The sequence below is a fragment of the Marmota flaviventris genome, chromosome 15, assembly GCF_047511675.1.
Source record: "Marmota flaviventris isolate mMarFla1 chromosome 15, mMarFla1.hap1, whole genome shotgun sequence".
NCBI lineage: Eukaryota > Metazoa > Chordata > Mammalia > Rodentia > Sciuridae > Marmota > Marmota flaviventris.
Window position 1 is genome coordinate 4,899,048 of NC_092512.1, and position 288,358 is coordinate 5,187,405.

General features: G+C 46.1%; 1 protein-coding gene across 1 annotated transcript; it reads left to right on the plus strand.

Annotated features, from left to right (window-relative positions):
• The first annotated feature begins 42,785 nt into the window (after positions 1-42,785).
• On the plus strand, positions 42,786-239,678 carry Fam135b (family with sequence similarity 135 member B). The gene is made up of 19 exons (XM_027952280.3): positions 42,786-42,862; positions 94,146-94,225; positions 135,476-135,615; positions 141,268-141,338; positions 147,307-147,480; positions 152,522-152,648; positions 193,886-194,039; positions 196,399-196,448; positions 206,326-206,481; positions 207,327-207,400; positions 214,889-215,043; positions 220,361-222,347; positions 224,717-224,883; positions 227,202-227,293; positions 229,872-229,969; positions 231,255-231,406; positions 233,802-233,912; positions 235,690-235,803; positions 239,473-239,678. Exons 1-19 carry the CDS (start codon positions 42,786-42,788, stop codon positions 239,676-239,678), a joined length of 4,185 nt encoding a protein of 1,394 aa, XP_027808081.3.
• Positions 239,679-288,358: the final 48,680 nt, after the last annotated feature.

Sequence of the window (288,358 nt, forward strand, 5' to 3'; positions counted from 1 at the left end):
GACAGGTGGTGGTGAGGTAAGACTCCCTCCCTGTCACTGCCAGCATTTGCTGTGCCAGAGACTTGTTGCAGTGTGAGCTCACCAATGTCATCCTCTCATCCACTTTGTAAAATTGGACACACAATTCTGCCTCATAGGTCAAGGATCAGATCATTTAAATTGTATCTTTGAAATTTAGTCTTTGCTTCCAGACAAAACATAGTAATTATGGGAGAAAGTGAGTTAAAAGACACATCTAAAAATATCAGTGCCATGAAGAAGTTTTTTAAATTTCTTATTAAAAAGTACATTTTATTGAAGTGTACATGCAAAGCATGTGTGTGTGCATGTGCATGCATGCGTGCAATGTGCATGTGAGTGTAATCTTGATGGTTTTTCCCACACACAATGATCCAGTTAGCCAGACCCCAGATCAGGATGCGAAACACAATTCTCACCCTCTCAATCCCAGGGTACCCCTTTCAGCTACTTCCCACCCCTAAAGGTAGCTGCTCTCCTCAATTCTAAGAGCTTAAGTTGGTTTCGACTGGTCTTCAACAGATCTGTATGAATGGCATTGGGGTAGGAGTTCTTTGTGGCTGGCTTCTTTGCTCAGACACTATTTTTCTGTTCGTCCGTATTGCTGTGTGTACAGCAGCACCTCATTTCCCACCACATCGTGTGGCACAAAGTATGGACACATGGCAATTCGTCACTCTTCTAATGAGAAGTGTGCCATTTCCAGCACTGGAGCACCAGGTAATGGTAGTCACATCCATAAGTTTTTAATGCATAAACGCGGGCATTTCTGGTGAGTCCTTACCATGAATGGCACAGCCATGTAGCATGGATGTTCACGTCTGATTTTAGTAGATGCCACTCACTGGTTTTCCAAAGCACCTGTACCAGTGTACTCTTACTTCAGAGCCCTTAAAAGTATAAATATGCCACATCTATACCTCCACTTGATGTGCCTGCTTTTTAAATAGTAGTCATTCTGGTCCAAGTGGTCAGAAGTAGTATCATATCATGATTTTAATGTGCATTTACCAGTTACAAATGAAGTTGGAGTTTTATGTAATTACTAACTCTTGGTGTCCTATTTTGATGTACAATTCGAGGCTTACTTTTCTTCTCGCTGTTCTGTACTAACATTTTCCAGTTCCTATGAACTCCTTGATGGTGCAAACTGAGTCTCATTCCTTTGCAAGTTTCAGCACCTGGGACAGCAGCACCGCAGGAGCCGCTGCTTGACTGCAGCTTGGTGGAACTCTGGATCCTCACTGAGTGAGAGGTGGAGCCAGGATGGAAAGCCAGGCCCCTTGATGCAGAGTCCTGCTGCTCTCAGGAGGGTGAACGAGGTTTAGCTCACACTTCCTTCTCCATTGTGCCAGAATCATTCCAAACGGAATGTTTGATTAAGCTAGTGTGGGGCCAGGCTATGAACAATGGGCATTCTAATATGGCCATTCTAGGGAGCACAACTTCAAGGGCCAGGACTTCATTCTCTGAATGGATTTGTGAGTACAGGATGAGGCTCTGTCCCACTCCCTCCCCAACCACATCCCACTGGTGAGGAGCCTGGCTCACTGGTTGGGTGTCTTCCCATCAACAGCACTTGAGGTTTCTAAGCATGTTCTCATGGCTGAAATATACCTAAAACATGTGGCTTTGGGATCCTGTGTTGCTTCCCATTCAGTTTTGAACCTTGGCAAGGCTGCCTGTGCTCTCTGTAATGTTGGAGTACTCTCACCCACCTCCAAGGCTGCTGTGTGGATCACATGTGTCCATGTGGGTAAAATACTGTGGAGCATTCCCGGCAAATAGTGAATTCTTACTCAACACCAGCTCTGCTCGTTGGTAGCAATGCTTGAAACACATGGGATTGAAATTAAGTAAAAGATATTGATAAGCATGTTATGGGTGCAAGGGGCCTTGAGATGCACTAGCAAAAGGCATGTTTTGAAATGAAAGACAAATCAGGGGAGTGGAAAATGGATAATTAAGCTGTGTAGAGATTAAATGGTACCACTGTATTTTTTAATATCTTATTTTGTTTATTTAGTTTTTTTTATGTGGTCCTGGGGATTGAACTCAGGGCCTCATGCATGCTAGGCAAGTGCTCTACCACTGAGCCACAACCCCGGCCTGGAACCATTATATTTTAAGTTTACTGTGAGAAGCCACTGGAGAAATAATAATATAATATAATATAATAATATTCATAAAATTCAAAGTGATGTGTGGTTCAAAAAATGTCACGGGTTCCAATTTTAGAAAGCACATCAAAAATGGAATCCTGCCTATTTCTTTCCCTCTTTTTAATATTTAACCCATCCATGTATTAACATAGACAATGATTGAATATCCTTGAGGACAGGCACCAGAGTCTAGTGGAAAGGAGAGGAGTTTGGGGTTGGGCTTCCCTAACTGGGCTTCCTAGTGCTATTGATTCCAACCTATGGATCCCTGAACAAATCACTTACTCCAATAGGGCTTCACTTACTCCAATAGGGCCATCATTATCTAAAATTGAAAAGATCACTGGGAAGTCATATATATTTACAGAAATAATGCATAGAAATATCTTAGTGTAATGTTTAACACTGAGAAACAGATAATTTCATCAAGACAATTAAAATAAAAAAAAAAAAACCCACCTCATTTTGTGTAGCTCAGTGAGGAAGAATCTGGAAAGACAGTAAAGGTGATCAGGGCTACATGTGTTCCCCCACATGCGAAATGAGGCTGCTGAGAACAGGAATTGTATGGTGTGTAAATTCGGTATTGCTGGTGTGTGGAAGACTGACATACACTGATACTTCATGAACTGAACGTAGATCTGACCCTCCTCATTTACCTGAAGCAGAGAAAGGAGAGAGACTAAAATGCGGCTGAAACAAGGTCAGAAGTGAGATATTTAATGTAATTACGCATACAGCCCTATTTTATTTCAGCTACGGTAGAGTGAAGGGAACCAAACAGGTGCTGGACAGTGTCCTGAGCAGTGCAGGTTCTGTGTGTCATGAAAGTCACTTGCCTTTAGAAGATGATGAAATTACATTTTGATTTACAAATTCAAAGATTCAAAGATGTTAGGGATTTTTTTCCAGGATTATGTAACTAAAAGATGGCCGGTGGGTTGGACTCGAGCCCCTGTGCTGGCCTCTCCTGGGCTCCACTATGCTCTGCCCTTCATCACGTGCTCAGGAAGTACAGGGAAGGACAAAATGTGCCCACCTTCTACACTGCATCTTACAGGCTGGGGGCAAAGGGGAGAGAGCATCGCACACTGGGCACATGCTTGAAGACCAGGCACGGTGGGGCCCTGGGAAGGAGGAGGGTGCTATGGAACTGCAGGGAGGCCAACCAGAAAGGCCTGGAGTGCCATGCCAGAGAATTTGTACTGGAGTTTCTGGACACTGGGAAGCCATGGAGATATGGATGGAGAGGTGACTACGGAAGGCATTTCTCAGGAAAGGGGCCTGTGGGGATGGAGGGTTAGTGCAAGTTACTTACTAGGTCACTGTCACTCATCCTGGGGCTCTGGAGAATGACAGGATTGCCTTTGAGGTCATAACCCCTTAGTTCTTCATGCTGATTGAGTACCACACAAAACCTCTGTTGTGACTTAGCCACCCAAATCACGGACGCTCTCTTATGCGTGATCTTCACCTCTGCTCTTTGGGAAGACTTGGGGAATGGAAGGACTGGTGGCAGGGATTCAACAGACCTGTCCCCCTATCTCTGATGCACTTTGGTATGCCCAGTCTATCTCTTCCCCTTCATTCCCAACCCCAAATTGAGGCAGCTGACCTGAAAAGTTCCCTCCTGGGCAAAGATCTGTGATGGAATCTGTTGTCATTGTCACCACTGATAGCCACACTTGGATCTGCGGGAGCAGGTGGGGAAGTCAAGGTCAGTGTCTAGTCACAGGAGGGGGCTGTGGCTTACTAGACTCCTGTCCTGAACCAGAGACTCTAGATTCCTTCACTGGAGGAGCCATAGCTCAGCAACTGAGATTTGTAAGAATGTAGCTGAGTTGAGACTCCTATCTGCTTTAAACATCAGACTATAGGCAAAAGCAATGGAAAAATCCAGAATTTCTGCTCATTTTTCTGGGGGATGGAAGCTAAGTTCTCAGTTTACAGAGAGCCACAACCTTGAAGATGGGGCTCAAGAATGATCGAGCGTGTGTTGGCCTGACAATTACCTGGCTAAACCAGCATCTGTAGAGTTTTGTATCTTCCCACAGGAACCTCAGCTGTTAGACTCTCACCCCAACCCAAGACCTCCACTTGTGCATCCCAAGGCCTTTGTGGTCCCTTGGTTGGAAACTAGTGGAGAACTCAAAAGACTTCCGTGTCCTCAGCTGCTCTGTGCACAGGGCTTCCTCAAGTCATTTCATTCATTCTTTCTAATAAAGACACTGAGCTGGCCTGTTAGAGGGAACCCATCAGTGTGACCGCCATGTCCACTCTTCTTTTAACTCCCTCAAATTGCCCTAGGCCCTTCAGACCTTACCTTCGTTTTAAGTTAGGAAAAGGAGAAGGACCAATGTCTTAACAATGTGCTCTATCTGTTGTTGTTACCCAGATTTCTAGGGCTTTTGAAACTCCAAATTAAATGCTATTAAGTTACAATCTTTCTTATTAAATTCAAAAGTCTCTTTTGAAGCAGACCGACCTTTCCGTGTTCTAACGTGCCATCTGTCCTGGGTTGTGGGGAATGCAAGGTGGTCCATGGCCCCAAAAGGACTGTCATGGAGGGACAACAGTCTGTACTGAAGAAAGCATCTGTTCCTACTCTAGAGCTTCCCTCCATTCATGTGGTGATCCTCACTGCCGTTCTCTGAAGGCCCATGATGGCTTCAGTCGTACCCTTGAGGAAACAGGCTTGCTGAGTTAGTTGAGTGGCTCATCCTAGGAAAGGGTGTATCAAAAATCCTCTATCTCCATTAATTAGATAGAAACACTGAAATGTCTTGAGTGGTAATATGCTTCCCGAATTGGTGTGTGTGTGTGTGTGTGTGTGTGTGTGTGTGTGTGTATACTCAAGGGTGTTGAGTGGATTACATGATTTCAGTAACACAGAAGTTCTTTAGCTTTTAAAGTCATTGACCTCTAGACATTTCTTACATTCACTTATCTTGTATTCTTGCTCTTGAAAATAAAGTCAGCATTCTAGGTGGGCTGTTGCAGCTGAGGGTTGTTGGACAAGCTGAGGATAGAGGGAAGGGAAAGCAATTGCTGCCTGCACTCCTCGGTCGGCTCTGTAGGCTATATTTTGTGTCCCATAAGATCTCAGGTGCTCCACAAGGTGGTGGGTGGCTTTGCTGGACTCCATCATAGCATCCAGCCAGGGGCTGGGCATGGAAGTGGGTGAAGGAGGGTGTTTCGGTTCCAGTTTCGCCCTCTTCCAATGGAGGCAAGTGGCTTTCAGGTCTATGTGAAATTGTCAATGCTGTGTTCCAGGGGAAAATTAATTAGTTTTTTCCAATCTTCTTCCTTCATTGGATTCATTCAAGGAAGAGTAATAAGAGTAATTCAACAGTGAGAAGAGCAAGATGAATACAATACGGTCCTCGTTCCAGCTGGGTTTAGTGTTTTTAACACAACTGAATAATTTAGGCATTCATATGCTTGAAGTTCTTCAGGCATCGCAGAGAAGGGACATGTAGACCAAAAAAGGGGGCCTACAGGGAAGGTTTCCTTGATAACTGGAAGGACCATCCTTAAGGTGTACCATTAAAAATGCTTAAGAATTAACCATAAGGGCCGGGCATAGTAGTGCATGCCTGTAAATCCAGCAGCTTGGGAGGCTGAGGTAGGAGGATAACAAGTTCAAAGCCAGCCTCAGCAACTTAGTGAGGCCCTGTCTCTAAATAAAATATAAAAAAGGGCTGGAGATGTGGCTCCATGGTTACGTGCCCTGAGTTCAATCTTCTGTACCACAGGGAAAAAATAATTAAAAAAAAAAAAAAAAGAATTAACCAGAAGACGGGAAGCTGTTCAGGGCAAGGAAACAGATGAGCAAAAACTTGGAAGCAGGAGACAGGTGGCGGGACTGGGGGTCTGAGCGGGAAAGTGACCGTGCAGCAAGGAGGCTAAAGGCAGGAGGGCCGGAGGAGCCGCAGACGCAGGAGACAGGGAGGGGCTGCTAAAGGGCTCCTCCTCAGCATGACCCCAAACCTGGCCATCCGACAGCTACTGTGTATCTCCTCCTCTCTGTGGCATGGTGAAGATGAGGGGCTACAAGAACAAAACAAAAATACTCGAAATTATCTTCAAATGAAAAGGGACACTGCAGGTTCACCCAGCCAGAGAGCAGGGACTGGGTAGTTGCCACCCCTGGCACACACAGGATGGCCGAGACAGCCTACAGGTCACCCTAAAGCAGGGCTTGAGACAAATCAGTATGTGCACGCAGTAATGAGAAAGGCATGGTCCCAGGGAGCAGGAGGAGGGCCAGGGATCAAAGCCCAGGAGAGAGAGCCAGTATGGGTGACATCTAGGTGGCCATCTCTGTGGCTGCTGGGCAATACTTCTGCAGTTACCAGAGAACAGTGCCTAAGAAGCAGTTGGAGTGCATTGCAGGACGCCAACCCCAGGGGTAGGAAAGGGGAAATCACTTACCATTGCTCCTGTTCCTTTCTTCCCTTGGTCAAAATTTGCTCCAGAGCAAGTTAAGTTCCCTGCAAAACAGACATGCATGTGTCCAAGGCAGGTAGGTGAGAGCAATGCCCCAAAGAACTGATCACTGCAAAGATGATGGGAATTGGAGCTGGATGAGGCCAAGAGGATCCAAAACAGTACATAGAAAGTTGTTGATTTGCACTGCATTAGTTAATCTCTGCCACATAACAAATCACCCCAAGGTTAGCAGCCTACAACAATCAACATCTTGATGTCTCTGGCAGGAATTGTGCTGTGGCTTAGCTCAGTGATCTGGCCTGGGTCTCACCATGCTGCATTTGAGGTGTTGCAGGGTTGTAGTCCTCTAAAGGGAGATCCACTTCCAAGTTCATGCAAATGGCTATTGACAAAATTCAATTGCCACAAGCTGTTGGCTGAGAGCCTCCCTCAGTTTCTTTCTGCGGGGAAGCTTATAACATGATACCTGGCTTTTCTCAGAGCTAGCAAGAGATTGAGCAAGGCAGGAACCAGAATTCCTGTAATTTCGGGAGAGGACTACACAAAAGTGTAGATATCAGGAGTCAGGGGTCAACGGGGCCACCTTAGAGTCAATCCTCCATGCACACAGTGCCTAATAGGACACATTCCTTTTATACAACTGTGGAAATCAACCCAGTCTTTCCAACCTCTCCTCCAAAAGCCCTTCCCGAAAATCTCTGAGCCCCTCTTGGAGAGAGGTCTGCTTTCTCTGATTTGGTGTTGCCTAGAGGAAGCTCCATACACCACCTAGTGTATTCCATCCTTGGTCCTCTGCTTGTGATGCAGCAGAACCTTCTACACCCACCACCGTATGAAGTGCTGATGGTGTGGTGTTCAGTCTGAAGGGCAGTCTCACTCAACACTTCAGGGTGTGGCACCTGAGGCTGGGCTTCTGTGTTTGCGTTCCAGCTTTGTGCCCTTGAGATACTGAAATAAACTCTCAGACTCCTCTTTCCTCCTCTTAAGTGGAATAGTAATATCACCAATATCATGGGACTGTTTTGAAAGTTGGCTAATTGTGTATGAAAAAGTACTCAAAACAGTGCAAGATTAGCTATAATTTTCTCTTATATCCTTTCTCGGGGTTTCTCCTCCTCTGTACTGTGGCTGAGGCGGGACTGTCCTGTGTGAGGCAGGATGTTTGGCCACTGCTTTGGCCTCTACCCTCTGAATGCCAGTGACATTCTACAGTGGTGAAAACCAAAAGTGTCTTCACACATTGCCAGAAAAATCATCCCCACCCCAGCTGACAAAGCCTTGGAAATTTGGTTGACCCTAACACTGGGTAGATAGACAGTGGGTCTCTTTGCGGGAGGGGATCAGACAGAGAAAGATCCAGAGGAACATGTAGCATGAGACAAGCTTTCAGAGCCTCCCTCCGCCCGGAGCACAGGTCAGGTCCCCACCCAGCCCTCTACGGGTGCGGGGAGACCACTTCAGTTCTCTCTCTCAGTTGGCTCATCTGTAGCACAGAGATGAAAATTGCTATTTTCTGGATCACGGTAAGGATGAAATCAAAGGAGCCCCATGAAACCACGGGGAGAAACTTCATTCTCCGTGGCAGCAGCAGGCTCCTCACTGTCTGAAGAGCTCTGCATTCTTGGGTCAACATTAGACCATGCATTTGAACGAGGCCTCCCAGATATGTGACTCTGATACCATGCGTGGTCTTGGGCTGTGCTCCCTGGAGGGCAGAAGTGGCTATCCACAGGGCCATTTCAGCCCAGTGGAGCATGTGGGTGGAAGGCCAGAGGGATTATGTGGACATGTGAAAGGTTGGATGCAAAGAGGAATTGGAGGGCAGCATGTGCCAACATGCCCCATGGGATCCTTATTTCATTTTGCTGTACAGTGAATCAGATAAAGCACTTTGCTATCCTGGTGGGTTTGCGCTACTATAACAAACTCCATAGAGAGAATGGCTTAACAAACACTCTTAGTTGTGGAAGCTGAGAAGTTTAATGTCAAGATGTGGGCAGATTCAGTGTCTGGTGAGGACCGGCTTAGTTTGCAGACTGCCCTCTTCTCCTTCCTGTTCAGGTGAGGAGAGATCTCATCTCTCCTGTCTCTTCTCCCAAGTCACTGATCCAATCTGTGGAAGCTCTACCCTCGTGACTCACCTCTCAAAGGCTGCACCTCCAAATGCCGTCCTGTCGGGGGAGGGTCTGCTGTGAACTGGGAAACAGACCTTCCACCCTAGCCCACATTCCCTGCATGCTCCAGGCTGGCCTGCGTCATTCACTCTGACACCAGGAGCAGAGTGTTCGTGCCTGAGAGCAGCAGCTCGGGGACACACTGCTTTGGTGGGTTCAGCACTGTCCTGTCCTGTGGTGGGCCTTGGGCAAGTAGCTTCCTCTCCTTGTGCTTTGGTCTCCGTATCTTCGGTCAGGTGCACCTGCCACCCTGGGTGGAGTGATTGACAAGAGGGATCACTGAGCTCCAGGTGTGGCCCCGGGTGAGTGCTCTGAGTGTCATGCTTATCACTATTAATTGAAGATGTGTATTCTGTTTCCTGAGAAAAATAAGAAATTGCTTATCAGTAAGTGCCTACTTGACAGTATTTGCACCTAGTATCATGGTGCAAATACTCAGTGTTTCTGGGAAGGAAGGCTTGAATCAGTCTGTAAAAGAATGTTCTAGATACTCTTATGTCTGCAGGTGTCTAAGGCCCCACGGAGTTAGGAAGTGACCCTTAACTGAGCTTTCTCCTTGTTCTTTCTGCACAACAGCCCCTATTATCTGGAGAGCATCTATACTACACACACACACACACACACCAGGGACAGGCGCACAGCAGGCAGTGGGTAGCCCTTTATAGGCTGCTGGACTGGTGGGAGGATTATAAGCATCTCTGGGGAGTGGGGCCTGCCCAGGTGAATGACACCTGTATTCCTGAGCTGATTCTTCCTGTGAAGATCCACTTGAGCCTGAGGATTTTCAGAACTGATGGGCTGATTCTGCTGTCGGTTCTCCTCTAAGATGTTCTGTCCAGGGTGATATTGCGTACCTCTGGGTCACACGTGTCACCTGGCTCATGAGAGAGGAAATCTGAAGGAAGAATTTAAACAGAAGGACTCATCCCAGGTACTGTTGCCCAATTGGCCAAGGGTAAAGGCCACTCTTCTTCCCTTTGTCAAAGGCAAGGAACACAGATGTGGGAGGGCCCCTGAGACTGACACTGGGCTCCAAGCCTGGGCTGTGAACAAGTGGGTTCTTTTCAAGCTCGTGGCTGTCAGTCACTTTGCAAGAAGAGCAACACATCACCATGCGCTCTTGTGTGTCTGCCGTGGGTCACGTAGCTATGACCCAGTGTCCTTAGCTGTGACATAGGAGTGGCGGAATAGGCCACCGAGGCTCAGAAGGTTTCAGTGACTCACACAAGGCTGCCTAGGTGGCAGGGAGCTTTCCTCAGAGAGTGTGGCGTGGGATACCAGGACAGGGGACAAGTCATGTAAGAATTCCATAAGCGGGAGGGTAGGGCTGCATCGTCCTAGAGCTGCTTGGAGGGGGGGGGGGGTCCTCGCTCGCACAGTGCAGCGAGCCACAGGTTGCGAGAGCTGCAACGTCGGCCTCTGAAGCTGAGGTGTCCCACGTTGGGTTGAACATCAGAGCCTTTCTTGTCATAAAACCCAATCATATTTTATATGAAAACATGTCAAGGTTCACTCCTAAAATAAATGCTGAATTAGAGGATCCCTAAGGGATTTGCCTTTGAACCCCAAACATTTTGTGGATTTCCTGGACTTCCAAGGTGCTCACTGAGCACATTGCCCTGGGCAGGTCCATCAGAAGTCTTGAAATGGCTGATGGCCCGGTTTCTGCAGAGTCACCAAACTTCAGGAAACAGATTGCAAATAGTTGTCAGAGTTTTCAACCCTTTCTCTGAGGTGGTCCTTCTCAGAACTCGGGTTGGTTGAAACATGAACTGTGTACAGGGGTCTTGGAGCGTAGGATTGGGGTTATTTCAGACAAGGGGACGAGCTCACTCCTCATCAGGGTGGAGACAGGCTGTGGGAAGTCCGGGGGCAGCCTTGGGGTGGTTCCCTGCCTTGGTGGGCTTAGCGAAGGCTGGGCAGTGCGTGTGGAGGGAACGGGGATCCCTCGGCTTGCACCAGGCAGTCCCTCCTCTCTAGGTTGCTGCCAGAGAGTGGGAGTCTGACCTACTTTTCCCTGAGTCATCTCTCCCGGCCCTCCTCCTCTCCTTCCCTTCTTCCCACTTCTTCCAGCAGTGGTGGGTGGAGGGTGAGGTGAGATGAACTGGGGAGACACTGGGGCATTATCCTTGCAGGAATGACCAGGCTTCAGGTCGAGCACAGGGTCTGTGACCTGAACTCATCCTGAACTCTGCATCCTACCCCAGCCATTTCAGAATGGAAGCTCGGTAGCAAGTCACTCTAGCAGGCCAGGGATAGGTGGCAGAGATTTTTGTCTTCTATCAGCTGGGCTGGGACACCCAATGCCCACCACCCTACACATCTCGGTCCATTTTATATTGCTCTAACAAATAACACAGACTGCATAAAATGATAACCCTGAGAAGCTGATTTGGCTGATGGTTCTGGAGGCTGGGAAGGCCAATACCAAGGCACTGGCACCATCAAGGGCCTTCTTGTTGTGTCGTGACATGGTGGAATCATCCTACAGTGCCACACAGGAAGCAGACAAATTTGGGTCTCTCTTTCTCTCCTTATAAACCCACTAATCGCCTAAGCCCACCAAGGTATATCTTGCAGGGTTGCAGTGGTAGGATGATCATAGAATGTATTATGCAAACCCAGATTAGCTATAGCGGATCCTAATTATTTCTCAAAGGTTTTACCTCCAAATACCAAAGACATGAATTTGGGGATTAAGTTTCCAACACATGGAACATTTGAAGGGCAAAAACTGTAGCACCCTCTGAGCTGGGGTACCTCAGCTGGGGTAGGAACCTGCCTTCCCTAGGATCTCAGACAGAATCTCAGCCTAAGGTTGCTTGCTTCCAGGATCTCCCAAACCCAGGTTCCAAAGAGATCTGGCTCCAGGACCTCCTTACCCTAAACATCCATCACCTAGCCAATAGGTTTTGTCTTTTATACAGTGACGACTACTCTTCAGGAGTTTTGGGGAATAGATCTGAATAAAATAGTGAGGAATTATCTGTGCACCAGATAAGCACTAAGGATGTACACAGGGATGGGAGAACAGGCAATGCTTGCCAATCAGGAACTAATTTGAGAAGGAAATAAAAAGCCTATGGTTTGCTAGATGGTTCCAAAAATGATGACATACATTGATGGGTCCTCCTTACTTTTTCCCATATTTTTTATTGGTGCATTATCGGGGTATATATTGGGGGATTCACTGTTACGTATTTATACATGCACACAATATTACAATATAATTTGACCAATATTGTTCCCCAGCACTTCCCCTTCCTCTTTTCCTCCCTCCTACCTGGTCCCTTCTATCTATTCTCCTGATCTCACTCCAATTTTCATGAGATCTCCCAACACCTTCCTTTTCCTTCGTCCTCTCTAGCTTCCACATATGTTACAAAACATGATACTTAACCTTCTCAGTTTGACTTATTTCACTTAACATAATCACCACAAGTCATCCTTTTTCCTGCAAAGGATATAATCCATTTTTCTTCATGGCTTAATAAAACTCCATTGTGTCTATATACCCCATTTTCTTGATCCATTCATCTGTTGGTGATACCGAGGCTGGTTGCATAGTTCTGCTATTGTGAGTTGTGCTGCTATAAACATGGGTATGCACGTGTCCTCGTAGTGTGATGACTTTAGTTCTTCAGAGTAAATGTTGAGGAGTGGTATAGCTGGGTCATATGCAGGTGCCATGCCTCATCTTTCAAGAATATGGTTCCTCTTTATGACCTTGACCTTCCAAGGGTGTATTTTTACCCTAAGGTTAAGTAAGCTCAAGGATTCCTTCTGTAATTGTGGGTTTTTTGTTGAATTTTACCTTGATATGCTTTGAAATTGGAGTTGGGTGGATGTGACATGAATGGTCATGGATTTTGACATGAGCATAATTGCTCACCAGGAACCTGCATCATTCATTTGTAAAGTATTCCTCAGCTGGGGGGTGGGGTGGGGGGATTAGGTGGTGAGGACGGTTCAGGCTTTCATTCAATGGGCATTGTTCAATGGGCATTGTTCAATGGGCATTGTTCTAGGCCCTGATAATACAGTGTTCTAACATTGGGCTTTTATTTATTTACATTTTTTTTTGTGTGTGTGTGTGTGTGTGATGCTGGGGATGGAACCCAGGGCCTTCCATGTGCTAGGCAAGCGCTCTACCACCAGCCCTTTTGATTTTACTTTAAGACAGGGTCTTGCTATGTTGCACAGGCTGTCCTTGTGGTTCTCCTGTTTCAGCCTTGCTGGGATTATAGGCATATGACACTGAACCCGACTTCCAAAGGAACTCTTGCAGAGATCCCTATGCCATCTATAAATCTGTGGAAGGGGCTTGGACTGTGGACAGAGGAGGGTAGGACCTCCAGCCCCAGTCATTTGGCTTCCCCATCCCCTTCAGGGCATCCTCAGGGATGCCTCTGCTCTGTTCTGGGACTTGAGAAACAGCAGTTAAAACTCACTTAATGGAAAAGAATGGTTGGTAGAGAGGAGCAAGCACAGCCTCCATTCTGCATGGGCTGGATCGGAGTACTGCTCTGGCTCTGAGCTGAAAAAATTATCATAAGCATGAAGTGTTTGGTTGTGAAAGGTGCTGATAATAAGGCATATCTTGCAGGGTTGCAGTGGTAGGATGATCATAGAATGTATTATGCAAACCCAGAGACTCTGAGAATGCACAGGGATGCAATTCACATTTCATCCAGGGCACTAGACCTTGGCTGGGAGTGTCAGAGGAAAATGAGGACATGCAGAGTAAATAAAACGATGCTCTGCAGCAGTGGCCCTAAAGTGGAGGTCTAAAACACTATTATTGCTATTATTATTCCTGCTGTTATTTTATTTGTAATGAGATTGAGGCTAAATACGACACAAGCCAGTGCTGTGGTAGAATGAGCCCTGCTCTAGAGTCCTGGGGGGCTGGATCCAAGTCCAGCTAATGAATGTGTGCTTTTCTCCTGGTGTCTTCTACTAGTCTGTCAAAGAACATACCCGACTTAGAGCCTGGGGTGAGAAGAGAGGTCTGGAGACAAACACAGGAAAGACAAAGCATTTACCACCTTATCCTCTGGTCTCACCATGATGTCCCAGTGGCTGCTGCAAACATTTTTTCATCATAGGCTTAAAAGAGTTGCCTGGACATGCTGCCTTAAAAGTAATAAGTGGCCCTCACTCCCAGCCCTCACTCCTGGGAAATGCACGTCACCATTTCCTGCTCCCTACCCAACCTCCTGCCCCACCCAGGGAGCTTCCATTTGCATCCTATCCAAATCAAAATGGGCACCCTGGATTGAGTCTGCTGCTTGATGGGCTGGACCATCCCACCAGGCACTCTGAATGAGGCTGATTTGTGTTAACACCTGTGGCTCACCCTGCCTTGCCCTGTGTGCACCTGGTTCCTGAGACCCACAGGGATGGGAAGGAAAGGAAACAAGGCTTTGACTTGTAAATTGAGCAGATTTAATATGAAATCATCCATGGAACATGCTATATTTAGTAGCATCCTTTTGGCATAGAAACATTCTTATACTCCTCTCGGAGTTGGCACTTCCTCTTCCCTTAGGTCCTTTAACTTGTGCTTCCTGAAGGAGCCCCACTGGGTGTCAGACACCATGCTGCAGAATCCCCAGCACTGGCCCTGACCCCTCCAGGATGACCTGATGGTGCTGGGTTCACAGCATTTGGGAAGCAGCTCACTCAAGGTCACACAGTCCTTGAATTGAGGAGCTGAGCTATAGAATGGTGGCCTCCTTCAGGGCTGCATTGATGGGAGTTGGAGGGAGGGGAGCCAATCCAAGTTCACCTCCAGGAGATCTCCCACTTCCCTAGCCTAGGGCGTGGGCCTCAGCTGGAGGCTGCAGTGCATTTCCTTAGGCTGTAAGGCTAGATCCAGTGTCCAGGCCAGGGAGTGACTGCCCTGGCCAGCCAGGTAGCTCCCAGAGACCAGGCAGCCTCTCTCTCAGGCACTCCAGGGCTGTGATGGGCAAGGTTGGCAGTGCCTCCTTCTCCAAAGCTGGCGACCTGAGCATGGGTGGTCTCCAGAGGAAGGGGCAGCAGGAACATGAGCTTGGACTTCATACCCTGGAGCTCACTGGGAAGGAGGCCCAATCTGTGGACTCTAACCCAAGAAGTGGAACCCAAGAAGAGACAGGGAACCATAAAGTCAGAGCCAAGACACAAACTGAAATAATAATGGCTAATTGTTTTTGGAATCTATAACAATTTAATTATTTCCATTGAGCTCTTGGATAGGTATGTAGCATAATGCAAGCATACATAATATTGGAGATTGTATGTTTTTAACTGAGGTAGAACTCACATAACAAAATCAGCCATTATAAAGCCCAAGTTGTTGACATTTAGCACATTCTCCATGTTGTGCACCTGCCTCCTCTGTCTCAATGTCACTCCCATCACCTCAAATGGGAGCTCATACCATGAAGCAGCCACCCCTACCCTACCCCTGCACAGTTCAGGGAATCCACAAACCCGCATCTGTGTGGGCTGACCCACCCTGGATATTTCAACAATGGAATCTTACAGTGTGTGACCCTGTGTCTGGCCTCTTTCACCTGGCATGCTGTTTTTAAAGTCCCTCTATGTTGCGGGGTGTTTTTGCACCCGGCCATCTGGCTCCAGGGGAGTGTGAGACATTTCACCTCTCATAGAACCTGCTGCATGGAGGATCCCAGATGGGCCTGGAGTCTGAACCTGCTGAAGCCGCTTAAGGACCGAGCTAAGCACCGGGTCAGGGATGGATTGCATGGCTCCGCAGCCTAAGGCAGCACCCTCTGGACAGGTGCCAGCGGAGGCCTTGGCAAAGTAGTCCAAAAAAAAAAAAAAACACAAAAAACCTGTTTTGACATATTTTTAGCTTGCCTCCTTGAATTCTCCAGTTATGTGACTGAGGGAGCCACATCTGTCCTGTGGATAAATGCCTAGGGGCACGAGTGTCTTAAAGCAGAATAGGTGCTACCTGGGGTGGGTATAGAGGGAAGGAAACCAAATGGGCCTCTTGCTCTGCAAAGCTGTGAGCTGCTCTTTGGTCGGTCCTGAGTGAGGTCTGTCTACGTGGGGTAAAGTGGACAGACTGAATGTTGGCAGGGAGGCCTACCTCCTGCACACGGCCTCTCCTCAGCTATGGGGCAGGTTCCTTTTCAGCTGCGGGTCTCAGTTTTCCCACCTTTAATAGTTGTTGTCATGTACAAAGTTGCTGTGGAAGTTTAAATGAATAAGTGGGTGCACCCATGGACTGGTGTCTCCTGGGCATCCACTAGTGGCCTCTAAGGGCTATGTCGATGCTGGGAGAGAGGACAGAAACTAGCGACTCTGTGCTGAGGATGCAGTCAATCAGGTGGAGCCTGCATGCGAGCTGTCTCTTGTGGGCTGTCCTATGAGGCTGTGAAGCTCTGAAGCTTCTCCCTCCATTTCTTCCCCTCCTGTCCACTCTAAATGTCATGTCTCCAGTCATATTCTTGCCAATGTGTTTGCTCCAGAGACACATGACCAAGGGTGTGGCCAGGGCTGAGGGTTCAGTGGGGAGATGGAGAGAGAGTCCTCAGAGGCACCATACTCCCAGGCCTCGGGGCCAGGAAGCGGCAGTGCCAGCTTTCCTCCAAGTCTAACCCCAAGCCAGGTCCTTTGCAGGGAGCAGTGATGCCCCTTCCTTGGTCAGATAGGTAGACTGAGGCCCATACACAGGAAAACACGTGGCATAAATCTCTCTCCAGGAGAGCCCAATGACTGGGATCATGACCCTGGTGTCCTGAGTCCTGTTTGTTGGACATCAACTGAAAAGTGGCACCAGTTTGTTAATGGAGACTGAAACCCACGGGCTATGCTAGGGGTTTTGGATACTATTTGAATCATCCGACATATTATTCTCATTTTGCAGATATAAGTGAAGGGCCACTGTCTGCCTAATGTCATATCTATGCTAAGCAGCAGTAAAGTGGTTAAAATGAAGTCTTCAGGAGTAGAGGATTTTTTTTTTCTTTCTGTCCTCCAAGTGCAGAGATGGGCTATTCTCTTTCCTCTGTGAATGCTCAGGGCCCAGAATATTATTGGTATACAATATGTGCTCAATAAACCTCATGAGACATCCATGCCCAAGGAGACTCACCTGGGAACCAGAAAGATCAGATTCATCTAGTACCGGCCTAGGCAGGGCGCCTAATCTAGTAGGATAGACACTCTCAGAAGCTAGAGGATGGCACCTAGCCACCCAGGTGGTCAGTAGTACAGCATGTGTGCAGCTGAGAGTGTCTGACCCTCAGTTGCCCCTTCCTCCAGAGCTCCCTCTTTCTCTCAAGGGTGCTATTGTCGTGGATAGGCCATCTGCAATGCAAACTAGCCGACCTTCAGGCTAACCAGGCAGGTGCATCTGGAGTTTCTATCCATTCCCAGGCTGGCAGATCTGCTGGGAATTCCTCTGAGGACCCAGCGGCTGGGAGAGAGCTAGAGAGCAGAGAGGGCGGCAGGGCTGCCCCGGCACACTTATTGTGTAAGTGGAGACATTTGAATATAATGACTGTCACTGCAGTCTCATTAGATAAGTAGCTCTTGGGACTGAGGACAAGTTTCCCTCATGGCAATGGCTGTGGGGAGGACAGCGAGATGACAGCTCACCGCACTGGCAGCGGCCCATGGGCCCAGTCATGGGGTGGCCAAGAAGTGCTGCGTGGAGAAGTGCCCAGAATGGAGGGAGATGGGGGTTCAAAGGTGGGACCTAGAAGTGCCCATTAATAACCAGCCTCAAGTGGCCCCAGGTGCTCCGCTCTCTGCTCCCCAGCGTCTCTTGGGATGGTGCCTGCTGGTGTGTGCACAGCGTGTGTGACCCTGCGTCCTCGACCCTGCGTCCTCGCTGCACACGGCTGTGGCCTCCCTCCAGTGGACTGTTTCGCTGCTCAGACCTGAGATGGGATCTGCTCATCAGTCAGTAACAGTGAGTCCTGGGACGTCATGAGCAGTCTGAACCTGTGTCCCCAGCAGTAAAATAGGAGCAGGCCCCCTCACAGGGCTGCTGTGGGTGGGCTGGGAGCCTGTGCCAAGGACTCCTAAAGTGGGAGGGACTTGATGAGCACATGGCGTTCAGGGAAGGAAGGTCTCCAGGTCCTGCCTCCTTCTGCAGGCACCCTCAAATATCTGTCTGGGGAGCAGCAGGAGATGCATGTTCTTGTTTATGTCTGTGGAATCAAGCATCGGGCCAGCCTGGATCCAAATCCGGGCTCCAGATCTCTTCTCTGACCATGGCTATGTTCCTTAGTCTTCCTGAGCCTTTTTCCTCAGCCTTGAAATAGGGATAGTGATGGAGACTCTGCCCAGGATTACTGGGAGACGGAATAAGATGGTGTGTGGTAAAGCACATGGCCTGAGTCCTGGTACAGGGAAACTCTAATAAACATTGACTCAGAATGATTGGGTGCACAACTAAGGACCTGGCGGGTCATGGGACCAACACACTGCACAGACAAGTTGGTCTGGACCTCAGGTATTTCCGACAGGTACTAAATTCCCTTCCGACAATTGAAGTTAGAAGATGTCTGCCTAGCAAATGGGTTTTGGGTCTTCTTTGGGGAAGTGTTTCTGGCAGCCCCTACTTGGCTAAGGACTGGAGACCCTCGGACTTAGGGTTGGGTCCTCTTGGACAAGGCAGTGATTCCCTAGCCTGTCATTGACCCCCCAGTGTCCCATGTGCTCATAATACCACCTGCTTGGCTCCAGTCTAGCCTGACTTTCCACTTCATACATGAAGAACCTGAGGCCCAGAGGGTGCGTGGTGTGCTCAGAGAAGACCTGGGGTCCAGGTATGGGTATGATAACCCCTTGATCAGAATGGTCGTCCTCACATCATGTCATCTGTCTGTCCGCTCATCCACTCCACAGGCATTGCATGGATGCTTCTCACACTGCCCTGCTCCACAGGACAGCAGAATCGAGGAGAGACACAGGGGGGAATGTAAATGAATGAAGGATGAGCTGGTGGGGGGCAAAGCCTGAGTTCAGTGTGGGCTACAAAGCAAATAGCCTGATGTTCCAGCCTGCGCTCCCTGAGGTCACAATTCCATTCAATTCATATTAAATCCTCACCACTGGGGTCAGGCTCAGCGCTTTTCTGCTTGTACCTCTGCCCTGAAACCTGAAGCTGAGTCAGGAGGCACGCTTACTCTGTGCAGAGAGGACCTGGCCTCATCCAGGGACATAGGGCTATGGCTCCACAGGTTCTTTAGCTCCTGTAGGATAGAAATCAAGCACAGACATCAAAGAGGGTCAGAAAGAATCATTACTGCATTGATTATGGCAAGATGGCCACCCTATAGCCAGAGTAGCAGGCATCCAAGGGACCACCCCACGCAGTGGCAAGGAAGTTAGAAGGTCTAAGGCCAGGAATTTGTATATTTGTATGTTAGGTGGTAATGATCATGACTAGGTTGCCATTTCTTAGTGTGCCTGCCCCTGCCATTTTGCACATGGTCAAAAATGTGTCCAAAACTGTACCCTCCTGAGTGTATGTGTCTTTTAATAGGGAGACACAGTGACATACATTTCAACGAGGGTCCTGGTTACCTTTGCCATTTCTTGTCTATCAGTTTGATATTTTCGAGTCAGTTATCTGAACAAGGGGTAGAGCTGGGAGGCCTTCTTACTCATCTTAATTGTAAATCACCCAGTTTCTTAGCATCACCAGCCTGTCTCAAGAGCACACTCGTAAGATGTGATTTTTCTACCTTGGAGGTTGCCAACCAATGGGGCCCTATCGGAGTCCCCTGTTGGATCAGCGATTAACTCTGCTAGGTTTGGAGATTCCAAGACTTATTCAACCAAGAGAATCTTTGGAAATAAACACCTGTCAGAGAATGTTCTCGGAATGCAGTCAGGAGGCTGTTTCTGATTCCTAACTCAGAGGCTGGTGGTGGTGAGCAGAAGCAGGGGGCAGAGGGACCAGCAGAGGAAAGGGAAGCCATAGGCAGCTCGCTGTCACCTGCTCCTGCCAGGACTCAGCTAGACCTATCTAACTCTGTGTTCTGGACAGTTCAGAGATGACGACTTACAAGCTCAGGAGACATTGCATTGCCTGACTCTGGTCAAAAAGCTGGAAATCAGAGGGTTGACACTCTGGTCTAATTCTAGAACAGTGTTCTTTTTTTCATCTTGACCCAGAGGGACCGCAGTAATATAGCTAGGCTAGGAGACGTAGAGGAGAAGGTGAGCGTGGGCAGGGGGATGGGCCGATTGGGAGTTTCTGTGGTGACCCCACATTTCAGAAGGAACTGCAGTGGGTGTCGGAGACAGCCCACAAACAGGATTTATTCTTCTCTGCTTTAAAACACTTGCCCCTCCCAGCTCCTCTTCAGCTTGAGGCTGCTTTCACACTTTAGTGTGAATTACTCTAATTAGCTAATACCTTCACAGGTAGCAAAGTGCCAGTTAGTCTTGTGCCCGACATGGTTGCCCAAAGCGGGGCTGGAGCTACACGTGGGGAGTAGAAGCCAGATGTGGATGGAGGGCCTCCTGGGCCAGGGACCAGAAGGTGCGAAAGCAGTTTGCAAGGTAGTCCTGCATTCATCTGGGATGGTTCGCCTTATTTGAATATGCAACATCCCCCTCCAAGGCCTTTTCCATATGTGATTCAGTCCCCTTCAATCACTGAGCTAATGTCCAGTCCCACCAGCCTGGCTTGGCTAGGTGCCAGGGTGGTGACTATGGGAGACTCACCCTCTTCCCCCGGGCAGTGCTTACCTGGAGTTGCCTGATGGTGGCGAGGAGCTGGGGAGTACAGCCCGGCTTCCCTGGTTCTAATCCAGTTTTGCTATGGATTTAGCTGTGTGACCCTCAGGCAAGTTGCTCAACCTGTCTGTGCCTGGCCTGTAAAATGGAGTGGAGGATAACAGTGTGTACCACATCAAGTTCTGGGTATGGTTAAATTAATCCTATAAAAGGAGCCCATTGAGGTCTGGCTGCCTCCCCGCCTCAATCTGCCCTCTCTTTTCACTCCCTCAGCCCAATGGGATATTACAGGGCCACAGAGAAATTCCTGATGAACGATGGCTTCTTCATTGTGAGCTCATGGATGTTGGACCCACCATTATTTATTAGTTCAATTTTCTCTAAATATTTTTTCTGCACCTACTCTGAGCTTTTGGAATACAGTATGACAGGGATGACAGATAAAGTATAGCATGCTCAGTGAAATTTGAATTTCAGACAGACATATTTGATATTTTTGATACAAATATGCCACCAATAGTGCATTATGCATTTTATTCTTACTCGCTGGGTCTGGCAATCCTAACCGGTGAACCAGAGAAGCCAGCTTTGTTCCGGTGGGTGTCAACTTGCAATAAGGAAGAAATAAAGACATACACAGGTAAAGAAGCGTGCGGTGAGGTGGTTACAGGGGGACCGCTCAGCCTGCCGCTACTCGTGGGGCCCCCAGTGGCTGTGCGTCCACTTGTTCCAGGAGGGAAATTGCAGAAGAGGGCAGGAGGCAGGGCTTGGTTTGGTGTCCTTTGTGTTTCTCGAGGTGACAGTGAGCTACACATAACACACAATGTACCATCTTACCCAGTTTGAAGTGAGCGATTCAGGGGCTTTCAGCCGGCCTGCTGTGTGGGCTCTGGCCCCGCCTGGCCCGCAGCATTTCCATGGCCTCTGCAGGAACTCCACATCCATCCGCAGGCACACCCCACTTCCCCTTCTCCCCCAGCCTGGGGCAACCACTGATTTGCCTTCTCTCTCTCTCTCTCTCTCTCTCTCTCTCTCTCTCTCTCTCTCTCTCTCTCTCCCCCCCCCTGGGTTTGCCTTGATCTGGATATTGTTTTATAAGGGAATCATGCAACATCTGTCCTTTATGTCGGCCCTGTTCACTTAGCATGCTGTTGCAAGGTTCCTGCGGGTTGTAGCATGCATCAGAATTTCATTCCTCTATCTATTCGAGTCTATTCCATTGTGTGGACAAACCCACTTGGTTTCATCCATTCATCCGTTGGTAGCTGGTAGTTTATTTCCACATTTTTCTGTTATGGATAATACTGATGTGAGCATCCATATGCAAGTTTTTGCTTGAACAAAGGTTACCAGGATTGGGATTGCTAGGTCATGTGGCAATGCTATGTTTAACTCCTTGAGAAATCTTCAAACTGTTCTCCACATCGACTGCTCCATGTTATATTAGAGGGCTCTAATTTCCCTATCTCCTTGTCAGCACTTGTTTTCTTATGTATTTTTTAAAAATTATAGCTATCCTAGTGGATATAAGATAATATCTCACTGTATATGTGTTTGTGTGTGTGTGCGCGTATGTGTGCGTGTGTGTGCGCGTATGTGTGTATGTGTGTGTGCATGTGTGTGTGTGCATGTGTGTGTGTGTGTGTGTGTTGATAGACTTTACTTTTCAGAATAGTTTTAGGTTTATAGCAAAATAAGGTGGAAAACACAGAGATTCTCCATTTACCCCCTGACCCCACACATACACAGCCCCCCAGTTGTCCACGCCCTCACCAGAGCAGGACATGTGTGTTACAACTGATAACCATACCTGGGCACTCTGTTCTCACCCCAAGTGCATACTTTCCATTAGGGTTCTGTCTGGATTCTGTACATTTTGTGGGTCTTCACAGATGTATAGTGATGTAGCCCCACTGCTGTGGTATCTCACAGCATTCTCACTGCCCCCTAAATCCTCCACGCTCTGCCTGTTCATGCTCCCTGCCCGAGACCCTGGACAGCCACCAGGCCTTTACCTGTGTCCACAGTTTTGCCTTCCATGCTGGCACATGGTTAGAGTCATGTGAAGTGCAGCCTCTCAGACTGACTTCTTTCCCTTAGTAATGCACCTGTGGACTCTTCCGTGTGTCTCCGTGGACTGCGGCCCTCTGTCTCTAGTCCTAGCCAACGTCTATGGTCTGGATATAGGAACGTGTATTCCTCCTCCTGTTCAAGGGCAAACTTGCTGCTTCCATAATTAGGAACAAGCTGCTGAAAACACCTGGGTTCAGGATTCTGTGTGGAGATAAGTTTTCAGCTTCTTTGAGTAGATACCAAGGAGCATGGTGGCTGATCTTGCTATGAAAGTAGCTTTGGTTGCGCAGGAGAACTGATTTCTTTCAAAATGGCTGCACCCTTTTGCATTTCCATAATTAATGAATGGGATTCCCGTTGCCCTACATTCTCTCAGCTCTGGTGTTGGCAGGCTCTAGACTGGACTGTTCTCATGGGTGTGTGGTAGTATGCCATTGTTATTTCAATTCACATTTCTCTGATGTCAGGTGACTTGGAGCATCTTTTATACTTATTTGCCCTCTGTGTAGCTCTTCTTTGCTGAGATGCCTGTTACAGTCTTTGACCTATTCTTTTCCCGGGTTTCTCAGTGTGGTTTTGGTTTGTATTTCCCTAATGACTCACGATGCTGAGTCTCTTGTCCTGTACTTCTTGGCCATTTGCACATCTTTGGAGGATCTCGATTTTGTTTAGAAGGTAATATGAAGCCGATCGATGGGAGTTTGCAACCAGGAATTCCATGGTTTGATCCTCTGGCTTCTGGCTGGAGACTGGAGGAAGCAAGGACACCAGTATGAAGGGACTCAGGATAGGAGAGATGGCTGGGCCTCTAGAGGTAGTGGTTTATGACTTTGTCACTCTCTCTCTCTGGTACTGGGCACCTGGGTGCATGAGGCCAGCTGGTGCCTCACTGGCCCTCTGAGGAGTGGAGTGAAGCACCATCGTCACGAGTGTAGGACCAAGGAGAGCCATGGCCTAGGAGAGCCCTCCCAGGTCTGGCCTGTGGTGGGAACCTGGGGAATGGCAGTGCCCCCTACCAGCAGCAGCCAGCCTCCATGTGGACAGTTTCAATGTCTACTGGGAAAATATGAGGTTGTGGTCTCCTATTCCTTCTCCGTCCTCTCCTTGCTGGGTTGGGGGAGAGGGAGCAAAAGGGGGCAAGAGAGGGACCAGGAGTGGAGAGGTGGGCTCATCTGAGGTGCTTTTCCTCCCTCCCTCTGCCTCTGTCCTTCCTCTTGAGTGGACTCCCCACCCCTGGTCCACAGAGCCTCACGGAGACCTGAGCCTCCAGGGATTCTCATGGTGTGGGAGGGGTGGCTGCAGGGGGCTACAGGAAGGTGCTGATCCCGTGAGTCCTGAGCCCTGGGCCAGGTGGGGCCTTCAGGGGCAGAACTTGGAAAGTTCAGTCTGTCCTCGTCTCTTCCCTCCCTGCTCAGCTGGCCCCACGGTGGGGGCTGGGCCAGGAGCTGCATTGTCACTGCAGTTGTGTAATGAAATATCTACCATCCACCTTTGCTTCTCCAAAGGTCCAATAACATTTTGTCTATGGTCAAAAATGTCAGAGTAAGTGGACCCTAAGTTTTTCACCTGCTCAGCTTCCACAGGGAGCAGGTCCTTAAGGCCGTCTCCACATCCCTCTGCCTCTGAAGGAATGACTAGGCCCCCTGCTTGATCCATTCGTGTAGCTCTCAAGTTCCCTGGTGCTCTCCTGGTAGGGTGTGATGACAGCCTGGTGAGGTGTCTCCCTGCCCCAGACGCCTGTCTTATCATGCACAGTTCCCTAGCCCCCATCGAGGCTCTGACACACTCTGGGCCCTTAGTGGGTATTGATATCTGCTGAATGGTTGAACGAACCAGTGGTCTGGTCACCACCAGGGACGTGCTGTGCAGCCTACACAGAGACATTTACATGGGATGGTTCTTGGTAAAACGCAAAAAGCGTAAGTTCACGATTAATCCATTCCCCGGATATGTTGTCCCTTTGTGATGATGGATGTCTAAGCTGGTATGAAGTTCCCAACTTTCGATTCATTTTGCGCCACAGTTGGAGGCAGCTGCCAAGACCCTCAGCACCGGCAGCCCTTCCCCTGTCCTTCTCCTTACTTGGCTCCCAGTAGCCCCTGCAAATCTCCATGACTCCCCCTCGCATCTTCTGAGACTTTCACTGTCCCTTCCCCTCACTGATCAAAGGACTCGTAGCTCAGTCCACTCTGTGGTGGAGCCACCCAGCTGTTTATTACCAGGTGGCCTAAGGTAGCTGTGGCTGCCGTCCTTGGTGTCAATTTCTTTACACAAAGACGTGGAGATGTTGTGATGATGTGGTAGGTTGGGTTCTGAAGATTCAATGAAGTGAGTTGTTGAAGTATTCAGGTATTACCCACTTCCCTCCATGTGTCCCTTGTCCCCTTGGCTATAAGTATGTTTTCTATCAACCTGGAGCTCCTGAATCCTACATTTTCTTCAGGACTTTGCTCCATTTCAACCTTGAGTTCATTCAACAAATATTCCTGGGCCGCTGAGCCCTGTGCTGCCCACCTAGGGCACAGCAGTCCATGAAGAGAGGAGGGGCTGTTCCCACAAGAGGTGGAGATCAAGCAAGCAGGTGATTCCATAGAATCGTTGGTACTCAGACTACAATACAGCAAGGCGATATCTAGAGGGGAACCTCAGGGAGAGTGTTTATAGTCATCATGAATATAATGCCAATAAAAGGCAAGTGGAGGAAATGGTCTTGGAGCAGAAACCAGGCGCAAACTTCAGGACCGTCTCTGAACAGCCTTGGAAAGGGCCTCGGAGGCAAGTGTGAGATCCAGGCAAAAGCCTCAGGCACATCTGAGATGGACAGACTTGAGGAACCCCGAGGGGCCCTGTGTGCAGGGCATCTTAAGTGAAGGGGAGGAGGTCATGTTGGACAGTGTTGGCTCCTGTTGGCCTAGGAGAGGGTCTGCAGCTTATCGACCCAGGGCATGGGAGGCCACTGGAGGTAAGATGATTATTAGCTGCTTATTAGAGAGGCCTCACCCTCTGCTGCCCAGTGGAAAAGGGACTATGGAAGGAGGAGCAAAAAGAGAAGCAGAAAAACTGTGGAGACTTGTACCCTTCAAACGAGAATTGAGGATGACAGCAGGACAGGAGGTGACCACTCACCAACCTCTAAGTAGATTTGGGGGCTAAAAATGCCAGGGCTTCCTTACATTTCTCCATCTGCCCCCACAGTCTACACACACATGCACACACTCATACACACACACACACATGCACACACCTTGTTTTAGTCAGTTTTTCCACAACTGTGACCAAAAGACTTGTTAAAAACAATTTTAGAGGAGGAAAATTTTTATTTTGGCTCAGGGTTTTAGAGGTATCAGTCCATAGACAGCTGGCTCCACAGCTCTGGACCCAAGGTGAAGTAGAACATCATGGTGGAAAAGTGTGGCGGAGGAAAGCGGCTCAGGACGTGGCCCTCAGGAAGCAGAAAGAGAGTCTCACTCACCAGGGACAAAATGTGTACCCCAAATGTCCCACGTCCTCCAGCCACACCTACCTGCCCATAGTCACCCTCCAGTTAATCCCTGTCAGTGAATCACTGCACTGAGGAGGTTACATCATAATCTGATCATTTCACCTCTGATCGTCCTCATATTGTCTCACACATGAGCTTTTAGGGGACAACTACCATCTGAACCATAATGCACCCTTTACCTGGCAAAATCAAATGGAGAGCCGTTGGTCTTTCTCCCATTACAGCCCACGCGCCTAGCTGCAACAGAGCCCTGCCTTTGTGTATCTCTGGAGGTAGCTAATTGTAGCTCATCCTATGTGGACAAATCCGAGGCTCCATTTTGAAAACCCAGCACTCAGTGGGCCTTCAATGCACCTGGTCAGTAAATAATGAAATAAATAAGGGACTGGAAGTATGAGGGCTTGGGTTACCACTAGCAGGTAAGCCTCTCAGGAAGAGGTGGAAGCCTCCTTGATGGGTGCACAGCCACCTTGGTCAGGCCTGGCTCATTGTGAGGCTCAGTCCTCAATCTCAGGCCACATGTAGTAAGTGGGAACATGTCAGTGCAGACGTGCGTGCTGTGAGCTGGGCCTCTGGCTGGGTGAGGGCTGAGACCAGGTCCCAGTTCCGGGTGCAGAGTCTTATGCGTTCTGACCATCAGCGCTCATTGGTTCCCAACCAGGGGAGGGAGGACAGGCTGAGCAATGGTGTCTGGGAAGCTTGGCACATAGGTGGGTCTGTGGGTGGCTGGGAAGAGGTCAAGAGGGAGAGAGCAGGATGACCATGGTCTCCATTGTCCACATGAGCCCAGCATGACTGGAACAGAGTTTATACATCAGTGGGCAGAGCCTCAAAGAAGGAAGAAGCAAACCCCAAATCCTATCTACTACTTTTTAAGAAATAAATATCATAATTTCAAAAAGAATCATGCAAGAATTGGGTCACAGGAGTGTCTTCCTCAACATCGATAACCTCTCTCAGAAAGAGAAAAGATAGAAAATAGGTGTTTCTTTGATGACCTCCAGGTTGAGTTTTGAAGCTCCAGTAGAATCCATGTTGGTGTGTCTGGTATCACTGTGTCTGAGGGTCTGTGCCTCCCCTCCACCCTTTACTCTAATAGTCTCACTGTCATAGTACTGACTTAATACGGCCAAACGGGGAAACAGAAATACAGACAGGATGCTCAGGACGCACCAGCTCATGCAAGAGACCCCCACACGCCAGACTCCATGGATATCTTCTGAGTCTTCACTTTTCCCACTGGACACGTGTATTTCCCCAGATAAGGGAAACTGAGCCCCACGGTATTGAATTGTAAGCACAGAAACACTCATCGGAGCCAAGATTCAAACCAAAACATATCCGGCTTTAAAAACGCTGATGGAAAGTCCACGAAGCAGAGTGACTCTGGGTGCCTCTCAGCTTCAGAGCTTCTGTACCCAGGAAGTGCTGATTCTGGAGCTGAAGGCCATCAGTGTCCCTGGCATCAAGATGAGTAGTTGACTGTGTAGAAAAAGGCACTTTAGTGGCTGCAATTGGTGGACACATGATATGTGATGTTCATATGGGTGGATTTTGTCCAGCCAGTGATTCAGTCTGGTTCCTTTCCCTGTGGACATGTCCAGGCCAGCCTAATGCCTGTGACCACCCTCATCTCCACCCTCTCCATCTCGCTTCTCTCTGTCACCATGGAGTGACTTTTTTTCCAGTAAGAACATGTCTATAGGGCAGGTTTGGGGGAAAATGTTCACTATGAATTGCAACCCCACCATACTTTCTTCTTTTCTTTCTTTTACTTTTGGTATCAGGGATTGAACCCACGGTGCTCTACTACTGAGCTAGATCCTAGTCATTTTTTTTTTAAATTTCAGACAGGCTCTAGCTAAGTTGCCCAGGCTGGCCTCCAACTTGCAGTCCTCCATCCTCAGCCTCCCAGTCGGGTGGTCAGTGTGGGAATGCAGGAGTGACCACCATGCCTCCATTCATTTTAAAGAGGGACAGTTTCTAACCCACTTTCAATGAAAGTGCTATTGCTTTTCTAAATTGCTATTCAGAGTGTCCACTGTCATCACAAATACAGTGCTAAGGAAAGTAGCAACTACTCGAAGTGTTTCCTGTCTTCTGGATTTCATGTATACTTTACATATATGTCCTTTGACTTCTGCATGAAGGGCCCTGTTAGCCCCTGTTCACAGATGAGAGGATAGAGAAACAGGAGCTCCTGCACAGCATCAGGAATGAAAAGGACAGGGTTCCTGGCCGGGGCAGTGTGACGCGGAGCTTCGCAGCTCCCCCTGCACTGAGTTGTGGTCTCAATTTTCTTTGTGCAAAAGGTGGGCATTGGGCTTCCTCACTTCCAAAGGCCCCCCAGCTCTGCGGGACTCTGGGTACAACTGAAGCTACAAGAGAGACCTGCCCCAGTGTGGTCTGCACCCCTGGAAGTGAGGAGGAGCCTGCGGTGCATCTCATATTAACCAGAACACAAGCAAGACTGTGCTCCCTTCCTCTGGGCTCCCAGGACATTCCAGAAAACATGGTGTAGCACTGTCTGTAAAGGCCTCCACAGTTTGCTGTCTGTTTTGGCTGGGAGGAGGGCAGGCCTGGGAGTGTGTAGAAGGTGGGAATGGGGGTTTGCGGATCTGGTGGGTGGTCAGTGTGGGAATGCGCTGACGCAGGCTGAGTCACGGCTGCACTTGTGAGTCTAATGACAGATGCTAAACAAAATTGGATCCCACACCACCAAACCCAGGGCACAAACAGATAGCACTTCTGAAATGCCAGCCTGACTCACTGGTGGGGGCCTGGCGTCTTGCGCTGACCTCCTCTCCTGTTTATGCTGTGGCTTTGGGGGATGGACGGGCTTCTTCCTGTGCAGACACCGCATCCCTCCCCTGCTGGCTCCTCTGTGGGACCCTCTCAGGCCTGATGGATGGTGCACACCTTCCTTCTCTTCTCAGCAGACACTGAGGACAAAGGGAGCTCAGGGGATAATTATTTTGGTCACCAAGTTCTAAGTTAGGGCTGTTTCCAAGGGTCCCAGAAAACTACATCGCATTGGAGAGAAGAGTAATCAACCTGTCCCTTCAGTCATGGGTGCCTTTTCTCTTGCATTGGTTTAGCTTTTCATTCCTTCCCTTGTTTGTCCCCCAAATGTCATTCCATGCCAATGTTTCTGCTGCGTTTCTTATTCAATTCAGGGGAAGACTCTTCTTTTAAGTAGCTCAAATCTAACTGGAAAGATAGACATGCTCCAGAGTGTAACATGGGCAGGGTTGGGTTGGCATGCACAAGGCAGGTGGGGAACTTGTGTTGGGGAGGGTGTTGGGGTGGCCATTCAGGAAGGACTCCCCAGGGAAGCTGGACATAGCACTTAAGGATGGGAGGCATGTCAAGTCAGGGTGAAAGGTGGGCCATCCAGGTGGAGATGACCGTTTGAACAATCAGGGACAGTGGAGCACTCTGATGAGGATATTTGGAGAGAATTCACCTGGGGAGGATGGTGACATAGTGACATGAGAATGGACCAGCATTTGAAGAACCACAATAAAGGTTCAAGCTCTGCTTGATGCTGGGCAGCACCTGTAGCACAGGTATGTCTGTCTGTGCCATCTTACACTCGCGACCATCAAAGGACCCAGATATTCGAGGTGCAGTCATGGCTTTTCTCTCAGATGCTGCTTATGGCCCAGAGCTATCCAGATGTTGTTTCCTCAGTCCTAATGTGAGGGGGCTAAGCTGCATGATCCCCGAGTTCAATACCAGGTCTAGAGTCCCAGGATCCTGAAGAATCTCAGTGCATTCCCTTCCTTCCACATTACCGTGTGTGTGTGTGTGTGTGTGTGTGTGTGTGTGTGTGTGTGAGAGAGAGAGAGAGAGAGAGAGAGAGCTCTGTTCCCTTTACCTCTTGGGGTTCCTTTTGTGATCAGATGAAGTCGTGGGTGTGACAACTTCTACCACTAGGACCATAAAGGTCACTGGACTAGGTTGGGAGGCAGCAGTCCTTAGTCACATGCTCTGTGACCCTGGGCAGTCCAGTTTCCTCCCCAAGCCTCACATGCATTACCTGTGTGAAGAGGGCGAGGTGACCCTAGGGTCCACCGAGTCTCCATCCTTTGATGCATGAGGCTTCAATACCTGTAGAGTGCTGATGACCTCCCAGGGTTCAACAGACACCTCTGATGCTAAGCCTGCTGACGTCTTCATGTGACTCAACTCAAATTGGGTGCTGTCACTCTGCAGAGGAAATGCCCATAAAACATTTATAGCCATTAATGAATGCAGAACCTTAAAATTAGATGCTGTGATATTCATAGACTCTCAAAGCTGTCAGGAAGCACAGAGAATGTCTACTTGAAGCTTCATCCCCAAACAGGAATCCCCTCTTTAGCTTCTGGGGCAGACGACATCTGCCGGCATTCTTTTGGAGATGGGGAATCTGTGTCTTTCAAGGCAGGTGTGTGTGGCACCTGTTATTTCTGACTCAAGTTATTTCTGTCGTTGTTCTGAAAGCTCCCAACCCTAATGACTGCAACATGTAGTTATGGCCTCCCTGTCTTGGGTTTCTCCAGGAGGAGGGAGGAAGCTTCTGTTTCCCCAGGACCCAGAGAACACAAGAACCTGAGTCTGAACCCCTCGTCCGTGGACCTGGCCTGGGCACCTAGTGTGCTTGGTCCAGCACAAGGTCCTGGCTCATGGGTTCTGCACACTGCTTACCCAGGTCTTTACTGGCTCCTTACTCCAGGGAGTTCTGCTTGCCCACCTGCCCGTCCAGTGGATTTCTTTGTGCATCAAAGCTCAAATTTGTCCTGCTGAGTTTTTAATTGCATAGCACCCATATTTACTGCTATCATAGTGATTCAACTATTAGCATGATTCACTATTTATTGAATAGCCATAATGTTGCTGAAAAACAACATTATATTAATTTTCAAAAGGGTAACTCACTGCCAGGTAGATGTTATACCATGGTAGGGCTACAGCTGCAGAACCCAGGGCTGACACTTGATGGGTAGGCGACTGTGGAGTGGTTGGGAGGTGACCAGGTTACATTTCTTGACTGCCTCTGCCTCTGCAGGAAGCAAGCTCACAGTGTGCCTTTTTACGAGGGTACAGCACACACTTAGGGATGTGTGTGTGTGCATTTTAGGGGTGGAAGGAGCGACAGGGTGCCACCCATTATGGTCACAAGCTTAATTTGGTGAGCAGCCCTGCAGCTTCCAGCACTGTCAGAAAAGGAGTCAGCTCCTTGCCTAATAGGTGAAGGCGGTGCTGGCTGTCAGCCTTAGTGGCACTGCCTTGTCTTTGGCTATAGAGGCCACAGCCTCTATGTGAGTGAGTTGTCCTTCTAGGAGGCTGTGAAATCTTATATGCCTTCATGCTTTGATTTTCACATGCAGCCTAAGATGAGGGGCATAGAATCTTAAGGGAAACAGGAAGCTGTCAGTGTGTGGGATCCTTCCATTTGCACTGTCTTCAGGTAGGAAACATGGACATGCAGAGCCCACATTGATTTCTGCACCAATGGAAAGAACACTTTTTAAACATCAGGGGCTGAGAGCCTGGGACAGCATTTGCATAATGGGTGAGTGTCAGAGTCCTGAGTCCTGGCTTCCCCCTGCCCCACCCAGCTGGGTGGGAAGCTTTCAGCCCTCCAGGTAGAGGTACCTTGTCAGGGAGGAAAGTATCATATTTCCCCTTCCACCTCCATAAAACCATTTCCCTCCTTGTGGTGATGGCTTGCGCCTATTACACATTTACTACATGCCAGGCTCCAACATAGTGTGCATTTGAAATTTGAAACTGAGTCACAGAGAGATTAAGATCTTTGTTCTGTTGCTGGGGGAGTTGACCTCTGTGCTGCTCTGGTGCGCTGGGCTAAGGTAGGGTGACCTTGTGCATCACGGCGGTCACCACCAGGTGCTGCTGCCTTCTCTGCACCCTGATGTCAGGATACTTGTCCCTGGGACACAGCTGAGACTTGATGTATCTCCTCTGTCTGTGTCTGCTGATTATCTACAGATATGTGTCCAGTTCTTTGAGCAGTTCTAGGTGTGGGACCCCAGTATGTTGCAAAAAAAGAGCACATCTGGAGAGGCTCCTCATGACCAGCAGGCCCATCCACTTGTGATGGATCCTAGCCACCTACTGAGAGGCCAGGGTTGTCCCAGATGAGAACGTTGAGGCTTGGAGATCTCGTGTGACTTGTCCAAGGTGCCACATAGAGGTGAAACCCAGGGCTGATACTCACTGGGAGTAGATGAAATGCTGTCACAAAGAGAAAGAAGGGGACTTTAGGGAACCCCCTCAAGGATGAAGAAATGCTAGTTTTCCCTCTCCTAATGAGATGATTTGCCTGGCAAGGGGCAAGTTCCCCTGATGTGGTCATGCCAGGAAGGAAACTAGAAGAATTTACTTCATTTGCAGGCTGCCTGGAGATGTGGGGGGAGGATGTGCCCTGAAGATTGTCTCTCCTGCTCCTCTCAGACCCCAGAGCAAGGGCAGCATGTTTTGGCAGGTCTGGGTGCGAGTGTGGACCTCCCATGGCTTGCTGGGTCACACCTGGGTCCCCTGTCTGCACTCACAGTTCTCTGCAGCAAGACAGGTCCTGCCCTGGGCCGTCCTCCTCCCATGTTGGAATTCCTGCTTTCATCATTTCAGCACATTCACGAACACATGTGCCCTTTCCACAAGGTAAATGCTGCTGTGTGTGAAGGTCGACATCCTCTTTTGCGTTCGTTTAAAATGTCAAAGGCCACACACTTTGAATATTGAAGTTTCAAAAAAAATTACCTTTAAAGGAAACCATGTTGGTAACAGAATTTTTTTCCCCTAATCTCTTCTCTGGTATCTAATGAGGTACCAGAGTCATGGTATTTTCCAAAATAGTATTAATGTTTATCGAATTTCCTCAGAGGCAACTGAGAAGGCTCTAAAACATTTTGGAAAGTGTAAATAACTAATTAAACAGTTTAGCCAGAAAATAGACAATTACTCAGTGTTAACTGACAGGAAGCCCAGGCTCCCAGGGACTCCAAAGCCTGCACGGTGAAGAGGGAGGCCCAGTTCTTTGGATCTGGATGGCATGAAAGACCGTTTGAATTCCTGCCAATTGCATCGAAGGCAGAAATAGCATTAGTAATTGCTGCTGTTGACGAACATGCGGATCTGCCAGGCGGTGAGTGACTGCAGCTCTCCACGTCCGAGGTCGTATTTAACCATCAGGAACATCCTCGTGCATGGGTTCTCTCTGGCATCCTTGCAGAATCGGAGTCCTCGAAAGGTCCCATGATGTAGAACCTGAGGCAGCAGGTTAGCGCTCAGAGGTGGCATGGGACGAGGGGGATGGTGCCGTGCCTGGAAATGGACGGAGCCTGAGCACCTCTGGAGTCATGCTGAGGGCAAAGAGGACCCAGTGCAGGCTTTTGGAAGGTGCGGAACATGAGCTGCTTGGTGGTCTAGAAAGGTCGCTGTAGCGAGAAGGTGGAGAATATGCTAAGGTGTTAAGGCCACGCAGAGATTGGCCTGAAAGAGGGGGTGATCAGGCAAGAGGGTGGGGACTCGCCCTCCTATGTGGGTGGCTTTGGAGACGTTGAAGAGGGGCTGGACTTGAAGAACTAAAGATGGTGACAATTAACAGCTCGTTGTCTTTGGGGGTAAGAGCGCGAGACAACTAGGTAAGTGGGGGCAATATTGTGCAGATTTGGGGTCCAGAGGCCTCCATTGCAAGGAAGGGCTTCTGCTGTCCCCCCTAATGGAGACAGAGCTGCAGGCCGTTTTTGTGATGGGAGCAAGAGCTCTCCCCCTTCCCTACCATGTTGCCTGATTCGGAATGGCTTTGTGTATACCAGTCCGGATGACAATGACGAAATACGGGAAGGAAACACACAGAGAGAACAGGCTTGAAGAAATCGGATGATGGGACAAATAAAGAAAGTTCAAATAAAGCCTTCCTACAGTTAATTAGATGCATCTTGGTGGCTTAAGCTTTATGTGTTCTGGGTGGGCTGAGACTGACGTGTATTGTCAACCTCCACGTTCTCCCCTGGGGATGTTTGCTGTCTTAGCTTTACAGAGGAGGAACCTGAGGATTGGTACATTTTAGACACTGAACCAAGTTATAAAATAGGTCTCTGAATCCTGGTTGGTTTTCCCAAGACCTAAGATGGACACAGATACCCACACCCAACACACACGATCATGGAGACCCTGCCTCGGCCCCTGACTGCACTTTGCATGGTGGTTTAGAGATCCAGACAGTTTATACAATGCCCAAAGAATACTAATTGGATTCCTAGAAGAGAAGCATGAATATTCCTTCCAAATGGTGCCTTCTTGCCTCCGTGGGTCGTACCAGTGGGAGATAGATACATGGCTCTGGTCCTGGCACAGCTCTAGGCTCCACACAGGTGTCCCTGTGGGAGGTGGCAGCAGAACAGCTGCAGGGAGAGTGAACGTCGGTGTCCGTGTTCCCAGATCCCTCCTGGAGGGGGAGAGCTAGGTGCAGACTGCAAGAATCTGACTCGTTCTTTCCTCCTCTTTTCCTCCCTCCCTTCCCCACACACACTGGATAGTTCTGCTGGCGGTTCTTCTGTGGGAGGCCCGTGGAGGGACCTCGGGAGCTGTGCAGGGAGAGTGCAGAACTCGCTGCCCATCTTGAGCCCCTCAGTCTGACTTTTGCCTTCTCAGAACCTTGCCAGGCCTCAGTCCTGGACAGTCCAAAAAGGGCCAGCCCCAAGCCTCTCTGTAGGTAGCTCTGATGACAAAGAGCTTGCTTCCTTCCACCACAAATCATGTCATTTTCCCAACTCTGAAGCGATCCGGCTCTGATCAGCGTGGCTGCTTTTCCGTTAGCTTCACGGCCTCCCGTGCCCACACCCTAGCCTCAGCTCTCTCTCTTTTTTCAATCTCTTGATCTCACACGTGATTGTGAACTGCTGCTGGTTGCCAGATGCTGTGTGGGGCCTGAGGAAACATAGGAAATCTCCTTATTTCCTAGGACTTTCCACCCAACCGTCTCCTTCCTCGAAGGAGAAGGGGGAACACTCTATGTTCCCCAAGTACTTTTTGTCTGTTACTTTAATGAAACCCTGTTAATAATGAAAACATTTGAATACTTCACAGATATCTGCTTCATGGATTACCATTGCATGACATTCTCGGGGGTGGGAAGTACATTTCTCTGGACCCTCAGAAGCAGAAGCCCAGGCCCTGGGGCAGGGTGTGTGAGGTGGAGTCCAGATAGGAAATGAGGCTCCCCACCTGGCTCACTGCTCCTTCCTCAGCCTCTAGGATCAATCTTTGCTGATTAAAGATAGACATAGCCTTCCTGGGGACAATATCATCGTACAACCTCTTGGGCAAAAGGCAATTTTATTGTCGTTTATACTCAAGGTGGGAGCCCAACATCCCAGAACTGGGACCCCGTGCTTTGCCTGGACCCCCCAGTGACAGTTCATTGTTTCACAAGATGGCTTCTACCATCATTGGACAGTGGGGTGGCTGACCATCGTTGGACAGTGGGGTGGCTGGGAAGTGCCCAGCGCAGAGCAGGACTGCAGGGGCACTCAGCCAAAGTACTTTTAAACTCACCACTCAAGATTATGTTGAAGGAAACCAAACGGGACTATAAATTCACTACATCTTCTTCTACCTTTTTTCCACTTCTGTCTTCTGAAGCAGAACTAAAAATAGTCTGTTTGCTGGGATTCATGATATGCCAGGCTGTCCTAAAAGCCTCGCGTGAATTAGCATTTTTAATTCTTACAATAACCCCGGGAAGAAGGCATTGCTATTCCACTTCACAGATGAGGAAATGGGGCCAGGAGGTGAGTGTGAGCCTGAGGTCACCTCGGGGCACCAGGACCTGAGGTGTCTGACGCTAGAGCTTCCGGTCAATTGCAGGGCCCCAGGACCCCAGGGACCTTGCACAGCTCGGGAGGAAGCACCAAGGGCAGGTGTGCTGGCTGCAGGCCGACAGAGGTTGTGAGCCTGCTGAGGGCACCCACCTGACCTCTGGACAGGGACACTGGCATGCATGACCTGGGCTGAGCTGTGCAGAGGCCTCCTCACTCAGAATTCAGCCTCCCAGGGAGGCCCTGCTGCCCCCAAGTCCCACACCCTCCCTCTCTGCCCTGGGAGTCACTTCCCAGCAGTCACCTGATCACCCTGGCACTGCTGTTGCTTTAGCCAGCTTTTGTGTCATCGGTGTGACCAGAGGAGCTGACAAGGACAATTTTAGAGGAGGAAAGTTTCTTTGGTCTTCATGGTTCAGAAATCCATGGCATTTCCCTGGCAGAACATTACGGTGGAAGATTGTGGGGAAGGAAAACAGGAAGGAGAGAGAGAGAGAGAGAGAGAGAGAGCAAGCAAGCGAGCACATGTGCATTCTGTTCCCCAGGGACAAAATATAAATCCCAAAGACATCCTCCCAGTGACCCACCTCCTCCGGCCACACCCTATCTGCCTACCTTACTCCCCCTAGTTGATCCCTATAAGGGGATTAATCCACTGATTAGGTCATGCCTCCCATAATCTGATCTCTCCACCTCTGAAGTTCTGGCATGGGCTTGCACATGAGCTTTGGGGCACACCTCATGTACAAACCACCGCAGTCATTGAGCATCTCGAGGGCAAGGCTGTTTGCCTTTAAGGTCCTTCATGAACATGGGAAGCTTTTCCGTCTTCTACATTGTAAAGGTCTTTCACCTCTTTTTTTAGATTGATGCCTAAGTTGGGTTTTTTTTTTTTTTGAGGGGCCATTGTGAATGGGGTAGCTTTCCCGGTTTCTCTCTCAGCTGATTCATCAGTGGTGTACAGGAACACAGTTGATTCATGGGTGTTAATTTTATATCCTGAATTCATTGATGAGTTCTGGAAGTTTTCTAGTGGAGTTTTTTGGGTCTTTTAAGTATAGGATCATGTTGTCAGCAAATATGGATAGTTTGAGCTCTTCTTTTCCTATTCATATCCCTTTATTTTTTTTTCTTTTGCCTAATTGCTCTGGCTAGAGTTTCAAGGACTATGTTGAATAGAAGTAGTGAAAGAAGGCATCCCTGTCTTGTTCCAGTTTTTAGAGTGAATGCTTTCAACTTTTCCCCATTTAGAATGATGTTGACCTTGGGTTTAATGTATATAGCTTTTATAATGTTAAAGTGTCTTTCTACTATGCCTCATTTTTCTAGTGTTTTGAACATGAATGGATGCTATATTTTGCCAAATGATTTTTATGCATCTATTGAGATAATTACAGGATTTCTGTCTTTAAGTCTGTTGATGTAATGAATTATGTTTATTGATTTCCATATGTTGAACCAACTTGCATCCTTGGGATGAAATCCACTTGATTGTGGTGCACTTTCTTTTAACATGTTTTTGTTTGTGATTTGCCAGTATTTTATTAAGAATATTTGCATCTAGGTTCATCAGAGATATTAGTCTGACATTTTCTTTCCTTGATGTGTCTTTTTGGTATCTGGGATGATACAGCATCAGAGAATTTTATAAGGGTTCTCTCCTTTTCTATTTCATGGGATAACTTGAGGATGATTGGTGTTATTTCTTCTTTGAAAGTCTTTTAAACCTTAGCTGAGAATCCTGGCCTTCTTTGTTGGTGGATTTTGATGGCCTCTTCAATTTAATTGCTTGAAATTGATCTGTTTAAATTTTCTGTGTTGTCCTGATTCAATTTGGGTAGGTCATATGTCTATATATATTTGTTGATGTCTTCAAGTTCAAGATTTTCTTTCTTTCTTTTTTGGAGTATACATTTCAAAATGTCTCTGAAATTGAAGATGGAAAGATCTTCCATGCTCCTGGATAGGCAGAATTAATATTGTCAAAATGGCAATACTACCAAAAGCACTATACAGATTTAATGCCAGTCCTATTACAATTCCAATGACATTCTTCAGAGAAAAAAAAAAAAAAACAGTCATGAAATTCATTTGAAAAAAATAAGATAGTCAAAGCAATCCTTAGCAAGAAAAGTGAAGCAAGAGTCATCACAATACCAGACCTTAAATTATACAATGGAGCTATAGTAACAAAACAGCACATTATTGGCATAAAAATAGACATGAAGACCAATGGAACATAATAGAAGACACAGAGACAAACCTACATATATAAAGTTGTCTCATACTAGACAAAGGTGCCATAAACATACACTGGAGAAAAGATAGCCTCTTCAGAAATCTGGGGAAACTTGAAATCCATATGTAGCAGAATGAAATTGAACCCTATCTCACACCCTGCTCAAAACTCAACTCAAAGTGAATCAAGGACCTAGGCATTAGGTCAGAGACCCTGTGCCTAATGCAAGGAAATGCAAGCCCAACTCCATATCATGCTAGCTTAGGAACCAGCTTCCCCAACAAGACTCCTAAAGTGCAAGATGTAAAATCAAGAACCAATAAATGGGATGGTATAAAACTAAAATGTTATTCAAGCAAAGGAAACAAGAATGTGAAGAGAGAGATTACAGAACAGGAGAAAATCTTTGCCACCTGTACCTCAGAACATTAATCTCCATGATATATAAAGAACTAAAAAACTTAACACCAAAAACCAAATAACCCATTCAATAAATGAGCAAAGGAACTAAACAGATACTTCACAGAAGAAGAAATGGTCAATAAACATATAAAAAATCGATCAACATCTCTAGCAATTAGAGGTACACAAATTAAAACTACACTGAGACTTCATCTCACTCCAGCCAGAATGGCAGTTATCAAGAATACAAGCAATAACAAATATTGCCGAGGACATGGGAAAAAGAATACACTGATATATTGCTGGTGGGACTGTAAATTTGTTCTGTCACTCTGGAATGCAGTATGGAGATTCCTCAAAAAACTAGGAATGGAACCTCCATTTGACCCAGTTATCCCACTCCTAGGTATATACCCAAAGGACTTAAAATTAGCATACTACAGTGATGCAGCCACATCAACATTTATAGCAACTCAACTCACAATAGCCAAGCTATGGAACCAACTCAGGTGTCCTTCAACAGATGAACAGATAAATAAAATGTTATACACACACACACACAGGAATATTCCTCACCCATAAAATATGACTTTGTGACTTTTGCCAGTAAATAAATGGATTAGGAGACTACCATGCTAAGTGAAATAAGCCGATCCCAAAAAACCAAAGGTCAAATGTTCTGTCTGATATGTTATGTCTATAACAAAGGGTGGGAGAGATAGAAATTCATTGGATTAGACAAAGGGGAGTGAAGGAAAGGGGAGGGGGAAAGAATAGGAAAGGTAGTGGAATGAATAATTCCATAATTCATTCCATTATTATGAATAATGACATAATTTTCCTGGGCACATATATGAATTCACCACAGTGAATCTCCACATCCTGTACAGCCACAAGAATGGGATCCTAATTAGAAGAAGAGGCTGCTCCATGTATATTTTATATGTCAAAATATACTTTTGTCATGTATATCTACAAGAAAAACAGCTCCTCCCTTTGCACAGCGCCTGGATGTGTGTCTTTCAGCAAATGCAAGTTTCAAGTGGAACATCTCAGAGTGTAGGTGGCTCTGGGTGTAGTAGGAAGTTGGTGGAGAGAAGTATGTGGTATGTGAGGTGTGTGTGTGTGTGTTTGGTGTATGTGTGTAGATTTATTGTGGGTTGGGTGTATTGGTTGTGTGTGCTGTTTAAGTGCTTGCTGGGTGTGAGTCAAGGTGTGTTTGTGTTGGGCATATGCTAGGCATGTGTCCTGGACATCTTGTGTGTGTGATGAATGTTGTGTGTTATATGTCTACCTTATCTGTCTGTGACATGTGTGTCTGTGTTTGGTGTGTATTAGGTATGTGGTACATGCGTGTGTGGTGTGCATACTTGTGTGTGTTAGGTCAGTGTCACGTATCTTCTGCATGTACATGTCAAACGCCTGTTTCTACAAAGTGCCAGACACTATATTAACCATGTCACATACTTTATCTCAACCACAAAGATGACCATATGGGTGAGGTGCTCTTGATGGCCCCCTTTGGTGATGAGGAAACTGAGGAACAGGGATTAAATGATGAGCAGTGGTCACGCAGCTCACAAGGAACCTGGTCAGCTCAGGTCCATTCCAAACCCCTGGTCTCGGAGCCAGCAGTTCTCAGGCTAGTGTTTGCCCTGGAATCCCTGTGGACTTGTTAGAGCCCAGATCCCTGAGCCAGTCCCTGGTGACTTCTGATTCAGCAGGGCAGGAGGGGGACTCAAGATTTATCCTTTTTTAACCAAGGGATGCTGATGCTGTCAGTCTGAGGACCACACCTGAAAACCACTGCTCTAGGCACTGTCTCAAGAGAGGGCTGCGGCCAAGGAAGCGCTGCTGGGGTGCTGAACACACAGAGCCCTGTGTGGGTCCCAGCAAAGCCAACGGCGAGTTCTGAAGTTGGTGTTTTACGTGGAAGCTCATCCTCCTCCCTGGGCGATTGGGGGCTTGAATCTAGCAAATCACATGTTATTGAAAAGGCAAAGGCAGCTTTCCTCTAAGGAACTGTATTATGACAAGTTGTGGAACTCTGTCCTGTTAGCAGTGCTGAACAACAGGGTGGGAAGCCGCGTTTTCTAAGGAGGGAACAACACACTGTCTGGTGTTCTCCAGGACCGAGTATCTTTTCTTCTGTATTTATTCCCCAGAACAGACTGACTCAGTCATTTTGCCTATATGTTCTGGAGCTGGAAGATCAAGGTCACTGGGCTCCCCAGTCCTTACACTTCCATTGAATGGCGTCTGTGCCTGTGTGAATCTGAGTCAATACTGCCTGAGGCAGGATTTGAGGGCTGGGTGGAATGGCGTGTGGACATGCCCGGGTGCAGCGTGGCTGATGGAGGCCATTGGTGCTGTGTGCTCTTCTTGCTCCCCTTCATTTCTTTTCGGTGTGTTCTCCCTACCAGGATCAGAGAACAGGACAGAGGCTGGGGTCACTGAACGCTGACAGCTAGAGGCAAGGAGTCAGCTCTTTGAGGACTGAGGCTGGCTGGGGGTGAGGAAATGGGGAGGAGTGCAGATGTTGTTCTTAATGCACTAATGAAATGAAGCGAAGTGGCTTCTATTTGCTGGCCGCTGCATCCGGCTTTCATTATGAATGCCTCAGGATTGAAATCCAGTGGTGTTGGTGACCTGGATTGGCCACAGGCCTCAGGCAGGAGCATGATTCTCCCACAGGTTTGCAGCACGTTTTATCCATCAGGACTTCAGGTCTGCCAGGTGGAAATCCCATGTTGCAGAATTTAGAGACGTGGCTCCCAGAAGCCGCTGCCTTTCCACTTGCTGAGCGGCAGCTCTGCACTATCAGAAGCAGGGCCGCGGAAGAACGTTGCCAGAGCTGAGAGCTGAGCTCGGGCTCAGTTCATCCCCCGTGCTGTTATTCTTGGGAAGCAGCCTCACACGGCGCTGCTAAGTGCAGTGAGGCAGCTGTCAACCGCAGAGACGGGCTGACGCTTGAAGCATGTTGGGGCAGAAAGGAGAAGGGCTTGGAAGGAGACCCCAGGACTCCACTTTCCACCCAGAAATTCTAAGGGTTCTCTTACATTGTCTCCTCCTCCCTCCCTCCCACTCCCCCTCTATCCCAGACGTCATGCAGCCAGAACAGCTGGGGGCCAGGTACATTGCCTGCTGTCCTACTGGGAATCCTACTGGGTGACTGGCATTGTCCCCATGGTGGTAAACTGAGGCTCAGGAAAGAGAAGAGAATGCAGCGCTAGAACATTCTACAGTCGAAGAGTGGCTGCAAATCAGAACCTTTTCTGATCATTTTATCTGCACAACGAGGCATGGATCTTCATCAGAAATTTCCTTTTGGAAAAAACTGGAAGTCATATATCAAATACTGTATGCAGCACCAAGAATATAGGGGTGCTTAGTAAATTCAATTTCTTTTCCTGCCTTCAAATCCCTAGCTGATCTCATGTACTTAGAAAAATCCAGCCTGCCTGATCTCCTTCTGAGTTTTCTCTCATCCCAGACCTGGACTATTTTAATTTCACTCCCGCCTGTCTTGTCACTCAACTCTCTTGTCTTGGGCTGGAAAAATGAGCACCGTGTGTAGCTGGGCTCAGCATCTGCCTGAACAGCAGCCACTGGCTCTCTTCCCGTGGTTGCTAGAACACACATTTTCCTTGCCACTCCCTCCACTGGGATTCACAATACGGTGTTATCAGTGGTTATTAATCATATTAATGGTAGCTAGTACACGTGGAGTGTGCGCTGGGTGTCGGGACTCTGCGGTGCGGTGCACAGCGTGGAGGGTTTACCTAATCTTCCCATCGTCCACCACCGCCGTGTACTAGTACCGGTCCCCATGTTGCAGAAGTTCAGTGACTTGCTTAAGGTCACATGGCTAGAAAGCAGGGGAGTGGGGACTGGAGTCATGAAGGAGGGGCTTGCTGCCACTGTCCTGACAGGGAAGGGCAGTGGACCTGCCTAGCTTTGGGGTCAGCACACCCGAGTCTGAGTAGAAGCCCTTCCAGGTGTGAGCTTCATGACATTCGCCAAGTCACTGCAATTCTCTGTGCTGTCTCTTATAATAGGAGCCCCAAGTGGTGACACTGAGCAGAGACATGGAGCTCTCTCGGTCCACGAGTCACATGTGACTTTCTTCTGGGGCTGCTGGGTTCTCCTTGTGGGACCAATGTCATCTCAAGCTATTAATTTCTCTCTTTGTTTTCCAGGTAATGAACCAAAAAGATCATGTCTGAAGTTCAAGGAACGGTTGAGTTTTCTGTAGAGCTACATAAATTCTATAATGTGGATCTCTTTCAGAGAGGGTGAGTATACTGCACAATCTGTGTGTGTGTGTGTGAGTGTGTGTGTGTGTGAGAGAGAGAATGTGTATGAGTGTGAGTGTGTGTGTGAAAGTATATGTGTGACTGTGAATGTGTGTGTGCATTTTTTCTGAAAGGGGGTGGGGAGGGAAGGTTATATACTGGGAATTAATGAGGAAAGGATTTTCATTATTTTTTCCTGCAAATTGAAAAATTCAAACTTCTAGTTCATCTGAAAATAAATCATTTGCTGACCAATCCTAGAAAATGCTAATTTATCCTCCCCACACCGCTTTCTATCTTACTTATTTTCAATTCCTTTTTAGATATGTAAATTTTAAAGAAAAGTGAGTCTATGGGGAGTGAAACTTGTTTGTGTACCACTGATAAATGTGTTTGCTACTTGTTGGGCCATCTCTCCTGAGCTACATATTCTAAGATATTTAAAAAACTGAGACTGTTTGTATGTAATAATGTCCCTTTAAGGATGTAACAAACATACAGTTGCTTTCATTTTGGGGGGACATGGTCTGACTATGACATTTTACATGTGAACCTACAAGGTCTTCATGATAGACTCCCTCTCAGGATCATGAAATGGTTACTATGTTGGTCCGCTTTTCACCACTGTGTCAAAATACCTGAGGAAAACAATTTAGAGAGAGGAAAGGTTTATGTTGGTCCTGTTTTCTGTCCATGGTAAGCTGGTTTATTGCTGAGCCTGTGGGAGGCAGAGCACCATGGCAGAGAGGTCATGTAGAGTGTGGTTCCTCATGGCAGCCAGGAAGCAGAGGGAAGAAGGGCGTGGAGCCAAGATCTACCCTTCCAGAGCATGTCCCCAGGGGTCTACTCCTCCAACCACCCTACCTCCACAGTCTAACAGTCCATTCCCTTAGGGACCCATTGGAGGATTAGCCCACGGATGAGGTCAGAACCCTCATGATCCAGTCCCTTCCCCAAAGCTACGTCTCTGAACACTGTGGCCTTAGGGACAAAACCTGTAACACATGAACCTGAGTGTGTACTCCAGACCCAAACCCTGACGTTGCAGAAGGCAGCTAACACAGACTGGAGCTGTATATGCATTCACAATGGCCACAGCTGATGTTCCCCACATTAGTGACAAAGAAATCAAAGTCTATACAACCCGAATTTGTTTGATGCTCATGTTAACAGCAGACGAGAGTTCAAAATGATGGGTATCTATCCATTTGCTTTTGCTCCATAAAAACCTCCCCTAAATGTAGGAGCCTGAAACAACAAGTCCATCTCCTGACTTTAAGGGTAAGCACTTTGGGCTGAGCTTGGCAAGGTGGTCTTGCTCAACTGGACCAGGCTTGGCATGTCTCAGCTGGGCTCCTGCAAGGTCTGGGGCTCTGGGCTGGGAGGCTGCTGGTTCTCCCCCTCCAGCAGGGCAGCCTGGCCTGGTTCCAAGAGCCAGAGCGGAGGCAACACAAACTCGTTTTTCTTTACTTTAAAGATTCTTACACATCTATGGGGTGCAGTGTGCTATTTCAATGCGTGTGCATGGTGTGTGATGGGCAGGTCAGGGTGGCTGGGACGTCCCTCGCCTCAAGCACTTACCATTTCTTTATGTTGGGAATGTTCACAATCCTCTCCTCTGGTTATTGTGAAATACAGAATTGGTGGTTGTCAGTTAGCCCGCATTATTATCATGATCATCCAAATGTCAGAAGTCATTCCTCCAATCTAATTGTCCCCCTTATCGTCCGGCCACCTTCGCTCTCTTCCTTCCTCCCCACAACTCTTCCGAGGCTCTGACAACCATTAGTCTATTCTCTATTTCCCTGAGATCAACTCTTTAGCTTCCACATATACAGTGAGAGTATGTGGTAATTGTCTCTCTGTACCTGGTTTATTTTACTTATTATAAAGTCTTCAAGGCTCATCCATGCTCTCACCGATTATGGGGTTTCATTATTCTCTATGGGCACATAGTATTTCTGTGTGTGTGTGTGTGTGTGTGTGACTATTTATCCAGTTTTTTCATCTATGGACATATGGACATCTAGGTTGATTCCATATGTTGGCTATTGTGAAGAGCGTCTCCTTGACATACTGATTTCCTTTCGCTACACACACAGTACTGGAATTGCTGGATATGGTAGTTGGTTCTATTTTAAGTTTTTTGAAGGACATCTTCAGTCTTCCTAATGGCCATCCTAATTTTTGGTACCACCAGCAATGCATGAGAGTTTCCCTTTGTATTAGCCATATCTCATTGTTTTAATTGCATTTCCCTGATGATTAATGATGTTGAGCAGTTTTTCATATGCGTGTTGGACATTTGTATGTCTTCTTTTGAGAAATACTTATTTAGATCATTTGCCCATCCTGTTGACGCCTAGCCTTGGAATTTTCATAAGGTTATTTTTCATGAATTCTGTTGGCTACAGAAAGTCAAAAAGCTTGTACAGATTCAGAGAAAGAGATACTATCTCTTGAGAAAAGAGGAAGAACCCATGCACACTTCCACGATCTACCACCAAGGTTAGACTCCAGTTTCAAAATGATAGTTATGAAATTAGTGCCTTCTGTGTGCCATGGTCCCTTCTTACAGAAGGGTGAAATTCAGTGGTTTGGGAAGGTGACCTGAACCAGGCCGTGTAGTGTGAGAGATGGGGAGTGATTCTGGGATCAGCTTTCTGTTCCAGGAAAGGAGGCCCACAAGGCCTTCAGATGGGCTCAGGAGCTGGGCTTAATGAGGCAGAGCTCTGTGCTTCCCCCTGGAAGCTCCTCTTGGTTAGAAGTTTCCTGCAACAGAGATGACAGCCCTGAGCTGGGGACCAAGATGCCAAAGCCGCTCTGCTCCTGCCTCTGTGTGGTTCGTGGGTACGTCCCTCTGCTCCTCATGTTCCACATTTAGGAGGGAAGGAAGGAAGCAGCTTTGATGATGTTGTGTGTCATCCTGGTGTTTGACACTTTTCTATTCATTATCTCCTGGCTCTTTGTGACCAACTACAGAAGGAAGACATATGATATTCAATTTTGATAGGCAATTTGGAGTCAAGGAGAAGAGCAGCCCAGGCCTTCACATAGCCAGGTGGGGAGAGGCTGTGGCTAAGTCTCCCTCACTCAAAATCTTGAGTTCTTTTCTATTATTTAAGGCTAACCTCCAAAGTGGGCGGTATTCTCTCCAGGGTACACAGAACAGCCATCAGGAAATGGAAAGGAAATATTAGAACTTCTGCTTGCAATTGTGTAAGCCCACAAGAAGAAAGAATGAAGCTTCACTGATAAATAGAATCCAGTCTGGTCCTTGAAACCTTACTTGTTCATAGGTCAGACAGTTGGTGAGTCCCTTCCTGTGACTCAGAGACCAAGAACAAAGAGTGCAGCCAGAGCACAGCCCGGCTGAGGCCACCCTCACGTTGTATGAATCTGTAAATTGTTTTCTGCCTCCAACTACAAAAAGCCCCTTAGAACTCTGAGGGGATCGTGAGCTAAGGGGATATTAACAAGGAAGAATGCAATCACCAGGAAACCACAGAATGATGTTGATCCAACTCCTTGCAAAAATCTCTTGATACACACACTAAGATTAAAAATGACAAGCTAACCAGCTCCAACAGTAAGTGGGCCGAGAGGTCTGGAGTTCTTCATTCTTATATATTCGTGCTCCTGAGCATCATTGCCTGCAAACCTCAGCCTACCTGGGTGTTGGGCCTTGAGGTCTTGGCAGGCCTGTGTGAAAAAATCTCCATTAGAAAACATTTCAAGTGACACATCCAAGACACCAGTGAACCCCTGTGGATTTGCCAAGGAGGAGAAAAACTGAGTACGGGCATCATGACTCTTCACCAGGCCTTGATAGTCTCTTTCTAGAGCTGCATGTTTGTGGGGGGCAGCTTGTTTAGCTGAGCTCACTGATAAAAGGTAATATTAAATTATGCTAAACTAGAGCCAGGGCTTGCAATCACTGTAATATGTATATATTTTTTAATAAGAAAAGGTGAGGTCTTCTCATATAAGAACTCTATTTTTATTTATTTATTTATTTATTTATTTATTCTAATTTGTTTATATGACAGCAGAATGCATAGTACACATATAGAGCACAATTTTTAGTACACATATAGAGCACAATTCATAGTACACATATAGAGCATAATTTTTCATATCTCTGGTTGTATTCAAAGTATGTTCACACCATTTGTGTCTTCATTCATGTACTTAGGGTATTGATGTCCATCTCATTCCACTGTCTTTCCTACCCCCCTTTCCCCTCCCTTTCCCTCCTTCCCCTTTGCCCTATCTAGAGTTTATCTAATCTTCCCTTGACCCCACCCTCCACCCCTTTATGAATCATCATCCTTAAATCAGAGAAAACATTCAGCATTTGTTTTTTGGGGGGATTGGATAACTTGCTTAGCATTATAGTCTCCAACTCCATCCATTTACCTGCAAATGCCATGATTTTATTCTCTTTTAATGCTGACTAATATTTCATTGTGTATATATACCACATTTTCTTTATCCATTCATCTACTGAAGGCCATCTAGGTTGCTTCCACAGTTTAGCTATTGTGAGTTGTGCTGCTATAAACATTGATGTGGCTGCATCACTGTAATGTTCTGCTTTTAAGTCCTTTGTATGTAGACCAAAGAGTGGGATAGCAGGGTCAAATGGTTTTCCAAGGACTCTCCATACTGCTTTCCATATTGGCTGCACCAATTTGCAGTCCCACCAGCAATGTAGGAGTGTGCCTTTTCCCCCACATCCTCACCAACACTTGTTGTTTGTATACTTAATAGCTGCCATTCTGACTGGAGTGAGGTGAAATCTTGGAGGAGTTTTGATTTGCATTTCTCTAATTGCTAGAGATGTTGAAAATTTGTTCATATATTTGTTGATTGATTGTATATCATCTTCTGAGAAGTGTCTGTTCATAATAGGTTACTGTATTCTTTCTTCTAAAAGACGTTTTCTATATTTCTGATGCATGTTGTATATAGTATATATACATGTTCATGATGTATGAATAAATATAGAGATATTGGGGTTGCATGCTCAAAAATGTTATTCTTCCTAAGCATGCACATCATTAAGAGTTGGAGATTAAAAACAGAAGAGAGACCAGGAGGGTAGAGGAAAGAGACCAGGGGGAGGGACAAGGAGAGGAAAGGGGCACACTGGAAAAGATCTTGACCAAATCCTATTGTCATATACTGTGCTTGTATAAATGTGCAACAATGAATCCCTCCATTAGTGTAGTTACATTGAACTGACAAGAAAATGGGAGATAATCCTATGGTCTCATAACCACTCCCTCCAAGGGGGAAAAGAAAACAGTTGGAGACACTCGTCCAGCAGATCAGGAAGACTTTCCCCAGCTCCCAGCTCTCCATGCCAGCTTCCTGTGGTTCCCAGCAGTGGGCACTTTGGGCACAGGCTTAAGATGTGGGTAAGAGAGAGATCATATAATTGAACATGTGTAAGGGTGGGCTTCATGGCAGCTGCTTCTGTGGACAGGCCTAGGTGTGATTCGGGGGAAGGAATTAGACCTCTTAGGGGGATGGCGTGAGTTCTAGTATCTACAACTCCTATCAGCAGTAAGGCCTTGAAGTTAGTAACCACCAGCCCTCTGAATCCGGATCCTTCCTCCAGGGAACTATGGACAGGCTGGGTGTGATGATACCATGATGTGCATCTGCCAGGCCGCCCCTGACAGGCATGGCCCCTGATGGCTAAGAGTTAAAGATTTCATGCTATGAACCCCATAGGGCCCAAGCTTAAAGTGGAACCTAATTGCTCTCCCAGTGAGGGCTCCACAGAGAAGGGATGGCTGCAGACCAAGCATGGTGGGCAAGATAGGCCCTTGGGAAGCTTAAGAAGGACAGTGAATGAACCCTATAGGAAGGAAAGAGATAAAATGTAGGGTTTAGGGAAGCTGGGTCATTTTGGGGTAAAAGGATAAATGATTATATATTTTCTCTTTAGAGCCATAAGGATGGTGTGCCAGTCAGTTTTCCACCACTATAACAAATACCTGAGATAATCAACTATAAAGAGAAAAGGTTGGAGCTGGGGTTGTGACTTAGCGGTACAGCGCTCATCTAGCACGTATGAGGCACAGGGTTCGATCCTCAGCAACACATAAAATAAATAAATAAACGTCCAACTACAACTAATAAACCATATGTGTGTGTATATATATATATATATATATATATATATATATAGAGAGAGAGAGAGAGAGAGAGAGAGAGAGAGAGAGAGAAAGTATCTTTTGGCTTAGAATTTTGAAGGTTTCAGACCATGATCGATTGGCCCCATTTCTTTAGACCTGTGGCCAGGCAGCACATCATAGAAGGATATGGTGGAACAACACCTCTCATCTCATGGCTGGGAAGTAAAAAAAAGAAAGAGGAAGAGACCAGGGTCCCACAATCCATGTTGAGGTTATTAGGTGATGATCTAGAGACTTTCCTCTAGGCCCCACTCTTTCCTCTAGTCCCACCACCTCCCAGTAGCACAAAGGTGGAAAGTAACCGATGAACCCGTGGCCCTGTGAGCAACCTTCCAGATCCAAATTACGGCACTCCATCCCTGGCCCCAAAGGTGTATGTCCATCTCACAATGTGAAGTGCATTCATTCTAACCCCAGAGTCTCAAAGTCCTGACCTTACAGCATGGTTCAAATGTCCGAGTCCAAAGTCTCTGAGCCCCTGTAAAAATCAACAAGAAATTCATATACTTCCAAGATACAGTTGTGGGACGGACACAGGCGAGCATTCTTATTTCAAATGGAAGAAGCAGGAAAATAGCAGGGGGGAATTGGATCAAGGCAAGAGCAAAATCCAGTAGGGGATCATCCGTGTCCAGCATCCAGGCACATTGTGGCGGGATCAGGGCACCAAGGGCTTGGGAAGCTCCACCCCTAGAGCCTCGCTGGTTGCAGCCCATGCCCGTGGCCACTCCCTCCGGGAGGTGTGTTGTGGTGCCCACATCATCTTCCCTCAACATGCATTCCACATTCCTGGTGTCTCTTCCTTCCTGGGCTCTCCTTTGCCACTTCTCCTTCACTCTCACAGCTCCGGGCATTGCCCTGTTGTGGGCTGCCTCCAGGAGCTCTCATCCTGCAACACACCACATGGATTTGCTCTGAAATCTCAGTGGAAGCCTCCAGATGTCTCAGTTCTTGCAGTCTGCACGTCTGCAAAGCCAGCTCCACATGGGTGATTCCAGGGCCCACTGCCAGGGCGGGCTGCTTCTGGGCAGCCTTGCTGGCTTAGGGTGCCCCAGGGCTCTCCTCCAAAGACAGCCCTGGAAAGTACTGGAAGCAAATCTGCATTTGTACCTCCACATCCAGAGGGCTGTGGCCTTGCCAATTCACTTCCAAGATGCCCTCAGGGCAGTTTCCTATCCTTCTGGTGCAAAGCACAGGGTTATTAACCCCACACTGCTTGGCTGAAAATGTACATACACTACTTTTTAGCCAGGATTGCAATTTTTTTTCACTCTTCCTACTTTGTTCCTTTTTGCTCCCAATTCTCACTATTAGTTGAGCTAAAAGCAGCCAGTAATGCCCCTGCTGCTGCCTGCCTGTATCCCTGCCTTGGCGTTTGCTCCACCGATAGATAGCCTGTCACAGTTGAGCACTGCCTCCCACAAGGTCTCAGGACGCGGGCAAAGCGCAGCCGTGTCATTACCTTGGGGGTGATCGAGTGCGTGCCCTACTCTACCTGTGGGTGGGGCCCGTTCTCCTCTGGAGCTTCCCCATCTTGGCTTTTACTCTCTGCCTTCCTGTCCACGTTCTCCTCTCTGAGCCCCCTCAGAACTGCCCATCATGCTGCACCTACAGTGCCCTTGGCTTTCTCCAGCTCCTCCACTTCCCAAAACCATCCTGAAGGCTTTTCCACACCATCAGATACCTAGTAATGGTAGAGGCCCGGCTTCTTGGTATGGATTTTCTGTGTTAAAAACCTGGGATGATGGACACAGAAAGAATAAGGTCTGTTCTGGCTCACAGTGTTGGAGGTCTGAGTGCATGACCAACTGGCCTGGTGGCTTTGGGCTGTGCTGAGGCAGCACATCGTGATACAAGCACCTGGCCGAGCCCGTGGCTTACTTCATGCCTGAAAGGGAGGGGAAAAGAACAGGAGAAGGAATGAGAGAAGGGAAGGGGAAGGAGAAGGGGTGAGAGGAAGAGGAGGAAGAGGAGGAGAGGACGGGGGCCTGCAATCCCCTTCAAGAGCCTGTGGTGACTTGGAGACCTCCCACCAGGCCCTGACTCTGAGACTTCCCACTACTTCCCAAGTGTGCTAGTTGGGGACCTAACCTTAGCACCTGAGCCTTTAGGGGGGGAATTCCGGATCCGAACTAGAGCAGGAGAAAATGAGGGCTGGGGTTTGCAAGAGGGGGGTGTACTTCCTCAGACCCAGTGTGCCCATGGCCACCCAGGCTCCCCTCTTTCTCCAGTTGATCAGAGTGGGGCTTGTCCCTCCATCCTGGGGTCCCAGCTCCTGGTTCCTTCATCTAGACACAAAGCAACCTGGTCTCAGGGTTTCATGAGATGCTGAGTTGGAGGCCCAGGGGACAGAGCTCAGCATACTGCCTGGGAGTTCTCCCTGAATGGGGAGCCACTTGCACACTCACACTGTGGACCTTTTACCAGGTCTGGAGCACACACTGCCTCCTGAGGATGTTTGCTCTGAGCAAACAGTCAACTTGCATTTATCCAAAGTCTATATTGACTGAGGCAAATTCTCAGAGGGAAAACTTGTCCTCAAAGCAGCCAACAAATATCATAGGGTGCCACTCCTATGCTCAGCAGTAATACTTGTGCTGACAAAAAGGGAGGGGCAGAGAGGGGCTGGGGACCTGGCTTTGGAAATCAGACATGAACGTGAAGCTACACTCTTCCACTTAGGAGCTGGGAGAACTTGGGAAAACACATAGAAGCAACATTTTATGGCCTGTCAAATGGTGATAACAGAGTCCATCTCACGGGTGCAATATGAAAGGTCATGCCGTTCATGCATGCAGATAAGCTAGCACGGTACCTGGCATCTAGTAGATGTTGTGTAAACGGTCACAATTACTGGAGCACACCCGCCTTTAACCTGTTCTTAATACCATCCATGCAGTTCCTACCCCAAATGGTGTATGTGATCACCTTACTTTCCTCTGAAAAATTCTCTATTTCCTGTTGCTCTCACTCCTTTACCTTGTGCTCAAAAGCTGAATGATTTGGCCTAAACTTCAACTTAATCATCAGTGCTCAGGTCCTCCTTGGTCCTCCCCCTAGGCTCCCCTTGAAAACCACCCTGTGCAAGTTGCAGCTGGACTCTGTCCTCTGCAGACCATTCCTGCAGAGTGCTGTCCAGCCTGCGTTTCATGCATCCTCATCCATCCCTGAGGCTTAGCTCTTCAACAAGGTGCTCTGCGCCGTCATCTACTCCCAGTTCATCACCATGGACACTAGCAAGCATCAGAAAAGATGGAACCCCTGCCCTCAAGGTGTTTACCAGCTGATGAGGGAGACAGATATAAGCCCACAGGAAATGGCCATGATGTGTGACAGGTTCTGTCACCACAACAGACCTGTTGCACTGTGAAGAGTCACAGAAGGGGGTATCCAATCTGTAGGCAGAGACAGAAAAACACCCCGGAGTGAAGCAGCAGAGGTGTTGTTGAAGGACGGAGGGAGGTCAGCCCTGCCGAGGACCTGGAAAAGCAGAAGCCGGTGACTCAGTGACGTCAGGAAGCAGAGGCCACCCAAAAGACCAAAGATGGGGCAGGAAGGGATGGAAGGTGAGGGAATGATGACTTATTTATTTATAACAACATATTTGTGGTTGACTTAGGGCTGCAGAGCAGCTAAGGGTTGTTGGTGTTTGGTGCAGTGAGTTTTCTCTTCTGCAGATGGGAGCTCGTTAAGCGTGAGGATTTGGGCTTATTTGCTTTATGTTGCCAGAGCCCAGCCCAGAACTGGTGCATACTGGAAGCTAAACAATAGCTTATAATTGATTGCCTTAAACTTTGCCATTCTACAAATTCATCAATATAGTGTATCATTCTATCAATAGAAGATGAGTCCTGATTTCTAAAGTATGGTTTAAACCATTGCTACTCAAAATATAGCCTGTGGACCAGGGCACCATCCCTGGGAGATTGTTAGGAATGCAGATTCTTGGCTACTGTCTAAGACCTGCTAAGTGTGAATCTCAGGAGACCATGTTTTAACCTATTCTCCTGGGGATTGGAGCACAGGAAGCCCTGCTGAAGGTTTTTTGGTGAAAAGCTCCACTTTGGTCATATACTGGAATTACCTGGAGACACCTACAGACAGAGGCAATAAGAAGTGTGCACAGAGGGACCAAGGTGCCAGCACTTATCAAAGTTCCTCAGGCAGTTCCCAGGCTGCAAGTGCCTGGATTCAGATGAACTGAGGATTCCACATGCCGGGGAGTCTCAGCCTTTCTTTGCTGATCACTTCATCATAAAGAAAGCGAGATCCCAATTCATTCTGTGTGGTGGGACTGGGCCATCATTCCCTTTGCATGTCTTTATTCTGTAGACACTACAGATGTAGCCCTAGCTTTTCAGCATGGTGCTAGGGTAGGAGAGCAGGAGGAAGATCTATTTAATATACAGTTTGACAATTTTCTCATACAGAAATACTTTTTAGCTGAATGATTAATTATAAATTTCTCTACATGCATATTTGTTCATCATCAATATATACTCATAGCCCATGTGTCTATTTAAGAGAGCATAAACCTTCATTTCTAATGCTGTTAGTTGACATGGAGCTAACATTTGTCCTGAACATAAGTTTGAATTTGGCTTTAAATCTTAATTCAATCAAGGCTGTAAATCAAGCTGGTTTCCAAGAGAAGTTTTTCTTCCTTTGATATTCAAATTCATCTCCTGTCTTTCTTCTACTTGTTTGTAGTCTCATGAATTTCTGCCCAAAGGTTTTAGATGATTTCACAGAAAACCCTGTCCACAGAATAGCCTCACAGAAGGACCTATGATCAGTTTGATCAGATATGGTATAAAGTTCAAATTCTCACAGAAATGTTAGGATTAAACCACCCTTGGAGCAGATGCACCTGCCTTTTCTCTGCGGGAATGAACAGTGGAGTCCTAGGTCAGGTGACTCCCGCACTGTCTTGTGCTTCTACCCAGTGGTTGCCATCCCTGCCTAACGCCCAGTGACAGCCGGCTCCCCTGTGAAATCAGCTAACCAGCCCTGATGTGCCCTAATAGACTCTCAAATACAATTATCTTTGCTTGCCAGAGATCAATTAATTGATTTGTCTGGTTCTGTCAAAAGCAATTTTTTATTACTTCCTTTATTAATATATGTTGAGATCCTTTTCATTTCTCCCCATGCTTTGGAAAAGGAGTGGGGATTATAACTGTTTGAGAGACCCCTTGAGTGTCAGGTTTTTCAGGACAAAGAAGAGGCCCTGGTAGAGCTAGGAGGGCAGGAGGAGGTGACCATGCGAGGTTGGAGTGGCCTGGGTTCCCACAGAGAGGCTCTGTAAAGGCTGTGTCCAGCATGATGGACGGTTGCCAGGTAGGACTTGGACACACCTGAGAAGAGAAGGATTTGATACATTGTTTCAGTCCAATGCCTTTTCAATTATGCCAAACAGTACATTCCCTTTATTTTTACATTAATAGATATTTATTTAAATGTTTTATTTGATTTAAATAAATCAAATTATTAATTTGACTTAGGGTATTTATTGCTGAAAGTCAGGACTTTCTCTAACACCAAGAGAGCACATACACTTGATGACCTCTCAGTCTTTCATTCTCTAGCATTTCATAATTATTGTTTTAATAAATATTTAACATTTATTAAATGACATGTCATTGTTATCATTATTCTTGTGAGTTGTGAATAGATTTTGGTTACCCAAGTGTTTATGTGCGTGGATATTATAGATTATTTTTCTAGCAAATCCACATTCATATAACGATTTCCCTGCCCCACTTTTAGTTCATTTGCCTTTTAATCTGTGACTTCATGAGTCCGCCGCTGCTTTGAGCCTTTTATCCTCTTAACCCCTGGCTGAGGACATGCTCAGCAGGTGCACAAGGAAAAGGCCTCTCCAGGGAGCTGGTGTCACCCTGCAGAGATGTAACATGCCTCTGCAGCTCAGAGCCACCCAGGGCCTCCCCTCCTGTCGGGGGGATCAAGGGCAGAGCAGACTGCCTCTGGGTAGTGTGGGCACCCATGGCTCTCAGCCAGGTCTCTGGAGATGAGTGGAGCACACCGCCATGAAGGGAGTGCCCTGGAAACCTCAGACAGCAGGCGCCAACCTTGACTCGAGCTCCATTCTCCTATTACCAGCTGGGGATCCGTGGGCAAGTTTCTAAGGTTCTCAGATCCCATTTTCTTCATTGGTTTTGCAACAACTTCATTAGATATTGATGAGGTAATACTTGTAAAGCACCCAGTAAAACTGTCCAGTACTTTACCGAGGTGGCCAGAGCCCACTGTTGCCTCTCTCTCATTGCCTATAACCAGAACTGTCCAAACCACCTGTCTGGTCAGGTCTGAACTTGGGCTCTTTGCTGTATTGCAAGCAGTGCTTCATACTACTGCCAATCCATCAGGAAAGGGTCTCCTCCCCAGGGACAGCATGATGGGCTTTGGGTTGGTTCTCACCAGCTTCAGTGGGATGAGTCAAGCTTCCTGTTCTCTTATTGGTTCTGACCTGGAGATCCTGGACGGGACACTGAGAAAGACTCAGATGTGGACTCGAGTTGTTCACAATGTCCCGTGGGAGAGAGATGGGAGAAAGCAGTGTCAGCAGTGAAGGGGCAGGGCACAGTCCTGGGACGCTCAGCTGCTCCTACCAGTGGGTCAAGTAGCCAGTAAAATTGGGGGAGGCTAGGTGGCATGGTCTCAGGAGGTCAAGGCAGCCCTGGCCAGAACTATTTTACATGTGATCATGTTTGTGTGACAATACCATTTTGCCGACGGGTGGTGTAGAATAGATTGGGTCAGGGTCCAGAAGCACTGGGATGTCTTGTGCTTCTGCTCTTGAGGCCAGCTGGAGTCTGGGATGAGATTCCTCAGCCTGGCTCAGCACCCACCAGGCTCTGTGAGCTCAGAGTGTGTCCAGGACTTCTACCGCTCCCACTCACTGGATGCTCCTGCCAGCCCTATGAGCTAGGCTTTATGATTTTATGGATTTTATGGATGAGTGTACCAAGGCCAAGGTCACCTACTACTGCCTAACAGGGTCGGGGTTTGAATTTATAAATGTTGTTTCTCAAGAGTCAATAGCATCAGCACTGCTTTTTATTTTGTTGGTGAGGCCACACTCCAAAGAGTAAATTCACAACTTAAATACATTTAAAAGTGGAGAAACTTGCAAAAGAGTCAGCTCTATCTGTTGGGGAGATGCAAGGAGAAATAGGGTGAAGAAGTTGTAGCAACCAAGGATGTGAGAGCTGGGGAGGAGCATTCCTGGCACAAGTGTCACAGAGGAGCCAAGGGCTCAAGCACCCAAAGGTATTTACCACCTTAAGTTTGGCCTCAGGAGGTCAAAGCTAGCCTTTGCCAGGACAACCTGTGCTATGAAAGTGACTGCAAATATGGACGTGAGCTGGTGCTGCAGAGAATCTCACTGTGGGCTGGGCACACCAGACATGTAGCTAGGTTTTCCATCCACTGTGATGGGAGTCAACGTGGAGCTAATGGGCATAGTCATTTGCCACTCGACGCTCTCTCTGATTGACACTGCCAGTGGAAGGAACAGAGGGAAGGCTTCTCAGAGGAAGGGGAAAGGCCCACAGAGGCACTTAGACTTTCTCTTCCAGGGACACTGCAGGAAGGTTGAGTATGGATGTCTCTCTGGTTAGATGAATGTCCCCAAAGTCCATGTGTTTTAACCTAGGTCTCCAGAGTGGTGCTATTCAGAGCTGAACCTTTGGGAGGTGGAGCCTTGTGGGAGGTCCTTAGGTAATTGGAAAGATGTCCCCAAAGGGGATTTGGGGGACTCAGCTTGGTTCAGTCCTTCTCTTTTATGTCTTGGTTTCTGATGTAGGCATTTTGCTCTGTCACACACTCTACACCCTCCCCATCCAGTAGCCCCAGCTGGAACTCAAAGCAATGGGTGCTCCTGACCTTGGGCTAGAATCTCTAGAACTATGTGAGCCAGATAAACCTTTTCTCTTATGAGCTAATGATCTCAAGGGTTTTGTTATAGTGACAGAAAGCTGACTAATGCAGATTTTTGCTGAAGGGTGGAGAATAGATTGTGTCAGGGTAAGACAGTGCCCGCCTGTCCATAGCTGGTATTCACATATCTGAATTCATGTCACTTAGGTGGCAACACAAAGAAGACACTTACTAAGCAGTGTGACACAGAAGTTTCTCATTGCACTCCAAGCCCAATTGATTAGCACTTTCTGAGAAATTGGGTTCACATTAGTAAGCTCAAATATCGTTACTGATTTCTCTCTTCTCATGAATTCATGAGCAGTAGAACCACAGGAAAGAGTATAACAAAACTGGAGCAATGTGCTTTATCTATAACTGGGAAAGTTTCTAGCACTCTCTTATTTCAGGACATGGAGGAAGAAAAATGATAGAGTAATAAGGATTGGGCAAGGGTGCCAAATGGGACTCCTTTCTCTTTTTCTCCTCCCTCCTGTGTGGAGACAGAGGGAGAGGAAGGTGGGAAGGAGAGAAGATGAATGGATACCTGGCTCCCAGGGAGAGCCCAGGGTCCATCCCCCAAGCTGTCCTCAATAAATACAAGGGGAAAAACCTAACCATGAGACCAAGCATCTTTCTTTATATTTAAACAATGTAACAGTGTCTACTAGTGAGATGGTGAGGGTCAATGTCTCCACCTTTAACCTATCAAACTGGCGGAGTTTCTCCATCTAACTGACCGGCTTACCCGGCCCCGTGGGTTTAAGCCCCATCCTTGTGCCAATGACTTCCCACTTCACGTAACCAGCTCAGGCTTCATGTAGTCCCTTGTCCTGTACAGGGTCCCATCCAAGATAAGTGGGGAAAAGTGCATCGTTGATAACACAAAACGGCTTTGCTGGCGAGGGGGCGTCGGTGCTGCTTGGTCCCCGGGGCTTGCTGTAACAAAGCTCAAAACCCTGGGCGTTCGAGGCAAGAGCAGGTGTCCTCTCCTAGATCCAATGTCTGGAAGTCTGAGGGAAGGTGTGGCTGGTCCCTTTCCAGGGCTGTGGGGGCTCTGTTCCCTGCCTCGCCCCTGGCTTCTGGCGGTTTCCTGGAGGTCTTTAATGTCCTTGGCCTTAAGCCCATCGCTCTGTCCCCCTTTGCCTTTGCTGGGTCCACCTGTCTTCATACAGTCTTCCCTCTGGGCACGTCTGCCTCTTTGTCCCAATTTCTCCTCTCATGAGGACCCCAGTCCCCTTGGGTTAGGACCCTCCCTGATGACTTCATTTTAACTCCATCAGCTCTGTAAAGACCCCCAACGTCATATTCTGAGCTGCTGGGATTAAGACTTCAGCATCTCTCTTGTGTGGGGACACAAATTAATCCTCACAGGTAGTGTCACCGGTGCGTGTGGACAGAACAGAATTCACAGAAGCGTGAGAAAACATGAGCTGTGTGTGAAGTGACCGAGTCGTGGGCAGTCTGCCTGCATTAGCTCAGGACTGAAGGGGGTTCCTGGAAAAGTCCTGTGCCAAATGGCAATGTGCGGGTCACCCCATGGGGACCGAGGTGAAGCAGCACCTGGTGAGTGACAGCCCTGGGGAGCTAAGCAGCTGCCACTGTTCTGACTTTGGAGGGGAAGCCCTGGCTGTGACCTGGTGGAGGGCTAGCACCCCGGAGCTCAAAGTGGATGAGTAAGAGAGCATGTGGGGCAAAGTGGGACGGTTCATGGAGCTCGTAAACAGCTCCGCTCAGCTTCCCTGACATGTGAGCCTAGAACCAGGCCAGGAAAGGGTCCTTTTTATCAGCAGGCAAATAGCTGGGTGGTGGAGAATGCTCTCAGGATCTCAGCTCTCCTGATTCCTAAGCAAGGCCTTTTTTCGCTCACAACTAAAACACGCCCAAGGGTGCTCAGAGGGTGCTCAGCCCTTGAATGTAGCCCCATCCTCCCTCTCTTGGGATTGATCCGGCAGCAGCACTTTCCATCTCGTTGTGCCATAGATATGTGCACGTGTGTGTCTCTGTGTAGAGAATCCAGTAAGAGCTCCTGCTAGGAGAGTTCCAAAGGGCCCCTTGTGGAGACTGGCTTTGCTCCTCAGGCTGCCTCCGTCTCCTCCATCAAAAGGACAGATCTGCAAACTGCACTGAGTTGGATTGATGAGCTGGCTGGAGAGTCAGACAGCTCGGTGTCCTTGCTGTCCTGCTGCCTTCTTTTGAGTACTAAGGACACATGCACGTTGACAGAGGTGAAGGTTGGAAGGGGGATTGCACTGAGCACTTTCTGTTTACAGTACTACTTCATGGGGCAGGCTCTATTTTGAATATTTGAAATGTGAAAGCAAGAAGCTTTCTCAGGTGGGCGCAAAGGGGATTCAATGCTCAGTGTCTGAGCTGTGGCTCAGAGTGCTGAGTTTGAGTTTGATCACAAGACCTTTGAGCTGTATGGCCAGGGCAAACTACCTCACTGCTCCTGGGCTGAAAACAGAGATAAGGACAGCACTTGCCTCAGGGAGTTTTGTGGACAAAAAGAGAAGCCCGCGTATTGCTCTTGCTACTGTTGGCTCCATGATTGCTATTTATCCGCTTCCCCCTCTTAGTTGCTCTGCACTTTCTGCGAGGGAGCATTACTCTAGTGTGTGGTTGGCCTGCATCTGGTTCACCGCGAAGCGTACGTACTTTGGACTTTGCATTTCTGGCTCTGCTTTGCTCAGCGGAGCCTGAGGTAGGGATACCTGAGCAAGCCACAGGCTGTCTCTATGGGGAGATTGTTCACCCATCTGCGTGTCTCCTCCCCTCGTTCATCCGTGCCACATTCCTCTCACCATGCCTATAAGAACAGCAGGATGGTAAACAGCGGGGAATTAAAGACAAGAGGAAGGAAAGAAAGGGAAAAAAAAGAACCGCACTGTGCTTAGTCCTTCTCGGTCCTAGGGCTGTGCCAGGCATTTTATCTACATCACTTCATTTAATTATCCTTGAGAGGCAGATCTCATCTTTCTGTTTTACGCATGAGCAAACAGTCTTCAACCAAGAATAAAGCAAAATTACTCACAGGAAGCCATGTGGGCCCCTTGGGAAGGTCCATGGTCCTCTCCTAGGAGTGTCTCACTCCCAAGCCCACTGTCTCAGGAGTTTGCTGCTTTCTTCCCCAAACCCACATCCTGGGTCCCCACCCTGAAGCTCTTCCAAACTGTGTCAGCCAGCTGAGGAAAGAGGAAGCTTGGTGGGCGCCCCCTTGGCCTTTGCAGCAGTTATCCACAGGGGGCCTCCCTCCAGTGAGCCTGGGAGTGTCTGCCTGCCTCTCCTTGGCGTGCCCTGTTCAGTGCTGGGGCCAGCGAGCCCTGGCATGACATTTCTGCTGGTTGGATCTCTGGGGCTCTGTGTTCCCTGTGTGTCAATCACAGGCCCTAGAAGTGTGTTGACAGAGTGGAGCCCGCCCAACCTGGTGAATTGATTCCTAACTATGTCCCCAAAAGGAGTGGTGGCGAGGATTCAGAACCGCAAGAGCACCCATTTGTCATCGGTGATGGTGTCCTGGGAAAGTCTCTGTGTGTGGCCCATGGTTTCTCTGAAGGCCAGAACAAAGACCCTGGGATAGAAGGAGGGCAGGGTTTTTTTTACACTCAGCATCTGAAAATGAGCCATAATGGATCTGCCCTCAGTGCAGGGGGTTGCTGGACAAAGTGAGGTTAAGATGGTTACCTCCCACAGAGCTACCCACTGGGCAGGAACAAGGTGGTGAAGGGTAAGTTAGAAGTTGGGAATCTTCAGGTGACATTGTTTCTCAAGGTCAACTTTTTATCAGGTTGAATCTCACAGAACAGCCAAATAGGTACAGGGGACAATGGAGCCAGCCTGGTTGACATTTCACTGGGAGACCACCTTGGAGGCCACTCCTTAGACCCTGAGGGACATCAGTTTACACATTTCAGCACTGGAATTTGGAAGGGGAAGTGGTGACCACAGAATTAGCCAACAACTTCCAGCACTCACCATGAGCCTGGGTCTCTAGGCTTTCTACCTATTATCTCACTTAATTCTTAACTGCAGGAAATCGGGACTCTGATGCCTTTGCCATTTTGTAGAAAAGGACCACAAAAATTATGTGAATTGCAAGGTGGCACTGCTAAGAGGTTGCTGCATGTCACTAGAACAGATTGGAGAGTGTCCTGGGTGGATTCAGAGACTTGTGATTCTCCCCAAAATGGTGTGCTCTCTGCCCCAACTCACCACCCCTGGAGATCCACAAATGAAGTGGATGGGCTGACTGGGGACAAAACTAAAATCTCCAGAGATCCAAGAGGCCTGTCAATCATGAAAGAGCAGGCTGTCTTTCTCTGGACTCCCCTCCTAACAGAGCACCGGGTTTGTTTTTTTTTTTGCCAGGGTGGGGGTGGGGTGGATATTCTTCTGTGGTCCCTCTGTGACCTGGGTTCCCAGGCACAGTGCTGATGCAGGAATGACCTGCAGAACTCTGAAGCCTCCCTGTGGCAGGTTCTGATGTTGGGGCAAGGCTCCCAGGCTCCCTGAAAGCACGTGCATCCCTCTTATTGTCTAACCTTGAGCCTGTCGAGGGCCATAGACTATGGATGCTGCCGGAACTGAGGGCTTGTGTTCCGAAGTGCTGGGCTCCATTTGCACTCTTGTCCAGGAAGTACCCTGATGCTGCTTCTGAAGGTCCCCATGGATGTTGGCCAGCCACTCCATGGGAGAGATGTCATTCTACTCAGACCTGTCCTCACCCCTCTCTCTCCACTCACTCTCTTTTTTTTTTGGGCGGGGGAGGGGGTACCAGGGATTGAACTCAGGGGCGCTCAACCACTGAACTGCTTCCCCAGCTCTATTTTGTATTTTGTTTAGAGACAGGATCTCACTGCGTTGCTTAGCACCTCACCATTTCTAAGGCTGGTTTTGAACTCTTGATCATCCTCCTGCCTCAGCCTCCCGAGCTGCTGGGATGACAGGTGAGAGCCACAGTGCCAGCTTCTCTCTCTCTTTTGCTCACTCATTTATGTACTTAGCAAACTGGACTCAATACCTATGTACCTCCCAGGGTGCTAGAAATCAGGGACCCAGAAGTGATACACATATCCCTTGAGCTACTAAAGCCTCGTGGTAGAAACAGGCACAGAATAGCTCAGTGTAGCCATGACAGGTACCTGTGAGCCCTGCTACCTGCCAGCCCTCTGCTGAGCACTTTATCTGCATGGGAGCTGAGGCAACCCAGCTTCTGTGGTGGGGACACTGAGGCACCGAGAGCATGCGCGATGCTGTGGGGGTCTTCTCCAGCCGCATCTAGCTGGCCCTTGGTGGACTATGGAAAGACTGAGAACAAAGATTGGGTCCCCTCCCTCCTGGATTTGGGAATGTCAGCTGTTATTTAGCTGGGTGACTCTGTGGCTTGGGACATGAGTGGCTCTGAAGAGAGCTGACTGGGTTAATCCCGGGTCAGAGTCCTCAGAGTCCAGGCTGATCAGGTTGTGGAGAAGGGATGGAGGGCACCATGTGAAGCCACGCGTTTCTGTTGTGATTTTGCGAGCTGACTCTCAGGCAGTCTCCTGTGCACCCCAAACTTGCCAGGGTCTGTGCGTTCTGCTGCCTCCCAGCTCTCCACCTGCCCAGCGGTGGCTAGAAGCACCCTTTCCACCTACAGCATGGCCCTGCTGCCTCCTGCTTCTGATTTCTGTTTCTTCTCACATATAACCTATTTTGGAAAACTTCCTGGTGCCTTGTCCTGGGTGACAGCCTCCCCAGCTGTCCTCTGTCCTACGTCTTAGGCTAAGCGCTTCCCTGTCACCCTGGAAGCCAGCCTCACACATCCTGTGTCTCCCAGGCAGGGTTGGCACTCAGTGGGCTCAGGCAGGGCTTTTTGATGAAAGAGTGATTTGGTTGAAATATGTTGACCATCCTCATCTGTTTATCTGCCATAAAACAGTACTTCCCAAGCGTCTGCTGTGTGGCAGATACAGTGCCAATGTCTCGGTCATGGTTATGACGCAGGCAGCACAGCCCCTGCCCTTGGTACACAGATCCAGTGGGAGAACAATCATTCAGTCCAAAGTCTCTTTTTCAAGTAGTCTGTGCCATTTGGACGACGCGCTGCAATGCAGGTGCCACAGGAAGCCTGGCAGCAGGCTCCTACGCTAGACTGAGGGCTCAGCAAAGGCTTTTTGAGGAAGGAACATGTAAGAGGAGGCACGGAGGTTAATTAAATGATAGCCAAGTGCAGGTGGGAGCACAGAGGCCAGGTGAGGCAGGCAGGCAGGGGGCTCTAGAGCAGGAGCAGTGAGTTCTGGTGCCAGGGGGCACATGGCCATGATGTCATATTAAGGATCTTTAATTGCACTGCATTGGACAGCCGGCCCTGGAGAGCTACAGGCAGCTATTCAGGACACAACCTCAGAGTCATACTTAACACCGTTCTTCCTCACTTCACAATTTACACACACATACACACACACACACATTATCATTCATGAGATATCCCCAATTCCCCACTCTCCTCACCATCCTCACTGTGGCCATCTCTCTTCTCTTACCTGATGCCTGCTCCTGCCTCCACCTGCTCCCTGTTTCCTCCTGTCCCCACTCTGATCAGGAGACCAGCCAGAGAGTGTCCTCAGACTTAATCCAGAGAGAGTCACTTCCCTGCTCACAGCCTCTCAAGGAGTCCTCGGTTCACTCAGAACAAAAGCCCAAGATCTCATACAGCCTGCTCAGCCCACCCCTGACTTGCTGGGCCATGTCCTCCTCCCCTCCCGAGCTCTGTCCCTCACAGCATCTCAGCCCCCTGGATGCCTTCATGCACCTTCAGCATGGTCCCCAGAGCCTGTGCCACGTCTGTTCCCCATACCTGGAGCTGTTCCCTGTGTGTCTACAGGCACAGGCTTCCCCCCCATCAGCCTTTGCTCATGTCTCCCTCCCTGACTACATCCCACACTGCTTCGTCCCCCAGTGGGTGCCCTTCTTCACGCGTCACCTCTTTCCACATACCAGGAAATGACGCACGTACCCTGGGTTTGATATTTGAGATTCCTGCTAACATGAAAGCACACAGAGGCAGGAATCTGCAGGCGTTCTCTTCTCTCTGCAGCTCAGCACGAAGGCTGCTAACACATGAGGAAGGCACAGTCCCCGTTCAACCAACTGAATGAGCGAAGCCTGGTCCAGCTAGCCTGGAGCCTGTTAGATGGGACGCCCCTGCACTTTCCCTGCAAACAGACCCCGGTTCTCTGTACCCAGACCTTCTCCCTCATTCCTTTCCAAGAAGGAAGCCAGGGGTCTTGCCTCTATCTGAAGCCAGCTGTGTAGGGATTAAGGATTCTGACAAGATCAGACCCCTGGCTTATCGAACCAGTAAACTGGAGAGAGAGGAAGTTTTGGTCCATGGATGATGTGGGAATGAGTGGTTTGGGGATGTTGATCTAGGGGTCATTGTCCACTGACGTTCTCCGGTCTCCACAATCCATTCTCCTTTTTACTGACATCCTGAAAACATGGTGGAAACATTAGATGTCAGTGCTTCCCACTGATCCATCCCTGATGTGGCACCTGGCTGTGGGGAAGCATAGAGCAGAGTGGGGAGAGTGGGGGCACTTCAGGAGGCAGGCTACAGGGCTGACCATAAGAAACACAGTAGCTGAAACATGATCCAGTTGGCTTGTCAAATCTGAAGAAAGACCACCTAGCCAGGTAATGTATGTGTGATCATCTAGGATTTTAAAAATATGTGCAGAATATAGCTTGACTCTTTTCATTTACATTTAAAAAACTATAGAAGATGCAGCTGGACTGCAGGTGAGGGGACTAAGATTCAAGTACCAAATGTGGCCAAGTCTCCCCCCAACTCCACAGGACTCTGAAAACCGATCCATTCCCTGTCACTTGAAGAGACTTTTCACAGTGCTAAGCCACAGAGTCACAAGGTTCTCATGCGGCTGATGTCTCCTTTCTTTGGTCCACACATGATTGTACCTGGGCTCAGTACTGGGAGGTCGAGCAAGGATGCCAGCCGGGATTCATAGCTGTGGAGAGCTGCTTCATCTCATTACGAGGCCCCTTTTCTGGACCATGACACTGGGAATCAGCAAAGCCAGGAGTCCTCTAAAAGAAGCAGAGCTGGCTTTGGATCCCCTGAACCAGTCTCATCTCCTTTCATAATCTGTGCTCTAGGTCACGTCTAGGACTCTATCACAGAGCAGAGACATCAGTCCTGTTGAACAAAATTCATCTCCACTTACACAAATTGGAAAATGCAGGATAAAAATCATGTTCCTCAAAATGATTTCTAAACTTTTAAAAAACTGAGATTGATCTTCTGCATGAATAGAGATCATATGCACTCATGTATTTAAAAAAATCAGATTTTCTTGTGAATATCAAATCCCTTTTCTCCTGATAATTTATTTGCACTTAAACAAATGGCTATTTGCTAAGGAGATCTATAGCCACTGGCTGTAGGACAAAGTCTGAGTGATAGCCAAATTTAAAAATACTGCCAAAGCAAGGATTTCTATATTGCCCTGCTATGTTGGGTCAATAAGAGAGAGACAGAGGTCAGGGCCAAGGTCCAAAGTCAGGTTCTGGCCACTAGAATGGCTTCGGGACTGAGTCATCTGCTCTTTCACAGGATGGTGTTCTGGAGCAGTCTGGAGATATCAGCAAGGCCTGAGTTTTAGCAAGCTCACAGTGTGGGTCGGGATCTCGGGTTGGTTAAGCAGATATTAATTCTCAACATCTTACTAGTGCTCTCCTAGCCCTTGCCTTCAGGATTGTCTGTGTACAGACATTGTGCTGGGACTTGGGGTGTAAGCAGGAAGGAACACAATACGGTTGTGAAAGATTTCCTAGAAGGCAAACAATGGTGACGTGGTGCCTCAGGAATGGGGGTCAGTCCCAGGCACTTAGATGGCTGAGGCTGGACAGTGAGCTGTGTGTGCTGCAGCCAGAGGTCCTTCTTGGGGATCAAGGAGGGAACCTTTGAGAGGAGTGCCAGGTGCAAGGGTGTGGAAGAGCAGGATGCACTTGTAGAGCAACAGCACCATACACCAGGCTCACAGGAAATAGGAAGAAGGTTGTCTGGAAGATGTCAAGAAAGGAAGAGGCCCCACCTCAGAGAGGGAGTTGGGCAAGAGGCAGATACCCCATGCAAAACAAATGAGGTCCAAATTCAACTGCCCCAAGGCACGCATTTGAGTGCTCTTGGGATTCTCTTTGCTGCAGTATCTGGTTTTGAGGTAAATACCCCCAACTGAGCAGAAGGTCCCTGACTGTTTCTTTATCTCTTCATAAGTCATTATGCTGATCACCTTTGGTTCGGTCATATTTTGAATATTATTTTTCTCTACATAGTTTAAGGTTTGTCGAAACACAGATATTCTAAAATAAAAGTGTGTGTGTGTGTACGTGTGTATGTGTGTGAGTGTGTACGTGTGTGAGTGTGTGTACGTGTGTGTGTGTGTGTGTGTTTCTTTCCAAGGCTGTGCTCTTATAGGACTTGGTGTTTGCTGTCCCCAAAACTCAAGGACAGGGACAGCACTGGGAAGGGGTTGGTTTCCATCTGCCAGAGGCTGGCATGGCCCCAACTACTGAGCATGCAGCCAGCACCTTCAACTTGTGACACCTGATTACAGATGAAGGAGAGACGCTGAGAACAGGAGCCCATGAGGTGAACCTGAGTGGGCAGCACCCAACTTGTTCAGAGAAGGGAGTGAGTGTGAGAAGATGTGTAGCTCTGTGTGTGTGTGTGTGTGTGTGTGTGTGTGTGTGTGAGAGAGAGAGAGAGAGAGAGAGAGAGAGAGAGAGAGGGGTGGGGAGACTAAGCAGGAGCAAGCCATCAGTCAACGGGTCACCCACACCCATCCGTGTGAGCTTTATCAAGAGGTTTCTGCACCTTCCTCTGAAGCATTCAGGGCTTTCTCCATTTTTCCATCTGTTCAACTCCATATTTATGTAGTGGCATCAGGCTGTTAAACTTCCTGGCCCGTCTTTTCCCAGTGAGCCCAGGAATGATAGTATGATCTTATTCATGTTAGCAACTGTGACCAGAGTGCCTAGCTTTGCGGGGCCTGGTGCTGCCTTCCCCCAGCCATCTTCTCATTTAATCCTAACAGCTTTATTGTGGGCTGAGCCTACAGCACCCCTGCTTGACCCCGGAACCCCTGCTCCGCTCAGCCCCTCTCTGGCAGGCACAGCGTTCCGCAGGATCACTTGCCTCATGCGTGGTCTCTTGGTTAAATCACCCGCCTCCACTGGAATTTCAGAACATGTCTCTTAGTCACATGGAATGAAGGGGCATTTTGTTGTTGTTGTGTTTTTGTCTGAACAGCTTTGCAGAAATGATGATTCGATTGATGAGGAAATGGAAATTTTTACACAAACAAGGAGATCCCTTGACAGTTCAAGAATGTCTTCAGGCACCTGGTAGTTCTCATATCAAAAGATATGAAAGAGACAAGGGTATAAGGAGAGGAAAATAAGCCAGAGTTGTTACAGTATCTTTGTGTAAGAGGCATTTTATGATGGAAGGAGATATTGGTCAGAGGAACAATTGGCAAGTGTGTTTATTTGTTCCTCTATCATCTTTCTACTTATCCATCCATCCATCCACCCATCATCCATCCATTTATCCATTTTTTCTCTTCCCCTTTCTCCCTCAATGATCTATCTACCTCTTCTTTTACATAGCTTTTAGTGGTAGCATATATATGAACTATGACTTATTCTAGACAACTTGTGTCTGAGTGTGTATGTGTGTGCATGCATGTGTCCTTTTAGGAAGGAGGCAGTGTGGAAGGTGATGTCATCCAGAAGGATGTTTTCTGCTTACACACACTATGCATGGTCTTTTCCCATATAACCTCATTCATGTTCCACAACAGACCTACCAGATAAGTGTTTTTACCCCTCTTGGACAGACGAGAAAACTGAGGCTTGAAGAGGTGAAATGGCACTGAAATGTCACATACCTGGTAGGTGGCAGAGCCAGGATTTATACTCAGGTCTGACTCCAAAGACCATAACTACTCCTGGAAGCACCATTCTCTAACTTCAATTTCCTTTATGAGGAGAATAATGGTAATAGTAATGTTAGTCCTTGGAATTATCACCAAAGTCTTATTCTGGACTGTGCTAAATTTGGCACATGACACCCTCACTAAACCCTATGATTCTGGGTCTAACTGTTTATCTCTATGATACAAGTGAGAAAAGAAGAGTTTAGAAAGGTTAAGTAATGTTCCCAGGCCACACAGCTTGGAGGAAATGAATGTGATAGTCAGATAGAGCTCTGATTTTGCAGTTGATGCCCTTAGCTGCTTCACTTGCACCCTACGGTAGGAGGTATCTTGGGCCATCTATTTATATAGTTACAAATGCCAGAGTAAATGTTTGCAAAAGAAATATCTATTTGTCGTTTCTCACTTCCCATCCTGTACTCCTGCCAAACTCAGCTTCCCGGGACTCCACACATGCGCACCGGCAGGCACCCCTGTACCTTTTCCAAGCTGTTTCTCTACCTTTAAGGACTTTCCTCCCTTTCCACCCGGGTTCCAACCTGCCCGTTTTTAAAGGACGAGCTGAGATGGCATGTAAGCCTCATTATATTAATTTACACTTGTGAAATGGGTCAACCCTGAACGACTCAGGAGAACTCTTGTGTAAAAATTCTCAATAGGCAGGCAATTTCAGTTGTCCCTGGGTCAAAGCCTGCCTGGCAATAGTGGGACTCACTGGGGAATATGGAAGTGTTGAACAGTTTCCTTCTAGTTCTCTGAGGGCAGCATTCCGGCAAAGCCCCAAGGAAACCTGGTGACATGGGCTGTATTTCTTTCTTCTCCAGCCTCTTACTGTCTTCATTAGTCTTGAGCTCTTAGCTCACGCCATTATTTCTTTTCTTTTTGTATTGGTGCATTACAGTTGTAAGTACTGATGGGATACGTTGTTACACACTCACACATAAGCATAATATAGCAACAGAACATGGCCAATATCACTCCCTAGTACTTCCCACTTCCCACCCGGCTCCCACCCCTTGGTGTCCCCTTCCCTTACTGATCTCCCTTTGATTTTCATGAGACTTATCCCCACCTTTGTTTTCCTTTGTCATGTCTTGCTTCTGCACAGGAGAAGAAACATGACCTTTGGGGCTTCTGTGTTTGACTAATTTCTCTTAACACAATGGTCTTTTGTTCCATCCGTTTTCCTACAAATGACAAGATTTTGTTTGTCTCGCTGAAGAAAACTCCATTGTGTATATACATCACATTTTCTTTATCCATTCATCTGTTGATGGACACCTGGGCTGGTCCTATAGTATGACTGTTGTGAATTGTGCTGCTATAAACATGAGTATGCAAGTGTCACTGTGATAAGATGACTCTGATTCTTTAGGCTAAATACTGAGAAGTCACACCATTATTTCTTAAAATACAAAGTCGACCCCTTGTTTTTCACTATCTTCTAGTGACTTTTATTGTTCAGTTTCCCTGCTACCTTGAAGCCATGTGGCCTTGCCAAAGCCACACTTCCCCGCTTGGGTACTTCCCTGTGTCCTCAGCTGCTCTTGTACCTCCTTGCTACCAATGGTCAATTTTCAATGACCATAATCAAGAAGCAAGCACATGAGTCATGTGGACATGAAGCTTGTGATGGTTTTCTGCTTTACCTTAATGGGAATGACATTTTGTTTGTTTGTTTGTACTTGGGACCAAACCCCAGGTGTTCCACCATTGAGCTCCATCCCAGCCCTTTTTAGTTTTTATTTTGAGATACGGTCTTACTAAGTGGCTGAGGCTGGCCCTGAACTTGCAGTACTCCTGCCTCAACCTCCTAAGTCACTGGGATTGCAGGCACACACCACCACACCCAGCTCTGGCATTGGCTTTTTTAATGCTTGGGCTTTTCATGATATTTTGGACCTTCACTGTGCCCTGGTGACATTTCAGCTACTCCTCACTATGCGTGAGTTGACCCCAATTTAAAAGGATACTTTTGAAGTTTCATAGACATGATCTTGCATCTCGATTCTTCTTTTTGCTTTGAACTTCATGCTTCTCATAGGAATAGTAGAGGAGGCAATGGCCATCTTTGAGGTCAATGTTCAATTAGAACTGTCTGTCACACAAGGTTGTCTTGCAAGAACCAGCAGTTACCATTATTCTTACCCTAATATTGTGGTTATTCTTGTTGCCATTGATAGAGCATCTGAAAGCAACAAGAAGACAACCGATCTTCATTCTTGTAGAAGGAATTTTTTAAATCACTTAATATCCATATGCGCATATTCAATCTTGTACAAATGTATTGGACAATGGAGCAAGACTGGACCCTAGCGTGGTCTCTGCAAATCTTTAAGGCACTTCTTCCCCTGCTCTGTGTCTACTTCCCACAAGCAACATATGAATGAGTCATACTTAGAACGATGACTGTTCTTGCAGTTGTGTCTTGTGCACAGTGCAGGGTCTCTCTGTGTTGTTGTTCCTCACAACAATTGATTTTAAGATGATGAATCCTATGATAAAAGGTAACAGGAACAACTCAAGGACACGTGTCATCAGTAAAGTGACAAATCCAGCATTTAAAACTGGGTCGATTTGAAGACATAGCTGGAGTGCTGGGGTTCCAAGTGTACCTTCATTTCATGCTTTTGGTCCCTCTGCATTAAAGCCATGTGAGTTGTGTTTGCTTCTTGAACCTTCCCACACCCTCTGGCTGCTTGGAACCAGTTGTAGGTTCTGGTCTTGCCATTTAGAAGGCTCCTCTCTGCAGAGACCACGGCATGGTATGATATTGCACAGCGGATTTTCTGGTCTGAGATTTTAAATTACTCGTGTCATTTCAAGCTGTGTGAGTTGCTGGAAGGCCTGCTTTCTCCCAAGCTCATTTAATCAAGCATCACAAATGTGAAGAAAATCAAATGCTGCCTCGCTCTGGAAGGGAAGAGAGCAGACGCCTGCTGAGCATGCACCTTGCGCCAGGCATCTTGGAAGAAAGGAGCTTTTGATTTACCTGCAAATGGTGCTTTTCTGGATGACACAGGGACTGGTGCCAGTCACTGTTTCAGAGCAAACTTGACCTATGTCCACCCACGCAAATTAGAACCTGTGTCTGGGTTGACTCTTTAAGTAGGAACAACAGGTCCTTAGCCAAAGGGAATAAAAACAACAGAGAGAGAGGAGGGCTAGGTGGGGGCACTTCCCGATCTTCCTGCAGCCTGGAAATCTTTTTTTTTTAATACACAGTAACTCCAACTAAGCTCCTTTTGTTGCTGACTCAGATTCCTTCAGGGTCCTGCTCTTACAGATACAGACATTTGTTTCTGAACATATTGGTGTTATAGGCAAGAATAACCATTAGCTGTAACAAGGCCCACCATGTAACTGATACCCATTTTGCCTGGCCTATGTATCTCGATGTCCATATCATCAACTGGGGAAGACAACGGGAATCTTCACTGGCAAAGAGAGGAGCTGAAGCTCCTAGGGTTGCTCCCAGCAGAGGGTTCTCCAGGAGAACATCAGTGTTGTTACCCCTGCAGTTGTTTTGATTTAATATGAATGAGAAAAGGAGGCACAGGGCCAAGTTAGAGACCTGCCCTTCAGAAGTCCAAGTCCTTGTGTCACAGGTGGTGGGGGTCATTGCTTTCTCCAGCTTGTAGGAGAATCACCCAGGAGCCTCATCCATATTGCTTTATTCACTGAGATTTCTCTGAGCAATAAAATGTGTTTTTCCTGAAGGCTCAACTGTGGATTTCTTAGAATTGTTCCAGATTGCTCCTTTATTTGCTCTGCTTGGGTTTTGTATTTCTTTTGATTGGAAGGATAGAGTGGTGGCAGGATGGAAGATGGGGGAACAGTGGTATGCTGATAAATGTTTAAAAACTGGCTCTTAAAAAAAAGATTGATAACATGTGTCTGTTTCCATGCTGTGAATCCTCCCACATGGTCCATTCCAAGACGCCAACTTGAAGTCACACCCACGAGGTTATGTGCCATCAACCTACCACTGCCTGGTGGGGGAAAACCACTTAGCAATGCAATCACTCTGTTAATGGCCTTCACTAGAAATTCAGTGTGAAAACAATTTGAACAAATGTTTATTAAGTGCCTACAACTCAGATATGCCAGCAAATGCTGAGATGTTGGCCATAGAACTTACATTTTCTGAGATTTTTTTCTGTTTTGCTTTTGTTTTTTTTCTTAGAAATATTTTAATTGCTGCATTATAGTTATACATAACAGTGGGGCTCATTCTGACATATTCACATATGTGTGGAATGTGATTTACTCTATCTACTTTGATCTCCAGTACTTCCTCTTTCTCTTCCTTCTTCCCTCTTTCTATTCCCCATCCTCTGTCCCGCGGGTATTTTTCCATTTATTCACTGTTTTAAAAAAATGACTTTATTTATTTTTTATGTGGTGCTGAGGATCAAACTCAGTACCCCGCATGTACTCGGTAAGTGCTCTACCCTTTTTCACTGTTTTTTTTAATTGGTGCTTTAAAGATAGACATGAAGGTGGGGTTCACTGTAGCATATTCATATATGCATATAGCACAATTTGGTCAATTTCGGTCCACAGTTCCTCCTTTTTCTCATCCCCCTCCCTTCCCCTCAATGCCCTTCCTCTGCTCCATTTTCATGAGACAACCCCTCCCCCCACGCCCCCCATTTAACTCTAGCTTCTACATGAGAGAAAGCATTAGACTCTTGACTTTCTGTTTTGTTTTTAATCGCCTAAGGGGATGAATGATCTCTAGGGACTCCTTCAGTCCCAAACAAAAAATACAATGTCCAAAACAAGAAAGAAAGAAGAAGACATACTTAGAAGTCAGACTGTCTGTGTTTAAATCCCGAGTACAGCTTGTCCTGGGATGGTTATCTAAACAACTCTGTGATTTAATTTTCTAATATGTAAATTATAAAATAACGGTCCTCCACTCAAATAGTGTTTGCCAGCATTAAATGTGTTGTTATGTGTAAGTTGTGGAGAATAAACCTAGCACACACTGAGAATCAATACAAATGATAACAATATTAACAACATCAAAAATTACCCCAACAGAGCTGTCAGCAGTGTGGTGAGAGAAGCCATGCAGAGGCTCTGAGATAGAAGGGGACAGGGGAGGATCTAGTTTGCCTACAATAGCTGATGCTGATGGAGACCAATAGAGAGCATCCTCTAACTTAGATTTGGACCATGCTAGAAGCTTTGAGTGCCAAATAGACTTCACACTTGGTTGGAGAGATACTGGGAGCATTGGGGGTTTTCCATCTTTTTGCGTTTTAACCTATTGCACCTTTATAGTGAAAGTGGACTTGGTTTCCTTAGCTGTGGATAGTTAGTACAATCTACCAATCACTGACTTCCAGTTGCAGTATTTGCATCACGTGAGTCTCCATAGGATTGAGCTCAGGTCTACCATCTTGCTGTTCATTCCTTTTCTCTTTGTCTTCCATTTCCACTTTTTCTTGCCATTGAAGAATGATTGTGCAAGTTTCATTTTATTATTTTCACTGTTGGCGTCTGTGTTGTGGGCTGTGGTTCTCTGCTCAGTGGTCAGGAGGGGATGTGCGTTCCTCACGGCTGCCCATCATAGAGCATCAACCCCTTCACTTAGGGTGCGAACACCTCGCACCCATGTGCCCAATCACCACCTGCTCCTCCATGCTCTCCTTGTCCTGCATTTTCCTTCTACGTCTGCTGTAACCTCACCATCTCTCAGAGTCTTTTTTTTTGAGAAATTAATTATTTTAATAAGATTTTTAAAAATTATCTCTCACTTCTGTTCGTCTTGACTTTTGCGTAGATGTAAATCTTCATCTGGCACTGCTCCCCTCTCTGAGGAACCTCCTTTACCTTTTCTAGACTTACTGTGAAGAGCCCAGTGGTCTGAGGCACACCCCACTGAGGATATCTCTGGGAGTGGGTTCTCTTTCTCTCAGATTTGCCCATCTGAAAACACCTTCATTTTTGGAAGATATATTCATGGAATACAGAATTATGTGGAAACATCTCCCCTGGAAGACTGAAGCTGTTTCTCCATTATTTTCTGGATACCAGATTCTGATGAGAGTCACTATCAGTTATCCTTTTTCTTTTTTTTTTTAATGTATGGCAGTTGCTTTTCTCTGTTCTTATGTGTGTGTTTTGAATTTCTGCTTACCATATTTATTAGGCCATTTGAGTTTGACGGGTCTCAGTTTAATTTTCATAGTATTTGCAGAATTCATGGAACCTGTGAGTTTATAATTTCATCAAATTTTTAAAAAATGTAAACACATTTATTAAATTAATTTGTTGGCTTGGCCCCCTTATCTCTGGGACTCATCCATATGTTAGATGCCTAATTCATCCCTCAGCTCACTACAGTTCTTCCTTTCATCAGTCTTTTTGTTTGATTGTTTGTTTTTCCTTTCTCTTGTGCTTCATTTTAAATAATTTTCATTACTATACCTGTAAAGAGACTTTCTTCCCCTGTTTTTCTGTCTGATGTGCAGTATATCTGGTACATTTTAAATTTCAATCCTATTTTCATTTTTTATTTCTAGAAGTTCAACTTGGGCTCTTTGAATGTCATTTATTTTTCTATTCATCATATTTAAGATAATATGTACTTTCTAGGATATATACAGTAGATTACTAATAGTTTTGTTCTTGGGGATCAGAGAGGTTGGTGTGCATCAAACCCAGGGCCTCTAGGATAAACTCTTTTAATGTTCTTTCTGCCATTTTTATCATGCATATCATTTTTGGTTCTTTTAATCAATATTTATTCATTGCTGGTCATATTTTCTGTTTCTTCACATACATTGTATTATTTGCTGGGATTTTTTTTGTACTCCTAGTGTTACTGGGTTTTGTACCAGAATGAAATTAAGTCATTTAGAACCAGCAGAATCATTTTGAGGATTATTCTTTGGTTCCAAGTGGTCTTTAATGTCTCCTAATTTGTCCCCATTCCTAATGTGTCCTCTGAACAGTCTACGCACTGCCCTATGCTTTATGAGTTCCTTCATTAACGACTATCCCCAGCCCTTTGTGGCATTCTGGCATTGGCCCCATCTCAGAAGCACCGGGGGCACTGTCCCGTAGTCCTAGTCTTCCCATTAAACAGCTATGTCACTTGGAACAAATGTCCCAATTATTTTGCTTTTCAGAGACTTCGTAGATAAAGCCAGGACTTTTAAGGCCTTGGTTCTGCAGGCAGGATGGGCGGTCAGTGGTCAGGGCGGTACACTAGGATGTCATGTTTCTAGGTTTCTCCTTGGCTCTGCGATTTCACGTTGTAGAGCCTTACAGAATGGTTATGCTCCACGACTTCGCCTCGTGTTTAACACACTGTGACTGTGAGCGTCTCCCCACGTGGGGACTCTGATGGCCAGCTGAGATGATCTGTGGATGTGCTTGAGGCAGCACTTGGAGAGCAACATTAGAAGTCAAAGTGACTGACGGTTGTCACTGTTGCTTCAGTTCTGTGAACTCTGGGAGAACACTAGTCAATATTCCTACACAGTTCTGTGGGGAGAAGGAGGGAGTTTGTTTAGGTTTTATGACTTCCTGAAAATGATAGCTAGAGATGGTCGCTTTATTTTAAGGAATAAAGGTAACTCTGAGGAGTGGAATGGGACTCTGTGCTTGATTTAGGAGTCACGTGACCTTGGGATTTTTGAAAACTCTTATTTATTACCTATAAATGGAAATGACAACAAGTAATTCGTAGAGTTTTCATGAAAATTAAAATTGATCATTTTTGGTGAGAATGCTAAATAGTTCCAGACAAAACCAATATGGAATAAGAGCAGAGGCTGCAGTTGGTTTCCCGTTGCCTGGGACACAAAGGTTTGCAGTTTCTGCTCGACCCCTTGCTTGCCTTGAGTCTTTAGGACAGGTAGTGCTCACAGGGCTGGCAAGAGCACTTTACTGTCACCTGGGGCTCTCGCTGCAATCCCTATTGGAGAGTGCCAGTAGGTCAGGTTCAGCCACATGAGGAAACCTTTCTCCTCCATTAAGTAACCTTCCACCGTGGCCATCAAGAAAACCTGCTGCATTCACCCATCAAATCCCAACCTGGATTCTTAAATTTTAGAGGCTCTCATGCAAGGAAAACCTACGTTTTTCACTGCCAGACCAACAAAGAGAAACAAGGGGTGGGTAGGAGAAGTTAGACTGCCTATCTCACTACTTCTGAGTTTTTTCCTACACAAAACATGGCCCAGGAGAATCCTAGAATCAGATTCCATCAGAAAGGAAAGGGTTCTGTTTGGCTTTTCAGATAATCAGATACTTGATGAACTCCAGCTCAAATATCACAAGATGCCACAGAAATCCAGGAGTAGACAACACCCAAGTGTTTACCAGTGGGTGGAATCAGGGTGAAGTATTGTAGTTATTAGGGTCTGACAACGTCCAAATGTCCAGATGAGTTCTACTAAAAGGTTAGTGGTCTTTTCTCAAAAAAAAAAAAAAAAAAAAAAAAGAATTCAGTATTGGTTTTTGGTTTTGGAGGTAAACAGAACCTAACAGAAGGTTTGTAATCCTGCAGTGGTGAGCAGATATGCACAGAGCAGCCGGCTCAGTCCTGGAGAATAGATTGTATAGTGGAAACTACATGTAGCTTCCGGGGTCCTTTCCTTTAGTGCATTGGAACACCAGGGCCTCTTCCTGGCAGCACCTCCCTGCTGGGGAACTTCACCTGAGTTTCAGGGCATGTTCTACTCTCAGCCAAGGTCAGATATGAGAGACTGTGTTTCCCAGCAGTACCAGGTGCCTTCTGGGAACTCTACTCTGGCAAGTACAGGATAGTGGCATAGAACTTAGACATAGCAAACAGCAATTCCTGATAACACGGAGGCAGCAGAGTTCATGTTTACATGACTAGAAGGGAGGTTGCTGCACACTCCAGTATTTATATATTCCCAGGCAGTTTCCCTACAGATGACCAGCCTTACTTAGATCACAGGCCACTGCATTTTCTTCTTTTTAAATTTTTTTTACTTTGTTTTAATTAGTTATACATGACAGTAGAATGCATTTATGTACTTTGATATATCATACATAGGTGAGATATAATTTCTCATTTTTCTGAGTGTACATGTTGCAGAATCACATTGGTCATGAGTCACATATACACGTACAGTAATAATGTCTGTTTCATTCTACTATCTCTCCTATCCCCACATCTCCTCCCTTCCCCTCCCATCCCCTTCCTCTACCTAATCTAAGGTAACGCTGTTCTAAATCATCACACATAAATGAAATGCATTCCTACACATCGGTGATGAATCTACTGAAAGAGAAATTAGGAAAACTACCCCCTTCACAGTAGCCTCAAAAAATAAAATAAAATACCTGAGAATCAATCTAACAAAAGAGGTGAAAGATTTCTACAATGGAAACTACAGAACACTAAAGAAAGAAGTTGAAAAAAACCTGAGAAGATGGAAAGATGTCCCATGCTCTTGGATAGGCAGAATCAATATTGTCAAATGGCCACACTACCAAAAGCATTATACAGATTTCCCTGACTATGTCAGTGTGGGTTCTGTCATGGCAGGTGGCTGTCAGGGTGAGGCCTAGGAGAGGACCAGCAGTGCTTTGCATGGGATTCTGGAAGCCCCATGGGAAACCCTATGTGAAGCCATGCATAGGGACCCATGTCACCAAGAGGGTCACCTCCCCATCCAGAGGAAGCTCCCCAAGTCCTGTAACCTCTGCCCTCTCACCACATGTTCCTAAGGAAGCCCCACAGTTGTCCAGTGGAGGTCACAGAGCCATTCCAAGTCTTACACAAATGTGATCATGCCTTACAGGGAGCGGTGGCAGTGGTTGCCAGTTACAGGGTCCTTGGCACATACAATGTGATGTCTCTCTCTTTAAATATGACATTCATGTTTCAGTGTTTACTGTAAATGCAAGGAAGCTGGGCCTCTGTAAGTACAGGGTCTTTGGGAGTTTGAACCTAGGGCTGTGGGACTGTGGAGTCCTTTCTGCCTATTCCCTCCTGGGGCTCAGGCAGAGCAGACCCAGTTCAGAATAGTCATGCCCACACTTTCCAGTGACCTTGGCTGACACCATGTGCTTGGCTCTCTCGCCATCCTCAAGTTACCAGCAAAGACATTTCACCTGTTCCTAGGGTCCTCGTCATTGGAGTGAACATTCAGACAGGGAAGGGAACAATTCTATTACCCTGGGATGAGAGGCTGGAAGCCTGCAGTACTTTCAGGAAATGATCTCCCTTATTTTTATTATTGTTCTGCAAACACTCACTTAGACTTCCCATTTTCCATGTACCTTTCACATATCAATCATTTAATTTTCACAGTGGCATTATGAGTGCGTTACTATCATTGCTATCCTCATTCATACAAAGAGGCAGTTCAGCAGAGGGACATTAGATACTTTAGTCAAGATCACACTGAGAACAACAGGATAGAGAACCTTTATCTAGCTCTGTGGGCATAGCCATGTCATGACAGAACATTTCCTCTTGAGTCTGACATTTTGTCTGGTCAGGTACTGGGTGCCGTGGGCCTCCCTGAGCCTTGTTCCATTCAGATAATCAGCTCCTCCATCAGCTTCACCCCAGCTGTGAGGTTGGAGGATAGATGGGGGAATCACAGCTGTGGGAGGTTTCACTCGTTTCAGGTAATAGTAACAAAGATAAGCTAGGCACAGTGGTATATACCTGTAATTGCGGTGACCTTGGAGCTGAGACAGGATTCCAAGTTCAAAGCCAACCTCAGCAACTTAGTGAGGCCTTAGGCAACCTATTGAGACCATGTTAAAAACATAAAAAGGGCTGGGGATGTGGCTCAGAGTTTAAGTGTCCCTGGGTACAATCCCTGGTACCAAAATAAAACAAAGCAAAAATAAATTAACAAAAACCCCACAGACATCATTTCATTGATGGAACATGGGGTTGGATATCACACACTACCTGTGTTTTATATGGACTCTCCTACCCTCACCCCATCATGTTTATGAAAGGCTGGCACAGGTATGGGTTTTCTCATCTGGGGGAGACGGAGGCATGGAGCTAGCTTGAGCTTGCCTACTTGGCTTTGGGACCTATGAGTTGCAACACCAGAGCGTAAGGTTTTTTTTTTTTTTTTAATTTTTTATTGTGGGTTGTTCAAAACATTACAAATTTCTTGACATATCATATTCCACACTTTGATTCAAGTGGGTTATGAACTCCCACCTTCACCCCATACACAGATTGCAGAATCACATCAGTTACACATCCACTGATTTACAAATTGCCATACTAGTGTCTGTTGTGCTCCGCTGCCTTTCCCATCCTCCCCCCTCCCCCCTCCCCACCTCTCCCCTCCCCTCCCCTCCTCTCTCTCTACCCCCTCCACTGTATAACCCTGAGGGTCTCCTTCCATTATCATGCAATTTCCCTTCTCTCTCCCTTTCCCTCCCACCTCTCATCCCTGTTAAATGTTAATCTTCTTCTCCGTCCCTACTCTGTTCTTAGTTACTCTCCTTATATCAAAGAAGACATTTGGCATTTGTTTTTTAGGGATTGGCTAGCTTCACTTAGCATAATCTGCTCTAATGCCATCCATTTCCCTGTAAATTCTATGATTTTGTCATTTTTTAATGCAGAGTAATACTCCATTGTGTATAAATGCCACATTTTTTTTTTATCCATTCGTCTATTGAAGGGCATCTAGGTTGGTTCCACAGTCTTGCTATTGTGAACTGTGCTGCTATGAACATCGATGTAGCAGTGTCCCTGTAGCATGCTCTTTTTAGGTCTTTAGGGAATAGACCAAGAAGGGGAATAGCTGGGTCAAATGGTGGCTCCATTCCCAGCTTTCCAAGAAATCTCCATACTGCTTTCCAAATTGGCTGCACCAATCTGCAGTCCCACCAGCAATGTACAAGTGTACCCTTTTCCCCACATCCTCGCCAGCACTTGTTGTTGTTTGACTTCCTAATGGCTGCCAATCTTACTGGAGTGAGATGGTATCTTAGGGTGGTTTTGATTTGCATTTCTCTGACAGCTAGAGATGTTGAGCATTTTTTCATGTACTTGTTGATTGACTGTATGTCCTCCTCTGAGAAGTGTCTGTTCAGGTCCTTGGCCCATTTGTTGATTGGGTTGTTTGTTCTCTTATTGTCTAATTTTTTGAGTTCTTTGTATACTCTGGATATTAGGGCTCTATCTGAAGTGTGAGGAGTAAAGATTTGTTCCCAGGGTGTAGGCTCCCTATTTACCTCTCTTATTGTTTCTTTTGCTGAAAAAAAACTTTTTAGTTTGAGTAAGTCCCATTTGTTGATTCTAGTTATTTACTTTTGTGCTATGGGTGTCCTATTGAGGAATTTGGAGCCCGACCCCACCGACTGTAGATCGTAGCCAACTTTTTCTTCTATCAGACGGCGCGTCTCTGATTTGATATCAAGCTCCTTGATCCATTTTGAATTCACTTTTGTGCATGGCGAGAGAAAGGGATTCAGTTTCATTTTGTTGCATATGGATTTCCAGTTTTCCCAGCACCATTTGTTGAAGATGCTATCCTTCCTCCATTGCATGCTTTTAGCCCCTTTATCAAATATAAGATAGTTGTAGTTTTGTGGATTGGTTTCTGTGTCCTCTATTCTGTACCATTGGTCCACCCGCCTGTTTTGGTACCAGTACCATGCTGTTTTTGTTACTATTGCTCTGTAGTATAGTTTGAAGTCTGGTATTGCTATACCGCCTGATTCACACTTCCTGCTTAGCATTGTTTTTGCTATTCTGGGTCTTTTATTTTTCCATATGAATTTCATGATTGCTTTCTCTATTTCTACAAGAAATGCTGTTGGGATTTTGATTGGCATTGCATTAAACCTATATAGAACTTTTGGTAATATCGCCATTTTGATGATGTTAGTTCTGCCTATCCATGAACAGGGTATATTTTTCCATCTTCTAAGATCTTCTTCTATTTCTCTCTTTAGGGTTCTGTAGTTTTCATTGTATAAGTCTTTCACCTCTTTTGTTAGGTTGATTCCCAAGTATTTTATTTTTTTTGAAGATATTTTGAATGGAGTGGTTGTCCTCATTTCCATTTCAGAGGATTTGTCGCTGATATACAGGAATGCCTTTGATTTATGCGTGTTGATTTTATATCCTGCCACTTTGCTGAATTCATTTATTAGCTCTAATAGTTTCTTTGTAGAGCCTTTTGGGTCTGCTAGGTATAGAATCATATCATCTGCAAATAGTGATAATTTAAGTTCTTCTTTTCCTATTTTTATGCCTTTAATTTCTTTCGTCTGTCTAATTGCTCTGGCCAGTGTTTCGAGAACTATGTTGAACAGAAGTGGAGAGAGAGGGCATCCCTGTCTTGTTCCAGATTTTAGAGGGAATGCCTTCAGTTTTTCTCCATTCAGAATGATGCTAGCCTGAGGCTTAGCATAGATTGCTTTTACAATATTGAGGTATGTTCCTGTTATCCCTAGTTTTTCTAGAGTTTTGAACATAAAGGGATGCTGTACTTTGTCGAATGCTTTTTCCGCATCTATCGAGATGATCATATGGTTCTTATTTTTAAGTCTATTGATGTGGTGAATAACATTTATTGATTTCCGTGTATTGAACCAGCCTTGCATCCCAGGGATGAATCCTACTTGATCATGGTGTACAATTTTTTTGATATGTTTTTGTATCTGATTCGCCAGAATTTTATTGAGGATTTTTGCATCTAGGTTCATTAGAGATATTGGTCTGTAGTTTTCTTTCTTTGAAGTGTCTTTGTCTGGTTTAGGTATCAGGGTGATGTTGGCCTCATAGAATGAATTTGGAAGTTCTCCCTCCTTTTCTATTTCCTGAAGTAGCTTGAAAAGTATTGGTATTAGTTCTTCTTTAAAGGTTTTGTAAAATTCTGCTGTAAACCAATCCGGACCTGGGCTTTTCTTAGTTGGTAGTCTTTTTATGGTTTCTTCTATTTCCTCAATTGATATTGGTCTGTTTAGGTTTTCTATATCCTCCTGACTCAATCTGGGCAGATCATATGACTTAAGAAATTTATCTATGCCTTCACTATCTTCTAATTTATTGGAGTATAAGGATTCAAAATAGTTTTTGATTATCTTCTGTATTTCTAAAGTGTCTGTTGTGATATTGCCTTTTTCATCCCGTATGCTGGTAATTTGAGTTCTCTCTCTTCTTCTCTTCGCTAGCATCTCTAAGGGTCTGTCGATTTTGTTTATTTTTTCAAAGAACCAACTTTTAGTTTTGTCAATTTTTTCAATTGTTTCTTTTGTTTCGATTTCATTAATTTCAGCTCTGATTTTAATTATTTCTTGCCTTCTACTTCTTTTGCTGTTGTTTTGCTCTTCTTTTTCAAGGATTTTGAGATGAAGTATGAGATCATTTATTTGTTGGTTTTTTCTTTTTTTAAGGAATGAACTCCAAGCAATGAATTTTCCTCTTAGAACTGCTTTCAATGTGTCCCATAGATTCCGATATGTTGTGTCTGTGTTTTCATTTATCTCTAAGAATTTTTTAATTTCCTTCTTGATGTCTTCTATAACCCATTGATCATTCAGTAACCTATTGTTCATTCTCCAAGTGATGTATGCTTTTTCCTTCCTTCTTTTATCATTGATTTTCAGTTTCATTCCATTATGATCAGATAAGATGCATGGTATTATCTCTACTCCTTTATATTGTCTAAGAGTTGCCCTGTGACATAATATATGATCTATTTTTGAGAAGGATCCATGTGCTGCTGAGAAAAAAGTGTAACTGCTTGATGTTGGGTGGTATACTCTATATATGTCAATTAGGTCTAGGTTATTAATAGTGTTATTGAGTTCTATAGTTTCCTTATTCAACTTTTGTTTGGAAGATCTGTCCAGTGGCGAGAGAGGTGTGTTGAAGTCTCCCATGATTATGGTATGGTGGTCTATTAGACTCTTGAACTTGAGAAGAGTTTGTTTGACGAACATAGCTGCACCATTGTTTGGGGCATAAATATTTATGATTGTTATGTCTTGTTGGTGTATGGTTCCCTTAAGCAGTATGTAGTGTCCCTCTTTATCTCTTTTGATTAACTTTGGCTTGAAATCTATTTTATTTGATATGAGTATGGACACTCCTGCTTGTTTCCGAAGTCCATATGAGTGATATGATTTTTCCCAACCTTTCACCTTCAGCCTACGTATGTCTTTTCCTATCAAATGCGTCTCCTGTAGGCAGCATATTGTTGGGTCTTGTTTTGTGATCCATTCTACTAGCCTGTGTCTCTTAATTGGTGAGTTTAAGCCATTAACATTTAGGGTTATTATTGAGATATGGGTTGTTCTTCCAGCCATATTTGTTTATTTTTGTTACTAAACATGGTTTGTTTTCCTCTTTGATTATTCCCACCCCCCTTTACTGTCCTACCTCCCACAGTTGGTTTTCATTGTTATTTTCCATTTCCTCTTCCTGTAATGCTTTGGCGAGGATGTTTTGAAGAGATGGTTTTCTAGCTGTGAATTCTTTAAACTTTTGTTTATCGTGGAAGGTTTTAATTTCATCCTCCATCCTGAAGCTTAATTTCGCTGGATACACAATTCTTGGTTGGAACCCATTTTCTTTCAGTGTTTGAAATATGTTATTCCAGGATCTTCTAGCTTTCAGAGTCTGTGTTGAAAGATCAGCTGTTATCCTGATTGGCTTACCCCTAAATGTAATCTGCTTCCTTTCTCTTGTAGCTTTTAAAATTCTCTCCTTATTCTGTATGTTGGGCATCTTCATTATAATGTGTCTAGGTGTGGATCTCTTATGATTTTGCACATTCGGCGTCCTGTAGGCTTCTAGGATTTGGGATTCTGTCTCATTCTTCAAGTCTGGGAAGTTTTCTTGTATTATTTCATTGAATAGACTGCTCATTCCTTTGGTTTGGAGCTCTGTACCTTCCTGTATCCCAATGACTCTTAAATTTGGTCTCTTAATGTTATCCCATATTTCTTGGATGTTCTGCTCATGGTTTCTTAACAGTCTTGCTGAGCTGTCTATGTTCTTTTCCAGTTGAAATACTTTGTCTTCATTGTCTGATGTTCTATCTTCTAAGTGTTCTATTCTGCTGGTAGTATTCTCCATTGAGTTTTTAAGTTGGTTTATTGCTTCCTGCATTTCTAGGATTTCTGATTGTTTGTTTTTTATAACCTGTATCTCCCTGTATAGTTGATCCTTTGCTTCCTGGATTTGTTTGCGTAATTCATTGTCGAAGTGATCTTTCATTGTCTGATTTTGCTGTTTAATGTCTTCCTTGATACTCCAGATCATCTGAAGCATGTATATCCTGAATTCTTTATCTGACATTCCATCTGCTGCAGCTGTTATCTCTTCTAAAGTTGCGTTGACCTGCATTGCTTGTGGTCCTTTCTTTCCTTGGCTTTTCATACTGCTTGCGTATCTTTCCTGCAGGTGTGGGCGGCGGCTCTGCTCTCTCCTTATTCCAATTGGGGTTTCGTGGCTACCACGCCGGCAGGTCACTGGGCCTGTTCTGGGAGCTGGCGGCGGCTCTGTTCTGCCCCTACTCCAATTGGGGTGACGAGTGTACCACGCCGGCAGGCCACCGGGCCTGATCCGCCGGTCGGTTGCAGGTTTGCCTACCCTGCAGGCGCGGGCGGCGGCTCTACTCTGCCCCTACTCCAAATGGGGTGACGTGTCTGTCGTACTGGCAGGCCACTGGGCCTGTCCCACTGGTCGGTCGCAGATCTGCCCACCTTTCGGGCATGGGTGGAGGCTCTGCTCTGCCCCTACTCCAATTGGGGTGTCGTGACTACCCCGCCTGCAGGACGCTGGGCCTGTTCCTGGCACGGGCGGCGACTCTGCTCTGCCACTACTCCAATTAGGGTGGTGTTTGTACCATGCCGGCAGGCTCCTGGGCCTGATCCAGCGGTCTGTTGTAGGTCTGCCTACCTTGGAGGCGCGGGCGGCGGATCTGCCCTGCCCCTCCTACCACGCCTGCGGACCCCTGGGCCTGATCTGCAGGTTGATCACTGGTCTGCTCACCCTGCGGGCACGGGTGGCGGTTCCGCTCCGCCCCCACTCCAGTTGGGGTCTCGTGACCACCACACCGGCAGGGCCTGATCCGGGCGTGGGAGAAGGATCTGCTCTGCCCCTACTCCAGTTGGGGTGACGTGTGTACCACACTGGCAGGCCACTGGGCCTGACCCGCCAGGCTGTCACAGGTCTGTTTACCTTGCAAGCGCGAACGGCGGCTCTGCCCTGCCCCTCCTACCACGCCCATGTACCACTGGGTCGCGGGTCTGCTCACCTTGCGGGTGCGGGTGGCGGCTCCGCTCCGCCCCCTCTCCAATTGGGGTCACGTGGTCACCACGCTGGCGAGCCGCTGGGCCTGCTCCGGGCGCTGGCGGCGGCCCGGCTCCTCCCCTCTGGCTCGACAACAAATTGAGGAGACTCGGGTGACTGTGCCTCACCCCCCCTACCAGGAGACCAACTGCTTATGTCACCGCTGGTATTGATGAAGTTCTCTCCTCCGCCGCTTTCTGCTGACATCAGATCTCTGCCATGTTGGTATCCTATGCGAATGGCAGCATTTCGTTCCCCTTGCCAGGCAACCAAAGCAACGGGTGAGTCCTGACCGGCCCTCAGCAGGACCCGGACCGAGAAGCAGTTTCCGCGGGCTCCTAGCCCCGGGCCAGGGAAGTTCCGGGAGCCGGAACTCGGCCGCCCCGCGCTCGGTGTTCGCTCCGATAAGATCAGGTTCTAAGAAGCACCCAGGCGCTGAACCCTAGCAATCTGTCTGCAAGCCGCAGGCGAATTGCAGCCTGAAATTACCTGTTCTATGGCTGAATGAGCTGCAGTCAGTCAAAAACAGGGATGGTGACGTCAGTTTACCAACATGGTGGCTGCTGGCCTCCTCTGTGGTCTGACCGGTGTGGAGAACCGAGATGGACCGCTTCCTTCCCCCGTCTCGAACCCAGATTTCAGCCCTGAGTACGGTGCTTGCGCGGCTGGCAGAAACTGCAGCGCTGTAACCCTGCGTCTCTATCCCAGCGCGCGCTGCAGACTCTAGTCGCGGGGCGATTTGCTGAATAAGCAGTGTTACCCTCCGTGCGACAAACCTCTCGCGTTTGAGTCCCCGTAGCCGATCCTCGTGCGATGGAAATCCTTCCTCCAGGTTCCGGAGCACCCCACTATTGCTGGAAATTCCTAACAAGATATCCTTTAGCCGTCCTGACTTGTCATACTCCCACACAGTGAAGCAGCGCACGGGGGCAATGCACTCCCCTCGCCGCCATCTTCCTTCTCCGGAATAAATTATTTCAAACAATCCTCCGAGATTTGAATAAACAAATGCCTTGAAAATCTGGAGTTGGCATCTCTGTTCCCCACTCACGTGACCTTGGACAAGTCACTTGATCTCTCAGCCTCAGTTTTCTCATCGTCACATGTGGATGTGCCGGTGATTGAATTAGTCCCTGCTTCCCCTTCTAGACATTCCGTTGCTTCAGTTGGAGAAACAGAGTCTGTTTGGCTGATCCTGAGCCTCTCACCAAGCCTGAAGCCCGCCTGCACTCCAGGGCAGAGCGTTTTTGACCTTTGCACAAAAGTGATTTATATTCCAGGTCATGTCAAATGTCCCTGGGTCAGAGGGGCTAATTCATAATACACTGAAATGAAAGTGATTATGACAAAATAGAGTTCAGTGTGGCTATTGCAGGTGAATACTTTCTGGTTTTATCAGCCTTATGAAAACTGTGGGGTTTTATGTGGGTTCTGAGTCACTTGCAAAGTTGTAGAAGTCAGGATCGAGTTGTACAGCCCTGCTATTTACTGAGGGAATCTCCCTCTTCTGTCCACTCACTTGGCATCTGTTGAATGACCACTCAAGGCTACATCCCAAATGACCTAACTTCCTCCAATTACACCCCACCTCCTAAAATGCCATCATCTCCCATTGGCATACAAGCTGGTGGCCAAGTCTTCAACATCTGGCCTTTGGGGGACATTCAAGATCCAAACTACAGCAACTAGCTCTGTGACTATGGGCAAATTCTCTGTCCTCTCTGAACCATGTTTTGAGTATTGTTAGCGTGGGGATAATCACTCCTACCATTTGTCTCATGGGGAGGAAATTTGAAAACCTGTGTACATTCATGGCACTGTTGTAACAAATTCCTATGATCTTCATGGCGTTAAATCTTGCATTTGTTGTCTTAGAGGTCTGGAGGTGAGAACTCTGAAACGTGCCTCACTGAGCTAAGATCAGGGTGTCCGAAGGCCTGCATGCTGCTCTGAGTCTCTGGGAGAATCCATTTCCTGAGCCTGCTACCTCCCTTCCAGCTTCAGAGCCATCCATAGTGGAGGAATCTTCCCCTTATGAGGAGCCCTGTGATTTTACTGGGTGTGTCCTGGTCATTCAGAATGCTCTCCAGACCTCTAGGCCATCTGGTTAGAGGCCTTACCTTTTTCAGCAACTTTAGACTCTTTTTTGCCTAATGTAGTCACAGATTCTAGAGAACAGGACTCAGCTATCGTGGGGGCAAGATAGTATTCTGCCTACCACATTATGGAAAAGGTGGAGTTTCATGTCACTTTTACAGATGGAAGGAAAGAAAGGATGGGTATATTTCCAAAAAGGAATTCTGAGCAAGTCCAGACAGTGGGTCACATGGGCATGATCTCCCAAGTCTTCCTGTTCCTGGCTCTTCTGTGCCTGATGACTGGAACCATCACCCCTTCTCTAAGCAGAGTCCCAAGGACTCAAGCTAATGCTCTCCTCATCACAGAATCTTCTTTCAAGGATCCTGGCTAGAAAGAGATGGCTCTGAGATGGTTAATAGGGACCCTCATATGAAATAGTAAGGTTGCTCTTCAAGATTTGTCTACCTTATGCACTACATGAACTTGAACACATTTCTCTCCAGATGTTGATTTTCTTATTCAGATGTTAACATCATCCAGATGTTGATTTTATTCTCTTTAGTATAGAAATCATGGTGAGTACATCACATATATTCTGTAGTGATCAAATGATATCATCCATGTGTGGTTTATAGATATATGAACGGGCAGAAATTCCTAATGAAACAAAAGAAAATTACTAAAGGAGCTTCAGCATCCGTTTACTTAGAAAATAGCCACATGGTTCAACTTACTTGGAACTAACTTCTTTCAATGTTTGCCCATACAGTTTGTGAACTTCAGGATGATGATTAATTTCTCAAAGTGAGATTCAGTAGGGTCAAGTACATTTAAGAAGAAAGAATTCTAGAGGGCTTTGGCATTGGTTATAAAAGGTTACACACAAAAAAATGTGATTCTGATGAGGTGTAGTGGGACAAAAAGGTATACATTCATCCCAGAGTTAGAGTCCTGCATCCCTTTTCCTAGCTCTGTGGCTGTTACGAGGGGCTCGATCTCTCCAGGGCTCCATTTCTTTTGGAGTTAACACCTGAGATGGAGCTATTTTTTACAGAGGATTTCTGGGAAACCAAATAAGATGGTGTAAGTGGAAATTCCTAGTGCTGGTCCTGACACAGAGAGGCTTCATAAATCTCGAATGCAGCTGTTCTGCTGTGAGAGCATTCTGAGGAAAGTAACGCACTGCCCCTGGCAATGATCTAACTGTCATGTGTTCACAGAAGAAGTCATCAGGATGTGACAATTGGTGGTGATGCCCATGAGATTTGTGCCCATTCTCCTGGTGATGGAGATATTGAGATGCACAGATAAAAGCAGCATCTTGTATTTTATCCATGGGGTTTGGCGATTGTCGGCCGGCCACTGGGCTTCGCCTGCAGTCTGTTGACACCCGGCTGTCCTGCTGATGCTGTGGCTATGGTTGCTGCTCTTAGCTGTTTTTTCTGATGCTGTGTTGTCATTGCCACTCATTTACAAACTAACACTTAACATTTTATAAAAGGTTTACTTAAAAAAAATCTGTCTTTCCCTGAAAAACAGAAAGATCTAGCATCACACCATCAACAATTTTTCCCAGTGGTGACAGTCACTGCTAAGTCACAGTGGCCCCTGTGGATGGGGTGGCCACCTTCTGCTGCCACAGTGCCCTCTTAGATGCAGTTGGGGCTATTACTGGGATTTCCTTATGGTGGTTGTCTTAGTCTGTTTTCTGTTGGGATAGCAGAATACCTGAGACTGGGTAATGTGTAAGCAACAGGAAGTTATTTGGAGACTGGGATGTCCAATGTGGCGGGGCCATCTCTGGTGAGGGCCTTCTTACTGATGGGGACTCAGCAAAGTTCTGAAACAGTATGGGGCATCCCATGGTGAGGGGCAGATGTAGGACTCAGGGTCAGAACCACCCTCAAGATAACCCATTCACCCAATTAATCCATCAACCTACTTATGACCTAGTCACCTCTCAAAGGTCCCCCGGTCTTGCCTCTGAATAACTCACAATGAGGACTAAATGGCGACATGTCTCCATGGGGACATTTGTACCATGGAAGTAGTACCCACATTTCCATCAACAGTGAAAAAAGAAAAGCTAGATTAAGTGGGATCTAGAGTATCTTTTTAGATTTTCTTTCACTTATTTTCCTGGCCCCTGTGGACATCTGAGTTTGCTCAGTCACTGATTCTGCTGTTGAACTCTACAGGTGCTTTAATTTTTATTTTTTTCAATGAAAATTTGGATTTTGAGATGCTTACAGATTCACGGGCAGTTTTAGCAAAGAATAGAAAGACATCCTATGTACTCTTCCCCACTCTCCTCTATGGCAGCATCTGACAAAGTGGTAGCACAGTGTGACGAGTATTGTCCCAAGTGGCTGTGCCATCTACCATTACACACACACACATACACACACACACACACACGTGTGTGAGTGATCCAGTTTTTCTGTGCAGTTGCCAGCCTTGCGTTTTGTCCCTGTTTTTCATCGTACATTCTGATAGACGTGTAGTAGTACTTCCTTGTGGTTTTGATTTGCACTTTGTCTAATGAAGTCAAACATTTTTTTTTTTTTTAAATCTTTCATGGCCCATGTCCGGGGTGCCTCAACACCCCCACTGCAGTGCAGGGATCCCTACAGGCAAGCAAGTCGCAGATCCGCCGGCTTCCTTCGTTACCCATTTTTAATTTTTATATCTTGTGGTGAGCACACCTAAAAGCTACTCTCTTAGCAAATCTTCACCACACAATACAATGTCCTCGCCTCTAGCCCTCCTGCTGCCCGCTAGATCTTAGGCTTATTCATCCTATGAGCTTGGAAATTTATATCCTTTGATCTGCGTTTCTTCCCTCCCTCCTCACCACCGGTAACCAGCACTGGACTCTCTATTTCCATGCCTTTGACACTTTCTTTAGACGTTCCCCATCTGTCGGATGATGTAGTATTTTTTTATTTCTGAATCTGGCTTATTTCATTTAGCATCCTGTCCTTCAGCTTCATCTGTGTTGTTGCAAATGGCAGTATCTCCTTTTTGAAGAATGACGCCCTGGAGAGATGTAGATCTCACTGTGAGATCTCAAGGAGGAGCTTGCCTAGCCCCCTTCAGTTCATCCAGCAGAGGGGTCACACGCACAGCTGTGCTCCCACCTCTTGGAGGGTTCTCTCTGTCACTGTACCTAATGGCTTAGCGGTTTCCATCCCCGCTTTGGTGATAATCATCCTAACAGGTGGCAGATGATGTCTCGTCATGCTTCTGATGTGCTTTTCCCTGAGGATCAATGGTGTTGAGCACCTTTTCAGGCACATGGTGGTGTTTTGAAAAAATAGTCTAGTCAAGTTTTTTAATTGGGTTCTTTGTTTTTCTTGCTATTGAGTTCTGTGAGTTCCTTATGTATTTTGGATCCTACCTCCTTCTCAGCTATATGGTTGGCAAATGTTTCCTCCCATCTGTAGGCTGCCCCTCGTCCCATTGGGCATTTGCTGTGTGCATTGATGTAATCTGCTTGTTCCGTTTTGGTTTTGTTGCTGTGCTTTCTGTGCCACATCCAAAACATCATGGCAAAGACAATATCAAGGAGATCTTCCTCCATGTTTTTTTCCTCTTGGAGTCTTATGGTTGGAGACTCACCTTTAGGTGTTAATACCTTTCACATTTCTTCTTGTGCGTGGTATTAGAGGGAAGTGGTTTTCCGTCCCCTTGCCTGTGGCCAGCCGTTCCCCCCATCATTCTTTGGTGACTCTTCTTTCACCATCGTGCATTCCTGAGGTCCTGGTCCCACACTGGTAGTCTGTGTACTCTGGGGCTTACTGCTGGGCTTTCTTCTCTTCCCGGGGAATATGTCTAGTTCTATACCAGCACCATGTTGTCTTGATCACTGTAACTTTGTAATGTGATTGGAAATAAGGCTATCGGATGCCTGAAGCTTTGTCAATCTTTCTATTACTATTTTTTTACTATTAAGAATATTTGTGACTTCATTTGTGTTTATGATTCTCTATTTCTGTGAAAAAAAAAACTGTAACTGGAATTTTGATGGGAGTGTGCTGAATACCTTGCTGGGTGTGGAGAGAGTATTCCAACATCTTTTCATGAGCTTATCTGCCCCTGTGGGTCCTCCTTTGGGAAAGTTTTTTTCTTGTGTTTGCCCACTTTTACTTTGTTTGTTTGTTATCATGAAGATTTGTGAGTTATGTGTTTTTTCTAGGTAATGGTCCTTTGTCATGTCAATTCTCATGTTCAAGGGCGTAATGTTCTAAAATGCCTCCATGAATTAGCAAACACTGAGCTACTGCTCCCAGGGTACACATGCAGGCAGGTTCCCCTGAGCCTCTGGTCCCGTTTCCATCAACTGACCAACACAACATGCAGCTGTGCTTCATGTGTGTTTCTCTCAAAGACATTTTGCTTAACATGTATTGCTGATTTGTTAACCTTGATCTCTGCCAATAGTACCCTACCTCATACCTCAATACAGTTTATCTAACACACAGTATTTTCTCTGCCCTTCCCTTGGGAACACTAATTAACACTCAGCTGAATGCATGGGGCTATTTTAAATAGCAGAATTGTCAGTAAAATCCACAAAAACATACACACAAAAAAAAATGTGCCATGAAACAGACTGCAAAGAGGACCCTTGTTTGCACAGTTGTTCAGGCTGATTTGGGGCCTGTAGATTAGATGACTGGATTTTTTTGCCACAATGCTCAAGCCTTTGAATGACCATGAGGGTGCTACTAATATTGCATTTGGGTTAACAGATTTTAACAAATAGACAAATCCACAAATAAGGAATACACAAATACTGAATATCAGCTGCATACTATTTGCAAATATTTTTCTACACTGCAGCTTGTATTATAATCCTCTTAACAGCATCTGTCACAGAAAAATAAAAGGGCTAGTGAAATCAAATTTATCAATATTTTCTTTTATAGATCATGGTTTGGTGGTAAGCCTAAGATTTTTTCTTAACTCTGTATTTACAAAATATTTAGAAGCTTTTTCTCTTTGTCTAAAAATGCTACAATTTTCTGTTTCTCATTTAAGCCTGAGATCCTTTTTGAGTTAGTTCTCATGTAAGGTGTGACATTAAATCTGAGGTTGGTTTGTTAGTGCTGTTTTACCTACGAATGTCCAGTTGCTTCAGGGAAATTTATTTTCCTTGTTTGTAAAGAGTCACAGGCATATTTATGCCCTTGTCACTACTAGCTGGCAGGTGGAGGCTGGGCTCCTTCTACGGTCTCCCTTAACGTGTACTCAGTGGGTTCAGTGGGTTCCCCATACTGTCTGGGAAGAAAGTCTGGCTCCCTCCTGCAGACCTCCTCTAGGACGCCTGGAGGTGAAGATGGTGCTTCCTTGCAGCCTGGCCTGGGGGTGTGGGTGGAAGTGGGATGCCTGCTCCTGTGTTGCTCAGCTGGGGACAACAGCTATTGTTGGAGAGTGTCTTTCTTCCAGGCTGCCCACCCTACTGTCCTTTGGGTTCAGGGGAAGGCCAATTGTGTGGGGCTTTGTCTGTGGATCCTAGCCTCCCTGACCCGCTGGCTTCTCCAGTCCCCAGTATGGGGTTAGGAGGCAAGAAAATGCAGAGAACTTACCACCCTAGTTTTCCTTGTTTTTTGAGGTCCCTGGTTTGTCTCTATTCCCTAAGAATCTTCTGTTGCTTGTTCTGTTGTTATCTAGAGTATGTACTTGTGCTTAGTGGCATGAATAGGGAAAAGTAGGTCTACTCCATCTTTCTAGAAGCAAAAGTCATGGCAGATAGGTATCGTTTTTATCCCATTTTAAAGATAAAGGAACAAACTCAGAAAAGTTACACAGTAGAGTCACACAGCTCACAAGTGACACCCAACTATGGTCACAAATCCAAGGCTGTGCTTTCTACTCAATATCCTCTTCGTTTGTCACATACACATCAAAACAGACATGAGCCCACCAACAGAAGCATCCTGTGTGTGCGCTGCCCCTGAGTCACTGGCAGGGGACTCTCCCTGCTAAGAGCACAGTGAGCCATGGGACGGATGCTGATGGCTCATGGTCCATTCTCCTTGGAGTTCACTTTGTTTTATTCACAGTCTGTTTCATAATGGGCTTGAATCAGCAGCCGGGGAGCACAATTATGACGTCAGAAATGTTCCCAAGTGCTTATAAGCAAAAGGGTCATTAATTGCAAAGCACAGAACTTCAAAAAGATGCGTCTGCACTTGTCACAAAAAGAGGGCACATGAGAGAGTTTACGTAGAGCATGAGAGACTGCAGTGTCCCCAGATGACAGGATTTGGAAATGGGAGTGATGAGTTGAAAACAAGCAAAGATAAATACACTGGGGCACATGTTTGGCAGTATCTCCAGAGATGACAGCCACTCTGTGTGTGTGTGTGTGTGTGTTACAACATAAGAAAGCTCAGTTTATATTATATGTGAGTTTTTCACCATTTTTATACTGACTATTTTCTTGTAGTGATGAATTTTCCTGACTAAAGAGAGACCACACCTCTTAATGTAACTGTGTCACGTGACTCGTCTATTCTTTTTCTATTTCTGTCACTTCCAACTTTGTTCAGTCTTGTATGATTTCAAAAGAATTCAACTTCCTGCCTCTGACTGTGACCCACCCCTTTGCCTTTCAGCTCTGCAGATGCAACGCACTTCTCTTTGCTATGGGATAATGGTGCATGCTGCCCAGAAAGCTCCATGGTTTCCAGTGACCTTCTGTTTAGAGGTCACACTGAGAAGTCAAACCTTCAACCACCTCTCATTTGCTCTCTTCTTAGGTATTACCAGATCCGAATGACCTTGAAGGTGTCCTCCAGGATCCCTCACAGACTGAGTGCTTCCATCGTGGGACAGGCAGGTGAGCAGAGGGAGGCGCAGGGCTTGCCTGGGTGCTAAACCTTCATTCATCTCCCCCAGTGCTCCAGGGCACGGTGGGTGCAGGGCATGGAGGCATTCAGGAAGTCACTGTCAGGTGTCACTGGATGGATGCCTGCTGGAAGTGAAGGCTTGTGGTTGAAAGTGGCTTTGTGTATACCTTGTTGCAAGGGGGACCTGACTGAAGGAAAACACACTCTTCTAAGGATTTCTGGTACCTGAGGGTAAACTGGCTGTGGAGGGTGGGTTAAGGTTAAGTCAGAGACAAAATGGGTGGGAGATGGCATCTGCATGCAGGTAAGGAGAAGCCTATTGGTAAAGAGTGCCTGGAAGTCAGCTAGGTCCACAGCACTGGGTAAGTGGACAGTCAGGATGGCACTTTTCATGTACCATCAGGGGTCCCAAAGCCCTGCAGCCAGCAGGGGAGGCTGCCAAGGACAGCTCAGGCCCCATCGAAAGGGGGTTTGAAGATTAAGTGGTGACCAAGGCTCTGAGCAGACACTCTGCAAGAGTCGAGTCAGAAATACGGAACTCAGTGCACAAGAAATAAGGACAAGCAAAGATGAATCAGTGGAGACCCAAGGAGGCTATGTTAGTGAACTTGGGAACACTGTGTGGACTCGCACTTCTTGTTCACATGAGGAAGGCTTAGGGGTGGAGGAGAGAAAGTGAGCAGATGAAAAGTCAGAGCTGCACAAAAGCTGGTTAATTTTAAAAGAGTAGCCAAGAATATCATAGGAATCAAATCCAGCAGAGCTACGTGTGGGGTCAGAGCTCTTCCTTATAGAGTTCTCTAGGAACTGACGTGATATGGTGAGTGAAATCCTGTGCTATTGAGTTCCAGCAAGTTCCGTGTGCAGATGTGCTGTTCTGCTTAGGCTCACCTTGCAGAGGTGGGGGCCGCGGACAAAAACCATCCTCCATCAAGTTTTTAATTTATAGCTTATAAATGAAAAGCACATTTTATAGAAATCATAAATGTCAATGAACCAGGACAGGAACAGTGAGTGGCCATGTGCCGGCAGTGGGAGGCAGGGTCCTCATCTCAGCGTCAGGGTAAAAGTCCAGTGAGATCCTGGAGGCCAGGAGAAAGACAGCCCGGCTGACCAGGGGAGCGCCATCCACCGGCTGCCACCAGGGATGGCACCTCTTCCCTGAGACTCTGGGAATAGGAGCTCTGCTCCCTCATTGGCTGAGGACCTGAAGACAGCAGGGCATCCAGGGATGGCAGAGCCCAGCAGCAGCCTGGGAAAGAGAAGGACATAGGATAGTGCTGCGGAGAAACAGTGAAAGTAAAACAAAATGTGATTCAGGGGAAAGTTCTTCTCTTATTTGGTCTGGCTTGGCAGGAAAGTCACCGTGATGCAGGTGGCAAGCCCCTGTGCCGCGTGCCCCAGGCTATTGTGAACAGAGGCCAGCCATCGTTTACCACCTGGCCCTTCCTGGGAGGTGCCGTCTGTGTGTCCGTGTCAGGAGGACGTTGGCAGTCATGTTTGCAGATAAGCATCCAAACACATTCTCCATGACAGGTGTGTATTTCTGGAGAGAAAATAAAAATATGTTTTGGAAACAGAGTAGGATATTTTGGAAAAGAAGCAGGGAGCCTTTAAGCAGAACCTAATAACGTCTTCAAGACTCCTTTAGTTGAACTGTCTTGTCGGAGCAGATTCTTTAATTTGGGTTTTTCCCCACTTGGCTTTAAATGGATGTTGAAAAGAGCCTCTGGCTCTGGAGAGGAGAATTCAGGAGCAGTGAGGGCCACAGGCTCGTGCTCCCAGGTTCCCATCCATCTCATTTGGAAGGTACCTCACCAACTTGCTTTTCAGGTCCTCATCTATCCAGGAGGATGCAGGTCGTACTTGTCTCAGAGGCTTGTGGTCAGGGTGAAATTAATTAAGTAAGAAACATGATAGGAAGCCACTGGGCACTCAGAAAGCCCAGGGTCACGTCACTGTCAGAGGCTTTGCTAGGATGCAAAGGGGTGTTATCTTTGTCACAGCGTTCTCCTATGCCCATCCTGGGGACAAAGCCCTAGGCACAGGAGGCTGCCTTTTCTGCCCTGGAGGGGCACTGGGTCATCTCAGGAGGTGGAAGTGGTCCAATGAGTACAGAGTGTGATGGCATCAGGTGAAGCAGTGGGTCCATTCAGGACGGCCTAAGATGAGGGCCAGGCATCTTGGTAGAGGAAGGGGGTACTCACTGAGGCTAGGAAGGATGAGAATTTGGTCTCACAGACAAGGCCAGGAATGGGCGCTCCAGGCAGAGGTGACAGAGTGACCAGTACCACTGGAAAGTGACCAGTACCAGAGGAAAGCTGTTCATGGACTGACGAGACACCCAGATCGGCCACTGACAGGACCATCCTGAGAGGAGAAGCGGAGCTGGGGTCCGACCGGGAGTGGTGCCCAGCCAACTGGGGAGATCAGTTCCATTCCACGGGCAGAGTCAGGTGAATGTGGCACTGTGAGAGCAGAACCCGGCACTGCGCGACACGGGGCTGTCTTATCAATCAGGGACAGAATCATGCTTTTGTCTTCTCGAATGTCAGTCCTCTAACAGCCACATTCTACGGAAACATATTTCAATTCTGTAGACGCTTTATGAACAGATTGTTTAGATGGGAAACAATGTCTTATTGAATTTCACAAGCTCTCTGTTTACGATTAGATCCTGCGACTGCACTTTGCTTTGTTACACTGTTTTAAATGGTAACTTGCTGAAGGTTTCTCTGGAAAACTGATGGCTTGTTCCTGAGTTAGCTGTACATGTCAGAGTCGACTATGACAGGGTAGGAACAACCAGGCCCTTGGGCATTCTGGAAAGATCCCAGCATCACAGAAGTGACAGGTACATGAACAGATGACAACTCTAACAGTTCATGCTCATGGGCCCAGGTGCAGGGTACAAAGGGAGCAGCTTCTATGGATGGGGGACCACTGCAGGCTTTGGCCCTGGGATTCCAGATGAATCTAAGACTCACAGGGTCTCTATTACTACCAGAAGAGGCAAGTATAAATAGCAGGTGATTTTCTAAGGACTAACCAACCAACCCCAGGACACCCCTGAACTATTCCAAAACACACAAGAAAAGCCATCACAATATCTGTCTGTTGTTCTACTTTAAATTCAGCTGAAATTGGGAAATGGTTATGGTTAGATGAAAAGATCTGATTCTTGGGGAAGCAGGTCCTGCAGTCGACGGGGCCTGGACTCATGTTAAATCCCACTTGACCACCCGAGGGCTGTCTTTGAGCAGAGAAAGCCCTTCACCCTCTGAGCCCTAATTTCTTTTACTAGAGCAGGGCTAATGATAACTCCCACACAGAGTTGCTGACGGGGGTTGAGCGCAGGATGGGGAAGGCCCTAGGATAGTGCTTGGTGCATAATGAAAAAATACAGTGTAACTCTGATTAAAATCAGTTAATGAAGAGAGGGGATTTGATGTGAAACAGAGGCACCCTGCAGGCAGATGAAGTAAGGCCAAGGTGGGACAGGGGTGCCATGGACATCCCGACTGAACAATTCAGGCTGTGACGGGATTTTCCTATCATTGCTGTGTCCGTGTTTGTACTTAGAGACTGGGTCTAAGCATGCAAGCCACAGCCAGGCTGTGCCTGAGTTCCTGAAATTGCTAAAATGAGGCCTGACAACAGGGCGTAGCTTACCCACAACTGCAGAGACACTGCAGAGACAGAACTGACGCATACGGGGTCACACTTTTCCTTTACATGTGATGGGGACTCTCAGAAATGTCATTGGGTTTCTCAGTACTCAGATTGGTATTTCTATGTACATATATGTTTATGCATATAAATACATGTGTATGTATAGTGTGCCTAATTAAATTCGAATAGTCTGTTTGTTGCTAAAGTAGACACTAAACTTATATTTGTCAGTCAGGTGTGTGACACTTTGATTCAAATCAATACTTACCAAAATTTTCAGATGCATCTTACAAATTAGAAAACATATCATGCCCTGAGCAAGACAGAGATGAATGATGGATTAATTGAAATGTGAGAGTTAAGGATTAGAGGAAGAGGACCTAGATGGAAAAAAAAAAATTTAAATTATAATTACATTATTTCAAAGCCTTGTTTTCTCTTTTCTTCTGAGTTCAGAATTATAAATAATTGACAGGTCCCTGACTGTGAAGAAATGTTAAGTATACTTAACCTTGGCTATTTCTTTCCACCAAAGGGTTTTATTTAATAGCAATTGTAGTCCCTTCCTCTCTGGAGATGGTAAAAGGAAAAAAAAAAAAAAAAGACAACCCTTGGGGAGCTGATCAATCAGGGCAGAGGTGGGGGAGGGGACTGTCCAAGTAAATCAAGCTACCATGGACGATGAGGCATAATGTAGGCATGTGCGAGTCTTTGCTCATCAAAGTAGGAGAAAAGATGGCACAGTGAATTGTGGAAATGTATAAAAATTGCCATGATTAGTTTTAGTAATGTTTTGAGAGGTAATTTCCATTTCCATTAAGTGGAAGCATTTAAGAGCTTTGCTATGTAGGGGGCGGGGGAGAGACATTTATTCTTCAAATGAATCAATCTAATTTCTTTTCAGGGTCCATTAAAGTGCACCTACATATCAAATATGCCTGTTTTCATGGAGAATGCTAAGCAGGCAAAACACTCCAGCCGGTGGGGCGGGGGGCAGTCTCAGTTCCTGCCTGGGACCAAGGAGAACCGGCCTCTGGCTGGCAGAAAGGGTGCCCTGCCTGGCACAACCTTCCAGGAGGCTCTTCATTGACTTGGCTTCTGCCAAGTCACAGCTCCCAGCTCAGACAGTGATGGTTCCTCCCTCCCCATGTAGAACCCACAGGAAGTTGCTCTGCCAGCTGGCCAGGGAGCCAGCTTCCCCTAGGTCAAGCCAGGCATTCACCCTCTTTTGTCCTTGAGACTTCACCTTGAAGCTGCTTGACCTCAGGACCCCTTCATGAAGTTCTCTTTCCTCTCCTGTAGCCTCGTGTGCTTTCCTTCCTCTCTGATCCTGCTGTCCCTTCCCCTTGGATGCCCCTCTCTTCCTTTCCCCTGCTCCACGTCTCTTGTCCCACTGGACTGGCAGGAAGACTGCAAGTGGTCTTCCACTAAGGACCAGGTTGCCCAGCGGCCATCTCCTACCCCATCAGAATTAACAATTCCTCCTCTGAGCCTCTATGACAAGATTTGGATCCACGCAGCCTGGATCTCTCCCATGCAAGCCCTGCTCCTGCTCCTGTGCCTCTCCTACCCTGTTGTACTGTTTGCAGTTACCAGAAGCTGGAACCTCACTTTGGAGGACCACCTCCAAGCTATAGGATGCACTTTATCCTGAAGTTGAACTTGCCTGAGAGTTTGAATCCCACTGTCCCCCTTCCTACCCGCAGCCCCTGAGGAGGACCAGTGATGACTAATTGAAGGGCATGGAAGTTCAGCTCCCTTGTCTCAGGATGGGACAATGCTCCAGAGTGTCCCACAGGGTCAGGCTGAAGAGCTCTGCTCAGGGCCTCTAGGACATGCCAGGCCTGTCTCCCTTTCCCTTCCCCACCCATGTGGTCTCATGGAGGGCAAACTCACCACAAATTCCTGGCACATGCATCCTTGACTGCTGCCTTGCCATGTGTCCAGAAACCTCCAGATGTAGTCCAGCAGTTGGGAAATAGCCCTGGGACTTAGCCAGACCTGAGTCACCTGGCTCCTTTCACCGGTTGCCAGTGGTCTTAGTGCTACTCTCTGCAAAAGGAGTTACTTGTGATAAGAAAGATCCACAGAGCTGTCTGGGGGTTGGCTCGGGGAATGTATGCCAGATTTAATAGATTTCCTGGGGTGCTGGGAGCCCACACATGCTGGGTTCACAAGCATACATGTGCACGCTGGGATATCACATCAGTGTACCACCCTCCTACCGCCTCCGCAGGAGTGATCCTTAGTCTACCCCGTGTGTGATGTGAATTCTGTTGAGATATCCTCATGGGATCAAATTCCTGGTTCCTGGAAGTCAGTCCTGCGACCTCAAAACTTGATGGCTGACTTGTGGCCTCATGGAGCTCAAAGGCTGGGTGTGGTAGCAGAGGGAGGGGCGTGGCGGTCATGCTGTGAGTGGCGGAAGCTCAGGAGGAGGATATGTGGGGTGCACAGGCTCAGGAAGGCTGCTCTCTTCCTGCCTCTGGGTGTCCTGGGTCACATCACTGTAGGTCTGCTTCTGTTCCGAAAATAAGACAGTCCCCCAGCAGGTCTCCAGGACTTCAGTTCACTAGAATGGCATCCCTGCTGTGGCCATGTCCCCACAGAGGAAGTCTCCCACGGCCTGCCCTCCCCCAGGCAGCTGCACTAACCCCTGCACCTGTAGGCAGGCAGCTTGCATGTGTAGGCCAGGTTTTAGGCAAAGGAACCCAGAGATCCAGGTGAGGGCAAGGAGCAGGGCCCCTGAGGTCTGTGTCCAGAGGGTAGCACGAGGCCTCACGCCTTCCCGTGGATGGGGAGAGCAGCCGCCTCCAGAGCAGAGAGAGGCACCAGCACAGACCCATCACTGACCCTGGTGACCCCCTGGACTCCTTGCCAAGCTCCTAGGCCTCATTCTCTGTAAAATAGAAGAACAACAACACTGTCTTGATGCAGTTGTCTTAGGAATGGAGAACGTCAGCACGTCTAAGCCCCAGCACCATGAGCTGTCAGTCAGTGCTGGCTGTTCAGTCTACTTCTGAAGCCAGAGTTGATGGGCAGGAGGGAAAGCTCTGGGGCTGAAATTAGTCCAGGGGGCCTTGTGCTTGCTCGTGCTTCCTGCAGCCACCTGAGCTCTGGGCACTGGTCTTGGAGGCCTCTGAGCCCAGTTGCCTAGCCATGGGAATTGACTTCTGTGGCAGGGACCCTCCCACTGCTGGTTTCCAGGTGAAGTGGAGGGTATGAAATTGTGTGGGTGTGTTAAGGATTGTTTGGACCTGTTACAGTTGGCATATGAGGTGTCTCCCAAGCTCCTCTGTTCATACTCAGAGGAGAAGTGATGATGTTATGTGACCTAATCGGTCCATCCTAGTTTGAAGGGAGTGACTGGGTGGTAACTATAGGCAGGTGGGTGTGGCTGGATGGGTGGGCCACTGGGCTGCCCTGGAAGTGTGCCTCTTCCCTGTGGCCCCCTCCCTGTCCCTGCTTCCTGGCTGCCATGAGCAGAGCAGCATTGCTCTGTCATGCCCTTTGTCCACGATGTGTTGCTCTCCTCAGACTCAGAGCCATGGAGGCTGCCGTTCACAGACAGAACTCTGAAGCTCTGATCCTAAAGTAAACTTTTTCCCCTCTAAGTTGTTCTTGTCAGCTATTTTGGTCACAGCAACAAAAAACTGACTAACACAGGTCTGTACAGACATAAATCTCACTGCTCGGAATCTGGGTGTTATATAATTCTGCTAGGCATTTTTATTTCCTGAAAGATCAGGAATCAATGGCACTCTTGTTTTTTATAGCAGGCCTTTGATTCATTGTACTATTTAAGTGTGCCAATAAAAAATTAGGAACATACTACCTCAGGCAATCTAACAGAGCTAAATTTTCCCACAGAGGTCCAACAATCTGAACAATGAAACACAACTTAAACCGAAGTAGAATTGCCCTGGGGAGTACTGTTAGAAGACCAGCCTCCCACAGACCAGCTTTCAGTACATCTGGAGAATGCCCTTTCTTGCTGACGGCAGCCAAAAAGGGAGGATGGTCGTATGTTACAACTTCTCATGCAAGAAAATGAGCAGGAAACATTTACCTTACTTTTTATATCCATATTGTGTTTGGACCATCACGAGAGATTGTTCCCCATTTTGACTTATTAGCTAATTGGAGAGAGGAGGAAGGACATCTCTGGAGAGTGTAGTCTGTACTCAGGATGCTCTTGAAGGAAGAGCGCTCGAGTTCTGTTCGTCTTACTTTTTGCTTGTTTGGTTTGGGTACAGCACATCTACTTTAGTAGGTGGTGATTTTTTTTGAAGCCTTTACTTGTCTTGACCCAGCACCCGTACATTCTCAGGGAAACTTGAAATCCAGGTGCACAGAGCCATCCAGCCTGAGAAGGCGGTTCCTCCAGGTGTGCCAGGTGCAGCCTCTCCAGCCCTCTGGAGAGTTTGCTTGTTGTGTAGCCACTGCTACAGGAAGACCAACCCCTGTCACTTCTTCACAAAGCCAGACGGATAGAGGTAATGAAGATGATGTTGGGCCTCTACTCAGAGAATAAGTTTGTTTTTTCTTTCCTCCTTCTCCTCTTTCTCTTCCTGTTCTTTGGGTCACAACAGTAGCAGTGGCAGCCAATGTCTATGCAGGGCTCACTCCACAAACATGCCCCAGCTGCTCTTCCGACCCCATTACATATACCCTCATGCACTGCTCAGGGATGGGAATATGTTCTCAGAAATGTGTTGTAGGTAATTTCTACCATCATGCAAACATTGTGGGCGTTCTTATACAGACTAAGACAGCTATGACATTGCCAGCTGACATCGTCTCACAAGGCCACCATGGTGTGTGGTGTTGACTGAAATATCATGTGGCTCTTTGGACTTATCAACTCTCACAGCAGCTCTGTGGGGTGTGTGCTGTGGCTACCCTTGACTTACAGGCCAGCATGATGATGCACACTCTTGGTGAGAGGTAGGCCCAGAGTCCAGGCTGGCTTGGCTCTGGACTGCAGCAGGTTGCTTCTGTGCACCCTGAAGCTGCATCCTCAGCAGGTTTGCAGTCTCTGGTCTCTGACTCCCTGGACTCATACTCTGCTACTTTGACTCTTTCTAGAGTGCACCATGTGGACTTCCAACTCAGGATCCCTCTACCTGGAATTTGGTGGTTCTTCTTTCAAAATTTGTGTAGTAGTCTCTCAATCAATTCAGAGTGTTATGGTTTAGATATAAGGTGCCCCTAAAATCTCCTGTTTGAGACAATGCAAGAAAGAGTGAAACATTTGCATTATGAGAACCTTAACCAAATCAGTGCATTAATCCGCTTGAGTGGATTAACTGGGTGGTGACTATGGACAGGCAGGGTGTGGCTGAAGAAGGTGGCTTGCTGGAGGCATGCCTTTGGGTTTATATTGTGTCCTTGTTGAGCAGAGCTCTCTCTCTCTCCCTCCTGGTTCCGTGTTCTCAGCTGTTTCCCTCCACCACACTCTTCCACCATGATGTCCTGCCTCACCTTGGGCCCCAAGGAATGGAGCAACTGTCTGTGGGCTGAGACCTCTGAAACCCTGAGCCCCCAAATAAACTTTTTCTCCTCTAAAATTGTTCTTGTCAGGTCTTTTGGTCACAGCAGTGAAAAAGCTGACTAAAACACACGGTAAACTCAAATGTTGACATTCTTGCCCAGTTTAAGAAAAAAATTAATGGATTTCTGCTTTACTTGTTGTCACATGCTTCCTTACTCTTCAGACAATTTCAGTTAATTTTATTATATATTTGTTTACTTATTTGGTGTTCGCTTTTCCTTTTGAATTTAAAAATAATACTATTTTCAGCAAAGCATTTGAGCACTTTATACCTGTGAGTCTATTTAAATAGTCATACCTTGCCCATGTGAGAGGAATAGTTCTCTTCTCACAGAAGAGAAAACTCAGCAATAGAGACCCTCATTGGCCTCCCAAGATGCCCAGCCAGTGGGTTGTGGAAAGAGGATTCAAGTTCAGTTAACCTGGCTGCAGGGGCTGGTGGGACTTGTGTATTCCCTACTGCCTGCGCTGAGAGAGCAGGACCTTTAGCAAGCAGGGGATGAGGGAATCGTTCAGGCCTGTGAATAGGCAGCCTGCCACACAGCTGGTCCGGTAAGGTGCACCTGAGCTTCAACCTGAACTGCCCTCACCACCGACGGAAGGGACATCAAGTCCTATCGGTTGGGTCTTTCTACTCCTCCTCAGCTCTCGGCTCCAGTGCATGCCAGATGCATTGCTCTTGCCCAGGTCCATATTCTTCTCTCCTAGAATCAGCCTCCTGAGCAACCTCAGTCCAATGCCCCAGCCCTCATCAGACATTCACAGTGACTCTGTTTGGTTCTGTGGATGTGCTACTAGGGTGCTGTACACAGTACCTTGTTCCAATTTACTTTTTACACTTTGAATCAATGCAATGAATTAAATGTTCATGTTAGTGTTTTTGTTAGTATTTATACATGGAAGACCTACTTTAATAGTGTAATTTCCAGCATCTGTCTGTGTTCAGATCCTGGCTCCACCTTTCTGAAATAGTGAGACTCTGGACAATACCACGTGCATCAGTTTCTACATGTGAAAATGATGGCCAGAGCAGACCCTGCCACCTGGGTCCTTTTGGGGGTTCAGTTAGGAGGCAGGTCCTCATCACTGTGGCAGTTCTGGAACAGCTACTTCTCTGCCCCCATCTCTGTGCCCGGTCTCTGGGTGGGCTTCTGGTTCCCACTGTCACTGTGAGAGGAATCAGTATGCACAGGTGACAGTGCAAGCAGACACACAGCATCTGGACACCAGCCACGTGGGCCTCATATGAAAGAAAGCATATGGGACCAGGTAGTGATAATATGGTTACCTATGGTTCTTTATGGTTCCCACTCTCGCTTCCTGAGCTGCTTATTTAACTTTCATATTCATGAGGAAGAGTGTGGACACTTTTTAGAATTAGATATGGAACTTAGAAACAACACTGGATTCCCTTTTCTTAATCAATTTTGGAGTTATTGAAGAGTATCAAAGGCAATAGTGACCTTGGGAGGTAAAAATGAAGACAAGAAAAAAATGGAAATGAAAGAATCAAATATGAAATAAACAAAATACGTATACACTTACAATGGTTATCCTAAATGTTACATATGCTGTCTCTTGTGCTGCCAAGGAAAGCAACGATGATCTAAGCTCCATAGCTTCTGATTTCAAACTTGCTTGACAATCAGAATTGCCTTACAGCTTCCTTAATTTGTCTCAGAAAATATTCTACATCTGAACTATGTGAACTAAATTATATTCATAAAATCATGTTTGCATGTTTTCTAAATTGGACTTTGACGTAAGATTGATTTGGAGGCTTGGGGAAGAAAGAGCTCCATTAGAGAAAAGTAATGATAATAATGTGTTAAGTGCCAGGCCCTGGGGCCCCAGAGCTGGTCTCCAGGAAGACCGCAGCAGAGGCCAGTTCCTGTGGACTCACCAGCAAACACACAGGTGCTGACCAGAGGTGAGCGTGAGACCACACATGGCGCATCTGTGGATTTTGGAGAGAAGGCAGCCAGGCCTTCAGAGTCAGCCTGAACCCCAGGGTGGGCAGGGAGAACCAGACAGGGGGGCCCAGCAATGGGCAGCCCAGAACAAGAGAACAAGACGGAGCGGCAGGGAAGTTCAAAGAGGAATCTCAGTCCATAGTACCAAGAGTTACAGAGGGGCTTTGATATAGACTAGAAAGCACTCATTAGCAGCAAATTTCTAAACCTTATCTTCAAAGCCTTTGAAATAAAACTTTTCTTCCTTTTTTTCTCTCCGTCTTTTTGGTGTGGTGCTAGGTGTTGAATTCAGGGCCTCACACCTGCTCGGCAAGGGCTCTGCCTCGAAGCTGCACCGCAGCCCTCTTTATTTTTTGTTTTCAGACAGGCTCTGGCTAAGTTGCTGAGGCTAGCCTAGAATTTTTGATCCTCCTGCCTCTGCCTCCTGAGTAGCTGGCAAAATAAAACTTTCCAAGTTATCCCCTGGCACGTGCCCTCCACTCAGGCCGGACCACATGCCGGGTGTCAGGAAGCGGTTGCCCATGCATGTTCCACACCAGTTGACTGACTTCCCCCTGCTCTTCTGTGTCCTCCTCCCACCAGATCATCCAGTGCCCCAGTACAATTTCCCTTCCTCCCGTACACACAACCTTTAATCCTCCAGGTAACAATAATTGTGCCTGTTTTTGAAATTTTATTTATTCACTTTTCAGTGCATTGTAGTTACATATGGTATTGGGGTTTATTTTGACATAATTATACAACAGCCCTCTATTTCAGTCCCCAGTACTTATCCTTTCTTTCCCCTCCTCTCTTCCCCTCTTCTTTTCCTCTACTCGGCTGGTCTCCCTTCTGTTTTCATGAGATCCCCTATTTTTCCCCTTATTTTTGTCTAGCTTCTGCACATGAGAGAAAATACACATTGCTTGTTTTTCTGAGTCTGGATTATTTCACTAACACGATGTTCTCCAGTTCCATCCATTTACCAGCAAATGCCATAATTCCCTTCTTCTTTATGGTTGAGTACAACTCCATTAGGTTTATATACCACATCCTCTTCAACCTAGATAACCCATAAAACTCTACCAGAAGACTTCCACAGCTGATACACAAATTCAGCAAAGTAGCAGGATACAAGATCAACACACATAAATCACTCCTGTATACTTCAATAATGAATCTGCTGAAAAAGAAATTGGAAAAGTTATCCCATTCATGATCACCTCATAAAATAAAATAAAGTACTTGGGAATAAATGTAGCCTAGGAGATGAAAGACCTCTATGATGAAAACTGTAGATCATGAAAGAAAGAAATTGAGAAAGACCTTAGAAGATGGAAAAAAAAAAAAAACCATGTTCTTGGATAGGCAGAATTAATATCATTAAATGACCATACTACCAAAAGCATCATACAGATTCAATGCAATCCCTATCAAAATACCAATGACATTCTTTAAAGGGCTAGAAAACAGATTTAAAAATTCATTTGGAATAAGAGATTCAGAATAACCAAAGCAATCCTGAGCAAGAAAAGCAATGCAATGCTGGAGACATCACAATACTGATCTCAGATTATGCTACAAAACCTTAGTAACAAAAACAGTATCGTGGCTCATGCCTATAATCCCAGCTGCCCAGAAGGCTGAGGCAGGAGGATCACAAGTTTAAAGCCAGCCTCAGCAATTTAGCAAAGCCATAAGCAACTCAGTGAGACCCCATCTCTAAATAAAATATATTTGAAAAGGGGCTGGGAATGTGGCTCAGTGGTTAAGCAACCCTGGAGTCAATCCCCAGTACCCAAAAACAACCCAGCATAATATCAACACCAAAATAGTCATGAAGACCAATGGAATAGAAGTCCCAGAGACAAACCCACATAAATACAGCCATTTGATGATTGACATAGGTTCCAAAACCTATGTTGGAAAAAAGATAGCCTTTTAAACAAAGAGAAAATTGGATATCCTTATGTAGAATGAAACTAGACCCCTAACTCTCACCCTGCACAAAAGTCAACTCAAAGTGAATCAAAGATCTCGGAATTTGACCAGACACTCTGCAAGTACTAGAAGAAAATGTAGGCTCAACACTCTAACATATTGGCACAGCTTTCAACACCCTTAACAAGATTCCTAAAGTGCAAGGAATAAAACCAGGAACCAATCGGTGAGAAGACTTGAAATCACAGAGATTCTGCACAGCAAAGGAAAGAGCATGGAGAGAGCCTGCAAAAGAGCCTATGGGTCTTTTCCACCTGCTTCTCAGACGTGGGATTAATATCTATAATATATAAAGTACTCAAAACACTTACCACCAAAAAATCAAATAGCCCACAGACACTTCTCAAAAGAAGAAATACAAATGGCCAACAAATATATAAAAAATGACCAACATCTGCAGCAAAAAGGGAAATGCAAATCAAAACTATATAGAGATTTCATCTTACCCTAGTTAGAATGGCAATTATCAAGAGTATAAATAATGATAAATGCTGGCAAGCATTTTGGGGGAAAAGGTACACTTTTACATTGTATAACCACTCTGGAAAGCAGTATGGAGATTCCTTAGAAGATTAGGAATGGAGCCACCGTGTGAGCCACTTTTGGTATTTATGCAAAAGATCTAGCACCAGCATACTATAGCCATACAGCCCCTCCAGTGTTTACAGCAGCACAGTTCACAGTAGCCAAGCTATGGAATCAGCCCAGAGGCCCATCAACAGACAAATGGATAACTGTACTTTTAAAATATTTCCATAACACTCCTCCTGAACATCCCTTATGAGTCTCAGCTTTATCACCATGTGTCTCATAGGACATAGACTGTGATGCCACACCCGGTGGTGTCACACCCAGGAGACAGGACGCTTGTCCCCTCTGCCTTTCCCCTGCCTTTATCTCTTCCCACCTACTCTGCCTTCAGATCTCTGCCCACAGGTTGCTGCCCCAGGAACTCTCCCCAGCCTGGCTGAATGGCAGGCACCTTTGCTTTATGTCAACCATCCCTGTGTGGGTGCAATTATTCATGTGACTAAAGGTCCTGTTCCTCCCTTGGTCATCACAGGTTCAAGCTCGGTGAAGGCAGGGACCACGTTTTCCTTCTCTTGATTCTTGGCACATGATCTAGTGGGTAGACATGCGTTGGCCAGCCTGCATGTGCCTCCGTGTACAGCGGGTAATTTTGGACTATAGCAAGCTGTAGCCCACAGGACTCGGTGCCAAAGCCACGGTGAGATTTGCACCAGGTTCCCCCAGCGCCTTCCTTCCCAGATGAGGCTGCCACTTTCTGTGGGAGGACGAGTTGAAGAATCTGTCCCTTGAGGCCTGTCCAGAGCTGAGTGTTGGCCGTCCTTGGGCTCATGCATTGAGAAACGTGGGTGAAGGGGTCTCTAACCAAAGGAATGAGCCAGCAAGGGTGAGATGTGAGAAACAAGGCAGGAGTGTGTGCGGAACTCTCAAGATCCCACTCTAGGCTAGTTTGCTCTCACGAGAACAGACTCTGAAGATCCTTGACTCCAAAGCTCTGAAACAGGAGCCAGAGAACAGACTGTGGAAAATGAAGTAATGCTTTGAGACCAGAAAGTATTTAAAGACTGAGTGGAGGCCTTGTAGACACAGAGTCAGGAAGTGAATTAATTAAGGTCACTGGTCTGTGGCAAATCTGGGCTCCAACTCAGCCACATGAAATCTAGTGGACACTGTCCACCTTAGCAGTTTTTTGTTTGTGTGTTTGTTTCATCATGACAAAGGCCCTCTGTTTCTTTGCAGTTTGAATGGTCGGAATTTGTGTAAGGTGGCCAAGATAATTAAGCAGTTAACATAATTTTGATTTTGTTATCATGAATGTGTTGATGTTCGGTCATGACAGTAGAAATGAAGCTTTTCATTTGCCCCATTGTTTTCTTTTTAATGCATTTCATAGGATTCACTTAACTACTCCCTTTATGTTGAGTGCTTTGATTTCAGTATCACTTCTTGTGATGATATAGTAGTTTTTTTTTAAATTTTTCATTTCTTCTGGCTTTATTTGCGTGTACTTACAAAGAATTAGGGAATATAATGGAGTGAATGGATATGCATAGTACTTCACAGTTATTACCATCATCATCAGGTGGTACACCTGCAGCCTTCTGTAGCTGCCTTTCTTCTGTGTGTGGTAAGAGTGTTTGAAGTCTACTCTTAGTGAATTTCAAGTGTGCACCACGGAATTGTTGGCTGTGTTCAGCTTGCTGGATGTTATCTTCCCAGAGCTGCTGGATCTGATAACTCAACGTTTCTCCTGTGACCCACTCACCCCTATTGCCCCTCTACCCAGGCCCTGGCCACCGCTCCTCTGCTCTCCTATGGCTTCGTCCTTTTACTTGGTCCCCGTACCAGTGAGTCAGGCAGTATTTCACCTAGCACAATGCCCTCATTCTTCATCCCTGCTCTTGCAACTGTCCTTTTCCCTCTTCTTTTTATAACTGAATACCATCCCATTGTGGATACCACATTTCTTTATCCATTCATCCACCAGTGGACATAGATGGCTTCGCTGCCTTCCTACCATGAATAGTACTGTGATGAGCACCTAGAGCAGATATTACTTCAAGACAGCGATTTGGTTTCCTTGGGATGTGCGCCCAGAAGTGGGATGCTGGATCATATGGTTCTTCTATTTTTAATACTTTGAGGAGCCTCCCTGTTGTTTTGCATAAAGGCCTTGAGAATTTGCACTATCACCAACAATGCAGAAGATTTCCTTATCTCCACATTCTCACCAACAGCTTTTTTCTTTTGACTTTTTTGGGGGGGCGGGGGTGGGGTAGGAATTGAAGTCAGATGCACCCAATCACTGAGCCACATCGCCAGCCCTATTTTGTATTTTATTTAGAGACAGGGTCTCACTGAGTTGCTTAGCACCTCGCTTTTGCTGAGGGTGCTTTGAACTCACAATCCTCCCAAGCTACTGGGATTACAGGCTTGTACCATCAAGTTGGCTCTTTTGACCTTTTGATAATAGCCAGTCTAGTAGGTAAGAAGTGATATCTCAATGAGGCTGATTTACATTTATCTGATAATAATATTGGGGATTTTTTCATATACCTGCTGGTCATTTGTAGGACTTCTTTAGAGAATTTTCTGTTTACATTTTTTCCCATATTTAAATTGAATTATTAGATTGTTGGATTATGATTTTTCTTTTTGCTATTAGGTTTAGAAATATCTAAATATTTTTAAATCTATCTCTTATTTGATGTATAGTTTACAAGTATTTTCTCCCATTTCCTCAGTTGTCTCTTCACTTCTTTGATTCCTTTGCTGTGCAGAAGCTTTTTAGTTTGATGTTACTTTTATTGATTTTTCTTCTGTTTCCTGTGGTTTGAGGAACATGTCTAAAGTATTTGCCCAAGCCAATGTTATGGAGCTTTTTTTCTAATAGATTTATAGTTTCAGATCTTAAGATTCAAATCTTTTGTCTATTTTAGTTGATTCTTGCCTATGGCATGAAAGATATAATTTAATTCTTATGCACGTGAAAGTCCAGTTTTCCCAACACCACTTATTGACAAGGCAGTCCTTTTCCTGTTCTGCACTCTTGACATCTTTGTATAAAATCAATTCCCCATAGATGCATGGATTTATTTCTGAGCTCTCTCTTCTGTTCCAATGGTCCATGTTTCTTTTTTTATGCCAATACCATGCTGTTGTAATCCTATATCTTTTGTAATATACTTTGAAATAAGGCACCATGATAGCTTAAGCTTTTCTCTTCTTGCTAAAGATTGCTTTAGCTATTCATGTTGCTTTATAGTTTCATATGAATTTTATGATATTTTTTCTATTTCTGTGAAAAAAAGTAATATTGATATTTTGATAGAGGTTGCATTGAATCTACAGATTGCTTTGGGTAGTGTGGACATTTTAATAATATTAATTCTTACAATCCATAAAGATAGAGTTTGTGTCTTTTTTCAATTTATTTCACTCATGTGTTATAGCATATAGTTCTTTCACTTCCTTGGGTAAGTCTATCCTTAGATATTTTATTTATTTATTTTTTTCTATCATGAGTGGGATTTTTTTTCTTGATTTCTGGTGCAATAATTTGTTGATAGTGCATAGATTCACAAATGATTTCTGTATACTAATTTTGTGTCCTGCATTTTTGTTGAATTTTAAAAGTATTTCTAACAGTGTTTCATGATGTCTGCAGCAGTGATGGTCTCTACCTACTCCTTCCTGATTCCGATGCCTTTTCTTGCCTAACGGTTCTGGCTGGTCCACCAGCTCCATGTTCCAGGGAGGATTGCAAGTGTCACCTGGTGTTCTCCCTCCCTTAGGGGGAGGGCTTCTGGCTCCTCACTGATGAGAGGAGGCAGGCTGTGGGCTTGTGACATACAGCCTTCCCTGTGTTAGGACGTGTCCCTTCTATTCCCAGTTTGCTGAGAGTTTAACATGGAAAGATGTTGAGCTTTGTCAAATGTCCTGACTGCATTGATCAAGATGTCCCCATGTCTCTGTCCTCATTCTTTAGATCTGATGTGTCATGTTTATATATTGGTCTATGCCGAGCCATCCTAGTTAGTCATGGTGGATGATCATTTCAATGGGCTGCTGAAGCCAATTTGCTAATAATTTGTTGAAAATTTTTGTACCTATGATTATCAGAGATATTTAATTGTAATCTCCTTTTCTTTTAGTGGCCTTGTCTGTATTTGGGGTCTGGGTGATGCTGGCCTTATGAAATGAATTTGGAAGTATTACCTCCTCTTTCAGTGTTTGGAAGAGTTTGAGAAGGACTGACATTTGATCTTCCTTGAATGTTTGTGTGGTGACATCTTGGGCCTAAGCTTTGTCAGTGTCTCTGTCTCTTGCCTGAGAAATATCTTCCATCAGTCAGATGCTGGTCAATGGGTATGCATGTAGATGACCTTCTGTGGTCCCGATATTTCACCAGCACGTGCCATTTTCTCAGTCTAATTTTGTCTATCTCTGTCCAGTCAGTTTTCATTCAACTTGTTTGTTCAGATTCAGGCTATTGTCAGGTGGCTCTGCATGTGGCATTTTGGGAACATTCCAAACAAGAAACAGCTGACATTCGATAAATTTTGCAATCATGAGCACTTAAATCGGGATACAGAGATGGAGAAAGTCCAGCTGGCGGACACCGAGCCCCTCATCATCTAACCTATGACATGCAGCATGGCTTGATGAGACGTGGGTTGGAGGCAGGAGAAGCTGAGTCTCTATGGTTAATGATGCAGTCTGCTCCCCACCTGGATTTTGGGCTTTATGGGAACAAAGGTGAGGGGGACCTTTGACCACTTGCTTTCGGTCTCTGCCTGTCTCTTCTTGCCATGCTAAACTCAACTTCTTGCATCAATATTAGCAACAATATGCTCCCTCCCTTAGGTTTTTAGCACCCCACCCCAAGACCTCTGTGAACAAATCTTTGCAGTGGATCTCTCTGCTCCAAACATCTAGTTCTGTTTTTCCAGACCAGACACTGCTATAATGACACCATAAGCCATTAGATGTAAAAGATCAACAGAAATAATGTACAGCAGAAACAATTTGGAGTTCCAAAACCAAGTTTGATATTTTTTTTTTCTTTGCAGTGCTGGGGATAGAACCCAGGGCCTCATGCATACTAGAAAAGTGCTCCTCTACTGAGTTGCACCCTGTCTCTACAGTTTCATTTCTTAAATGGGCCCTTTCCCCATTGAAATCAGCAGATAAAACCTTGGTTCAATGGATTTTTTAAAAAAAGGCGAAATTCAGAGTTATGAATGCTGGGTTCTCATTCTGAAGAATCAAAATCTGGGTATTCACAGCTCATAAGGGAATGAGAGATGTCAAGAGAGGGACTTCAGTGGCTTACTTCTCTGCTGTTTTAAATCCAACTCACCTCTAAGCCTGTTACCTGCTCAGAGTCACATAGTGTGGCCACCTACCAGGCACCTTAGACCAGGCACGTACCCCTTAGCTCCACCTGACCTGCCTCAAGCATGTGGATTCTGAATCTCATAAGCACCTAGCACATAGGAGGGTCTCATCAATACCTGACGGGGCCTTGTGCAAGGTTGTGGACTGTTCTAAGGATCTCCCACTGGGAGGCATCACAGTGTCTTTAAGCCCTGGTCTCAAGCCTCCAGACACTGTCCTCCTGACGCAGTGTGTAGGCTCATGTTTGCCTGGGTGATGCTTCAACCATCTCCGCTGTCTGATGCGCTCCTCTTCCCTCCACATGGGGACAACAGGTCACGTCTCAGCAGCTCTGATGGTGCTCCTCATGGTGCCACTTGCATATTGGGTAATCACTACATGAGCTGAACAAAAAGATAAAAAGAATGAAACCCCAACTCTTTCTGGCATTTAAAAAAGGCATCTGACGAACTCAGGATGACTGAGGTGGACAGGACACGTGGGAGACATGCAGTGCGCTGGCAGCTGCTGAGGGGCGCGGCCTCCCAGGTGAGCCGGAACTGAGATAGAAGTGGACACATGCAGATTCCAAGGGGCGGTCTAGAAACAGGAGTTGAGCCTGATGGTTGCACAGGTGCCCGACATGGAAGGGTTGATTGTAATGCACTCAGGTGCCTGTGGAGAAATGGAGTTTTCCTCCTTGTCCTAAGAGGTCCAGAGAAGACACTGCAGGGCTGGAGGAGTCCCGAGGACTGCCCGGGGACAAGGATGCTCTGGACAAGGCTGGTGGAACTGGAGTGCACCTGTGCAACCTTGAGCAGAACACGGTGCCTATTCCTTGAACAAGGAGATGAGTCACTGGTCATCAAGTTGCTCTACTGGTCAGTGATTAGACGTCCCTCAACAGAGCTGAGGGGAGAAGATAAGACAGATGTGAGAAGGAGATTCCCTGTGATTCCGAGACAAGGAGACTTCTGTTAGGTGAGGTTTCATGGCAACTGGACATTCGTGCATCCTGATTGTGGAGGCTCGCACAGCTGCCTGCAAGGACCTATCTCCTTTGACAGGCGATACCTGAGTTTTACCTGACAGCTGGAAAAGCCCTGATATTGGTGGCTATGCTGATGGTATATTTGGGGAAAAAATGATAAAGGAGCAGATTTTATCCACAGAGAAACTGGACATGTAGCCAGGGATATGAAGTGAAATGTCCAGAGGAAAATCAGACCACTAGTAATACAAGACCGGCTTGTCAGGAAGGTGTGGAAAAGACAGGTGAGCGCATGCTCACGACTGTTCTCAGGGACTTGTCTGGTCAGGACCTCTGCTTTAGGTGCAAGTTCAGAGAGAAGTTAGGTTTCATGTACCAAAATACAGCCAGAGAGGAGGACTTGCCATCACGAGATCATCTTGAACACATGCCGTATACAATGATCTTAGCAGACTTTGTTGCATGGGGTTGGTTTTCAAGGAATTTTATCTTCTTCCTTTCTGTCTCTATTTTGTAATATATATATATATATATATATATATATATATATATATATATATATATATATTTAGTTGACCCAATATTTAATTTGAGTTATGGGGTATGGTATGATAATTTGATAACATATATCAATGTAATACACAATGTGCAATGGACAGATCAGGGTAGTTGGCATTTCCACCTCCTCAAATGTTTATCGTTTCCATGTGTTGGGATCCTTTGACTCTTCTAGCTTTTTCTGAAATACGTCATAAATTGCTGGAGCCTGGTGTTGCCCTACTATGCTCTGTGGCACAGACACTTTGCACTTCCTTCGTGATGGCACGCCCTCTTCTCTGGCTGTATCTTGGTACGTGGAATCTAACTTCTCTCTGAACTTGCATCTCCAGCCCCCACCCCAGTCTCCAATGATCACTATTCGAGCCTCTTCTCTGAGATTTTTAGCTTCCAGAAATGAGAGAGAACATGGAATACTAAACTCATCTTTTTACTTTCATTCTCCGTCAGGAAAATATGTTGGGGCTCACCATGCTCCTGGCTGACAGCGCTGCCCCAGCCAGTGCTGTCCGCCTTCCTGGCCTCAGCTAGCCCTGCTCAGTCCACCCTTCTGACACCCACTTCCTCAGATGCTCCTGCTCACTCCTGTTGTGCGACCCAACAGCAGCAGCCCCTCAAGGGGCTGCTCCCTGTCTCTGCTCTCCCTCTGCCCCCACCTCTCCTCCCTCTGGATCCTTTAGGAGGTTTTATTCATCTAGAAGGGCTTCTCTGGCCTTCGAACCCTGCCATGTGGACTTACCTCACTCACAGCACCCCAGATGTCCCCAGTGTCACATCTGCTGTGGGCCCCCGTTGTTCTCTCTTCCTCAGTTAAACTTCACGCTAGCACAATGGAAATTGCTCATGAGTCTCTGCTTCTCCAGTGACAGCCTGCGAAATCTGCCCGTCAGGGAGCAGGACGTGCATCCTCTGCACGGCCATCTTCTCCTGCAGGGCTCAGCATTATGGTGCACTGAAAATTTGCTTTACGAAGGGATGAACAAGCTTGATTTGTTTTGGTCAGTGTGCACAAGAGCTGGCGATGGGAGGTGGGGTAATCAAAGAACAATGTAGGTTGGCTATTTCATTAGCTTTACTTTTTCATTACTTTTTCTACATAAGTAATACAGCTATGTTCTTTCAATAATTTCATTATTTTCCTAAGTTTGTTACACAATTCTCTATTCTCCTTGAGAACATTACTTAAAACAAACTGAGATGGGCTGGGGATGTGGCTCAAGCGGTAGCGTGCTCGCCTGGCATGCGTGTGGCCTGGGTTCAATCCTCAGCACCACATACAAACAAAGATGTCGTGTCTGCCAAAAACTAAAAAATAAATATTAAAAAAATTCTCTCTCTCTCTCTCTCTCTCTCTCTCTCTTTAAAAAAAAAAAAACTGAGAGAGAGATGTCTTAGATGACTACTTCAAAGAAGCCCTCCCTGGTGTGTTGATATATATTATCTGTATTACTTTCTGTGCTCTTCCCACCAATAGGTCACAAGTAGATTTTGTTTTTTGTCACTTTCATGAAGTTTCATCCTGTGTACTCTTAAGGACAGTGGTGTGTTGTAATCAGAGTGTGCCAGAGTGTGGTCATGGACACATTTTCCTGTTTTGTGACTTTGCCTGGGCAGCTTGAAACTGGCCATGGGTAGGACCGTGTGCACCATGAGATCAGCAAATATTACAACTCTGGTCTGTTCTTGGGAAGCCAGCCAAGCAGAAGTAGCGCGTCACTGTTCAGAGGACTTCTACAAATGAGGGCGATTCACTAAATATTTCTGTACCAGCCTCCTTGTCCAAGTGCATGAACAGCTTCTCTAGGGAGAGCCCAGGAATTTGGTTTCATAATCAGTCACGGGGTATGCAGACTCAAATATTTTTGAAAAAAACTGCCTAACTGTACTTCAAAGTGTCCTTTTAAACAGAACATTTATTTCTGCAAACTAATCCAGAAGGGTGAAATGTAGTTATCTTGCTTTAGTTGGCATTTCCCTAATTACAAAGGGGGTTGGCTGTCTTTCCATGTGTTTTAGTCAGCTTTCTCAACGCTGTGACCAAAAGACCCAACAAGAATGATTTTAGAGGAGGAAAATTTATTTGGCACTCAGGTTTCAGAGGTCTCAGTCTGTAAGTAGTCCACAGCTCTGGGCCAAGGTGAAGTAGACCATGTTTGTGGAAGGGTGTGGCAGAGAAAAACAACTCAGACCTTGGCAATAGGAAGGAGAAAGAGTGGGGGGAGTGCACAAGAGCACGCTCCTTACCAAGGACAAGATATAAACCCCAATGGCCCATTCCCAATAACCCACCTTCTCTGGCCACACCCCACCTGCCTACTGCTATCACCCACTTCATCTATTCAAGTGGATAAATTCATTGATTAGCTTAAGGCTTTCATAACCCAGTCACTGAACCCCAAAACTTTCTTTTATTTTCTCATACATGAGCTTTTGTGGGATACCGCATACTGAAACACAACACCATGTAATTTATTAGCTATTTTTATTTCCCCTTTTAAGAATTTTCCATTTCAATTTTTGCCACTTATTCTTTAATTTGTTTTTTAAATAATTTTGTTTCATACTTACTTCCAAATATCTTTGATAATCAGTTTTGACATGATATAGAATGTGTGTTCTGGTCTATAGCTTTCTTTTCACTTTCTTTTAGGTCATTTGTTTTTATTATACAGACATTTTAAATGTTGAAGTTTAAGCATCAAAGTTTTTGCCCACTAGATTATTTAAGATGGACTTTCCTCCTCATGCAAACACTCTTCCCAGCAACCTGATTCTGTGACACCAATCCCTTTTACTGTTGGAGAGACTGAGGTTTGGGCAGTGAAATGATTGGGTATTTGTTCCCAGATCCATTTGGCTCTGAGATCATGGTGTTTCCGAGACATAGTTCCATGTGGCTACTGGGGGCAACATCAGGAGTTTGTCATGAGTGACGCTCTAGCAGCTCCCTGGTGGCTCAGCCTGTCCTGGATTTCCATCTTGCAACAGGATGTTTCGTCCCCACAGGCATTTCCTGCCCAAGTCTTGGACAGCCTTTAAAAGGGCACCAGGATGACTCTACTCCCCATGTGTCCCCCTCTGGTCCATGAGCCATGGTTTTGTGCCTCAACGAATTCTGAACATCATCACTTATCCCAATGCATTGGTTCCGCCTTGCTGCCTGGCATTGCCTAACTTTCTGAGAATGAAATATGCATGGCCCTGTGGTCTCCAGATTGGGCATTGTGAACTCCAAGTGCACCATCCACACTTGGTTTAAGGGAGGTGATGCGTCCTTTCTCCTTCTATTGGAGTTGGTGTGGAGACTGCAGAGCAACAGCTTTCTAAAAAATAAATAGATAAATAAACATATGTACACACACACACACACACACACACACACACCCCCCTCCAAAATCGTTTTCTCCCTTTCTATCTGACACCACGTCACCCTGACCTCATCTGACAGGGAGTTCAGTTGCCGTCTGCTTGGTGATGGGTTCTGCTGTGACTCTTCTCCCCCACATGGGTTTTCAGTGTCTGTTCTGACCTCTGTCAAGCTCCAGTTGTAATGACCTGTGGAAATACTTGTTTTCACTTTCAGATTATAAATTTCTTCACCCACAAATTAAGGGTGCTGTATTCCCTTCAGTTTTCATTTGTATAACATCCGTGACGTTATAGTCAAATGCTTATGTGAGCATTTTCTTGAAGTTGTTTCTTTTCCTGTAGAGTCATCCTATGAGGTCAGAAACTCTGTCTTGTCCTGGCCGTGACAACCTTGTCCATCTTGGTTCTACTCAATACTTCAGTTTTGTGTCCAAAAGTTGATGGTAGATGACACGGTGAGCAGATGAGTGACAAGAACTTCACGTGGCTTCCAGCATCCCCTGGAGACCCTCTTCCCTTTCCCCTGAATCCTGTTTGAAAGCCCCACCTGAGAACACATTTGCAGGGATTGGTGGTTTGGTTTACAGCAATTCAGATCGACATTGTTAAAGTTTAAGGCATAATAAACGTCATGGCTCCTGGAAGCTAAAGCTCCTGGTCATTTCCCTGAAGTGCATGTGCTTTGCCTGGGTCTTCTAAAATAATGCCCGTGTGGGCCCAGTTTTGCAGGGATTGGTAGTAATGGCACTAATAAACTTCTATCAGCTGCACAACTGAAAATACCAAGCACTGGCGAGGTTTATTGTGGGTGTTACTTTACATATCTTCATCACTGTTTTGAAAAAAAGTTTCTCTTCCAGTTTTTCAAAGGAGGATCCTGAATCTCAGAGAATTAAAAAAATGAGTAGGGCCAAGGAGTGAGGTGTTTCTGAATTATTGCTGCAGTGTGATTGTGAATTTCATTTCCTCAAGTGAATAAATTGATGTGAAGCACTTGCCATGTCAAGTGAGAAAAAAATAAATAGGCTGATGGGTTAGTTCTTTTAGACTCCTCTTCAGGCCATTACTGTATTTTTAAAGTTGCATATTGAGCACTCTCTGTGAAGCAGCTGTGTAATATATTACATTCTATGTAATATGTTGGGTCTGTCTGAGCAAGAGGAGCCCAGCTCTCACAGAGTACAGGCCATTGCTATGTGAATAATCACGTGGAGGAATTCTACACCAACTAATGTCACAAAGCCAGAAGAGAGGCTTGGCCAGAGGGGGGGATAGAGGAGGCTTTCTGGGGGAAGAGAAGCCTGAACTGAGGGATGAGCTGAAGTCAACTCTGTCCCCAGCGAGGGGAAGCACCATTCCATGCAGAGGGAGCAGCATAGGCCAAGGTGACATGGGGACAGGAAGGGACTGACCTGCCAGTGTGGCTGGAGAAAGTGAGCAGGGACCCAGAGTGTTCTGAGAAATGAAGGGGTGTGGAGGGAAACATGAGCTCTGACGACTGTATAGGACATTTTTTTTCTCTTTATCCTAAGATGTATGGAAAGATCCAGAAAGGTTTTGATCTACTTTGCATATCAAACAGATTGTTCTCAGGCAAAACTGTGCAGAGATCATCTGCACAAGAGTCCAGCTAAGCAGAGGAGGTCATCAAGGGTCCAGGTAGAGGCAAGGTGGTGTGCACAGTCTATTGGTGATTGAGATGGAGGGAAGTGGGGGCACTACTCAGGGAGCACACAGGGAAAGTGAGGCTACAGGAGGATCCCGGTGACTTGGACATCTGCCTTCCACTGAGGCTAGGGTATAGAGATGCTCACCCAACTGAACACTGTTGGAGCAGAAACACGCTTTTTTCTTAATTTCCCTTTTACTGATGGTATGGGGAGATGATTTATTTATTAGAGCTCTTATCATTTGCAGTGGTTTTAGGTTGACTTCAAAACTGAGAGAAAAGCCCTAAGATAGTCCGTTGCCTGTTTTATCCCTGACACAACGGCTTCCCATTGATCCACCTGCCCCATAAGAGTGGCTCATGAATTTTAATCGATGAACCAACACTGGTATGTCATTGGCACTGGGCTCACTCTTGGTGCTGCACATTCTATGAGTACAGACAAAACTGAGCACCCCTGTAGTATTTTACAGAGTGTTTAAGAATCTTTGTGTGCACCACCTATCTACCCCTCCCTCCCCTTGGAGTCTGGCAATCACTCATGTTTCCATGGTTTTGACTTTTCTGGAATGCCACGTAGTTGGAGTCATTCAGTGTGTAGCCTTTGAAAATTGGCTTCTTTCCCCTAGTAATATGCTTTATGGTTTCTTTCATGGCTTTTCATGGCTTGATGACTTGTTGCTTTTTATCCCTGAATAATAATCTATTGCTGGGATATACCCCAGGTTATTTGTCCATCCTTCCACTGAATCTTAGTTAGGTTCAACCTTTATCTTAGTTAGGTTCAATTTTAGCAGTTAGGAATGCAGCTGACATGAACATTTGTGTGAGTTTGTATGTAGACTTGCTTTCAGTGCCTTTGGTAAATACCGAGAAATACAATGGCTGCACCTTGTGGTAAGAAGATGACGATTTTTGAAAGAGAATAGCCATTGACTTTCCCAAGCCCCCTCCCCACTTTGCGTTCCCATCATGAGCCAACCATGGTTCCTATGGCTCTGAATCCTTTCCAGCATGTGCTCCTGTTCGGGTTTTGGATTCCAGCCATTTTAATAGGTGTGTAGTAGTATTTCATTGCTTTAGTTTGCATTTTCCTCATGACGTATCTGTGGAACATTTTTTTCTTATGCTCAGTTGCCATCTGTATAGACTCTTTGGTGAGGTGTCTGTGAAGAGCTTAGGCCTATTTTTAAATTGCGTTGTTTATTTTCTTATTCATGAGTTTTAAGAGTTGCTAACCAAATTATGTTGCGTGCATATACACATATGTAAAAACAAACCCCACTATGGTGTATAATTTTAACATACCAATAAAAATTAAAGTAAAAAGTTATTGGTATATTTTGGATAATAGTCTTTTATCAGATAGGTATTTTGCAAATATTTTCTCCCAGTCTGTGGCTTATCTTTCAATTCTCTTGGCGGCATCTGTCTCATTGTAGAAAATTTTAAGTTTTTTAGAAAAACATTTTAATTTTCATTAGGTCCAGCTTAGCAATTTTTCTTACATGTGTGATAGTTTTGTTACATAGTGCCAGAACAAGGGCACTTAGATATTTCTCCTATGCTATCTTTGAAGAAGACAGTTCTTTTTGAAACATGTCACACACATGTCACCTTTGGGAATCTAAGCAAAAAGAATTCAAGTTGGCACCTTAACATTCAGGTCTTAATCTAGAGGAGAGATCTGAGCTAGAAATGTGAATTTCATGCAGGGCCTATGTTCTGATGCCATTTCATCACAGGACTTGGGGAATGCACAAAACAGACACCTTGCTGCTGTCATAGAGCATACACTCTGGTGTAATAGAAGAGTCGATATACCAGTGGCATTATGTACTGTGAAGAGAGATAAGCCATAGATAGCATGGGGCTGAGGAGTGAGCTGGGCTGGGGGCAGGCAGGTAAGTCACGGGGCAGGGGCTGAGGAGGAGGCAGTGAACAGGGGCCAGAGAGTGCAGAGGAAGAGGAGAGTAGCTGCCCCACAGCACCAAGGGGAGAGGGCGTCGGGGGAGGCTGTGAGGCTGCAGCATGCAGTGAGGATTCAGGACCCACATGCACCAAGGGTCCCTGGACTTTAGACAGATAGGGCACCCATTGCCTGGACAGACGTTTTAGTGGTAGAAAGAGAACAGAGACTAGATTCTGGGTATTCAAGAACAAGTAGATTAGTGAAAAAGGGCATGGCAGGGGACAGGTGCTCCAGGACGTGGGACAGTGGGGACAGGGATGGGCAGAGGGCAGGTGCTCCAGGAGGTGGGGCAGTGGGGACAGGGCCCGGTCAGCAGAACCATCCTTTAGGTACTGTCAGAGCTGCCCATGGTGCAGAGTGGGTTTCTAGTGAGAGAATATTGAAAACAGTCAGCAACAGTGGGAAGGATGTGATCCAGGTGCGAAGGTTGAATGTCTTACATGGAGCAGGAAGAATAGTCAAACAAAACCTTGGGGTAATTAATAAGAGTTTGCTTTTCTTAGGCCTAGGACTGACTCCCATGGCACTGGGGTAAATGGCATAACTGGACCCAAGGGACGCCCACCCACGTGCCAATGCATGATTACCAGGTGGCGAGTGATCCTGAGGGAGGTAGAGCAATGAGGTGTGACAGCTCAGCAGTGGGGTGGACTGGCCTTCCCTGGAGACGTCCAGGGTATTCAACCAAGGGTGAGCTGTCCTCTGATCTTGGTCCCATAATTTTCTGGACAGAGGCCATGGTGTCTAAAACAGCAAGCTCAGATGCTGGTCTTTGTGCCAAGGTGATGGTGCGAAGGGACTTGAGCCTGGGGGAACAGGCCCCTGATAGCGGACTCTGCAGCTGCAGCGATTGCTTCTGAGAACGTGCGTACATGTGCATTGATTCTGGAGGCAAGTGGCCCAGCCTGGGCTGGAACCCAGACAGGCATTGCTGTGACCTCCAGATGGTGGTTGTAGAATTGGCCCCTACACCATGGGTTGAACGTGTCTTGGGGTTAGTCCCTTCATGCCCGGGTGACTGTCCAGAGCCAGGTAAGCGAGCAGGAAGACCTGGACTTGCAGGTGGATTTGGGCTTCTCTGTTGCCCCTGGGACTGAGTAATCCATCTCTCCAAGCCTCCAGTTCCTATGTGTGAACTGTGTTTCTGTGTGACTTTCCTCTAGCTGTCGCTTCCCCTGTTGGATGAATCCTCAGATGTAGGATAGTGGCTCAGAGGTGAAAATACAGACCTGGTTCCCAACCTTCTTTGGGGGATAATCAAGGCTCCCAGGCCAACATGCAGCACTTGTTTGACAACTCTTTTTTGAGCATCTCTTCATGGGGGAGAGACCATTGTTGGTGTCCTTAAGTTGCTTATAGAACCGAGAATGGGAGGGGAGAGGGGTGTGGGTCTAGGGGAGTGGGAGATGGGAGAGTAACAGGTAGACTATGTGGTGCATACCAAAAATGTCAAGATTGGACATGGTCAGGGCAAATGTGTTTTTCCTGAAGACAATGCCATCCATCATTGCTATATTTATGGCCATGGGTTTGTTATGAACAACACCAGACTCACAGAGCATACGTGATATGCAGGTGCATGGAGCCCAAACTGGAATCAAGACTTACCTTGTTACAAGAGCCCATGCTGCTTGGGACTGCATTTAGTGCTACAGTAAATGCTGCTTTCCTGCTGGGAAAATCTTTATGGAAGAGGGAGCATGAGAGGCCACTGAGAATCAGGCAGGATTTTGAGGCCAAGGCTATCAATTAATTTTAAAAAGTGCCAATCACACACCTCCCATACCGAGCACCTTGGTGGAAGCCAAGAACACCCTGGAGAGGAATGTAGCTGCCAGTGTGGGGGACGCCCTTGGTCCAGTGACAGAAAGACACACAGAACTGTGGGTCCCAGTGACAGGCATCCTAACAAAGCGGGTGCAGGTTGACGTGGCAGAGGGAGCAGTCATCCTGCCTGTAGCACGAGGGCAGGACAGCTAGAGAAGGGGAAATCAGCAGGATCTTCATGGGTGAGAAGAAAGGTTGGTGAGAAAAACATGTCAGGAAATAGAATCTTCAAAGAATATTTTCATGTTGCCCACTGTCAGGAAAGCTTGTGCTAGGACTGCTGAAAATCCTCATCAAGAAACTAGATAACATTTTTCTAATAAGGAAGAAACTTGCATTGAGGCACTCTGGAATCCCAGGGATTCTGGAGGCTGAGGCAGGAGGATTGAAAATGTGAGGCCAGCTTGGGTATCTTAGGGAGACTCTGTCTCAAAATCATAAGCTGGAGATGTAGCTCAGTGGTAGGGTGCCCCAGGGTTCTATCTCCATACTGAAGTGGGGGACATGGGGTAGGGAGGAGGATGGAAATTAAGGAAGTAATTAGAACATTTTAGAACATTGCACAATAGCATTCTTGTATAGTAAACTGTAAACATTCATTTTCTTTGTCTGGTTGTATACTCATAACCACCCTGTAATTAGAGATTATAAACTCCATTTTATAAAAAAAAACAAGAGGATTTAAAAAAAAAATCATTCCTTATTATAAGGAAAAAATGAAGGCACTAACCCAGGTCTCTCATTTCTCCCAGTGTCCCAGCAGCCTAAAGCAGTTCAGGGACATTCTGTAGTCATCTTGCCATATCTGCATACTTGATCAGACGCAGGTTCATCACCTACTATGTGTTTGAAGGACAAAATTCCATAGGCATTACTGTTGAGAAATCATAACATTCACTCAAGGAAAGAATAATACTGGGCCTTGGAGGAGGAGTATCTGGGTCAGCAGATCCTGCACATTCCATAGATTCTTGATTAATTTATTTGAAGCCCAGCATGTGTGTATGGCAGGGGGACCGAATACATAGAGGGCACCTTCTGAATGCTGAATGGTGTGGAGTGACGGAAGCATAGGACCCACGGTGGAAGACACACACTCCGAGCTAGGAGAGAAAGCTTGCTGAAAGGAGGACCTTGGGAATAGAGCAGAAACACAGGAAGGAACAGAGCCTGCCTGGATCTCTCAAGCCCCAAGAGAGTGTGAGTCCAGGCACTCTGGCTCTTTCTGGGACTGCACAAAGCTGAGATAGGAAGTGTAAAAGTTCAGTATCCTGGAAGAAGTATCCTGGAACATTCTATTCTGCATTCAGTGTGTGCAGAGTGAAAAGCTAATGACTTGGCTCAGCAAGGCCAGGTGTGAGTCAAGGTGACCCATTGGAAGCCAGGTCACCCACTGCAATGGGACTTTAAGGCTTCATCTTGGGGTCTATCTTTTGAAAACTCTGCTCCCTCTATGGATGCACATACAACCCTGGCATATGCCCTAATGCACAGGTACCCTAATGCAGGCTGATGGGAAGAGCTCCAGATCAAGGGACAGAGAAGGTGTGAGCTGCAGAGGGGATAGCTGGCCCTGGTGGAACTTCCAGGTCCAACCTCGATCAGCTGTGTACCTGTGGCCTTTGCTGTTGGTGTACCTGCAGTGGGAGAAGTTGCTGATTAAGGAGGAGGTAGATGTTTGGTGAAAGACCTCAGTGTCCTGGAGGACAGGAGCTCAGGTCTCCCTGGAGTTTAGAGGAGAGAGCCTGAGAGGAGAAGGCAAGGAGCTGACTCATGAGAAGACAGCTCCAGCTGCAGGGACCTGACCTGCACGTGGCATGCACACACCTGGTTCATTTTAACCAGGTGCCCCATTCAGCCGTGGCATCAGGCATGAACACTTGCCCAAACAGCCACTGTCCTGAGCTTTCTCAGTGCTCCTGTCCTCACCACAGAGGCCAAGTGCCATGACCCTCCCTGACACCTTCGAGTTCTCTACAGTTCATGAATAAAGGACTTATGGCAGGGCAGCAGATGACCTGCAGGTCCCTGCTCCCCACCACACCTGACATGCATTCTGATGGACTGATGTCTGTGCTTCATCTTGTGGTCTATCTTTTGAATACTCTGCTCCCTTTATGGATGCTCATATAACCCTGGCATATGCCCTAATGCACAGATGAGAGGGCACCAGGAGAAGAGAATTAAAGAGATAGCAGGGGAGAGAGAATCTAGGTGTGTGCAGTTGGGACAGCTAATTCAAGGCTTGCACTGAGGAGGGAAAGGCTCAGCCTATGCAAAGAGCTGGAGGCTCCCGATCCCTTTCTGGGCAGGCCAGGCTTGGCTCAGACGCTGGCAGTGGGGCCGGCCCTTCCTGCATGACTCTGCATTGCAGTGGAAGACAAAGGCAGGACAGCCACCTGGTCTTGCCTACTCAGCTGTGGCTCCGAGGCCCCCTGCTATTTTGGTAGCAACTCACAGCTTTCCCTTGCATTCTGTGGCCTCAAACTAAGGCCAAGGTCATCGTGGGCTACAGAACAGCTCTGTGCTTCTTGGAACATTCTGGGGACCATGACTGGGCGGGGATACTGCAGCTCTTACAAATATTTGATTAGTTGCAATTGTAGCTAAACTTGGTTCTCCTTGGGAAGCATATGGCTCAGGCAGATGGCTCGGGAAAGCCTGATCACATAAACAGGCTCTTGGCCTCCCATTTGCTCAATCTCCTCATGACTTATTAACAGGATGGCTTCAGACTGGAAGATGGAGTCGTCGTTAGACTCTTCTCAGAAAGTCCATGTTGTGCATTTCAGGCCTTCTTCATGCCTGCTGTTTGCAAGGGAACACAGATCGATTTGGAGGTGGGTCACTGTGAGGACTTAGCAGGACACAGAGATGGCCTCAGTGAGCTGGCTTCTTCACCTAAGATGCAGTTCACTACCACAAATGTTAAGAATTGCTGCCAAATTCTCAGTGCTCAGGTCACTGGGAGCTTTGGTTCGTGGTGCATTCTATAAATATTTGCCCAGCCTGGAACTGCACAGAGGACCTCACAATGTCTGCAGCTCTCCTGCTGATCCCTCAGGGCCAATTAAACCATAGCGAAGAAGAATTCTGATTTGTTCTAAGTGCAACAGGGGTTAATAATATCTAGTTTATACTCTCTATAAATAGAATAGAATGGTTGGTAAGAATGGAAGTAGAAAGTAAGTTTTCAATAAGTAATATTGAAAGAAAAACATTTTTAAAGTATTAGATTCATCAGAACCATATTGTGAATGTGAACCTACAGAATTGCTGATGATTTGTAGAGGAAGTGAGAGGAAAAGAAAGTTCAAAATGAGCAGAAAGGCTGTTATTACTATTATGGTAAGATGGTGAGGTTATTTGGAAGTATAAGGTTCTATCTTGGACATATTAGGTTTATGTTCTATCTTTGATAACAAAGGAATGATGTCAGGGGTATCAGATTATGACCAGCTGGGAGAAAAGGCACCGGAGCTCTCTGTTTTAAAGGGAACAGATAGCTAGCCTTGGAGATGGCTCAGCTTCCCTAGGAGGGATCCCAGCTTATGAAGGAGAAGGCAATTGTGATAGTGACCTGGGTGCAGGTGGAAGGGAGAAGGGGCAGCAGTGTGGTGAGAGAGAAGCCCTGTACGTAGCGCTGTCCATGAGTGCCAGGCAGAGTGTGAAGGGCTCTCCTGATACCAGCAGTCATGATGTTATGCCAATGTCTCATTTGAAAGAAGTGAGGCTGGAAGAAACTAAAGTTCCACCCAAAGTGGAAATGCCCCGTCTCAATAGGGAGATTCCCTACATTCCATCCAGGCAGTGCCCACTGCCCTGGACCAAGCCTGCCCTCCTCGCAGTGTCAAAGGACAGACATTAAAGATCTCACACACCAACACAGTAGTCACACTACGACTTCTACTAGTAGCTTGTAACAGTCTGTGGTAGATAATTGTTAGTGGTCACGTTATCTACACACTCCTGTGTACCTAGCAGCATTATCTATGCACTGCCATTTCCCTGACCACCCATTGTGAGTTACTTCCAGCCTCAAGTACTGTCCTAGGTCATGTCAGTCATTCTTTCCAACTCTGGACTGGGTATCACTCTCCCATCCCCAGTTCACAGTTGGGGAAACCAAGGCATAGACCCCTGAGTGCATGTTCACAGGTACACAGAGGGTGAATGTCGGAACCAAGAGCAAGCTCACAGCTGTTAATTCAGATCCATTTGCTGCCCTCACAAAATCATGAGGCAAGACCCTGCACTGGACTCATTGGAAATCAAATTGCAGTACCTGGGATGGCTCAGCCCTTGGGATCAATCTGCAGGAAACCTGATTGAGGAAGCACTGGGCGACCAGAGTGCTCCAGGACACACGCTGGCCTTTTGCTTTGCGTTTATAGAGCAATGCACATTATTAGCTAATAAAGTGTTATCAAGTGCTGAATTTACCAGGCTCAATCTAATAGGGAGGTCACAATGGCTTATAATTAAGTAATTAGGCCCACTCAGTGTTAGGAGAATGCTTGATGCTGAATTGTAGCATTAGCCCTGGCTCATTGTCAGTAGAGAAATGGTGCTTTTAACTGGGCTCTTTGATTTGGTATATGAATTTCATATCATATGATATGATATGATATCATATCATATGTAATTATGTAATGCGGATATCTGCCAGGCCATGGTAGCTGTTTTTAATTTGAGTGTTGCTGCAGAGTAGATTAGGACTCAGCAATCCTGGGTCCTGGGACCATCAACTATCTTCCACTGCCATATGGCTCCAGCAAGCCATCTCCCTGCACCCTGTGTTCATTAATGATGAACTGACTGGTTGACAGCTTCACTGTATTCATTGTTGAGTAACTGTGGTTTCTGCAGAATCTGTTAGAACTTGCATTATTTTCCTAAACTGATGAAGTCATGCAAGTGAATTGAATAGAGAATGAGGAGAGAAAAATCTTTGAAAATGATGTAGTAAATGTTGAAGAATATTTCTTGTCAGATTCTCACCAGAGGCTGTATTCTGCCTGACACATAGTCCATGTGGTCATTTAAATAGTGGATGATTAGATACACAAATTAAGGAATGGAAGAATTTATAAAAATAAGTTTTGGAGTTACCATATTCTACTATAACAGTTGTCATTTGGGATCACAGATACCTTGATATTGGGCTTCCCAGCCTCCAAAATGGAGCTGCGAACATTTGTTCATCGTATACCCAGTCTGTGGTGGTGTGTGACAGCATTCAGAAGGTCATTGAGTTTCCTCATGATTCAAATGAAAACTTACATATCATGGTCATACCCAGTGGCATAAGGAATATAAAATATCTGAAACTCAGGTCAGCCATTCCAAGGTTGACTCTTGCATATAATTTTGCAATTAATATAGTCATTTTGTACTTACATTACAGAAAAGTAATTTTTTTTCCAAATCATATAGTACATAAATATCCAACTCAGTTTGTCATACATAATTTACCACCTCAATTAAAAGTTTCAAATTAGCCTGTGTGAGATGTTTCAAATAACTGCAACATAGGAGAGATGGGACGACCATCTGTACAAGGAGATGTCTGTGGGACTAGTCATTCCTTGTTCCATGGACACAAGTGTGACACAGACACACCCCATGGTGAAGCCTGATTGCCAAAGCTGAACACCAGCGCTCTGCTCAGAACCTGGCATACAGCGGATGATTGATAAATATTTAATTAATAAATGGATGAATATATTTTGTAGCAAAAATCATATAAATATATTAACCTGGAATTATGGGTAAGACAGACTTACAGCATGTACTTTAAAGCGAAATATTCACTATTCCATATACAGTAGGGCAGTCTAAGTAGAAAGGAAAAACATTCACTGAAATGGCATTAAAATGACTTCACTTTATTGATGTGTCACCAATGTGATGTGCTTCAAAAAATGAAGGGACAAGTAGATTTACACTGCTTTAATTTCCAGATAAGTGCCTGTGTGTCTCAATATCTTCTTAGCAGAAAGGACAGCCCCTTCCTAATCACACATTGCTCAAGAAGCCCTGGGCTTACGTAATGAAATGGGGCCCTGTTCTGAAAGCCACACTAGGAGAGAACAGAATCACCTCAGTCCTTGGCTGCTGGGGCCCACCCCTGGCACACAGGATCTCTGTTGAAGTGTGATCTGTGAAGACTCTACAGCTTTAATGGTGAACTGCATGCTGGTCCAGGTGTCTGCACAGGCCACGGGCCCCCACTGTGTGCTCATGGTTTATAACTCATTAGTCAACTCCTGTGACTCCAACATGTGTCCCTTCCAAAACCCACACTGACATTTAATTGCCAAGGTAACACTATCATGAGGTGGGACCTTTAAGAGATGGTAGGGCTGTGGGGACTTCTGGGTGTGATGACTATCACTACAAAAGGCACATTCAGCCCCTTCAGTCTCTTGGTTCTTCTGCAATGCAGCAGAGCAGCAAAAGGGCCGTCACAGTTGCAGACACCTTGATGTTGGGCTTCCCAGCCTCCAGAATGGAGCTGCGAACCTTTGTTCATTGTACACCCAGTCTGTGGTGGTGTGTGACAGCATTCAGAAGGTCTTTGCTCTTCAAAGCACAGCCTTTATGTTGGGCTAGTGGTCCCACAGGACTTGCCTGCTCACAATGAAACCAACGACTCATCTACCCGTAAAGGTTTGGCTCTGTGAGATGTCCGAGTCCCCATCCTGGGCTCCACATTTACTCCCAGGAATGAGTTGTCCGTGCCTGTTCCACACGGTATGCTGATACCTCCATGGCAGGGAAAGTTCAGTCCCCATCTAAAAGCTCCCTAAATTTCAAACTCAGAAAGAAGGAGGAGGAGGACAAGGAGGAGGAGGAACCTCAAGCCTCAAGACCATGATTCCTTCCTCCATGGGTCCTTCTTTCCCAGGAGCTCCTGGTTTCTTACTCAGGTTGTTCCAGCAACAGCGTCTCCAGCATGGAGCCACAGCGGGCAGCCTTCTACACCCTGGCAGCAGTGCTCCTGCCCCGCCAGCTGGCAGGCTCACCTGACCACAGGAAGTCCCTCTGTCCTTCTCTGGAAACACAGTGAACGTCTGTTTCAAAGTGGCTTTCTCTTCCACCTCTTCCTGGAAGTGGTGACAAGAAATAATGAAGCTTGGCTTCAAGGTGACTTTCTGGCCTTCCTGTTCCTGGAAACAGCCGGGAAATTACCTGGGTAAAGAGCCATCGTTATTTGCACCCTTATCTTATCAGGAAGCTGATTTGGGTTTTGAGAGTTTTACAGTTAAAACCATACTTCTTTGCTCATCCATATTTTATTTTTATTATGGAAATTGAACAGGTCTTAATTCTTGTTTCATTTGAGCTCAGATTTACTGGTCAATCCAAGGACACACAGTTGGAAAGTACAGGGGGCCAATCTAGAGCTCTCTAAAGGAGATTGGATTCTGAGCAACATTTTATATGCAGTCCAAGATCCTGACCTAGTCCCACTTTAGACTGCACTGACCTCTAGGAGGGGTCTTTCATGGTGCTTTTAACTGGGCTCTTTGGTTTGGTATATGGTATATGGTTTGGTGTGGCCTCGGTTTGAAGAGATTCATTGATGTCTTCTGGGTGTTTCATTTACATTTTACATTCCAGCCCTCATTTGGCTGGCCCTTGCCCTGGGGAGCCGAGGGACTAGCTTTCAGGTTTTGGTTGTTGAGCACAGAACTGATTTGGGCGGGGGGTGGCTCCTATGTGCAGGCAGAGCCATTAGCACTTCTTGGAATTAGGATTGGGGTTCAGTCGTCAGCTCAGTGCTGGTGAGAGTGTGTTGGCTCAGGCCCTGAGGTGCAGGGCCCATGTCAGGTGAGAAGCTCCTGCACTTGCAACCCACATTGGTGCTGCAGGGGACTCAGGGGACAGGGGGCTCATCATTGGAATTTTAAACATTCAGAGATTCCTGAACATGCTAAATACTCACGTCACTCATTTTTGGGGGAGGAAGGAGGAAATATCAAGACCTAAAACTATTTTTACTCTTGTCCTCTGGCTTGAAATTCCAGATTACATTGTTTAAAACACACTCCTGGTTCAATGGAGACTGCTGAAGAGCTCTTCTTCCCTCCTCCACCCCATTCTCTGTCCTCTACTCCCCTCCTCTTTTTCCCCATCCTCTTCTCCCTCTGCCAAACCTTCTTTCCATCTTTCACTTTATTCTCCTAAAGCTCCAACTCTCCTTAAGTGAGGGCCCAACACAGACAGGACAGGGAGAAGACAGACATTTGGGAAGACTTGCATCTACACCTTATGGGACACACTGGAACAGATCTGGTTGTCAGATAATAAGTAAAAATGCCCTGGAGAGAAATGTGGTCCTTCACCCTCAGACAGGAGAGGACAGCATTGCAAGTGTGCATTAGGTCTTGAAGGGTAAGAAAGGACACTTCTCTCTGGGTGCCCGGTGCCTTGTTTCCGGAGAAGAAGGGGAAGTGCAGATGATGCAGATGGGTCCCTTCCATCGACAGGGAAGGCTGTGACAAAGGAGCAGGGAGCCTGTACAGTGCACCCTGGGTGTGGCTTGCTGAGTAGAGGACATCAGCGATTCCCACAGAATGTCAGAAAGAAGGAGCAAGGACAGGGGCAGGTGTCCAAATGTGGACTGTCGTTGCTGGAGAGCAGAGATCCCACAGGTGACCGCGGCTTCAGCGAGTTCTGCAGTCTGATGGGTGTCCCATAGGTGAGCCTTCCCTAGCAAAGAGACTCCTGCTTTAGGTTCTATTTAATAGGATGGGAAAACGACATAGAAAATCCCCCAGGGCATGAATAGGGCCTCATCCTGGGCTTCACATTTAGCCTTGACATTTAGCAATTTTCAGTCACTATGGCTTGAGCCCTGGGGTCCCCTTTGCCAATCTGCTCAAAACCAGAAATGTTTCCCTTCCCTAAAAGATGTGGATGATGGAAATACATTCACCAGCAAGTTCTCAGAATGTTCTTGAAAACACAGTTAAAAAGCGGTAGCCTTGGATATGGCAGGTCTGTGTGCCAGGTCAGAGGATCTCGATCCGCTTCTCCCATTTCTGTCCACAGAAATCCCAGGAGGTCAGTGTGGACATGCCCATTTTTCACATGGAAAGCTTCTGTTATAAGAGGTGATGTCACTTGCCCAAAAAGGCAGGTGATTGACCTGTTTTCCTGGCTTTCCTTTGGGCAGCAGATGGCCCGTGCTGCTCTGACCTTCAAAGTCTTTACCTCATCCATCCCCTGCCATGTTGTCAGGCTGGCTTATAGATCAACTAGGCCCTGACGGTGACAGAGAAAGGGCTGGGACAGCAAACAAAAATGGGATTCTGTGCAGAGTTCTTTCTATTTAAAAGCACCTGCCTCTGAATCCAGCAGGACTCAACAGGGCTCCACCGTGCAGTGCAGACCAGAGCAGGCACCTCTTGGCACCCTTGAGATCACCCTTGGATGCTGCGTGTAGCTGAACAGGTGCCACTTAGATGTCACTGTGTGTTGGGAGGTGACAGAGAGCCCTGCTTCCTAGGCATGCTTTAAGCCATGGGGTATGCTGCACGAGGTCGTAGGGCAGGTTTTCTTTTTTGGTTGGACTGATTTTCTTGTAATTTTTGACACCTTTACCTACCATGCTATTTCTTTCTTTCTGCTGTGCTTTATCAAGTGCCTACCTTTTGCTAGAACATTAGATAAATGTCCTCATTCACCTAGAGTTTATTGACTCAGTTCTTAAATAGGTCGATATAGGATGAGTCCACACAGTGCCTCATCAGAGAATAATGTCTTAGCTCAGGTTACTGTGACAGGTGCCATAAGTTGGGTGGCATATAAGTAACAGAAATTCACTTCTCATAGTTTTGGAGAGTGGAGGCCTGAGGTCAGGGTGCCAGCACCATGGGGTTCTGGTGAGGACCCTCTTCTGGACTTGTGGATGGATGACTTCTCCCTGCATTCTCTCATGATGGAATGAAGGGTTAATTCTCTGATCTCTTATCAAAAGGGCACTAATCCCATTCATAAGGACATCACCCTGTGACCTCATCCCTCCCAAAGGCCCTCCCTCCAAACACTGTCACACTGGAAATTAGATTCTAACATAAGAACTCCAGGGAAACACAGCACTCAGTTCATAACAAGGAAGTGTTAAGACATCTGTGTCTCAGTTTTTGAGCCTCAGTTTTTTTATCTGTAGTGAAGCTTACCCTAGGAATTTACTAAGAGGGTTAAAGTGAGTAACACTTATAAAGCACTTTTGGAAGCTCTAAATGCCACCCAGTAGGTCATTGTTTTGAGTAAGTAATTATTCCTTTATGCAAATTTAATGTTATTTTAGAATACTTACATATTTTTCTGACAGTATATTGTACGTATTAAGTTTATGGAGGAATTCACCTGTGTATCCCATTGTAACCCTGGCCAGTGGATGCAGTAAAGTCTCTTAACCTCATTATCTTTCTGAAATTCAGCTTAACATTGAAAATAGTATTCAGGGATTGTGGCATATAAAAAAAACATTGGAGCAAACACACCCAGATGAGTTCTTCACATCATATGTGATATGCAAACATCTTTCAGGAGAGATGGGTCTGTGGGTTTCTACCCCTCTCATTCCCTATCTTTCTTGATTCCAGGATGGGGGAAGTATGGGAAGACTCACAGAGGAGGGGACAAGTGACTGGGTGAGGAATTTAGCAGGCCAGGTACTAAATCCCAGCCAGGAACACTGCCCAGAGCATAAGTGGCCTGTTGAGGTCAGATGGCTTCTAAGGCATTGAATTTCTCCCAATGAAACCAGAGTTTGAGATGAAGTTCGATTCCCCATTTCTCCTGGTGTGGGGTCCTGTGTAAGCTGCTGGCCTCTGTAGCTGAGAAAGCCCCATTTTAGTGTTAGCAGCTAATCACAGCGGGGATGCCTACTGGCATCAGCTTTGAGGGTCACAGCTAGCAAAGCTCAATTCTTTTCCAGGGCTGTGGAGTGGCATATTGAAGCTCTTGGTGTTACCACTCTAAATGGTGCACTATGCCCTCCAGTGTTGCAACAGACCCCAGCAGCTCACCACCAACTTCTTTCCTGGTTCTTATCTCCTAAATCTAAAGAATGAAACTCCCAGACAATGGAAGGCAAGAGTAGAGGAGTAACATTTATCCCAATGTTAATAGAAATAGAACTCTGGGAAGGGCAAGAGGGAACCCCAATAGGGCTTGCCACCTGAGCGTACTAGTCTAGGGCTTCCTATTGCACTTGGTCAATGCTAGTGGTGCCAAGTTAGGCTAATCAGGGTTTGGAAAAGTACCAATGTTATTAGCTGACCCTTAAGTCTGAACTTCCATTCAGGTCTGCCCCACTTATATTTTCTTACTGTAGGAAGTAGGAGGCTGAGGTCATTGGACAGTGGATGATGGGGGTTCAGAGCTTCGGAGAAATGGGTGTAGTGGGTGTCCACACCAGGCCTGGGCCAGGTTACCACAAGGTAACAGGTTGGCATGCCCTGGCTTGCCACGGCCCTCGCTTGCTGCACATCAGGCCCACGCCACCTATGCTCTAGCCCTCCCAGGTTTCCACTCCATAGCTCCAGGACAAGGACTTGGCTTCCCTGAGATACCAGCCCCACTGGATAACCACATGTGTGGGGGTGTCATTCATGCATGCTTTTAAGCTTTGGAAATTGCAATGCAGTTTGGGGTTTGGGATTGTTACTTTCCTAAAGTGACACCTGATGGGGCTGAAGGCACAGGGTGGCGTTGGAGTTCATGAGCACCTTCTGATTCTTGTTTTGCAGAGAGCAGCACTCTGCATTCCGCCTGTGTCCATGAGAGCACTGTGCACAGCCGGGTCTTCCAGATCTTATACAGGAATGAAGAGGTGCCCATAAATGATGCCATGATCTTTCGAGCTCATTTGCTCCTTGACGGTGAAAGGGTAAGTCGTGAATCAACCACCAGCCCAAGACGCTACTCTCCCTCTTGACCAGTTCCTCTCATTGCTAGGTAAATGGTAAGTGAAGGTGAAGCCAGAGACCAAGTCTGGAATCTGACAGATGGGAACTCATGATGTTAGGGCATTCATGCACTTGCTTACCGATGCATACTTTACTCATCCTTTCATTCACGGGCTTGCTCATCTCATGAGGTCTCAGGGGCAAGCATCTCCATTGTCTCTCTTCCATTCCTCACTTGTCTGTCTGTGCATCCATTCAGGCACTCTGTCATGAATCAGTCAGCATAGGCTTTTGAGTATCTTCTTCTTGCAAAGCCTGTGTTGGGCTCTTGGATGAGAGACAGAGATGAAGAAGGCAGCAGGACCTCAGCCTTTCAGGGGTGAGTTCTTCAGTAGGGACAAAGATGTTTAAACAAGCATCTTGGTAAATGATGTGCACTATGCTAGCTACGTAGGAAAGAATAAAGGGAATCCAAGGGTGGAGAACTGAGCTCTGGGACCACAAAGCTGCTGCTCATCAACCCCTTCACAAAGGAGATGGCTTTCAGACCTACCTGCTAAGAGTCTATCAGACGGAGACAGAGAAAGAACATCCCAGGAAAGGGAATGGCAGGAATGACAGCGGAGAGACCTTGGCTCGCCATTGAAAATTCCTCACGCATCAAATTAACACATTTCAAAGGAGGATATGGAGTCCAAACCATTGCTCTCACTCCCTAGCCCCCCTCAAATCCCTGGTGCCACATTCCTGTTGATTATTTCTTGATAGAATCCCTTTCAGGATGTGGAAAAGTGCTCCTATTTTAGGAAAACTTAATTAGAGTCGTCCTGCTTCATTCCCATGTGGTGTGCATAGCAGCTTCTCTGGCCACGTGTTTCTCCTGTCCCTCAGCTTTTGGTCCAACTTTTGTGCTCTAGGTAGTGACCAGGATTTCCTGTGTGGCTAAAAGTAAGTGCTGCCACTTGTTTCCCATTTATCCACCCATCTCTCTATTTCTCCAAGATTCACTGACCCTCTCACTAAGTATGTCCCATACTGGAGATAAATAGGGAAAGAGAACACCTGGTGTTTGGTGCTTCTATTTCAATTTTACCTCTTGGCATTATTTCATTTTAATTTTCTGTTTCTTGATACGGCCCTTACAAATTTAAAGCCTTTTGAGTTGAACCTCATGAGATCCTAAAACATCCCAAGGTTAAATGGGAGCCTGTTTCATAGGATATATTGGGTTTTTTTTTCTCCATGTCAAATTATTTACCTATATAAAATAATAATTCATTATTGTTAGCGGTAATCCATATGGCAGCAAACAATGTTGCAACCAATCATTATATCCAAATCAGTGATAATTAAAGTTAATTGGATATGTCTGAAAACCTGTGTATTCGGAATGCATGCATGGATTCTTTTCCAGTGCATATCTATCTGCTTGTGACAGCCAAAATACTGCTTACAGCCTGCGGCTGGGTAAGACAGAGGATATGTCCAGGAATGAATGCATCCGTCTCTATGAACAACAGACATCGGTACAGTGGATGCTTGTCCGGCAGGCATATCTTGCCACGAGCCATGGGGAATTCCCACATGGAGAGGATTCAGTGCGCACAGTGAGGCTGCAGAGGAGTTCAAGGGATGGCCAGGGAGAGAACTAGTCCATCACAGTTAAGAAATGTGATGAGATGTTTCAATAGAACTTGCAAAGAGCAAGTGTGGAGGTAGTGTGTGTGTGTGTGCGTGTTGTATATAAATGCTGTGGAAACCCACAGAAGTTTGAGGAAGGCTTACAACATACATGGATTGGTAAAAGGGGACAAAAAAATAAAAGCAATGGAATGAGCCAGAGTAGAGGACAAACACAGAAAGGGAGAGAAGGCCTGGGGTAAATATAGCAGAACAAAATGCACACACATCCTCTGGACCTTGGCTAATGGCAGCCCACACATGGAGCACAGACTCCCAACTGGCAAAATGAAGAAGAAGACACAATTACAATGATAAGATGCCTGATGCTCTGAGGAGGAAGAAGAACAGATTGCTTCAATGTGTGTGTGTGTGTGTGTGTGTGTGAACAATATTGCATTATATGGGTTTAAAAAGAAAAGCATTCCCCAAAGTGGGATTCCAGGGAGTACCCACATCATAGTTCTTTGGTAGAACTTGCACAAAATGCAGATCCTACAGGCCACCGCGGCCTGGTGATTTAACAGAGCATTATGATTTGCAGGATGGGTTACTGGGTTGATTCAGAGTTTGGGAATGGAGGCACAGGTGGGATTTCCCTACCAACCAGTTAAGCACTTCTGAGACACAGGACAGAAGGACAGTGAGGAGTAAAACAGGGCAGATTTGAGGAAGAGAGCGTCATGGCTTGTGGCACAGAAGGCACCACAGACACGGATCTGGAAAGGAAGGTTAAGAAGAGCATGGGGGTCACAGGGACCCCACTGAAGTCCACCTGTTCACCTTGGTCTAAAGGCAGGAGGATTTCCAGACTCAGTGGGAGGAGGGTTTGCACAGGTCATTCCTGCACAAATATGGGAAATGGGGCTCAGGAGACTAAGGGTATAGAAGCTGTCACTGCTGTTGCCCACATAAGAGTTGCAAGTGTCAAGGTAGAGGTTGGACAGGTGACCAGCAATAGGATGGACAGAAACCGTGCTGACGGATGGCCCAGCACAGCCCATGGAAGAGGATCAGGTTAAGTCCAGAGATGGAGGACTTCACACAGAGATGACAACCAGTGATGTGGCCCTACTCTGTGGCATGAAGTTGCTGTCCAGGGTAGTTGGGAGAGGCAGAGATTCTACTGAAAGGTGATAGGCATCCAGGTTGTGTGGGAATAACCATCATGATGACTTTAACAGTAATGGTATCTTACATTTATTAGCGGGTACTGTGTGGCAGGCATTGTGTGGAGTATTCTCTTTGATTCACTGAAACATCATTGTGTTTTATTACTCCTGTCTTATGGATGAAGATCCTGAGATTAAGAGATGTTAAGTTATTGTCCTAAAGTCACCCCACCAGGAAGGAAAGGGGTAGAAAGAGGCTTCCAGCCCAGGTAGTCTAATCCCTGTGGGTAGGACCACTGTGGGGTTGGTGGCCCAGAACTAAAGAGGAAATAATCGGAATAATAACAACTAATATTTTTTTGAGAACTGTCAACCCCTTGTGTACATTATCATATTTAGTTCACACAACAACAACCCTATGGAGTAAACATAATTTACTTCCATTTTACAGATGGAAATCAGTGGAGAGGTGGGCTCAATGATAGCATCAGAATTGGCACCTATGTAGCCTGCCTTCAGAAGCTCCCTCCTTAGCCACCAGTCCAAGTGAGGATTGGGGGACAAGGGAAAACTGATGAGTCATTGTCATGAGTAGATTTGAAGCCAACAGGGAGAGGAGGTATAGCCTAGAACACAGGTTTGACCATGAGGATCAGAGCCCAGGGCAGAACCGGGCACATAAGACTCGCTCAAGGACCAAGCTTGGGAAAGCGACTTGACCATGCAGAGCCTCAGTTTTCTCACTTGTAAATGGGGGACAATATTTCTTCATTCATAGTTTAATCTACATCAGGTAAGGTCTGCCACATAGCAACTTTTTCATAAGTATTAACTTCTTTTATTATTTCCATTATCATGCAAAAATACCTCAGGTCTTGTGAACCTAACCCTTGAAAGGAGATGTCTTTAGCTGAGAAAAGACAGGGTTAGGGAACGACGTGTATGCTGTGTAGTGTGTTTGTGTGCATACATATGTGTTGGAGGGGCGGGTAACAGCCCTTCATGAAATGAATGGTCACATAAGGTAATGACTTCATTTGGAATTAAGACTTATTGTGGTGTCAGTGAAGTCACAGCCAGGCTCAATCCAGCCACAGCTCCTAGGGAACTGCAGTGAGTTTAAAGCTGGAGCTCACAGGGAGTTTTCATTACCAAGGCAAATGCAGCTTGGAAGGTGGCTGGGGCCTTGCTTTGCCAGTCTTACTTCCAAGGAACTGGTGGCAAGAGGCTGCGTTGCTTTCATTGTGTGTGTGAAGTGAGGCTCGTGATTATGCAAAACAAATCTAGGAGAAGTTATTTATAGCATTTGGATTCAGCAAAATGTTAGCTTTCAAATGCTTTTTTTTAAACAACAATTTTTAAAACCCTAAGGACCTAAAGATAAATTCCATCCATATGTCTCTGCCTGAATTATGCTTAACCAGGAAGACGTTTCCCAAGAGGCCTTTGGATAGGAGATTTTTGTCCCTGCAGGATGAGCACATTCTTGCAAAGAAACAATCCCCACAAAAAAAGGTGGGATGGGAAGGGCTTTATTCCTTGAAGATGCACAGACACTTTCTTTGTAGCAGGCCCTATTCCTTGAGCTTGAGGTCCAGAAGTATGAAGAGCAGTGTCCCTTTAATGATAAGATTAGGAGGAACATCCAGCAAGAAAGTAGGCGGGGGGGCTTAGCCACAGGCCAGACAGGCATCAGCAGTCAATGGTGAAGCAGTGGTAGGTGCAAGAAGAATTGCTTGATCCAAACCAACGCCAGCTCTGCACTGCCAGATCCAGGGATTTTATTTTTCCAGAACCTAGAAACCTGCAATTCGAATGGGAAAATTGCCTGAATTTTAAATGTTTGCAACTTGTTCAAAACATTTTTTAAAATACCATGGGGATTAAACAAAACACGTTCACAGATAACATTTGGTTCCTGAGCTTCCAGCTATAAACCTGAAACAAACAATTCTAATACGAAGTACTAAAAGCTAAGAGAAAAGAAGCAGGGTTCTGCGGGGTACCAAGGAGGACACACCCGGCCCAGGGATGGGGGCTGAGTCCTGTCACCTGTGTGCAATGCTGGTGCTGGGAAGGCCAGCTGAGTAGAGGGACTGGGACATCTGGAAGTTAGTGTGAGACTCCCTTTTGACCAGGGGTGATGATTTTGAGCATGAGAAAAGAAAAATTGGGATACCGGTGTATGTGGGAAGCACAGACTTGCTAAAAATGAAAGGACACAAAATGCTAAAAAGAAGTGTCTTGAAATTGAAATGGTTACATGTAAGGATCCTCAAGATGACAATGAAGAGCTTCTTTCTTGTGGACTTGAGCCTCCTGGGGAAATGACTTCGCATTCCTGGGTGTGGACTTCCTCCTCTGCACATGTGGACACATCCCTGCCATGCAAGGGAACTTGGGGTTGGAGAAGACTTTATCACTGATTTATCCCATCACTAGCCAAGTTAGATTTCACTGTAAGTTCGCTTTTCCATCCTTCTCAAAGGAGGTGCTACTGAACATCTCATCCAGCCTGAAAGGACTCCAGATCTAATCCACAGGGAAATGAGGCCTCCAGGGGTCCTACCCTCAGGAAACGTGTTTAGCGGTTTTGGCACAGAGGCTTTCGCCAGCCAGCTACGTAAATGCTCTCCTTCCACTTTCCACAGGACTCACCCAGGGACCTTGTTCATCCAGAGTACCACAGAACTTGCAGGGAGAACCTGCTTTAAGCAATAGTGACTTTCATTTTGTGCTGGAATTCTCTACTGTTTCTCTAATTTAGGAAATAGAACAGCTGAGTATTTCAAGCGGGCCAGAGTCGGTTTCTGAATCCCTCGGACTTTATTTCTTTTGCAGGTGGAAGACGCGCTGAGCGGAGTCGAGTTTCAGCTCAAGGCGGACCTGCACTTTACCGACAGTGAAGAGCAGTGAGTTGCGCTGGCCCTGCGGCTTCCCCGCCCTGTCCCCACCCTGGGGCATCCCCAAGGCTCAGTCCTCACAACACCTTTCAGAAACCCAGTTCCTGGAAGCTGCCAGGTCCCCACTAGTCACAGCTGACCAGGAACGGCCAAGAAGGTCTGTGTGGGCATTTCAAACTGTGCATTTGAGGCAGGTGGCTCCGGTTCTGTGTGCACAGAAATCTCCCCACTTCTCAGCTGCACTGGCTGATGCCTTCTGTACTCAGTACCTTTTCACTGCGGTAGTAATTGGTGGTTTTAGAATAACGACCCTGTGAGGCCGTAAAATTCAAAGCCTCTTCTGAATCAGAGGAAATTTTGCCAGGACTCTGCATCTTTGTGCAATGGATAAGCCTCACCCTGGGAAAACCACCTTCGTGATCATGGTACCTCCCCTGCCAGGTGACTCTGCATCTTTGTACTGAATACCTTCTGTTGTGTTTCAACTCTCTGAAAATTGAAAATCCATTTATGTATAACCTGCTGATTGAATCACTGGGAAGTGACTCTCTTCCTTCTCATGGTTGCTTCCTTTAATTCTTTTCTGTGGCCTCTGCCTTCAGCCCTGAGTGAACTGTCATCTCATTTAGCACAGTGGAGTCTTCCAGGTCATAAGTAAATCATCCTTTACCTCGGAATTGAAAACTCCAAGCAGGAATGTCAAAACTCTAAACTCTCGTCCCGGTTATAACTTCCACCTGCCTTCTTATCCCACCCTGGATCCAGGTTCCCGGGGTGAGGACGCCCAGTGCAGAGGCAGGGCATGGGTGGGGCTTTGTATTTCTTCCCCAGCTTTCTTCTCCACTGTGGTTTTGGGGACAGGCCGTGAGGAGGGAGAAGATGGAGAAAATGGCATGAAACGAAATTGGGTTGGTGGAAGGTAGGGCCCGTTTTGTGGCAGTTGCTGAATCCGCCTCAGAGCGTTCTTGTTAATTCCTTGGAGATCCACTCATTAGACCCCCAGCCACCTCCCCAGCCACCTCTGTGGTTCTCTGATCCAGTGGGGCCTTTTCCAGCCAGGTGACGGTGTCGTGCAGCACATTCTCGGAGGCAGTGTGTTAGTCAGCTCTCCATCGCTGTGAACAAAATGCCTGACAAGAACAACCTGGAGGAGGACAAGCTTATTTTGCTTCAGAGTTTCAGCCCATGGTTAACTACCACCATTGCCCTGGCCTAAGGTAAGGCAGAGCTTCATGGTGGAAGGGTGGGGCAGAGGGAAGTTACTACACTCAGGGCAGCCAGGAAGAAGAGGGAGAGAGGAGTGAAGGTGTCATAGAGAAGATGAGCCCTTCCTGGGTACGCCCCTAGTGACATGACACACCTCCCCCAACCGTGCCCCACCTGCCCATCACCTAGACCATTCAAACTAGGATGGCTGATTAGGTTACAGTTCTCGTAGTCCAATCATTTCACCTCTGAACGATCTTGCATTAAGGGGATACCTCACAACCATAACCATGACATTCTGTCCCTGTTCCCAAGAGCTCATGTCTATCTCACAAGGAAAAACACATGTAGCCCTTTCCACAGAACTCACCCAGGGACCTTGTTCATCCAGAATACCACAGAACTTGCAGGGAGAACCATTATTGCTTTAAGCAATAATGACTTTCATTTTGTGCTGGAATTCTCTATGGTCTTAACAGTTCCAGCATTGCCCACAAGTTCAAATCCAAGTCTCCTCTGATACTTAAGGCAAACTCTTGGCTGTGAGCCTTGCAAAAAGTTACATACATCCAACACATAATGGCAGAGACTAATCATTCCCATTCCAAAAAGGAAAGATAGGAACATTGCAAGAAGGGATGGGGCCAAAGCAAGACTGAAACCTAGCTGAGCAAACGTTTCCCGTGGCTCTGCCTCTAGCATCTGGTGCACATGGTAGCAAGTTGTTGTCTCCGCAGGGCTGGGTGGCCTGCCTCTGTGACCGTGCCAGGCGAAGCCCACATGGCCCCTCTTCTAGCCTGGCTCTATCCTCAGACAGTAGTGTCCTGGCAGACAGTCCATGTTGCTGGCATGTTCCTGGAGCTTTGGGGGGATACCTCATATCCAAACACAACAGGCAGACACTCCTCCAAGGATCCCACATCTAGTTCCTGGGAAATATACAAAGTCACTTGAACCCCCATCTCACATTCATGGAGAATCACCCCCCCCATGGCTCTTCTCTCTCCCTCAGACTAGTCCAGACTCATCCAGCTGCTCAGCGGAGAGCCTTAGAAGGATGAGGTAGTCACCAGGACCTATTTGCACAGTTCTAGGGGATGCAGGCCAGAGTGTAGTAACTTCCCTCCGCCCCACCCTTCCACCGTGATGCTGTGCCTTATCTCAGGTCAGGACAATGGTGGAGTTAACCATGGGCTGAAACTCTGAGGCAAAATAAACTTTTCCTCCTCCAGGTTGGTCTTGTCAGCTCACTTGGGGACCCTTCCTCTGCTGGCAGACGGTGATAAGGAGCAAACTTCCTCTCACCACTGTCCTCTGGAGAACCTCAGATACACTGACCACTTTACAGAAATTAAAATCAATCCTCACATCTGGTCTTGCCTTTTTCTTTGGCAAATGAGGACTAGGAGGCTGACAGTCCAGTATTTGAAGGCCTCCATCCCTTCAAAATTCTGACTTCCTCCAAGGACTTTCTCTCAGTTCTCACGGATCCAGTCCCTGAAATCTACCTAGTAGTGGTGGGTATTTTCATAACATGGGCAGATGAGTCTGGATTGCGGGTGGGATCTGAACCAAAGAGAGGCCTGATTGGGTCTGGGCATTGGAGAATGGACCTGTGTTGATGTGGCTGGGCTTTCCTGGTCTCTGGGCTCTCACAGTGTCTGTCCAGGGTCCTGATCCATGTCTGGGCTCAACATTGTGGACTCCTCCTTCTTGTCTTTATCAGGACCCCCTAGACATCTGCTTCTCTCCTTACATCTGCTTCCCACTTTGTGGGAAAGTGGAGGCTTAAGAAATCCTGTGTATATTCTCAGAATCAAACCATTGCTTCCATTGTTCACATGCCCCCCTCCACCATCTGAGGTCTCTATCATTCACTCCTCTGATAACCCACCAATGCCCTATGTCCCCGTGTCCACTTCCTCCAGAGTTTTCATCCATGGCTCTCTGGTAGGCATTCCCAGTTAACCATAGAAACCTACCATTGATTCCAACCCCAGCCTGGAAATCGCTCCCCGATATTCCCTTTAAGAAGCTCTAATGTAAGTCATAGTGGACACAGTAAATGACACTTTCCTTCCAGAAGAAGTCATTGATGGTGAGCCTGTGCACAGGAGGTTGAGTGAATCCTTGTATAAGATGCAGCCATTGGGGTTTAGTTCTCATTAACTCTGAAATATTGGGAGAGTCCCTGTGTTTTTCCAAATCTTAGTAGCCCTGTTTATAAAATAGGCATTATTATTGGGTCTGTTATGCGGATTAAGAGGGACAATACATATAGCAGTCCCAGTGCATGGCCTGCTGAACAGGTGACTGCTTTTATGGCTTTAGAGATGAAAGTAAGGTCAGGCTTCAATGTGTTGCTTCCTCTGTGCAATATGAAGCTCTTAATAACAATCTGAACGGGGCTTGCATGAAGTACAAGATTAGCTAAGGGGAACAGGAAGCCAGCAGCTGGGGAAGATTGGAAATGCCATAGATTTTCATTTTCTTAAATTGGGTTTAAGGATGCTAAGGCATCTGTAGCACATCCCGGGGGAAGACATTAGACTTTGAAGCATCACCAGGTCAGCTGGCTTCTTTGGCCCCAGGTAGAAAACAAACAAATAGCAATCAAATGGAGCAGGTTGGAAGAGCACTTGAAGCCCATCTCATCCACTGGCTCCAATAAAGGTGGGATAAAGCTGGCCCCTGGGGACATTTGTCCTTGTCCAGAGACACAGGGGTGAGAGGGATATTGGAATCTGGTGGGTATAGGCCAGAGATGCTGTGCAGACTCACAGTGCACAGGACAGCCCCGATCCCAGCAAAGTCTCTTCAGGCCCCAGAGTCAACATCCCTGAGACTGAGGCACCCTGCTCTGGCCTAACTGCACCCTATACCTGCCTGCAGAGATCTTCCACACCTCTGGCCTCAGGCCAGGGAGCACACGCCTTGTAGTCATATCCCTTTCTGTCCCCAAACTGCTCTGCTGCCCAGGAGATTCTTTCCTTGAAGGGGCAGTCCATTCTTATGTCCTTCCTTAATTTGATTCTTCTTACATAAAGAACACTCTCAGTGTGGATGGCTGTTCGGCTCAGGAGACCTCTCCAAGCCACCTCTTCATCTCCAGGCTACACCCTGGGCTCTCTCCCTGCCGATCTGCTTCTTTGTTATTGTCTTTACTTGCTTTTTGTTCATTGGCCTTGGGTCATTTATAAGGACCCAGGCATTCTCCCCTGCCTGGGTGCTGTTGAGTTTATCTCTGTCTTTTCTAAGTTGAGATAGCCCCAGCATCTGCGTTTGGTCTCCAGGAACTGGCTCTACTCATCTCAGGGCACCGAAGGGCAGTCAACTCCCACTTTCTTCATTGGTGACTCTGATCAAAGTGGCTTAAATTCGTGCTAACGTTTTTACACCTGTGCTACCCTGTGACTTGTTTAACCACCTGTTAAACCTCCTCTTAAACGGCCTGTTGGTCAGGCCCTAAGAATGTGTCTGTGACTTGCAGGAGCCTGGGTCTGAACAGACTCAGGGCAGTGTTAAAGTAACTCGGAACAGACGTGCAGTCAGAAGGACATGGTCTGACCTTTCCATTTTGCTTGTGACTTTGAGCAAGTTAATTACCTCACTTGGCCTTTTTTCCTCTTCAGTAAGTGGAATAACATTAGTAAATACCTCCTATGAGTATATATAGAGGAAGGGAAAAGCAGTGTGTTCGATACCTAGACAGGCCTCATGAATTATCAGCTTGGAATTAAGTGCAATGCTAATGACTCTCTGAGCTCCTGGGTAGAGACTCCATCCCATCCTCATGCGAGTTCTTCCTGGTCACTTGCAGCTTATTTATGGAGTTGCACGGGGCCTGTGGTTTCAGCTCTGTCACAAGGCCTCCATTGGCCCAGGAGCATCAAGGACTGCAATGGACAGCTGTTGGGGGCTGTGGGCGGCTGCTCCCTTGACTCCAGTGCCTTGCCTCACCTCCTCACCTGTGGAGGAAGGAAAAGCTTCTCTCTTGACTCAGTCCTAGAAGACACTCCTCCAGTGTTCTCACATGCTCGGGCTCAGCACAGCTCACAGAGCCTGAGGGACTGGAGGTCAGTGCTGGTCCTCCTGAGGTCCACTGTATCTGGTGTTATTTTTAGAGGAGACTCAAGCTCCCTTTATAAGCAAAGGTACCGCTGGGTCTTTCCTTCCAGTTGATTACCTCTGAGCATCCGGTGCACACCTGTCATGACGTGTCAGAACAAAGGTGGGGGCCTGCACGAAACCGCTCAGACCCATTGGCCATGCGCTCCGGGTCCATTCTTGCTTTTGCTCAATCAGTCATCCACCTCAATAAGCACACTGTGCAACTTCTACTCTTGCCAGGCCTACTTGGGTGTCGGGGCTGGAAAGACGGAGTCGTGGCAGCTCCTGTCCTTGGAGTAGAAATGTGACTGAAGGTGCAGGTTCTGAAGTGGATCAGCACAGTAAGCTCAGTGCTGCAGTTGGTGGAGCATCGAGAGAGGAAGGGAAAGACAGCCAGGAGGCTGTGGCATTGAGAGGAGCAGTGAGGGAGTTGGGCATCTTGGTCACCTGAAGTGTGGGTGTGGTGTCCCTGACAGAGCATGAGTTCCAGATCTGCCGTGTAGCTTTAGCTCCTTCACTTGCTGATCATGAAGAAAATGATTCCTACCAGGCAGAGTTGTGCAGATTTTAAGATGAGCGTGCCCTGTGTTTGGCCTGTGGACCATTGGACCACAGCAGGGAAAACCTCATCACTAATATGAGCCACTTGCATGTTTTCCAGGTTAAGGGACGTGGCCGGGGCACCAATGATCAGCAGCCGCACACTCGGCCTGCACTTCCACCCCCGGAGAGGTCTGCACCACCAGGTCCCTGTCATGTTCGACTACTTCCACCTGTCAGTGATCTCTGTGACCGTTCACGCTGCCCTGGTGGCTCTGCAGCAGCCCCTGATCAGGTATGAAGTTAGAGGTGGCCCTGAGTCATGGAGAGTCACCTCCCATCACAGGTGTGGCTGGAGGCATGGAGCTTGCCCAGGGAGGTCAGTTCCGAGCAGAGAAGCTGCCTCCAGGCTGTGGGTGTAGGTTTGGGCCTCACTAAGAGACACAGAAGAGCTAGAGGAGCCGTGTGGAGGGACCACCAGGAGGCAGAGGGGCACAGGGTGGAGTCCAGGGGCTAAAAATCTGCAAACTGTGGCTCCCACCAGGGAAGGCCTGGAGTCTTCACCTGCCTCACTTTTATGTGTCTTATTTGACAAGTCATCTTATGTCCTGAGTCCCATGAGCTTCAGCTCTAAGGCAGGAGTGCTAACGGGTGCCATCTACATGCGTTGTAGTGACTCCCAGATGACAGGGCCAGCCACGTGGCAAGAGTTCCATGCTCTCTCTCCTCCTTGGTGGCTATTTGTTCAAATGCGGGTGACCACGTGTACGATTGCTCCTTCGCGGTTCCTCTTCAGTGGCTTTCCTGGGACAGCCTCCAAGTTCCCGGGGAGCACTAAGGCAGAGCAGAGACAAAGCTGACCATAGCAAGTTCACTGTGCTGCACATGACCTCTTTGAACGCCCCAGCATGGCTGACCATGGGCCTCTAAATCATCTCACAATATCTCACGTGCATGTAGACTAAAGGTGCAAATGTGTACGATGAGCTATTTAGGGGTAGAATCTTGTAACACAGATTTTTGGAAAGGGAATTGTCCCAATTTCCTTTTCCTGGATGGTTTCTCAGTGCCAAGAGTAAGTGGGGCTCACAGGGAATGTGAGGTGGATTCTGAGAGGAAAAAAGTGAATCACTTTTTGGAGGGTTTGCAGTAGTGTGGGCTTTGGGCACAGAGGGCAATCGTGCCTGGGAGCTAAAGTCAGAGCACATGGCAGAACCCAAGAGAATAGGGAATTGAGGGGTGCCGACAGCTGGTGAGCAGCAGCCCCCAAGCCTGGGGCCACATGGCCCACAGTGCTCTGCTGAGAAGCCCTTAACCTTGACTGAGCTGTTTGATAGGAGCTGTGCTCTGAAGATTAAGGAGGCACTTGGGTCAGGGAGTCTGTGGGGCTGTTCGTTCTCCTTGCATCATGAGCACTTGCTGAGCACCTGGTGTGCTAGAGAAGGCATCAGGTTCTGCCCTGCACATCCTACTGTGGGATCCTCAGGGTCCTCGAAACAGACCTTTCCTTCAAGGAGCTCACTCGCAGAGGAGCCGGCCAATCTGCATGTGTGGAAATATAATATGGTATGCGTTGTTGCAGTGGAGCTTGGTGGAAAGTGTTCTAGGATTTATCATCTTAGGAACACAGGGATGCGGACCTGGACTTGGAAAATCACTGGAAAAGTAGGCTCCAGAAGCAGCAGAGTGTTGTTGTTCTGTGAAGCAAGTTCCCCAGCCCTGAAGTTGCTTTGAGGATTGGCAGATGGGGCCTGGTGCAGAGTTCAGGGTCATCTCTGTGTCAGTGAGGTGAGACCGGTGTCCTGAGATCAGCCGTTGTGCCAAAGGCAGGTGACAGCCTGGGGGAGGAAGGGCAGAGCTCTCTCTGTGATTCCAGCTCCTCAAGAGTGGGTCATCCTCCTTAGATGCAGTCACCGCCATCTCATTGTCCAGTCTACCAGTTAGTTCCTGGGGGTCCCTAGGCAGGTGACCTAAACTCCCTCAACACCTGTTTCAACATATAAACAATGATGAATAAGGAATTTCTTTCAGATGGAGGTGAGATTGAGCCAACAGAGAAGATGGGGATGCCTTGGAACAAGTAGAGGGCCTCCCCCTTGGGGAAAATGTCCTTGGCTCAGGGCTTGGTTTGCTGTGCTTGAACCACTCACAGCTTGAACCTGGAAGCTCTGAGATGAGCAGATCAGACTCCCCAAACCCAGAAGGTGCAGAGCCTGGCAGAGATCCCCATAAGCAGTGAGTCCCGATTCAGAGTGACGCCAGTTAAACTGAGGGGTGTGCCCAGTATCCAGAGAGCCCCTATAGGGTAGGGTTAAAAGTAAGGGCTTTAGGGTCAGAAGGGCCAGGTGGCAATCCTGAGTGCCTGCTTGCCAGTAGTGTTGATTTGAGCACGTGGGAAAGAGAGTATATATACAGCCCTTGGCCATGCATCCAGTAGGTTAACTGTTACTGAGAATCAACCACATTCCAAGCTCTGATCTAGACCAAATGAATACGGGCTTAATAACTGGCAGGTGACTTTGAGAGTGGCAAGAAGCAGTTCTGCTTGAAACCCAAAGGAAAGCTTTGCAGAAGAAATGGGCTTGGTGTTCCGTGTGGTGGTGAGATGGATTCAGGAGGGTGAATTAGAGCCAGATTTTAACAGTGTGATTAGAGACATGCTAAGGAATTGAAAGTCCAGTTACTCTGTAAAGTAACCTGAAGGTTTGAGCAGAGCAGCCTGGTAGAGCTGTGTTTTGTAGAGATCCCTCTGGCTGGCTGGAGAGAGGTTCCATCAAGAGGGGGCAGGAGCAAAGACAGACTGCGGGAATGTTCACATCACCTTAAGTGGCAGTGTGAGCAGGGCTTTCCCTCTGTGCCGCTGGCAGCCCTGATGCTATTCTAATGAGGACTGGGCATCTGTGGACTCTTGGTAGAAAATGTACCCCCGTCAGGAATGGTGTCTGCCAGGTTTGCCTTGAGGACCTTCCGGAGAAGGATGCAGATAAATCCACAGTGGGAGCTTATACTTCTCCGGAGATGAAGGTAAAAATAGGACTGTCTTCCGTTCCCTGGATTTTGCAGGAAGAATTTCTATCTTGGCTCATGGTAGCTGAGAACAAAGGGAACCCTTTAAGATTGTGGGAAATACCTGTCAAATAGGACAAGCACTAGCTTTTCTAGAAAAGCAATTTTAAACAGCATCAGTCAGATCCAATAAGTATGAAGGAGGTGTGAAATTAAAACTTAACCTCAAAAGACCCTTAACCTTCAATGAGAGACTGAAGAAAAGAATTCAAGTTTTAACCCTCAAATGGGGCAGGTGGACTTCTTCTGAGGTGTTCCCATCCTTCACAAAGACAAAACAAGGGCAACACTTAAATGAATACTGTTTTGCTATATGCACACCTATAGGTACATCTATTCTACTTTTCTTCTGGAAAGTTCCTTCCACCCATCTTCTAGCTGAATGGGAAACTTGCCTCAACTCTCAACTCAAATCAGAATCATGCTGATATTACATTAGACAGCTGTGCCTCCATACAGGGTGGGGCTTGTTTCCAGGACCCCCACAGATACCAAAACCCATGGATGTTCAATGCCAGTATATAAAATGGTGTGATTTGCACACAGCCTACACACATCCTCCAGAAACTTTAAGTCATCTCTGGATCACCTTCAATGTCTAATAGAATGTAAATGCTGTGTGGAGCGTTGATATGCTGTATTGTGTAGGGAATGGTTATAAGGAAAGTGTCTGTACATGTTCAGTTTAGATGCTATTTTTTTTTCTGAATATTTTCAATCCTTGAGTGGTCAAGTCTGTGGAACTGGAGGGCATGGAAGGGGGATTATAATAGTCCTGCCTTTAGACACGACTAGTATGGATACGCAGATAGAACTAGGCTGATGGTTGCATCATCATTAAGAGTTACTGACTTTTTGTGGATCTTCACTATTGGCTAGACGCTGTGCTTAAAGCCACCTTGGCTGATCTCAGGGAGTCCTGGCAGTGACTCTGCGGTTCCAGTGTGATCATCAACCCTTCTGACCCATGGAGAGACAAGGCAGAGGAGGTTAAATCTGACCCTGGCACATAGTGTGCTGGTGATGCTTCTGGGACTTGTCCCCTGGCAGATAGGCTTTATGGCCAGCTGCTCATTTAGACACATGTATTAGGCAGCAAGTCCCTGCCTGAACATCCATCCTGGTCACCCACTGTGTTTCAAGAACTACCTTTCCCTGCTTGCAGGCCTCAATGTAGTTCCACTGCATTCTCCAGGGACTGGTTTGCCCACCTCCCTCCCTTTCTCTATACCATTAGTAAGGTGAGCACCACCTCAGCTGCCTGGCACATGGTGTGAGACTATTCAGATTTGAATAAGTGGATTAAGCCAAAATAGAATGTCAACTTTTTTCTCTGTCAGTATTTTGAGTGGGAACGTGGGTCTCTTGGAGGAAACCCTGCACGATTCTTTTGAGCACCTATGATAAAGATGATGCCACCTGCTTATCACGAAGACCCTCTGCCCTCATAGACCTGCAGTCTCCCTGTGCAGTGTTTATCACACGGACGATAAGAAATAATGTAGTGTTAGGGTATCTAGTAGGTGAGATCTGAAGGCCGACCTGCATCAGTACATTAATTGATGAACGTCACAAAGGACAAGGTAGGTGAGGCGATCCCAAAGGCTAGCTAGTAAGATGAGGAGCAACGATCACCCTGCCTCCCTCCCTCCTTGATTCTAGAGTTGATCAGACCCACCACACCACGACAGTTGATCTCCACGGGGAATCAGAGTGGGCCAGGTCTGTGTTTGTCAGCTGAGCAGATTACAGTCCTGCTAGCTACCGTGGACTCGGGGAGGGCTCTATTATTGGCATTGTCTTGGACACTGACTGTTCTCTTGCTTGGCTCAAGGAGGTGGATATTCTTTTATATTCTTCTACCAAAGAGCAGGCAAAGCCTCAGGAGGAGGCTCACTTCAGGTGACAGCACTGGGGAGCCGTGTGAGCAGGGCTGCCCTTCTGCCCCTGGCCAGGCGCCCGTCCACCTGCTGCTCGGGGTGGTGTGGCCTAGACCTCAGTCTCCCTCAGCTGGCATGCTCATGGCATCTCAGGCAGGCATTTCTTTGCTAGTTTCTGGATGTGTGTCATCTATGGCTGCCAAGTATACATGCCAGTTGACCCCTTTGTCCTCCCAACATCCCCAAATGTCCTGTCCAGACCCTGTGAGGGGGGGATCTCCTTCTAAGTGACCTGCCTGTGGGCTCCCAGCAGTGCCCCTCAAGGGTGCTGAATTAAGGCCACCATCACCTTCTTTACCTGAGGTTTCTCCTTCACTGTGTTCCTTTTAGTTTTGCTCGTCCGGGAAGAGGCTCCTGGCTTGGTAAAGGCGGCCCAGACGTGGGAACAGAACAGTCCATCATTTCTCTGGAGAACTTGGTCTTTGGAGCTGGATATTGCAAGCCGACTTCCTCAGAGGTAAGGTCAGCCCTGGGGCCATGGACCTGTACCTGCCAACTGTGTTCGCAGAGTGTGTGTTCTGTGAGAATCCTGCATCTTTCAAAGTCCTCCTAGAGATGCTTTGCTCTGCTGATCCCTTCCCCTGGCTGTCCATCCATCCTCCTCTTTATTACTGCAACATTTATTAGACACATCCTCATGCCAAGCCCTGTGGTGGGCTCAGGTGATATGGCCCTCAGAAGGTACCATTATGCATTGCCCCTTAGAGAGAGAGGTCTCTGGAGGCCAGGCTGCTGTGTGGTGAGGGGCTTCTCTCAGATGGTGTGTGGACGCTGAAAGGCTCTTGGCGTTGAGTCATGCCTGGCCTCAAAGGCTGGCTCCATCCTTCATTTCTTCATTCTTTGAGTGTAACTTTCCCCAGCTGTGGAGTGGAACCAGGAAGAGGTAGTCTGTCATGGAGGATCAGGTGTGCCAACACTGCCATGAATGTGAAGTCCTCAGCACCATTCCTGGTGCTCAGTGGTCACTCAATCATTATGCATCTCCCGTCCTTTCCCTTGCTCCTTCTCTCCCAGAAACATGTGCTACTACTTTCCTGTGATGTGCAGGGTTTGGCTGCAAATGTACGACTATCCATATTTCTCCTGAGCTGGTATGTGATGTGTTTCTATTAGTGATCTGCTCAGAAATAACCAGCTTTTATTATTCAGGATTGTCAGGAAAAACAGGACCCATAGGACCATTCCTTGTTTTGCATAAGAACTAAAAAATCATAGATCAAGGAGAGTGAGAGAGAGAACATGCTCTCTCACTGACTCTCTCATTTGTTCTATTCAGACCTTCAGTGAATTAGATAAGCACAGTATACAGTGGTGAGGGCAATCTGTTTTACTCAGTCTACCAGTTCGCATGTTAATCGCATTCAGAAGCATCCTCACAGTCATCCAGAGGCCTTCTAAGCTCGGCCACTTCCCAGGAGTGCTCTATCCTCCTGTGCAGATGGACTCTATGCTCAGACTGTCCTGAGTAACAGCACCATGTTGGCTCACTCACCTCCAACATCACCTCTCCCAGCTCTGAGACCTGGCTGGGAGATCAGCCTGCAGCATTTGCCCATCGCAGATCCACGTGGCTCTGGCTGCTGTGTCCAGTGTTCTCAAGATCCTGAGAAGCAGAGAGAAGGGCTACCAAGGTCTTCCTGAGGGACAGGGAAGTAGAAGCAGCACGGGACTTGGTGTGCTGTGGAGCAGATGTTAGAGCCACATGGGATCAGTTTGCAGGTGAATCCCATAATGTATAGATGCAGGACCTCGGGTGACCACTGATATTCCAGAACCTGGTGTCCCCAGCATCAACACAGGGTCACCGAGTGACTGGGGAACTGACTAGAAAGCAGTGAGCCTCCCAGCATGGAGGGGGCTCTCTTTACTACATCACACACATGAGAGGGCCCCCCACCTGGGATGGGCCACAAGGAGAAGCCTGATCTTCCTGTCTACACCCTGAAGGTCTACAGCAGAATGTCCAGGCCGAGGTGTAGCCCTAGTTGTCCCCCAGTTTCCCTGCCGCTGGAGCACTGATGGCCGACTCTGTGGGACCAGTGGCTCTGCAAAGATCCTCAGGCCTTGGCTGAAGTGTTGTGAATATATCACAGTTTAAGTTTTCCCTGCAACCAGTCCTACCCCACCAGTAACACGTGCTGTACCCTAGAGCTCTCTAGCAGGCCTCCCACCTAAAATCTTCAGCTCAGACTGCTTTCTAGGGAACATGGCCTGGGATATCAGTGACCCAATAGTCACAGCTCAATTGGAAACATTTTAAACACTTGCTTCCCAAGTTGAGGTCCTTAGTCGGTTCCACAAAAGCAGATGAAAACGATACGATCAGCCCTTTTCCCTGAAGGCCCTCTGCTCCCTGCATGTGCTCAGGGCCTGCTCAGAGGTCAGCACGGCATGAGGCACTCGGACTTCCTAGGATGAACACCTTCTCCCCAGGGCTGTAGAAGTCTCAGTCTCCTTCCCTGGGGCTCAGAGTGGTGGTAATAGAGACCATCTCATTAGCTGACCATCCCCAGGGCCAAGCACCAGGCCTGGGACTGGCTTCTTCTAAAGGAAGCACCTGTCTAATTCCCCCAGCGGAGGATGCGATCTGTGCTTGAGCAAGGGGGGAGGAGTGAATGGCACAAGTGTATGGTCACAGTCATGTGGAGAACTGGACAGTCTAGTCTGTGGGCCACTCAGACCCATCCTGGCTGTGTATGGTAGCAGACGTGATCCTAATGGGAAGGAGCTGAAGGGTGATGAACATCTCCATGGACATCTGAGGGCCTTGTGCAGCTGCCCTGGGTGATGGAGGGCACCCTAGGGCTGCCATGTGATGCACATTGTGGGTGGTTTCAGCCCACTGAACTCTTACAGATGACATGTCTGAGCATGGCCTCGTCCAGTCTTCAACTTGGACACTGTCTTAATATGGTTCAGAGAAGATTCTGGGGCAGATGCCAGCTATGATCAGTGCTGTGGGACTTTGGGAGCTAATTCATTCCTGCGGAAACTCAGTTTTCTCAACTGTGAAATGGAATAATGTCTTTTCTTCAGAGAAGATTTCAGAGTTAACATGTGTAAAAACATTACAGAAATAGCTGTGTGTGGTAGCCCACGCCTGTAATCTCAGCAACTCGGGAGGCTGAGGCAGGAGGATAGTGAGTTCAAAGCCAGCCTCGGCAAAAGCGAGATGCTAAGCAACTCAGTGAGACCCTGTCTCTAAATTAAATACAAAATACGCTGGGGAAGTGGCTCAGTGGTTGAGTGCCCCTGAGTTCAATCCCCAGTACCTCCCCAAAATATAAAGAAAAGAAAAGAAAACAACAACAAAATACATTACAGCAATAGACTTACCAGGCTCCAAATACAGTACAGATACGGTATAGTGTTGTTGTTGTTTCCTATTCTTGGCTCTTTCTGGGGATGTGTGTCAAAGCTGACAGGACTGTCTTTTGTAAGAGTCAGGTAGAATGGCTTATTTGTGGGTGCTTGGCATTGAATTTGCCCATGGAACTTAGCTCAATGGGTTATTTTCAGGACTTGGTTCTTTTCCTGAGCACTTTCCATCTGGGTCCCCTCCAACTATAATTCAGTGCTGTGCACCCACCCTGAGCCTTCCCACATGGCAAAGGCTGCCAAGCAGAGAATGAAATCCACCCCGCACTCCCCTGGGAGCCATGCACCAAATCCTCGAGAAGCCCAGAACATTAGCAAATAGCGCTGGAATCTGCACAGATTGCAGCCTCCGCTGGAGGATTAGACAGGGGCTTCCTTCAGAAGAAGCCAGTCCCAGCAGAGGTGTTTGCAAAACTAGTTTTGCAGCAAAACGTGCTGATTGGCAAGGCATCATGAGAGGTGATGATGCTGTGCCCCTCTGGTTAGCACAGACCTTCTCCTGATGGCTGCTCTTTGCTGCTGCACCCTCTGTGTTAAACCCTTTGTGTTCAGAGTTGCTGGAGCAGGGCTCCTGTTCCTCCCACCTCCAGCTGTCAGCTTTGCACCAGAGGAAGCACTGACCCTCTCTGCCTCACAGCGTATCTGCCAATGCGGATACTCATGCAGGCCTTGAAGGGTTGAGAGAAGATTAAGTGGAGTCACCTTATAAGGGCCTTGAGAACATAGACCCTGGCACAAAAATTCCCAAGAAATGCTCTGCTGATATTGTTTCCTTATTATTTATCCATATAATTAAATAAACTCTTACTGCAACAGCCCCAGCCCCAGTGTGGTCTTGTGGGCAGGACCTTGAATCAAGCATCTTAAATGCCGTTTTGTTCTTGGCTTCTGCGTTAGCTTGCTGTGTGAGCTCCAGCCCCTTGCCCTCTCTGACTCTCAGTTTCCCAAGGTGTAGAAAGAGAGCTGGATGGAATCTTCCAGGAGCCTCCCTCCTGCTCTTTGCTGCTTTTACTGAAATCCCCCTGGAACTGCTATGTACAGCTTGGGCAGTTGGTCCACAGCAGCAGACCCCAGAGGATGTCATGCTCCCCACCACTGTGTGTGCGTGTGTGTGTGTGTGTGTGTGTGTGTGTGAGAGAGAGAGAGAGAGAGAGAGAGAGAGAATATCAATCTCCAGTTAAAGCTACAGTTTTAATTCAGGGAGTGTGATGCCATCTCTTTCCACCCCCATAGGGAGAAAGATATTTATTTTAAGATTTAGCTCATGCAGTTGTAGAGGCTGGCAAGTCCAGAATCTTTGGGGTAGGCTGGTAGGCAGGAGACCCAGGAAAGAGCTGCTTTCAAATCCAAAGGCGTTCTACTGGCAAAATTCCTCCTGCTTTGGGGGAGGTCAGTCTTCCTTCTACCAGGGCCTGTGACTGGGATAAGGCCCACCTATATTGTGGGAGTTCATCTGCTTTATTCAAAGTCTGATGACTTCAGTGTTAATCTTCTACCAAATGTCCTCAGAGAAACACTTGAAATGTTTGGCCAAATAGCAGGGTACCACAGCTGGGCCAAGTTAACACACAGCCACCCACACATATGATAAATCCCCTGTTCTGACAGGCCCTTATTGGAGATCCAGAGTCAAGTGACAGGTCAGGAGAATCCCATTCTCCCTGCAGGGTCTGAAGTAAGTAAGGTTCCACTGTGCAGAGGGAGGCGTGGCCTGGTGCAGAGGCACCACTAGGGGAACCCTGGGAAGGGCCCAGAAGAGCATGAGCCAATGCTAATCCCCCATGGGGTGCTGCAGAGCCGTGGGGAGGAGTGGGCCCTGGGATCCAGAGTGAGACAGCATAATGATTAGAAGATCAGATCTTACAAGGGTGCAAAGTTTGATGATGATCATTTTGGAGCACACCTTTAAATGCCTCCTCTCCCTCAAGGTCCCTGCTAAGCTATCTGTGCATATGGACTCCTTTGGTTCACACAGTGACCTTTGTGTTCCTTCTGCGGATGCGGAACTGGAGTCACAGAGAGGCTGGGTCAGGTCTCTGCAGGCACACAACTGAGGGGGACCAAGCTGGTGGCTTGACCTGGGGAATGTGATGCAATCTCCCAACCCCAGTCATTGGCTGCCAGGTTAATGGAGAACCTGATAAAAGATGAGCCCATCTCTCCAGCCTCTGAGACCCTAAGGCAGGGCAGGCTTCATCTCCTGTGTGCCGCTGACTAGTGCGGCTAGAGCTGACCCTGAAGTGAAATCCCCTGTCCTCTGCTCGGCTTGGAAGGCTTTTTCCCACACACAGGAGTAAACATCATTGACATCGTTCACGGTCACTCTTCTGAGGTCATTTTCCTTTTATGTTGAACTGCAGAAAATTGCAGAACAATAACATTCTGGAGGGAATAATGCTCGTGCCCTGCTTACCTGGTGAGCTTAGCGTAGCCTCACAAAGCCCCTTCCATTCCGAGCCCTGTGTCACGATGGCCCATGCCCCATTGCCAGGAGGGTACCTGTGGTGGGACAGGCCCAGGAGGGAAACTGAGGGACAGGGCTGACTCCCAGGCAGGAATGTCCCCTCTCCCAGGAGTGATCTCCTTTTTACCCTTTTACCCCTGTTTTATGGGTTCAGAGTCCTTTGCCCTTGCTTGGGATAGATGTTAGCCTGTTATTGTGTATCCTGGATCCCTCCCATGAGGTCTTGAGTGGCACAGGTAAGACACACACTTCCATGTGCCTGTTAAACATGTCACTGTGTGGCTTCTGGCCTGTGACATCTCTGAAAGTAGAGACACCATCTTTACTTCCTTCACTAATGGGTGATAAGCAAGCATCAGCTGTGTCTGGGACCCAGGATGTAGCAGTATCAGGAAGACCTGCAATCCTGGAGCCTGGGGGGGCAGAGGGGCAGAGGGGCTGGCACAGGCAGGCCTCCCTTGGCGATGGATGCCACAGAGGTGGGAGGGATGCACTTGCTTCCCCTTCACCTGGGGACTCACCATAGCCACTTAGCATCAGGCACAAGAGTCACAATGCCCAGGGAACAACAGTTTTAGGGGCTAAGAGAATATTTTAATGTTTTTCACTCATGAGACAAAAGACAAATATGATCCAACCTAATCTACATATCCTTACACCAACCCTTTTAAAAGAAGCTTTTAAAATATATTTGTTTTATGGATGAAGAAGCCCACCAAGATCAAAGTACCTGGGACCCAGGAGAGTCACAATTCAGGCCTGGGAGAGGATTATCACTCCTCGTTATTGACTCCTGTTTGTAGAAATAACCATCAGCCTTGATGGTTTCACCAAGGTAGGGAGATGTGAACCTGGAACTCGGTCCCCCATCTGGCCCTAGGTTCTGACATGGCTCCTGGCATGGCATGACCAGGGAGAGCACTGCTTGAGCGTTCCTGTGTGGAGGAGGCGGCTGAGTGTAAGATATGTACTGTTTGAAATTTGTGAAAAACATGTTTCATGGTTGGCACCCAGGGAAGGTCAGGGGTCATAGGAGGATGTCCTTCAGGGTCATCGTGTTGCTTTATGTGGCAGGACTGCTTTCATTTGTAAGGCTGGATGATATTCCATTTTATCTGTGATGTGTGTCACCTTTACCCATCTTTTGATGAGCACCGAGGTCATTTTCGTGTCTTGAATATTGTGAATGATGTGGCAATAAACTTGGGAGTACAGAGATCTCCTTGAAATATTCACTGAAATCATTTTTGGATATATACTCAGAAGAGGTGTTACTGGCCAGGTGCAGTGGCATATACCGGTAATCCCAGTGGCTCACTACGCCAAGGTAAGAGGATCACAATTTCAAAGTCAGCCTTAGCAAGTTAATGAGACCCTAATAAACTTAACGACTTAGTGATACTCTGTCCTCTGTCTCTAACACACACACACACACACACACACACACACACATATATATATGGTATTCACTACCCCCCAAAAAAGAGGAGGTGTTGCTGGATCACACACCTGTTCTTAGTTTTTTTTTTTTTTTTTTTTTTTTGAGGAACCTCTGTATTATTTCTGATAGTAGCTGCACCAACTTAGAGCCCCACCAACAGTGCCCAGGATTCCAGTCGCTTCGCATTCTTGGTCACACTTAGTGTCTTTTTCTTTTCTTCCCTTCCATCTCTCTTCTTTGTGCCCAGCTAACAGCCCTGCCACACGTGGGGTCCAAGGTGGTTTATTAATTCCACTATGATTAGTGGCGTCGGGCATCTTTCCGTTGCAGGCCATTTGTGTGTATCCACTTTGGAGCAAGGTCTGTTTAGTTCCTCGGCCCACCTTCAGAATCTATTAAGCGGTCTGAGCTCCTCCTGGGTTTTTGGATAGTCACTCGCTGTCAGGTATGTGGCCTGCAGGTGCCGTCCCCGCTCCGCAGGTTCCTCTGGCTCTGGCGACTGTCGCCCTTGCTGTGCAGACAGTGCTAGCTGGCTGTGATCCCGTTTGACTGTGTTTGCTTCTGTTGCTTGTGCATTCAAGGTCACAGCCAAGAAACTTCCTCCACGATGACTGTCACAGAGCTTTCCTCACGTTTTCTTCAGGCAGTTTTGCAGCTTGGGTCTTATGTGTAGTTCTGTAAGCCACTTCAGACCTGCTTTTGTGTGTGGTGTGGGATCTGAGTCCAGTACGATTCCTTTGCTTGTGCATATCCAGTTTTGCAGTCATTATTTGTTGAAGAAACTATTCTTTCCAAATGGTGTGTCCCTGGTACCCCATCAAAAAAATCATTCGACTGTATAGGAGCAGTTTTATTCCTTGGCTTTTTACTATTTTAAAAATCACGTTATTGAGGTTTGATTCTTGGGAAAAGAGCTATCCATGTGCTGCACATACCGAATGTGTGCACATTAATGATTTTGGCGGGGCTTGCCATTCTGCACAGTTGGTCTCCTGTCCGTCTGTGCCAATACCATGCTGTTCTAGCTACTGCCGCTGTGGAATGTACTTTGAAATTCGCAGGTGTGATGTTTTCAGCTTTGCAGGTCACGGGCGATTAAGGCAGTTTTCAGTAATGAAAAAGGTGATACATAAATAAGCAGTACACTTTTGCATGAGAAGCCTATTTTCACTGATTTATGTGGCTCTTTAGGAAATGACCTGTGGAATTATGTTGAATTCATATGGAAATTAATGGGAACTACTATAGATTCAAAGACCACCACAGCCTGTGCACCATATAGAAACTTGCTATTGATTTTGTAGGATTTTATTAAATCACAATCACTTTAATGAGAAAATTTAAACCATTTATTGTAATGGGAAAAGCACCATAGTGCTTGCCATCTTATTTCTTAAAATCTAACAAAAATGATTAAATATAAAGCTTTTTTAAATCTAACATTTTTTTTCTTTAAATAACTTGTGTTTTAATGCTTTTCTGGTAGTGTCTATTTTTCAAATTCTTTGACACTTCTGGTAAGAAGACTTAATTTGAGATCTACCATTTTAACACGACCTTAACTGCCCAGAACGTGCTAGGTGAAGACTCAGTGCTGGGCAGCGGGTCATGGCTGGCCCGGTCCACCTTGCAGAAGTGAAACTTCAGTCCTTGAGCAGCAGCGTCCACTCGCCCCAGCCCTCCTGCCCCAGCAGTCACATAGTGGCAGAACCAGGTAGTGTCCCTTGTTGTGGGGCTGGCTTAGGTCACTCCACATAATCCCACGATTCACAGGATCCACAGGATGCCCCTAAAAGCCCAAGGAATCTTGAAAATGGGGACCCTATAAACCAGATTAACCACACACAGGTTATCTGATTCTTCTTCTTAATGCTTGGAAGCAAGTGAGGAGTGGGGCAGAGACAAGGTGCAAAGCTGTTGCCCTGGCCCGAGAGTGGTGAAGTGGATCTGGTAGTTTTCTGTCAAGGGCTGCGAGCTTTCTAATAAGGACAGTTGGCAAACCTGATTCACAATGAAGTGTGAATGGCTGAAAGCTCCTTTTGGATGGATGACCCTCATTAGGCATTTACATCTTCTGACCTCTCCCATCACCCTGTCCGCCTGAAGAGCGCCTCTGTCCTTCAGAACCCACTGTGGTCACCCCCTCTTGGGGAGGCTTTTTGGAAAGCCGAGGCACTCTTTGATACTCCATCTGCTCTCTGTGATGCTTCTGCAGTCTCCGCTGAGCCTGCTGACTGCTCCCTGTGCTGCACCTGGGAGCATCCCTGGAGGATGTGATTATGCCTTTCAATATTCCCCATGAAGTCGCCTGGAGGGGGTTTTCTCTCCTTTCCTGGGGTGAGCCAGCACCACCGCTCGCTCAAGGCAGCAAACGGATGACAAGCTTGGTCACAACCAGAGTTTTAATCAGAAAATGGATGAGGGGTGCTGGGAGTGAGACAGCGAGTTTTCCTGCCACGTCCATTGTCCTGTGTGGATGTTGCAACAGGAAGTGGGAATCAAGAGTAGGGACCAAAAGAGCCAGAGTCTGCTTGGAGGGCCTGGAAAAGCTGGCCTCTGGGGAAAGTCCCCCATCTCATGCCATCTCAGCCAGGACACTCGGAGAACCGTCTCTGTCATGGACTTGCTCAAGAACCAGTATGCATGACGTCAGCAGAGAAGGAGGCCGGCAGAGGAGAAAACCCAGAGATTCCAGAGCCAGCTGTCCCTGTGTGGAGGCTGCCCACAGCATCTCCCTCAGGTTTGAGCCTTCTTTGTCCAAGCACTGATGGAGCCATCTCTGCACCTGCGCCATGTGCCACAACTCAGGAATTTAGCTGGAAGCAAAACAAGAAAAGGAGTTTTCTGGCTCCTTTCCTCCTGTTGCCAGGGAGGAAAGGAGCCAGAAAACTCAAGTTCTTACCTAATACTCATTGTCCTGAGCACAGAGCTGTGACTACAGGGAACTGTCTGGTCTGCGAGACACAGGGGAGCACCTCAGGAAGAAGAATTAGGCTGTAGCCTGGAGAATGAGTGAGAAGTGTCTAAGCGAAGGAGGGGCTGGGCGGTCACGTTCGGCAGCAAGGATCCTGGCAGAGCAGAGGAGCAGGGGCTGAAATCCTGCCCAGTCTGCATGACCAAACTGTGCATCAATAGGGCTGGGTCCGCTGAGGAGGGACCCTGGTTTCCAATCCATCCACCTGAGAGGGAAACCTCTTTCTGGCTAGTACAAAGACAAACTAGGGGTTTGCTGGGACTCTGGAGGAGGGAGAGTGAGGCCAAGAGATCCCTGAAGCAAAGGAGAAAGAGGTGGAGGACGCACAGGCAGAGGGGCCAGGCCCTCATGACCAGGAGGGTGAGGGAAGGACAGGAGGCTGCTGTGGTGGACAGGAGCTGCCTCCTGCAGGACCCTGAAGTCTGGGCACCATAGATAGGAGGACGGCTGACCCTGGGGCTCCCGTGACAGCCAGGCACAGCTCAGCAGCCAGATTCCAGCAGCCTCTTCTCCACGCGGTCTTACAGGGCTCCAGTCGCCATCCCACACACAGGTGTTTGTGACAATGGCTCAATAAGGAGTCCACTTAGAGGCTGGCAAGGAGGGGCTGCCTGAGGACAGGATGGTTCTTCTCCACACGGGTGTTTGGGTGGACAGAGAGGAGAGCACGGGATTGACTGTCATTTCAGACTGGGACTGTGCTGTGTCCTAAGCCTGCATAAGGGGGCAGGTGGGAATCTGGGAAGTGGTTCACCACATACCTTCCCTGTATGTGGAGACAGCGTGCTGCACAGGTGTGCGTGCTGTCCCTGTAGGCTCAGTGTTGTGCAGATCTGCAAATACTCCATGAGCACAGAAGTTTCACTGCTGGTGGCTTTGTGGGAACCAGAGTCTCTCTTCCTGCTGAAGGCAGTACCTAGTCCTGATTTTGAATGGAAAGCTGGTTCTCCATGTGGTTCTTCTCGCCCCCCAGCTGTGGCGTGCTCCCAGGGTGTGTTTGGTGGCAAAGGAGAGGGCCTTTTCTATTTAACAAGGTCTCAGTGGAAGGGACACCAATGAGGGAGGCAGGATTTTGAGGTTCCCAAACCCTGTTCCTGTGTTTCTGTGCCGTGTGGTTGCAGCAAGGAGCTCGACATGCAGAAGGGGCCTTGACTGCTGAGCCTCGGAACTGGGGTAGGCAGGAGGGACACTGGCGAGACAGTCCCCAGGTCCATCCACTCCTATACCTGAGAACCACGTCTCCAGACACACATTCAATTAGGTTTGAGCTGTGGGACCAGATTCTGGCAAATAATGAGGGCGAAGTGACACAAGCCTCTCCCAGTCCATGCTTGATCCTCTGGTCTCTCTTTCCCTTTACTGGACCTCAGGAGTCATGCATTTCTGTTGGTAGTTGCAGAAAGGAAGAGAGCCTGGCCTGGAGATACCACTGGGGAGATCCGCTCATGAAATGCACAGACCTGGGTTAGACTTTGCAAAAAAACAGAAGGAAAAACAACAACAACAAAAACAACTCTTGCATTAAGTTTTCACCTTCTCCATACCTTATGATGGGGTTTAAATTTCAACACACAAACCAAGCACAGTGAGAGTGACGTGGACCCCACCCCACTGCCTACCCTCTCACTTGGCTGCAGCCCACTGCCATTTCTTTTCATTTCTTCTCTTCTTTTTATTTATTTATTGTGTGTGTGTGTGTGTGTGTGTGTGTGTGTGTACCAGGGTTAGAACCCAGGGGTGCATAGCACTGGGCCACATCCCCAATCCTTTCTATATTTTATTTTGAGACAGGGTCTTGATAAGTTGCTTAGGGCCCTGCTAAGTTGCTGAGGCTGGCTTTGAACTTGCAATCCTCCTGCCTCAGCCTCCTGAGCTGCTGGGATAACAGGTGTACGGCACCATACCTAAGAGGCTAGGAGGCAGAAAAATCAGAGAAATTAGCCAAATGTCAGAACTTTTCATGTGTTTAACAAAATATGGAAGAAGCCAGAAGCAAATAGATTGAGGGTTACTTAGTGTTTTAGTAAATTATACGAAGAGACCACCAGCTTGGAACTATAAAAACATTTGACTCTCCGGAGCTGATGAGCTTTTAGTGCTACAGATCTAGAGATGGGTTTTGAAGGCTGTGGTGTTCTTGGGTTGGTACTTGCCACTACAACAGAATGTCTGAGATACCTGTAGAGGTAAAGAGGCTATTTTGGTTCATGATTTTAGAGTTTCCAGTGCATGATCAGTTGGACCCATTGTTTTTAGACCCCTGGTGGAGGGATTGCTGGGCAGCCCCCCAAAAGATTGCATTAACTACTGCCCATCCTAGAGTAGGCCAGGAGAGTAAGAAAAATCACAACGAGTAGTCTCCTGGCAGGGGGACCCAGGGGACCCAGTGACATGAGTCTAGGTTGTGGACCAAGAAGTCCTACCAGCACTGAATTTGTGTATAACCAAGAGACCTGCTGTGGTTTGTTGTGGTTTGAGGGGGTTCCCCAAGGGTTTGTGTGTTGAAATTTAAACTCCATCATAAGGTTTAGAGAAGGTGGAAACTTAATCTTTCTATGGAGTTTAGGTGGCTTTGGGGACATGGTTAGGACCAGATAAAGTCCTTTCCCCTGTTCAAATCCTGGTGGCTTTATAAGAAGAGGGACATAAGAGGCACAGACACCCATGTGCTTCTTTCTCCTGCCCTGTGATCCCTTATGGGCTCCACAGCAATGAGGCCTTCACCAGATGTTGTCCTTGACCTGGGATCTCCAGAACCATGAGCCCAGATGGACCTCTTTTCTTTAACATCACCAGGGTGTGGGGTGCTGCTCTTGGTAGCAGAGCAATGCAGCCCTTCCAAGTCTGGCTGGAGGCCTTGGCTTTGCCCAGCTCCGGGGCAGCCCTGCTGTGTGCCAGAGCTGCTGCTGCTGGCTCCCTTCATTTCCCCTTCTCCAGTTATGCACTTCTCTTCTACTCTCATGCTGGGAAGGGCAGTGAAGTCTGCTGGATGTAAAAGAGTCACATACAAAATCATGTCGAGACTGCTGACCCTGGGAACCGTGCAGTCCAATGTGATTCAGAGAAGGCCTGAGCTGAAGGCTGCTCCCCTCGCACGAGGGCCTCTGGGTCTGGGAGAAGAGGGGCGTAGGAGGCAATGGGAACAGCCACGGTGGCAGAGTGTCACATATTCATGCACACTTGAAGGCACATTTCCCAGCCTCCCATGCAGTCGTCTTGGGATCCTATATCTGGGCCTCAGCTTAAATATGTAAGTCTTTCCCCTTTAAATACATAAGGTTTTGCCTGAGGATCCAGGCTTCCTACCCCCTTCTGTGAAGGGTGGCACCATCTCAAGATGGAAGGCTCCTGCAGTCCTGGTCCCCGCTTTTCCTAAAACTGCCCATGAAGGCTGCTGATCCCTGTTGGTCTTTGCCACAGTGACAACTCAGAGTGCACAGTGTCACATACCAAGTGCTCAGGGAATATCTGTCAATGCAGCATCTTCTAGCTCCCTTTGACAGTAACTGAGGCCATCTGGGAACAGGTACCCTACATGAAAGGACCATACTTAGGAAAGGCTGGAAGTCTTATGTGCAAAACCAGATTTTTCTGGGGTGTGGTTTTGAGGTTTACTGTGCCTGGAGGGGCTTGGTGGAAAATGAGCTCGGTCATGGGAGTCTCCAGTGCCAGGACCACACGTCCTTTGATGTGGTTTTTTCCTGACTCAGTTTCTAGCAGGCCCACTGCAGGAATAGAAGGACATAGCAGGGGTAGAGCATGAAGGGAGCAATGACACGAGGCTATGACTGTGACCCTTAAATGCCTCCCCAATAATGAAAACACCTAGTGGTTATTTGGTGTCAGGGTCACCCATGTCTGTGTGAGTGTGGTGGGCGTGTGTGTGTGTGTTCATTTAGGTCACACAGCTGTTTGCTGGAGGATAAATTAAGCCCTACATGAGTAGCTGTGTTCAGGTTTGAAGCCAGTCAGCAGACTCTCAAGTCAGTACACAGTTATTTTCTAGAGGCCCCTCCGCTCCATCCTCAGTCCAAGAACTTCCTGGGATCACAAAGGGCACTTGCTGCCATGGGAGGGCTGCAGAGATTCCTGGGAGCCAGGGGACCTCAGGACCTGCACTGTGGGCAGCACTTACAAGCCTGGAAGTTCCTTCCCTCCCTCCACCTCTTCCTAGGTCTCTTGCTGGCCTTAGGTCACATGCAACTTCCATCAGTGATGAGATGGCTCAGGGAAGTCTCTTGCTCAGCTGAGCTGGTGGAACCCACCTCAGCAAACCCAGGTCTACCCTCACCAACCCATGTCTGTCAAGCTCCATGACCTGCAGTCCCTCAGTATCTTCTCTAACATAAACATAGATCTGAGAGGTCCAACAACTTTTTACCTCTTAGTAGCAAATGGCAGCTTTATGGTAATTCGTTAGAACATGAGACTAGGCCACAGGCAGAGAGTGCCATCCCTTGGGGTTGCCTGGAAGTTAGGGGTAATGAATAGTTATTAACCAGAAATGGATATCAGAATCTCTGGGGAGTCTTTTAAAAAATACTATGCATATTTTGTTCATTTCTTTAAAGATTCTCATTCATCCTGGCTACTGGGAAAGTTGAATAGAAATACATATTTTTAAAACCTTCCCTCTGATTCTGAGTTGTACCTCCACTTGAAGTCTCCTGGAATGGTCAGGAGGTACAGATTTAGGAGTTGGACATGTGTTTTCACACCTTGAATCTGTCACTCCAGTTCTCAATCTCATCTCCTGAACCTTTCTGAGCTGGAGATGATGTGCACATAAAGTGCCCACTTAGGTTCAGCGCTCAGTAGCGTCCAAGGCTCTCCTGGAGATGTTTTCCTATGTCCATGAAAAAGGCTGCAGGTGTTGTAATGCGTAAGCTTCTGCATATGCTATTAGGTTTTGCTGCTTGCAGGATTAAGGATTTATTGCAGAGACATGACAATGAGGAGTTATTTTTCACAGGGTATATGCAAGATGAACACATCCTAGAGATCTGCTGTAAAATGTAGTGCCTATAGTTAGCAATATCTATATTGTGCATTAAAAACTGTTGAGTGTAGATCTCATGTTAAGTAAACTTTCCAGAACAAAGCCAAAACAACAAACAAAATAAAATACACCAGAGAGGCGCGGGAAAACTTTTGGAGTTGATATACAGGACTGTGACCTTGATTGTGGTTTCATGCGTGTATGCACATGCCCAAACTCACCAAGCTGTAGATACTAAACACGGGGAGATGTGTGTATGTCAATTGTGCCTTATAGAGCTGTTAAAAATGACAAATTGAGAAAAACAATAGGCGATAGGATTCTTATAGGATGGCTAAGGTAGGAGAAATAGAATGAAGTGAGAAATTCTGGATCCACAAGGGGTGCTTGCACAGCTAGAGAGGGGCGTGATCGTGTGTGTCTGTGCCAGTGTGCCCCTGTCAGCTGCCTGGGCTGCCCTTGCATTGCAGGTTCACTTTGCATTTCCTTCCCTCTTTCCTTCACTTCCAAACAGCTGACTTTCCCCCTATTACTCAGAACAAGTCTCAAAGAAGAGAACTGTCCAAAGATGGGCATCTCTATGTGAGCAGGGATTTTAGCCACAGCCACATCAGAGGTCACTGGACATCCTAGGAGTCTGCTGTGTTCTGATCCATTGTGGGCCTGACAAATGGGGCCACATCTATATGACCAGGTCTCATAGGTGTTTCCGTTCATCGCAGTATCACTGGGACTTATTGTAGTGTTCGGTGCAAAATGAGTGTTCAGTGTTTGTTTGCAGAATAAATGAAAAAGCTCTCTCTCTCTCTCTCTCCTCTCTCTCTCTCTCTCTCTCTCTCTCTCTCTCTCTCTATATATATATATATATATATATATATTTTTTTTTTTTCCCTCTTTCACACACAAACACACTCATGCTTACACACACATCCAATGTAGCACCTGAGGGCTGAAAATTTTTTAACACATTTTTGCAACAATAGTACCCAATGCTTTCAGCAACATCTCTGAGATTGCAGAATTCTAAATGAATGGAGTCATGGCCACCTCTACCCCACATCTGGGTCCTGGGTATCTCTGCACTTTGACCCTTCCTCACTCTTTTGCAGGCTGCCTCTCTGCCAGAGGCACCCTCCAGCATCTTCCGTCTGGCTAATTCCCATTTCTCCTTCTACACTCCACACCAGTATTCTTTCCTCCAAAATCCAACTGAACTTCCCATGTCTCCTCTGGCTCCTGGCTATGTTAGGAGGCTCTTCATTGGAATCTAAATTGTTCTTGCTCATTCCTGTCATCACAACCATTGTATTTCAGTGTTATGCTTATTTTCTTGGCAATGGCTCACTAGATTTTGAGCTCCTAGGCCAGGGCAGTTGGGGGAAGCACCTTCTTCTTCACTGCATTCCCCACCAGCAGGGATCCTGCAAACAGACCTGGGTGAATAACCATCGCCATGTGGCTCTCCATTCTTTCCTGTTGAACCCCACGGGGACCAGCTGAGAGGCACATCACACCCACATTTTGGACACATGATATTTGAGGCTCAGAGACGTGAATAAACTGGTCAAGGTAACACAAGTAGAAAGGCTTCAGAGGAGAACTGGGAGTGGCAGACTCTAGCCAACCCCTGCACACACATCCTGGAGCCTGCGCATGGAAAGGTGCAGTCTGTGTGGGGACCCTGAGTCCCTGTGGCCTCCCACTCAGCCAAGCCTTGTTCCTTCCATTCTCCCCCCTCCCTGCTGTATGGCAGAAGTGCTCCTGAACCCGTCTGTACTCAGAACTGTCCCAAATGGCAATACACACACCATTATTTAAGAGAAACTGTTCCTTGAACAGTTAGTGATTTATCACTAGTTGCTGAAAGTAGACTTTTAAAAAAAAGCTTAATTTGTGTTTCTGGTTCCTAGAAAAGTCCTAGGAAATACACACCCCTACTTAAATCGAACCCCACTATCTATTGGCTTTTGTCCTTGAGCACGATACTGAATTTCTTGAGACTCAGTAGTCTCTGGTCAGTGAAATAACAGGAATACTTGCTTCTTTTCTTTTTAAATGTACCCTGAAACTTCCTCCACCCCACTGCAGCCAGTGCACGGTGCTAATCATTGGTGGCACTGTAGTCATTGACACCGATTCCCTCTCCTCGGGGGAGTTGTATTTTGAGTAGTATGTAGATTAATCTCATCAATAGTTTGATTGGAGCTCAAAGTTGTGGTAAAAGTTATGAAGAAGTAGAGCAGGACATTGCTGTGTCCCCTCCTGTCTGTCTGGCCTTCTCCCTCAGCATCTCTCTGCACGTCTCTCTCACACACTGGCTCTGCTCAGTCTCACTTCCTACTTTATCTCTCCCTCTGCTTGTCTTCCTCTCTCTTTCGTTCTTCCCCCCATCCACCTTTCTCTCTTGCTAGGAGTCTCAGTCTGTGTTGTCTCTCCTGATTGTTGGCATGCCTGGTAGCTTTTTATTCAGTGCCAGGCATTGCCATCGTACCATTTTCAGTGCTGGATATTTGTGTGTTTGTTTAAGGGTACTCCTGAGCATTGTTATGGGATGCAGGGTAAGTTATTTGGAATTGGTTTGATCTTTCTGAGTCTTGCATTCAAAGTGAAGAGAGAAGCCTTTCCTTCAGGACAGATCTTGTCCAATTACCGAGATAATGCTCTTCTGACTTCTCTAACCAATCAATGCCCGTGAGCTGTGAGGTTTTCCATTCTGTTGTGGGTACCTCAGTTATTTCTGGTTCTGCATGGGCTCTGGGAATGTTTTCTTCAGCTCTCTGCTCTGGCACTTTGTCTTATGAAGTCTTCCCCCTTGTCCACCACTGCCCTGTGCTATTTTCCACTTCTCAAAGGAGGGAGCCCACCGGGGCTTGCCCCAGGTCCATATTCCTGCCTCAGAGTCTGGATTAGAACAGTTGGGTTCCCTTGATTTTTAGTCTATACCGCCTGGTGTCAGATGACTGCGTCCCTTGTTTCATAGGTTTTTTCTGGGTTGTAGTTATTTCAGATGGTGAGCAAATCTGTTCTCTGTCCTTACTGGTTACAGCAATAGTCCGCCCCTCTCTGTCCCCTTTTCCCCATCGATATGTGGCAGTTATTTGTTGCTGAATTTCCCATTTCCTAATATCCCACTAGCCGACATCCACATTGTCACTGTGAACCAACGTCTTTTGAAAATGCGTTTTCTTAGAATTCTCTTTGGGATGGAGTTGGGAACAAAGCTATTTTCAATTCAGTAGCAGCAGCAGCAGCACCACTGTCATTATCACACACTTGCTAAGCACTTACAGTATGCCAGATGCACCTCTGGAAGTCCTTTACGTTCATCTACTCACTTAATTATAATGACAACTTATGAGGAAGGTTATTAATAATCTCATGTTTAAAATGAGGAAATAGAAGCAAAGAAAACTTAAGGAAGCCAGCTGATGAGCAGCGGCCTGCTGCCCTGGCTTTGCAGCCCAGTGTCCAGGCCCAGCCACTGGGCCCCTCACTAGTAGCTGGTCCCAGAAGGGCCTTTCCAGGTGCCCCAGAGGAACAGTGGCACTTGAGATGCTGCTTGGGATGACGTATGAAGTACACTTGTCCTGATCTCTGAAGAAATTATCAGCTCTGCTCTGGACCACAGGCTTGAAGGATGACCCAACCATGTGCCACTGGGCTTTTGTTGGAGGATGACCCCCTCCACGCAACCAAGCATTTAAAATTATGTACCTCTGCGAGTATCTATTACGTCCCGGTTGTGGACTCTGGTTCCAGACTGCTTATATTCTCCTCTCAACTCTGCCACTTTCTGTTCACAAGTGGGTATGAGCACACAAGCATGAATATGCATGTGTGTGTGTGTGTGTGTGTGTGTGAGTGTGCGTGTGTGCGTGCGCACACAATTTTAGGCAAGTCACTTGTCCTCTCCCTACTTCAGTCAAACTCATTCGCAAAATAGAAATACATAATGTTAATAAGAACAACTCAGGTGTGGGCTGAGAGCTAAATGAGTGGATATGTTCAAACACATCAGAATGTCCAAGGCACAAGGTCAGCCTTCTGCACCTTTGGGTATGGAATGGCTTACAGGCATTCACCACCACGTGCCCCACCTGTGTCCCCCCGGGAGGCTGAGCTCCTAGAGGGAGCTAAGCTAAGCACTTACAGTGTGCCAGATGCACCTCTGAAAGTCCTCCCTAGAGGGAGGCGACAGAACAAACAGAACGCCCTTAACATAATCAGGGAGAGAACTGATCCATTCTGATGGCATCAGGAATGGGACAGGACAAGAGTGTGTCACAGGGAGGGAAGAAGGAGGCCTGGGTGAGAGAAAGTCCAAGGGTGACTGGTGTTCTGCATTCATGGATTGGAGGATGGTGTGGCCTTCCCATTTGTCACTGTGAGCTGTGTTTTCTCACTGTCCGTCACCAATATGTGTGGGGACTGTATGATCTGTATGTGTGATTGCTGAGGGCCCTGCCAAGAGCCCAGAGTTCTGAGCATGGGTATCTAATGGCTTCTGTAAAATAAAAGACAAGAAATCAGCTGCCTGTGATGAAAGCCAGCAGGGGCAGGTGCCAGGCTTAGCAATTCTGGGAGTTACGTGAGAAGGGAAAATTTCAATGCTTTCCCCAAAGTTTCAGTGTCTTCTTACCTCCCTGAAAAGTATGCATGACCAAAGGAATATTCTAAACCCCATGCTTTCTATCTCCATGTTATACATAATTGAATATATTTGATAGTTCCTATCATCTTGAAAAATCACTTTTCAAATATTGAAATAATAAAAGATCCATCCAGGAACAGTGGTGTGATATTACCTTCTGTTCCCATGGAGACCAACTTGCTCGTGAACTGCTGAGTGGTTATTAATGGCGGTTGCTGATAGGCCAGGCGGACCATGGCCTGGTAAATAAGCATTTGGTATTTGTCACCACCTGCCAATGGGCTCCACTTATTCCAGTTCATGTTTATTGTTGAAGTTTTAGAAATAGTTTGATTTTCTAGTTTTGGTACAATTTAATTTCTCAAAGAGCACACTGGTATGCCAGGTAAGCAGTGTCTTCAGCCATGTTGCTGTTTGTGTGTCTGTGTGTGTGTGTGTATACGTGCACACATGTGTTTAGAGGGAAGTGGGGCAAGGTACAGTCTCTGCAGAGTGAACTCAGTGGCTGTAGCATACTTTGGAAAGTTATTTATAGAACAAATTTCCTTGTGTCCTTCACAGTGTTCAGTCCTTGCAAACAGCATCTCTTCTGAGTTTTCTAACATCCAGGAACATGAGTATGAGCCCCACTCTACAGAAGAGTAAACTAAGGATCAAGAAGCCAGACTTCTTTTTCTAAGAATGTCTTTTGAGCTCTAACAAACTATATAACAACTTGTTCATGAATATGAAGTGCTTGTTCTTTGCACTGCACAAATTAATAGTGACTGTGAACAGAACTCACTGCTAGCCTCATAGGAGTCTCAGGGTTCTTTCATGACTAAAGCTTTTAGAGTGACTGACACATAGTCATCCTTACACTATTGTAATTTTTTCTCATTACTTCAAGTATATCTACAATTAGAGACAATAGAAGCAGAATTATTACTATTTTTTCTCATGTGCACATATGATATTTAGTTAATTAAAGAACTACATTTATGTAGATTCGGTTTTTATTTTTCCTCCAGAGTCTCATTGCTTATGTATTTGGAAGTAATCTGAGTTGTTATGTTTCCATAAATACTAAATTTTCCTTTAATAAAGTCTACCCATTGTACTGAGAATGGAAAGGGAGGGCCACATATGTCTTCATCATTTGGAAGAGCAAGGTAATGTTTTTATAGAAATGAGAATTATTTAAATTTCAAAGCCTCCATAAAATAAATCCCAAGTCCTTGTCTTCTTCCCATGCTTTTTCACTCAGCTTCACTCTCTCAGTTTATCTTCTCTGCTGCAAAGGCTCTGTGAAGGAAGGGACCATGCATCTCCTGAAGATTGGTTTATCCCCAGTGCTTCAGACACAGGGAAACTCACTAAATGTTGTTGTATGAAGTAATGCATGAGGGAGCCAGGTATGTCAGGAGCAAGCTGGAGACCAGGGACATTTTATACAGTATAAATCAGTTCTTCCAACTTGTAAGATAAGAGCTCTTTGAACTATGCTATTTTTTGGTCTAGATGTGACTATTTAGAATTATATAAGTGATTCTAGCCATAAAATATTTTCCATTTATCTACTGTTTTTATAAATGTAAGTTGCAGATGACATTTCCAGACTCTTGACCTAATGGAATTAAGTCAATTCCTATCTGGAATTTTTCAGATTCTAGATAGTAAAGATGATGATGGTAATGATTATGATAATGGTAGTGATGATGATGGTGGTGATGGTGATTATGATGATGATAGTGATGATGATGATGACAACAATGGAGGTTATGTGCTGAGGTTGATGATGGTGGTGATGATGATGGGGATGACAATGATGGTAATATGCTGAGCGTGATGATGGTAATGATAATGATGGTGATGGTAATGATGGTGGTGATGTGCCGATGGTGAGATGTTGCTGATGATGATGGTGATGATTATGATAATGACCATATTGATGGTGAGGGTGATAATGATGGTGATGATTATGATCATGATGGTGGTGATGAAGGTGGTGATTATTATGATGGTGATGGTGGTGATATGATGGTGATGGTGATTGATCATGATGGTGATGATGGTGGTGATGATGATGAGGATGACAGTGTTGGCACTGGTACTGGTGATTGTGATGATGATGATGGTGATGGTGTTGATAACCACGATGATAATGGTGGTGATGATGATGGGGATGGTGATGGTGATCATGATAATGATGCGATGATGATAGTGATGGTGACGAACAGAACTTATGTAGATTATCTCATTTAACCCTCACAACAGCTATATGGTTATTATTATTATACCATCATACACATCTGGAAACTAAGGCAATTAGAGTTTGTGTTACTTGTCTAAGGTCACACGTTGAAGAGTAAAGGAGATGGAAGACTTCATAGCTCAAGGGCCTGGTAAAGTTGTGCCATCTACTAGTTATGTATCCTTGTGCCTTAGTTTCCCCCTTGTAAGATGGTTAGGACTGTAGCACTCTTCTAAGAATATGCCCTAAACTTGACTCAGCATGGTCATAGCATCTGAGTCATTCTCAGGTGGGATACAGGGTGAGAGACTGGAGAGTTCCTGCAAACCTCCCAAGTTATGTTAGTTGTTCTTTCTGAGAATTATCAATGAGACTGTGAGCAAATGCATCATGACTTTGGGGTTCTGTGGTGTTGTCTATGTCCCAAAGCATTTTTATCCTCTTCTTTTATTTAAGGTTCATAACACCTCTGGAATTTCTTTGCCTATGTCAGAGAATGGGAACCTGGCACCCAGAGCGGGGTAGTGGCTTGCTTAGGATTGTCCAGATAGTAAAGATTGGGTGCTTAACTTAAGACTCCAAGTCTAGTCTTCTGTTTGCTACATGAAAATTGTCCACAGTGATCATGGCAGTGAACTTGTAGAAACCTTAATCCCATAGATATTATTAAGACCAGACTCCATCTTTCAATCAATTAGTTAAATAATATTAGTAAAATATTACATTACGTCATTACTGTTCTCTGTCCCTGTATTAAGCCTTTGCACACATCATCTGAGTTACTTCTCTAGCATCCTATGTGGAAACTATTCCTTTATTTTACAGCTATAACTCAGGCCTGGAGAGAGGAGTAGATGGTCCAAGGGCAGGCAGATGTGAATGGTGGTGTGGGGATTTGAGCCCAGGCAGCTGGCCATCAGGATTTAATCTTAGCACATCTGTTTAGCTGGACCCATCTGTTCAGGACCTAAGATGTTTTTATCTGTATTGCTTATGAAATGACTCAACAGAAAGCTCAGAATCATCTTTGATCCCCTTTTCTCTCTTTCATCAACATCAGTGGCTGATTCTTAGAAACACAAATCTTTGTTTTGTGCTGGGCCCCTCCCTGGCCCCTGCCTGGGTGTATATCCTAACTGTTTCTTGTCTGGATACACAGCTTCCCCACTCCTGGCTCTTCTTCTGAACCCTTTTCCTGCTCCATCCCAACCTTTGGCCAATTTGAAGTGATGGATCTTATATCTACCATCAGGACAACGCACAGAGGCCTTCCTACTGTCTGACACCTCAAAGTGTAGCCTCCACTGCAATCTTATCCCCACATGGACTTTCTCCTAAAATTGTGTCACTTTTATTTTCTACTCTACAAAAGGTTTTTCTTTCATTTGTCTTTACCTATGTGACTGGAATTTTCTTCCTCCTGTCGTTATCTGGCTATTTCTTTTACACGGTCTGGACATTTTTTATATGTCATTTCCCTTGAGTTGCCCCAGAATGATACTGTTGGCTTTCTTTGTGCTGCAGTAACATCTGTGGATTGGTGGATCATAGCACTTACCACACTGTACTGAAATCGTTCATCTATGTGCTCCATCACATAGATGAACGATTTCAGTACAGTGTGGTAAGTGCTATGATCTAAACTAAGAGAGTCTTGAATGCAGAAATCATGTACAGGCAGCTATTTCATTTCCTAACAGTGCTCTTGCTTAGCACCTAGCTCAGATATAGCTCTCAATAAATACTTCTTGAAAAAATGCATTCACACACCATGCTGAGCATACTCTGTATGTGTATTCTACTCCATTCTGATGGTCACTCTTGATAGAATGACTCAAGCCTTGGTGTGCAAGTGTTAATCAAAATGGCTTTGAGCTGGGGCAATGGAGCAGCAGCTCAAGATGAGATCAAAGCTCCTTGACTAGAATCCCTTTTGAGAAGTGTGGGGCCATCGCCTGGCGGGCGGTGGCAGGACTTGGTAAGCAGAAGGAAGGTGAGGAGGACAGGTGCAGCCAGGCTGAGACAAGAGACTGGCTGGGGACAGCCTAGGCTGGTGTAGGGGAAATGAAGGTCAGGGCAAGGAGAGGCACAGGGAGGATGCCTGGGCCCTGGCCTTAGGGTTAGAAAGGCCTCCATAGGAAGCCATCCAGAACACCACTGGGTGCTTCAATAGTCACTTTGAGGCAGTTGAGAGGGGATTTCCAGCCAGAGATCTCTGGGGTGTGGAAGGGTTCCTATCCACCAGTCCCTTCTCGTCCTTCGGTGGAGCTTCTCGCTCCCTCTCCACTGCTAGTGAGTTGGTTCCTTCCCCATTTAAACAGGCCCCAGTCCATTCCCATGTATTTTCACCCCTTGCCCCATCTCTTGCTTAAATCCACAAATAGATAGCTGTAAGGGAGCTACACTTCTTCCACAGTTGATCAGTAATAAGCCAAATCCCATCTTCAAAATACGTTTCTTCCAAATTTGGGAGCTAAGTCCTGAAGCAATAAAAGAACAACAGGCATCATGTAAATGAGAGAGAGAAGAAAGAAACTGCATAGGTTTAGAATATCCCAGGGAGCCTGACCATTACCCTTACCCACTCCCTGTCTGTCTCCTCTAACTGGTGAGTGTGACCTACTTATAAGGAAAAAGGAGATGACATGCTAACATTATAGTGGCATTAGTAAAAATTAGTAAAAAACTGGACTATGATAATTGTAATTGTTATTTAATTTGCTGTAGTCCCTGTTTGTGGATCAGCCCTAGGTTACACTTAACACGTATGTATCAGGCATTTGATTTATTCTGTAAATTAATCCTATCAACACTTGTACACAGTCAGCTGTAGCTTATTTCAAAACTCTTTTTCCAAAGAGTCAGCGTTTCCACATGAGCAGTGGAGGACTGAGCCATCCCCTCTCTTGCCATGGAGTTGACCATGTAGAAGCCCATGTTGAATGCAGGTTGACCCTGTGGTCATAACATACAAAATCCTACCTTTCTAAAATATCATGCATAGCAAACATTTGACTGTTTTTTCAGAAACATATATACATCAGATTGAAGAAGAGCAATTTTGTCTTTAAATCAGAACTTTCTTTAAAGAAGACCATAAAAAGGAAGACATTCATCAGAAAGATTATCTGTGACCTTGTGGTGATGTGACACCTTAATCACTTGTTCTGTTCGAGTTTGTAATGTTTTCTCAATTAGATTAAATATTAAGAATGCAAGTTGCCAACTGCTAACAAGTTTGCTGAATGCTATGCCGTGTGGGGAATGGCTCTTAATGAAGCCTGAATGGGAGTAAATGCTAGAACATGGAAAGGCCAGAGCTGAGAATGTGTCAATAGACAGGGGCAGCGTTTTCGGCTACGGAGTGCTGAGTGTCTTCTGCACTGGAAGGATGTATCCACGTCAGGATTGATAAACCCAGTGGTGACATGGCCTCTGCATACCAGCTGGGGGCTCCATCCGACTACTGAAGGGCAAAAGAGGCTTGTGTTTGGGAGACTACTGAAACGGGGTTCCAGATCTCCCTCTCTCCCTCCTTCTGTGCCCGGTCTCTCCAGGCAGCTAAAGAGGGCAGGATTCCTGCAGGGTTGTCGTCTGGAGGTGGGTCTGATGACGAGCCCATTACTCTGCTGCTGGGCCCCTTCAGTGGCCACGTGTTTAACAACTGATCTTAAACCCCAAGCAAATGCAGCTACTGAAACCACATGGCAAGACTTGGATGCAACGTGGTCATCAACAGGATAGAAATTTTACTAAAAAATCATTCAGGTTATTTTTGGTCTACTAATTTTGATAAATTAATTTGATAATTAATATTTTTTATAGAAAGCACTTGATTCCTGACACTATCTAAGAGATCAGTCACTGTTTCTCCATCCATATAATGAGACTAAAAATGATACAAACCTTATAGAATTGATTTAAAAGCTGTAGGTAAACTATGGCTTTTCACATAAGTATCATGATCTTGGTTTCTATGATTGCTAGGATTATTTCAGTAAAAGCCAGACCTACCGTATGCTGGTTTTCTATACAAGTTTTCTATGAAAGCCTTCCCTGTGACCTAGTCTCAGAACATCCCAAGAGGTGGCCAAGGTTATCACTGAGCACCTTCATGGCAAGGTCGTGCTGGGAGGGGGTAGGCATGCGGACTCAGATTGGCACATCTCATTCAAGTCACAGCTGTGTGCCACAGTGATTGTCCAGGCCTGAGCACAGATGGGCCACTTCTGCCCCACCCCATGTCACCCCACCCTGTACATACTGCCTAGTGCTCAGTCTCAGGGAGCTTACGAGGAGGCGCATGGGAGTGTATATGTTTGGTATCAGAATGTAGATTGTGTTTGCAGTGCCAGTGTGCCCAGGAAGCCTGTTGAGAGTCCTAGGAGAAACAAAGGGCAAATTCACGGAGACCGCAGAACTCAGCACTGGGTACCATGGATCCTGACTCAGTGCTGACTCCAGAGTCAATTGGAGGAATGAATGTCTTTCACAATTAAAAATACAACACATCAGATTTGAATCTATTTTTTAAATTTTTTTATTTGTTTTAATTAGTTATACATGACAGTAGAATGCACATATGCACTTTGATATATCATACATAGAAGGGATGTAATACTTCATTTTTCTGAGGGTACATGTTGTGGAATCACATTGGTCATGCAGTCACATGTACACATACAGTAATAATGTCTGTTTTGTTCTACTGTCCTTCCTATCCCCACATCCCCTCCCAGCCCCTCCCTTCACTTCCCTCTATCTAATCTAAGGTAACTCTATTCTTCTATAGTGTCCCACTCCCCTTGTTGTGAATTAACATCTGCATATTACAGAAAACATTTTGCCTTTGGCTTTTGGGGATTGGCTTATTTCTCTTAGCATGATATTATCCAACATCAACCATTTGCTGGTAAATTCCATTCTTCTTTAAAGCTGAGCAATATTCCATTGAATATATATACCACATTTTCTATATTCATTAATCTATTGAAGGACACCTAGGTAGGTTCCATAGTTTAGATATTGTGAATTGAGCTGCTATAAACATTGATGTGGCTGCATTACTGTACTATGCTGATTTTAAGTCCTTTGGGTATAAACTGAGGAGTGGGATAGCTGGGTCAAATGGAGGTTCCATTCCAAGTTTTCTGAGGAATCTTCATAATGCTTTCCATAGTGGTTGAACCAATTTTCAGTCCCATCAGCAATGTACGAGCATACCTCTTCACCCACATCCTCGCCAATACTTAATGTTGCCTGTATTCTTGATGATTGTCCTTGTGACAGGAGTGATATGAAATCTTAGTATAATTTTGATTTTCATTTCTCTAGTTGCCAGAGATATTGACCACTTTTTTTATATATTTTTTGATTGATTATATTTCTTCTTCTGTGAAGTGTCTATTCAGTTCCTTAGCCCATTTATTGATTGGGTTATTTGTTTTATTGGTGTTAAGTTTTTTAAGTTCTTAATATATTTTAGAGATTAATGCTTTATTGGAAGTGTATTTGGTAAAGATTTTCTCTCAATCTGTAGGCTCTCTTCTCACATTATTGTTTTCTTTGCTGAAAAGAAGCTTTTGAATTTGAATCCATCTCATTTATTGATCCTTGATTTTTATTTCTTGCACTTTAGGAGTCTTATTAAGGAAGTCAGATCCTAGGCTGACATGGTCAAGATTTGGGCTTGTTTTTTTCTTCTATTAGGTGCAGGGTCTTTGTTCTAGTGCCTAAGTCTTTGATCCACTTTGAGCTGATTTTTGTGCAGGATGAGAGATAGAGGTTTAATTTTATTTTGCTACATATGGATTTCCAGTTTTGCCAGCACCATTTGTTGAATAAGCTATCTTTTCTCCAGTGAAGTTTTTTGGCATCTTTGTCTAGTATGACATAAATGTATTTATGTGGGTTTGTCTCTGTGTCCTCTATTCTGTACCATTGGTCTACCAGTCTATTTTGGTGCCAATGCTGGTTTTGTTACTATAGCTCTATAGTATAATTTAAGGTCTGGTATTGTGATGCTTTCTGCTTCATTTTTCTTGCTAAGGATTGCTTTGGCTATTCTGCGTCTCTTATTTTTTTCAAATAAATTTCATGATTGCATTTTCTATTTTTATGAAGAATGTCACTGGGATTTTATTAGGAATTGCATTAAATCAGTATAACATTTTTGATAGTATGGCTATTTTGACAATATTAATCTTGCCTATCCAGGAGCATGGAAGATATTTCCATCTTCTGAGGTTTTCTTCAGTTTCTTTCTTTAGTGTCCTATAGTTTTCATTGTAGAGATCTTTCACCTCTTTTGTTAGATTGATTCCTAGTTTGTTTGTTTGTTTGTTTTTTTGAGGCTATTGTGAATGGGGTAGTTTTCCGAATTTCTCTTTCAGTGAATTCATCGATGATGTATAGGAATGCATTTGATTTATGGGTGTTGATTTTATATCCTGCTACTTTACTGAATTCATTTATTAGTTCTACAAGTTTTCTGTTGGAAATTTTTGGGTCTTATAGATATAGAATCATATCATCATCAAATAGTGATAGTTTGAGTTCTTTACCTATTTGTATCCCTTTAAATTTTTTTCTTTTCTCTAATTGCTCTGGCTAGAGTTTCAAGGGTGATGTTGAATCCTTGCCTTGTTTCAGTTTTTAAGAGGAATGTCTTGAATTTTTCTCCATTTAGCATGATGTTGGCTTTGGTTTAGCATATATAGCTTTTACAATGTTGAAGTATGTTCCTACGATCCCTAGTTTTTCTAGTGTTTTAAATAGGGAGGTGTGCTGTATTTTGTCAAATGCTTTTTCTTCATCTATTAAGATGATCATATGATTCTTATTCTTAAGTCTATTAATATGATTAAGCTTATTGATTTCTGTATGTTGAACCAACTCTGCATTTTTGGAATGAACCCCACTTAATCATGACACTATCTTTTAAATATGTTTGTGAATGCAATTTGCCAGAGTTGTATTGAAAATTTTTGTGTCTATGTTCATCAGGTATAATGGTCTGAAGTTTTCTTTAATGTGTCTTTTTCTGGTTTTGGTCTCAGGGGATATTAGCCTCATAGAATGAGTTTGAAAGGGTCCCTCCTTTTCTATTTCATGGAATACTTTGAGGAATATTGGTGTTAATTCTTCTTTGAAAGTTTTGTAGAATTTGGCTGAGAATCCATCTGGTCCTGGGCTTTTCTTGGTTAGTAGACTTTTGATGAAGTTTTCTATTTCATTACTTGAAATTGATCTGTTTAAATAGTTTATGACCTCCTCATTCAGTTTGGGTAGGTCATATGTCTCTAGAAATTTGTCGATTTCTTTGATATTTTCTATTTTGTTGGAATATAGATTTTCAAAATAGTTTCTTGTTATCTTCTGTATTTCAGATATGTCCATTGTGATATTTTTCTTTTTCGTCTTGTATTTTAGTAATTTGAGTTTTCTCTCTTTTTCTCTTCATTAGCATGACCAGGGTTTTATCTATTTTATTTATTTTTTTAAAGAACCAATTTTTTTGTTTTGACATTTTTTTCAATTGTTTGTTTTGATTTCAACTCTGATTTTAATTATTTCCTTTCTTCTACAGCATTTGATCTTGATTTGTTCTTCTTTTTCTAGGGCTTTGATGTAGTGTGAGGTCATTTATTTGTTGCCCTTTTCTTTTAATGAATGTGCTCAGTGCAATAAACTTTCCTCTTAGTATTGCCTTCATAGTGTTCCAGAGATATTGATATGTTTTATTAGAGTTCTCATTTACCTCTAAGAATTTTAATATTTCATCCTTGATTTCTTCTATTATCATTCATCATTCAATAGTATATCATTTAGTCTCCATTTGTGAGAGTTAACTTCTATTTTTTACTTTATCATTGATTTCTAATTTCATTCCATTGTGATTTGATAGAATGCAAGGTATTATCTCTGTTATTGTTGTTGTTTTTGTATTTACTAAGAGTTGCTTTATGACATATGATATGTCCTATTTTAGAGAAGGAGCCATGTGCTGCTGAGAAGAAAGTAAATTCGCTCATCGATGGATGAAATATTCTATATATGTCTGTTAAATCTAAATTATTGATTGTATTATTTAATTCTATAGTTTTTTAATTTAGTTTTTGTTTGGAAGGTCTGTCCAGTAGTGAAAGAGGTGTGTCAAAGTCACCCAGTGTTATTGTGTTGTGGTCTATTTGACTCTTTGAATTGAGAAGGGTTTGTTTGATGCACATAGATGCTCCATTGTTTGGGGCATAAATATTCATAATTATTATGTCCTGCTCATATATACTTCCCTTAAGAAGTATGAAATGTCCTCCTTTGTCTCTTCTGGTTAACTTTGGTTTGAAGTCTACTTTATCTGAGGTGAGGATGACGGCCCCCTGCTTGTTTACACAATCCGTATGAGTGATAGGTTTTCTCCCATCCTTTCACCTTCAGCCTGTGGATGTCTTTGCCCATGAGGTGAGACTCTTGAAGACAGCATATTGTTATGTCTCATCTTTAATCCAATCTGCCAGTCTATGCCTTTTGATTGATGAGTTTAGGCCATTAACATTCAAGGTTATTATTGAGATGTGATTTGTATTCCCTGCCATTTTGACTTATTTTTGTTTTTAATTTGACTTAGTGTTTCTCATTTGGTTAAATGTCCCTTTAGTGTAGATCCTCCTTTTGCTGGTTTTCACTTTTTTTATTCACTTCATCCTCATGGAATATTTTGTTGAGAATTTTCTGTAGTGTAGGCTTTCTAGTTATGAATTTGCTTAATTTTTATTTATCATAGAATGTTTTAATTTCATCTTCAAATCTGAAACTTCATTTTGCTGGATACATAATTCTTGGTTGACATCCATTTTCTTTCAGAGCTTGAAATATATTATTCCAGGACCTCCTAGCTTTGGGTCTGGGTTGAGAAATCCATCGAGATCCAAATTAGTTTCCCCATAAGTAATTTGATTTTTTTTTTCTCTCATAGCCTTTAAGATTTTATCTTTATTCTCTGTGTTAGTCACTCTCATTATAATGTGTCTTGATGTGGGTCTGCTGTCATTTTGTACATTGGGGGGTCCTGTAAGCCTCTTATATTTGATTTTCCAATCCATTCTTTAGGTTTGAGAATTTTTCTGCTATTTTGTCACTGAAAAGATTTGCATTCCTTTGGTTTGTATCTCTGCTCCTTCATCTATTCTGAAAACTCTTAAATTTGGACTTTTCAGGTTTTCCTATAATTCTTGGATGTTCTGTTCATGGTTTCTTACCATCTCCTCCACATGGTCAACTCTACTTTCAAGATCACGTATTTTGTCTTCATTGTCTAAAGGGCATCACAGCAAACCTGCAACTTTCAAAGTAAAACCAGACACTGTGGTCTCAAGGGCACAGGCACCAAGTGGAACTCACTGTTCTTGAGGTCCATGAGTGAGCCCTGTGGATAACAGTTGCTTCCTCTTGCTCCTGCTGTTTCCGTTATCTCTATTCACACTTCCTCCCCCTCAGTTGAGAAGCAACTTAGGGTTGATTCTGGTGAAGGTAGAGTTTTGTACCAAGAGCTTGACCTTCAAGTCAGGCTCTGCTGCTTTGGAATTAGAGGCTTGACAGTTCCACTGTGGAACTGGGGTCAGTTATTCGCCTGTCCAGGCCTATTCTACTTCATGAGTTTGCATCATGATTCTAACCTTCCCAGGAACTGGAGAGACCAACAGCCTTGACTATGGAAGCCAGAGTCACAGAGAGAGTTGGAGTCCACTGCCATCACTTTTTCCTACTGCTCCACGCTGTCACCTGTTTGCACATTGACTGTGTGTCCTGATGAATGTGATTTCTCCATGACTGACTGCAGCTTGTCTGACTGGCGTTATGTCCTGCTTTTCTGTACCAGACACATTCACTTTAGCTGCACACTGACTTCCTATCTTCCTGCACTTTGTTTCTTTACTCTGTGGCTTTCGTTGGAATGGTCCTTGTGCCTGAAAGACACCCCTCCCTGCCTTCCTCACCTTCCAGCTCAACGGTGGCATCATCTCTCTCAGGGGGCCATTCCCACCCCATGCACTCACCACCCTCAGCCCCCTGAGGCTGCCTCCAGTGCCACACTTACCATGGTGCACAGCGAGGATGTGTTCGTGTCCTTTCTTACTCCAGCTTGAGTGGACGCCCTGCCAGGCAGGGTCAGTATTTATTAACCTCTGGAACTCAAGTGCTCAGCATGGTGATGAGCACACAGGAAGCACCCTATAAAGAGCAATTAGGATCCTGATGATAAATTAAATGGAACTGCCCTGCTCACTTACAGAGGGGTATAAAGATAACTGATCATAATGCTGATGATATGTGAACAGTTCTCTCAGGTCAAACAGTTTAATAGCACAACTTATATATTCATGCAAAGTGCACATAGGTATGAAGGGAATTTGTAAGATGGCTATGAATTATTCATCATCAATATGTCAACTTGTGTAATTACTAATTAGCTACAATTTTTAAAGTTCTAAGTCGGTCAAAATCTCTTGATGATTATAGGCAGTGACCAATTTATTTAAAAAAATGTATTAACTCTAGTATATCAATGGAAGGCTTTATCTGGCACTCCTACCGATAATAATCACGATAAGAAGATAGATTGCAAGTTCATCGTCTTTTATGGATAGTAAGAACCATCTGGCTCACTCTTTCTTGCCTTTGGAGGGCAGCTAAGTTTCCTGTCCAATTGCAGAAGCAAGTCCTTATTCATAGTGAGTAGAAAATCCTAAACTTGACCTCTTGATCCTAGGTAAAAGCTCTAATTCCAAGTTCACTGAATACTGCTTTTCACACACAAATGGAAGTTTTTTTGTACCTTGCAGTGGCTTGGGAATAAACTGATCAAAAACCACATTTTAGTTGCTGTTTAAAACAAACTTTTATAAGCAGACAGGAAAGGGCAATATTTAGAAATCAGAAATGAAAACAATGAGCAGCACAGATTGAGGTCTGATTTTCAGGCACATAGTTTGTGTTCACCTCTGAGCCACCGTAGAACTGACTCCTCTGGGGGCATTGGTTTAATCAAGTGATTTTCAGGATTTTACTTTTAATCAATGAATTCCTTTCTCAGACAACTTCCTATATAGACCACAGCATCTCAATCTGCCATGGACAGGAAAGCGCTGCCGAGGAGAAAGCCCAGCCACTCTTACCCTCCTTGATGCTTGTGGCACCCCATGATTTCCCCAAACATTGAGTGCATACCACTGGTCTATTTCCATCCTCTACTTAACGTGGACTCTCTCCTGTGTGAACCCCGTCCCCTAGCACCAGAGGCCTGTGTGGGGGACACCTTTGCAGCTGTCTTTCTCTACAGAGGATGATGAGTGATGTCATCAAAGGAGATGGGACCTGCTTCTGGCTGTAAGGGGCACTGAGAAACAATGCATTCTTGTCCAGAGCTGAGTGCAGCTCAGCCTACCAGGCCTACCCGGCTGAGGAGGCCGCCTCTGTGGGAGGACAGGGAGAGCCCAGTGTCTTATCCAGAACTCTCCATTTCCTCGGCACATGGGTAGACAGAAGCCAAGATTATTAAGCTGAATTAGAAGTAGAGGATTAAGAACGGGGAACTGGTGTTCTCACCCCACTCCTGCCCTCCCACAGCCTCCAATGGCTGTAGCTGTGCTGGGTAGGACCTGTGTGGGGATCCATTCCTCAGGAGCACTAGAAAGCTGGGGGAACCTCTCCGCTGCACAGAGACCTCGTGTTTTTAAAGTATTATTTCAACCAATGGCACGGGAGGAGCTGAGAAGGTGAAGAGCATCCTCGCCCTGACTTCCACGAGGGGCACAATGTGCAACAGCTGTATATAGAGAGAGACACAGGACCAGGCTACTTCTCTATGGCCGTGAGATCTCTGGTGATGGCTCAACTGTCATTTGTAGGATCCCTGGGTAGAGGAGCTATGAGAGGGCAGAGGGAAGGACGTATGTTCAGTCCTCTCTTGGTGCCTACAGTGGAGTCCTTGCAGGACCTCACCCAACATAGACATTGAAATCCAAGGATGTTCAAGTTCCTTCTGTAAAGTGAAACAAGCCTTGCTTATAATCTGCATGTCACACCTTCCTGTACACTTTAAATCATCTTTAGGTTACTTGTAATACCTAATACAATGTAAGTGCTATATGAATAGCGGTTATACTGTGTTATTTAGTGAATAAGGACAAGAAAAAAAATCTGTACATGTTCAGTACTGATGAGGATTTTTTAGTATTTTGGACTTGTGGTTAGGGGAACACACAGAAGTAGAACCCACAGGCAGGGTGGGCAGGCTACGTATACAGAGTGGGGCAGATGCCTGGGGCAGGCCATGAGCAGACACAGGGCAGGTGCCTGACTTCCCCACCTCATGCCCACCATGCAGCCCTGGCCTGGCAACTATTGCTATCAGCTCTGTGAGATGTCATCAAGGGGATAGAACATGATTCCAAATCAAATTGTACTAATAGAAAGATCATTTGCAATTTTTATATTTTAAATTTTGACTCCTATTTTTAACTTATAGTTCATCTCATGCCTGGTTAACCCAGGCAGAGCCCTGGGACACAGAGTTGAGCAATTACTGAACAAGACCTCAGCGGTTTGTGTTTGAAGAGCAGGTACTAAAGGCTGGGAAGGAAAGTGAGTTCCCAAGTCACAGCTAGCTAGCAGCAAGCTGAGGCTAGTTATCACAGGGTTTACTCTCTTGCTCCCTAAAGGAGCTGCTTTCCTTTCTAATGGGTCCTGACCTGAGTTAGAAACTCAACTCTATCGCTTCCTAGATGTGTGGACACAGGCAACGTATTTAAACTGTGTGAAACTAGTGCAAAGAGGAAGGTCAGAGTTCAGACTGAGAGTGTGCAAGCTTCCAGTGCCTTGAGTGGCCTCTTGCCAGAAGACCTGAAAACAAGTATGTACCATCCTGAGGTTCAGTTTCCTACTCCACAATTTGGGTGCAAATAATCAGACTTATTTCACAGGGGCAGCATGAGAACTAAGCACTTGAACCATGCCTGCCATTCAACAGGGTCAAATCATAAATGCCAATTTTTATTGTTTTTATGATCAAGATTATTTTCTTATCAGTACAAATGGGATAATAGTTTAAAGACACTGAACCACCAAGAGGAGAAACACAAAGACAAAACATAGTACCAGGCAACCGCAGCCACATAAGGAATGGTAGCTGTAGTAATAGTGCTCTAGATATTGAGGTCTGACAGTGCTTACATTTCTTTTTCAAATAAATATCTAGAATACTAAAAATCAATTCTATTTATGCATTCGCCCATAATTTTAACATAAAATGTATTGATATTTTTTGACAAAAGATATGCCTTGCTTTTATGGGCAAGGTTGAATTATTTTATGAATTATAGCCATTCATCATATGCCAAGTAAAACAAAGATTGCATTATATATTCCGTATGAACAAGTGAATAAACATAAGTGTCTACAGCATGATTGTAGTGGTAATCTTGGAAATCCTAATCCAGATCCCAAATAGTGTGAAAGCCCACAATTCTGAAATAGGAAGAGGCAAGGATAAGGTGGCCTTCAATGTGCATATGTTGGTCCAGTCTGCAGCGTTCTAGTTGCAGTGACCTGTAGGACAATGCTACATTTGTCCCTGCACTTTGTCTACCTCTGTGCATTCAGTGACTGCCTATGCACTAGGTGTTCCAGGTTCAGACACATGCAGCACGCTGCACCTACCCTGCAGGTGTTCAGGCTGCAAGGAAAGAGTTTGGATAATTGGTCTGATGAGGCATGCATGAGGTGTCACAGAGTAGGGGTGGCTGTACAAGTGCCCAGAGATGACATCTGCTCTGAGTCTCAGTGGTGCACAGGAAGTAATTCCAAAAGACTGACAGAGGGCCTCTCAGGAAGAAGCAGCACAGGCTTTTAAGAGGAGAAATGCACCTAAAGGTCTGGAGAGAAGTGGAGGCAGCATCCAAATGTGGAAACATGGCTGGAGTTTAGGGTGCAGAGGACTCAAATGCCACACCCAGGAATCTGGAATTGTCTTGTCAGTGGTGAGTGATGGTGTGAACCGGCTTGCATGGACTAAGGCACCAGACCACTGGAGACCAGAACTGTGAGGCCCATGAGAAGGACGGTTTGAATAATTCAAGTAACCAGTGAAGACAAGTCACTCTGGGGCGAGTGAAAAGAATATCAAATGTGAAATCCCAGACTTGATAGCAGATTCTTGAGGTGACAAAGTCAGGAGCCCAAGAGAACTCCCTGGCTCTAGGGTGTTAGGAAATGGGATCCGTAAGTGAAGACCAGAGGGAAGTGAGATCAGGTCAGGGGGACAAATAATCTCCTTTAAGAAGGTTTTGTGGCAAATAGGCAAGCTATTCAATCAGAAGTTTGGAATTTAGAGATCTGGAGACCAGGGCAGGGATTGGATTTAAAGATGAAGTTTTGAGAGGTTCATATATAAAGAAAGGGTCCACATCAAACTTAGCTATGCTCAATTTGTATATACTGTGGTAGAGAAAGAAAAAGAAATAAAAACTAAAGGTTCTTAATTAGCAGTTAGTACATACTTAACTATATATCAAACACTTTCCTAAGCACCTAACTCCATTGTTATCCTGACCTTCCATGTTGAAACTGGTGCTGTAAGGGGTTGGCTCAGTCACATGGTAGTTGAAGGGCAGATCGGTCAGCAGGTTCTGTATTCAAACGGAACCACACCCCTGCAGAGCTCCTACTGGACATCTGTTGAGTTAAGATGCAGCTACAAGGTTTTTGGTGGGTCACTGTTGATTCTTATGCTGTACCACCCATAGACATGTTGACAGAGGCCATCAATGTGCATATCCTTGATGCACAAACATGCCTTTCCGTTTGCTCCCATTCTCCATTAGAACATTGCATCAGTCCGCATTTTTCCAGAATGATTTCATTTATTCTTTAACAGCAGCTACGATGGTCCCCTCTTTACAGATGGTGCATCTGCAGGGCAGGGATAGGATGAACTGCCCAAAGCCACGTTGGTAAGAAGAAGCAAAGCAAGAACTCAAACATGAGTTTGAGTTCCAAAACTAAAACAATGTTGGCTGGAGCCGGTGCTGCAGACTCGATGCTTTACTCCAATCAGACAAGTCTTTTCCCACTTACACTTGTCTTAGTTCACCCTCAGGAAGGGAGAGACACTCCCTTGGTGTGCCCCAGTGTGGGTTGGACCCTGGCAAGAGCCCTCTCCTGTGGGTTCATGTGCAGCCTAATGGTATGTCTGGCCTGCTGGAGTCCTGTTTCATTATTTAGGGTTTTTATCCCAGACTTTGAAAAGTAGGTTGCTAGAGTGTTCTTTCTCTGTGCCAGGGAGATTGTGCAAGGATTTTCAATCCGATTCCAGCAGGTGCTCATTGGCTTTTCCACACTGACATGGGCTCTGCAGGCCTGGAGGGCTGGCTAATGGGATTTTCTGTGATGTATTACTCACTTTCCAAAAGTCATGCTGGTGAGTAGTTTATGGAAAATGGAGGTTTCTCTTTTCTTTCTTTCTCCTTTTTCTTTTTTGTCTGCTATAACAATCTTTACCCATATATTTTTCAGGTTCTCTCTTTGGATTATCATTTTGACATTTATTACTTCAATAATCATACGGAATCAGCTTTATGAAGGTTCCCTAAAGTACTCTTTGTATCTTTCTGGAAACATTCATGATATTAGGATTGAGATCCCCCCTCCTCTCTTTTCCTTTTTTGGTATTAGGGATTCAATTTATGGTCTCACACACTCTACATCTAGGCAAGTGCTTTACCACTGAGCTGCACCCTTAGTCCTTTTCATTTTATTCTGAGTCCTTTTATTTTTGCTAAGTTGCTGCAGCTGGCTTCAGACTTGCAGTCCTCCTGCTTCAGCCTCCTGAGTAGCTGGGATTATAGCCACAGGGTCTAGCTTTAAATGTGAAATTTAATAACAGGCTTCATAGCTTCCTTGCCTTCTTCACTGGGGTCTGAAGCACTTTAAAAACAAGGTCATGGTGATAAGAAAATGGAGTTATGAGCAGAAGGCAGCACAGAAAACAGGATTCCCAGGGCTGCTTGAAGCTGACTAACTGGGGACGCGTGACCGCGGGTGTGGTGCCTTCATAAGGCCCTTTGTATAGTCCCGTCTGCTTAGTCACAGCTAATGGAGACACGGCAGGACTTAAATTAATGCCTCTGTCAAAGGAGGCAGACCTTTGTGGAGCATCTGTTCTCTGCCAGGCGCGGTTTTCAGAGGCGCGTGCTGCATGCTGAGGGAGGACTGCCCGGCTTTGGCACCTGAGCTTCCAGGATCATTTCTGCAGCTGCCAAGAAGAGGAACCAGCGCTAACCATTCAGCTCTCTGAGCCAGTCTTTCCATCCAGGAAGTGGAAACAGGTGTTCCAAATGCTTTCTTTACTGTTCCATAGGATCAGAGGGAATCTGAGACCTGTTAAGAGATTTTTTTTTTTAAAAAAAGGACTGAGAAATGACAGGAGCATTCCCTAACTCATGCGTATATCTGTGTATGAATTTGGAATATGCATATACATTGTGAGAACACACATGCAAAAACAGAGGTACACACGGGTATGGAAGAGTTCTAGAAGACCCACAAGAAATCATTGCACTTGAGAATGGGGCACTTTACTTTGTGTTGTGTTTTCTTTGGTGACACTGAGTTTTTCTCTTTAAACAGCTACATTCTATTTTGAAAAGCAACATTAGTGCTGGTGGAAGCACTGACGGTGCTTGTTGCAGGTTGGTGATGGAACTGTCCATATGGTCTATGAACAGTGGTTTCCTTTCTGCTCTGCAGGCCTGGGGACTCTCATGAGCTCCCTCTTCTGTGCAAGCTCTGCTGGTCTTTCCACAGCTGCACTGGCTTCTCTGTATTTTGATTTTAATAATAGGAAAGAAGGGAAATGGCAGTGTGTGCATTGGCCTGAGTTCTGGGGGACACAGACATTCCAGGGGCTGAATTTTCTGGTTGTGAAATGAGCACGTCCTTTGACTGCAAACCTTGTTGAATGTCTCTCTTAAATTCAAATCAAAAGGGACCTGGAATCTTTATAATCCAAAGCTAGGATTCAGAACTGAGGAAAGTGAGGCCCTGAGGAGAAGAGGTGGCAGCAGAGGGTGTCTCCAGCAGACATGGGTGGGTCTGCCACCCAGAACCTTCCCTGGGCTGCAGGCACCCCTTCCTCACACTGCCAGGAAGCTGGGGGCCAAGAGCAATCAGCTGAGTGTGCGGATTGCCTGTCTAGAGACAGCTGCTCCCATCCGCCCTGGGTGGCCCTCACCCAGTGCTGGTCAATGGCTGGGTCCAAAGACAGGGTCCGTGCTGTGAGGCCAGGCCTCTCTGCAAGTCCAGAGCCCAAGCCATCAGTGAGCCTCTGGGAGGCCTCCGAGAGAGTGCAGTGCCCTGCTCCACCTGTGCACTTCCCGCCCTCACATTTAGTGACCCTGAAAGCACACCAGTGACCTCTCTGTCTTGGAACCAGGTGATGACATTCCTGAGATTTTTATCTGGTCTGATGCATACTGCCTTGCAGCCCATGTTACCCAGTCATCAAGACAAGTGGGGACAAAGGGTGTCATCAGTCCCATCGTCGCCTGCTCACAACTGGGAGCACAGATGGAGTGCCGATGGCCGTTGGCCTCATCAGACCTGTTCTGCCCCCACTGGACCAGTTATGCCCTCGCAGGTGGCAGCAAGGGAAAAGGAGAAAAACTGGAGCACAAGGCTGCCAGAGTCACCCGCCATGTAGACCAAGGCTCAGAGCCAGGAGAGTAGACCGACCCGTTGCCCGGCTGTTCAACAGGACACAGAGACACTGATTCCTCCCACCCGGCCATGTGGGCAACAGAGGGACACAGGTCCTCACTCCACCATCTTCCAGCCCTCTGCCCAGCGGCTTCCCTTCTCCCCATCTGAGCACTTCCCTGTGGGACTCCTTTCTCTGCCCTCAGAACACATCTCTCCAACATTGACCTCAGGATGTCCTTGTCTCTTGGGTTGACAAGAAAGTCAAAGTTGTCCCAGAGGCTCAGGAGACTGAGGCAGGAAGATCAGGAGTTCAAAGCCAGCCTCAGCAAAAGCAAGATGCTAAGCAACTCAGTGAGACCCTGTCTCTAAATAAAATTTTAAAAAAGGAGGGTGCTGGGGATGTGGTCAGTGGTCAAGTGCCCCTGAGTTCAATCCCTGGTACCAAAGGAAAAAAAAAAAAGAGTCAAAATTGTCCCATTTCTTCCTTTTTGTCACGTCTAGGTCTCCAAGTTCTTTGTGGATGTAAGCATCATTTTCTCATTTGACAAAACACTTTGTAATTCTACCAGTGTCATCGGTTCTATGTCCACCAACTACATATGTAACACAGAGCACTCTGACACGTGTGCCCACATCCAGAGCTCCCCAGGGGGCGTGTTCCACACAGGTTAGGCAACTCCTCAGCACCTCATTCTTCTTACAAGACAGTTTCCCTCCTTTTAAGCAATAGCTGCTACTCCTCCGACTGCCACGAGGGTCTTTCAAATTCTTTTTATCACTCTGTGCCAATAGGCCTGCCTGCCTTTGTCCCTGCCTCTTCTTAGCGTGGACCCTGGCACAGTCAGTGGAAGGGGACCTTAAGTGGGCCCCACTCAGTTTCACAAACCTGCCATGTCAGGGCATCTTTGCCATCACCATCATCATCAACATTGTCACTAGTCACCTTTTTCATTAATCATCACCATCATCAACACAATGTCACCATTACCACCACCATTGCCAGCATCATTCACCATCATCACCACCATCATCACAATTAGCAACACCACCATCATCTCCATCACAATTATCATCACCACCTTCAGCAACCACCACCATCAGCATCAACACATATCAACATCAACACCTCCACCATCGTCACCATCAACACCATCAACATCATTATCACCATCACCATTAGCATCACCATTATTACCGTCTTCAGCATTCACCATCATCGTCAACACCATGTCACCATCAACAACTCCACCATCATCACCATCACCATTATCATCACCATCATCATCATCTTCAGCAATCACCACCATCATCAACACCATATCACCATCAATGCCTCCACCATCATCTGCATCACTATTATCATCACCATCTTCAACAATCACCACCATATAATCATCAATACCACCACCATCATCACCATCAACACCATTATTACCATCACCATTATTATTACCATCATTATTATTATCACCATCTTTAGCAATCACCATCATCATCAATACCATATCACCATCACGACCACCATTATCACCATCATCACCACCACCACCACCACAATCATCATCATCATCATCATCATCATTATTATATTATTATTATCATTTTAATTTGAACATGGCAAAACAGGAGTATTTTGGATTCCGTTATTTTTCCCACATAGAGGGACAAAGAAGACATGGGAACTCAGGTCTCTCTCTTCCACACAGTCCTTGATGGTTGACACAGCAGGTGGAGGGAAGGATCCCTGTGCTACTAGCCCAGGCATGACATTCCTCAGCTTTGTTTCTGTTCCACCCACAGGGAAGCTTCTATGTCCCCTCAGAGAACTGCATGCAGCATGCCCACAAGTGGCACCGCGACCTGTGTCTCCTGCTCCTACAAGCCTACCGGGGCCTCCGCCTCTACTTCCTACTCATCATGAGGGACATCCCAGAGCTGCCACACATGGAGCTGGGTAAGGGGCCAAGGGCAGGGAAAAGACCAGAAGCTAATGTTGCCCCTTGGTCACTGGGCTGGAGAAAGGGTATCATGCTTTGCTAAGTGTCATGGTAACATCTATTGTTCAGGGAGGGTTAGTGTGCCCTACCTCATTCTAGAAGGAGGCAGTATTCAAAGGGCAATGTGTAAGTCTAGATATTAGTGTCTAAGAGTATACTCATCCACTCATTCACTTATCCACCAAACACAGAACACGTAGTGCATACCTGCCTGATACATAATGTTATGCTGCCTTCTAGGGGAGAATGTGGGTTTAGAGTCTTTCCTTAACTATGCAGTAATACAGAATTGCAGCTTCAGAGTGGAAAACAATCCTAATAAAGAGCTACATGTCCATAGTAAAGAATGATATGCACAGCCGCATACACCCATTCATATATGTTTGTATATGTAAATATTAAATACTTATAATTAATCTGGATGATTACAGAAACCTACTAATATCCATCAGATTTAGCTGTCTTGAGACAAATAGATTCTTGCACATGGATTTTCTGAAGGTTAGACATCATAGAGATTATTAAGCCTAAATCCCTCTTGATTGACAGATGATGGCACAGAGAGGTAGAAGGGGCAGGGTCGCACAGCCCTGTGTGTGACAGAACCATGGCAAGGCTCGGAGTCCCTGTACTGACCCCTGGAAGGTCTTATGTCATCCTCAGTTACAGTAGGGCTTGCGTTGCAGTTCTGCTCATCGGCCTCTAGAGCAGCGTCTGAGCCCTTAACCTGAAATTCAGGGTTAACACCTGTTCTAGTGTCAGAGACCTTAACTTCCCCATCTATACCCCTGGGAATCAACGGCTACGAAACCATGGCAGAGGTGTGTCCACGTCTTACCCAGTGTCCATCATGGCAATGAACACAGGTGTAATGATGCATTTGCATGTTCCCATTCCCCAGCAGTCTTGAGGTCTTTGAGAGCAGTCGCTCCTCAGATCCCTTATCCACTCCCCCGACACGGGCCTGAAGGAGAACGTATGGAGTTGTGGTATTAGGATTGAATGCCGAAGCCTCTTGCCATCCATCACTATCAGCTCTGACACCCCAGTCAAATCCTGTGCTCAAGCACTACTCTTTGAATAAGGCAATCCTCAAAATGTTTTTCAGGTGTCAATCTTATGCACGCTATAAAGACATGCAGAGAATCGGTGCGATTCACATCACTCAGAGAGAAAATGGATATCATTCAGCTGCATTTGTCTTTCTGATGTAGCATTTTTTTTAACCCAAAGGAACCAAGTTTCTTTATACCAACTCATCATATTTGTATTGACACATAGCACCTACTGTGTGCAGGAGTTGTGCTAGACATTGGGGATGCAGACAAAACCAATATGACAAAGCTCTGTTTTGCTTGGGTTGGGGACCTTGCAGACCTGAGGTCAGCAGTCAGGTGGAGAGGTTTGTGCTACTTGTGTTTCAGGAAGGATCCCAGGTGCTAAGGGATGGCTCACACTCACCTGGGAAACAGTGCATCTACCACAGCCACGTGCAGATGGCACTGTGAAACTAGGGAATAACTCCAAAAAGTAACGACCATGAACATTACATCCCTGAGAGCTGCACCACTGGTCCATGCTGCCACAGTGACATTGCAGGGACCATGTTGGCATGGAAAGTTAGGTGTTCACTAGTGTCCTAGTCCCTGGAGCCCGCAGAGGACTCAGATCTGCCACCCCACTTCTCTAGGCTTCTGATCTTTCATGGGTGAGATGGAGATGCAAATCCATGCTCTTTATGTCTTGGAAAGATATATCTGTGTTGTGTGTATCCATGTGCCTCAAAAAGTGGAAATAAAAATGGAATCACTCTGGGTGCAGTGGCACATGCCAGCAATCCCAGCAGCTCTGGAGGCTGAGGCAGGAGCATCTTGAGTTCCATGTCAGCCTCAGGGACTTAGTGAGTCCCTAAGCAACTTGGCAAGCCTCTGTCTCTAATAAAATACAAAAAAGGGATGGGTTTGTGGCTCAGTGGTTAAGTGCCCCTGGGTTCAATCCCCAGTACCTAAAGAAAAAAATCACTTTGACCCAAAAAAGCTCTATACAGTTTAGGAGGACCTACTTTTATATAAATGCATTGATGAGAGGACTTTGGTCTTTACCTAGGGCTTAGCCCTTGGTTCCAAATCAGGTTTATTCTGTCTGTAAGCACGGTGCCTCCAGCTGGTTAGGAATGCATGGAGAGGAGCCTTCATCAATCGTGTTTGTTCCTGTGATTTTAATGAGAACTTGAAACTTGTTCTTCTTTTAATTGACAGCATCTTCATTTCCGTGCATGTCCGTTTAACTGTATGGTATTTGCTTCTTTCTTCCTAGAGGCCCTTGCTGTTGAAGAAACGCTCTCCCAGCTATGCTCAGAGCTCCAGGTAACTAGAGGGCTGACCCTGTGGGTCTGATGGAAAGAAGTCATGTCCACAGGGCATTAAGCCTGTCACGGAAGCTACCAGGTTTACAAAAGAGAAAGTTAGCTCACAGGTGCCAATGCCATGGAGATGGAGGAGGAGCCTCAAATCTGGGGTTCAGGTATCTTTATGGGGCAAAGAAGCGGGGTGGTCTGAGGTGTGGGAAAGGTGACTGGAGGTCAGCAAAAGTGAAGTAGCAGGTGGTCATTGTCTTCACAGGAAGCATGTCCAGAAACCAGCAGCCTCTGCATGATGTGTGAGTGGAATTGAGACCCCTGCCATCAAAAGGACGCCCATGGGACACTTGTGCAGGCCCAGTGAAGGGGTCAAGGGGTCAGCTACTTCAGCCCATTTGAGCTAGATTAGGTTACCCCAAATTCCTGAAAGATCCCCTCCAGGCATCCCTGCTCGGGCTGTGAGCTGTGGGCAGTCAGCCAGTCCACTCCTTCCCTGCTCAGCTGGGCGACTTCCGAAGCAAGGAGCGGGAAGGCAGTGCACCTGGCAGGCCACCGCAGGCTACCCGCCCCCACTGTTTTTTACACAGCAGGCTACCCCCCCCCCCCCGTTTTAAAACCCTCTGGCTTTTAAACTTCAGGGAAAGACAATGGCTCACATCACTTACAAGAGGAAACAAAAAATAGATATGAATTTTGTCCTGGGGACTCTGTTGCGGTTTTGTGAGGCTGTGTGCATTAAGAGCATGTCTTTAACAAACCTGGCGATGCACACGACTGTGTGGTACAGTCTCTGGGACACTTCCACCTCCCCGGGGCATTGCACGGCCCCCTGAGTGAGATCCCAGGTTGAGGCTGGAAGGAAGCCCATGAGTCAGGGCGAGGGGAAGGCCAACCAGTACTTTCGTGGTGCTTGGTTTTCCCATCTGTAAAGTGGAGCCAGAAGTCATCAGGATTTTACTGATGACATCGTTTTGTCTTAGCCAATTAGTGTAGTGCACACTCGCAAGTTACCCGGTCTGTATTTTATGTGCCTTGTGTGCATTTGTTCATTTATTCAACTGAACGGTTCTATAAAATAAGCAATCCTGTTATATTCAGTGGATGGGTTCTCAGTGGCGACCCATTCCCTCCTGGAGCACACAGCTTAGGAAAGTGGCTTGTGTACTCTTGGGCCACCACTGCTTGCTGCTCGGAGGACTCCTGGCACCTGGTAAGCTCCTAATAAATGCTGGAGTGAGCCGGTAAACAAAGGCACTGAGGGCTGGTCAGGCTTTTAAAGGTGAGGAAGAAGCTGATCCTGGAGTGGTTAATGCTGCTTCCTGAGACCCTTGGCTCATTTGCCTATCAATCTGCAGACCCATCTGTCCTGGGTCATGTACCTCGTGTGAGTAAAGGGCAGAGGCCCTCTGACCTAATAACAGGGTGTGGTCCTCCACCTCTGGACAAGCATTGGGCAGGTCTTTTCCCCTCTTGGTGGCTGTTTTCCTGTGTGCGATGCACTTGTTCTATGGGGATGAAATGAGGTCACCTGGCTGCAGTGTGGAGGACAGAGCCTGGCATGCAGCACTGCCCTAAGCCATTACTTCTGTCCTTGTCATCTTGCCTACTATGCATGAGCCTGGCAAGGGATGAGGACACAGGCACTCTACCTGGTTGTGGGACCTCAGGTGGATGGTGTCACTAAGTTTACTCAGGAGGAGGTAGGCCCTAGTGGACCCCAGAGAGGAAGCTGTTTTGGAGCCTGGCTTTGAGCCTTGTGGTTTTGCAGGAGTGCAGCCCATGGACCCCAGAGGTAGGAGGGCCTGGCGCAAGGCTGTGCTGCTAGAACAGTCAGAAGGGCCTGGGAACGGGTCACGTGCGATGACTGAGGCTTTGGGGAGGGAGCCCAGGCAAGTGACCAAGAGGCCTGGGTGCCCCCTGCACCAGGGTGCCTGGACAAATCTCTAGATCATAGGGAGCCAAGAAGGAGGATTCACGTCCTTAGGGGGCTATGTGGGCAAAGGGACACTTAAGAGTTGTCTCCGGCACGAAACACTTTGCCATCAGGTGGTACCTCACGCACACTGTCCTTTCTCTGACCCTAGCCAGATGTGGGCTGTCCACTTTGTTATAAAGCATGTCAGAAAGGATGCAGACAGACTGCCAGGTGAATACATAGGACATAGGGCAAGTCCTGCAAGGGCGTCCCAAGGGTGGCACTTCAGTTGGGTATACTCACCAACCTAGAAGCTGTCAGGCCCCATCTATTAAGGTTTCTACAGGTACTCCAGTGCATGGCCTCACGGCCAAGGTGACCACTGGCCCTCCACAAGATCCCCAGCTCCTCTCCCTTCCCCAGAGGCCTGGAGAGAAAATTCCAACCTCCTGACCCCTTGGTTTTTCAGACAGCCAGCCTCTCCCCTGAGGCTGTCTAGGGGTCTGTCAAGGGTCTCCACATTAGCATAAACTCAACGTAGAATAAGAAAAGATGCTTCTAAGCTCCTGGAATTCCGAGGGCTTTAGAGACTGGTTGCCAGGAACAGAGACTAAGCTGCATCTCACAGAATCACAGAGAGCAGCGGGGGCAGGAAAGGGTGTTTGGGTGGTGAAGTTAAAACAAAGGAATAGCAAAGGCCCCGCCCAGAGGGAGGCTGGCTCCCTGCCCACTGGTCTCTGTGCACTGTGCCTGCAGCAGCCCTGGGCTCTGGGGGGAGTGCTCACAGGTCCATGTTTATTTCATGGTAAGTGGACACAGAGGAGCGGGTCTTCCTTAAGGTGCGTGAGTCAGAGGGGTGAGCTGCGAGGGTCTGAGCCCAGGCCCCGCCTCCTGCTGAGGTTCCTCCACATCTGCTGCCTGCTCTGGTTCAGGTGAGAGACTCGGAGGTTAGGACAGAGCCTGCCAAAGCATTTATCGAGCGTATTTCACAAAGGCCGACTGCTGCCTCCTCCTTTTCGCAGTGTCCCAGACTGCAGGGATGCTGCCTCTTGGGTTCCTATGGTCCCTGTTGCCACAGACTTTATTTTATAACCAAATTTTGTTGAAAATTTTTATTATGCAACTGCTGTAGAGAGTGGCTTGGTGACAAAGGTGGAAAGGGTGATGTGCTGGCCATCAGTCTGCTCCTTGGTTTGCTGAAGGGCTGGCCTGTGGTTGGAGTAGAAGCAGCACCCCACTTCCCCAGAAGCCCCCCATATTAAGCTCACAGCCTGCAGAGCTGTTTAGAGACAGCACATTGCCACCTTGTGGCCAATGACAAACAGCAGTGAAGGTTTCCATCTGGATGGCCTGCCACTGGTAGAGAGGGTTGGAGGCTTCCGGTGACTCCAGAGGATTGGAAAGCTAGGTCTCTGCAGCAGTGGAGTGTGGGTGCCTCTGTGCTTCAGCAAATCATGAAGTTTTACTAAGCATCCGCTGAGCACCAGCCACTTGGATATCTGTTAGGAATAGGTAGAAGAGGCCATTGGGAATTGCAGCCTAGTGAAAAACAGATTTGTTTCCACAGACAGCAGAATCTCCTGAGGCGGCCACACTAGAACCAGAGAGTGCGAGGCAGGGTGGTGGGCCAGGAGAGGGGAGGGCCTGGTTCTCTCTGGGGAGGTGGGGATGCTCCATAGGGGCTGTTGCCAGGGAGCAGGAGGGAGTGCATCAGGGACGGAGGGGCATTCCAGCAGAGGAACAGCAGCCCTGTGGGGCCCAGGGCACCAGCACTGGAGCACCACGGGAGAGGGGCCAGCATGGCTGCAATGCTGTGTTCCTGAAGCCCTGCTGTAGAGCCGAGCTGGAAAGATGGGCTGGAGCAGGCCGTGAGGGTCCTTGCTGAGCACTGGTCAGGAAGAAAATGTGCTCTCTGCAGAGGGATGGTTCTGCCCACACTCAGCCAGGTGCGTTGGACAGCAAACATTCGGAAACTTGCTGGGGAGCTACTAAGAGGTGACACTTTTTGGCTGGTTGTTCTTTAATACAGCAACAGGATTTTCTGGATACAAAAAAATCATTCCCTTCTTGACCCCCATAACTTATGGGAGATGCTGAAGTGCCTAATAGTCTTTCCCAGAGCTGCACCTCCTAGTGGGACCTGGGAAACAAGCTCAGCTGGCAACTGTGAGCAGTTGGTGGCTGCTTGGGGCAGCCCCTCTGCATGGTTTTGGGGGGTTTTGTTATTGTTTATTTTGTGTGCTTCTTTGTTTTGACTAGTCCACCTGCCTGAGGGTTTCATTTAAGCCTGGAAATATCCTCCAGGAGGTCAACAATGCTCAGTTTCTCAAGACCCTGCTATGGAGGAGCTAACCTCAAACTCAAGGAGGCACAGTGGTACACAACAGGGCCCCAGACCACATTCCATTTACTTTCCAATAACAAACCAAAGAATGTAGTTGGTGCAAACTGAGCACCTGCTGTGTGCTTTCCTCCTACTTCCTGTGCTAATTCTGAAAGGCAACTCAGCTTGGATGGCTTAGAGCTTGCTTGGGGCAGTCAGGGGCACAGAGCTCAGCTGGCAACTGGTTTGAGTAACAGCATCCATTTCTCCCTCTGTTCTAGAATGTTCAAACTTTAATATGCTTATGAATTACCTGGGGGTCCATTAAAATGTAGATTCTAATTCATTTGGCCTGGGGTGGAGCAGGAGGTTCTTTAACAAGTTCCCTCAAGTAAAGGTTCTCAACTTTAAAAGGCCACGGGGGTGGGAGAGTTGGGGGCTGCCCTGTGTGGAGAGCACTAGGCCTTAGTGGTCTGCTCCTTCCCTCTGCCACTCCACGAGGCCAAGCACAGGCTCTGATCTTCTCAGGCTGGCTCCTCCCTACAGCATGTTGTCCCAGCTCCGCCGTCCTGGGCTGCACTCCAGAGCATCTCTCTTGGGGACAGCAATGCCCAGCTTGACTTCCTAGGGCCCTTCCCCTAGAATGCAGAGTCACAGACCTCACCACATTGGAAGATAGCTGTTTCCAAGGCCTCTTGGTGACCAAGAGCCCCTTTGTGGTGGGGACCTCATGGGACTCAGCCCTTGCTCCACACAGCATTCCCAAGCAGAATACGCAGAGGGTCAGGCTGTGTGCATGGACACCTGCCCAGCCCCAGATCTCACTATGCTGACTGAAAGCCCTAGTGGTTGCTGGCTACCCATGGCATAAGGATCTGACTGCTTAGCATGGAAGTCAATGCCAGGGCACATGATGCCCCCTCCCCTGTCCCTCAGCCCTAAGCTCCTCCAGGGCTGAGAAGCTGGGCTCTGCAACCCAGCGCCACTATGTACTCTCACCTCTGCTTGGGCTGTCCCATGTCACCCTGTTTTATTCCTGACACAATCCCCATCTGCAAGATCCAAGCCAGCTGCTCACTTTTCCGGGAACCATCTGAGATCCTGGGATCCAAGAGTCCCCTGTGGGCTACTGTCTCTTGGCGATGTGCTCTATTCCAACTACTTCTTGGTATCATGATTTGTGTTACTTTTCTCCCCTCCACCAAGCTGTGAAGGCCCTGAGTCCTTTCTATATTGCTGCCTGATACCAAAACATACGAGGTACTTATGAATTTCCAGTTAGAAAGACGATAGCCCCCAAAGTAATTGCCATCCTGATCTTACTTTAATCCCTCAGACTGATAGGATGAAAGTCTCCCTAAGAGAAGAGCTTTCTCCCTTCACGTCCCCCTGGTCCTGAGTCAAGTGGGGGTGGGGTGGGAGGGCTTGTAAAACCACCACCTGCATATTGCTGTGGAAAGAGGAGTGAGCTTCTGAGGAGGAGGGAAAAGGCCAAGGCAGTGGGCATTCAGAGAGTTCCCGGCTGCACACTTCTGGGTATCCACGAGCTTCCAGAGTCTGGCAGGACAGGTTGCAGAAGGGCCCTCCTGACTTCTGTAGATACACAATGAAGTGTAGTGTCAGTGGAGGGTTGAGCAGGCACAGGAGCATGCTGACATCCTGTGGACAGAAGGAGGGAGTGACCAGGGGATCTGCCTGGGACATGGAGGGATGTATGGGGGACAGTATGACATGGTGAGCAGCAGATCCAGGAGCTGGACCGCACGGGCCACACATGTACCAGCTTAGGCATATTACTACACGTGCTGGTGTCCTCTACCCCAAGCATAAAGCAGGGTTGATGGTGATCAGGACCAACTCTTGGGACTGGCTTAAGGACCATGGGATTCCACCCCTACAAAGTGCTTACCCACAGTGCCCAGCAACTCTGGGTTGGCATTGCTGCTGCTGCTGCTGGGGGTCCACCTCTCCTGTATTTGGGAAGGACTCCTGGTTGCATGGCATTCAACCGAGGTCTGAACCCTGAGTGAACACTGCTGGCAGTGTGAGCATGTGGCTGTGTATACGTGCACAGGTACATGTGCATGTGCAGCATGGGAGGGATTTTGTCAAGGATGAGAACACACACGACAACAGGGGTTCTGTTCAAGCAGAAATTTGCAGCGCTGGATGCACATTGGAGTCATCCAGGCTGCTAAGCTCACACTTTAAAAATTCTCGTGCCTGGTGGCACCCCAGAGATTGAGAGGGCTGTAGCTGTGAGGACTCAGGGAGTCTGACCTGCAGCCGGGATGTTGTCAGAGAGCTCGGCTGTTCAGGGAACGTGAGGGAGGCCGCTCTGATGCCTGCCTCACCTGAAGATGCAGTGGGGCCCCACCTCCTCCGGGAAGCCTGCTGCGGCCCGCCACGGCTCTCAGTGTCCATCTCTTTCATAGTCCTTTGTCCGTATATCATAACTACCTAAGGATGTCACGTTGATGAAACCAAATGCCTCTTTTGGGACCGTGTGTATTTACATTTGGGTCCTTGAACACCTGAACTCACAGATCAGACACTCAATGAGCAGAACCAGGGGACAGGGGAGTAGAGAGAAGCTCATGGGCAGAGCCCAGATGAGGAGGGTGGGAGGCTGAGCCTCTTCTCAGGGAGCTTCACCCATGCAGACGGGGCCGGGATCGCCTGCTGGTGTCAGGAGGGCCCTCCACCCCTGTCACCTGGGCTTGTGCAGGCCCAGGTGTCTGTGAGCTTGGAAAGTCCTCCTGTGGCTTAATTAGAAGCTTTATAAACCTTACCTTAAACCCTTTCTATAACCAACTAGGGGAAAAATAATTCTCCCAAAGGTACATTTCATTAATAGCTTGTCCTTTTTTTTCCATTTCTCATTGTGGTGGCTGAGCTCAGAGTTCATGCGGTGTTTGCCCAGACCATGGTGGTACAGGGGCACTGTCATGGTTGGGTGACAGAAGAAGCAGCCTAGGAAGGCAGGTCTGTGTGACTGAGGCACAGGGCACCTCCCAGCCATGCCAGGTCACCTGCATAGTGAATCCAGGCTGCTAAGTTCACACTATCATCAGCCAGTGTGCTGGGCACTAGAAACACTGAGGGCCAGAGCTCAGAATGCAGGCAAGAGGGCATGTTGGAGGTAAAACAGGCCACATGTGGCTGGAGGTGGCATGGGAAATGGGTGGGTCCTTTATGGAGCTGGTGGTCAGTCTTACACTTGGAGCTCAGTGGAGTTTCAAAGGAGCAAGCAGAAACGAGGGGACACAGAACTGTCTCCGTCAAGGTTCCCTGGAGAGAGTAGACAAGGCCAAGGTGGAGAGGAGAAGAAGAGAAATGGAAGGGGGGGGGGGGGCACTCCAGACAGAGGGTGCAGCTCGACCTGGTGCTGGTGGGCAGGCCCAGTGGCTGGAGCAATGGGCATGCTCAGGCCAGGAGGGGAGGTGTCCATGGTAAGGTGGGGATTGTTTTCAGGGGCAAATGGTGCCAAGTGTTGACACAGGAGTTTGGCTGTCATCAGTGAGTCATGCTGGTTGGAGAATTCAAATCTGAGCAACTTCTAGTCCATCCAAAGCCACACTCTCCACCTGGAGGATTTTCAGTGGCTGCGTTTTCCCCAGAGCCCCCCACCTGACCTTTGTCTTCCGTCTCTTAACCCTGGTGTCTGCAACACAGCCAAGAGTGGTCACCAAATACTGACCTTGCCTCTTGGAAGAAGCAGCTCTGAGTAGAATTTTTAAATAAAATCTTGTGTTTGGAAGCTAATCATTAATTGTAAAGTAATAATATTCAAAATTTATAGTGTTATTGTGCATCAAACTTCTCCTTTCCTCTTTCTTTTACTGTTAGACTCCTCACGCCACCTGCTCTGCCTTCATCTAGCATCAGCCTTCAGTCCAAGGACAACAAAAGGCTGTTGGTGATTCAAGCACTGGACTTAGATCCTCCCATGTATCATTGCGTTCGAATGGAATCACTTACTGAGCGTGTCCTTTCAGGAAACTGAGGCACAGGATAAATGATGGAAGCAGGGTTTGGAAGGGCTGTGGCTGTGTGCCCATTTCATCATGTGTGGTAGAGGGTGCCACACCAGTCTTTCTTGCACATCCACATCCCTATCTCCACCACCGAGTGAGGCAGAGGCCCTCTCCAACTCCTCCTGGAAATGTCTTACACCTTTGATGTTTGCTCTTTCCCCTTGGGTCCAATGGCTTCAACACATGTGCTTCAGACCCACACGATGCCCTCACATGCTTGTTGTATAAATGACTAAGCCTAGAGATTGGTGTCAGGATTTGAGGACTGGCTGCCTCACACTCCTCAAAGACACCGTCTCTCTTCTCACTTTTCTGGAATCTATTTGAATTCTCCAACCAGCATGCTTCTTGGGAAGATGGCTATCCCATATCAAGTGACAGCGATCCAAAGTATTTCTGTTCCTGGGGTCTTCCCAAAAGGCTCTGGGCCCACTCTAGTCCAACTCCTAGCTTTAAAAGCAACCTGCAACCCTCCTTAAGGAATGGTGGTAGGCCAGGGCTAGGGAGCCCCCGCCATGTGCAGTTCTCCCGGCTAATTAAGTGCTATGAGGTCATGGACTCTCTTCTCTCTGGAGGTCTCTACCCCTGTACTGTGGTGTGGGGATGTGGCTTTGTGGTCCCACAGTTCTTCAGTTCAATCCCAGCTTGGTGTGGACTTGTGTACTCTCGCTACTTATTCACTCTCATTTTAGATTTTTGAAATAGCCATTCACCTTTATGTGACACTTGTATTCAGATCAAGTAGGAGAACTGAATACAGTGAACACAGTGAATTGACTTTTTTTTTTTTTTTTTGGTGGTGCTGGGGATTGAACCCAGGGCCTTGTGCATGCGAGGGAGGCACTCAATCAACTGAGCTATATCCTCAGCCCTTCATTTTAGATTTTTGTAGAAGAATGTTTACGATGCCTCCACCACAGAGTAACTGTAGGGATTACATGGGAAAACTATGCAAAATACTCAGCACACTACCTGCCAAACGATGGGTATTAATGAGTGGAAGCCTTCATGACTACGAAGACTGAGTTTACAATCTCAGGACAGAGTGGAGTGCAGTGTAAGGATCTGCAGTGCTGGGGGGGGTGGGGAGGGGTGGGGGGGTGTTGGGAGGATGGGATGGAGGGTTTTCAGCTGGATGGTTGTGAAGCCAAGGTTCACAGAGGAGAAGTCACTGGATCTGGGCACCGATAGGAAGCATAAACTGTGGAAAGGGTTGAGTAGAGAAGTTGAAAGAAGAAGCCATTGGACCCAAGGGGAAAGAGAAAACATCAAAGGTGCAAGACATTTCCAGAAATCCAGGATTGGGTTGGGCTTAAAATAGACACAAAGACAAGACAAAGCGGGGAGAGACTGAGCTAGGCCATTGGTGATCTCTCATGCGAGACTAGGCCAGGATGTTGGTTTGTAGACAGGGACTACAAATAATTTATCACCACCTTGACTATTTTAAGTCCCGCCTCCAAAGTGACTTGATATGTGATCCCCAGAGTCTCAGGATGGTTTAATATCATTCCACCGATGGGCAGATGTTCACCAAGAGCACAGGAGTCAGTGGAGATGGCAGGAGCCCAGGGAGCGGGGGCCTGACCACTGCATTTTTTGCCTCCAGATGCTGAACAATCCAGAGAAGATAGCTGAGCAGATAAGTAAGGATCTCGCCTGGCTTGCTTCCCACCTGATGGCTCTGTGGACACAGTTCCTGGATACGGTGACACTCCACTCCCAAGTGACTACTTATCTCACCCAGGAGCACCACAGCCTGAGGGTAAATTGTCTCATGGCATAAACTTCCTACATGCACTTAATGTCCTGAGGAAGTTTGGCAAGTGTCAGTTCCCTGAACTGAGTAAGAATTGGGACTGTCCTGAGCTCTAGATTGGAGCACTGATCCTGGCCCCACCCTGAACAAGCAGTGTGACATCAGGAGCTTATTTAGCCACGCAAGCCTTTGCTCCATCCTTCATAAAACACCACCCTTACCCTTATCATAGGGGTACTCCAAGTACTTTTAAAAAGTATTTGAGGGGCTGGGAATAGAGATGGGTGGTAGAGTACCAGCATCATATGAGCAAGGCCCCTGGTTAGATCCAGGGCACTTCAAATAAACAATCAAAACAACATTTGAAAAATTAATTTGGAAGGGAAGGCATTGCTTTTAGTATGTTTTTGGCCACAAGCTTGGGTACATTTGGGTTGGTACTAATGCATAGTGAAAGACATTGGTCTTCTCATTTAGAGCAAGAAGAGCAAATATCTGAGGATTAGATTCACCAAATGCTTAGCAAGCACACTCACAAGGCTGGATTTGGAAATTCTGTTTATTCTGCATTTATTCATGGTGACTGTTTGCAAAGATCTCATACTCCAGTAGGAGGAATAAAACCTACATATAAAAATGATAAAAAGCAATGTAAGAACAGATTCATAAACATGTACTAAACTGTGTCTATAAACCAGGGTTGGGCTAAGAGCTTTGATTCAGACCTCTGGGTGAAGGACAAGCTTTCCTTCTCTTAGTGCATCACACTTATCTCCATGACCCTCAATTCTAAACAGAGGAGGCCACAGCCACCTAAAGAAGTCAGCCATTTACTCTGTTTTATTCCTCAGGTCCGAAGGTTTTCTGAGGCCTTTTTTTATATGGAGCACCAAAAACTTGCTGTCTTGACGTTTCAGGAAAATCTGTGAGTAATGAATCGCATGCCTACCCTGCCAGATAAAGTAGTCCCCCCTCCCCCAGGACAGTCCACCTCTTTTCTTTGTTCAAGCTGCCCTTTCACTTTCTGGATCCCCTCGCCTCTGCACCTCCAGTCCAAAGCGCCAGGCAAGCGGACGATTTAGACAGTGCCCAGTGGGAGAGGTCAGCGAGCTGAGGTTTCCTTTGTTGAGAGTCATTATGCTTCTAGAGACAGAATCAAGTCTCCCAAGTCCTGCAAGACATCTGTGCTGAATCCTGGCAGAGTGAAGTCGAAGCAGGTGGTGTGGCCATAGGCTACGTCAGAAAACACACAATCTGCTACTAGATGCTGCAGTAACTAAAAAATGCATTTAGCGTAGTAATTAAGGCTGAGCTCCCTAATTAGGAGGACTGGTGAATTTCTGAGTTGGCCACCTTCTAGTACTCAAGAAAGTCAGAGGGTTCATGGGCCATGAGGCCATTGTCCCTCGGGGATAGCCCTGGTGAAGAGGGGCAGAGATCCCTCCAGGGTCTTTTGGCTTTTGCTACGCACATCCACATTCTCCTGTTGATTGTGAGCAACACCTCACCTCAAAACATAAAGGTGGGTGAAACAATGTTGGGGATGCCAAGTGAATCCACCAGGAGCAGAGCTTGACGTTCCGCTTTGCACAGGATGGACACGGGAGCTCTCACACCCTTCTATAAGCTTGTTTTCTCCTCGGGCTTCCTTATATTTGCAAAGTACGGTGACATTTACAGTTTGCCTCAGGGGTTCTGGAAGTGACCTGGGGCTCCTAGAAAACACAACTGCATGTGGAATCCACTTGTCTAGAGATCCTGAGAGTCTTCCACTCAGCCTTTTATTCGTTCCCTCATTCCAGGCTCCAGCCAGAACTGGGAGAACATACTTTCCAAAACTAACTTCAGAAGAGCTAGTCTGACAAGGGTAAACACAGCTTTGGGGGCCACAGCACAAAATTATAAATCAGAATGGCTGCAGGAAATGGTCTCCCAGAGTCACTAGGAGGTTAGCCTCAGATGGGCTCCAGGAATGCCCACTTGCGGAGGTGACAGACACAGGCCAGGACCCTCCCCTCAAAGAGCCCGGCTTGAATGGCAGCCTCTTGTGCCAAGGGCAAAGATTCAGAAACTAGTGGGGTGACAGCTTGAGTTTCAGACCCTGCTCCTCCCCAAAGGATGAGAAAAAGTCTTTCTGCAGATGTGACACTTGATCGCAGGCTGGGGTTAGAGCAGGTCATGCAGTGACGAGCTGGTGAGACAAAAACAGAACATCTTTGAAAAGCAGCAACAAGATCAGTGCAGTTAGAATGGAGTGCAGGAGCAGGTAAGAGCAGGGAAATTCAGAGCAACAGGAGGAACAGACCGGGTGGGGCCTTGAGGGCCGGGGGATAAGGAGGACCTAGAGTAATTTCTGCTTTTTTACCTGCAAATGAATATGGACCTCAGCATTTCAAATTTCATTACACGTCTTAAAATACTGATTTTGCAACTTACAATACTTGTGGCAGGCATCCTACTAGTTACTGAATCTTTCTTACCTGGTTTCTTAGACGTAAAAAAAGGAGATTACTTCTTTCAAGAAACAACTATTTAGCATGGAGCACATGTCAGACGCTGTTTCAACTATTGGCTACTCTATCAGTGAACCAGAAACAAATTCCTTACTTCATGGGGCTTGTATTTTAGTGGTGGAAGGCACATAATAAATATGATCTGCCCAATGGTGATGTGCATGGTGAAATAGTTCTCAGTGTGAGGGGAATAGATGAGACTAGTTTAAGGAGCTGTCAGAGAAGGTCTTCCTAGGAAGCTGGCATTAGGGAAGAGAACCAGGTACAAAATTGGGCCCTGCAAATACCTTGGTCCTAAAATGTAGCTGTCAGGTTAGAGCAGTTTTTAAGGATTCAATTAGGAGTAGACATTAACGTAAGGCAGAGATTAGGAAGGGCTCCTGCTCAGAAGGAAAGAAACTTTTAGCTAGGCCCTCCAGGGTAAAACCGTAGAACAGAGAGGGAGAGTTCATTGCAGATGGAGAAAATTGCAGAGAAAAGGCCCAGGGTCCTGTGAGCAGGAGTGAGGTTTGGATGAGGTGGTGCACAGGGATCAGAGAACCAGGAACTGTGCATGAGAAGGGTGGGCTCCCATGGAGGGTGGTTCTGGGGAGAGGACGGAGCCTCAGCGAGGCTGCCCTGTTGACACAGGAGGCTGAACTGTGCAGACATGTGGAAATGTCAGGCTGCCCGGTGAGCTCTTTATTGTTGAAGCATGCACTAGATTGTGTTTCTCCAACCAGAGGTCGCTACCGCTTAACGGACTGTGAGGTGAGCTGGGTGGGCTGGGAGCAGCACTTGCGAGATGGCGGAGGCTAGGATAGGACAGGAGGAGATGGAAGGGGTAGCAGCAGCTTGGAGTGCTTGTGGAGACCTTTTGTTCCACGCCACACTCCTGGGTGTGCACAGCTGTCCCTGGTGCCATGGAGAGGAAGACCTCTGGCCCCAGGTTGTGGTCTTGAAGGTATGTTCAAGAAGCGATTAGGATGAGACCTAGCAAGTGTGTGCTTCATGGTCCTGCTCTCTGTACCACCAAAGTCTCCCCAGTGCTTTTCACACAGGTTGGTGCTACGGGAAGTTTGTTTATGACCAAATGTGAATAGAAACAATGAGGCACAGGGAGACCTACACTGGTGTATTGATTGTCGTAATGTGATCATTGAGATATGCCTTTGACTTCTCTATACTCTGTGTCTGTACCTGTACCTCAGTATTGTTTTATTAAACATCCATGCAACAGGGTTGAACTCAACAGGTATTTGCCTGCCTTCAGGTGCTCACAACTGTTGAGATTTTTCTAGTAAGAAGCTGTCCAGGTGTTTTTCCATGCCTTGGCTTATTCAATGTTCTTATTTGCCTATAAGGTAGACACTATTCTTCTATAAAGAAGAAACCTGGTCTGAGAGAGGTGAAGTGATTTGTTGTAGAGCATATAGCAAAAGAGACAGAAATGGGGCTCTGTTGGAGGCCAGAGGCCACACTTCTAGCCCCTGTCCTGTGGATCCTATGGATGGTATTGAGCCACTTTCCTAAAGAAATAAATCAAAAGAGGGGCTTTCAGCTTCTAAAGCAGAAGTATCTGTAGGCTTGGGCTGTACAGCTGGAGTGAGGGGAAACCTGCACTGACATCGGTAGGCAATGCCCCAGACCATCGTCCACAGGACTCCTCCCTGTTTGCTGCTCAGCATGGCCAGAGGGAAACCCAGGGGCACCTGCTGAGTGCACAACATGTGGGTGCCCCTGGCACCACACAGACAGATGGACTTGCATGCCCAGTGGCCCTGAGTGTCATGCAGACAGGGAGGAAGGGACCAGGCTCTGATCGCCGGCCATGTGCAGAGTCTGTGTGCTCACACACAGGAGGGCAAGGCCAACCCCAGCAGGGCTCATTCCAAGTTGGTTTCTTCCACTGTGGCTTCCACAGTGGGTGTGCGGCAGAGACGTGGAGGGAGGGGACTTCACCCCCCATCTCCAAATTCCTTTGCTGCTGCTTCCCAGCATCCCTGCAGGTCTCCAGAGAGGGTCTGGGAATATGTGGCCCTCCAGTTTCCTTGCATATACCTTGTTGATTAACTAACTCATTCAGCACATACTGTGTGTGTGTGTGTGTTTTTTTTTTTTCAATTAGAGCTTTGTAGTTCTGCATAGTAGTGGGGTTCATCCCAACAAACTCATACAGACATGAAAACTGATTTCAGTTCATGATCCCCCCTTTTCCCTCCCATTATTCCTCCCCTTCCCTATTCTCCTTCTTCTACTCTGCTAGACTTCCTTTCACTCATCTATTAACTTGTATTTGATTGATTCCTTCCACCTATGCATATATATGAATTTCTCTGTCCTATATTTATATATGCATATAACATGATTTTTAAGAATTCATTCTGGGGCTGGGGATGTGGCTCAGTGATAGAGCATTGCCTAGCGTGTGTGAGGCACTGGGTTCAATCCTCAGCACCACATATACAAAAATAAATAATTAAGATATAATTTTTTTAAAAAGAGTGGAAAAAAAGAATTCATTCTGTGTTGCCTCCCCTTACCCAACCCTCCACTCTGTCTCTTGATCTCCTTCTTGTGCACTACTGATATTCCCTTTATTTTTATGTTTTCTTATCCTTCCTTCCCTTTTCCTTTATTTTACTCTAGTTTATGCATATGTGAGAAAACATTTGACCTTTGATTTTCTGAGATTTAGCTTATTTCATTTAGCATGATATTCTCCATTTTCATACATTTATCAGCAAATGCCATAATTTCATTCTTTTTTATGGCTGAGTAGAACTCCATTGTGTGTGTGTATATATATATTTCTTTATCCATTCATCCATTGATTGGATTCTGGGTTGATTCAATAATTGAGCTATTGTGAATCATGCTGCTATAAACAATGAGGTGGCTATATTACTGTAGTATGTCAATTTTAGATCTTTGGGGGAAAATAGCAAGGAGTGGGATAGCTGGGTCATATGGTGGCTCCATCCCAAGTCTTTTGAGGAATCTCCATGGTGTTTTCCAGAGCAGTGTACTAGTCTCCAGCCCCACCAACAATGTTCAAGGGCACCTTTTCCCCCACAACCTCACTAGCATTTATTATTGTTTGTATTCTTTATCGTTGCCATTCTGACTGGAGTGAGATGAAATCTTATTGTAGTTCTGATTCGCACTTCCCTGATTGATAATGATGTTGATCATTTTTTCACGTATCTGTTGGCCTTTGTGTTTCTCCTTTTGAGAAGTTTCTCACAGGTACTTTTGATTGCTCACTGTATGGAGGCATTGCTCAAAGCACTCAGGATGCCTCAGTGAACAAAACAGACACTCATGTTGGGAGATAAGTATTCAACAATAAGCATGATAAATCCACGGATTATATAGTATGTTAGAAGGTGATGGTCTTGTAAAAAATAGATCAGGCAGGGGCATCGGAAGTGCTTCTGTTTGGAGGAGGGGGCAAGGGCAGTGTTCCGTGTTTGGTGGACACTGTGGAGGAGTGAGGGGCCATGCCGGGAAGGCTTCTCTCCCATTGGCTGCAGTCAAGTAATTCCTAAGGGCCTTTGAGTTAGGGGTCTCCAGAGAGACAGAAAAGAGGGGTGCATACATAGGGAGGTGTATAGAAAGGGGTTTGCTAGAGGAATTGAGTGGCTCCATTTGGAGGCTAAGAAGTGCCACCATAGTCCCTGTGCAAGCTGGAGGACCAGGGAAGGTGAGAGCAAGGCTCAGCCCATGTCTGAAAACCTCAGGCCCCAATGGAAGCAATGATTAAGAATAAGCATGCTTGCTGGTTGCAGTGGCACATGGCTGTAATCTCAACGGCTCAGGTGGCTGAGACAGGAGGCTTGCAAATTCAAATCCAGCCTTAGCCAAAGAGAGGCACTAAGGAGACCCTGTCTCTAAATAAAATATAAAATAGGGCTGGGGATGTGGCTCAGTAGTTGAGTGTCCTTGAGTTCAGTCCCTTATAACCCTCGCCCCACCCCCTAAAAAAAAGAATAAGCATGCTTTACCAGCTCTCTGGGTATTCTTGATTCTCTCAAGTTGGCACCCCAAAACAACCATCACCAGTCCACCATTTTTCAGCTAGACACCCTTATGCACCTCTTCAAACCAATCTTGATAAAGAGGATGACAAAGCTGTGGTCCCATCGCACGCTACTACTGTCCTGCCAGTTCCTCCAGGGAGTTTTCATGCTGTGAACCAAGCCCGAGGAGGGCAGGGCAGCTCCCCCGAGCTCACCTGTGGCTGAGCCTGAAGATAGCACGCACCATCTTGGCTGAGACACTTCTCAGAGCCTCTGGTCAGAGAGTGGCACTGACTCTCTTGTGCCCCTTGGCAGTGTCACCACTTCTCAGCACATGCTGAGCATTGCTTTAGGTACTTGGTCACATCCACAAGCCCCACACTCAAGAAGCAGCATTCCCGCAGGAGCGGGCATCTGCTCCACGTGGCTCAGAGCAGACACCCCTCACCTGTGCTGCTGTGCTCTTACTTTCTTACTTTCTTCATGACCATGAGATGCACACCTAGATGCACGTCCAGCCCCAGTGGTCCACATCATCCCGAGTGCCCTAGAGCCCAATCTATGTCTTCATGAATTAAAAACTGGTTGGAGGTTCCAGATTTAGATGGTGTTGCAAAGCACAGGGGTGGCTAAAAAGATCCCATCTAAATATTAAGAGAGGAATATTTAAAGCATTAAATATTTAAAGAGTTAGGAAGTTACAGCAGCCTTCAGGGCTTTGAGGAAGAGAAAAAAATTCCCTCCTTTACTTTTGTGGGTAAAAATCCAATTGAAAAGTAAGAAGAAAATAAAATACACATATTTAATTTTTCTTAAACTGATGTGTGTATTAAGTAATATTCACTGTGCACGGATAATACGCGTTATATGACGTATCTGTACACTAGGTGTGTTTCCGTGTGTGTGTTCATCTCACTGTGCCTGCCAGTGAAGGTTCAGGTTGGAGAAGCTGCTTTGGGCCTAGGCAGAGCTGCACAGCTATACAGCTGGTCTACGGGCCCATGTTCTGCACATCTGCAAACAAGATGGGGGCTTCCTGGGTTCAGGCTGCTTCAAAGAGAGCCACAGACAGACAACAACTAGCAATGCAGGCCCTTCTCCCAAACTCACCAATCCCTTGAGGACCCCCTGTTATCTCATGGAAAAGAGATTGAGTTGTTATGGAAAAAAATAGTGAAACTTTAATCTTTTTCTTTCATGAGAAAAAATAAACTTTCTCTCTTCCCCCAGGGACTTAAGGAGAAGGGGATGAATATTTTGTAACATCCTAGCATTTTAATTTAAAAAAAATGATTAATTATTAATAATAATTTCTATTGGTGGAAGGATGTTTGTGTCATGAAAAGATATGAGCATTTTAAAATCCTACATAGAGGAATGAAAAAATAGGGCTCCTGACTAGGGAAACTTACGTCCTTGTCAAGGATGCCAATACACACATAGTAATCGATAAAAAGCTATTTTGGATGGTCTTCAAGTGAAACCTACCACAATATGGCTCAGATTCAAAGTGGCACAAGGTAGAGAAGCAAGGATAAAGGTTTCCCTCCAAGGCACTAACTGGAGCTCACTGGCCATTCAGAAACCCAGCCAGCATCCCTCCAGCAGGGTCTTCATTTCCTCCCCCAAATGTCACGCGATAGACCTCTGTGTTTCACCTAATCCTACTGTTCATGACCTCTAACCCCAGCACCTGGACCAGTTCCCAAACAAAGCAGACTATGGTTCTGGGGGCTGAATAGGTGGGAGGGAAGAAAGGAAGACCATTGATTGCCAGAGTCCATCACAGCTCTTCTGAATGTCCCTGGGATTAGGGGTGCCACAGCGATTAGGGGCGCCACAGCTCTTTCAAAGCTTCCAGTCCTCCTTGGATGCTCACACTGTCCTTGTGCTCCTCAGCATACAGATGCACAGCCAGCTATCTCTGGACATCCGGAATTCGGAGTACCTCACCAGTATGCCCCCGCTGCCCGCAGAGTGCCTGGACATCGATGGTGACTGGAACACCCTGCCAGTCATCTTTGAGGACAGATATGTGGACTGCCCTGCAATAGGTTTGTCTTCTGTTGTCCTGGAAAGACTCAAGGCTTTCCACAGGGTCCTGGCAGTCTCTCTGTTTCTATCCCAACAACAGTGGGACCAAGTTAACACAGGGTTTGTTCAGCTCATCCAGGGGAACAGAATTAAAGTGGAACTAATCGAAATGACTTTATTCAGGAACACTGATAAATCAATCTAACAAAGGAGCAATTACAGTAAAAAACTCTCTCCACAGTTCTCTGGGGAAGAGTTTAACCTGTCTATTTTCACCCACAGAACAAGAATCCCTCCACTCTGCTATGCACACACCAGTGTGACTTGGAAATACAGGAAGGTCCTTTCTTATTTCAAATGTGCAATTTAAACATAAAGACACTTTTGATTGAACTTTAATGGCTTTGGGTTCAAATTCTCAGCAATGTCTGCTTCATGTCATGAGTCAGGCAAAGCACTCAAGACTCATGAGTCTGTATCGTTAGGCAGCATTACTAATGATACAGATTCATGAATTAACCACTCATAACAGAAAGAAGAGAAAATACGTTTGTCCTCAGTTTTGGTATGTGTGTGTCCAGATTGGCTGGTGAGGAAGTTTGTCAATGAACTCACACATCAATGGGGAAAAGTGGAGGTGGGGGGTGCACCTAGATAGCACAGTGAATGTCTGTTCTCTGACCCCTCCCTCAGCCCTGAATGGAGACCCCAAAAGCTAATAGACTTGTAATCCCTTCAAGGTCCCAGAACTGCCAGGCCCACCTTATGCTGAGGTTTCAGGGCTCTATCTCCTTAATCCTGTAAATGACCTTGGGGACTCTATTTAAGGACAAAAAATGAGGCAGGAAGACTATGAGCATCTTTTAAAGACCATGTGGCTTTAAGCCAACATTCAAACCCACTCCCTGGATTCCAAAGCTCATGTCCTGCCTTACAATCTCCCCTGGAGGGTTATTATTAGGCTCAGCATTTACATGAAGGGCAAAGGGGCTAAATTTCACAGGTGCTACAATCTGAGACTTGTTGGATGTCTATAAATTTAGGTGACTTCTAAGGACAGTGCTACCTTACAAGTACATAAATCTGGTTCTCAGTTGTACTCTGACATCTAGTGTTACCCAGGTGTATGGCAGCTGAAATGCACACCAGGCTGGAACTGGAAACATTTACACATGTGTATCTACACTGATGTGTATGTACCTGTGTGTGTGTATGTATTCATGCAAGTTCATTGTCCTTATTGTTACATTATCTATAGAAACTTTGAAGTTAAGTTAGAAATTAACTAAGCACTCATCATCCGAGGCTCTGACATCAACATTCTCAGGGTTCATTGTGAATTGTCTTCCAGTCATTTTTCCTACACATACTAATCCATTTCCTAGTGATTATAAATCTCAGTCCTCAACTCACATGTGCCATTTATCACATATCTTTGTTTTCTACAAATCAGCTTTGCTTTATCTCCTAGCCTCCATCCTGCAGCACTGGCTGGAAAGTCAACCTCAATCTTTTGGGGCTTCCTTGGACACCCATCGTCTCCCTCCATCTTGCCTATCAGCACCCTTGAGCCTTAAACAGCCACAAGACCTGGCTGGGGGAGGTATCTCTAGGAGCATCTGCCCATGCAGGTCCCTCTAAGCTGTCCATTGTCCACACCTATGTGCTACCTTAGGACCAGCGTGTCTTTGTAGCTTCTCTAAAGTGCCAAAGGCCGGCTCCATCACACTCATCTCATCTTCCTAGAAGGACCACAGGCAGGTACCCTGCACTCGGCTGTCCCCCAGAGCTTCGTTCCACATGACCTCAAATTGATGTACACCCATCCCCTATACCAGTTGGTCAGCCTATGTCCCCATGCAAAACCCAAGGCTGGGCTTGGCCTTCTTGTCCCTTCACAGAACTTCAGCACAAAGAACTACATCCTCTTTCCTCTAGAACTTGGGGGCCTTGTTATTTATTCCTTGTCCTGAGATTGCCAGAGACATTTGCAGTCATCCTTTGGGTGTGGTATGAAAGGGGAATTAAAGAGTTTCATTTCCATTTAAAATAATGGCATTGGCTCATGATTTCCGCACAGCGTCATGGCTTGCCTATCTTCTGGGTACCACAGACTCAGCAAATCTGTCCTTACTATCTGTTGTCCCCCCACTGCCCTCCTAGACCCCTGCCCAAGGCCATTGAATGGTTTGCTCAAAGCCTCAAGAGTTGGACAGACTTTCTGAATCGAGTCTTTTCCCCAAGGAAGTTACCTGCATGAAGTTGGGGAAAAGGGGTAGTGATTGTACTCCAGTGTTACTGTGAACAATGGGCAGATCCATCCACAAGACAGTTTTTTAAAAGTGACAGGCACAGAACAAAGACGAATTCAAGTTTCTACTCTCATTTGTTGGTGTCTGATTATAAATCCATTCTCTTGGAATTTGAACCCTTTGCCCTCTCCTTTTCTGGGAGAGTTGTGAGGGTGAAGCTACATTGTTGCCATCTTTGCAACCCACTTCCTCACTGAACCTCCTGTATCCAGTCTTAATTATCTGTGGCAAATCTGAGAAACACTTTTTATTCCAAGAATCTACAACCTGTGAAGTCAACTCTGATTCCGTGTCCACGCTGGGCTTGCGAGTTGATCACCCTGAAGGTCCTCTCCACCTGCCTCAACCCAGTCCCCCTTCTCTCTTCACCTTGGCTCCAACCACAAGGGAGCTCCTCATGTCCAGCCAAACTGCAGCCCACAAAACCTCTGCCCATGATGTCCCCTGACCAGGGTGACTTACCTCCTTTTCTGAACAGGTCAATTGCATTCCCCAGAATACTGCCCACATTCAGTTCTGTTTGCTTTCATTTCCTTTTTAACAACTCATTTTGTAGTGATTTTAGGTTCCCAGCCAAAGAAGGATGAAGCAAAAGGTGTAGAGATACCCCATGCGTCCCCTGCCCTGTTAGGTACATAGCACCTCCCTGTCAGCAGAATATTAGTTGGAGTCAGGACATCTACACTAGCTCAGCATTGTCACCGGGAGTCACTGGATACCAGGTCACTCTGGGCTTTTCTCTGGGTTTGGATAAATGTATAAGGCCACGTGTCCACCATGACAGTATCATGCAGAGAGTTTCAGTGCCCCGACTCCACATGCTCTGCTTGCGTGGCCCTCCTCCTCCCCTTCCCTAGAGACCAAACGTCCGTTCACTGTCCCCATAGCTTTGCTGCAGTCTGTGCAGTTTCAGAAGCAGAGAATTCACTCTTTAAACAGATGCCCAATCCCTCTCCCTAACCAGTTGTGTGTCCAGGGATTTCTCACACTGGGCATATCTGTATCATTCGTGGTACCCAATGACATTGAGGTGATTTTTTTGAAGCCATTATAATCGATAAGCATAATATCATTGTCACTATATTTCTGTTCTAGTCTCAATTTGTTTTATACATTGACCATGTCCTAGCCACAATCCTGGCCTTGGGGCTCTAGAGAGTCACATAAGATCAACTTCCCTGGGACAGAGACAAGATGCACAGAGAGGACATGGTCTGAGGGTGGGGGACGTGCTGCACCTCACCTGTGTGGAAGGGATGCAGGGTTTGCAGCAGAGAGTATGGGACTGGCTATGGGCCAAGGGAAGGCCTCAAGGGAAGGCCTCAGGGGAAGGCGAGGTCCTCACAGTCTCTCCAGAGGCTTAGCTGTGTCCAGGTGAAGGCGATTTTCACTCTTCCCTTGATCAGTCATAAGTTTCATGGAGACCCAGGTGATGAGGTCTCGATGTCTCACAGGATTTTCAAGAAGTGTCTGGATGATTCACTCCATGACAATTTCCAGAACGAGATGGAGAATGCATGTTTTAAAAAGAAAATGAAAACCTGGGCTCCCTTTCTCTGCTTGGTCTATATGGAAACTGAGTACCATCACAGGCTTTATCACAGCTGTGATGAGGGTAGACAGAGAGGGACTCCTGTCCAGCTATTAATTCTTAGGAGAGGAGGAGAGAGATGAAGACCGAGAGGCAAAGAGACAGAGGTGAGGAGGAGGAGAGGAGGTTGAGAAAGGGAAGGGAGGGAACGCTGGGAGAGGGAATAGTGTACACTAAAGAAAAAAAGAAAGAAAAAGACCATATTCGGGCTCCCTGCCACCTGCCTGTGTGGTTCTGGAAGTTTCCTATGCTATGACACACATGGGGTAATTAACCTAGTTGCAGAGTTCAAACCTGACAGCGTTTTTCTGGACAACGTGGAAGTCTTCTTCCCTGTGTCTCCTTGGTTGGTGCTGTGACTCCTCACTGAGTCACGTGGCTCTGCCTCCCTAGGGCGGAGGAGGTAAGCAGTGCCACCAGGAGCTTCCGAGACTCCGTGGTTGTCTGGGGCCTCCAGGCTGGAAAATGGCCACCTCAGGAGGAAAATAGATCTTCTGGCTCCAGGGATGTCGCTCCTTCTGAAAATAGGAAGCAGGGAAATGCCTCTGTGTTCCCCCCTGAGAACCATTAAACACGGTTTCATAAGTGGAAAGTGAATGAAAGCGATGCTCAGATACTGCATCAGCACCACGCACACCAGACACGGCCAGAGTCAGGTCACACTTCACCCTGAAGCACGGTCCCCACAAGCTCGACTTCACCCCAGGTGCATTCCCAGGCTGAGGGGCACAGGCCACCCACACTTCTACCCAAGCAGCTGTGAATTCTGGGTTCCCTTAGCCCCCTCAATCTAATAATTTGTTGGAATAAGCAGAACTCGGGAAGGGACTATACTTACAATTACATTCTTATTGTAAACAATACAAATAAGTACCAGCTGTAAACAAAAGACAAAAACACAAACATAAACAAACCCAGGGGTCCAGAGGCTGAGGTCTGCTGGTGCCAGGTAAGAAGTTCTGGTGTTCTCAGGACTAGTCTCCCTCCTGGAACATCTCTCCTGAGCCAGTGTATCTAGACTTCCTATTGGAGCTTCATTATTTGGGAAGGATAGATTGAACCACTGGGGCCACAGGGCTAACTTCACCTCTCTCTACGGGTCAGACTGATGTGACTTTTCAGCTCTAGACCCTAAGCCTCTCTTTGCTTGGTTGGTCCTTCTGCCAGAGCCAGACCCATCCTGATTCAGCTCATTAGCATGAACTATTTAGAAACTCAGCATGAGTTAGCAGGTGAGCATAAACTCTCTGGATGCCTCTGGGGTAAAAAGACTTCTATGTCCTGGGAAATTCTAAGAATCTCCGGGAAAGTATTTTCTTAGAAAAGAAATGAAGGACTGAAAAATTATTATTATTGTTTTACACAATTAGCTATTTGAGAGTAACTTGTGAACATAGATTTGCAAACTGTAATATAATTTTTTTTTCTTTGTAGGACCCAATTTGAGTGTTTATCCTAATTTCAAAGTTCCAACTGTAAGTCCCTCAATAATGAATCTAAAAGAAAAAGAAGAGAACCATGTTATAAATAGGAAATCATCTTTTAGGGGAGACTTTGTCTTATCTACCAGGAAACCACCTCAAGTGGACACTAATGAGGAGGTTACTAGGTGTCCAGGGCCAGACAAGAATGTAACCCCAGCAGATCACGTGGACGTGTGCTCCGAATCTCAGGTGTATCTGACAATCGGTGAATTCCAGAATAAAGCAGGTGTGCCCGAAGATGAATGTGGGTCTGGCCAAATGTCTGACGTCAGAACCCATCCACTGGCAGATGTGGACAGCCCCAGGAGGAGTCCAGGCCCAGAGGATGGACAGTCTACAGTGTTGACCTACATTGAGGTAAAATCCAGTAATCAGAACCTCCACAAAGCTGAGCCCATGGAACTCTCTAGTGAGAGTGGCAGCCCTAGGGACAGTTACAGGACAGTATCAAGTAAAGTGGTAGCGGGTGGATATCACCAAAATGCCATCTCTTCAGACAAAGCACCTATCACCGAGTTAAGTCCTTCAGGAAAGGGAACAGAACCAGAGGGTCAGCCAGTGCTGCTGAGCCTGAGACTCGCCCCCACCGAGACCCCGCTAAGTGCTACTCTGACGGAGCCTTTGGATCCTAGGTGTTCCTTCCAGGACCCTCATGTGGAAGAGCAGGAGGAGCTGTCCACGCTGTCTGGGGCCATCAAGCGGTCTTCTTCCCTCATATCTGACTCAGGCATTGAGAGTGAGCCAAGCTCTGTTGCCTGGTCAGAGGCCCGAAGCAGGGCCGTGGAGTTAGCCAGTGATCGGGAAGTCCTGCACCAGTTGGTTAGAAGACATGCACTCCACAGGAATTCCCTGGAGGGTGGACACACAGAAAGCAACACCAGCTTGCCCAGTGGCATCCAGGCCTCTCTCACCTCCATCAGCTCTCTGCCTTTTGAAGAGGAGGAACGTGAGCTGGCACTCACCAAGCTGACCAAATCTGCATCTGCACCCCAAATCAGCAGCCCAGAAGACGCAACTGAAGGTGCAGACGCCATGGAACAAAAAGGAGACTTCCCTGAAGCTGCAGAAATGCAGAAGAGCAAAGGTTCCCCTGAGCGTAGCTCTCAACCAAGTGGAAGGTCCAGAGCCCAGGATGCCAGGGCAGTCCAGTCCTTTGGGGAAACAGTTTCACCTGCTGACAAACATCAAGACCCTGGTTACATGGACATCCCCCAAGGTAAAGAGAGCCAGGTGGAGCCTCGAGGCCACTATCGTCTGGATGGCAGGACTGAGAACACTCCAGATAGCGAAACCAAAGGTCTTAACTTAAAAATACCACGTATCATAGCGCTTGAAAATCCCAGGACCCGGTCATTGCATAGAGCACTCATGGAACCCCCCAAGGGCAGGCCTAAAGACTCGCACGTGGGCAAACACATTCTCTCCAACAGCAGTATCTCAGAGGTCGGGGAAGTGTCCCACCACAAGGTGCCTGAGTTCAGCTGTACATCAGCTTCTGATGCCACCACCCTGAATCCTGAGCACAGTGGTGCGCCTGGCGCTGTGGGCCACGTGGTGTTGCATAGAGAACCTGATGCCTTCCTAGAGGATGAACACGAAGCAGGCACTGTGTGCCACGCTCTGACTCCCCCCATCCCTTCCCAAATTCTGAGAAACCAAGAGCTGAGGACAGGGGCTTCCATCATGGGTCCCCCGCTGGCCTCTGCAGAGACCTTTTCTCTGGAGAGCCTGAAGACCGTGGAGGTGGTCAACTTGTCCGTGTCTTGCACTGCCACCTGTCTCCCTTTCTCATCTGTGCCCAAGGAGACCCCTGCCAGGGCTGGGTTCTCTTCCAGACAGACCCCAGTTCCCATCACTCATCAGCCTCTGGGGTCCTTTGGAGTTGTTTCTACCCATTCCAGCAAGTTGGAGGAAGATGTCGGTGAAAGGATGTTCAGGTGAGCTTGCTGACGGGATACCTGGCCCCACCCTTTGGATTTTTCCACAGAATTCTCAATTTCACACACACTCTTTAAAAGTTGAGATGTTTGTTTCCTGATTTAAATGGTCAAATGCATGTCATACAAGTAAAAGAGGTTGAATAGTGTAAGGAAGTAAAAATTACCAATAAGCCCACCTCCCAACATAACAACTGTGTAGGCTCTTCCGCAGTTTACTAGGTGCCTCTCTATCCATGTCTGCTTTTAATGCAAAAGCTGGATTGTTCTGTCAGTTCCTGCATATGTTTTACTCAACCTAATAATATATTGGAAATCTTTCTATGTTTATAGTTTCATTTTATTTCCTCATGTTGATGTTGTCACAGTACCCCAGAATGTGAACAAAATCCTTGACAGGTAGACATTTAAATTTTGTTCAAGTTTTATTATGATGCACATCTCCCTTGTGAACACCATTGTCACTCTATCTTTGCACATTTTGAAGGGCATTTTAAGAGCCTTTGAGGGTTGGAAATTCTTAACCAGATTGGTCTCATAAGCCTCCTTTAAGATTGTAAATTTCTTAAGTTCATGGATCCTTCTGCAACACCAGAATCCCCTCCTTCATCCTATGGAGATTTCTATTCCCATTTTCCCCTACTTATAAACTATTTGTTGATAAGGTATAGAGTCATTTTATCAATGTAGCTCATCTTATTTACTGTTTTGCAAAATATTATTTCATATTTTCTATTAAGTCCTAAGTTTTAAATTCTGTGAATATTCAACAAAATGGACACAGGTGCATTAAAATGGGCTGAAAACCATGATCTAGAGTTTATACGTATTGTTTATGCACATGTTCATATAGAGATGAAACATCTGTATCTGTGTTTTACATGCTCTAATCATTTACCTATTACTTTTCTTAAACCAACGGAACTCCCAAAACATTTTATTTATTTCAAGTGACCATAGTAGCATATTGGTTGCTGACTTATTTTTCATAGGTGTCTTATATATAGGATAACTTGACATAATGGGATAATGATTTTCCCCCCAAGTGAAACTGCACAGTCAGGTCAAATCCGAACTTTTGTTCAGTAAAGAATACTAAATACCTATCATATGACACTTGTCATCAACTCAACAAGTATGTAGCAGACATCTGATTGGGTAAACATGATGATGTGCAGAGCCAGAAGGATAAGGATCTAACTTGTCTGAGGGCAATGGCTACCAATAGAAAGGTGACCAGGGGAAGTGTCTCAAAGAAGACACCTGCACTGGGGGAAAATATTCCGAGGATGATAATGATGACCGCGACAATGATGATATGCCTGGTAGGCAGCTCAAACATCCCTAATATGAAAGCCCAAATCCAACATGCTCCAAAATTCAAATTTATTTATTTGTTTGTTTGTTATGAGGGATAGAAACCAGGCATTGCATGTGCTCTGTAAGTGTTCTACCCCTGAGCCACATCCTTCACGGAGGGAGACTCTTTAAGATTCCAAGCTTTTTGAGCACTGACATCATGCCTCAAATAGAAGATTTCATATCATGGAACTGTTTCATGACCCAAATTATTTAAAATATTGCACAGAACTACCTTTGGGTTTTGTGTATAGGACAGATATGAAACAATAATGAGTTTCATATTTCATATTTAGACTTGGGTCCCATCCCCAAGATATCAGATTATATATATGCAAATATCCCAGAATAAAAGAAAAATCCTAAAGTCCCAAGATTTTCTGGTTCCTAGCACTACAGATGAGAGACAGACTGCCAGGAACAATAGGTGTCAACACCAAGATTCTGATGTTGGCACGCTGGTTCCTAAGTCCACGCTCTTAACCACCTAGATAGTCAGGAAACCACACAAAGGGCATCACAGCAAAGTGGGAAGGCATTGCAGACACACAACTGCATGAAGACACATGTGAAGACAAGCCACAGAGCTTGTGTGTGAGTCTAGGGGTGGGAGTGGTGGCAGAGGATGTTGGAGAAGCAGGTGGAGGCCAGGCCGTGGTGCACTTGCATGTCAAGGGAGGGACCTTTCACTCCTGGGGCATCATTCTAAAGATTGCCTAAATTCTTGGAGCTGGATAGAATCTTAGAAGTCCTATTACCTGGTTCAAAGCAGGAACCATAAGGAAATCTGTACAACTCACACCCTTTGGTTTCCTGGGGTGGTTTCCTGCCTTCTTGTTCAGAACAAAGCTTTGCTCATCAGTATCTCCCCTGAGGTCTCATGCTCAGCATTTGCCGCTCAGCAGACACTTGGCTTAGGGATGCTCATCACTCCTACATATAGCCCAACTCATTTCCTGCTCAACATGGAATACACAGCTTGGCTTGTGATTAATTAGTGTATTCTCCAGTTTTTATCAGGCCAAAGAAAAATTTAAAAAAGAACTGAAGATTGAAGGATTTCTGTACAGTGACTTATCTGTACTAGCTTCTGATATACCATATTTCCCACCAGAGGAAGAGGAAGAAAACTTGGAAGATGGGATTCACCTGGTTGTCTGTGTCCATGGCCTGGACGGTGAGTTCCAATGTTCCCTCCTCAAAGGGCTCTAGTGAATGCAATTTGTAATAGCTATGAATCCACTTAGATTGGGTATCTATTAAAAATGTAGCCACCATGGGATGGATTACTACAGTAAGTCTAGGAAGATGTCAAAGCCTTGTTCTAAAAGAAAATATCTCTGTGGCACAAGAAACCTGTTGAGGAAAAAAAATACATAAATGAATGAATCCAGTGAAGGAATTAATTGAATAAATCAGTGGTACATAAAGAGAATGTTTGAGAAAATGGATAACTAATGGGATGAAAGAATGAAAGAAGAAGTGAAGTGAATGAATAGATGAAGTACTGGGCTGAGTACATTAGTGCAGTTCAGGAATCGATGGACCCCCAAGTTAAGACAATGGTACAAACAAAGGAAGAAATGGAATAGAACGAATAAAGGATTCCTCGAGGAGCTTGGGCAGTGGTCAGTACCGTCGCTGCCTGTTTTTACTCACCTCTTACCTTCAGGGCACCCTTGTATGCCAGACACTTTGCTGAGTTCTGGGGTTGGCAGGGACAAAGAATAAATTTCTCACTCATTCGTTCAACATCACGCATGACTGGCGTGTACCTCTCACTTAGGCTACGTTAAGTCACGAGGAGGCAAGAGTCTCAATTTCTTTGTTAAAATGAGAAATCTGGTTGGGCAATGGGCTGTTCCCTTGTTGTGACCAAGCACAGGGAACACAGGCATGCTCTAAAGGTAGAGCAGCTACTGTACTCTGTCAGAGCTGCCGCCGTCAATTCTGCTATCACCTGGGCAATGGGTCATTGGGAAGCCAGGGTGATATGTAAGCCAGGTTTCATTGGAAGGTGACTTCTGTAGTTCAGAGTGCATTGTCCAGACTCTTTGGAATTCTATAGGTTCTGTTTTTTGAAATTTGATTTGCAAGTGTATAGTTATATAGACAGAGGACTGATACGCAGATAACAGTCCTGGCTGCTTACACACCTTCCGCAGTGCAAAAGGCCCCAAATTCCTGCTCTTGTAAGGGTTCTCAGTTTAGCACCTCATGAAATCAGATTTTCTGACAATGCTTTAAGTTTCAGAATGTTCCTTCTCCATTAATAGCTGTAGGAAAGGGGAACATTTTAATCCTTTTAATTCCTTATACTAAATATAGGTGCTTGAGACATTTATTTTTAAGGATGCATCCTTGGAATGCCAAACAAAGGTGACAGTGAGACCAAAGATCACAAGGTTACTGACAGAATTGAAGGAAGGGATGGATAATATTTAATCTCATAACATGTTTCTCAAAATAACATGCCATTTTTGATGATGGTTCTACAGGCATGGGTGTGTACTGTGATAGGTCACCAAAACAGGTGGCATCTGGGCCATCTGGGCATATCCATCCTTAAAGAAGAGGGGTCCTCCCAGGCCTGGGGTTCCTCTGGGCACTGTAGCCCTCCTTTGAATCACTGGGTATTTTCATAAGGAATGATGTGAAACTATTTGAGACCTTGACCTGTGGGGTTTGTTCACGTGCAGGGCAGAGAATCTAAGTATCCAAGTGAGTAGCTCCTGGCCTTTTGCTGCATAGGCCTTCCAGCTGAGGAATGGGCCAAACTTTGATTTAGATGCAACAAGACCCCTGTGACCTGCATGAAATTTATGCCTAAGAATGTATTGTTGTATAAAATCTGTTTTCCACATGACTTTGAACTCAGGAGTGCACTCCCTGCCTTTTGTGTCTCTGATATTAGCGACAGCCTCAAGTTCTACGTCTATTCTTCCTCTCCTCCTGATGTGCTATTGAGCATCATGGAGGTTGCTCCTCCAAGACTGTGCTGTCTGAGGGAGATTCTTATTCTATTTAGATATCTCTGCCATGGTTGACCCTTTATGGGGGCTACTAACTGCCTATAAATGACAGAGCTGGACAGTCTTTGTATTAAGCAAGTAATTCAAGTGGGGCTTGTTGGCGTCACATTGTGCCACATCAGCTATTAGGTGGCACCACTTACAAAACATCCTGGGCAGGGAGAATTTGACAAGGAAAAAGAAGAGGTGGTGTTTCCAGCCATCCCTGCCTAGAGCATTTACAAACCACATGGTAGAAGATGAGGGAATGACTCCATTGAGGTAGGATGTCTCTGAAGGAGCAGCCTCTGTGTGTGTGCAAGGGGAGGAAGAAAGGAACTTGGTTTAGTTGTTTTTATGATCTAATTAAAATATAATGGGGAAAATCCAATGGGAATGGAGGAAATGGAGGAAGGAGTTCCTTGTTCCACCTTGTATATGATTAACTATGGGAATGGGGTGGGGGCTTATCTGTCATTTTTAGGGAACAGTGCAGACCTCCGGCTGGTAAAGACTTTCATAGAGCTGGGGCTCCCTGGAGGAAAACTGGACTTCCTCATGTCTGAAAAGAATCAGGTATGACAACAAAAACATCAGAACTGAAGGAGCAGGGCTCCTGCTACAGGCACCATGATGGTCTCTGTACACACAGATGGGAGAGAATCTAGCAAAAGAACACTGGCCAACCCTGGGACATTTGGAGAGAAAACACGTGTTGTTCTTTGGGAGGGTTGGGAAAGAGTAAGAAATGAAAACGGGAGTCAGTTGACCTGTGCCCTTCAGCCTCACAGGGCATTCAGGTGGATGTCAATTATTTGGAGATCTGTATCCATGCCAGGAAGGAAGGGCATTTAATTTGCATCTGAATAACTAAAGAAGCTGTGTCCAGGCAGCTGTGCAGTACAAGTGACCTGTGAGGTCTTTGCCATTTCAAGGTAGATGAAGCCTGGCCCTAATGAGATGTGTTCATCATTGAGAACTTACTCAATATATGACCAGAGCTGGTACTGTCTGGAAGTGTTGTTGTTGATTGCCACCCACCATGGAACTTGAGTATCCTTTGGAGGAATAGAACTGTTTATGCCTGAAGGGTCCCATAACCACTGGGGATGGTAATTGTGCAGAGGACCACCAGCTAGCAAACCCTGGGAGGTCATGTCTCACTCCCCAACTGTTAGTGCTCAATCTGTTGCCTTTCCTTGTACCTCCTATATTCAAGGCCACACCACATGCAGGGCAAAGAGGTATAGCATAAGGAAGGGTAAAGAGAACCATTATTTGAGCACTTATTATGTACAGGGTGTTCTGTCCCTGTTGCCTCCTTCCATCTTCACAGCAGTTTCCTTACTTGTCAGTACCACCCTCTGCTTTCAGAAGGGTAGCAGAGACTCTGGGAGTTAGGCAGGCTCCATCGTCAGTCTAAGCTAGAGAGGAAGACGCCATTCATGATGTGTGCACTTGCATGACTTCCAGAAGATCATGCATGTGCACACATGGCTTTAACATGTGCCCAAGTATGATCTGGTCCTAACAGAGGTTACCCAGGGCCTCAGAGGTGAATGAGATGCTCTTCTCAGGAAGATGCATATGTTGAGTGAGGGAAGTCTGCCCTTCAGTGTGTGTCCACTGTTCTATGATTAAGTCCCAGGATAGCTGGGCTCCACCTGGATTCCCCAGGAGCCTGGGGGCCCACAGGATCTCTCTCTCCCTCATCTAGAGGAGTTGATCACCTTGCACTAATTATTTCCAAGATGCACTGTTTATTATATGACAAAAATCATATAAGCTGGCCTGTTTGCCATATACTTCTTTTTAAACACCTTGGTTGGTTCTGTTTTTAAACCTGATGAAATTTCCAGAGCATTTCTCATCATAGTCCATTTCAATCTCATAATTACAACCAACTTATTTTTAAATAAATAATATGCTAAAGCAGAAATGTACAAGTGAAGAAACAATACCTAAAAGGCTGGGGGTAATAATAATAACCTTATCTGAGCCCTACTACTTATATTTTAATCAATCTTTAAAGTGATGCTAAAAAATAGGCCACATTCTCGCCCTTTAAGAGATCAGGTCTGGGTAAAGAGATTGACCACATTATAAGCATGTGGGAATACATCATAATGAATCCCAGTATACTGTATAATTCTAATGCATCAATATACAAAAAAAGAGAGAGAGAGAGATTAGAAGACTTAGGTTCAGTCCAAGGCCCAGATTCCCTGGGGAGAGGAGCTGCAAACCTGCATCTTCTTATCCCATGGCACCTCACCAGTGTGCTCCCCTCCTCTCGTGCCTCCAGGCTCACTCACGGGCAGGTGACAGGGAACGCAAAGGCCTTCTGTTCGTTATCTCTTTCTCTGGATACGCTCTCTCCTCTGACACCCTGGTGTATGTTCGTGAGACCTCTTGTCCATGTTTTCAGGCCTGGAGCTCGATACAGCTCCAGGGAGCCCAAGACATTGGTCAGCTCCACTTCTGAGGGACTTTAGTCTGTTTGTTTATAGACATTAACCCTCAATCTTCCCTGTGGCTTCCATCCATATTTCCAAAACTTATTCATTGAAGTTAGGAAAACCAATTGAACACATCTTCTTCCCCTTCAAGTGCCTGCCTTTCAAATGATCAAAGGCCTGTGTGTCATTTCCCTTCTTCCTTTGATCCTCCTGTGTCATTGGACCATGTTTCCTAGGACATGGATGGCTTTATGAGCCTTCCCAAAGCTGCTCTCTGCCCTCTGGACAGGGCCTTGGAGCTTTACCTAAAGCCATGTTGGGGGAAGGGTGGGGGGCTTTGGAGTCAAGCATGTCCTCGGGAGGATCCTGGATCACTCCAGGTGCGTGAGTGGCCTTCCTCTCCCAGCCTGTCTCCTCCTCTGGGAACCAGTGGGCATGTGTGAGATACCAGGCACGTGCCGTGACAGTGGACTTCACTACTTCAGCTTTTCCACCTCCCCTTCCAGGCTCCTAAGTGAAGATCCCAAGTTTCTTCATCACAGCACCAATCTGTGGGCCCTTTATCCAAAGTCCAATCTCAACATCAGCTTAGGCATGTTCCCAGATTGCATCTCAACGTTTAATAGAAGAAGATGCTTAGGTGGAGAGTCCTCATCCAGGACTTCTCCCAACACCTGTTTTCCTCTCTCTTCCAGACAGACACGTTTGCAGATTTTGATACCATGACGGATCGATTACTGGATGAAATCATTCAGCACATTCAGTTGTACAACCTCTCCATATCCCGAATTAGGTAAAAGGAAACCACAGGTAGCTAATGCTAAGGGAAAGGGTGGGAACTTTTTTTTTTTTTTTTTTTTTTTTGCATAGTGTGCATCTTCCATGTTTGGAATGATGCCTTCTGAAAACCACTGGGATAACTTAACCTGGTTTTTAATGGGGTTAATTATCTTTAGAAAGGAGCAACAGGGATGATTGACACACTCATCTTCCATAGTTGTGTTGGGGAGTACACATGTGTTCACTTAGTGTAAAGAGTATTGGACTTAACACAGAAGTCCCTGGGTGTGATTTCCTGTTCTAACACATACTAGTTTGAATCCTGACTCTCACGCATAGCAGGTGTGTAACCTTTGCAAGCCTTCTCTTCTGCTAATTGGCCTAGGGCTGAGAAGACCTGTGGAAAAGCGAAAGGCATTGCCTGCCCAATGCCAGGGCTTTATGGGTGCTAATTTTATTCTCACCCCATAACTTGAGCATGTGGATTTCTAGATAGAGGGCTAAGCCATCAGTGTCTCCCTATTTAGTCTTCAGAGAGCAGCTATCATTTCTTTATCCCACCATGAGTATTGGGAGGCTGTGGTATTCTGAGGACGGGTGAGAATAGAAGGTCACAACTGACCAATGCCATCTCCTCAACTAACATGCTCATATTTGCTGGTTTTGTGCTTCTTGTGAGGTGAGGTGGCATGGTGTACTCTCACATATCAGAGCTTCAAATAAGTATTTATCTACGTGACCAAGTAAGAATGTGTTGACTCTAAGGTCCGTGGTCATGCTGGACTTGAGCACAGCATGCAAGAGGGTGGCAAGCACAACAGGCACGGGGAGCAGGCGTAGGAGAAGAGGAAGGGGGCAGACCTGGAGAGGCAGTCCGCGGCCAGCTAGGACGGGTCACGCAGGCCAGGCTTAGGGTTAGGATTTCATCCTGTAAATGGCCAGGAGAGTTCAATGCTCAGCTGCATGTTTCAGAAAGAGGGCTCCCTGGCCTCAGTGAACTGAGCAGGGCTGTGGGGGCCAGCCATCAAGGGAGGCTGCTGAAATGACACAGAGCTGGGCCACATTGTCCTGTGACCACACTGGCACAGAGCTCCCCCTCCCGAGGACCCTGATCATCTCTCTGAATGTGGCACGAGTTTGGATCCCTGTTGAGGAGGAACGGGCAGCCCCGTTGTTTTGCCAGTTTCCCTGCGTCCAGTGAGGGGGCAGGACACTAAGGCCTCAGAGATCCTGGCACTGTTCCCCCCAGCAGCTGGCCCTTGCTGACGTACTCACGTGCACACTTCATCTCTCGACAGCTTCATTGGCCATTCTCTTGGCAACATTATCATCCGATCTGTCCTCACCCGGCCCCGGTTCCGGTATTACCTCAACAAACTCCACACGTTCCTGTCACTGTCTGGGCCTCACCTGGGGACCTTGTACAACAACAGCACCCTGGTTAGTACAGGTAAGGCTTTCCTCAACATTAATATGGGACATAAAAGTGGAAGCAGAACTTCTTGCAGCTTTGGGGCCTCTTCAGGCATGGGAGGAAGAAAGAGACCAGGGCTTAGAAACATGGCCTTGATTGTCAGGTCTATGGGGTTAGACTAGATGGTTTCCAAAATCATGTCTGCCTTCAGATTTCTGTGGACAAAAAGGTCATGTCCCCATGGTCTTTTCGGAATAGGTAGATGAGGCATGACGTCATGATGTGGAGAACACGTCACTGCCAGGAGAAGCGTCTGGTCAAGTTCTGAGTCAGATATTTTGTGGAGGCTCTGGCTAAGACATTTGGTCCTATGCAATTTAGATTATTTACTGTAAAATGGAGATCATGGTTGCATGTATGTATGTTTATGTGTATGTGTCTATTGTTTATGAATATGTATATATATATATATATGTATATGTATATACACACACACATACACATATATATATATATGCATGTACGTGAAACATGCATGTATAAACATGTGTATAAAATATATGTGTGCATGTATAGGCATCCCTCAGTATCTGTAGCAAATTGATTCCATGACCCCAACAGATACCAAAAGCCAAGGGATGCTCAAGTTCCTTATCTAAAATGACAGCATATTTGCAACACCTATGCATATCCTCCTGCATGCTTTAATGATCTCCGGACTACTTTTAATGCCTAATACACTGTGGATGTCCTACAAGCAGTTGTTATACTATATTGTTTAGGAAACAAAGACAATAAAAATGCACATGTTCATTACAGACACACTTTTGTTCCAAATAATTTTGAGCCTGCAGTTGGTTGAATCTGCAGATGCAGAGCTCACAGGCACAGAGGGCTGGCTGCATCTGTAGTGTGTGAGGGGTTGTGTGCACGTGTGTCTCAGAGACTCGTAGAGAATTAAGGAGGAGGTGGAAAGAAAGAGGTTGGAGAAGGAGCAGAGCTTCCAGGGCAGGAAGTGGCTGGGAGAGTGTTCTGGGAGGCAGACACCATGTACATGACAACATAGAAGCATGGCAGAATCAGCAAACTGCTAGAAATCATTTGTGACAGAAATACAGCCTTCTCTGGGGTGGGCCTTGGGAGATGATAGATGGAGTGCCCAGCTAGAGCCCCAGATGAAGGCCTTTGCATGACACGGCAGGATAGTGCTAATGTTTTTTTTTTTTAAAGAATTTATTCTTATTAGTTATGCATGATATTAGAATATATTTTGATATATTATATGTATATGGAATACAACTTCTTATTTTTCCGGTTGTACCTGATGTAGAATTCCACTGGTCCTGTAATCATATATGCATGTAGGATAGTGATGTCTGATTCATCCTACAATTGTTCTTATTCCCATTTCCCTTCCCTTCTTCATCCCCTTTGTCTAATCCAAAGTACCTCTATTCATCCGTTAGGTCCCCCTCCACCACTTATTGTCAATTAGCATCCAAATATCAGAAAATAATGGGGGTTTTAACTGAGGAAACAGCATGGTTTGGTGTATGGAAGTCACTGAGTCTTATATAATGATAAATAATGTATTAAACCATATTCCTGATGAACACTCCATAGTTCCTGATTATCTAAACCCATTAAGTGGCATTAGGGACACCTCTAATGGCCTCCCTCCCTGCCAATCTGCTGCCCACTGCCACACTGGCCTGTGCTGTCCATATACTCCAATGTTTTCCTCTTGGAACTTTTGCTTTGAAGCTGCTTTGAGGACCCTACCTATGAGCATGAGCTATTCGACACTTTGATACGTACCACAAAGTCCTTTCCTCTGCCACTCTGGCTTTTCTTTGCAAATCTGGGAAACCAGCTTCCAATAATCGCCCCACACCAGGGAGTCTAGAGTGGTCTCCTGCAGTCTGTACTACTTCGTCCCCAGGCAAGTCCTGTAGTGGCTGTTGAGATACGGAGGCACTTCGTGAATTACTCATTTCCTTGGGTTGTTGTCAGTTTGTGTGTTTGCTGTGGTGACAGCGCTGACCCTCATCAGTGTTAGTGTGTGCCTAAGCAGAGCCGAATGGATGGGCTCTGAAATGGAATGTTTCTTATAGTTTTCCAAGAATCTAAACAGCTTGTAAGGAATATTCTATGTACTTTGCATGTTGGGACTCTTTCTTTGGCTTCCTTTTCAGAAGGAGGTTGAAAGAGTTCTTTGACAGCTCCGTGACTCTAGAAGCCCATTGCCATATTGTTTTGCAGGATGATTTTATGGCTGCCAGTTTATAAGAAGACAAATTTGCCTCTGTAACTTCCCAACTCTTGGCTAAAATGCCTATTGCTTTCTTCTCTTAAGTTAACTGTTTTTTTTTTTTTTTTTTTCTGCTTTGTTTGGTCTTACATTTTGTTTTCTTTTGTTTTTATCTTCTAGGCTTGTGGCTCATGCAGAAATTAAAGAAATCCGGGTCACTTCTGCAGCTGACCTTCAGGGATAATGCTGATTTACGCAAATGCTTCCTGTACCAACTAAGCCAAAAAACAGGTGGGTGTTTCCCTCAGCAGCTGCGGATCCTCCTCCTGAGATACACATTAGCTTTGATGCTGTGTCATTGCATGAGAGCCTCTGTTCTGAGGCTAAACCATGCACAGCCCCAGGCAGAGGCCTGGTAGGACCCTACAGAAAGCTGAGAATGCACTGGGGCTGGCCCAAATTGGATATGGTGAGGAGATCCAGGGAGCTAAGCCTCTTTACCCTGGAAGCCATAGTTACCAGGAGCTCAGCTTCCCTTGCCCCTCCCCTCCCCATGTGGCACATGAGAGAGGAGAGCCACAGAGTGTGCAGGGTCACTGCAACACACAGAAGTGCCAGCTTCTGTTTCCCATCAGCCCTTGAGTATTGTAAGTGCACAGGTCCAGGGTCTGTGTGCCAGCCACACTCAGGTACAGATCAACCTACAAAAAGAGCAGACAGGACACCGCGCATGCGTGGTGACTGAGTCCTGGGAGAGGACTGTCACACAGGCCTGACGTTACACCTCCACCCACTGTGTCACAGGAAGCAGAAAGGCATTGAAACTCTGCCAGCACATGGGAATGACCACAGAGGACAGGGCTGATGGTGGCTGTGTGTCCAGTAAGGAGTGGAGCCACTGATGGGTCAGCCTGCCCCATGAGGGCCTGCTAGCTGACCTTGCCCAGGGTCAGCTCCAGGTACCCTGTCCTCCACCCTCTGTGTACCCCTGTGGGGACTGCTGCGCCTCCAGGAATGTGAATCCAGAAGGCCCAGGCTGATGTGTAGCCGGGGCAAGTTTCTTTCCTCCTTCCTTCCTCAGTGCTTCAAGCTGAATGTTGTTATCCCTGTGGGGGAGACAGGACTGGCCAGAGGAGAAGTGGGACTGTGTGTGGTCACCACGAGGTTTCAGCTTGTCCCAACCATGGAGAGCTGAGGTGACCCCACAGAGCTGTCCTGAAGTTAGGTGAGGGGTCAGCCAAATCCTCCCTGCTTCCAATCTTCCAGCCATTGATGGAGGCCACGCCCAGTGTGTGCTCCTGGGGTGTGATTCAGCGACCCACTCGTGGAGGGATACTGAGAGCCATCAACATCCTCCTGCACAGCAGCAGCTGGGGTGAGAAGGGCCCTGTGCTGACCAGGACCTGGGCTGTGCACACACTCCCTGGACCCCGGGATAGGCTCTGGCAACTGCAGGATGTGCTGTGGTGACCTAGGTCTCCACGTGAGGACAGATCAGCAGAGCAGGCTGGGGAGAGGGCTTAGTTGGCCGATTATTTCCCTAAAGCAAGTGACATAATGAGCTGAAATCACAGGGCTGCTGTGGATGGAGAGGAGGAGAAGCAGAAAACTCAGACGTTCTCACAAAATCCTTAGTACTCCTGCCCTACAGAGGCTCTTTCTTTCTTTCTTTCTTTCTTTCTTTCTTTCTTTCTTTCTTTCTTTCTTTCTTTCTTTCTTTCTTTCTTTCTTTCTTTCTTTCTCTCTCTCTTTCTTTCCTTCTTTCTTATCACATACATGCTTCTTTTTTCTTACTGTTGCTTGATATATGTCTCCTAAGTTTCTGTGGCTAAGATACCTTCCCTCCAAGGGCAAAAGCCCCAGTGCATTCTCAATTTCCTGTAGGGTTCTACAAGGCCTCTGCCCTGGGCTGTGCACGGTTCAGCCTCAGAAAAGAGGCTCTCATGCAATGACCCCAGGGCCTTGTATCTCCTCATCTGTCCCCTCTGGATAAGTCTGTACAATGTGTGCAAACGGAGGGTAAGTGGAAGCTACCTGGGTCAGGCACTCACCCAGCTCCTTGTTACAGGGCTGCAGTATTTTAAAAACGTTGTGCTGGTTGCTTCCCCCCAAGACCGCTATGTGCCATTTCATTCAGCCAGGATTGAGATGTGCAAAACCGCCCTCAAAGACAGACACACAGGTAAGCATCCTTGAATTCCTTTAAGGGTTTTCTGATTTAAAAAGCAAAAATAAATTCATAAAGTTGACTATTCTTATCAGGGACAGCAGGGCTCTGGCTTATCCTGGAACAGAATACTGGTACAGAGTAGACTTGGGTGCGGGGCAGAATCAGGGAGGACCCATGGAGGTGGCCCTTGGGCTGGATGTTAAAGGAAAGGCCTTGCAGGCCACCAGGAGAGGGGGTGGGCTGGCGTTCCTGGTTTCCTTCGATATGGTTTATTCTATGTCAGACATTTGGATTGTTTTTATTTTCAAGTAAGTGATATTTTTGTCTTATTGTATGACGTTTAAAAAAATTGTCTGCCAAAGGTCCCAAGATTTGGCACTAACTGTAAATCAATCAGTGAACATTTCTACTGGGACCTAGGAAAACCAACGGGAATTTTGATGACAAATATTTGAAATGCAATTTGACGTGCAAAATAACATTGTTTTTTTCATGTGTGATATATGCACCTGAATGTAACTTGAGGCACATCACCAAATGATGCTGTCTTTTTGGAAAATGTTCATTTATAGAACATTTGGAGAAATGGAATCTATTTCAACAAATCAGGATCATATCTAATGGTACCTGTGCCACGACTCACATTTCATGTATTTCTGAAAGTCTCATTTTGTATGTTTGTCGTATTAAAAGTCAAAATTTTGCATCATGACTCAGTTTAACGTGATGTCCTCTTCATTTTTCTGTATTAACAATACCACACACATAAGCACATTTTCATAATTGGCTTTATCTATGAATATATTATAATTAACAATTTCCTCATCTTTGGACATATAGGTTGGTCATATAGGTTCCAGAAGAATTAAAAAATTTACTAGAAAGTGCAGTGTGGCAAAAGCCTCTGTGTGTGTTTGTTACACATCTAAATATGGCATTAGGGTGGACTCCCAGTCCTGGTGTCATTGAGGGAAAGACATTAACGAGCCAAATCTCTTTAAGATGTCTGCCAAGTTGTCTTCAAAGTTGTACATTCAGTGTCTGTTACTATCTATCTCACTCTCCTACCTCTGCGATTAAGTATTAAAGGTATTTGATAATAATTTTTCAACCTAAACTTTCAGGTATTGCTACTTTTCTCGCACATACTTTTTTCCTTTCTTATTTTTTCTAATTGCCCACGGGACACCCTTGTGCTCACTGCCTGTGTCCTATTCCCAGTGCAGACCTGATCAAACACAGTCATGGGCAGAAATCTCTGGACTTGTCCTCATGAGGGTACTTGCTAAGTTTTCCTGCCTACTTTCAGAGCTCCCTACCATAGAGAAGCAGCTCTGGGGACACCTGAAACCTGGTAAAGCCTTGAGGAGGGCTCCCCAAGTCCTCACACTGCGCCAAACCTGACCCGGTTCCCAGTTTTTGTAAATACAGTTTGCATTGCTGCCTTCTTGCTACAGAGTTAAGCTGAGTGGTCATGACGTGGTGTGCCTGGGAGGCCTTAGGTGCACTGGGAATGTCCACCCTGGCTTGAGTAGCAAACTGCACCCTTGGTCACCATATGCCGCACACCCCTGTCCATGGTTCAGCTCATGCAGTCTTCACAATGGCCTTTGTTGAGGGTATCCTCGCTCCAGATTTACAGATGAGAAGGCCAAGGTCTCCGGAGGGTGAGAGCAGGGAGTTCTGTAGCTGGCACAAAGGTACCACGACTAAGACGAACCTTGACGTCTCTACGCTCCACTTGGAAGTAGTTCATTGAGGTTGACAGAATTCCGTATTCTCAAAGGATGCTAATAGACGTCTTAAACACTCTACCTAAGTTCACATTTTCTGTTATGCTTTTAAGTAAGCATCAAATAAATGAAGCTTAATTGGCAAATTAAAAATTAGCACACGATTTTACGTAGAATTTAATTCATGTTCGGTTGTTGATGTCGTTGCTTTTTTTGAAGTACAACTATTTCTATTTTTCAAAAGTTCTGAAATAAAATGCTTCCCAGCTTTGGCAGTGTCTGTGTGTCACCACTCAACTCATCGGCTAAACTGCCGTATAGACGATTCACACCTCTCCCAGAAGTCAGTCCAGTGCTTCCCTGGAGAAAGAGTCATGAATGGCCTGCTGTGTATGTTTCAAAAGTTCCCAAGGAATTCCTCAGGTGTTACTATCTGAGCAGAAAATTATCTGGTTGATAACCACTACATTTTGAGTGACTTTTTTTCTGTTTTTTAAATCGACCTCAGGCCTTCACTGCTTGTACAGTTTAATCAAATTACGATATTGATGTAATGATAATGCACTTTCATTTTCATCTATCAAAACCTGCATGGATTCTTTTTGTTACTCCCTGGTATTCATAGACATCATTTTAAAGGGCACAGAATTATTTAGCTGGCCAGTGAAGTGTGGTTTTCTTAAACATTCCTTCATGATAAGGAAGTTTTGATTGACTTCCACTTTCTCTCTGAAAGGAACACTTTACTCACTAAAGTATATGACATGGTACTTTGACAGCCTTTCATTAACTACCGTAATGCCTACTGTTCTAAAACAGTAATGGCATCTTGCAAAGGATTATACCCTTTATTTTAACCCCTAATATTTTTCAGGTCAAGATAAGATGAGGACAGAGATTTCACAACCAAATCCCTAGTTATTTTTAATTTACATTTCAACATCTCCTACTTTGAAGTTCCTCCAAAAATCCAAAGAAGGTGATGGGAGGAGGAAATAAACAATGTTTTTTATGTGTGAAGGGTCCACTGCCCTTCCCAGACTGAGAAAGCAGAGCTCTAAATGGTGTCCCTTGCTGAAAATAGTCTGAACTTTCACATGGGGGAAGAGATGGAGGACAGGGTCAGGGGAGTTTCTGGAGTGGGGCTGGTGGCTGTTAGACTCAGTGTAAGATGGTCCCTCTCAGTGCACACCCTGAGGTGCCACACTAGACCTGGAGGCCATGTCTAAGCCTCTGGGCATTGCCTCTCTTGTGTGTCAAAATTAAGGCATCTTAGCACTCGGGATTACCCCAAAGGGTGCATTGCATCATATAAAAGTGGTCATGAACAGCATCGCAGTCAGGAGAACAGGGCTAGGTGTGCGTTGTGGACAGGTGTGCAAATGTGCTCAATGGTCATCATCACTGGACAGCACTGTGGGTCCCACCGACTGATGCAAAGCTGCTACTGAGTGACGTTTTAGACACAGACACAGATGATTCTGACTTCCAATTATCAAGATAAGACAAGCCCCAACCACCAACCATCCAGAGCCCCTGCATCGCCCTCTTCTCCCAGGCCCTCAGCATCAGGATAGACGGCACAATGCCAGATGGCTTGTATGAGGTGTGACCTGCTTCCAGCCTCTGTTGGGATGTGTCTCCCTTCGCTGGGTCTCCAGGAAAGGAGTTTGAGTCTCTGAGGGTCCTCCTTGGTGTAGCTCCTTTCCTGTCCCTGTAGAGAGGACAGCCATCCACTGAAAACCCCTCCCACTTCTGCTGATTTTGGTTCACGGGCCCACAGAGCACTGCCTGGAGCTCTCTTCTCATCCTTTGCTATTATTTCATATTTATTTCACAAACTTTTAGAGCAGCAATAAGATCCTGACCCAGGCGCACACAGTCAGTGCCCTGTAGATTCCACTGCCAACTTCTCCACCGGCTTCATCTGTTTCTTTCCTTCTTCCAGGGCCAGTTTATGCGGAAATGATCAACAACCTTTTGGGCCCTCTGATTGAAGCCAAGGACTGCACTTTAATCAGGCACAACGTGTTCCACGCCCTGCCCAACACTGCCAACACCCTGATCGGCCGAGCCGCTCACATCGCGGTGCTGGATTCGGAACTTTTCCTAGAGAAGTTTTTCTTGGTGGCAGGACTCAACTATTTCAAGTAGTGGCTGTGAGGGAGCAGGCCTGGGGTAGCCCTCCAGAAGTGTTAAGGTGAACTGAGTGCTTTTGCTGGGGCACATGCCCCCTCTGCCATGCCAGGATGGAGTAGCAGGAGAGGTGTGGGGATGGGGCTGGGTAGAACTGAACCCTAGTGGTGCTTCTGTTTAGAGATCTGGGAACACAGAGTGTAAAAGACAACAATCTTTGCTTGAATTTGTCTAGCCACATGGAGTCTCTTTTAAGATGCTTTCTAGGAAAAATAGGGGAAAATAAAGAAAAAAACGCTTGGAGTAGGAGAGAGCCCCCCTTCTTCACCCTCACGGCTCGCAGACAGGTTGCTCCAGTTGAACTGTCCAACATGTTACTAGCTCATAGCTTTATCATTTTGATTAAATTAAGTGCACACAAGCATTTCAGAACTCAGGTTAACCTCTGTGCAGAAGTGCAACATATTTGTGTAAATAGAACCCTTACTAGATTCCAATGTGCCACTTATTTAAACAAAATGTGATACCCGCACTCTTGTTCTTTCTTCATGTTCTCCAAACAAGGGGCAAAGGAATGTGTGGCACAACCCCATTATGTTCTGTGACAGCAGTAGGTGGAGTGACAATGTAAGAAGGAGCAGAGGTGATGCTCTTAGTAAATACAAGTTTGTTACAAACAAAAATAACCATAGGAAAGTTACTCCACCTACTTCCTCGAACTCTCTATGCATAGCCTGATCCAAAATTTATTTTTGTGATTGCTTCAATCTCTGGGGGGAGGGAAAACTGAGAGAGATTCTAGCTGCAGGAGGGGGCACTTGAGCTAGATGCATGCCTGCGAAGCTCCTGCTGAAACACTTCCAAAGAAATGCTGAGTCAGCACTGGATACAGTTGCAAAAAAAAATAAGACCATTAACATGGCCGGTTGTTTCTCCTCTCCCTGAAGGAGAAAGACGTCCAAATGGAGGAGTGCTGGATAAAAACCTCAGGGGAGCTCTCGGAAGGGTGCTGGATAACTTTCAGTTGAAATGACTTCTTGCCTTAGGAAAATAAAGGGCTAGGAAGGTCAACACTGATAAATGACAGGGGCCAAAGTAAGATCAGGCTGGAGAACAAAAGCCAGACTGAAGACTCCACTTAAACTGTCATTGGTAAGTGACTTACAGGGAACTTTTGAAAATAACCAGGAGGGTTAATATGGTCCCAAAGACTGAGTGCACCCTATGGGCTAAGGCAAGGTCCATGAATCATTCAGTCATGTAGAAGGAACGCATGAGCCAGGAGAGTAGAGACAGGAGACATGGAGACCACCTCAGGAGACGAAAGCTCGTAGTTCTGCACAATGCGGAGACTCCTCTGGTCCAAGCACCTGGACTGTGGCTCCAGGTCAGAGATGCCAAGTGGACCTGGTTTCATGTAGGCATTGTAGATCCTCCCAAGTTAAACCAAATGCAGACCCTGGGAAAAGAGTTCAGAAAGGCAACTTGCAGGAGAGAGGCATTCTGCATTTCTTAAAAACAGAAGTCGTGGGCCAGACAGGGTCAAATGTTTTGCAAAGACAGAATTCCACACAGCAAACTTAGGATCTTTATGAATTTTCATTATATCCTGTGAAACTTGTGTTTGTTAACCCCCTGGGGATTTTCCTGAGTTCCCGTGCTGGTGCTGGCATAGACTCTGGCTGCTCACGAGCAACCATGCTTTTGTTCTAAAACCCAGGAGACAAGCATTTCCTGGTCATGCAGCCCATGACAGGGTGTCTCCTGACCCAGACAAGTGCTCGTGCTCAGCGCAGATTGGAGGTTTGTAGCACCTTCTCTCTGGCCATATGAGGAGTCTGGCTCCTTGGAGGAGTGCATTTCATGTCCTGTTTCCGTCATTCCCTGGTCACTCGAAAGACTGTGTAGCCAGCAGTTATTGGAGCCAGGATGAATCTGATGACCATTGTCTTTTCCAATAGCCAGATGCCATTTTTAACTTCCACATGCTGTCTGGACACCGTGAGAACTAATGGCAATAAGCGTCCAGCTGCATGGGGCACCTCTTTTTTATAGAGGTGTCCTGCTGTCTTTGTAAACCCCCTCTGGCCTCTGTGCATCTTATACTTGTGTAGAAAGTACATCTCTATATTGTAAATAAGAATGTCGAGTGTTGTGTGTTGTGCCTCATTTGAAAAGGCTTTTTTATGTCTCTTTCTATTGAAGTATAGATACCTAATATATATGCATAATATATATATATATATATACATATGTATAATGTAAAGCAGGGACATTCTATTATTGATTATAAAAAATTATAAACAAAACGCCTGCCAACATAATGGTCTAGTATGTCTTCATTCTCAGCATAATATTTTTGGTTGTTTGTATGGTTTGTTAAGTTTCCCCAAACTAGTTAGAAATAAAATTCACTGATAATGAGATTATTCAGAATTTCTTGTTCATGAGCCAAATAAACACAGAGAAGCAGGTATGAGCCTGAGGTCATGTTGGAGCAGAATGCAAACCTTGGTGGCAGGTTGGAAGCAGGTAGGGTGCTTTGAACCTGTGGGGAGGTGGAGAGAGAAAAGCCTCTTGTTAGTGTATGCCTAGAATTCACAAGACTGAGGAATTTCAGCCTGTTCCAGATGGGAGCATAGAGGTAAAACATAGAGCCCTGCTCTCAGGTAACGTCGTCCAGGATGGGATATATCCCAAGCTTCTGTTGGAGACTTGGACAGATGCCGCGGGTCCAGAAATCCAGTCTTCCTTGCTGCGGAAGGCCCAGCAGGCAGCCTGAAAGGCTAGACTATGGGCCCTACACTGCCAGCTACCATTACACATTCTGCCATTAGCACATCCATTCATTCCCAGATCTGCACTGAGGGCCTGCTCTAGCTAGGGATGTGTTGGTTGGTGCACTAGCTCATGGTCTAGCAGGAGCACAGCCAATCAAATGGGAATTATGTGGGGGTCATTATGAGTGGCCATGGGAGAAGGTCTTGCTTGCACCAGAAATGCAGGCTACTGGTGGCAGGAAAGGCCTCGTGGGAGACTTGACATGGAAGCAAGACATGGAGGCTGCACAGGAGGGGGCCCAGTTAGGATGGATTGTAGGGAATCTCTTGGAAAGAGGGGAGAGAATAAGCAAAGGACTTCAAGTGAGAGAGAGAGAAGGAGACAGAGACAGAGACAAAGAGCAAGCCATCTGAACAGCGGACACAGAACACCTCTGATGGAAGAAGTGCAAGATGTCAGACCCCTGCAAGATTTTCTTAGGTCAGGAGGAAGTCTCCATTGCTGACATGGGTGGGAACTTTTCCACTTGGGACTGAGATTGCTAGGAGTGGGTGATTCCTGCCTATCATTGGGCCAATCCTCTGGGCTGGCTCTGGGGACCTGACTCCTTCTGTCCTATGAGAAGCCCAGGCCGCATCAATTCTGAACTTCCCTTTGAAAAGCATCATTGAGCTGTCTGCTGGAGGAACACTGCAGCAAATGGAATCAGATAAATAGGCCAAGAAGACGGGCACATGGTTTGGATAAAGTGATTTATATTTTTCTTTTAATAATTGGAAGCAATCAAGTAAAATTCCTATATTGATATTTGAAGGGACCACATTAAATACTCTTGGATCCAACAATTTATGCAAAAAAAAAAAAAAAAAGAAAGCTTCTTTAATCCTTAGTTTATATGTGAGCAATCTGCAGCCTCATAAGACTCGGGTAATATAGTCAGATCCACTGTCCTTCATCAGGGCAAAAATATTTCCTGATGGCCTGCCATGAGCCAGATGTTGGTCATAAAACAAAGAAAACGATCGTCCATCCTGTCCTGATGGAGTGTGTGTGTGAGGGGTTGGAGGTCGTAACATGGGATCCCAGGAGCAGTGGCAGCAGCAAAAGCCAGATCCAGAAGGAGCCCTCTGAGGAGCCAAGGGGGAATCTTCCACATAGCACCTGGATGGCAAGGAATCAACTAGAAATAATAGCAGGCAACTCAGGATTTTCCTTAGAGAAGAAAACCATCTGAAAGTACCAGGACCCAAGGGAAGTGTGTCGCCAGCGCTCACTGTTGGAGGCTGGTGGCATCTCTCTTTAAACAGGAAGCTGTTAGGTTAAAGTTTGCATTTGTACATTGGCCTTTCCTGCCACCAGTAGCCACTTTGAATTTTAGTCACACTGTTTGGTTCATTTTTAGTGTTGATTTCTGAGAATTTTCCACAATCAGGGATGCTGGGTACATTTGTTCAGATGGTGTAAAAAAGGAGAGACCAGGACAAAGAAGACACAGAAGTAGGGTGATGCTTTCTCCTGTTGTCTTTGCAAGGCATCCATCCCTGTATCCTTAGGAAGGATGACGTTGTTCTCCAAATGGCAGTTAACAGCATTTGCTAGTATCTAGATCAATCTTTTTGTTGTTGCTGCTGTTCACTCAGTTACTCTTTCCTTGTTTTATTGAGCATCTATTTTGCGCTGGGTACTGGGCTAGGCTATGGAGATATTAACATAAAACATAATCTACTAAAAGGATCTGGGAGGATGGTAAACATTTTGTGTTTTATTTTTAACCATTAATGTTTCATGTGAAATCACAGGATCTCAGAAACAGAAAAGGGGAAATTAATTGTTGAATTCTGATTCTACCTGGTGTTTAGCAGCCTGGACTTAAAGCTTTTCTTCCATCTCACCAATCAGGTCTCATCTGTGTACAAAGTATGAGTCATTGCAGTGACATTAAGGACACTAGGGCATGTACGTGCTTCTTCACAGATATAAAGAACTTAAAGAAGAGTTTTCAAAACCTTTCAGATGCCTTCCCACGTTGCTTCCCTTCCTCATTTCTCTATCTTTTTTTTTCAGTCCTGGGGATTGATCCCAAGGGTGCTTAACCACTAAGCCACATCCCCAGTCCTTTTTTATTTTGAGGCAGTGTCTCACTAAGTTACTGAGGTTGGCTTTGAGCTTGCAATCCTCCCCCCTCAGCCTCCCAAGCCATTGAGATTATGGGTGTGCACCTCCACACCTGGCCCTCATTCTTTAAGAAGAAAAACAAAACAAAACAAACTTTTTTCTATATTCTATCTACTTTCTTTACTTTTTTTCCCCCTTAAACATTTTCCCCAGCACTAGGGCACTAGGCACAATATTGGTGGTGTAACCAAAGAAAACTGTGGGCAATCCAGAGAAGAAAAGCCAAGCCCCGCCCCCAGGGCCTCTTCCATGGTGAACAGGAACAATAGACTGCTGTGGAGCAGTTCCAGGTGCCAAAATTTATAAACCAACTGTAGTTTGGGGGAAAACAGTCCCAGCAATTTCAGTCACATAATTAAATGCCCTGGATGCAGAGACCTAGCCTCTAGACAGATGTAAATGTATGCGTGTTGCTGGATAGTGCTTTGCCCATCACCAAACTGGTTATTACCCTATATTTTGTCTTTCTTTCATGACCCATTATGTGGTTTTAAGCCAAAGTACTCAAACCCCAAATTTCAGGACTGATCACACTCAGAGACATTGAAAGAAAAACTAAATGTGGACTCCTGTTTATCTCATGGTCAAGGAATGGAATTAATACGCAAAGGTCAATTTCTGTTTGCTGGGTTTTGCATACATGATTGAACTAATCCTTAAATCCCATACACACCACACAAATGCACCAGAGAGGAGCAAAGTGGCTTGCCTACGGTCACACCGCTCAGCGTGGAAGAGAAAAGCTCGCACCCTGAGCCTCTGATGCATTTCCTCTAATGCAGAGAAGTCACTTAATCATACAAGTCATGCATCTTGCTTAAATTGAAGCCAGAGTTCAAGGCTATGAAGCTTTAAGAAATTCTATTACAACCTAGTACTATATGAGGAACCAACTTGAAAATAAAGGAACACCAGAAAAAGTTCCTCAGTGACAAAGTGGCTTTATGAAGCATGGTCCACAGAGTAACCAGGCAACCGGCTGCCCTGCTGAATCTACGTGTTTCTCTGTCTCTCCTTCTCCTCCCAAAGTCTCTTTCCACAGCCCAGGATGCTTTTCTTCCCCTAGCTTCCACCTACAGTTTCCATCTCTTTCTACTGTTTCTACATGGGGATGACTGATCGTATTCTCCAGGAACCAAGTTCTTTAAAACAGGTTTGAAGTTGCACTAAATTGTTCTCGGTTTGTGGATTCCTGCTTCAGGATGTACCTGAGTCCATGTCATGCCATTAGAGCCCAGTTTTCTCAGGGTCCCACAAGCCCTCTCCTCTCTCATTCCTTATCCCATCCTCCCCTGTATCCTTGTAGGTTTCCCACTGGGCATATCTGTCTCTAATTCATCCCTGGAAACCTGGTGCTCTGAGCCTCTGCAAGAAGCCCCTTCCCCGGGTAGCACATTGTCAGTCTGCACCCTGACGGTACAGAATAGGTGTTCAACAGATACTTGCTGGAAAGAGTCAGTTTCTTGAAGCTCCTGTTTTCTTTTGTTGGCCCCTCATCTTATCCACAGCAAGTGATTCTGAAGCAAATGCAGTTTGACATTGGCTCATATTTGTTCTCTAAGCCTCTAAATTTGCAAGAAGAGAGTGGTTTTAGGAGGTGAGACTTCACTGTGGAGTTTTGCTCTGGAAAGGACCTGTTCCCTCATCCAATGAAAATGCCCATAAAGTGTGGACAGAAGGGGGTGTGGCCAAGACAGGATGGGGGAGCTCCGGAACAGCATGTGCTGTAGAGTTGGTATTTGAAAAACCAGGAGGGCTAGCTTAGGAATAGTTTCTACCAAGAGAGTGGCTAAGGCAAGTTGCTCCATAAGAAAGTATGGCATTTTCTACGTGGCTTCGAAGTGAATTCTGCACAATGGCTTGAGGGAAGTTACCTTGACTGGAGTTTCAGGCTCAACATCTTGGGACCACAGGAGCCTTGGAACTGGTGTTGTATGATTGGAAGATCTGTGTGCTAAAACTGCCTTCCTGCTCAGGTGTATTGTAAGGCATTGTTAGGTGGAGAGCTGAGGAAAGGCCACAGCTTGACCTATAGCTAGGAAGAGTATTATGTCTGATTTAAGGTGTTTGAAGCTGAAATCTATAAATGTCACTCCATTCTTTCATATTGCATCAAACTGCAAAGACATCCTGAAAATGTTCTTTAGCCCAGGGACAAACATACCACATATGGCAAAATACCTTGTCCATCCTTCAGGTCCTGAGGGAGTTTAATAAGAACCAAGGTTCTTCGTCTTAGTGGATGCCTTTGTCTTCATGAAAGGGTGTTTTTGCTTCATTCATGATTTTCCCATAACCCATCCTTGAACACATCTCTTTTGTAAACAGTATTTGTTCACTCTCTGCTTGACTCTGTGCTAAGTATTGGTGACCACAGAAGTCCATCAGATGTGACCCTGGCAGTTAGTCTAGTGGTAGGAAAGAATGTCCCAGACAGGATGAGGCACGAGAGCAGGTGGGAGCATTGACAGTAATATCATTCTGTGACTTTAAAGCAAAGCAGCCCCCCACACCCTGTTACTGGGCTTTTGATGTCCCACGTGGGTTTCCACACAGAAAACTAGCCCAGGTGAGTGGCTCATGTGGACCATGCCACTCTGGTAGGATTTTGATGCTTCTTGCAGCTGTCATCCCAGGATTAGTGTCAAGGTCTTAGATCTGTAAAGGTGAGGAGGTGAAAGATACATGGCCCAACTTAGCCTGCCAAGAAGCCCCTCCCCCGGGCAGCACATTGCCTGTCTGTCATACAGAGTCTATGAATGGCCTGTGAATAAGCTTGCCTTTCTTTTCAAATTAATACAAAAAAATAGATGACCAAATAAATAAAAGTGTCTGATGGTGTCCACCAGCATTGCCAGGCTTAGATTTGGCCAAGGAAACCACTGTGTAACTTATGTTTATTGATGGCATAGGGCAGGGCTCTGGAATTTATTTATTTATTTATTTATTTATTTATTTATTTATTTTGTATTTAAAATGTGACCTCCTACATTATAGATGGTAAAGAGAGGCAGAGTCTTTTTTTTTTCATGGTCCTTTCCTCAGAAACAAAACATGAATGTATAGCTTGATGCCACTGTGAATCCTAATGCACATTTATTCTGGTGACAATATCTGTGTACAATAATTGCAGTTTCCTGCACACTCTTGCAAATTGTCTGTGAAACAACCATCCTAATAATAACAAAGTCATTAGTGCTGATATAGGTCTACTATTTTTCTACAGTTGCTTCTTGGTTGGCTTTTGTGTAAACTGTGATGTGTATAAATGATAAATAACAATAATAATAATAAAAAAAGATCCTTTAACTTTCTTTTTCTGGAAATTTGTGTGTATGTAAATGCACAGTAGCCACTCTTTGGAATGCAGTCAGGGGTGAAGGAGTTATTTGTGCCTTTGGTCAGAAGGCACATGGAGCAGGGGTATTATTTCTTGAGTATTACCTCAGCTGCCTGAGGTATCCGAGGTGGCTGCCAGGATAATAGAAAACTACTAGCTGGACCCCAGGAGACCTGGTCAGGGAATAGCATATGCCCTTCAGAAACTGAAGACTCAGACCTTCTCCTCCACAGCCAATACACTGGATTACTCAGACTCTACCCTACAGAGCTGCTCACTCCAAGTGCATCTAGAAGCAGGTGCCCTGGTCCCTGGGAAGTGTGTCTTGATGGCTAGAGCATCAAGTGGTGGGAATGGGAGCCCAGCCAATGTTCCCTGCTCTTCTGAAAGACCACACATAATGATGTCATTCCACTGTCCATTTCCAGGGGAAGCCATCTATGACAGAGCCCCACAGGGAAAGGAGGTGCCAGGCAGAACTGAAGTCCATTTGACACGCTGTCCACACATGTCTACCTTCACCTCAGCCCCACCGACTCAGCTCAGCTGACCAGAGAGCACAACTGAGCTAAAGACAGAGCTTCCATGTGGTAACGACCTGACTTGGACAGTCAGACAGAGGGAGTGTAAGGTTTAACCATGAGGTGTGCCCCAAAGCTCCCGTGTTAATGCAAAAGTATTTAGAGGGCAAGTGATTAGAGTGTGGGCGCTGTAGTGTAGTCAGGCCGTCCCAGTTGAATGAACTGACTGAATGGTAACTGGGCAGATGGGCCGTGGCTGGAGGAAGTGTGTCACTGGGCATGTGCCCCTAAATGGTGCATCTTCCCAGTGGCTCCCCCCCCCCACTTCCTGGCTGCCAGTGATAGACAGAACAGTGCTTCCTGCCACACATTCCCCCATGATGCTCTGCCTCATCTTGGGACCCAGAGGAATTGGGTCAGAATTCCATGTACTGAAAACTCTGAAATCATGAGCTCAAAATAAACTTTTCCTCCTCTAAGTTGTTTTTCTTGGATATTTTGGTCACAGTTATAAAAAGCAGACTAGCACTGAGATAGAGCAGGGATGGGGAGACTGTTCAAGCTACGCAGGATATACCCAGAATATAAGCTGCAGAATGCAGTGAGCATCAGGCCTGTGTAGCTAAGAGGAGCAAAATGAGACCAGCCTGGGCCCTGCCAAGGGGGACGTAAGTAGGCAGATGTTCTGTTACCCTGTCACCAGCTCCTGCAGCTGCCCCAGGTTCCCAACACCCATCTCTGTGAGAGGATGAGAGACCTAGCTCTCTCTTTCTCAAGTGACAATAGGATTCTGCATTTGAGTTATATGCCCAGTTCTTGAAAATGGAGAGTTCGAAATTATGTGAGCTACAGTAAGAGCTGTAAGACTATATATCAAATTAAACTTATTTTCTTACCAATTCTATGTTCCATAGTTTAAAATTCTTTCACTTATTACAGTCAAGTCAATGAAATAAGGAAGATCTTCAAATATTATTTCCCCAATTTAAACAGAAGGAAGCTGAGATCCTGTGAGGCTTAAGGAATTAACTCTGTTTTCAAGGTAATCAAGACTTAGCTCTAATTTTACCCAAATATTTTGCCAGTCACTGGAACCTGAAATTGATGCATAAACTAGAAAGTTCTGGGGCAAAGCCACGTGGAGTCTATGATTACAAATGGTGCTCAGGTCCCTTTTTCGACTGAGTTCTTTTCAAGCTCTGTGAGAGGGGTCGTCTGGTGGGTGAGGTTCAGAGTTGAAGCGTCTGATGAAGATTCTGTCACTAATAAATAGAAGCCCCAGCATTCCATCTCTAATCTCCCCCTCTAGGTCAGGCTGTCCTGTCCATCAATATGCTAGTGGCAACACGCTGGAGGAACTGTGACAGTGGCTGACATCTCTATGAATAGCATCCCCAGTCAGTCTGGCAGGGGAAGCCGCAGGGAGCCCGGGCACGGCATGAATCGAAGACAGGTGTGGAGAACAAGCTAATCCAATTTCACAATTTGCCTCAGGCCTTCTATTTCAGAAGCCCTTGAGCCTCTGAGAAAATGTGATATGCAGGGACACGTGCAGGGGCCGACAGGGACCGCAGTGCTCACCGGGCAACCATTCTTCCCTGGCAGCTGGCCTGGCTCCATCCAAATCCCACAAGCCCATGTGGTTATCCAGAGCTCAGGGCGGAGGGGATCCTGTTCAAGCCACTGCGGAGGGCATGCTGGAAGTGGGCCAGGACTCTGAGACCATTCTCCCCCTTCTGATGCCTACGGGGCCTTCTGCTTCTGACTCTTGGTAACCTCCCCTCCCCTTCCCCTTCTCTCTCCTGCCTCTGACGGCAGCTTCCAAGTCTTCAGCCTCAAGGCTTTGGGCAGCCATTCCCTTTTCCCCATGCTCCAGAGAAGGGAAGCCTTGCTCCTTCCCTTCCTCCTGGCTTTTATTCCAAAGCCACATTCTCAGCCAGGCTTTCCTAAAATCTTACCGCTGGCCGTCTAGGCCCACCTGGGAAACCTCACAGCCAGCCGGGGTCTGCTTCCCGCTTGTCTTTCCCCTTCAGCCTTCACACTGTCTAGCCTGCTTCCTGTTTTCCTTACTCATCTGGCAGACCATCTTTCCTCACTAGAACGCCCTCTTCACGAAGGCAGGGGATTTGTTCTTTTGGCTTGCTTTTCCCTTTCTGAATTTCAGTGCCCAGGCACAGAGTAGGCCCTTAAAAAAACTTCTAGGAGGGATTGAATTCCTATGTCTGACTCACCACATGCTTAATGGATATTGACTAACAAGTCCCAAAGACTGAGCTGTCGCCTCCCTGAGGCACCTCAGACCACTTCTGTCCAGGCATCCGATCCTCTCCCGGGCTCTCTCCTCAGAAGCATCTCTATGAATATGCTCCTCCACCCTGAGGAAACCTGCAGCCCCAGAGGCAAATGCAGCTTTCAGGGAGCTGCCTCCTGGTTACATACCTGGAGCGGTTTCTGATGGCAGAGACTGAGATTCCTGTAGCCTGCAGAGGGCGCCTCAAGTCCAGCAAATAGCCGCGCTCCCTGAAGTCTGGAGGTTGAGTTCTTTTTTTCAAATGTTGGCTTGGAATCCGAGCAAGAAAAAGATAAATGGAATTTGGTTTTGAAAACAAAACAAAACAAAAAAAAGGAGCATGGGAGTCAAGAATTTAGAATTATCAAGGAGTAGCATGACCTTTCAGGATTTGCACCCAGGATTAATGTGACAGATGGTTTAATCTAAGTCTGTTACCCAAGCCATTGTGCTGGATAACAGGACTCCATTCCTACCTGATCCTGGTGTGTTATCAGCTAGAACTTTGCCTTTTCAAAATGAGATTCCGGATTCCCTCTGAAAGGGGTTACTCATTAGTTACATTTAAAAGTAATTCTCTTGCTGCCTATGAAGGCAGGGCAGGATTTTGAGGAGATTGGTAGAATCTGCTCATTCTTTTATTTCATAATATGGAGAACCTATAAAGTACTAGGTGTGTGTGTGTGTGTGTGTGTGTGTGTGTGTGTGTGTAGTACTGGGGTTGAACCCAGGGGCACTTTACCACTGAGCTAATCCCCAGTCCCCTTTATCTTCTGAGACAGAGTCTTGCTAAATTATCCAGGCTGACCTCCAACTTGCAATCCTACTGCCTCAGCCTCCCAAGTTAACTGGGGTTATAGGATTGAGCCACTCTGCCCGGCCCAGGCTCTATTATAAGCATCCTAGAGAATCAGCTACCAAAGCAGACAAGCTCCTGGCTTTAAGGAAGCTTCCCTGATGGTGAGGGGGTTGCTCAATGACAACACACATGATAAAGGGAGAAAACTGGTGTCTTTGTCATGACTTCCTCCTCCTCCAGAAGGTGCTCCCTGCCAGAGTTGATTCTTCCTTTCTTAGTTGGATTCTCCATCTCGCTCCCAGTCCCCACCATGCTGGTCCTACTTACATTATTGATGCCTGCTTATTTTATGAATAATCTCACTTTTTCCCTGTCAGATTGAAATAGCAAGGGATGATGATTGGACTAGAGATGAGACTAAGACAGGGGCTGACTTTTCCAGGGTTCTGATTTCCTCCTCTGAGGTCCAGTACAGTAACTGTGCATGCTGCATGAGGTTGCAGGAACCCAGTTCCCCCTTCCTTCGCTGGATGATGTTGGCCCTCATCTTTCTTTAGTTTTCATTCTGAGGCCATGCTGATCTGTCCCCTGTGAGATCCCCACAGGGAGCTCAGAGCATCTATCCTGCTGCTCCCAGAATATGAACAGGGACAGAGACTGATGAAGAAAGAAAAAAAAAATAAGCAACTAAGACTTGTTTAAAAGGGCTGTATAGATTCAATGCAATTCCATTAAAATATCAGTGAAATTCTTGCCAAACTGGAAAAAGCAACATTAAGGTTCACATGGAAGAATAAAAGACCTAGAAGAGTCAAGACAATTCTTAGCAAAAAAAAAAAAAAAAAAAAAAAAAGTAAAGCTGGAAGCATCACTATACCTGACTCTCAAGTATACCACAGAGCCATGGTAACAAAAACCTGGTACTGTCACAGAAAAGGGCCAGGAAGACCAATGGGACAAACCAACATGGCTACAGTCTTCTGATTCTTGACTAAAGTACAAAAAAACATAAAGACAGATAAAGATAAAGACAGTCTCTTTAACAAATGGTGTTAGGGAATCTGGGTATCCTAAGTGAAAAATGAAAAGTAAACCCCTTTCTATCATCTTGCACAAAAGTCAACTAAGTGAATCAAAGGCCTAGGGATTAGACCATAAACTCTGCAACTTCTAGAAAGAAAAAGCACAGGGGAAATACTCTGATATGAAAGCATAAGCTGGGACTTCTGCAGTACGGCCCTTATAGCTCAGGAAATAATACCAAGCGTCAGGAAGTGGGGTGGCATCTAACTGAAAAGCTCACAGCAAAAGATGTGATTAAGAACACAAAGAGAGAGCCTACAGCATGGGAGAAAATCTATGCCAGTTACTCCTCTGTCAGAAGATTAATATCTAGAACACATAAAGAACTCCAAGTACTTTATATCCATAAAATAAATCGCCCAATCAATAAATGGGCAAATGAACTAAACAGACGCTTCTCAGAAGAGAAAATACAAATGGTCAAAAACTATACGAAAATATGTCTGACACCTTTAGCCATTAGGGAAATGCACATCAAACTATGGATATTTCACCTGACTCCAGTTAGAAGGGCAATAATCAAGAAAACAAATAATAACTGCTGGGGAAGACGGAAGGGATGGAAGAGAAATTCTTGCACACAGTTAGGATTATAAATTAGTACAGCCATGATGGAAATCAGATTCCTCCAAAGACTAGGCATGGAGCCACCACATGACCTGGCTATCCCACTCCTCAGTATCTGTTCTAAAGAATGAAAGCTAGTATACTTCAGTGATGAGCGCATCCCCGTGTGTATAGTAGCACAATTCACAATAGCCAAGTTATGGAACCAACCTTGGTGCCCAGCAACATTTGTTTTACTGATGAATAAGAAAGTGGGGTATGTATATCTTTTGTAGGAAAATGGATGGAACTGAAGAACATCATGTTAAGTTAAATAAGCCAGGCTCAAGGTCAACAGCCATGTGTTTCTCATATGTGGGAAAAGGGACCTCACAAAAATCAAAGGAAGACCATCAGAGTGTAAAAAGGGAGTCAGTCGGAAGGAATAGGGTAGGGTGAGGGAGATCCTGGGAAACTAAATTGATCAAATTATGTGCATGTGCCAATATGCTACAGTGAAACCCACCATCCGTATAACTATTATGCACTGATAAACAACTGTAAAAGAAAAAAATTAAGGAAGTATTTTGTCACCAAATCTGCCTACTCCACACTTTTATTTTTCCCCCATTAAAAAAAAAAATTCTATGTCATTTAAAACTCAGGACAACTGTGGGTCAACCTAGCAGAACATTGGGCAAACATGATCTCTCAGGCCAGCACACACTTGCACTGAGGTGGGAAAGTGCCACCTTCATGCTGGTACGTCACACACTGCAAGTTGAAGAAGGAGCCCCTTCCCTGGCGCAGTCCTTCTCACCAGGGGAACTGGATCCAGCTGAAGAATTGGCAGTGCCCTGCCGCACAGGGATGCTTTCCAGGCCCCAAACCACCATCCCCACGCAGGCAAGTTTTTAAAGTCTTTTCCTGCCTAAAGCATTGCTGACATTCTTGCCTCCTGCGGGACTCTGTCGATATGAGTGCTCTCTCCTTCCTTTCTAATTGTTCATGTAGCGGGATAAACTCAGACTCGAAGATAACATGAGGCCATACATTGTGCAGAGGGCAGAAGGACATAGATGTACAGAAGACCAATGCTTCTCAGAGAATGAGGGGTGGGGATACTTTGTACTGAAGGTGGGATTTTCCTGGATTGTGGGCAAATATCCAGAACTTTCCGGGTGGAGTAAACAGCTTACAGTGGTGTGCAAGCAGGGGTTTGTGCCAGGGGTTGATGAGAGCTGTCATCTGACGTGAGAGAGGGGAGGGTCTGGGGTGGGTCTGCTGGAGGGGAAGCAGGAAGAGCATCAGGAATGCAACATTTTGAGCTGGTTGAGGGAATGCATGGATACTCTCTGTGGGCAACAGACCCTTAAGGAACAAAGCTCCTGCTATAAATGTGCTTGCTACAAAAAGCTCAAAATAGCACAGCAACTAGAGGCAGGAATCTAAGTCACAGTGGAGGCCATCAGGTCATCGACCTGACGGTAGCTGGGTCAGTGCTGATGGCCACATGTGGGTGTGCTAGATGCCAGCTCCCATAGCAGGTGCGTTGCCAGGACACTTGGTACAACTTTGTGAGCAATGACAATGTAGGGTCTAATTTTCTTTGTATATATATATTAAGAGAGATTAGTTACACTAATGACTATTACTATGCTCCTGGAACTCCGCCTAATTCCTTACAAGTAACCCAGTTGGCTGACAGAAGCCCACCTTTTACCAGCAAAGCTGTCCGATGACATAATGCCAGGTGGAGAGCATGGTGTGTGCCATCTCTGGCCGGGTGCCCCCAACCAAGAATGACTCCAAACACTAAGGGCTTTTGCTTAACTGAAGTGGGACAAATATGGTGCACAGGGGCCTCTAAAGGATGTACTCCACTCCTCTCCACTGACCTTCATCTCCAGAGCTTTGATTCTGTGCTGGATGAGGCTCCCCACTCCAAGTAACACTTTACATTGATACTTTTTCCTCCTTTAGTCATTTTAAAAACTAAACACAGGCTTTATATCCTTCCATCCTCAGAATCCTGAGAAATATGCTTTATTATTTCTGTTTTATTGATGCAGAAGTAGAAGCATGGAGAGTAATTTGGCAACAACACCCCATTATTTGATAGACAGATGGGGATCCCCGCATTTGGCTTCAGCGTTTCCAAGTTCCTAGTGTCAGCTCATGGAGACCTATGCAGGGCACCTCACTTCTCATTTCCTGCCTTTTTATCTTTTTTGGGGGAAGGATATTGGGGATTGAACTCAGGGGCACTCAACCACTGAGCCATATCCCCAGCCCTATTTTGTATTTTATTTAGAGACAGAGTCTCAGTGAGTTGCTTAGCACCTCACCATTGCTGAGGCTGGTTTGAACTCATGAGACTCCTGCCTCAACCTCCCAAGCCACTGGGATTGTAGGTGTGCACCACCAAGCCCAGCTCTTTCTATCTTTTTGTTTTTGTCCTTTATTTGCTTTTGTATTCATTATTATTGTTGTTGTTTTATTTTTATTATTGTTAAGTACTGGGGATTGAACTCAGGGGTTCTTTACTCCTTAGTTACACCCCAGTCCTTTTTAATTCTTTTTATTTTGAGACAGGGTCTTACTAAGTTTCTGAGGTTGGTCTCAAACCTGTGATCCTCCTGTCTCAGCCTCCTGACTTACCAGGATCACAGGTGTCAGCCACCATGTCTGTCTTTTATTTGCTTCTATGTTCAACAAAATAGTTTATTCCAAAGAGAATATTGAAGACCTGGCATCTCTTATAGTTTAGATGAGGTGTCCCCCAAAAGCTCATATGTGAGACAATGCAAGAAGGTTTGGAGGAGAAATGATTGGGTTATAGCCTTAACCTAATCAGTGAATTAATTCCTGGTGGGATTTACGGAGTGGAGACTGGAGGCAGGTAGGGTGTGGCTAGAGGAGGTGATTCACTGGGGCATGGTTGGGGCATACATTTCGTACCTGGTAAGTGGAGTCTCTCTCTCTCTCTGCTTCCTGATCATTATGTGAGCTGCTTCCCTCTGCCACACTCTCTGTCATGCTGTCCTGCCTCACCCCGAGCCCCAAGGAACGGAGCTGGCCTATTATGGACTAAGACATCTGAAACCCTGAGCCCTGTAAAAGTGAACTTTCCTCCTCGATAGCTGTTCTGTTTGGTTCTTTAGTCACAGCAGCAAAAAAGCTGACTAGAACAGCATCTTTCAGGTGGGCTGACGGAGGGGATGGCAGGACTGTGAGGTAAGACCTGCTGCTCAATATTCCAGAAATGGACAGGACCCTCTGAGGTCCCCCGCAGTCCAGTGCCCATGCCATGCTGATGCCCCTTCCCTCCTCTCGTCAGGCAGGCTGTTGGCGTTTCTCGGACAGGACTTCCTCTTAAGTCATGCTTCCAGCACTTCAGTTTACCTGAGCATCTCTCTGGGACCTGGTTCAGCACGGCCTGGTCCACGCTGGCCCTGCTGCCGTCTGTGTCCCTCTGTACGTGTCCCTCTGACTGGCCCTTCCAAGCCTGAGTTGCAGGCGGGCTCCCCCCTCAGAGGGCCAATACGTGCAGGGAGTCCCCGGGCTGGCTTTTAAAGCGTGAGTTCCAAATTTTCCTTCCTCTATCCCGTCTCTTAAAATAAACAAACGAAATAAGTGAATAAATAATGTCTGGCTGAAGAGCAGAGTGGCTTTTCCTCATATTTTAACCAACAGGCCCCTGTAAGCCCTTTGAATGTGAGACGGGCTGTGGACTCTGAGTCCTGGCCTGTAGCTCGAGCATGACTTTTTGCTTTTCGGCTTCGTTTCACCTTCAGTCCTTCCAGAATATGTTTCCAATCATGAAATGGAAAAGGGCTTTTGGCCACACATTCCTTCCAGGCCCTTTCCAGTCCCGCCCACACTGCCCCTGCCTTCCCAGGGCCCCTCAGCCCAAACTCCTTGGGAAGCCTGATGATTAGGGATGACTGGGAGGGACTGGGAAAGGACGGTGGACTGAGAACGTCAAAGGGGGAAAGCCAGTGTTTTCATTTATAAAAAGCTCACTCCACAGAGTCATCACATCAGGACACAAGTGCAGTGTGTCTTCTCCCACATCAAAACTCCTCCAAGGCTCCTCTTGCTCTTTGGGCAGATGCTACATTTTTCCCAGCCCTGATGTGACTGGGCTTGCTGTAAGTTCTTTCTCCTGCTCACCATCAAACCTCTAGAGCCCAGTGCAGTGTCTGGATAGTGCCCGATTCATCCCCCACCGTGCTCTGTGAGCTCACTCTGTGATGGGCTTTCAGGATGGAGGGACACAGCATTGGAGGCTGTCACTCAAGGGGGGAGCATGGAGTCCCAGAGGTGAGACATTGAAGTGGTGAGTAAGGACTTTCTCATCAGCAACACAACAATCTATCTGTAAAAACTGTGAAGAAAACACTATTTAATGTGTCAAAATTTCATTGGATCAAATTAAATGGGCAGGGGCGATTTTGTTCAAGGCTATTGGACTGGGGAAATAGCAGAACCCAGCCTGGGCTGAGCTCCACAAACACAAAGTCCAGGACAGTCTTCAGATACTGAGGAGAGAGGGGGATCATGGTCTTTCTGTCTTTGTTAGTTGGTTTTACTAAAACTGGGAAGAGAAAACCTGTCACATTAGGACAGGAGGTGATTTTGCCACCTGAAGCAAGCTGCCTCCAAACCTCGCTCCGTCTTTCCAGCAGAGACTGGGAGGCAGGACGCGGTCTTCATTGATGCTCACTGCAAAGGGAGACCTCCTAGGCCGAGAGGACACCCTTAGTGGTGAAACTGGAGAAAGACTTTGTAAGAGATTTAAATCTCAAAGGGACAAAGAAAGGAAGCAGAAGTCTGTGGTATTTGAACTGACAACGGAATTACTGCCCAATCCCATTTCTGTGCTGAAAAACCTCTATTCTGGGTAAGTGCAGCCAAGAAGTCAGGGGCTCCCTCTCCTCAGCTCCCAGTCTGAGTCTGTGGCATTAGGGTGAGAGGGGCAGGCTGCTGGCCCTTCTCATCTCGCCTGCCTCAATCTCATCAGGTGGAGGCTCTAGTCCTGAGAGGACCAGACCTTTCTTCTCCACCCCGGGCAGCGCGGCAGGTCCTACCTGGGCAGCAACACTGAGAATACTGGGGCCCCAGTGCCCCACCCCAGATCACTCACAGGCTTTAGGTTCCAAGCCAAGGTGTCCAAGGAGTGCCACCCCGTGTACCCTTGCCTACCCATACCACCTGTTGGGCAGTACAGCCCTCCAGGGACAGCAGATGGTCATTGCCAGTCTGGAGCTCAGCTGCAGAGCTCCTCCGAAGGGAAGAGACCTCATAGAGAACAAGGGTCCTGCAGATCTCCATCATGGAGTGCCTGTTTCTAGAAGAGAGTGGGGAACTCTGTCTAAGGAGGTTGTTGAAACTGATGAAGACCTTGGGGGAGATCAGTTAAGAGGAAACTGCTAAGTTTGTAATAAAATAAAACAAAATGACAACAACAAAAACCTATCAGAGCAACCAGGAGTTCAATGGAGAAAATCAGAGAAAGAGACAGTCAAGATCCCTGCGGGGGTCACACGCAAGTCCAGGAGTGCTGTGCGTTTGTGCCAGGCTGCTCCCACCGGGTAGCAACTAAATCTGAGAGTGGGCGGATGAAGGAGACACACAAAGCCACACAGGCATATGGCCACACAAGGTACACACTGTCTTGGTTTAGCCTCTTGGTCTATTTTCTGTTGCTGGAACCAAAGACCAGAGTCTGCACACTTTATACAGAAATCACTTACAGGAACAGAGGGTCATGGGGGAGATGTATCCAGCTTGACTCTCCGACAATAACCTATCAATCCATAAAGGATTAATCTGTTCTGCGGACACAGCCTTCTTGATCCAGTTCTCTTCTGACGCTCCCACCTCTCAACCTGTCACGATGGGTCTCAGTGTCAGAGGAGATAAACCATAACAGGCCTGTCAGGGTCTGGCTGGATCTGAGTGTTCCCTGTGGCTTCCTGGTTGAAATCGAAGCCCTAGGAGCCTGGAGAATCAATGTGACCTACCAGGACTAGATTAGCTCACTAGGGTAGAGCCCCAGGATTGCATCTTGTGGCCTTAATAGAGACACAGACATATGTCTGCTCCCCGTCTTTTGCTGCTCTATGTCCTGCTCTCCTTGGAAATCTGCCAGCAGCGAGGCCATCATCAGATGCAGACCTTGGGCCTCCAGAACTATGAGCCAAAACAGAACTTGTTTTCTTTTTAAATATGGTTAGCCTGCCCCTGGCATTCCATTATAAGACACAAGGCCCTCACCTCGAACCAGGCACGAACTGAACAATATGCCACCGTAACAGAGAGGTCGGCCCTGAAAGACAGACTCAAAATATTCTCAACCCAGTCTGCATCTGGAAGGATGTGCTTGTGCCCAGGAGGGCACTGTCTCGGGGCCACAAGGGAACTTCATCTACACACCCTTGACTGAAAGTGCTACAGTAGAACCTATAAATGTCTCCAACTGTGATGTCAGCATCCACTCTACAGAGACGTCCAGTGGTTAAGGGTCAGCAGGAACTGGCCCAGAAGGGTAAGCACAACCACGGACCAGGGAGGGGCTTGTGCTGCTGTCCAGCTCAAGGGTGACTCCAAGACAACCTGACTATGAAGACAACTGAGCAGGGACAGAGATCTGATGTACTGCAGGGAACATGGACTGGGAATTAGTTCAGTCGTGTCACTAAGAACCCAACAAATGACAAAGAAAGCAACCACCACCACCTGGGAAGAGATGTCAGCCCCCAGAGAGGCGAACGCTATGACCTGAAATAATCAGTTTTAAGTTAAAATAGTGTGAAGTGTAGAAAGGAAGAAGAAAGTATGTTCTGTGCACGGGGAGGAGAAAAAGAGAAGGCAGGTTTCCCTGAGCAGACACGAAATTCAGAGCAGCTCGTAGATACATTAAAATAGCCAAGAAAACTGTGGCTAAAGTCTTAAGGAAGGGTGTGGTGGCCATGTCTCATCAGATTGGCCCTGTCAACACAGAGAAGGACACTGTTAAAAAGAACCAAATGGAAATCTATTTGAGTTGAAAATACAATTTAAAAGGAGAAAAAAAATCAATAGAGATTCAACAATAGATTCGAGCTGGCAGTAAGGAAAGTTGGCAAATTTTAGATGAATCAATAATGATTTTACAATCCAAAGAAGCAAGAGAAAATAAAAGCACATACACTAAAAACGGCAAAAATTAAAGATCTAAAAAAAATGAAAGACATGTACATGGATATTAAGATACAGCTTCTATCCAAAGTGATTTATTGATTGAACACAATCCTAATCAAAACCTAGAACAGCCAGAAAAATCCTGAGTACGGAACAAAACCAAAGAGTCATATGTCCTAATTTGGAAGCCTATTATAAAGTGCATGAGTCAGCGCAGTGACACTGGTCTAAGGACAGATGTACAGAAGAGTGGAATAGAATTCAAAGTCCAGAAATAAATCACACTTTTATGGACACTTACTTTTGATGAGGATGCTGAGAGATAATCCAATGGGGTGGTATCATTGATAAACTTTACTGGAACAACCACACAGTCAGATAAAATGAAACAGAATTGGACTTCTACCACACACCAGGCACAAAAGTGGACTCAAATAAATACAGATTGAAATGTAAGAAATAAATCTATAAAACTCCTAGAAGGAAATTTACTCTCAGGAGTAAATCTCTGTGGCTTTGGATTTGGCAAAGGAGTCTTGCATGTGATGCAGAGCACAAACAAGAAAAGATCAACAATGTGGTTTAGGCCTCACCAAAACCTGAATGCTTCAAAGGACACCATTGAGACACTGAGAGATAATCCACAGAATAGGAAAACGTTCGGCCAGTCTCATATGGGATAAGGGCAGGTCAGGTGGGTAATCTGACTCTACCTGTGACAGCCCCTCCTGGCAGGGGGACAGTTCAGCTCTACCTTATCCACCAGTATCTGCTATTAAACAAGGCAGGGGGTGGTTTTGAAGCACATCAAAGCCCTCAGGCTCTCTGACCCAGCCTGTGTGAACCCCAGCTGGGCAGCACAGTGACCACGCATCCTAGGGCAGGGAATCGACCTCTGTGAGCCTCATCTGATAAGGGAGCCACTGACTCCTACTTAGCTGAACTCTAGCTGGATCAAGTCTTAGTGCTTGGTGCTCAGCAGTGGCTCAATTAGTGACTTCTTTGTCCTCTCCCTAGGGCAAGCGGAGCAGCAGCACCCTCCAGTCCACTCAGTGCCCACATCACAAATACTTTCTCTGATGCTTGCAAAAGTTTTGGTGGTGGCAAAGTCAGGCTGGTTACTGCTAACTGTTAAATGGATAATAGGGGAGGGAAACAAGACTCAGAGAAGCACAGAGACTTGTCTAAGGCAGCATCTCCACATTCTGGGGAGAATGTGGAATGTGGAATTTTGTTGAGCTCGGAGTTGCACCACCATATGATCCAGCTACACCACTCCTTGGTATTTATCCAAGAGAATTACAGTCAGCATGCTACTTCGATACATGCTTATCCATGTTTATAGCAGCACAAGCCACAATAGCTACATTATGGAACCCATCCAAGTGCCTGACAACAGATAAATGGATAAAGCAAATGTGATATACACACACAATGGAGGTTTTATTGGGACATCAAGAATGGAATCATGGCATTTTCAGGAAAATAAATGGAACTGGGAACATCATGTTAAGGAAAATAAGCCAGACTCAGAAAAAAAACAAAACAAAAAAACACTGATTGTATGTTTTCTCTCATGTGCAGATGCTACAGAGCAAACAAGGGAAAGGGGAGAGAAGAGGGAAGAGAAAAGAAGAGGTGTGGGGAGTGGACGTAAGCATGTCATATACCTGCATATACACCATTATGTATAACATCCCTCCATTATGTATAACTAGAATGCAACAAGAAAAAAAAATTCTTGAAATCTACAAAATGTTGACTTCCTGGTAACAGGCATCCCTGGGGGTGAGGATCGCTCAGATGAATTTTGGACAGAAAATTTCTACATTTGAAAAATTAAAAATTAACTTCTTATAGCACAAACACACTAATCTCTCTTTCACAGCCACTAAAAAAAAAGATGGTGAATAAGAAAATCAGAAAAATAAAATAAATCACCATAATCCATGCATTTAATTTAGATTTTAAGAGCTACTGGTCTGCACTGCTTATAGTCAGAAGAGCTCTGAGGCACTCCACTGGTCTTGGTAGCATATTTGGTGAAATGAATTTAAAATAGCATTGTACATCTTGCACATAAACAAAGAAGTGCATTTGGAGAAATTGAGATGATGAGGCTAAGAGCAAAACCGGACCTGGGGAGAGTTCCACCTTTGCCTCAGGCTGAGTGACCACATGGCTACCCATAATAGAGCTTGGTGAGACAGCAGGAACGGCCCTGCCAGCCAGAGTGAAAGCTGACACGGTACTCAATAGCTGTTTGTTTGTCTGAACTATAATGTTTATCCAGCACAACACATTTTAGAAAACGTCTTTCTGATCAGCATGAATTTTGCTTTTTCTGTGTGTTCTGCCTGCAACAGCCATGCCTGCTTACCAGATCAGAATTCTTCATTCTCCCTGCCTGGGAATTGCTCCTGCAGGAGATGATCCCTTGTCCAGTAAGGGGCACCCTCACACCCGTGGATACTCCAGCCCCAACCCAGGCTGAGCCTGCCTGCCTCCTTTCCCTCACTTTAAAAGTCCTCCAGCTCCTCCGTCACAGACCTCTCTTCTTCCAGGGGCCATCTTGTAGGCTCGTACCAGGCAAGGCCTCTGAACTCTTCTCCACTGACCTTGACGGATCCCATTCTACATTCTCCCCCAGAAGGTCATACCCACCCTCCCCCTCCCCAAACCCTCGAATGTCAGCACATTTTGGCTGGCCTATCTCCTGATCCTGGCTTTGTGGGTGAGGCACGATCTGTTCCCATTCACTGTGCTGACTTCCCCCCATCTTCCCCTGGCTTCAGCCACAGAGAGCATCCCCAAACCATTCCCACCAGGAATTCTGCCTGGAACACAGGACCTGTGTGGCAGGCTCCTCTTTGGCACTCAGATTCTGCTTTACCTTCATCTCAGAGAAGCACCCCTGACCACCCTCCTTCAGTCTGTGCCCGCCTGGGGCCATTCTCCACCTCACACTGATCATTGCGAGGATCTTTTTGGTTTATACTTTCATCACTGTCTCTCTCTTCTAACTAGAATGTGAGTTTCATGAAACCCAAGATCTCCTTCTGATTATCTCTATTCAAACCATTTATAAAAGTATGTAGTGTCCAGTCTGTGTATAGTCCATTTTTGCAGAGTGACCTACTTGATAAAGTCAAGCCAAACTTCAGTGCCTCCACAAAGCACTCTAAGGTACTCTGCGATGAGAAATGAACCAACTGCTCATTCTCCCCTTGAAAGACACTAACCCTGAACAAGGTTAATCTGAGATCTCTACTATGTACGTTGTTTCTGTAATCAGATCTTTACCCACAAGAGGAAAATCTGTTAGTTTAAAAAATCACTTATACTCCGAGCTGCCTAGCACAGTGCCCTGGACAGTGCAAGGGCAGGCGCTTGGGCAGTGAGCCACCATCCACGAAGGGCTGCTGGCATCCACATGACAAAGGTCATTATACAACCTGACCCCATGCCTGCCAAGTTGGACACTGAAAAAACAAAACTACTGAAAGCAAAGCAAACAAAAGCCCCACCAAGCCAGAACACTCATACTCTCTTCAATACTCTGCTTAAAACAAGCTATCAGAGGAATAAGATGTTAAGAACAGATAAGCATATTTTTGGTGTACACATTTTACATGAATTGCAAATTGGTGACTCCCAGTTTCTACTAAATAAATTTTAAACAAACATTTAAAGACTGTCAGTTTGAAGAGCATCAAATTATTGTCCTCTTTAGGGCACCTGCTGTAAGGAAATATAAAAGAGACCCAGAGACAAGATGCAGAGGCAGGAAAGATGGCTGCTCCTCCAAGCAGCCACATTTATTTATACCAATAGGCTACATTAGGTCATTAGTGCCGTCACGACATTATTGTTTATTGTATCAGTAAGGATGCTTGTTCCACAGTTACATTCTACAGTTACAATATGCAGTGTTAAGAGCTTTGTGCAGCTCTCCAGAAAGTCCCTTGTCTGAAGTTACTGTTAGGCAGGCAGGTCCAGGAGAGCACCGGGTCTTGGTGAAACCCTGTAGTTATCTGCCAAGCAAATTCCTTTATTCCCAGGAGCTATGTGCCTGAGATCAAGGTCGATGCTGATAAGACTCTAGCACAGAGCCTCCTCATGCAGGGCACTGCCACAGCAGCTAGACATTGCATATGTATTAGCTGTCTAACTAGTTCCTAGGAGAAACTGCAGAGCATTCTAAGTGTGGGAAACAGGGTATGTTACTCCCCCAGGAGTTTGCTCACCAGAGGAATGTTGCCCTGTATTTCCATAGTCAGAATCCCTACAACCTCCTTTATACTGTCCAGCTCCGCCTCTCCACTGCACCTCTGGGTGGGGCCACGGGGTTCTTCCTTCCCTCAACACCCTGGAAACATGCAGCCTGTGGCTACCCCCAGGGGAACCTCGTCCTGCAGCAGGAGATAATGAACCGGCTGCCTCTCCTGTGGGTTGGTGGTTCTCAACCTGCTGCAAGATCAGAATGAACTGGTGTTTTGTTTTGTTTTTTAATAAACTTTCTTGGATTATTTAAATATCCCACATAAGTCTGTAGTATTGTCTCCTGTATAAAGCAACTGGGTCCAAATATAAATATCTGTCTCTAACCAAGTGATGCTCAAAAACCTTAAAAATCATCAGGGAGCTATTAAAACCCCCCATGGCCCTTCCTCATCTCAAATCACTTCCACTGGAATTCACCATGGAACTATGTTTTTCAATCTCCACAGTGATTCTAGTCCACGCCTGGGGCTGAGAACTGCGTCTGATCCTCAGGATGGTCGCTGGGATTTCCACCATTCATTCTCATTCATCCCAAATGCTTCTCAGTCAGACGTTAGTTACACTGTGACACCTCGGGCAGGTAACTGAGCACCTCTGAATTTCAGCTGCCTTATGTCCACTTTGGGGACAAAGCCACATGCTAAGCTGTCATGAGGGTAAATTGATATAACATGTAAGAAGCAATTGATAAATAATAAATGCTCAATAAATGATGTGTATTAAATTATTGATTTATACTAAAAAACACGCTGGGCACCCTCTAGGTGCCAGGACCTCTGCTAGGTTTTGTAGTTTTAGTAACCAGTTCTCTAGGAAGGTGTCCCTCAGTCAGATCATCAGCAACTTCAAACGTGCTGCTGATGGAACAGTGTCCCCCAGAAAATGTCATTCCCTACAGCTGAAGGGAGATCCAGTCAGACCCGTGGAGGATTCTACTCGTCAAGGTGTAGAACAATCATCAAATTGGTTGGTGTGTGCAGATCCTGTCCAGATGCCCAGGGCTGCTATGCAAGGCCATGGGGTGGGCTGTAATTGGACCAAGGCAACACTGGAAGAATGTGCCTTGGGGTTGCAGAACTCTAGCCAAACAGACAGCCTTCCAGATCATCCCTCAGAGGGAACTGGGCAGAGAGGAGGTGAGACAGCAGTTGACCCGAGGACCCCAGCACAGTAAAGGTGTATAAATGAAGGCTGAGGGGCCCCCGGGGAGAGGGAGGCTCCCACCTCCTCCACTGTGGGGAAAAGAGCTCAGGGTGGCCAGATCGTTGGTATTTTAAAGGAAATTATCGATATAGATTGTTACGTAAAAACCTCTCATTTTCCAACTGTTGATGCAGAGTTTAAAAATCACACCACGGCAAAACCCCTGTGGGCACCTAAGGCCAGTGGATCACCATTCTGTAAACTCTTCGAAATACAAATTCTCTCAAGAACTCAGAGCAAGTTTGGAAGAATAGCAGAGATATCACCAGTATATTAGCCCCACACTGTACGCAGTCCATGAAGAAATGGCCACAGCTATGTGCAGGCCACTCCCCTTGGTGGGCATCCTGCACCCAGAGGGAAGCGATCAGAGCAAACAGCAGGGACAATTGTGTATCACGCTGTAGGAGGACCTCCCACATCTGGCTCATGGGAACATGTGGCCTCCTGCCTGTCTCACAAACCTCCCTTGCTGAATTAAGTATGCACAGTAGCCACATCACAAGGTGACCACTTTCTGGCATTTCTCTTAATTGGGGTATTTATGTCCCAGAAATACTTTCTTGAATAATTTCAAACCAGCATTTGTGAATTTATCAACCACAGATCTTAGCCTTTGCCAAGTCTCTTTTACCTTCCAGTTAATATTTTCTATGATGACTCTTGGGACCCTCTGTCTCTTCTTCTAAACCTGTGCTAGAGTTAAGTCAGCTTTTCCTTAACCCTGCAGTAACTAACTCCTGAAGGCAGTCTTGCCAGGGCGGGGGGCGGGGGGTGCACAGTCTTCTCTGTGTTCCTGACCTGTCACACTGTATTCTGAGGGATTGGCACATTAGCTATTCACAGACCTCAGAGGTAGGAGCTCTCACCAGCCAGCCTCTGTGTCCTCTCATTGGGCTACTTCCCTGCCCTCCTTGGCCCTCTCCTTGACACGGCCCCTTTCACTTGACCCCAGTTCATCTGGCCCCATGTGGGGTTCTGCACAGAGAGGCCACGTGACTCCACCTGCCCTTCTTCAGGAGGCCTCCGAGTGTCCACCTCAATGCCGAGACGTCTCCTCCCCAGGTCCCAGTGATGTCTTCTCTCGGGTCAGCCATGATGCCAGGCTGTTCCAGCGTAGCCCTCGCGTCCTCCTTGACACACGGACTCTGTGTCATGCACCTCAGCTTACGCCCACGAAAGCCAGCCGTGAGCAGCTGACACACCCCACGGGGCCTCCCTCCTGCTTCTTAGTGACACAAGGGGCACAGGGACCCAGTGAGGAGGGGCGACAGTTCTTTGCTGTGGGGGCTGCCTTGCACATTTTAAAATGTTTAAAAACATCGTGGGCCACTGCAAGAGTGGCAGGCCCTATTCAGGATCAGCCGAGGCCACTCCCCTCAGGCTACCCTCCAAGGTGCCCCTGCCCCTCACACAGCGGGCGCTCGGTGGTCCACTCTCCCACTCACCTATCCACTGCCAGTGTCCCTAGTAAGAGCCACTTTGTGGACAAGTGCTATGACAGGTGTCGGAGACACCGAAACAAATAAGCCCTGCGCCTGGTCTTAAAGGGGCTTGGGCTTGGGCTGGCAGAGATCAGATCCACCTGGGGAAGAAGAGTTACCTGGCACGTGACCCATACAGTGAGGGCAGTCCAAGGCCAGGAAGCAGGCAGCAGAGTGGGTAGGACTCCTGTCTGCAGCAGCAAGGGGCGTCTCGGAACTGAAGCTCCAGGAGTGACTGAGATGGAGGGTCTGGGGGTTCACAGAGACAGAAGGACACATTGCTGGGGTGCGGTGGCCTGGGCCAGCCCTGCTTCTCCTGTGAATGCAGTTGGTACTTGTGTGTTGAGCATCTGGGGAGAGAGCAGTGCACTGCCCAGGAAAAAAAAAACACCCCATCCTTACGGAATTTGCACATTTATAACATCAGGGGCATTACCATCAGAGCCGGACCAGGGAGGAACAACATAAAAGACCAAGGTCTTAAATAGGGCTCTGCATCTAGAGCCAGAGCACAGAAGGTTTTGAGTCACAGTTTGAAATTTTGGTACCATTCTGCATAACAGGATCCTCAGTCTTGCCACCATAAGCAAACCTGGCTGGATAACCAGTTCTTCACTGTGTGAGCTGACCTGTGCCATGGGGGACAGTCCGCAGCAACCTTGGCTTCCACCCATGCCAGTTACACACTCTTGCTCAGTAGTGACAGCAAAATCATCCCTAGACTTCACCAATGTACTGCAGGGGACAAAACCACCCCCCCACCCGCCCCCTGGAGAACCCCTGCTGTGTAGGGAGCTTATGTAAAAGCACTCCACACGCACACTAATGTATTTATGTGTTTCTAGATAAATGTGACAGGAGCTATTCTAGAACATTCAAATCTTCCTTTGAGGAAGGGAATAGTCACATCATCATTTCCACATTTTGTGCAGCAAAACTGCCAGATTCTCCTAGGCAGGGGCCTTCAAGGTCAGGGTTTACTCCGTGAAAGCTACACTGTTTGCTGGCATGGAGGGGGTCAGGAGCAGAGAGAATGGGGGCCTTGCTTTAAATAAGGCCATTCCTCTGCTCTGAATAAGGGTGAGAGATGCAAGTTCTGAGCCCCTTGTCAGAAAACAAGGCTCTTCGTTGCCTTGTGGACGGAATCTCACAGGTGAAGATGAAAATATATATGCAAAAAATGAAAACCAAAAGCACTTTGTAGACACATTCATGGGTCTTTGAAAGCCTAACCTCTATCAGGATCCTTTCAAAGGTCTACAAAAACTACAACAAACACTCATCACTGTGACTTCATTTCCCCAGAAGTAGAAAATACAGCATCAGCAAGAAAGGTGAAAACATAAAAGTTTAACGTGGTGTGAATTTATCCACAGCTTTCAGGTCTCCTTACTAATGTGATCAGTGATGAGTAAGGCTTTCTCCCAGATTCTTGAGTCTCTCGGATATCACCGCATGCCAATCAGCTTGCGTGCCCTGCAACATCCCATAACGTTCCACTGGGAGCCCTCTTCAGGGTCATCTCCTTCAACGTGAATAATGAAGCCAGTTAGAAAGCAGTCAACTCTAGTGCACCCCCCAAGTCACTAAGCTGGTCTCACCACCAAACCCATAGTCATCCCAGCCTAGAACGCGTGCCCCAAAGGGAGACCTGTATTCACAACTGCCCTGGTGGGCTTCAAAGTGGCTTCAACGACATGCATTCTTAGCTTTCTCCTTGGTCCCCACATGTCTGGTTTACCTCTTGAAGCTTACCCAGACTCCATAATGGTCAGCAATCCATCCAGTTCTGAACCTGAAAACCTTTGCGTCACCTTTGACAGCCCCTTCCCTCGTACTCTCTGTGCCTCTCCATCACCGAGGACTCTGCTATGGCCTTCTTCACATCTCCTGAGTCGACATTCATGCTTCATACGACCTTTGACTTCCCACTAGGTTCTCAGTGCTCAGCTAGTGCTTGGCACAGGTAAGACAATAGGTATTAACAAGTAGGTGTGACACAAACTCATCCCTCTAGGGCAAACTGCACCCTAGTTATGTCTTCAAGTTGCAAGGAAAGTGAGAAATGGGTGGGTCTAGAGCTCCAATGTTCAGTAAGTTGCCAACCAGATGTTTATCTATGGGGTATTTGTCTCAGGAGTCCTGAAGGATACCACAATTTGCAGACCCCTGAGTCCCTCATATAAGTCAGCATAGTACTCGCTTAGAACTATGTGCATCCCCCATATAACAGCATTTCTTGGCTACTTATAATACCTAGTTCAATGGAAACACTATGCAAAAATTATGATACTTTATTATTTAGGAAATCATTATAAGGAAAATGTCTGTGTATGTTCAGTGCAGATGAAAATATTTTCTAGACATGTTTGATCCCCATGATTTGACTCCATGAATAAAGAGAATCAACTGTATACGTCTAACGAATAACCTGAGGCCTGTGCCTACCTGTTTTTCCAATGTCAGCTGCTGCCCCATCTCCTGCAGGAGCCATCTTACCCTGTTAACTGGACTGGTCCACCTGTGCTCAAGGAGGCCTCTGGTCACAATGTGGTTCAACTGGAAGAAAACCAGTGTTTCACACGCCCCCACAACGAGGTCCTCTTGTAGTCTCCCATGCTCTCTGACCACACAGGAAGAACAGGTGAGAAAACCCATTCAAAGAGATAAAAAGTGCAGTGAAAAAATCTAAGTTTTGAATGGCACCTGGGGATAGACACATGTCCTCTTGATTCCCAGGGATGCCAGGAGCCATGGAGAAGGGAAAGGCTTGACCTCCACAAGCCCTAGCTCAAGGTAAAACTTACACCAGGTGGGGTAGAAAGTGTTGTTCAAAGCCTTGTAGAGGTTGTTAGAGCTGGAGAAGGATGGACACACCTGCTACCAAGTCATGACGTTCCCATGTATTTTATCCTGATCTGCCTGTGATGGGGATGGGACTACCCAGGTCCCTACCTATTGCATCCCAAGGGTGCCCAAGTGTTAGCTGTCTCCCACTCCAATACGATAAGAAACCCAATTTGCACGTTACCATGCTCTCAGCAACATCACGGAGGGTTCACATTCTTGCTCCTACAATTGCTTCATCCGGATCATCATGGGTGGGGGTTGCAGAAAGGGCTGAGAGCAGGTGGAGACTTTTCTCTACTTGTTGAAATTTACAAAAGTATCACTTCTTTGAGTCCTTTAACTCTGGGACTCAGGATATGCTGGGAGGAAGAGAAACTGGGGGGTATAACATTAAAGATTAAAACAAACGATTCAAATCCACCAACAACTCTCTGTACACCTCCTCTGTGCAGAGCACTGTGGCAGGCCCTCAAGCTGGCAGCACAGTGAATGGGTAGAACAGTGGGACACCCCCTAGTTGAAAAGAGGCATGGCAGACCATGGTGGTGACAGAGAGGCCACAGATATCTTTGATTAAGCTGCAGGTGACATTTGGGGCAAATTTCCCAACCTCAGCACTATGGAGATTTTGCACTAGACAATTCTTTGCTGTGGGGGCTGCCTTGAACATTATAAAAGGTTTAAAAACATCTTGGGCCTCAAACCGTAAGAAAACCTGCCCCAGTGTGACAACCAGGAACGTCTCCAGTCACTGCTGAATGTCCTAGCAGAGCAGGGTAGGAGGAAGCACAGGGCTCAGAGGAGACTAATTCTAACTGATATAGAACACTGGATTTGAACTTGACCTAGAAAGCTTCTGCAGGTACATCCGGAAGGGAAGAGCCCATCTGGGAGGGATGGTCTCTTGAGGAAGAGCCTGGTGGGTGAAGGGTTTGTGCAGAGAGGTATTCACAAGCTGGTGCAGCTGTGGGGATCCCTTGGGTCCAAACATGAGGCAGAAATACAAAGTCTATGACTCTGAATTTCATTTGGTCCTCATAACTGCAACATGATAGATTTTATCTTCCAAGTTCTCAAAAACAAACCTTGGTGAGTAGAAAAGATGTGCCTCTCCTAAGGCGTAGAGGTAACAGTGGGCTTCTCTAATGTCTCTTGTGTTTGGGAACAGAATAGTTGGATTTGACTGGAACACATGAGCTCCTGCATCAAGTGAGTGTCTAGCCAGGTAACAGAAATGTGAGGTGACCCCACAAGAGCTAAATAATTTATGATGTAATAACATAGCAAAAATCTCTTATGATTTTTGCTCGCACATAATTGGGGAAAAGGACTTTTGTGGAATGGCTCAGGGTCTCAAAGCACCCTTTGACATCCCCCAGCATCTGTAGAACAGACATTTAGAGAGTGAAAAAGGTTGGGAGGGAAAAAGAGGACTCATTTTTACAAAGCTTTATTTTTCCAAATGTCTCCATAGGATGCACATACTGCAACTATCTAATGAGGCACAGATTGAAAATGGCTAAAGACTCTTGTCATGAACCAGGGTGATGGTACCCAGAGGCGCTGTGAGAAAATTCCTCTAATTGCAATTTTTAGTTATTATCAACATGGTCCCCGTGCTTCAGGGATAACTGCCAGAGATCTGTGTTCACTTTTCTCTGCAATCTCCAGGTCTTTTAGAAAACCAGGATATTTGGAGCCAATACATCAGGACCAGTTCAGATTTTCTTCAGAATTTTAGTGCCTCTCTTAAATATTTATGTGCATGCATTTTTAAAAAGTGATCAATATAAGCTAGGCTTTGGGATAAAATGATGCCTGATTTAGTTTTTTAGTGATATAATATAATAATGAATATTAACATCGATTTCTTTCCACATGCTAGTTACTGTCATAGCTATTTAATATGCATTAGCTAATATTTAGTAACTTGGGATATATTTCATGTCACACACTGTGTTGCTATAAACCTTAAATACGTTACTTAATTTAATTATTTCAATAGTTACATGATGTAAATATTGCCAAACCCTACGTACAGATAAAATCCAGGCTTGGAGGTGTTGAATGATTTTCCCCGAGTCACGACCATGAAGACTGAAATTAAAACTTCAAAATCTAGTCTTTTTACATAAAATCCTGTGCTAATAAACCTCCGAGGCTGAAGAAAAAGGCTTGTGTGTTTTGATGCACCATTAACAAACGCACACAGAGATCCACATCGTGAGTGCAATGAAAGTTTACATTTTATATTTTTTCCAAAAACTTTTTATGAGTTTTTTTACACCTCTGCCGTAAACTCAGACCAGGAAACAGAAGAGAAAATCTTATCTCTTCGCCATCACTGTCTGCTCCTGAAGTAATGGCTGGACTATCTCCGTTGATCAGCTTTCCCTGCTTTTGTCCTTTACATAAATACTTACTCCTGATTTGGGCTGCCTTTGGGCTGGATGACATTTATGAAATGCATCCCTATGGTGTAATATGAAAAACTAATCATTTTATCACACTACACTGCATGAAATATGGAAATTCTGCATGTCTTTACACTCTGCTTTCTGCCATTTTGAATATTAACAACAGCATCGTGGGGCTCAAGGTCCAGTTCACTCAGGGATAGAGAGCTTGGCCGGCATTTGGGAGGCCCTGGGCTCCACCTCAGTACTGCAACAACAACAACAACAACAAAATGTTGCTATAGACATTTCTTCACATGTCTTTTGGTGCCCATCTGTGTGTTTTTCTGTGGGCACACCCTGGGTCAAGGGCAAGTGTTTCCAACTCTGGCAGACACTGCCAATAGATTCACAATTTGCTTGTACCAATTTGCACTCTCTAGTAGTACCTGAAGGTCCTAATTATTACCTCACTGACACTTGGTGGTGTCAATGTTGTTGTTGTTGTTTATTTGTTCTTACTTTAGGAACTCTAGTGTTAATAATGCTATCTCACTATGGTTTCAGTTTGACTTGCTCTGGGTGACCAGTGATGTTGACCATCTTTTCATGGATTTATGGGTCACTTACTTTAACATTCTCTTTTCTACTTTGCATCTTTAAAATTGTGTTGACTTTTTTCCTCATTGATTTGAATAAGTTTTATACTTTATAAATATAATTTATAATATAAATATGATTTTTCAGGAGTTTATTATCCATTTTAAACTGTGTCCACATTCTCATGATACCATTTGGTGAAATCCAACTTATATTTTATGGCTATCATTTATGGTGTCCTATTTGAGAAATCTTTATCTTATCCCAATAATATTAAGTTATTTTGTTGTTTTCTTCTAAATTGTACTCACTTTCACAGAGAACTTTAAACTTGATTTAAATGAATTTATGTGGGTCACGAGATTAAAGTAAATTTTTAAATTTTTTTTTCCTTTTGGATAACTTTGGACAGTATGATTTATTAAAAAACACACCCACCGTTCATTGTGCCAGATTTTTATGACTCAAGTAGTCATGCATGTGCTAGTCTCTAAACTCTGTGTTGTTCTCTAGGTTAAACTGTGCCATAACCCAGTATTGCAATGGTTGAGATTAACCATCTGCTAATGTCAACCAACTTTGCTCTTGTTCACATGTACATTAGTTTTGTTTTCCCTTTGCATTTCCATATACATTTTAGAATTAACTTATCAAATTTCCATTAACACACAAAACCAGAAACTTTAGGGATTTGATTAGAATTGCCATGAATCTATAACTCAATTTAGGTGAAATCTGTATGTTCTTATAATAATCCATCTTCTGGCCTATTTTTAGGACATAGGCCTCCTTTTATATAGTTTATTCAATTTTTCTCCTTTGTGACTTGTAGTGTTAATATACATGTAGTATGTATTGCTAAATATCTGATATTTTAATATTACTCTTAAATGTGTTTTAAAATGTATTATTGATGTAAAAATAACGGAATATGGGAATACCAGTGAATTTTATGTATTGATCTGCATTCAGCAGTTTCGCTAATTCAGTTATTAATTCTAAAGGGAGACTGGACAATTGGTTATGTCTTTTCCTTTTTTCATTTGTACCATTTGTACCATCTGCAGATAATAACACTTCAATAATATTTAATTAAGTAAGCTTATTTCTATTCTTTGTTAAATACTTTTTTCATAGTGTAATGATGTTGACATTCATAAAGTAATTTTATTTCATTTATTCTGATATTGATTTGATGACTCTCCTTTATTTTGTTAATATTATAAATAATATGGATTAATTTGCAATTAGTAAGCCATTCCTTAAATAATCTTAAGTTGATTAAAAATTACATATCCCCATTTTATTACATGTCAATCAGATATCAATTTAATGTTAGTCGTTCTGAATTTTGTTTTTGAGAGATAATGGTCAATTTCACTTTTGGTAATTATATTTTCAAGTTTTCTGTATCGAGGTTTTGCTTTATGCCTCTTCAAACAATCTGGAGAATTATTCTATTTTTCTATTTTCCTATTCTATGGAGAAATAACAAAAACAAAAACAAAAACAAATTATAACATCATGTTATTTCTTTTTTCAAATACTTGGAAGAGTTTACTGATGAAGCCATCTGTTCCCTCAAATCCTCTGGGTGCATGTTTGAGGTATTTCATATATGATCATGCAGATTCTATTTCACTTTGTTTCAGTCTTTGGAAAGATGCTTTTTGTAGGGATTTGTCCACTTATTAAAATTTTCAAATGTTCAACTTCTATATGTTAACAGCTTATGCATTGTGGGGTTTAGCTATGAAGTGTCTCCCAAAAGCTATGTGTGAGACAATGCAGGGAAGTTCAGAGAGGAAATGATTGTGTTATGAAAGCATTAACATAGTCAGTGCTTTTATCTCCTAATAGGGATTAACTGGGTCGTAACTGAAGGTATGGTGTGGCTGGATGAGGTGGGCCATTGGGGTGTGCTTTTGGGGTTTATATTTTGTCCTTGGTGAGAGCAGAAGCCTCTCTCTGGTGCCATGTCTTGAGCCCTTTCCTCCACCACACCCTTCTGCCAAATGTTCTGCCTCCCCTTGGGCCCGGATCAATGGAGTCAGCCATCTATGGACTGAGACCTTTGAATCTGTGATTACCAAGCAAACTTTCCTTCCTTTGAAATTGTTCTTGTCAGATCTTTTGGTCACAGCAGCAGAAAAGATGGCTCAAACATCCATTGTGGTAAATTTGGGTATAGACAGAGTGGGATTTGGTTGACTTCTTTCCCCAGTGCTTCCTGTACCCTCCCTTTCTCCCTCCCTCCCTCCATCCTCCCTCCCTATTTCCTGAACCCTAGAGGTCTTCCTTCTAATTTCATGAGATCCTTATTTTTTTTCTTTCTGTAGCTTTCATATATGATAGAAAATATTGAATTCTTTCCTTTTGGAGCCTGAACTATTTATAATTTAGCAGGATGTTCTCTAGCCCCAGCCGTTTACCAGCAGATGGCTTGATTTCATTCTTTATGCCTGAGTAAACTCCATTGTGCAAATATACCCCATTTTCTTTATCCATCCATCTCTTGATGGACACCTAAGCTGCTTCCATAACTTGGCTACTATGAATTGTGCTGCTATAGAGGTTGATATCCATCTATCACTAAACTATGCTGATTTCAGTTCTTTTGAATAAATATGGGGATTTCATTCCTACTCTTTTAAGGAACCTCCACACTGATTTCAAGGTTGTACTAATTTGCTGTACTCCAACCTGTAGAAGTGTAATTTTTCCTCCTGTACCCTTGTCAACATGTAGTGTTTATAGTTAAAATACACTAATTTAATGAAATGATGACAGTAGAAAGACCAGTAAAGGAAGGGGGTCACAGTAGAGAGAGTGAGGAGGGGAAGGGGAGATTGTGGGGAAGGAGGCTGATCAAATTATGTGATAGGCAGGTACAAACATGTCACGATGACTGTCTATTATGTAGAATTGTAATGCAACAATAAAACCATGAAAACTTTATTCACGTATATTTTGAGATCTATAGAATTTTAAATGTTGCCCCCTTTTATTTTTTTAATTTTCTTGATATTCTTTGCATACCTGTGTCTCACATTATTCTAACTGGGGTGTTTTACTTATAATAATCTTTTAAAATTACCAACTATTGACTTTTGTCATGGAAATGTTGCTCCCTATTTTATTAAATTGTGGTCTTATGTCAATCATTTTCTTTCCTTCATGTTCTTTGGGTATAATCTGCTATTCTTTTTTTTTTTTCAGTTTGTTTTTTTTTAAATGTTGTATTTGTTCTCATTAGTTATATATGACAGTAGAATACATTTTGACACATCATACATAAATAGAATATAACTTCTCATTTTTCTGGTTTCCTTCCTACCCCCATACCCCATCCCCTCCCTTCATCTCCTCTGCCTAATCCAAAGTACCTCTATTTTTCCCTAGCCCCCCACTTCATGTGAATTAGCATATGCATGTCAGAGAAAACATTTGGCCTTTGGTTCTTTGGGATTGGCTTATTTCACTTAGCATACTATTCTCCAGTTCCATCCAAAAATGCCATATCCCATTTTTCTTTAAAGCTGAGTAATATTCCATTGTGTGTGTGTGTTTATATATATATAATCTATTACATTTTTTATCCATTCATCTGTTGAAGGAAGGACACTGAAGTTGGTTCCATAGTTTAGCTATCATGAATTGAGCTACTATACACATTGATGTGGCTGCATCACTGTACTATGCTGATTTTAAGTCCTTTGTGTATAAACCTAGGAGTGGGATAGCTGGGTCAAATGGTGGTTCCACTCTAAGTTTTCTGAGGAATCTCCAAACTGCTTTCCAGAGTGATAGCACCACTTTGCAGTCCCTCCAGCAATGTATGAGTGCACCCTTCTCCCCATAACCTCACCAACATTTATTGTTGCTTATGATCTTGATAATTGCCATTTTGACTGGAGTAAGATGGAAGCTCAGTGTAGTTTTGATTTACATTTCTCTAACTGCTAGAGATGTTGGACATTTTTTCATATATTTGTCAATCAATTGTATTTCTTCTCCTTTGAAGTGTTTGTTTGATTCCTTAGCACATTTATTGATTGATTCATTTGGTTTTTGGTTGTTAAGTTTTTTGAGTTCGTTATATATCCTGGAGATGAATGCTCTGTCTGATGTACATGTGGTAATGATTTTCTCCCATTCTACAGGCTCTCTCTTCATGTTATTGTTTACTTTGCTGTGAAGAAGCTTTTTAGTTCGATTCCATCCCATGTATTGATTCTTGATTTTACTTCTTATGCTTTAAGAGTCTTAAACCCCTATCTCTCACCCTATGCAAAAAATCAACTCAACATGGATCAGGGACTTAGGCATTAGAACAGAGATCCTACACCTAATAGAAGAAAATCTCCACTATATCAGCTTAGGAACTGACTTCCTTAACAAGACTCCTAAAGTGCAAGAAGTAAAATCAAGAAGCAATAAATGGGATGGAATGCAATTCTTTTTCTAAATTCTGGGAATGGATATTTAAATCAGTGATTTTTAATATTCCTTTTTGACACCCCTTTAATTACAAATTCAATTATATTGATAGATATGGGTCTATTCCATAATCTATCATTTCTTGATCTTGAAGTTTATGCCCTTTAAGGAATTTTGTGTATTTTGCCTATGTTGTTTAAGAGATAACTTTTTGTCTGGAACCGTAGCAAAAACCTTTAATCCCAGCTGCTTGGCAGGCTGAAGCAGGAGGATTGCAAGTTCAAAGCCAGCTCGCAACTTATGGAGGCCTGAAGCAACTTAGTGAGGCCCTGCCTCGAAATAGAATATAAAACTGGCTGTGGATGTGGCTCAATGGTAGAGCAACCCTAGGTTTAATTCCTGGTATCAAAAAAAAAAAAGATAACTTTGTCAGTTCCTTATTATCCTCCCTGTATCTGAAGGATCTACATGGTTGTGTTCTCTCTCATTTGGGACATGGGCACCTTTACCATGTCTCTTTCCTCCCGTATTTTTCTTAAGTATAGGTTGTAGACAATGGCTTTACTGATTTTCAAAAGGAACAACTTTTCCTCAAATGATTTTCCATGTTTTCACCTTTATAATTTCATTGACTTCTACTTTTTATTGTTTTTTTCTGCTTTATATGTTTTTTCTTTCTCTCTTTCTTTTTTTTTTCCTAGTTCCATAAGTTGGATCCTTAGATCACTGATGTGGAAACATTTTTCCTTTTGAAGGTAAGTAGTTAATGCTATAAAAGTTCCTTTACATTCTGTTTCAGCTGCATCTCACACATTTTATTATGTCATATTTCAAATTCAATTTAATGTATTTTCTAAATTTCCTTTCCACCTTATATTCAGTCCTTGAACTATTTGCAAGAATTGTCCAATTCCCAAATATTTGAGGGATTTTCTTCCTGATATATTTATGTGATCATTTTCTTATTCAACTTATTCATGTTGTCTTAAGTGTACTCTTTACTGTCTTATTCATGTTGTCAAAAGTGTACTCTTTACTTCCCCACACCCACTCCAGAGATGGTCTTTTTTGGTGAATGATTCCAGCGCACAAGGAGAACATCTGCGTTCTTGGATCCATGAATCTCAAGTAGGTCAAATTGGATGACTACGTGCTGTGTTATTCTGTGTGCTTACTGATTTTCTGTTTTGTTCTATTCATCATGAAAGTGGGGGCTGCAAGGTCCAATAATCACGGATTTGTCTGTTTTTAAGTTTAGAGCTGTTACTTTGATTCATGTATTTTGAAGCTGTGTTGACAGAAGGATATAGATTTAGGTCTATGTGTCTTCTCACGACACATGTCCTTTATCATTTCATAAAACCCCTGGTTACCAAGGCTTCTGTGTTTGTGCATGCTGCTGAGCTCACGTGCCATGAGTGAGCGCAGATTTACAATAACGGGGCATATTAAGTGGACGGTCCTGAGAGACGGTTGCCCCTTCGGTGATTGAAGGGCATTCCCCACTATAAACCCTTATATATCTCTGAAAGTTCATCTTCAGAGAAATGGTGCATGCTCAATACACACATCTTTGTTTTACCAAGGCTTTTACTAATGGGACAATCAGCTGGGCTTTCTTCAGATAACTCCTTTGCCTTGACTAGGCTCCTGTAAATGACTGACCAGTTATAACAACTACAGAACAGGGTCTCTCAAGGAACCTGATGGAAAGCACTGAACACCACTCGCTGTGATTTGCTCAAGGAATCTCAAATCTATTGAAATAAAACCTCATACAACATATTGCTTTCTTAACAAAGAGATTGTTCTAAAGGGAGAGGAAAAGTCATTCCGGTAGTACTTCAGAGCTAGAATAAGGGAAGGTTTGTGATCCCCATGTCAGATTCACTATTGCTTTGAGATGAAGTTTCCAACACATGTTTTTTGGAGGGGACACATTCCTATCATGGTGGTTGTCCATATGCACCCTCAGATAAAATAGGTGAAGAAAAACAAGCAGACACATACACAAAAGATACCTTTCCTTCCAACACCAAAATTCAATTCCATTCAAACACATGGAATACTCCATTTCTGTCATTTATCCTGTTCTTGCTCCTCCTGTGACAGTCTGGACAGTTCTGGTTCATGGTGGCAAGGATGGCCTTCAGCCGTTCAGGAGCTGCGATGATAGCAGCTATCTCACTGTCCTTGTTCGACTTCAGTGTTGTCCTATATGTTCGTAACAGGTGGCCAGAGGGAGCGAGAGCACGGAGGAGGATCCAGTGAGCTCCTACATGCAAGGAAGTCCTGGAAGAACATCTGCTGCTTCTGCCAAGAGCCCAGTGCCCAGGACCCAGACTCAGTGGTTCTTTAGGGCTGAGTCAAAGCTGGCAGCATCTCAAGCAGACTTTGCTCAGGTGTGTGTTACCTGCTGCTGGTGTATCACCCCAGTGCCTCCTCCAACAGCCCAGCAGGAAAGGTTACCGTGCAAGTGGGCATGAAGTCTAGAAACCCAGATGAGACAAGTGGTTGTCTTTAGGGGTAAACTTGACCTTAAGGGGGGAGGACATGTAACAGTATTTCCAGAACCCTGGAAGCCTAGGCAGGCAGTGTGGGGAACAGCGGGCAGGCCTGGCTTGAGAGCACATTTCTTCCCACCCAGGGGCAGGGTAGAAACTCTATCCTGCTGGTAGATTAAGGAGCATGTTCTAGCCTGGCCCAGGAAAATCCAGAGAAACCATCTTGAGAGAGTTATAAGTGAAAACCAGCCAAAGGACAAAGAAGTCGAGGAATTCATCAATTTGCTTCATCAAGGAAACTTTTAAGGAATTGTAAAAATCTACCTGAGCAAGTCAAGTCGTGATTGTCAAGTTGACCGTTTTCAGCTTTGTGGATAGCTCTCAGGTGGGAAAACGTGGTCTCGTGGTGTAAATGGCCAAGGAAACCCAAAACCCTTTTCTAGAGGAAAGACAGGTGGCGTGGAAACCCACACAAGGCTGTGCCCTCTGTCCCTGCCGGGTGCCCAGAGCTTCTCTGCTGGCCTCCTCTGCTTTATGAGAGCAGCATCCCTCCCCTGAAGGACAGAGCTCGCAGTCAGCAGATGACAAGAAGACGACCTTCAGTGCCTGTCAGCCACATCCTCAGACCCTGGAAGTCACAGCGATGTCCATCTTGCTTCCATCCTGATCACTAACCGAGCACCCCAGCCACCCAAGAGCTACTCACTTGGCTTCAGTCCCCTGAGACCCTGCCTTCAGCTGGTGGCAATGACCACACCCTCTTTGCATGACTTTGGCCTCTGACCTTATCTACCATCAAGGGCGTGTCTCATCTTTCAGCAAACCTCCAGCAGCTTTCACTTACTGCCATATTTGTGACCCTATCCCTGTCCATGAGTTAAGGGTCGAAGGATGAGTTCACCACGTACTGGTGGCTCAAAGGCCATTTTGTTCCTTTCCATTCGTCTTATCCAATCTCTTTCAGTTTTGCCATTAGGAAAAAAAAGTGTTTGACTTTCCTCTGGAATCGATTAAACCTGCGCTTGATGGCTGGTGAACAATGAGCACCTCTCAGTGTTTTTAGCTGCTGCTGCTGAGAGTCCCCTCTAGAGGAGCGAGTGGGAAGGAGGGGAACACTGTGGGAGGAGACCTTCAACCTGAGGAAGGCTGCAGGAGCCGGTTGTGGTCTGAGCCTTCTGGAGTGCCCTCCCAAGCCACACTGCAGAGCTGGCCCTCCAGGGCCACTGCCTTTATCAAGTGTCACTGTGGACTTTATCAAGAGCCACCGCGGACTGTGTATGGAACAAATTGGCATGGAAGCCCATTGAATAGGAAAATCTGGTATTTAGGAACTTCTCGCTGGTAAAGACTACCCAGATACATGTGACCTGCTGTTGTCACACAGTCTCTCTGAGATGGGTGTAGCCTGCTAAGATGCCAGTCAATGGGGTTGACTGCAAGACATCACAAAGCAAGATTCCACCCCTAAAACCTTATCCCTGCCTTTGATGTACCCCCTTCAATAAACCACCAGTGTGGGCTGGACCTACCAGACACTCTGCTTTAAAACCTATTCTTTGACTCTTTTATTTCTTCACTAATTATTTCAGACTCTGTGTTCTCAGGTGGCTTATCTCCTCCTGGGCAGGAGAAATTACCCCAGCGAGGTACTGGCAGCCATCGAAAACCAAGAGCAGACATTGCTGAACCAAGAATCCCCATCTCACCCCCAGGCTCCAGAACTAAACTGATCACAATCCTGGCATGGTAGTCAGATCCTTGTAAGTCCTGCCCCTCTCTCCACGAGGGGATTCTAAGTCAAGCCTCACACAGACACTGGTGTCCCTGAGTTGAAGATGAGATTCAGCCTCACAACTAGAACATCTGGGAATGCAGTTTTCAACTTTTCTCCCTTTGAAAACCAGGCGAGCTTTGGGATGAGCACTGAGTCCATGCACCGCGCCTCTGTATTCTGAGGAATGAATTTGCTTTTGACAAATCTCTTGGCTCCTCTTAGCCTTCATCTCCTTGTCTAAAGTTAGATCTTAATCCTGTGCTGCTTTCCACCCAGGGCGGTGGTGAGAATGAGAGGCTGCATGTTAATGTCCTTTGGAAACAGCAACCAATATCTGCACTTTGTACAGATATTTAAGAATATGCCACCAAAACGTGGAGATTATTTCCAAAATGGAAAGCTGTATGCTGCCTTACAAGTGTTAGTAGGAAGGAAACAACCTGAAATGTATCCAATACACACCGTGTGCCAGCAACTTTCACAGATGACTTCATCCCATCTCCTATTCCTGAATCCCAAGGAGGCGGGGGATGAGAAGCAAACCCTCCCCCACCAGGAGCAGTGGGTTCTGCTGCATGTGATAGCAGGAGGGGGTGGCCACCAGATGTATGCCATTGTTCTGCGAGAGAATTGGATAGTCTGTTTTTACAAAGTATCCAGGACTCTATTTAGTGAGAGGAAAAATGAACAATGGTTTTCAAGATGCAAAGAGGAATATCTTATGCTGACTCCTGAAGCTCTTCTGTTTGAATATCGTCTGTTGCTTTGCTCTGTGCTGCTCTCTTAAAAGGGAGCCTGAAGTCTGTGTGAAGTTTAAAGACCAGAGAGAGAACTCCGGCTGGAGGCCATCCCATACTGGAACATTGCAGTGGTTAATGCTGAAAGAGATGGGAGAAGCATGGTTCTCGATAAACTCCACACAAATTGTTTAGAGGGAATTCCAAGTTTGCCAACTGAATTTTTAAAAAGGCACACACAGTTTTACCTTGTGCTATTCTTTCTCTACCCCCAAATATAAATAAGAATATTGAAAGATGGAACATGTATGACACAAACACTATGAATTCTGATTCCTCAGTTTTTTCTTTTTATATCGGTAGATGGTTGATCAAAATCCAGGTCATGGTAGGCAGCTGCTCCCCCTCCTCTGTGTGCTTCTGGGTTTTGATCTGTCATCAAGGCATAAAGAACTTTAGTAGTCTGGTGGCAGATAGCAGGGTCCCTGGTACAAAGGTTGAGTTTAAGGGAAGATTGCAGCCGCTAGGCGAGGAATAAGCATGAGAATATAACAAGCAATGAGTTGGAGGGAGAGGTCTGTTGCACTGTTAGTCAATTCCCCAGAGAAACTATTGTACATGAGGAAAAAAAAAAAAAAAGGAAATGCTGACATCCATCACTGGAATCTCAGAAGAGTTCCCTTATCAGGACAGGATACATGCTCAGGGCTGGGTGAACAGCCAAGGAGACAGGGAGCTGAATTCCAGTAGAACTGATGGGACCTCCTGTGGTCTATGTCAGGTGGGCCCAGCAGGTATGTGCTACAAGCTAGGCCTGACCCAGAAGTCTCTGGTAAGATGAAAATGTAAAGGAAAAAAGTCCACTCATCCCCCTTCTAGAGAACACCAAAGTCATTTCTCACTGACCTAAAAACTTGTATTTGGACTTGGAAGATCCACTTTAGATGCCTGATCCCCCATTTCTTAAGTAGCCATTCAGTATGTAGAATACTCCATGCTCATCCTGTGGTTGTATGGACCCAGTGTGGTGTTCAGGAGGAGAGACTGAGCCGTAGTTACAATTTGCTCAAACTCTGAACTGTAAAACACGGCTGCAATATACAATGACTGCACATCTGTATGTTGAGGTTGGGCTTCTCTGTGAGTGTGCAGTGCACTGGGTTTCAAAGGCAGAGTGTCAAAAAAACATAATTTTTATATCGATCACAAGTTGAAAATAATGTTTTAGATATGCTGAGTTAAATAAATATATGATTGAAATCAAATTTACTTTTTCATTTTGCTTTTTAAAACGTGGCTACTAGAGAAGTTTAAATTACGTATGTGACTCATGTTATCTTTCTTTGTAGGTTGCTGTTCTGGACAGTTGTTCTTCTTCTTCAGGCAGCATCTCTGGTTTTTATTTGAGAACTCACTCCTGATCTAATGGCATGGTAGATGACTAACCGTATCTTATTATCCTGTGATCAATTCAGGAGTGAATCTTGATTTCATCCAATCCAGCAAAAAGAGTGTAAATACAATGGCAATGTAGGGTTTAATTTCCACCACCACTTTGATGATGTGGAGTCTGTACTTCCAGAGCATGAAGTCAATAGGAGGAAGCAAAGCCAAAGTGAGATCCACACACCTAGTTTATTTCTGCATCCAGATCTACGTTGTGTATTTTCCAGTCACATGAGCAATCACACCTTCTTTCTATGTCACTTCAAATCAGATTTTTTTTTCTTATAATTTATTTGCAACATAAAGAATCCCACCCCTTCTCTAGGACTTTCCAGCTATGGAAGCACCTTCATGTACACTGACAGTTCTCATCCTTTCTGCTGGGGAAGACAAAAGCTCAGGGATGTGCAGTGACTTGTCCAAAGGCACAGTGTAGAAAGCTCAGGTTCTGAACCAGCAAGTGAGTCTCCCTACTCCCAGGGTGTAAATGACCCTGACACACTCTCACTAGAGTGAGGGCAAGTGATGCACAACAGCACAGCACCTGGTGCACACACAGAGCCTGGCTCCCCTTTCTTTCATCCCTCCTGCTCTCCCAAGTCTGTGCAGGGCAGGGCTGGCCAGCCCTGGCTCTGAGCCCGTCCCTCCAGGTCACTGCTCATTATGCATAAAACCTTTCAGCCGCCAGCCAATATATCTCAAAATACTTCCATTTTCCAAACCCAAACTCAGTTGTCTGTTGAAGGACACTTGGATACTGTAATCATAGTATACAGACTTCTCTTAAGCCTCGATTGTTGGCTAAGTGCTTGGGTTTTCTTACGCTGGTCAATGGCATTTTGCACTTTTACAATGGGCAGGGGGGAGGATGTGGAGAGGGATGTTACACTAAATGACCCTCCACAGGGAATCATGCAGGGAATGAACAATTGTTCCTACTCACTGGAAAGATAGTTTTCTTCTGATATAACCCCGTAGCTGCTGGTTTAGGTGGCATTTTGATAGCAACTTCAGAATTTTCTCTGTGAACCACAGTAAACTCTTCTAGATAATTTCCTAGAAAAATAAATTTTTATGATTTTCTGTATCCCTAATTTGCTTTCATGTCTTTGAAAGAGGGTATTATAGAGAGGTGCACAGAAGTCCAGGACTGGCTTTCCTGTGAGCTCATTTGACACTTCAGTCACAGGCAGCAGGCTGGATTGGCAAACGCATATCACCTCATCACCCCAGTGAAAAACTGCTGCTGGAGCGATGCTGAAAAAGTAACCACCCTGTGACATTTGGGGGAAGGTCTAAGTGTCTGTACTTTCTGAACCATAATTGAAAGTCGCACATAATGGCCGTTGTGGAGCCGCTGAACCTGATGTGGGAGCTCTGAATGTCAGAGGACCCCTGTTCCAGCTGCACCTTCCGTCCCTCTCCTGTGATGCACTTACATTTGCACAGTCGAGGGGGCAAAGGGGCACCCCCTCATTTCCCTCAGAGCTGCCCGCATAGCCCCGTGGCTGTGGTTTTGTTGCGCTGGATGTATGTTCAGCATGAAAAGCACCAACACTCCCCAAGATTAGCAGGAAGAGGTCCCTGTAGATAGATGGGTGTTTTGCTTCCTTGTTTCTACATTATTGCATGTTTTAATGGTTCCCTAAGAAAATGTTGATGATAAAAAGACAGAAGGGTAAATAATGTCTTCCCGCCTTTTTTTCTTTTAATTTGGGAGTTATCTGTGGCGAGAACAAAAGCCCTGTATAGTGACCTCTGCAGCCAGATCAGCTCATAGTCCAGCGTCCTTCTTGTGTGCATTCTCGTCTCACAGCGGTTGTGAACTGAAGACTTGACTTGTTTTTGAGAAGTGATGGAGAGCACTTTCAGGAGGTGTTTCCCCTGAATACTGAGGTAAGGCAGAAGGCACCTATTTGTCATATGCTGGTCATGGTCCAGCTCTGCGTCTGGTACTGGGGCAGGCTTCCCCACTTGCAGGCCACCTTCTGATCCCAGGCTTCAGGTCCTCCAATGGGCGGTGGCAGCTGCTGAACTGGTTCTGCAGGGAGGTTTGTGGTGCTCTCCTGGAAGCAGTAGGTGCTGTCTCTTTGACTTTTCTGATAATGTCCTATGGGCAGCGGGAAAACTCTTCCTATAGGCGTGGGCATGACAAGGAGTCTCTACCAGGATGTACAGGGAAGCTGCTCAGGGGAAATGCTGCCAGGGAAACTTTCTTAAAGCAATTTCTCATGCCCAGTTGCATAGAAAGAAACCAACTTTCAAAAATGCCTAGGTAATCTCTGGGCCAGGAAATACACCACAAAAACATTTGTCTGTTTCTTTAAAGATTTATTAACTAAGAAGGCAAAGAACTGAATTTAGGTCTAAGTGCTATTTTTTTAAATAGTCACATCAAATAGCAAAGGCTGACCCAATTTGAGTGCATGGATGAAGGGACTTTTGAGTCAGAAGAACTGAGTTTAGCACAGTGGTTTGCCAAATCAGGTTAAGTGGCCTTGGACCTCAGTGCACCAGAGAGTCCTTATGTGTGTAGACAGCACTGCAGCTTCTCCCCCAGCATCAGCAGTGGTGGCTATGAACCTGCCAACCTTTGCCCCTTGTCTTCACTCCTGATTTACATGGGATGTGACTCCTAGGTCACCTCTGATTTGGTTTCTATAAAATTCACCTGTCCCTAACTTAAAGCAGATTGCATACAATAGCATGATTTTTAAAATAATGCAAATTTCAACTCCTATACTTTCAGTGTCCATGTTATGCAGCAAACTTGCCAGACTTGTTGAATTTAATTGATACAGCTCCTTCACTCCACCCCTAAAAAGATAGACATTTCCTGTTCACAAAGGACAGAATGAGTGAGACCTCTGTGACCTGGACTTGTCAGGGACTAGAAGGAAATTTTCCTTCAAAGAATAGCCTGAAAGACCCCTGGGAGACATCCTGCAGCTACCTATCTCCCTGGAACATCCTGCGGTTATCAGGATCATCAGACATCTTGCAGCTGGCAGTTTTACCACCCACATCCAGCAATTGCTGATTAGAGAGCTTCCCCATCCCCAGCATATAAATACCCCTGTGTGAACAATAAAAGTTTGCAGCTTGATCAGAATTCCTGTCTTGCTGTCACCTTTCGTGTCTCTTGTCCCTTCATTCCTCCCCATCTAGGTTCGCTGCCCACATTGATGTGTCCTGCCGGTGGGGACATGGACTGGGTCATCCAAGTGGCTGAATAAAGGCTTCAATTTGGAGCTCTGTTGAATACCATTCCGTGAGCTTCTATTACATACATTTTTATTCTTCCTTCATTCAACAAACCATTTTTTTCCTGTGCCACAGTCTCCAGAAAGGCACAATTTACCATCTGGCAGATGGGACAGAACACACATTTCCTACTTCCTAAAATAGTTCACTGTCAAAACTTCCATTCTTCCTGCTCAGGAAGCAGAGAAAGCCATCTGGTGACGTGCAAGCTCCTCTTAACACTGGTATTTGCATATATATCTTCTTTTATTCTTTATTCTTAAGAATGGGCTTGTTAACCCAAGTCAGCCTCTGAAGTCAGAGACTGTTTTTGCACTGCAGGATATTAAAAGTGACCCTATGAGAAAGGGAACAGTCCTATTTCAGGTGTCCTCATGGGACAGAGTTGGTGCTGGTAGTCGAGTCGCACGTATACTTTCCAGGTCTGAACCCATCTGGCTCCATGTGGCTGGGACTGAGATAAGGGATGGTGGCCTGCTGGTGTCCGGGACACTCTGAAGAAGGGGATGGTGGGTGACTCAGTGCTCTCCAGTTGGGGGCTCTCCAACACGCCTGCAGCCCCCTCATCCTCCTCACAGGAGACAGAGGAGTGGTCCAGGGGAATTGGAAAAAAATTTTTCCAAGGTGACAAGTAGTTTAAAAGAAGAGCTTAGACTCTTGATTACGGTAGTTCCAACAAGGCGTTGGGATGAGTATTAGCCACTGGCGGGCACAATTGTCAGAACTCCCTCTCAAGCCGACTGACAGCCTGCTCCCTGGCTCCCAGCTGCCGCCAGGGCTTCCTCCCAGTGCAGCCTCTCAACTCCATTTCTCCACCGTCCTCTGCACCCTCCTGTCCATTCCTGGGATTGCCCCTTCTCTTACCTCTGAGAAATGGAAGCTCAGGCAGAACTGCTCCTTCACCTCTCCACGTGGTGTTGGGCTTGGTGTTGACACACCTCCACTTCCTTCCCTTCCAAACGCAGAGGCAATTGAGAGAAAGAGAGGGACAAA

Excerpts from the sequence above, each read along its gene's own strand:
- Fam135b (XM_027952280.3), top strand. The coding sequence starts at position 42,786 with ATGTCTGAAGTTCAAGGAACGGTTGAGTTTTCTGTAGAGCTACATAAA. Across the intron at positions 206,482-207,326 it reads AGGAGCACCACAGCCTGAGG|GTCCGAAGGTTTTCTGAGGC; the intron begins GTAAATTGTCTC and ends TTTATTCCTCAG. Across the intron at positions 224,884-227,201 it reads CTGTGTCCATGGCCTGGACG|GGAACAGTGCAGACCTCCGG; the intron begins GTGAGTTCCAAT and ends TGTCATTTTTAG.